This window comes from Gymnoscopelus microlampas (assembly GCF_963454915.1).
Source record: "Gymnoscopelus microlampas genome assembly, chromosome: 17".
Lineage (NCBI taxonomy): Eukaryota > Metazoa > Chordata > Actinopteri > Myctophiformes > Myctophidae > Gymnoscopelus > Gymnoscopelus microlampas.
The window spans coordinates 2,468,100-2,756,457 of record NC_139954.1 but is presented as its reverse complement, the minus strand read 5'-3'; the positions used below and the strand labels follow the sequence as shown (position 1 = coordinate 2,756,457).

General features: G+C 42.0%; 5 protein-coding genes and 4 long non-coding RNA genes across 11 annotated transcripts; 6 read left to right on the top strand and 3 right to left on the bottom strand.

Annotated features, from left to right (window-relative positions):
* Positions 1-134,905: 134,905 nt before the first annotated feature.
* LOC311065116 (uncharacterized protein) lies at positions 134,906-145,640 on the bottom strand (the record flags this gene model as incomplete). The annotated part of the gene is made up of 4 exons (XM_084085333.1): positions 145,570-145,640; positions 139,859-139,975; positions 135,839-136,189; positions 134,906-134,916 (listed from the first exon to the last, which is right to left on the bottom strand). Exons 2-4 carry the CDS (start codon positions 139,941-139,943, stop codon positions 134,906-134,908), a joined length of 447 nt encoding a protein of 148 aa, XP_083941459.1. The 5' UTR covers positions 139,944-139,975; positions 145,570-145,640.
* Positions 145,641-157,295: 11,655 nt separating this feature from the next.
* LOC311065095 lies at positions 157,296-163,048 on the top strand. Its single transcript, XR_014602799.1, has 3 exons — positions 157,296-157,419; positions 160,188-160,301; positions 161,674-163,048. It is a non-coding gene; the product is annotated as an uncharacterized lncRNA (long non-coding RNA).
* An 11,599-nt stretch (positions 163,049-174,647) lies between these two features.
* LOC311065086 (uncharacterized protein) lies at positions 174,648-192,242 on the top strand. 2 transcript variants are annotated; one of them, XM_084085297.1, is made up of 14 exons: positions 174,648-174,752; positions 174,815-175,062; positions 175,817-175,903; positions 177,030-177,088; positions 180,573-180,751; positions 182,554-182,734; positions 184,103-184,202; positions 185,298-185,576; positions 186,449-186,679; positions 187,210-187,374; positions 187,759-187,860; positions 188,765-188,893; positions 190,148-190,220; positions 191,858-192,242. In XM_084085297.1, exons 2-14 carry the CDS (start codon positions 174,888-174,890, stop codon positions 192,075-192,077), a joined length of 1,980 nt encoding a protein of 659 aa, XP_083941423.1. In that variant the 5' UTR covers positions 174,648-174,752; positions 174,815-174,887; the 3' UTR covers positions 192,078-192,242. The 2 variants fall into 2 exon arrangements, with proteins under 2 accessions (XP_083941423.1, XP_083941422.1); XM_084085296.1 differs by having other exon boundaries at positions 174,671-175,062.
* A 4,439-nt stretch (positions 192,243-196,681) lies between these two features.
* rad54l (RAD54 like) lies at positions 196,682-241,642 on the top strand. Its single transcript, XM_084085294.1, has 20 exons — positions 196,682-196,710; positions 198,523-198,582; positions 199,871-199,954; positions 204,600-204,713; positions 205,214-205,274; positions 206,504-206,639; positions 206,836-206,905; positions 208,230-208,391; positions 209,011-209,137; positions 210,572-210,696; positions 212,751-212,901; positions 213,905-214,031; positions 215,594-215,668; positions 218,392-218,522; positions 229,582-229,695; positions 231,158-231,281; positions 232,538-232,616; positions 233,905-234,084; positions 239,493-239,656; positions 241,037-241,642. Exons 2-20 carry the CDS (start codon positions 198,580-198,582, stop codon positions 241,239-241,241), a joined length of 2,232 nt encoding a protein of 743 aa, XP_083941420.1. The 5' UTR covers positions 196,682-196,710; positions 198,523-198,579; the 3' UTR covers positions 241,242-241,642.
* On the top strand, positions 201,875-202,498 carry LOC311065097. Its single transcript, XR_014602801.1, has 2 exons — positions 201,875-201,915; positions 202,034-202,498. It is a non-coding gene; the product is annotated as an uncharacterized lncRNA (long non-coding RNA).
* Positions 221,682-223,985, top strand: LOC311065091. Its single transcript, XR_014602794.1, has 3 exons — positions 221,682-221,791; positions 223,296-223,754; positions 223,852-223,985. It is a non-coding gene; the product is annotated as an uncharacterized lncRNA (long non-coding RNA).
* LOC311065092 lies at positions 224,185-226,841 on the top strand. 2 transcript variants are annotated; one of them, XR_014602795.1, is made up of 4 exons: positions 224,185-224,220; positions 224,466-224,641; positions 224,843-224,960; positions 225,209-226,841. It is a non-coding gene; the product is annotated as an uncharacterized lncRNA (long non-coding RNA). The 2 variants fall into 2 exon arrangements; XR_014602796.1 differs by having other exon boundaries at positions 224,466-224,960.
* A 17,657-nt stretch (positions 241,643-259,299) lies between the features above and the next one.
* Positions 259,300-269,366, bottom strand: LOC311065115 (uncharacterized protein; the record flags this gene model as incomplete). Its single annotated transcript, XM_084085332.1, has 3 exons — positions 269,254-269,366; positions 261,535-261,696; positions 259,300-260,381 (listed from the first exon to the last, which is right to left on the bottom strand). The coding sequence occupies exons 1-3, from the start codon at positions 269,264-269,266 to the stop codon at positions 259,300-259,302; spliced, it is 1,257 nt and encodes a 418-aa protein (XP_083941458.1). The 5' UTR covers positions 269,267-269,366.
* A 2,977-nt stretch (positions 269,367-272,343) lies between these two features.
* Positions 272,344-275,509, bottom strand: LOC311065114 (uncharacterized protein; the record flags this gene model as incomplete). The annotated part of the gene is made up of 2 exons (XM_084085331.1): positions 272,344-272,765; positions 274,796-275,509. 2 exons carry the CDS (start codon positions 275,507-275,509, stop codon positions 272,598-272,600), a joined length of 882 nt encoding a protein of 293 aa, XP_083941457.1. The 3' UTR covers positions 272,344-272,597.
* Positions 275,510-288,358: the final 12,849 nt, after the last annotated feature.

Below are 288,358 nucleotides of genomic sequence, written 5' to 3'. Positions count from 1 at the left end.
CACACACACGCACGCACGCACACACGCACGCACGCACGCACGCTCACACACGCACACACACACGCACACACACACACACACACACACACACACACACACACACACACACGGGGGGGGGGGCTCTCATTTTAACATGAGAGACTGAAATAATTTATTGTGTTATCAGATAAAACATCTATTGAAACATCTTGAAAATAGCAGATCTACAAGCTCACAACGCGTTGTGAGCTTGTAGATCTGCTATTTTCAATAGATTTATTTGAGGGGAGACATTTTAACATGAGACTGAAATCATTTTTTATGTTATCAGATAAAACATCTATTGAAACATCTATTGAAAATTGCAGAGCTACAAGCTCACAACGCGTTGTGAGCTTGTAGATCTGCTATTTTCAATAGATTTTTTTGGGGGGAGACACATTTTAACATGAGACTGAAATCATTTTTTATGTTATCACATGAAAAAAATCTATTGAAAATAGCAGATCTATAAGCTCACAACACGTCACGTTGTGAAAGTAAAACTAACTCAAAATTCTACTTGAGTACAGTAGCCTACTTGAGTAAATGTACTTAGTTACTTTACACCACTGAAAGTACAGGTACTAAAAAAAACGTACAGTAGGCCTACTCAAGTGAATGTCCACTACTGCATCTCACCAGTGCTGATAAAGCCCATAAGCTAATTGGCAATATGGCCAAGTAAGAGATTGTAAACAAAACATGCGTGTCAATATTGGACTGTCAAATATTGATTTGTCATTTTATGATTGTATGGGTGCTATTACTGTATTTTAAACATCCGTGTGTCATTTCATCCATGTTCCACCTCTGTGATAACTCAGACATCTTTACATCGTTAACAGCTAATACACCAGATGTTGTGATTGATAAAGAGTCCAGGGAAGTGTATAGATAGCCTGCACCTTTGACTCTAGCCTAGAGGAAGCCTTTATGACCAAGATCATTAAATACCAACCACTCCTACATACCATCCCAGAGCTGGGCTATTACAGTAGGTGCAGACTATTTGTTTTTATATAGGCAGCCTATAGGACATACCCACATACTGGCTGTTAGAGGGTTTCAACAACTTGGGATGCCCAAAAAGGAGGCAAAGTATTGTGCTGTCTCTGTTGTAATTGGCAGCCGCCATATATGGCGGAGACGGTGTTACTTATACCCATATAGAGTACTGAGTGACATTTATTGTATCGTGAAGACATATGCCAGGATTATGTGAATGTAACCTTACTGCACCTACAGTATAATATGTGTGTCCCTGTATGTTTCTCCTTTATGTGGACATAAATAAATGGTTTAAATAAATGGTTTGGTGTGTGTGTGTGTGTGTGTGTGTGTGTGTGTGTGTGTGTGTGTGTGTGTGTGTGTGTGTGTGTGTGTGTGTGTGTGTGTAAAGGAACCACCCTTCACTGACCGCTACAAGATCTTCTGTGAGAGAGTCATCCGACATGGCTTATAGTTGACCAAGAGGTGCTGAAAATAAACCAGCTACGAAGGATGTTCGTAAACACAGTGGAGAAGCATGAGGACCTTGATGCTTCAAACTACAGGTAACTCAAATACCATGTGTGTCTTTGACAGTTCTGGGAAACAAAACAAAAACCTTTATGCTGAAAAGTATATTATAGATGTATTCCCTCACAAACAAGTCTATGAGAGTATATTTAAACTAAATTGGCTATCATTGTGAATACATCTTTATTTACACACTTGTGCTCATCTTTCCCTAACATTTTATGTTGCAGGCAGGATAAATTGAAGCGGAGGTTGACCCCTGATTTCCCCCAGCTGGTTTTTCACTGCCCTACCAAGTGCAACATCTCTGAACATGCATACATGTCCTTCCTAGGTATTTTAGGAAAAAGGTTTGGTGATGCAAGGCTGCAAGACATACTCATTGAGTCAAGTTGGTGCCCCAAATCCATTAATGGTGTGATCAGTGGTCATCCAGAGGAGATGCAGTCTGCACTTTCATATTTTGTCATATTTGTATACTATTTTGCTGCCGTTGCACTGTCAACCAACATTTCTCTGTTCATACCTGTGAGTGACACAGAAGGCCTGATCTTGTGGGTGGGTGGGAGGGTTGATGTACAAATGACACATGCTGTGACACACTGTGGTATTTTAATAAATATTTTATACCATGTGTTGTAATAATTTGGAGCTTTAGTGTATTTATTTTAGTCTAGTCCATTTTTGGCATTATTCCAATCTAGGGGGCTGATTTTCAGCCATTTTGGGCCAAGGAGTGCTGATTTTTCTCCTACCTTTCAGTACACAGTAGGTTGTGACATTGTCTATGTATGAAATATAAGTTTTAGCTAAATGTACTATGTGTATGTTTCATTGTGCTGGGCGCCAATCACTTCAGTAGAAGCGTTTTCTTTCTACATTTCATGATCAAAATTCAAATATGAGTATACTAAGGCACCAATACTTGTTTCAGGTGTTAGGTACATGTATTTATGACATTTGAGAAAGATTTTGTGTTGCCAAAAACAATATAACACATTTTACAAGCAAAAACAGCAGCATAAGATTTTCGTTTTTTGGTTATTCACTGTTATATACATTTCTGGCTTGTAAAAAAATACTGCAGGATTTTGTGCGGAGAACTTTTAACCCAAAGTCCACAAGGGTATTGTCTATGCAAAAATGCATTGAAAAAGTAGATCCAAGACGTGGGAACGAAATTCATTTTCTAGGCACTTTTTGGTGGGTCACCACACGGCCTATTCATGTATTGTGAGCTCTTGGTTGTTTTCAGTGGAAGGAAGGACTGGAGTGCTACTCCGTTGAATAACAGGCTGACTTGGAAGCTGGATATTTGCTGGTTCCATGTCCCTTATTTGGCTATTCATCTTCAATTCCTCTTCAACATAGGCGTTATATTCAGCTTCTACAACTTCCAAGTCTCTTTGTTTTTCAGGTTTGCTCAACTTCCGTTCAGCTGCTATGACTTCAAATGCTCTCTTCCCATTCCGAAACACCACCATTCCGAAACACCACCATTCCGAAATGTATTTTTCGGAACGGTGGGGTTTCGGAATGGTGGGGTCCCCACCATTCCGAAAAATAAACTCTCAGCCACCTCCACCCACTTTCAACCCTCCCCACCACCCACCTCTACCCACTTTCACCCACCTCCACCCACATTCACCACTTTCCCAACCTCCACCCACCCCCACCCAGCTCTACCCACTTTCACCCACCTCCACCCACTTTTACCCCCCACCCACCTCCTCCACCCACCCCACCCACCTCCACCCACATTCAACACTTTTCCCAACCTCCACCCCCACCCAACTTTGAATGTTCACTGAATGTTTAAATTTTTGGGGTGTAATTGAGGTCATAAAACCCCCAAAAAACATAAAAAATAAAAAAAGTGAAAATGAATGTCATAGAACCTTTAAAATTATGTTTTTATGTGGACGCGCCTCCAGTTCATTAGTGCAAGCTGTAGGCTAACATTACATAGCCTACAATACACAACATACTGTAGCCTACAGTATGTTGTCTACATCTACAATGTAGATTTATATCATTACATCCCTAACCACTTCACCCCTATACATTGGCTAATTGAAAATAGCCGATCTACAAGTACATAATACTCAATGTGATTCATTGTGACCTTGTAGATCTGCTAGTTTCAAAGGATTTTTATACATTATGATAACGGTAACATGGCAGTGGTTCGACCTCCCGTTAGTCCCGTTAGTCTGTAGGCCTATACACATAGCTTCTGACTCACTGAACACCACAGATGAGTGTCTGTGCATTATTTCGGGGAGATATCAGAACCATTCCCACCAGCAGCTTTTTTTTTCAGAGCGCATTTGTCACACGCAGAAAGCAGCCCAATAGACAGTGCTTGGGCGAGCTTTATTTCAACACACCCTAGGCCATAGCACCCCCAATTAATATAGGCTGCAGTAGGCTACAGTATGTTGTGTATTGTAGGCTATGTAATGTTAGCCTACAGCTTGCACTTGAAATCGTATTCTGTGCGTCATTACGCGCGCTGGGAACCTCCCGATGTTAATTGTTCCATTTACTTAAGGTAAGCAGTGTCATGTCTTCAGTCTGTCATATCATTACTTGTGTAAATATACAAATCATTATATATATTGTAAATCATACAAGACTATCAGTTAACTGTCTTTATATGCGCTAAGGTGACAGCAATGTATACCGCTGGCCTAAAATTAAAAATGTACTTGAGTCAAAGTACAAAAGTATTGGCATCAATTTATACTTAAAGTAGGCTACCAAAAGTAAAAGGACTTGATATGCAGAGTGTCCCGTTTCACAAGTTATCATCATCATGTCTAAATGTATAATATTTATTTATTCTGAAAATAGCCGGTCTACAAGCTCACAACGCCTCATATTGTGACTCATTGTGTGCTTGTATGATCTGCTATTTTCAAATAGCCAACGTTTAAATAGGGCTGTTGTTGGGGATGTAATAATAATAACCATCTGACATTCCTCAAAGGTTGTTTTCCTAGCTCTATAACATTGGATTGCCTTTCAATAAAACCATATTTGATGGACATATGAATCACCTGTTACTGATTTGAGAGTATTTTATATTATTGTAATCACTTCCTTACAATAAAACTGAAGTGTGTCATTTGGAGCGAATGGCATTGCGCAGCACAAATTGTCTTCTTTGAATAGACTATCATCTTATATAAACACAATTGACACAAGGAATTGACACTCTCACATCTGCTGATAATAGGAAAATTATAATCAGACATTCCTGGAGACTTAGAAGATAGAATGTTGTGTGCCAGGCTGTGGGTGTGTTTACGCACTGCAGCGCATTGGTTTGTATTGTATTGGACCGGTGCACAACGAATAATGATAATATTATTAAAATAAAAATAATCCTTGAATAGCATCAATTTCTCCACCATAATAAAGAACATGATTAATGCACATAGGCTATTGTGTTACATAATCCAAGTTAAAATGTCTCTAAACATGCCCTGAGTACATTTACTCAAGTGCTGTACTTAAGTACAAGTAAAGTGAAGTCATGAATTAGGTGACTTGTCCCCTCTCTCAGCCCTCATTCTCATTCGCTGTCCATGGTGCTGACGTTTTATTCTTTGGTGCGGATCACGGATTATCGGACAGTGTGTTGTTGGAGATTTTTTTTTATCATTATTATTGATAGCAGTCCTTCTTGTTTTATAGAAAAAATCTGAGCCTTTTTTTGTATAGACAACTACTTATATCGTTTTGAGAAAAAATGCTGCTAATTGTCCCAAGAGTGACAGCAAAAGATTGCTGCTAAACTGTATATACTTCCCCCATAGGCCCAAAATCCACCCCCGTCAAGCACAAATAGATAAGAATCCAAATAGCATACAGCCTGGTCCAATCAGTAATCAAACAGACAAATAGAATCACAACTGAACAGAACATAAAAATAACCGTCTCGTCTCACCGAATGAATTGATGAACCCTGATCCTAAATGCTTTATAACTCACACTGTGCGTGCATTTTGGCACTATAATGCGTAATGTTTTCTCCATATTCTGTTGAGAGGATTTGCCAACTGGTAAGGAACTTCAAAGTACTCAATCAATCAATTAATTTCAAGGCCAATGAAAAAGTAAAAGGACTCAATCAATCAATTAAAAAAGTAGTTCGAAGCATAAGAGAAGGAAGGAGCAAACGTAAAGATGGCATATCTACAAGTGGAAAACAGCAGAGGAGGAAAAGCTTTAATAATTGATCATTTCCGTTACGTTCGTAACCGTTCCACACCAGAGAAAATTTACTGGCGTTGCACATACCGGGGGTGCAACGTTTGTCTCCACACACGGTGGCTGGACGTCGAGGATGACCAACCAAACATTGTGGTGTTGAGGCCTCCGGGGCCAGTGCGACCAGGTTAGAACCAACCCCTCTCCCATAAAACATCCTGTCAGTTAAATTGAAATGTAGCCTAATAATTAATTAATTAATAAGAATTAATTTAAAATGAAATATTATCAATGCTTGATCCAGCAAAAGGTACCAAACGTATGCTGTATTATGTCTAATTTATATGGATAAAATAATATGTGTTTTTTTTTGTTTTAGATATACATGGATGGTACATTTAAATCCTGCCCAAGGCCATTTTATCAGTTTTGCTCAATACATGGGCTCTACTTGGGCAGGGTGGTACCATTCATCATGGTCCTCATGAGTGGGAAGACAGAGGCCATGTACAGCGCTCTCCTCCGCCATGTTAAAAGGAGGGTTGCACGCCTCACAGGACAACCGTAAGTTTGTGTGTGTGTGTGTGTGTGTGTGTGTGTGTGTGTGTGTGTGTGTGTGTACGCTCACTGCACCTTAAATATATTGTGGAAACTACAATAATCTTTTTTTTCCCCTCCTTCTCTCTCATCTATCATCCATCCATCGGCCTGTCCTCGTGCATAAGATGGAGCCCTATCAGAGTCCTCACAGACTTCGAAATGGCGCTCATGAATGCATTCAGGGCGGAGCTGCCAGCAACCCGCACCACTGGCTGCTATTTTCATCTGTGCCAGAGCCTGTATCGCAAAATCCAGGACCTTGGCCTGGCAGGTCAGTGATGGTGTATTAACACAACACAACAAAGAGTCATTCTGTGTGATTTCTTAATAGGATAAAGCACAAATGATTTAATAGATGTGATGTAGGTTATGTGTTATGTCATGTAGCATGGTTATATGTCTGTTAAATGAGTATAATATTATTAAGAGCTGACATTTTATTGTTGCCTGGCTATCCTGAAGCCCAGTTGACATATTTGCAAGCAGTATTGTTATAACAATACTGCTTGCAAATTTGACTTATTGCATTTTAGACAGTATTTATTATTAAAAATAATATAAACATTGATGATGATGATGATGATAACAATTATATAATATCTATTATTATTATTATTAGTAGTAGTAGTAGTAGTAGTAGTAGTAGTTGTAGTAGTAGTAGTAGTAGTAGTAGTAGTAGTAGTAGTAGTAGTATCAACATTTGAGAGGGACATAGTGGTCACTGAGCGTTGAGTGCTTATGATTAGATTTTAGTAATTAAATTTACTTCTTCACTCAACGTTTGCAGGTCCATATGGGCACGACCTGATCCTGAAGAATTGGGTGAGGAAGGCAATGGCCACAGGGTACCTCCCCCTTGCCCTCTTGGGGCACAATTTCAGGGCCTTCGCCAGGAGCAGAGAGACCCGCCAGGTGATCGGTCGGTACCCCCCTGTAGGTGACTTCCTCCAATACATGGAGGACACCTATGTGGGGGCACATGCATTGTTCCCGCCTGCTGTGTGGTGTGTTTATGGACGTAGATCAGATAACAGGAGCAACAACTGGGTGGAAGGTAACGCTTTACATTTATTTTATTATTAATATTTATATTATTGTAATCATATTATTCGTTGTTGTTGTTATTCTTAAGATTATTGTTATTAATTTCTCATTGCAAATTTGTACTATTTGCTTCAGTAACACTGAGCAACGTGGAAATGAAATGTTAATGTGCTATGTGTGCTTATGAATCTATGATTATTTCAGCTTGGCATCACAGGTGGAACATGCGGGTTGGCATGCGGCACCCCTCCATCTGGGTCTTCTTCCGCAAGCTCAAAGACGAGCAGGTGGTTGTGGAGACCGTGTGTTTCCATGCAGACCGTGGGGATCGACCACCCACCCAGCGTAGAAAATGGCGGCAGCTGGAGGAGAGGTTTGAGAGTTTCTTTATACTAAGAATAATGAAATAATAAAAGACTGTAGGTCCAGGGAGCATTAGCTTAATTGGTCATTTGAGGAGCATCCACAGGTAGAAGAAGAGGCACTGACATCGATCTGGAGTTGTTATTGAACTTATTATGTACAACAAATATGTTTTCACCTACAAACATTAATATTGCGTTAATATTAATATTCGTTAATTACTCATATTAATTACATAATGATTTTCTCAAACAGGCTTGGGAGGCTCCGGCGGCAGTACCGCAGAGGACAAAGGACCCTGGACCAGTATTGGGACGCAGTCCAATATTGCGTCCATAATTTTGTGTAGGCCTTACCTAATCATTTTTATTTGATTTTATTTAAATAGTAACTAAGTAAGTACTCTGTACTTAGTATAATTTTGATGTATTTGTACACTTTAAGTTTTTCCATTTCCAAATACTTTTATTTATACTCCACTGCATCTGTAAGGCAGATATTGTACTTTTACTCCACTATCATTATTTTTCTATAAGTCTTTACTTACTAGTGGTGAAAAGTTACTAAGTATTTACTTTAGTAGTGTACTTAAGTAAAACATTTGAGGATTATTTACTTTAGTGGAGTATTTTGTATTTTCAATACTTTTACTTCGACTCCACTACATCTTGAAGGAAAATATTGTACTTAACCACTTCAGCCCCATTTCGGCCATTTGAAAATATTTGTATACATATGAAAACTTGCTATGTGACATTTCTGAATAATGAGTACTTCCAGTTTTGGTACTTTAAGTACATTTTGACACCAACACTTTTGTACTTTTTTGTTTGTTTTTCGAATTCAGATCTAAGCTCACATTGTGAGCTGTAGGTCTGCTATTTTCAAATAATTTGTGAGATTGTAGATCTGCTATTTTCAAAGATTTGTATACATTTTAAAAGTAGGTCTCTCTATACTTTACAATTTTGTTACTTTAATTATGTAGCACCCCAACGGTCTATGTGGGGTGTTTGAGTTCGAATAATCTATAGAATACCTTAATGTTTTAAATAATTGACCCAGACAACGTTGTTGAAATTTCAGGGAATCAACTTTACTGAAGGTTTATGTTTTTTGTCTTTTTAGTTTTTATACAGTAGAAATCCCTCTTTAACTTGCAATAAAATAATAAACAATAAATGAAATTAAACAATGAAAAATGACACACTAAACAAATATTGGACCAAACTAAAAATAACCACAAGGCTTAAAAACCCTGAATAAGCATAAATGAATTGGCTGTGAGCACAAATACTCAAAAATTACAACAAACCAATTGTCTTTTACCCAAATAACAACACTGGAGCAAATCAATGAATTATACTGCTGAAAAGTATTACATTGAAATTGAAACAAAAATAAAGTTCCCTCAGTAGTTTTCACAAAACCCTGGTTACCTATCTAGTTATTAATTCAACCCTTCTGTAAATATAGCGTCAACTTAAAGTGAAACCATGACCTTAATCCTTAATCAACCATGAGTTTAACAATAACGTCAACCATAAACACTGTGGGCCCACACACGCACGCACACCCATGCACACACACACACACACACACACACACTACGTTGCAGGCCTGTGCGTCGCTCCCGCGATGCGGTGATTCCGGTCCTCAGTGACTCCAAAACAGATACAGTTCAACTCACAGTTCTTTGTAGACTCATGTAGAAACAGTTCGTGGATACAGTACTTGGGAATAAGGCGTTTCAAACGGCCACGAAGCTGGACTCCCGGTCCGGAACAGTCCCAGCCGACGTCTCGACTATCACGGTGCTTTCCAGCCGGTTGACCAAGCGCTCCACTCGCAAACACTGACTCTCTTAACCAGTGTTTACGCACGTTACCGTCACGTCTTTCTCACCAACACTTGCGGGTCCAAAGTAAGTGTAAACTGTTGTTTTTAACTTCAGAAACAACTGTACTAAAGCGTCTTCAAAATTCAGTCTTTATCTTTCTTCTTTCTCCTTTTTCTCTCTCACAAAATCTCTCCTCGTTCTTTTTCCTCCTCTTCATCTCTCCTCTCTCCTCTTCCTCACTCTCGCTCCCCGCCTCTTCCTCTCCCCCGCGGCCAATGACCGCAGGTGATACTACCTGCAACCCCTCACATCCAATCCACCCACTCATACCCACATTCACACAACATAAACCACACTCTGTAGTCTTTTATCAGCTAAAGGTATTTGGTTTTTCATATTGAATGTAAAACATGAACTAAGCATTATCTTCTCATAGTTAAAGCTTGAAAGAGTCAAACAGGTTAACCACTTATTTTTTGGAACTAAATTACTTTCAGTTTCCTAGACTAATTTATTTTAACCCTTAAAGAAAGTAGTGACTTATCACCTGGGCTACACTCTCCCCCTTCTAAAGGATTTGATGTCCTCATCAAATTAAAAGTGTTTAACCCCTAAGTTTTCACCCAGGCTACACTCTCCCCCTGCTAAAGGATTTGATGTCCTCATCAATTGAAAAGCTTTAGATCCCTGGCCCGAGGAAATTACGCTAAAACACTCAGGACACAATGCAAGAGGATGGCACCAGACTGTTCGGCATGGGTTGCACCTGGAATCTCTGTAGGTACCGCTTCCCACCAACACTTCATGGCTGAGGACCATCAACGTCTGGTTAGAGGGTTCTCCCAGTTCATCATAACACAGTTTTACCACTGGTTTCTTCACTCTCCTTGAGCGTTCAACTGGAAGCTCCTCTTGTTCTGCTAATTCGTCCTCCTGTACACCTGCTTCCCCTGCTATATCACTCTCGGAATCAGAAGTAGAAAGTAGATCAGCATCATCCGAATCGGGAATGGAAATCTGATCAGCATCTGGAATGTCGACAGGGTCTCGACTTATGTCTACTCCTGCTACAGTTCTGGGTGAGGAAGCAACCTGCACTTCATTTGCGACTTGATCTAATGGTCTAGTGCAACCCTCGGGCTGTAACAACCAATTTCTCCACTCTAAAGCTACTGGTTGTGATGGCTCATTATCATCATCATCAGACTCTGACACGATTGCGGCATCATCATCATGAACAATCTGTGCTGGGCTTTGAGCTATTCTCTGCTGTGCTCTAGTCACGGCCTTCGGTGGAGATTCAGGCTCATTACTGTCTGCTGGCAGCCTCACTAGATAACCAATGGGTAACAAATGATTGCGATGCACTGTCTTCACAACCCCAGTTCCCATTTCCGGTTTCACATGATAAACTGGAAGGTTAGGCATCTTTCCAACCACAATGTAGGGCACAGACCTCCATTTATCTTTCAGCTTGTGCTTCCCAGTGACCCCAAAGTTTCTCAACAACACCCGGTCTCCTTCATCCAGGACTTGTTCTTTAACAAGTTTATCATGGGCGTGCTTGTTCCTGTTGTGATTCTTGTCAGCAGCTTCGATAGCAAGTTGGTATGCTTTCTGAAGATCTGTCTTCAACTTGGTAACATACTGCTGGTGTGTCACAACCTTGTCACTCTCCGGAGACACTCCGAAACAGATGTCGACCGGCAGGCGGGCCTCTCTCCCGAACATCAGCAGATAGGGTGAGTAACCAGTTGCCTCGTTTCGAGTGCAATTGTAGGCATGCACCAAGTGGCTGATACTTTGACTCCATTTCTGCTTTTGCTTCGGGTCCAAAGTTCCCAACATGGATAGAAGTGTGCGGTTAAATCTTTCAGGTTGTGGATCTCCCTGTGGATGGTAAGGTGTGGTTCTTGACTTACGGACCCCCAACATTTTCAGGAGGTCTTGGATTAGCTTACTCTCAAAATCCCGCCCCTGGTCTGAATGAATACGTGCGGGTAGGCCATAGTGTACAAAGTACCGCTCACAAAGAATCTTAGCTACCGTTGCAGCTTTCTGATCTCTTGCAGGAAACGCTTGGGCGTATCTTGTAAAATGATCGGTCACAACAAGGATATTCGCCAATCCCTGAGAATCAGGTTCAAGGGACAAAAAATCAATACAGACCAGGTCAAGGGGACCTTTACTGGTTATCTGGTTCAACAGTGCTGCTCTTTGCGGGAGTGTCTTTCGTGCAACACATCGGCCACAGTTCTTGATGTATTGTGCCACCTCTGCTCCCATCTTTGGCCAATAAAACCGGTCTCTCACAAGTTCAATAGTCTTGTCAATGCCCAGATGTCCAGACTCATCGTGTAGAGATCTGAGCACACTGGGAACATACTTCTTTGGAAGAACAAGTTGATGTACTTTCCTACCAGATGGTCTCTCTGTTACTCGGTACAGCAGCCCATCCTCTAGTAACAGCTTTTTTGCTTCTCGCTGCAATAGTGTGATGCCAGGATCCTCTCCCTTAACTGAGTGGATCGGGTGCCCTTCTTTGACTGCTTTCTTCACCGAAGAGATGACCAAGTCTGTATCTTGAGCTTGGATAATGTCTTGGCAGCTTATCTGGGTCAAGCTACCAACATCCACCCGGGTGGGAAACGCATAACCCTCGGGGATGGCATCAGGGGAGACCCCTAATACTTCTGCACAGTTGAATAACTCTACTGCTGTTTTTCCACCTCTGATCGGTTTACATAGTGCTTTGACACTTTCAGGGGGAACATTCTGCCACTCAACATCTGAATCTGGCAAAGGATTGCGGGACAGTGCATCAGCATCTATATTGCTGATCCCTGGCTTGTACTGGAGGGTGAAATTGTATGTCGAGAGTGCAGCAAGCCAGCGATGACCAGTCGCATTCAACTTGGCGGTGGTGAGGATATAGGTTAGGGGATTGTTGTCAGTCCTCACAGTGAAACTCGCTCCATACAAGTAATCATGAAATTTATCGACCACAGCCCATTTCAGCGCCAGGAATTCGAGCTGATGAACAGCGTAGTTCTTCTCAGATTAACTCAACTTCCTGCTAGCAAATGCGACCGGTCTCAGCCCTTCAGGGTGTTCTTGGTTGAGCACAGCCCCTAAGCCCTTAAAGCTGGCATCAATGTGTAAGACATAAGGCTTTGATGGGTCAGCAAATGCTAGGACAGGAGCATTTGTGAGGCATTGAATGATTTTAGTGAAAGCCCCTGTGCAGGACTGATCCCACCTGTCACCAAAGGGTTCATTCACCTTGTAGTAGGTCTTTTCTGGTATCTTGGCTGCTTTCTTCTTCTTTTGGGTTGGAGGATAACCCTGGCAGAGTTCTGTAAGAGGTTTGACTATGATGGAGTAGTTTTTTATAAAACGGCGAAAATACCCACAAAATCCTAGAAAAGATTGTAACGAGGGAAGATCGGTGGGCTGATTCCAGTGGGCTACCGCGCTGGTCTTGTTAGGGTCGGTGGCAATTCCGTTCTCAGAGACAATATGTCCCACGTATGTGACTTGTGCCCTGCAGAACTGACACTTGTCTATGGACAACTTCAGACCCATCTCCTCCAATCTGTCGAGCACCTTGAAGAGTCTTCGCTCGTGTTCTTCCAGGGATTTGCCGAATACAATTAAATCATCCAAGTACACTATGACCTCCAACATGTGCATGTCCCCCACAGCTTTCTCCATCAGTCTTTGAAAAGTCGCCGGGGCCCCTGTAATCCCCTGTGGCATCCGTTCAAACTGATAGAACCCCAGTGGACAGATGAAGGCGGTCTTCTCCTTGTCCTCTTCTGCCATTGGGATCTGGTAGTACCCACTGCGCAAGTCTAGGACTGAAAACCACTTGCTTCCAGCCAAACTGTCCAGGGCATCATCAATGCGTGGCACTGTGTACTGGTCTGGGACGGTTCTTCGGTTCAATGTTCGATAATCCACGCACATGCGTAACTGTCCTGACTTCTTCCGGGCGAGAACAATGGGCGAAGCATAGGGGCTCCTTGATTCCTTTATTAAGCCTGCTGCCAGAAGTCCTTGAAGATGTCGTCTAAGGTCATCCAGATCAGAGAGTGATATGCGCCGAGACCTTTCTCTGAATGGGGTATCGTCATTTAGGCGGATACGATGTGCCACTCCCTTGGCCTCTCCCACGTCCCATTCCTCAACCGAGAACACGTTGGACCTCTCAGAGAGTTTCTGGCTTAGTCGTTCTTTCCACTCATTTGTGATAGGTGAATCTCTCAAATCAAACAGTGACACATCCATCTTAGGTGGAGTCACTGCCTTTGTACTGGAACCCTCTGTCACCATATCGGCTACCTGCAGATACGCAATCACCGTGCCTCTGGGAATGGAGGTTGTCTTTAAGGACTCATTCCTCAACAACACTAAAAACTGGTCCTTGTCCATGTTTTTGGCAAACAGGACGGTCGGCTGTACAAACACACTTGGAGGGAGAGCAGGTGAGTGAGCCCGTTCTGTGATGAGGATGCTGTCCTCTACAAGGTGTTTCTCTATAACTCTACATGCAGCTATATGCTCACTGCCGGCAGGGATTACAAGGGGCCCAGGGCCGGACCACTTCACTTCAGCTACGGGGCCGTCCACAGGATGGACTTTGTGAAGCGTGGTGGCAGGTAAGGGATGGTGCTGCCCTGGAACACACACTCTTGCTGACCCAATGTTAATGATGTCTCCAGTGGAAGAGAAAGGTCTGACTTTGTGTACATTGGTCCCAATCAAGACAGGAACGTTATCAGAACAGCGAGGATCTGGGCAAACCAAGGCAAGAACTGGGACTGACTTGGCCTTGCAGGGTGTCTTCTCTGGGATCTCCAATTCAACTTGGATGTAGCCTCTGTAAGGATAGCTGCCCTCTGATTCACTAAGACCCCAGATGGATAAACCACTGACTGGATGCAAAGGTACATGTGACAGGTGCTTGACATACCAACTATCAAAGATTATCGTGACCTGTGACCCACTATCAAGCAGGGCAGTGCAGGTTTTGCCCTCAATTTTCACGCAAGCAGTGGAGGGTGGCCCTACTAGCCCATCTGGCAGACTGTTAGCCTGGACGTTCACAGCACTCCTCCGCACGCTTGCGTGAAGTTGGGGGTTTTCTGCACCGCTATCAGCCCTTGGGTCTTCCTGGTTGGCCCTCCGCGGTCGTTGAGAACGTATCAATTTCTGTATCACCTTTTGGGAATTTTCAGGGGCACTACATTTAGTGGCAAAATGTCCATCTTCACCACATCGGTAGCAGAAAAAAACACTGGAGTCCCTTGGTGTCGAAACTCTCTGTTGACGAAGGGTGGGGAAAGAATCTTGGCCCGGTTGTGCTTGTGTGGCTACTGCAGTAGGTCGGACTGATCTAACTGAGACACGTTTCCTCAGTTTTCTCACCTCCTTCTTTAATGCTTTGATGTCTTTATCTCCACCGGAGTCGTCGTCCTCAGTGTCGACGGACGATTCTGGAGCAAGTCGTGTAGGGGATCTTGAAAAAGGCTGGACTGTTGGCGAGGCTGTCAGCTCAGTGACTTTGGCTTTCAGTTCTTGTATCTCTGCTCTGAGATCTTTCATTTCCCCCTCTGCTGATGTTGTGACAGATTTAACATGTACTGATTTGGTGGGGTTCAACTTGTGACGGGAGGCTTCATACTCCTCTTCAACACGGATCTCATTTAACAGCTGCAGAAAAGTAGGCGGTTTCTCTCTGCGCTCTCTAAGGCGGAGATTGAGGAGCATCATGTCAGACCTAGTGGCTCCTTTGATCAGTTGGTCTAGGCGTGCTTTATCTGCGGAGGAAAGTGGCAAGCCTCCCTTGTGGACGACTTTGTTCAGAGCTTTCTCCATTCGTCTCAGAAATGCTGAAAGCTTCTCACTTGGTTGCTGACATAGCATTCTAAATGTAAAATAGAGTTCTTCACCCGTTTCGACTGTGCCAAATGTGTTTTCAATCACATCTATGTACTCTGTAGGAGTTGCATCAGGGTTGTTGAAACGAACCGCTTGCAGGATCTCTAATGCAGGACCCTTTACACTTTCCATTATCTTCATTCTTTTTTCTTTGTCTGGTCGATCGCACTCCTCAATCATGAGTCGTGCTTGCTCAATCCAAGTGTCCAACTGCTCTTCTCCAGACGGTGTGGGAAGGACACCAGAGAAGGTTCTCAGCCTCCGGTATAAACCACTGTCACTGGTGGGCTTACATGTTCTCAGCATTATATCTCCCACTGCTCTAATAATATCTTCCGGTGTGGACCCTTGGAGTGTAATAGCAGGACCAGTTAACTGCGGCTCTTGGACAGCCTCTCCGGTCAGATTCTCCGCGGAGGGTCCAAAAATCCTCCAGGGCGTACTAACGCCTTCTGGTAACACATCTAACGGAATGGCTTTAGTGTTCACTGGCTCTTTGCATTCACATAGGACAGTTAGTCCTTTACTCTGAGGGTCATACATCCTTCCTCTAACCTTAACACGTCCAAGAGCTTTTATGGACTGCAGTGTTTGTTCAATGAAATCATTCTGTGCGTCTTCTGGAACATCTTTGACCAACATGGCATGCACGGGGTTAAGGCCTTCTCCTTTACACCAGTGCTGTAGTTGTGCCATTGTGTCCTTTGTGTATAAACTGCACTGTACTGCTTGACTGGTTCTATTTTATTCAAGGTTTTAAGTTAAGAAAGTTAAACTTTTTTTTTTTTTTTTTTTTTTTGTTGAACTTTTTGTTGTTGTCTGGGTCAGACTCTAATATTAAAATTAAATTGATCTCAGCGGTGCCTCCATTTTATGTAGCACCCCAACGGTCTATGTGGGGTGTTTGAGTTCGAATAATCTATAGAATACCTTAATGTTTTAAATAATTGACCGAGACAACGTTGTTGAAATTTCAGGGAATCAACTTTACTGAAGGTTTATGTTTTTTGTCTTTTTAGTTTTTATACAGTAGAAATCCCTCTTTAACTTGCAATAAAATAATAAACAATAAATGAAATTAAACAATGAAAAATGACACACTAAACAAATATTGGACCAAACTAAAAATAACCACAAGGCTTAAAAACCCTGAATAAGCATAAATGAATTGGCTGTGAGCACAAATACTCAAAAATTACAACAAACCAATTGTCTTTTACCCAAATAACAACACTGGAGCAAATCAATGAATTATACTGCTGAAAAGTATTACATTGAAATTGAAACAAAAATAAAGTTCCCTCAGTAGTTTTCACAAAACCCTGGTTACCTATCTAGTTATTAATTCAACCCTTCTGTAAATATAGCGTCAACTTAAAGTGAAACCATGACCTTAATCCTTAATCAACCATGAGTTTAACAATAACGTCAACCATAAACACTGTGGGCCCACACACGCACGCACACCCATGCACACACACACACACACCCATGCACACACACACACACACACACACACTACGTTGCAGGCCTGTGCGTCGCTCCCGCGATGCGGTGATTCCGGTCCTCAGTGACTCCAAAACAGATACAGTTCAACTCACAGTTCTTTGTAGACTCATGTAGAAACAGTTCGTGGATACAGTACTTGGGAATAAGGCGTTTCAAACGGCCACGAAGCTGGACTCCCGGTCCGGAACAGTCCCAGCCGACGTCTCGACTATCACGGTGCTTTCCAGCCGGTTGACCAAGCGCTCCACTCGCAAACACTGACTCTCTTAACCAGTGTTTACGCACGTTACCGTCACGTCTTTCTCACCAACACTTGCGTGTCCAAAGTAAGTGTAAACTGTTGTTTTTAACTTCAGAAACAACTGTACTAAAGCGTCTTCAAAATTCAGTCTTTATCTTTCTTCTTTCTCCTTTTTCTCTCTCACAAAATCTCTCCTCGTTCTTTTTCCTCCTCTTCCTCTCTCCTCTCTCCTCTTCCTCACTCTCGCTCCCCGCCTCTTCCTCTCCCCCGCGGCCAATGACCGCAGGTGATACTACCTGCAACCCCTCACATCCAATCCACCCACTCATACCCACATTCACACAACATAAACCACACTCTGTAGTCTTTTATCAGCTAAAGGTATTTGGTTTTTCATATTGAATGTAAAACATGAACTAAGCATTATCTTCTCATAGTTAAAGCTTGAAAGAGTCAAACAGGTTAACCACTTATTTTTTGGAACTAAATTACTTTCAGTTTCCTAGACTAATTTATTTTAACCCTTAAAGAAAGTAGTGACTTATCACCTGGGCTACAATTACATTTTGATGTCAATACGTTTGTACTTTTACTCAAGTAAATTCAGAATTCCTTTCTTTTACTTGCCTTTCTGATGGGAAGCGGGTGGGGGATGCGGCTGCTTTTTGTTATGACCTTTCATCATGATTTCTTTTTATTTTTTTAACTGATGTCTGCATTTCTGCATTGCAATAAATATATCTGCGGCTCTGCCAGCTGTGAGAGGTCACTTAACAATTTAAGTCTGGGCTTTGTTTATTATATGCAACAACAAAAAAAAAGTTCTAATAAATATGAGTGAATAGTTGATCAACAATATAGGCAGCATTGTGCAAAAACATGTTTATATAGGTGGGAATATGACCATTCCTCTCTATAACAAAAATAGACTAGTTGGACCCAGAAATGTTGTTTTTCTATTTACTATTAATATTGAAATGTAATCTATAGGCCTATTGTATGAAAATAAACTTTGTTGCTAAGAGTTGAGTGTTGAACAAACGGCACAATGAGTGTCCTACTCTCGCTCTGCAGCCGCACCAGGCACGCCCACAGCCGGGGGCGGATATTACCCGATGTTTGCTTTCTAAGCTTGGTCTAGCCTTTGATTGCCTGTCAATAAAACCATATTTGAGAGACATATAGGTATCACGTACATGTTACTGATTACAGGGAATGTTATATTATTGTAATCCGTTTAGGGCTGACGCTGACCCAAATAACTTGAATATTCGAAGCTTCGTTCGATGGCACAAGATTCGAACTTTTTTTTTATAACCGAGTAATCGTTTTTTAAATTTGATTATTTTTTCTCCAAACATGTACAAATGCAAAATATAAGGTGCTTACCCGCTTGCCTCAAATGTTACATAGGTGTCCGGAGTATTTGTGCAATGTATTAGTCGATATCTTTCAATAAAGAAGTGTTTTAATCCCGTCTGTGGACGAACGCCATTTTCACTCCTCGTTTCATTCCTGTTTACATTGAGTGTAATTCCGGCTTTCACCGGATGCGCCCCGTCACTACCGCAGGAAGCATGCACATCTGAATATGATTTAAACGGATCCAATCATAATTATCCTGACAAACAATGAATCATTGACGGACAGAGAGCCAATCGAAAGTCCGCGCATATAGGCAATAAGATGGTTATTATTATTCATATTATCATTAATATTATTATTATAATGACAAACAGTGAATGACTGACGGACAGAAAGCCTTCTCGAATGATGCCCCGTTGAAATAATATCAAAACGAAATCATACAATGCTTGTATAACGTCCCATGTGTATTGTATTATAATCATTATCATCACAATAATCATAATATTAATCAAACAGACATGTGTCGCACGCATGTGTCATGCGCAATTACGCGTGACTGCAACCATCATATAACAAATAACATAGCAGGCACAGTGACAACTGGATCACCTTGGTCAGCTCGCAGCACAGTGTGTCTTGCGCACCCGTTATTTTTTACCTAATCAGATGAGAGAGAGAGAGAGAGAGATGTGTGCGCTTCTTATGGTATAAGAACTATACAGCGACTGGACTGACATGACCTTTTAAAACTGCCAACTTTCCTACTCATTCCTGTGTGCGTCTTTGACCAACCAACCACACCCCATTTACAGAAGGAATATGCTATGTCTTTTATTGAGCTGGCCAGTAAACTCCACTTGTCTTGAACTTGGTGACGGTGTTGTGATCATTCTGTTTGACAACCCAGGACGAATGCCATTGAAATAGCCTAAACACCTTATTTAATAGCCCATAAGAACTGTATAGTTCTTATAGTATTTACCTTCATCAGACAAATACTAATGTTACTGGCCTATTTGAAGAATGAACTGTCCGGACCATGACATGTATTTGGGCTGCTGTGCGTGAAAATGGATTGTTTAGCTATTTTATGACAATAATAATCATCATAATCATAATAATCATAATTTAATGGCCGATCGTTCCCCTCGCTACAAACCTCCCGACAGTCACCGAAACCTACGATCACTGGCATCCATTCATGGCTTGTGCGTCTGTCTACAAACTAAGTGCCTTTGATCCTAATCACTATACGCTATATTAGGCTATTGCAGCTTCAATATTGATTGTAATGGATTCATAACACTCTGGAGAGGGAAAGGGCGCGCACAGTGCACCATGCGTAATGGAGCGAGGGAGGGAGTGTTATGAGATGTTTTTCCAACAATTTATAATACATCTGGCAGCATTTCATTCATAATCTAATGTCCATTGTTACTCACGACATGGCCCTCTCAGAAGCATTGCAGGTCAAATCCAAGACATATTGTAGTAGGCTACAGTCAATATAGTCTAATAGGCTGCTTTTAAATCTACAATAAAATGACAACGGATTGTCAGCCCTCCTGCTTGTCGTTCCGTGATGATTTCCTTTTTTCATAATATCAACCATAAAGCACAGTCTGCTGGCTGGTGTCAATTATCTTTCTATACTCAATGACAGCTGACGGAGTAGACTCAGGAGAGTAGACCTAAAAACAATAAAATAACCAAATAAATATATACGGGCAATTACTGTATATCAATGAGAGAGCGAGAACGAGAGAGAGAGAGAGAAACGGAGCGAACGGAACCATTCAGCACCATACATGATCGGTTTAGCTCAGGAAGACAATTCATATTTTTTTCCTGCACTTTGATAGGCTATAAGCCTACATGAGAGAACATTAAACGACAACTAGTAGCCGACAGTGAGTGTGTCCAGTCCAACCATAACAGCACTACAACTACAAGGGACATTCCAATATAAACTTAAGTTGCAGGGGGGATATCATTATGCTACATTGGAGGCAGTTGTGCATCATTCCCACTGACCCATAGTCGTCTATTAGACCTCTGTCTAAAACGGGGTTATAATTGGTCTTACAGTGAAAGTTTTTTTAGCGGGTCTAGGCTTAGCCTACGTTGATTAGCTGTTTTTTTAAGCGTCTATTTATAGACGTCTATATTATAGACGTCTAAATTATAGATGTCATTTCAACGTCTATATGGCGACATGTCGAATTGCCGACATGTCGGAATGGCGCCATGTCGAATTGCCGAGAGAGAATTGAACTGGGTGGACGCACACATTTATGGCCCAAACAACATCTCAGTGCACATTATCCAAATAGACATAACATCACTTTCCCACAGTTAAAAATCTGTGATATAAACAATTATAATAAAAAAGGTATAGGTTCTGCTCAAAGAGCAGATCAAATGTTCATGAGCAGTGAGGACAAAAGGCATCACAGAATAAAAATGTGAGACCGAGAGATGCTATTATTAATATATTATATTAATGTGTAGCCTACTTCAAGATAGAACATCATGTCATTATGGCATATTCATTAGATTAGCCTAATTGTATCATCTGAATTTATTCTGCTAGTTGAAATAATGATAATGAATGATAAGAAATGTTGCACCCATGGCTGCAGGGTGCAACATGGCTGCAGGGTGCATAGGCAAGGTGCACCTCGCCTATGTTCGGAAATGCGTTTGGTTATTAAACCTTGATGTTGGTTGGGGTTTATGGAGTTGTCTATTAGTCTCATAGGACTCAGGGACCAAATATGAAAAAATAATATTTTCGGAATAGCAGGGCCTTATAGAACACTGGAAAACACCCCCATTTCGAATAATAGAAGTCAATGATAGGAATGGCGGTGTCTTTCATTTCGGAATAGCAATGTTTTATAACAAAATGGAAAACACTGCCATTCCGAATAATAAAATGGTAAATGGTGCATTTATATAGGAGAGGGTGCCTTAATGCGCACGTGCGTGCAGTCTATTGCACCGATGGTGTTGGGTAGACCAGCAATAGAATGGAATCCGATCTTGATGGGTATCTGTTCCGCTGCTGTGTAGGGGAACTTTATGTAAAGTGGGGCCAGTTTAATTAATCCATCCAGGACTGGTGGAATAATGCGGCTGAGAGATGCCCACCCTGTCTCCACATGCTGTTTGGAATGTACCAGTGGCTAAAAAGCCCAAGGTAGAAAGTACCTGCACATGTGGTGGTACTGGATTAGAGCGTCTGGTACGGCTCTGCAGTGCTGGCTCCAAACTGTTACACAGTTCTATCAACACAGCTCTTGGCAGTCTAAAGCGTGAAAATAAATACTGGTCACTTCAATGGGTCTACATGGTCCTGAAAAATGCGTTCCCTCCCCAGGGCACGATCGGCGGCATCTTGCAGTAGCAACAAAATTGCCATTGTGTGAAGGGTGCAGAAAGAGGCGTTTGGTCCTATAAATAGAATGATCAATCACTAATTAACCCATCAGCTTGGATCCAAATTTACATAATTGATGTAAATATAAGTGTTATTGTATGCGGTGGGATTGGTGTATATATATATATATATATATATATATAATATATATATATGCAGTGTTGGGCAGTAGCTAGCTACAAGTAGCGACGCTACATAGCTTAACTACATTTCCCAGTAGCGTGACGGTAGCGTCGCTCCTTTTGAACCAAGTAGCGTTTTCTGTAGTGTAGCTATTTTTAGACCCAAGTAGTGATGTAACGTCCATCATCGCTACACGCTACTCTCACTGGAGAAAAGTTGACTGCTAAATAGTTTTGTGAAGAAAAAAGAAATCCACGGAGGTGATTGGTTCGTTTAGATATGACGACTCACGATTGGGTAAGGAACATTACGGGTAGGCCAATTAGAGTCAGGATAGGGCGGGTCATGCATGCCAAACCAGGAAGGAAATCAAAACAAAAACCACATGAAGAGCAGTCCGCGATGCGTAGTGGGATCCATAATAACGTGTCCGCAATACTTTTCAGCTGTGTGTGGTACTTTTAGATGGATCATACAGTAACAGAAAGATATATCCACCGTCCCATCCATGGCTGTTGAAAGCAGCCACAGAGCATGGATCACAGACGATATATTATAACTCTATGATCACAGACGGAGCCAGCTAGTTTTGTTAGCCATTAGAGGCAGTGTTGCCAAATTGTGCGAAAGAAACAAGCAACCAGGTCTATAAAAATAAGCCCCAAATAAGCTGATGAAAAGCTTTACATAACTGTCTGTTTCCAAACAGCACACAAGTCAATGCCCTTTTTTTTGTCAACAGATAACTAATAGATAGCTGCTATTTTTCACTTTAGGCAGAAAATGAATAACATTATGGGGTGGGGAAAAGAAAAGACAAACTAAAATAAATACATACAGTAGGCTACATAAGAGGGAAAAGATCATCTAGAGCAGTGGTAATCAAACTTTTTCATTCCAGGGACCCCCAAATTGACACTTATTAGCCCGCGGACCCCCATTTGAAAAGATGAGCCAGGGACCCCCCATAAGAGAAGATTTTTTTACGGCTCTATCATTGATTCTCAACCATTTTAATTTCAAGGACCCCCAGTTTGACATGCATTAGGCTACGGACCCCCATTTAATGGCATTTATATCTCTGGGACCCCAATTCATATTGTAAAATCAATGTTAATTTAACTCTGAGAGTGTACAAATGGAACCAAATGGACCCGTGTCCATTTGGTTCCATTTGTACACTCTCAGAGTTACAGACCCATAAGGGTCCATATGGTTCCTATCCATCATTTAGCTGGGGACCCCCTGGAACCCCCTCAAATACCCCTGGGGGTCCCCGGACCCCACTTTGAGAACCAATGATCTAGAGCAGTGGTTCTCAACCTGTGGGTCGGTATCCCCAGGGGGTTCCCCACATGATTTTTGGGGGGTCCTCAGATGACAGTGAAGTGACCATTTATGGACTTTTAAGGCCTTTTAATTAAAAAAAAAGAGAAAAAAAAGTAGACCATTACAATCAACAAACTATACCATAAAAACTTTGTCAGATATTGGCCAAATAGTCAAATAATAAAAGAAAGAGGCAAACATTTTGAAAATAGCAGATCTACAAGCTCACAACGCTTCGCATTGTGTGGCATTGTGAGCTTGTAGATCTGCTACTTTCACAAGTTGTATCTGTGGAACCAAGTCAGCGGCTCAGCTGCTTGACCCTGTGTTCACCGCTGTCTGTTTGTTATGTGTTTTTACGTCCTTTTTCACCCTTTTAAACCTTCTTTTTTCACGTGGATTACACTGGTGGAATGCGCGCTGCACTTGGTAGCCTAAAGTAGCCTATAATCATGGACTTCACACCGCTATGGATCATCTTTTGCCTCGGGGCGTTCGCACCTGGGAGCAGCTTGTGTTTGGTAGGTGAACAAAGCGCTGTCACCTACTCCCGGGAGAAGCTACTGTCACTGAGCTCAACCGGCGTTCGCTTCTCAGCTGATCTACCTGCGGACTGTGGTGAAATCCAGGGGGCTGAAGGCTGGTGTGGAAGCCGAAGAGGACAGAGGAAAAAGCGGGGATCGAGAGGCGGCGTGAGACGGCGGCTGTGGAGACGCGGCGGCAGGTTCCCAGTCCCTTATATTACGCTGTCAAATGTGCGCTCTGTAAACAACAAGCTAGATGAGCTTGCGGTGAGAGCCAAACATGACTGTGAATTCAGGCAGAGCAATCTGGTCTGTTTTACGGAAACGTGGCTTAAAGAGCAACATGCAACCCCAAGCCTACCGGGCTACACTACAATCAGAGCGGATCGGGAAAAGCACAGCTCCTCTAAATCCATCGGTGGAGGGCTGTGTATGTTCGTGGATAACAGCTGGGCCACACAATTCTGCATACGAGAGCAAGTATGTACCCCAGACTTCGAAATATTAACTGTCTCTTTCAGACCCTTTTACAGTCCACGGGAATATGGACAGATCACGATTATTCTTACTTATGTCCCTGGCCCAAACTTTGAGGCTGCAGGGGAGAGAATAGCCGAGAGTTATAATAATGCTCTCACTCGCTCTACAGACCAAGCGATCTTGGCTCTTGGGGACTTTAACTCGTGCAACCTATCTGTGCACTTGCCAACCCTCGAGAAATATGTGGACTGCCCCACACGCCTAAATAGGACTATTGACCAATGCTATGGAAACGTCCCCAATGCCTACAAAAGTGTATGCAGACCCCCGCTCGGAAAATCGGACCACAACATCATTCATCTACTTCCCAAGTATAGAACTGTGGTGAAGAGAACGAAACCTGTCTCCAAGGAGATATTGGTGAGGTCTGATAGGAGCAGAGAGCAACTCAGGGACTGCCTCGAGAACACTACTTGGGACATCTTCTTCGAGTCCTGCCAGGATGTTCATGAACTGACTGATACTATCACGTCATATTTAACATTCTGTGAAAACACTGCGTCTGAAAAGAAAACTATTCGAATTTTTCAGAACAACAAGTCCTGGGTGTCTAAAGAGCTGAAGGGCTACATTAATGAAAAGAAACTTGCTTTCTGTGCCGGCAACATGGATTTGGTCCATGAGAAAAGGAGAAAGCTAAGAGGAGCTATCCTCAAGGCAAAATTAGATTTTAAAAACAAAATAGAGAGCAAGTTTATAAACGGTAATGTGAAACAAGCTTGGGAGGGGCTAAACACCCTGATGGGCAAACCCCCCAAAAAGGATGAGGGCCCTAGTAGTCAAATTGATGTCAACGACCTAAATAAATTCTACTGTAGATTTGACACTACGAACGACAGCATGGAATGTGATGAAATATGCAATAACCTCCCAACAGCAACCCCCATAGTCATCAAGGAGGATGAGGTTGCTGCCTGTCTCCTCAGACTTAAGTCAGACAAGGCCCCAGGGCCTGACGGTCTGAAGCCTAGGATTCTTAAAGATTGCTATTTTCAACTTAAGGGAGTGTTAACTAGGCTGTTTCAGCTCCTTTTAGACAGCGGCACAGTGCCGCTATCATGGAAACACTCCATTATCAGGCCTGTGCCTAAGAAGCCAGGCGCAAGCTCACCTAATGATTTCCGGCCTATTGCGTTAACCTCTGTACTATGTAAAACTATGGAACGAGTCCTGGTTAACCTTCTAACTGCTTCTGTGTCAACGATGATGGACCCATTCCAATTTGCTTATAAGAGGAAGAGAGGTACAGATGATGCACTACTGACCATGCTTAATGCAGTCACACAACATTATTTGCACCCTAAAGGTTATGCTAGGATCTTATTCATAGATTTTAGCTCAGCTTTTAATTCAATGAAGATCCATATCCTGCTGAAAAGGGCTGCTGATCTTAAGGTACATCCCAGCCTAATCTGGTGGTTCAGGGATTTTCTTTTTTGTCGCCCACAAAGGGTTTGTGCCAGGGAAAACACATCAGAGGTGCTCACTGTGAGCACTGGTTGCCCACAAGGAAGTGTATTGTCCCCTGTGTTATTCTCTCTTTTTACCAATGAATTTATGATCAATGAGACATATTTTAAACTATTTAAGTATGCAGATGATATGGCCTTAGTTGCCCTGTTACTTAAATCAGACCCCCGTGGTGTAGATGGGTGCAGTAGGTTAGTCCGACAGCGCATTCCTCCGACAGCGCAGCGCTCCGACGTTTCCAATACTAAACCCGAACCAAACCCTCACCCTAACCCTAACCGCACGCGGATGCCACATAGTCGGAGAAAAGGTCTGTCGGATTAACGCATGCCTCCCGGTGTAGATGCCTACCTGGCTCACACGGTAGCACTTGAAGGGTGGTGTAATACCAGCCAGCTAGAAATTAATGTAGGCAAGACAAAGGAGTTATTCATGCTTAAACCAGATATTACTATACTGCCAGTCTCGCTGGATGGCCAACTCATAGAATCTGTGGAGGACTTTAAATATCTAGGAACAGTTCTAGACTCCCGGATGAGCTTCTCTGGTAACACAGAGCACATCTATAATGTGAAATGTTCCCAGCGACTTTATCTACTCAGTAAGCTAAATAGCTTCAGAGTTAGTCAGCGGGTCCTAGAACTTGAGTACAAGACCATGATTGAGAGTGTCTTGACATTTCACCTTTCTGCCTGGTTTGGTCACCTAAACTGTAAATTACTGAACAAACTGTCTAGGATTGTGTCAATGGCTAGCAAAATCATTGGCAAGCCCCAAAAGGCCTTGAGCCTATTGTACAGGGAGAGAGTGAGGAGGAAAGCTCTGAGCATCACAGCCGATGGCTCCCATCCTCTTTCTAGAGAGTTTGAGCTTCTGAACTCTGGCAGGCGCTACAGAGTTCCCCTAGCGACCAAAAATATTTATAAGAAGTATTTTGTCCCCAGAGCAGTCAGCATTCTTAACTCGACAGAATGACCTGCTGCATGGTGGTGATGATGATGATGATGATGATGATGATGATAATGATGAAATGAGGGCGATGATGATCATGAAACAGGTTCCTAATGTGGGTCTACTCTCCTTTTCTTTCTTTTATTAGCGATGGTGTTTTGTGTATTTCTATGATGTGATCCTCACTGCTGTGCTGTACCTCTAATGTTGTTTGTCTATGTCTGTATAGTGTCTGGTGAGCCAAAGACAAATTTCCACTTGTGGACAATAAAGATCTATTATTATTATTATAATGCCTCAACTCCTACATTCCAAGTGCTTGTCAGGGTGGGGGGTCCCCAGTTCAAATATGATTATTTTGGGGGGTACCCAGTTCAAATATGATTATTTTGAGGGGTCCCCAGTTCAAATTTGATTATTTTGGGGAGTCACGGCCTGAAAACGTTGAGAACAACTGATCTAGAGCAGTGTTGATCATTCATATCTTTTATATACATGTATTTGGATTTAAATACAGTCTAAATTGATCAATTGATTTTACTTACAAAATGAGGAATATATAGGAATATTATTTGAAAATGTCAGTTTTGTTTGACAACATTATACATAATAATAAACAATCAAACGGAGCATTTTTTGTCTGCCTATTTGTTTGGTGGAAAGTTGTTCTTCATCATGAAGTTGATAAAAAAAAGTAATTAAAAAAAGTAGTGTCGATGTAGCTAGCTACTTTTGCCATGTAGCTTGTAGTGTAGCTTACTACATTTCTCTGACGATAGCTTCCGTTGTAGTTGAGCTACATTTAATTGAGAGTAACTAGTAGTGTAGCTTGCTACATTTTCCAAGTAGCTTGCCCATCACTGTATATATGTTAATATACAGTGTGTGTGTGTGTGTGTGTAGTAGTAGCGGCCGTCAGTCTCGAGAGACCATGGCACAAGCGCACTTTGGATTAGATCAGGTGGTGCTGAGGGAGCAGTGCATAGTGTGGCTGTACAGTCCCACTCGCGATTTACAGTCTCTCTGACAGTGATTGCACTTGAATGTGCTCTCGCCTGCTGATGCTGATTGAGGTGCTTTTCGCCTTGCTCTCCTTTCTGCTGCTGCTTGACTCAGCGCCGTTTCACTCTTCTGGATTCCTTTCCGGACCTCCTGCCTCCAGCTGGCACGATCGTTTGCACTATCCTCCCAGTTGTCCACTCTTATGTCCATGGATTTCATGTCCCGCTTGCACACGTCTTTGAACCGCAGGTGGGGGCGGCCCACTGGCCTGGTGCCAGTGGCAAGCTGACCGTACAGCAGGTCCTTGGGAATCCTCCCGTCTGCCATGCGATGGACATGGCCGAGCCATCTAAGACGCCGCTGGCGCAACATGGTGTAGAGGCTGGACATCTGAGCTTGTTTGAGGTGTGTATATATATATATATATATATATATATATATATATATATATATGGATTACTGTCTATACAGTATATATAGGTCACTATGCAAACTTCTTTAAATGAAAAAGAAGTACACATGATAAGCATTATGAATTTCATATTATACAACTGTAGAATTGAAGAAACTTCGAGAATTAATTATTTTTGCACAAATATGTCACACTTAAGAACTCAAAGGCCAGCCTAAGAGTACTCATCAGTGTGTGTAGATTCTGTTCTTACCTGAGAACAGATCACAGCTAAGAAAACATTGGAGAATACCAAAATCTTCTTAAAAACTTCTTAAGTGGGTTCAAGAAGAAATTTCCTCTTAAGTACCGTTGCTGCATGAGGCCCATTGTCCTTAGCATGACTCCACGTGTATTGCCTATCATTTCTATGAAAACCTCTCCACATATCTTACAACTCAAGGGTTTCCATTAGATGCTTAAGTCTGACAGACGAAGCAGGAAGAGGCTCTAAGAGTCTAAGTTATTTCTGTCAATTGCCAATTCAGTGCAATTAGTCCCCGACCAAAAACAAAAAATCATCAGTGCAATTCTGAATAACAACAACTCAAAATGTCCAAAAATGTTATTCTTTCAATGGCCAAAACTGGAGCATAAACATTAACAAAAATCATGGTCACCTTTTCATATTGAACTTTAACTTTTAGAATATAACCACACACTAGAAAGAAATTTCCTACGAAAATTTAAGTGTGCCTGCGTTGGCTGGGGGTTTTGTCGCCGTGGTACCGCGAAACGGTGTAAAAAGTAATGCGGTAAGTGGGCCGGTCGTCCCGCACGTTTTGATGTATACATTGGCGGGGCCGTGTCAACCGTGTGGGAGGAGTAGCATTTTGATCCCTTCGGGCGGCCAAAAAAGTAAAGAAAAAAACAGCAAAATAATGTTTATAAAATTACTAAAAAATAAACCGAAAGTCAAAAAAGGAAAATTAAAAAACTGAAAAATTTAAGGTAAAAATGAGCATCTAAAACAACATTTGAAAAAAATGTAATAATTTTTAAAAATATATAAACAATTACTTAAATGGGTTTGAGTGCTTGTTTCACCCACTTCTGAAGGTCTGACGCAAAAAGTGCCAATGATACAATTGTTCGCAGTCCCCCATATAGTGGGGGTACGCGATGTTTCGGAGTATTTCGGGTATTTCAAAACCGGAAGTGATATATCCACTTCCTGTTGTGACGGTTGTGTTCGCAGACCCCAATTTATTCAATTCAATTCAATTCAATTTTATTAAAGTGTCAAATCACAACAAGTTGTCTCAAGACACTTTACATGTAGAGAAGAGACCCAACATCCCACCCTGAGCAAGCAATTTTGCGACAGTGGCAACGAAAAACTCCCTCTTAATTCAACAGGAAGAAACGTCAGGCAGACCCTAGGCTCTAGGGCGGGGGCCTTCTGCCTCGACCGTGTTGGGGGAAAGAAGAGAGAGAGAAAGGGAGAGACAGAGGAGAGACAGAAAGAGATACAGTGCAAGCAGTAACAATAACAATAATAGCAAATATAATAGTGTAAGATACTAGCATATGATAGTATAATATAGTACAGCAATAGTGTGTATGCAGTATATAATGGAATAATATAAAAATGTTTAAGATAATATAATATGCGGTATAGTGTAGTGTAGTAGAAGTCCACGGTCGTGTCCAGGTCGTGCTCCATGGAGAGAGGCCCAGTCCGGTCCGCAGTCACAGTCTTGAGCCGCAGCTGGGGGTCCGTAGTAACAGTCCAAAGACTCCATGGAGAGGCCCAGGCCCGGTCCGCAGTCACAGTCTTGAGCCGCAGCTGGGGGTCCATAGTAATAGTCCATGGACCTGCGACGTGGGTGGTAGAAGAAACTCCGGGGAACGAGTCCCCGGTTGTAGAATTAGTGGCAGGCCTTACTAGAGCGTGAATCCGTACAGGGTTAATTACGATTGTACCAATGGGACACAAACCCACACAACCAAAGGGAGGACGGGAAGAGAGAGGACGAGGGGAGAGAGGATGACTATAGGGGGACTGAGTCTATACACTTCGGCTATAGGCTTTATCATAGAGAAAGGTTTTTAGTCTAGTTTTAAATATACAGAGTGTGTCTGCTTTACGGACTGAGACTGGGAGAAGGTTCCACAGCTGAGGTGCTTGAAACTTAAATGCTCTACCTCCTGTTCTAGTTTTTTGGGGGTTTACTGGAACCGTAAGCATTTTTTCATACTGTGGACGCAGTGGTGTTCTGGCTGGTTTACGGGGCTCGATGAGTTCTTTGAGATATACTGGTGCCTGTCCATTGAGAGCCTTGTATGTGAGGAGGAGAACTTTAAACTCTATTCTGTATTTAACCGGGAGCCAGTGCAAAGAGGCCAATGAAGGAGTGATATGATCTCTTCTTCTGGTTCCTGTCAGTATGCGCGCAGCGGCATTCTGGACAAGCTGCAGGCTATTTAGGGACTTACTTGGGCAGCCTGATAGTAAGGCGTTGCAATAGTCCAGCCTAGAAGTAACAAATGCGTGGACAAGTTTTTCTGCATCATTTTGGGACAGAATGTGCCTAACTTTTGCAATATTACGCAGGTGAAAAAAGGCATTTCTTGAAATTTGTTTTATGTGGGACTGAAAGGACATGTCTTGGTCAAACGTGACTCCCAGATTCTTTACAGTGGCCCTGGAGGTCAAGGTAATACCATCTAGGGTAAAATTCTCATCGATTAATTTATCTCTGAGGTGCTTAGGGCCGAGTACAATAACTTCAGTTTTGTCCGAGTTGAGGAGTAGGTAATTACGGGTCATCCAACTCTTGATGTCTATAAGACATGCTTGAAGTTTAGCCAGTTGATCTGTTTCATCTGGCTTCATTGATAGATATAATTGTGTATCATCTGCATAGCAATGGAAATTTATAGAGTGTTTCCTAATTATCTCACCTAAGGGAAGCATATATAGAGTTTAAATTTAGGGGGGGTAGGCGAAGTTTCAGAGCATTTTAGGCACTTTTCAAACCGGAAGTGAAGAGGTCCAAGTCCGGGTTGGACCATCGAGTTGCATACCCTTCAAAAGATGTTTTGGTGTAAAAAAAAAAAAATCGGAAAAAAAAAAGTTCGGAAAAAAAAATTAAGAAAAAAAAAAAAATCTCAAAAAAAAAAAAATTCGGAAAAAAAAAAGTTCGTAAAAAAATAAAGTCCATGACAAAGTTTGGGGGCGGTACCATGCTGCAAACAGAAGTTATGGCCATTTAAAGCTCGGCCAATAGGAAGGCAGAGGGGGCGGAGCTTCAACACACAAAGCTCATTGGTGGTTACAGCTGCCACATGGATTATAGCAGGAGCCCTAGAGTCTCTGGGTGGTTTCCCCCCCTCCCCGTAACCGTTAACATGGGAGTGAATGGGGGAGTGAGGATGATGATGGTTAACATGGGTGTGAATGGGGGATGATGATGAAGAGTAAGTCAAGTCAGAATGAGTCTGAATTTGGGACTGAAAGGGGGCGCGGCTACATGTTTTTGCTAATAACGTGGGCGTGGTAACGCGAAACGGCAAAAAAAGTAATGCGGTAAGTGGGACGGTCGTCCCGCACGTTTTGATATATACATTGCGACTAACGAGTAAACCGTGTGGGAGGAGAAGCGTTTTGCGCGGTACGTGCGACCAAAAGGGGCGGAGTTTAGCTGTTTTTTGCTAATAACGTCGCCATGGTAACGCGTGACGGAAAATCGTTTCCGAGCACACTACTCCGGGCCAAGCCGCACGTTTTGATGTATATATTGCGGCGGTAGTGTAAACCGTGCGGCTGTTACGGACGACCGAATTTTGTGGCTTGAAACTTGTATTAATAAATCCGGCGGATCTCAATAAGTGTGCCTCTGCCATTAACATGGCAGGCACACTTAATTACTTCTTCCCCCTTAAAAGAATGGGGACTAAAGCCTTTGAAAAAAGCACCCCAACACCACCCCTATTAGACAAATTGTGACTCAAAATAACCAGGCTATTCTTTTTTCCAATCATTTTCATTTTCACTGTCACTGTGTGTTTCTTGAATAAATACAACATCAACGTTTTTTAACTCTATCAGTTTAAAGAGAGAAGCTCTTTTCACGTCACTTCTTGCTCCATTAATGTTTAAAGAACCTATTTTAAAGTCCCCCATCAAAAAGAGAAAAATGTACAGTACAAGAACCACACACATACCCAATGTGTGCAAAAACACACCTGTCTTATTCATAATCATCTATAAAAGTAGCTCTAACTTTTGTCACCATTTTCCTAAGCCTATGGATTTCGGGGCCAGTAAAAGACCCTTCCTCATTCATAAGGAGTGTTACAGACCTGACAAAACCTTTCAGATCAGGGTAGAAATCTTCAATTTTAACTCCCCTAAGCCCTTTAGTGTCTGACAGAAATGTCCTAATTCTCTCAAGAGGATAGAACGCCATTTCAGCCTCTTGTGAAGGTATCCACAATCCTCTTCAAGCTCTGACAAATCACTCTTGATCACGACTTTTCCCCTGTATGAGTACTTATGTGTGTGTTTTTTTTAGAGTAGACATTTTACCAAAGCCTTTGCCACAAACAGTTCAAGGGCTTTTCCCCTGTATGAGTCCTCATATGTTCTTTTAGATTACTTTTCCGACTACAGTCTTTACCACAAACTGTACAAGTAATAGGCCGACTACAGTCTTTACCACAAACTGTACAAGTAATAGGCTTTCCCCTGTATGAGTCCTCATGTGCTCCTTAAAATAACTAATGTGACTCCAGTACTTTCCACAAACTGTACATTTAAAGGGTTTTTCCCCTGTATAAATCATTGTGTCTTTTCAAATATCCCTTAAGAGTAAACACTTTGTCACAAATTGTACAAATAAAGGGCTTTTCCCCAGTATGAGTCCTTATGGTCTTCTAAATGACTCTTTTGACCAAAGGCTTTGTCTCAAACAGTACACATGTTGGGCTTTTCCCCTGTATGAGTCCTCATGTGCTCTTTTAGCTCACCACTTATAACCAAGCCTTTGTCACAAACTGTGCAAGTACACAGTTTTCCCCCTGTATGTAATCGCATGTGTTTTTTTAGATTAGCCCTTACACCAAAACCTTTGCCACAGACTAAACAAATGAAGGGCTTTCCCCCTGTATGAGTCCTCATATGTTCTTTTAGATTACTTTTTCGACTACAGTCTTTACCACAAACTGTTCAAGTAATAGGCTTTCCCCTGTATGAGTCCTCATGTGCTCCTTAAAATAACTAATGTGACACCAGCCCTTTCCACAAACTGTACATTTAAAGGGGTTTTCCCCTGTATGAATCATTGTGTCTTTTCAAATATCCCTTAAGAGTAAACACTTTGTCACACATTGCACAAAGAAAGGGCTTTTCCCCAGTATGAGCTTCATGTGGTCTTCTAAATTACTCTTTTGACCAAAGGCTTTGCCACAAACTGTACACAAAGTGGGCTTTTCCCCTGTATGAGTCCTCATGTGCTTTTTTTTAGCTCACTACTATTAACAAAGCCTTTGCCACAAACTGTGCAAGTACACAGTTTTGTCCCTGTATGTAAACTCATGTGTTTTTTTAGATTAGCCCCTACACCAAAACCTTTGCCACAGACTAAACAAATAAAGGGCTTTTCCCCTGTATGAGTCCTCATATGTTCTTTTAGCTGGCTTTTTTGGCTACAGCCTTTACCACAAACTGTAAAAGTAATGGTCCTTTCCCCTGTATAAGTATTCATGTGCCATTTTAGCTCACCACTGTGAACACAGCCTTTGCCACAAACCGTGCAAATGTAAGGCTTTACCCCTGTATGAGTACTCATATGTCTTAAGAACAGTGCTTGCACCAAAACCTTTGCCACAAACTGTACAAAGAAAGGGCTTTTCCCCTGTATGGGTCCTCATATGTTATTCTAGATGACTCTTTCGACTAAAGTCTTTACCACAAACTGTACATGTGATGGGCATTTCCCCTGTATGAGTCCTCATGTGCTCTTTTAGATAACTAATGTTACTACAGCCTTTTCCACAAACTTTACATTTAAAGGGGTTTTCCCGGTATGAATCATTGTGTGTCTTTTCAAATGTCCCTGTAAGAGCCAAATGGGTGAAACATGTTTAATTAATTGGTGTGGCCATGGGTGGCGCTGTTGGCTATATAAGTGTCAAGTTCACTGCCATGGGCAGGAGTTTGTGACCCGGAAGGACAATGGTTTTTGACCGCAGGTTACCACTATTCAAACACGCTGTGGCGCGAATTGTTTGTATGAAATATTGACTTTCTTTTGATCAGTGTATGGAACCCCAAAAGATGCTGTTGTGCACGGTGAAGTAAACTAAATATACCTTTTTGCATGAAGAAATGCCTGCATCGTATCATTGGAACACTGAGTCAAAGCAAGCGGTTTGTTATCAGATCAAATGTAGTATTGGCGCGTCAGCTAGGTCTAACTACGGGCTCATCTCCTCAGTAGCTCCGTATAAGACGGGAGCTCCTTTAATATTAGTCAAAAACCTGGCTCCAGTTGGACCTTCGTCTGGAAGCTGCGGGAGCTTCGCTACGTTTGGGACGTGCAGAGGCGACGTGAGAGGACGGACGAGGGGAGCTGCTGTTGCCGTGGAGTTGAAGAGGATTCACCTGTCCACTGCGTTCTGCTGCTGCGTTGGAGGATCGCCTGCAGCCGTCCGTGGTGGTGACGAGGAGCTACGGACCGTAGCCTACGGTGCTAATCCCGAGCGTGGCCGTGGAGCAGTGGAGCAGTATTGGACCGCCATTACTGCATGGTGCCCACCGCACGGAGATATGTTGTAGCGCTACATGTAATAGAATGGCCATTTAGATTGTGCGCGCACATAACTTGGCTGAAGAGGAATGACAATTGACTTTTATTGATTTCGTGTTGACTTTCTTTGCACTGACTTTGTTGCGCGAGCTGCGAACTGTCGTTTGATTCACTGACTATTTATTATGGAGGCCCGCAGAGCGGCGTCAGAGGTTGTCATGGAGACGGGTGTGCGCTCCGCTGCCAGCGGTGACGTCACGGTAGGGGTTGAAAAGCGAGTGGTTAAACTGACTCCAAAAGCGTTGGCTGAAAAATGTGAAAAGTTGCAAATGGGCAGAAAGGCTAAGCTTAATATAGCAGCCAACATAAGAAATGCAATTCAAGGTTTCATGGTAAATAATGAAAATTCAAAGGTACAAAATGCTCTTACAGAACTGGTGCAGGTGTGTAATGAAGCAAAATACATGCATGACAATCTGTTGGGTTTTATGCCACTGGAGGAAAAGGAAAAACAAGAAATCTGGTATAAAGCAAAAATGTTGTCAAACAATGAGTGTATTTCAAATGCAAAACTGTGGGTTTCAAACAATGAAGGTAATGATGAAATTGATGGTACAATTGCAAATGAAACTGATGGTACAACAACTGAAGGTGGTGTTCATTTTATTGATGATGGTATTAGTCCAAATGACAGTATCTCCAACGTTGCAAGTAAACACTCAAAAGGGAGTGGTAAAAGTGGTCGATCAAGTACAGCCTCTGCAATGATAATGGCTGAAGCGGAGAGAGCTGCACTCGTTGCCCGTGCAACAGCTTTAAAGGAAAAACATGTTTTGGAGGAGCAGGAGCAACAGCTGAGGAGAAAAAGAGAACAGCTTGAGTTGGATGCTGAATTGGCGGCAACTACTGCAAAGCTGGATGTATTACAATCCTCTGGAATAAAAGGTTCCTCTCATGCACCTTCAAATGCAATGAATTCCTATTTGGAAAGGGAAACAAGGAAAAGGGAAAATGTCAATGTATTAAATCCTATGGCAAAAGAATACCATCCTGGAAAATCAATGCAACAAATTAAACTAACCCAACTGTCAATACCACCAAACAAACAAGTGGATGTGAGATCAAAGGAACGTGGCCAATGGTATAGCACTGCTACTAACCACAAGGAACAGGAAAGCAAAATGGGAACAAAATGGCATTTGCAAGGTCAATCAGCAACTGTTCAATTGAATAAGGAAAAGCAATCAACAAATCATAAAATCAATCATGTTCAAATCAATCAAAATCAATCTGCAAACCTACTTACCATCATGGAGAGACAAAATGAAATACCTGCTGCTCTGGTGCAGCAACAGCATTCCAGCTCTCTGCCACCAAGAGTTATTCCAACATTTGAAGGTGACCCTCTCCAATACAGGGCATTTATTAAAGCGTTTGAGCAGGGAGTGGAGGAAAAGGCAACAGAAGCTGATGCTTTGTATTATTTGGAGCAATTCACAAAAGGACAGCCACAAGAATTGGTGCGTAGCTGCCAGCATATGGATCCTGAGCGTGGCTATGCAGTGGCAAAGGGTCTCCTACAGGAACATTTTGGAAATCAGTACAAAATAGCAACTGCTTACATGCAAAAGGCCTTGGCATGGCAAACAATAAAATCTGAGGATGTCAAGGCACTCCAAGCCTACTCTTTATTCTTGCGTGGCTGCTGCAATGTAATGGAGGAGCTACAGTACATGCAGGAATTGGACATGCCTGTCAACATGAGAGCCATAATGACAAAAATGCCATACAAGATGAGGGAGCAATGGAGGACCAAAGCTCATGGCATTATGGAAAACACCCATGAAAGAGCTCACTTTTGGGATCTGGTTACATTTGTGGAGCGAAGTGTCCGTATCCTTTCTGACCCTCTGTTCGGTGACATACAGGATACAACATCTGGTGTGGTTGGCACAAAGACTCTCACAAGGTTTAGTGCATACCCAGGGAACAGAGTGAAGGAAAACATTGTCGCCACCACAGTAACATCTATGGCCCTACCTGAGAGAGCCAAGGAGCTGACATCACCAACATCAGGTTCAGTGAATGTCGAGGAAGCTGAATGCCTTTGCTGTGCTAGCAGTCACTCATTAGAAGACTGTAAACAGTTTAAGGAGAAGACGCATAAAGAGAAAATACACTTTCTGAGGGAAAGGGGTGTTTGCTTTGCATGCTTATGTGTTGGTCACATGAGCCGTGATTGCGAAAGGCGCGCCACATGCAAGGTTTGTGGTCTGACACACCACACCGTGCTTCACATCAAAAGGGAAACCCCAGCCCCAGAACAGTTCGAGGAACAATCCAATGACCAACCGACTGCACAGCAAACATGTGGACATACAGGGGCTGGTAAGGACCGGTGTGTGTTATCCATTCTACCTGTGAGTGTGAAAACTGCAAAAGGAAACATCATACAAACGTATGCCTTCTTAGACCCTGGTAGCTCAGCCACGTTCTGCTCAGAACATCTAATGCAGAATCTGAATATCACGGGCAGAAGAACCAACTTCTTGTTGAGCACCATGGGGCAAGAGACCGTTGTTCCAGCCTACTCCTTAACTGGTTTGGAGGTAGCTGGTTTGGACAGCAATGTCTTTCATGTGCTTCCAGAGGTTCTCACCCAGAAGAAAATGCCAGTCACTGCTGAGAACGTGGTGACACCTGAAGAACTGGTTGAATGGCCTTACTTGTCCAACGTACACATCCCACGCCTAAAAGCAAATGTAGACCTGTTGATTGGAACCAACGCTCCCAAGATATTGGAACCTTGGGAGGTCATCAACAGTCACGGGAATGGCCCGTATGCTATTAGGACGGTGTTGGGATGGGTCGTTAATGGTCCACTGAATGGAAACAGTGGTGTGGTGGACGCAGCGTTTCCCTCTGCTATGGTGAACAGGATCTCTGTGTGCAGACTGGAAGAAAGGCTGACCAATCAGTACAATCACGTCAGGCAGTACTTCAGGAGGGGAGGTACTGTTTGGAATTGCCCTTTAAGAAGAAGGAGGTCTGTCTGCCCAAAAATGCGTCTAGGCAAAGGATCCAGGGTTGGAGGAGAAGGTTCCTCAATAACAAAAGCTTGCACCAGGAGTGTGAAGCATACGTGAACAAGCTCGTAAGGAAGAACATGCAGCAGGAACTCTGTAGAAGAGGATGTGGGTGGGATAATGAATTGCCACAGGACATCCTACACCAATGGAAAAGGTGGTTGGAGCCATTGGACTTCCTGAATTGCAGCAGGTGGCTTGAAGGTTCTGCCTTCATGTGGAAGCCAAAGGAGGATTGGCTCAAAACTGTGGCAAACGTCTCAGTGGACTCGAATGACCAGGAGGTCAGAAAGGAGGCAACAGTAAATGCCATCAATGTGTGTGACATGTCTAGTCCTACTTACCAGCTCATTGCCTACTTCTCAAACAGGAAGAGGCTGAAGACAGCAGTTGCCTGGTTCCTCAGGTTGAAGGTCACGTTGTTGAAGCAGAGCCGGCTGAGAAGAACCAAAGGGAAAGGAGTTTGGCAGCTGGAGATATGGACTCTTCAGCTCCTCGTAGATCCTGGCCACTTGGCAGGGTTCTGTAGGTCTTTCCAGACAAACAGAGCCTGGTATGTTCCATGAAATGTCAGACTAAAAGTAGCACCAGTGAGGCCAATGACAAAGCTATGTATGGTACATGAATTGAATGCAATTGAATCCTCAACATGTTTTGGCTCTTTTTTGTTTTGTTTATTTGTTTTTGAATTGTTATGTCTGCCTGCCTTAACAATTAGGGGCCGGTGTGTAAGAGCCAAATGGGTGAAACATGTTTAATTAATTGGTGTGGCCATGGGTGGCGCTGTTGGCTATATAAGTGTCAAGTTCACTGCCATGGGCAGGAGTTTGTGACCCGGAAGGGCAATGGTTTTTGACCGCAGGTTACCACTATTCAAACACGCTGTGGCGCGAATTGTTTGTATGAAATATTGACTTTCTTTTGATCAGTGTATGGAACCCCAAAAGATGCTCTTGTGCACGGTGAAGTAAAATAAATATACCTTTTTGCATGAAGAAATGCCTGCATCGTATCATTGGAACACTGAGTCAAAGCAAGCGGTTTGTTATCAGATCAAATGTAGTATCGGCGCGTCAGCCAGGTCTAACTATGGGCTCATCTCCTCAGTAGCTCCGTATAAGACGGGAGCTCCTTTAATAGTCCCTTTAGAGTGAACACTTTGCCACAAATTGTACAAAGAAAGGGCTTTTTCCCAGTATGAGTCCTCATGTGTGCTTTAAATACATTCAGTTTTTTTTTTCTTTTTAAATATGACTGATATTCCCTGGTCTCCACCCAATCATCACTGTCTTCAGTATCAGATTCAGAACAGTGTGAAGAGAGGAGCTGGTCATCAGTAGCTGGTTGTGATGGTACCCAGTACTCTACATAAGCTTGTGTTTTCATGTGTTCAGTTGAGGTGCTGGCTACAGGCTCCGTCCCTCGGCTTTCATAATTTTCGTGTTTCACTGCTGGTAATGTTCCTCTTTAATATGTGGAGACTCTGGTTCCTCCTGGACCAGACTGGAGCTCTTCTCTGCTTCAGAGGAACCCTCTTTAGACACAGGGAGGTGCAGAAAGTCTAGGCCAAAAAACATTTAATGCTTGAACTGTTTTCTGGTTTAAAGCTAATTAAATTGAACTGTTCCCTGATTTAAATAAATTGAATACATTTCTAAATAAAAACTGGGATGAAAGTGGATTTTAGATACTCATTAACTACCAGTTGTGTCATCTTTGAAATGTCCCCCCCCCCCCCCCCTTTGTTAGCACATGCATCAGATACACAGTAAAGTTTTAATTTAAACATTAATTAAAATGTATTTTCGATTAAAAAAAAATATATTGCTACGCACCTAATTTCATTTAAAGTTACTAGACACAACTGGGAAGAAAGCTTAACTTTACATTGAAAAGAAAAACAATTATTAGCATTCCTTGTGGTACAATGGACCACAACGGAAACAAGCCTTTTTTGTTGTCCTTTGTATTCTGTTTTAGTATAGTGGTAGGGCCCTATGGGGCAGCAGGCTGCGTTTTAACCCTCTCTTGAGGGCCCTACAGTAATTGGGGGATGGAATGTATCAGTGTATTCATTGATTCCTTAAATCATAACGTAATTACCAATAAAGGCCCCACCCATTTCCGCTTTTCAAAGTTTGTGGGAGGGAACCGTTTTGCACGGAATGCCAAAGTCATGTGATCATGATATCAGTCAGATTTCTCATACCATTCCAACTGTCTATAACTACTTTCCAAACTTTGCGGGCCCTGGGTAGGCAACTCGGCCTAGCGAAGAACTGTTCTCTGAAGAGCATTTTTCTAGTTTACAGTCAAACAGAGGACGAGGGGTTGAAGAGGGGTCGTCGCTTTTAGTCGAACTCCTCCGGTGGGAGGGTGTAGTGCGAGGGGGTACTATCCAGATGGTCTTCAGGTTTGAGTTTAAGGTGGTCTTCAGGTTCCTGTTCAATAGAAACCGTCCTGGCGGGAGAACTCATCTTCACCTGCAGGCTGGACTCCACAGAATGGTCTAGAATGAAGGAGTAGAATAAGGACTTTAATAATAAGGACTTTGAGTTGACATGAAAAAGGACTTTAATAAACAATAAAATACAAATAAAAGACAACTGCATCACTATGGCAAGAGGCAATTCTACATATATTGAATCATTGTGTCAAAAAGGCTGATTTTGCCTAAAAATCACATTTTTCAAGCTAAAACCGAAAACCGGAAACGGAACCCGCTAATTCTGCATCCGAGTGAGTGGGAAGTGAGTGGAAGGGAACCCAATGACGGAATTTACAGAGAACAGCGCGATTGTTTATTAAACCACAAAAAGACCACTTCACGTAGATCTACATTTTTTTCCAATGCCACTTTTTGCAAAACCGTAGATTTACGGTTTTGGCACCCAATGTGTTAAGTTATAAATTAATTGCAATGTAAGCAACTTATTTTTGCGTAATGTTTGCCTCATATTTTGCGAGTCGGCGTTTCGGGCTATTTATCGAGGTGACGATTTTTCTTTTCTTTTTTTGCTGCGCAGCAGTTGAGGTGTACTTGAACTTGTACTACGGCAACTTTTGGTGCGCAACACAGTCACAAATTCCCTAAACAGTTCAGACAATCCAGACATGAGAGAACAGATACATGCAGCTTTAGTCAGACAGTTTGAGATACATTAGCAGTTTTAAAGATATGCATGTTAATGTTTTTACCACAACAGATGTATTGTAGGCTACTCCAGTTCTAGCTTTACTACACTGGCTCCCGGTTGTTTTTAGGATTGATTTTAAAATTATTGTATTTGTTTATAAAGCTCTAAATGGTCTGTCACCTTCCTACATCTATGACTGCCTGCCTAGATATGTTCCAAACCGGCCCCTCAGGTCATCAAGTGTTGACCTGCTCGAGGTGCCTACAATGACTTATAAAAAACACGGTGAAGCAGCATTCTGCTTCTACGGACCGACAGCGTGGAATAAACTCCCATTACAACTAAGACAGGCAGCCTCTGTCGATAGCTTTAAAGCACAGCTCAAGGCTCACTCTTGCTTTTAGCTGTTTTTTTTGGTTGATTTTTAAATCTCTGTGTTGTTATCCATGTCCTCACTGTATTGCCTGATTCACTGCCTTTTTGCTATTATTTCAATGTTGTTTTATGCTTTTGCTTTTCTTTTTTGCTTTATTGTTAAATTAGTTGTAACTGTAATTGTATTCTTGCTCTGTAAAGCACTTTGAGCTGCATTCCATGTCATGAAAGGTGCTATAGAAATAAAGTTTATTATTATTATTATTATTATTATTATTATTATTATTATTATTATTATTATTATTATTATTATTATTACATGAATGCACCGTTAGCATTAAAGTCACTAGCAGTGTTGCCATGTCCGCTTATTATAAGCGACTTAGTTTGGGCTTGTTTTTCTGTCAAGTCGAATGTAAATATTGGCAGTAGTGGGTTGCCGTTTTCTTGGGCTTGTTTTTTAAGTGTAGTTGCTTATTTATATTATGTATGTTTGTCCACAGACCCCCCCCCCCATCTGAAAATATTTTGTGCCAGGGACCCCCATACAAGATGTATATTGTTAAAATGTTTCAAAGAAATTCCCAAATTACCTATTTTTTGATTTTTTTGAATGATTGTCAGTCAGCCAGCCAGCCAGCCAGCCAGCCAGCCAGACAGACAGACAGACAGACAGACAGACAGACAGACAGACAGATAGATAGATAGATAGATACGTAAAGGGACACATAATACAGCATTACAAACATATTTCCAAAGTTATGGAATATGTAAATGTAACCTGTAAACTTAATTTACCTCTCTCTAACCATACCATGTGCAGATAGTGGCCCATGTAATGAAATAGTAACAGGCTAGGTTGGCACCAAGGAAGAGAGGGCACCTTGTGTTAAATTGGCATTTTTTTCCAAAATGTTAACAATTATAATATTTGGCTATTTTTCCAAAATGTAAAAAAAAAAACATATAATGTCTGGATTAAAAAACAAAATTAAAGTAAAGTATATATTCTACACACAGACAGGTATTTCGGGGCGTGGCCGAATCCGCCTTTCTTTCATCGGGTGGAACAACACAGCTTTCACCATTGGAATTGCATTACGGAACGCACACTTTGTTACATTTAGTGGGTTTATTTCGTCATAGAGCAACATATGGTGAAGAATTGTGGTGCAGGTCATTGCAACAATCACCGGTCTTGTGAAAAATTTAAACGGGACCGCAAAATATTCTAAACTTTACGTGATTCTGCCAATAATCATATTCTTTAAGACACACATACAGGTTTTTGTCGCCCCATACAAGCGAATCACGTGATGTTGATCATAGTAGGACATGACATATATGTAGGCAGAAAAAATATTAACATGCTTAAACATTCGACATTTAAGGTCTAATATTTCTACAATTGATTCACATTGCTACAAAACCTGTATATCCAGTCATTTTGGCATAAACAAGAAGTTGAAGGATAAAAGTCTGATAATGATGTACTGTACCGTTCACATCATGTATACGTTACATTACTTATTACATTTATCTAATATTACATTTTGGACAAAATAGCCAATTCCTATCCTGTATCCAATGAAATTGCAGATTTGCTATTGCACTCCAATCTATAATCATACAGTATGAAACCTTAAATTGTTGATATATAAGGATAATTCCTTTTAACAGGTCGTTCATGAAAGTCCTTGCGGTCTTGTTTCCAATGAGAACCTGTGAGCAATTAGGGGTTAAGAGTCTTGCTCAGGGACAAATTTCATTTCATCGACACATATGCTGGCCTGGCCTGGAATCGAACCTGGGGCAACCAGGGCCTCTGGCTCCCTAGGCGGGCTCACTAACCACTCAGCTATGGCCGCCCCTATATATAGCTTAAGGAACCGAAAAGAACATGGCTCAGAATCGAACAAACATCTGGGATTCGCAGCTGGAACTATCCACACGCTACTGACCGCAAATTCGGCTAGAAAGAAGAACGTGCCCCCGACAGGACGTATGGACCGAATAAATATAATCTGCCTTTTTCTTCTCCTATCGGGTGATATCCACTTTAACCTAGGCCCAGTTACCACCAGGCAAACTACTGCCCGTCTGGCGAGGGACGAAAACTCTGCTAATGTTGCTAACGTTGCCAACAGCAATGGTGAACAACAACAACAACGGCAGGCTGAGTCAATGAACATCCGGACCACCAGAGCTAGCTTAGCTTCAGGGCGCTACATCAACAACAGCAGCCCAGCTAGCCTAGCCACAAGAAACTACGCTAACACCGGTAGCCTTCCGTCCCAGCAAACCAACGCACCCTCGGACTGCATCGACACCGCAGCCGTCCTCGACGACGCCCACATCGACGCACCACTATGTCCGACAGAGGGTTACATGGCGGCTTTCCGACATGTCGCCTTTCCGACGTTAACGAACCCTATACCTAACCCTCACCCTAACCCTAACCGCACGCGGAAGCCACTAGTCGGAGTGGCGAGATGTCGGCATGGAAGACGGTTACCCCGACAGAGAGGCGCTGCGCTACCGAAGAAGCCGAACCACGGACACATCCTGCGGTTTCAGATGGCGTAAAGGCCAGGATGGACCTCCAAGAACCAGACGAAGGCCCCCCCCAACCCCCACAGCTGATTGCTTACGACGACACAGAGGCCTTGATGGACGCCAACACCGCAACACCCCCCTCCTCAACCAGGACTCTCAGTGGATAAACACCTCTCCATTGAACAAATGAACAAATCGTTTGGTGTAGGCTAGCACATGATTCACCGCAATGTGAATTCCCTTGTAGGAAACAAGCTAACACAAATCAAGCAGATGTTTTGTGATGGTAAGGTTGACATTTTAACTTTCTCTGAAACTCAACTTGATCATACGATAATGGACTCTGAGATTGAGATTGAAAACTACAAACTCTTCAGAAAAGATAGGAACAGAGGTGGGGGTGGTGTTTGTATGTATGTACATAAAGACAATGACTTTATCTTGAAGCTGTATGGGTCAAGATCATTTTTAAACACGCTAAACCTGTGCTAGTCGGTACCATATACAGACCTCCTAACCCAGGCTCGTCAGGCTCATTTTGGGTTGAGGGCCAAATTGGTCCAACGGTGGCTTGAGGTGGGCAGCCACCACGGGCACGCACATACCACCTGTTATTTTATTGTGTGTGTGTGTGTGTGTGTGTGTGTGTACACACACACACACACACACACACACACCCACACACACACACACACACACACACACACACACACACACACACACATATATATAAATAGCTACTTTAATATGGACTTTAAACGCAAACATTGGATATTTTAAGTAGCCCCATTTACACACATTACCTTGTCAAAGCCTTCATTTACATTTGCAGTTTCTGTTGGCTAATTAATGTCCATTTTTAGTTTCTGTTGAATTCATTAATTAATGAATGTGTGGTTATATATATAAAATATAATATAATATTGACATAAAAAAGTTAGAGAACCACATATTATAGCAACATAAGTGTTTCAGAAAACTTAGGATTTAGAAGACATTTGTAAAGACTTGCACAAATTGCCATGATTTAAAAAAAATAGCAGATCTACAAGCTCATAGTGCGGCACTCAGTGCCGCACTATGAGCTTGTATATCTGCTATTTTTGAATAGCCAAATACATCTTAAAATGACACAGATGCTTTCCCGGATTCAATGGGTTGAATACGCTCTGAGTTCAATTAACATTGAGGATTTCACTGGGCAAGCTCCTGAGAAATAAAATAAGCAGCTTTTTAACACATATATGATTAATGCTTCTAACTACCTATTACCATTATTATATTTTCAAAAATATCTAAAATGGCAAATTGACATGGTGTAGCCAGCATGAAATTTCCTAACCAGAATGATTTATATGATAGACTTGAGGAGTGTTTAGCTAAGGTGGACCATACAGAGACAATTCTTATTGGTGACTTTAACACAGACATGCTCCGGAAGGAAGCGTGTCATTCAAGAGGTTTAGTGATCTGCACTCATTCCACCAGCTGATCACTCAGCCCACAAGGCTGTGCATTTCCACTCAAACTACCATAGATCTCATTCTAACAACGGACAAGGACAAAATCCTCAATAGTGGTGTTTCTACCGGTGGTATAAGTGATCATAACATGATCTTTTGTACCAGAAAGAAACGTAAACCTAAGATCGGTTACCACAAATCTGTCACGATCAGATACCTCAAAAACTACAAGAGTGAGGACTTAGATCACAGGCTAGAGGAACATCACGTAGGGACAGGAGGAGGAAGTGTTTGAAGAGCGTGGTGGCTCGGTTGTTACGAGTTGCGGTTTGGGAGTCAGTAATATTCTGTACACAGTACACCCGGAGGCCACATCTCAACTAAGGATTTAGAAGATAAGCGACGGATGGATAGCGCTGTCCTACCGTGCCTTGTAGTTTCTGAATGAAGTGAGAAGAGTGGAGCTTCGCGTACGAGAAGAAGTTACTGAAGGTCCCACCGCAGTGATGTCCAGTGTCGGTGGTGTACAGAGACTAATACATACATAAATAGCACAAAAACCCCACGGGAGGAAAAAAAAGAAGAAAAGCGAAAAATACCATAAAAAGAACGCAGGTTATTATCCCCTTACCTGAAAGATGAAAAGATCCAGCATCTCGCTCCGGCTGTGTGGGCCAAAGCCAGAGCTGGCCGTAGCCAGTAGGTGAGTGGATCTGAGGGGTTGTTGACGTGGGGGGAACAGTGCCATATTGTTTTAGTTTGCCATATACACACACGCTCACACACACACACACACATTTCAGGTCAGGGTAGCTCCTATCTATGGTGTTTAGCGAGCCGGTAGGAATAGCCCGTGACAAGTACGTCGGGGAGGCATGCGTTAATCCGACAGACCTTTTCTCCGACTATGTGGCATCCGCGTGCGGTTAGGGTTAGGGTGCGGGTTTGGTTCGGGTTTACTGTTTAATGTCGGAGCACTGCGCTGTCGGAGGAATGCGCTGTCGGACTAACGTATTGCACCCCAGCTTCGGGTGCAATACGTTAGTCCGACAGCGCATTCCTCCGACATTAAACAGTAAACCCGAACCAAACCCGCACCCTAACCCTAACCGCACGTGGATGCCACATAGTCGGAGAAAAGGTCTGTCGGATTAACGCATGCCTCCCATATAGCCGTACCTGCAGTGGCCGGCCGCCGTTGTGACGTACAGAAACAGTGCCAAAACAATAAATGAAAATAAACAAACCATGTGTGCAGGATGTGAAAAGACATGTACAGATGTGCCATTTCAAAACTTCAAATGTCCTGCCATCGCCAAGACAGTAAATTTTCAGGGGATTCCCAGGGCAATAAGAGGGACAAAGAAGGGCATTTAAAATGCTGAATTATTTTGATGATCACTGCTTTTATGATGCTAATTAATTTGAGCAACTGGTCAAGGACCTCTTCAAATCACCTTTCGCCTCATAATGAGTCTGACACCTTCTTCAACACACATTCTTTTGTTCTCATGTATATGGATGTCTGTTGAAGGGAAAAACGGGGGTGTGTAGTGACAACTTCTTTTCAGGGGCAAAACAGTGCAATTTTAAGGGCAGAACAGGGAGGAAACAATGCATTTTCAGGGCACTTTCAGGGAAAGAACAGTAACGTGTGAAGTTTTGAAGTGGCACATCTGTATGTATGTGTGCCTACATTGCCTACTGCCCAATATCCTAACATACTAAACAGCACACAGGTAGACACATCTTGGCTTGGTTTCAAAACCAAATTCATTCAAATTTTGGACAGCGTTTTTTTTGGACTCGCCAAATGCTTTAACAAAGGTCTCGAATCCCACTTAGCTAAACTCAAAAAAGAGAGAAACAAGCTAAGAAACAAGGTAAATGGCATGCTCGAGGTAGCAGAAAAAAACTACCTTGATGAAAAAATGTAGGAAAACCAAAACAAACCACGAGAGCTTTGATAGCTACTCAACAACCAACTAGGCTGCAGCAAAAAAAATGAAAACCAGATTCGCAAACATAAACCTTAACGTGAAGGAGACTCTCATTACAGCAAAGCGGGAAGTGGGTAAAATCTTTAACATCTTTTTTACAACCATAGCCACAAAACTGGTGGAAAATTGCCCCCCCCACTCTGGGCGCTATAATGAGTACGTCGACTTATTCTACAAAAAACTAGGTGTACGCAAAAATGATTTTAAACTCTCCTCTGTGACAACACATGAGCTGTTTAAAAAATTGAGCGCACTACAACAACACAGAGCCACAGGTCTCGACAATATCCCCCCCAAATGTCTAAAAGACTCAGCCGCCACCATTGCTCCAAACATTACTCACATAATAAAGCTCTCCATCAAACAGGGACGGGTCCCTAATGACTTCAAACAAGCAAGGGTGACCCGTTGCTTTAAAAAAAACCTGGCAACTACCGCCCTATTTCTATTCTTAGCTCCATCTCGAAAGTCATGGAAAAAAATAGTCTATGAACAGGTCGATAAGTAGCTAAGTATCTTCGAAAAATCTAATTTACAAATTCCAATCTGGTTTCAGAAAAAAACGCTCCACTGACACATGACTTCTCTATTTGAACGACTCTATCAAACAAGATGTCGACAATGGCAAATTTTGCGGCATGGTCATGCAGGACCTCCAGAAGGCCTTTGACACCGTTAATTATCCAATTATGATCGATAAGCTTAAAGCAATAGGTTTTGATGATACGTCGGTGAGCTGGATGAGATCCTATCTGGAAGGGAGGGAACAAGTGGTGGAAGTAAACGGCACCCAGTCACCTCCCCTCCCAGTGACTTGTGGTGTTCCGCAAGGAAGTATACTAGGACCTTTACTGTTCCTGATATATGTGAACGATATGTCCTCAGCTTGCGACTGCAAACTGTTCCTGTTCACAGATGACTCGGCTCTGCTGGTCTCGGACAGGGACAGGCTGCAGGTTGAGAAAACTCTCAACTCTGAACTCGACACGATCCGTATCTGGCTCTCCGACAACAAACTATCATTACACCTGGGTAAAACTGAATCCATCCTCTTTGGGTCCAGTTCTAACCTTAGCAAGCTGAGAGTTTCACGATCAAAGCGGGTGATGATGTTATCACAAGAAAGGAGGAAATTACCTACCTGGGTTCCATCTTGGAGGCAAACCTCTCCGGTGACAAAATGGCCCGAAAGAGTGATCAAAAAGGTCAACCAAAGAACACGCTTTTTGTATAGGATTGGCCGTTTAGTCAGTAAGAATACTTTTAAGATTCTTGCAGGGGCCCTCATACAAGGTCATTACGATTATGCATGCTCCTCATGGTATCACACCACCACCAAGGCCTTAAAAACAAGGCTCCAAACATCCCAAAACAAACTAGTAAGGCTACTTCTTGGCCTCAATCACAAAACCCATCTAACCCCTGCTCATTTTGCTAGGATTGGATGGCTTAAGGTTGAGGACAGAGTACAGCAACTTACAATGGGCCTGGTCCTCAAGATACACCACAACTTTGGGATCCCCCTGTATTTGTCAAAACACTTCCAAAACGAGAGTCCAGAGGCACACCAGAGGCAGCTCCACGAATCATGTTCAACACAGATTTGGCTCAACAAAGGGAATGACCTTGTTCTCATGCTATTCAACAAAAATGTGGAATGCCCTACCAAAAGGTGTAAAGGAGTGTAAAACCCTACTCACTTTCAAAACCGCCCTAAAGATACACCTTCAGGAGGCTGCAATTCGAAAATGGCCCCTGTCAAAGTTTTAACCTTCCCCCACCCCCCCCCCTCCCCAAATTGTTCTTCTCTTGTACATATTGTTCACTTTTCATACCAGTAACATAAGCTGAATAGTATGACGTTCTGTATAGTAGCGTGTATATCTGTCTCTTAAATGTCATCATGATTTGTGTGCATGGGGATCTCATTTTAAACTAGAAAAAGTGCTCCTCGGAGCACAGGTCTCCGCCAAGTCAGGTAGGTTAGTGTGGTGCAACAATGTTCGGAATTCGCCAATCAGGCTGGAATGTGAAAAATCTGGCGGATCGGACGGATCTGTCTTGATCACTTAACTAAAGAGATCATTTAAAATTTGTAGAATAATAATAATCGGCCTCCTTGTGGCGCTATAATAGGGAAATGTTGAAAGGGTGGCATTTGTTCCTCAACGTAGTGTGAATGTGCGTGCAAAGTTTCAGCGCAATCGGACGCTGCGTTCATGATTTGCAACTTCTTGTTCAAAACGGGCCAGTCCTGCAAACTTTAGATGTCAATCTTAGCCAACCAGGATGGAATGTGAAAAATCTGAAAGACCTGTTTTGTTTAATGACTATAGAGATACTGTGTACCAATTCATGTGACGTTTGGACAAAATCAATAGGAGTACTGTCAAAAATGTGTTTTGCCTGGTGGCGCAATAACAGGCCCATGTGAAACATTTGGGGCAGAGGTTCTGAATTGGCATCCAGGGAGTGTGTGCACAGTTTCACTGTGATCAAGCCAACATAGCCAGAGATTAGCTGTCCACAGACGGACGGACGGACGGACAGACGGACAGGGTGCAAAACATACTCTCTCTCCATGCCTTACGGCCTGGCGGAGACAATAAGCTTAGTGCTTTATGAGTCTTCTAGTTTAGTAGACCTTGTATTGTGAATTTGTACTTCCATGTACTGTTGTTCTCATGTCTTACTAAATAAAGTACATCAATCAATTAATCAATGACAACCAACCTAATGTGTCATGCGTCGTGATTGCATTTTAATTTGGACTTGCTATGCACTGAAGACATCCCTAGGTGGTAGTACAAGACAGAATACTGGATGGATAACAGATAATACAAAATAAATGTCACTAAATGTACAGTAATTCTCATGATCTTAATGATTCAACCATCAATGACATTCTTTCCTTGCCTGTCAAAATTATATATATATATATATATATATATATATATATATATATATATATATATATATATATATATATATATATATATATATATATATATATAGTACATAGCAAGTCCAAATTAATAGTCAGTCATGACTCATGACACATTAAGTTGGTTGTGTTACGGCCAGTCGTATTAGTATTTGGTAATTATATTAATTTGTACTTCTGTTTGTATTTTGTATTATTATGTATTGTTTCCTGTGTTCTGAGGTGGAGAGTTGGTGAGAGGTGGAGACTGAGGCCTGTTGATTGCCAAATTGACAGACACCTGCCTGTGGCAAATTCATGGAGACTGCCAGCTGCTGTGGGGAATTGGCCCTCTCCACAGATTGGTTGGCTCTGATTACACCTAAGCAGTGGATTGGCTGGGGGTCACACCCATCCCCTATAAAGCTCAAGCATGAACCAAGTTGGTCAGAGGTGTTTCTGTCAAGCTCTCAGTGTGCAGGTTTTCCTGGAAGGCAGCTTCCAATTCCTTCCAACAGAAAATACAATAGAGGAAATTGTATTTTTTTTATATAATTGTGTTGATAAGGAACATGTTGCCTTGAACAGCAACACAAGCAGTACATCTTAAGAGAAAAGTACATCTTTAAAGAAAAAAGCAAAATCTTAACATAGAACAAGTCTACTAAGTACACCAATTTCTACATCACTTACATAATAAAGTCCTTTTGCACACCTAATGCAATGGACAGTTGCGTAGGAATAGGCAGTCATGGCAGTTAACACGAGAAGAGCAAACAATTTAACCTGCACACTGAATTCAGTTACATTCAGTAGGGTTTTGTAAAGACTTGTTTCTGTAGCGTGGACCTTCATCAGGTACCTGATGAATGACCCCATCCCCCAAAAAATCCACAAATTATTATTATTAATGTTCTTTAACAAGCTACAGTACTTACTGCACAAAGTTAACTCCCAAAATAAAACTGTGATTCAAGTAAATTCTACAGTCCATGTCAGCGCAACTACTCTTAATGTGAATAGGAAAACCCATATCAGATCAACATGATTAGATTGAACACGGTTCCCAACCTTTTTTGTTCTAAGGCACACCTGGCATAGCCAAAAGATCCCAGGGCACACCTAGATATCGTGTGTGTGTGTGTGTGTGTGTGTGTGTGTGTGTGTGTGTGTGTGTGTGTGTGTGTGTGTGTGTGTGTGTGTGTGTGTGTGTGTGTGTGTGTGTGTGTGTATATATTTTTTTTTCTTCTTTTGTTTAGTTTAGTTTATTTTGATCCACATCAACAGTTACACAAGACGTACCACACTATAATCCAATAATTCATGTTGAAGCTCAAAGCATCTATCTATCCATCCACCCACCCACCCACCCACACACACACACACGCACACAAAATATTTACTCATGTACACAAGATGTAATAAAGAAACCTTGAACATTGTGTAATGTCATTGGCCTACAAATATATAAACTTGGGTCAGTGCAATGATTTCACCTTCCCAGAGTAAAACCTATTTGGTACTAAACCCAATATACTTCTAAAAACACAATATCCAAACATTTATGACAGCACTCACCAAATAACCTTAAAAAGAAGAAAAAAAACGACAGACAGTCCCTCAGTTTCACCTATTTATTTTTTGAAACTTGTTTTGCTTTGATGTCATAAAGAAACCTGAACCTAACATCAACAGTTACTTTTCTTTGAAAACAGGCACACCGGTTGGGAAACACTGATGTAGACAATTCACTTCTAATTAAGGTGTGTAATGTTTCTATCTATCAATGATGAAACATAGATTCATTCAAGTTCATTTATTTAAGACTGGTCGGTGGCAGCACACAGCATACCTCAGGTCTCTTGGATATACTAGTATCTGTAAATGTTTGTAGACGTGGCCTATATATATAGCATGGTATGCTGGCAGGGTAAAAGGCATAGATGGTAGTAATGATGCCATCTAGTGGTTATTATAAATCATATCAACACAAGGTGGAGGCTGCTGGATAATATAATAACACTTCTTAGGCCTATATTAAAATTGTATTTCCAACGTGTGACAGTGACTGGCAAGTAGGCTAGTTTAACAATTACCAAGAGGAAAAGAATGAAGCATGACAAATATACCAACTACATTATCATTTATTACAAATAAACAGATGAATGCAGTTGGCCTAAATGTCAATCTCTGCAGCCTGAACAACAGGCTGGGCAGCGCTGCAGCCCTTGAGCGCCTCTCTGGGCTGGGGCGTCCGGCTCCGATGGCCTGATCTACCTCGGGAACAGCCGCGCCACCAGCTGCACCACCATCACCATCAGCAGCAGCAGCACAAACTTGCTCTCCTCCCAACACCAGAGCGGGCCACCAGCTACCAACTCCTCCTCCTCGTCTCTCCCGTGGACAGTTGACCCGTCGTGGCCTGCGAGTGAGGGGAGGAAGAAAAATAGCCTTGACCTTGACCTCATGCACGACCATTTTTAGTTATTTCATTTTGCTGAAACACTTGAAGGCCTGTTTTTGTTCATGGTTATTGAAGGCCTATTTTTGTTAATATTTTCTTGTATTATTATCATTATTAGTGTGATTGTCTGAAAATGTTTGGTAATAAAAACCATGGCAGGTTAATTAAGCAAAAAATATGAGTACTTTTTCCACTCCCTCTCCCATCTGAAATGAAGCGTAGAAACAAAACATTTTAGAATATGTCCACGGCCAAAGAAATGCCTACATTGACTGCAACCATTTACATTTTTTGTTTAGTAAGCGACTTGGAGTACAATAAAAGCGCTATATAAGTTACATGTATTATTATTAGTATTAGTAAGTGATTGCACTTAATTACTGACAAAGCAGGCTGCAGATGACATGACTAGCAGTGTCACAGCTCAGCTGCCAGCTGGTCCCTCAATGCCCCTGCTGATGCTGGCACTATACTGTATTTACATTTGGAGTCGGCATCTGCACTTCAGCTTGCCGCCTTCTAAAATTCGATATCTGTCCTTCTTGAAGTCCAGCACCATTCCATGACGTTAGGCAATGTTGTGCAACACACAGCATACCACAACGAAAGATGCTACCTTCTGAGGACCGTACTGCAAGACCCCACCTGACCTGTCCATACAGCGGAACCGCATTTTCAGCTGGCCAAATACTCGCTCAATGACAACTCGTGCACGTGAGTGTTTTCTATTGAAAGAAAACTCGCGCACACTTGTAGGCATAATGAATGGCACCGTGGACCACGTCCTTAATGGATAGCCATTGTCTCTAACAGTCACCCATCCAGAGGGGAACTGCACGAATTACAGACTGTTCCATAATAAAGGCATTGTGGCTTCCTCCAGGATGATATGCGTAAACATTTAAGATGTAATCATTTGCATCGCATATCACCTGGACGTTGATGGAATGGGTTCCCTTACGGTTCACATAAGCGCCACTGTTCAGAGTCGGAGCCCGAATCAGAACATGTGTGCAATCGACTGCGCCCAGAAGTTATAACCCTAGGGAACCCATTTGTTGCCAAAAAAATCCTGCTTTAAGTTCTTCAATTGTGCAATGGTCCCTCTTGCACACTCTCTGTCAGTAGATTTATACTGTCCTATTTTACGTAAGAAAAAAATAATAGTTAGGAATATGCCCTTAGTTTACTATCACTGAATTAAACATTCACCTGCTGTTTAATCTCAGTCCAATCTATCCGGATGTACTCGTCCTGGGCCCAGGGCAATCCTAGTTCCAGCTCATTTGGGGTGTAGCAAGGATTCGAAGATCAGCACGTCTATATGTTGTGACAAACCTGAAATCCTTGCCAATATTAGGGTCGACGGGAATATATTGGGCAGAGCTGACACCACTATCCAGGAACTGCATCCATCCGACTTCAATGTTAGGGAAATCAGCAGGTGCTTTGAGTATTATTTCGGCAGTTGCCTGGAATCCAGGCGATGATAGTCGAAACTGTGTCAATTGTGTTTCTGACCATTGTGATTCTAGATCAAGTTTATGCCCGATGTTTACGTCACTTATTTAGTGCTGGATGCTGTTTGTAATTGCTTGTGCAAACGTCAGCTCCGACATGTTGAGCTCCGACTCCGACTCCGGCTCCGACTTCCAATCCAGTCCTCTGTTTGAACTTCTCTTTGCTTCTCACTGACCTTTTTTTCTGAAAACCAGAAATATATCTATTCAAATTAAAGTCATTCTGCATTATATTAACAGTCAAATATATTAGAAAAAATAATTTGCATTTGTCCATGTTCATTTTTGAAATAAAATATTTTGTTTTGCATTACTAGAAAAAAAAGATTCACAAACCATATACATTTCCTATGTAAAGTGGAGGACATTATGAAAATGTCCTCACCACGGCTTGGGTCGGCCTCAACAATACAGACGGGCCCGGGGGATGCCACTAACCCGAATGCTTTTTCCGCTCCCATGATGTCATCTTGGTCATCACTGTTGGGGTGATGTTGGTCGTCTGCCTCCCTCATCAGGTCCACTTCCTGGTCGGTACATCTAGACTCATCTAGGGGAATTCTCTTCACTGCCACCGAACGTCTGTTAAATGTACAGAGATACAAGGTGTAATGGGAAACAGAAAAGGCACGCAGAATTTGCTATAATGCTATATGGATGAACATGCAAGATCATTATTAAGATTGATCTTCCAAATGTTTCCTTGCACATTCCAATGAAATGATTACGTTTGTTGTAATGTTCAGCTTAATATATACTCCATCGTGCAACAGTGCTGCTTTTTTGACAAAACAAACACATCTACAAGGTATCCACACCTTTCATTGCGACGCAATGACAACTTCGGCAAATGATAATCCTGATAAGCGTTGGTTTGCTTCAATGTTGACTTCTACTCGATGCCTGTTGATGACTTATGATTTGATATGCTGAGATGATCAGATCAGGTAATAAAGTTAACTGACCTGAATATGTGAATATGAGAATATATGAAAAGTTTAAAATTGTCTACTCTTCATACTTTGCAATGATTTTTAGAAGGATATACATATTGTTATACTTACAGCAACTCTTGCGTTATTTATTTGCCGGGACACATTTTTATTAAGTGTGCCTGCCATGTAATGGCAAAACACTTATTGAGATCCTCCATATTTATTAATATTTATCGCAACAAAGTTCGGTCGTCCGTAACAGCTGCACGGTTTACACTACCGCCGCAATATATACATCAAAACGTGCGGCTTGGTCGGGAATGATGTGCTCGGAAACAATTTTCCGTCACGCGTTACCATGGTGACGTTATTAGCAAAAAACAGCTAAACTCCGCCCCTTTTGGCCGCACGTACCGCGCAAAACGCTTCTCCTCCCACACGGTGTACTCGTTAGTCGCAATGTATATATCAAAACGTGCGGGACGACCGTCCCACTTACCGCATTACTTTTTTCGCCGTTTCGCGTTACCACGCCCACGTTATTAGCAAAAACATGTAGCCGCGCCCCCTTTCAGTCCCAAATTCAGACTCATTCTCACTTGACTTACTCTTCATCATCATCCCCCATTCACACCCATGTTAACCATCATCATCCTCACTCCCCCATTCACTCCCATGTTAACGGTTACGGGGAGGGGGGGAAACCACCCAGAGACTCTAGGGCTCCTGCTATAATCCATGTGGCAGCTGTAACCACCAATGAGCTTCGTGTGTTCAAGCTCCGCCCCCTCTGTCTTCCCATTGGCTGGGCTTTAAATGGCCATAACTTCTGTTTGCAGCATGGTACCGCCCCCAAACTTTGTCATGGACTTTCTTTTTTAACGAAAAAAAAAATTTTCCGACATTTTTGTTTTTTCTTCATTTTTTTTTCCGATTTTTTTTTTTTTACACCAAAACACTTTTTGAAGGGTATGCAACTCGATGGTCCAACCCGGACTTGGACCTCTTCACTTCCGGTTTCAAAAGTGCCCAAAATGATCTGAAATTTCACCTACCCCCCCTAAATTGGGGTATGCGAACACAACCGTCACAACAGGAAGTGGATATATCACTTCCGGTTTGGAAAAGTGCCCGAAATGCTCCGAAACTTCGCCTACCCCCACTAAATGGGGGACTGCAAACAATAGTACAATGGGCACTTTCTGCGTCAGACCTTCAGAAGTGGGCGAAACAAGCACTTAAACCCATTTAAGTAATTGTTTATATATTTTTTTAAATTATTACATTTTTTTCAAACGTTGTTTTAGATGCTCATTTTTACCTTACCTGCAGACTACGCCCATACCCACTTCACACCATTCCCCCAGTCCCCAACAGGCTCAGCGGTTAGTAGAATACTTTCTCTCCCAAAAGCACAAGGCGGGATCTCGTCCCTATACGACATCATATCATCTCTGAAAGTGTTATCGCTCGCGGGGGTCAGAGGTAAATGGGAAACGGAGCTTGAGTCTGATCTGACAGATGCACAGTGGGAAGAGGCAGAGCCTAATCCAGTTCAAAACCTTGCACAGGGTTCATTTCACAAAAGCCAAACTTAGTAACCTTTTCCCGGGAACGAGCGACGCCTGTGACAGGTGCGGCCTGTCTCCTGCCAATCACACCCACATGTTCTTCTCCTGCCCCAAGCTGGCCGATTTCTGGTCTAATTTCTTCGACACGCTAGGCAAAGTGCTAAATATCAACCTAGATCCATGCCCCCTGGTAGCCATCTTTGGGGTGCCCAACACACTTGCTGGTCGCTCCAGGAAGGAACTTGACGTTTTAGCCTTTGCCTCACTCATCGCCCGAAGGCGTATTCTCCTGCATTGGAAAGGCCCAAACCCACCATCCACCACTTCTTGGCTCAAGGACTTAATGTCATTTCTATCATCAGAAAAGGTAAAATACTCTCTAAGAGGCTCAACTGCCACTTTTTATGATAGATGGCAACCACTTATTTCATTCATTAACACCCTCACATCCCTTGACCCAGACTGATCCTAAATAATAGAAATACTCCTTCTCTGAGGTGAGCACCTCTGACACTTTGTTAACCCCGCCTTATTGTACCCTGCTTATAGATATATGTGAGTGTGTATGAATATGTATATATATGTGCTTATGTGTCTGTATATATATAGGCATATCCACTTCTGTTTTGTTTGTGTAAAACTCTGTCCTGTTTTGTCTTGATTTGTTTACTTTTGTTTTTTTGTTTTTGGTTAGCCCTTTGTTGCCCCTTGTCATCTCTCAGTCTTGTCTGTGTCCTGTCATGTCCCATAAAAACAAAAAAGAAACACGGTGATATGTTGATACCGTTAACTATCTTTTCTTTTCTTTCTCTGTACCACCTGTTTCACCAATAAAAGATAGAAAAAAAGAGACGCGTCCACACAAGAAGAGGGGAGTTTGCAGGTGCATCCTGTTTCCTGCCAAGGACGATGACGGTGACGTGGTTATGCATGAGGAAGACTGCAGCTTCCTCATGCATAACCACCTACACAACACACTGGATGAGGAGCCTTCAACCTCCAACATAAACCGGCTGATGAAGAGTATGAAAAAAAAGAATGCCTGTTTTCTTGAAAGGTTCCTGGAGGTGGAGGAGGACAGGAGGAGGGCAGCAGTATCACTTCATGATTGTGACAGCCTTGGTCGCCAGGAGGTGAAGAGGAGGAGGAGGACAAAGAAGAGACACGACCGGAGAGTGGTGGTGAAGAGCACGTCAGGGTTGACCGTCACCTTCAACAACAACAACAAAGCCAAGGCCCAGAGTGTTTATCCGGGAGCCCAAAGTCCCGTCCCGTCCACTTTCAGACGTGTTTCTTTCAGCCAGGTCCAGTGAAAATATTTTTTGGTTGTACGTGTGACAGTGACTAAGACCATTAACTCTCCTGAAAATACATTTTACATTTTACAATTTGAAAAAAAAAAAAAAAAAAAAAAAAAAAGTTGGCTGTGTGGACCGTTTATCCTCCCAGCAACGGCCCCGAAATTACGCCGGGTTCAAAGGAAAAGATAGCGTATGCCTATGTTTAGCTCCGGCATCCGAGCGAGGTGATGTTAAGGACTGTAAATGCGGCCTTGATCAAAAATAATACATGTTTAGCTCCGGAATCCGAGCAAGGTGATGTTAAGGAATGTAAATGCGGCCTTGATCAAAAATAATACATGTTTAGCTCCGGCATCCGAGCGAGGTGATGTTAAGGACTGTAAATGCGGCCTTGATCAAAAATAATACATTTGTTTAGGTTTAAATTAGGCTTTGAACTCCCTATACCCCATGATGTCCCGTTAGGTTGGCAGAGGAGGACTGTCTGTCTCGGACCCCCAGCCAGGAGGACCACCACCACAGTGACCAGCAGAATCATCTGTCACCACCTTGGTCGCCAGGAGGTGAAGAGGAGGAGGAGGGCAGAAGAGAGACACGACAGGAGAGTGGTGGTGAACAGTGCATCGGGCTTGATCGTCACCTTCTTGAAGAGAGACACGACAGGAGAGTGGTGGTGAACATCAGGCTTGACCGTCACCTTCTTCAACAATCGACAAGACAGTAACGGTAAGAGAACTGAAATCTCCTCTAAGAGAGTTATGGCCTGAAAGGCTCAGGATGGATATGTAGCTATGGAGCTAGCGCTGACATTATTTATCTATTTTTGTTTTAAACTTTTTTGGGGGTTTTTGACCTTTTTGGCATGGCATGAACAGGGATCTCCTTTTCTTATCAGAAGGATAGATGGAGCTTCTCTGTGTTACGCCCCCCTTTTACTTATTTTTCTATATGCATTTTCCATGAACATCCAGGATTTTTGCATGGATTTTGTTTTGTTTGCATGTGTTTTGCTGTTTGCATGTTCTTTATTTTTTGTTTTCCTTTTTGCATGGAACTTTGCTTTTGGATATATTTGGGAAGGATAATGCCCCTGCTAATATTTAATGGTTATGGACTGGAGTTATTGGACATGGAAATGGCAAATGCAATCTTTTTTTTTTTTGTGCAGAGTGACCGGCTGATGAAGTCAATGAAAAAAAAAAAACGCCGGTTTTGTTTGTTCTGAGGAAGGTTCTGAGCCTCCTCCCGGCCCAGGAGCTGTACCGCCATGCCGTTCTGGTCTGCCACCGCTGGAAAGACGTCATCCAGGACCTCAAGTTTGTTCCCCTGAAGAAGCGGTACTACCGGTATCTCATGGGAGAAAAAAGTGCCATGTCCACAGTCAGGACGATACTTGGAGAGAGTTGCATTCTTCTGGAAACTAATGACAAAAAACAACAGTGTCAGAGCGTCTGTCAACTGGTCAGCTTGATGGCTCAACACCAGCCTGGTGAGAGGGTGAGGCCTGATGACGTTCAGCAGTGTGTAAAGAGACAAGTAAAACACTAACAAAAAGATAAATATTGTGAAATTGCACATTTGTAAATATTGTAAATAGTTATGTAAAGGTTTTTCTGTTGCCTTTCCTGTCTGTGTGCGTCATTAAAAAGTTACAATGTTAACACTTTAGTCATTATTTTATCCTGTCATATAATGACATACATGGTAAAGGATGTAGGGTTGGTTGAATTGATGGTAGCTTGGGGAGTTTATCAAATGTAATATATACATTGAAGTGTTATTCTTTGTGTCTTGGCATCCATATTCTGGGGATGCAGATCTACAAGATCACAATTCAATCGATTGCTGTTGTTCTAACTATAATGAGGTCTACATTATTCTATCATTTGAACTTTAGTTCTGTTACACTAAATAATGTTGTTTGAAGTATCCTGAGTATTTCCATCTTTGTTTCTCTATAGTTTGACTCCACTATACTTCCGACCAAATACCAAATATTGTACATTTTACTTCACTATTTGACACCTAGCAACTAAGTAATGACATCATTGGTTATTTGATTCTTAATTTTAATGATAGAAAACCTACAATAACCATGACGTTGTGAGCTTGTAGATCGGCTATTTTTGGCTAAAGTTCTCCTCAGAAAAGGGACGCTAGGGTAAAAAAGAAAATCATTTCAGACAAAGATTTGACGGACCCCCTGTAGTAACTCTGGTCCTCAGAGACTTAAAGAAATAAAAACGTTTATGTTTTATTTTACCGTACTTATATATGTTATGCTCCAATTGTAGCCTAAAATATCTAAGTAATGTAAAATAAAACGTAAACATTAACTGCTGTTCAGCAGCACTTTGTAACTCATGTTTTGAAAAGTGCTATAGAAATAGAGTTATTATTGTTATCATTGCCTACTTAAACCCTCTATATGTATACATATCTGTTTGATTTATTCAACTGAGACATTGAGTAAATTCCTAATATACACCTTTATACTAAGTTTGTGTCTTCAATGCTACTGAATACAAGGTAAGTGGTGATGTGGATTTTGAAATATTCATCATCACACATGAGCATTAAGCAATACAAATGAGATACAGAAATGTTTAGTTTGGTACATACCAACATATCCATCAGACAAATGTAGTGAGCTTTTTATTCTGTCACAGCCAGGTGTATCCATCCCAGAAGACATTTCTGAAAAATGCAAATGTAGTGAAAAAAAGGATTCCATCACTTATCTTAATGAGTGTGACACCATCTGTGCCCCGGTAAATACGCATGAAAAAAATATCCACGTCAATATTAGATGATAATTGAAACCAAACAATACATTAATTTAGAAACTATAGCATACATTGTATTAAATGTCCACCATGTTTTTTCATATCAAGCCTATAAATCACAACTCCTGTCCACTGATTGACTGCAGCAGCAACCTGCCTGGCAAACAACATGGCGACATCAACGCCTCAAGAGCCGCGTCCAGGGACCCACAAGAAGAGGGGAGTGTGCCGGTGCATACTTTTTCCTGCCAAGGATGATGACGGTGATGTGGTTATGCATGAGGAAGACTGCAGCTTCCTCATGCATAACCACCTAAACAACACACTGGATGAGGAGGGCGCAGATGACCGGCTGATGAAGGTCATGAAAAAGAAGAACGCCCGTTTTCTACAAAGATTCCTGGAGGTGGAGGAGGACAGGAGGAGGGCAGCAGTATCACTTCATGATTGTGACAGCCTTGGTCGCCAGGAGGTGAAGAGGATCAGGAGGACAAAGAAAAGACACGACAGAGTGGTGGTGAAGAGTTTGTCAGGGTTGACCGTCACCTTCTCTAACAGCAACAAAGCCCATTGATTGACTCAGACTGCAGCTGCAAACCTGGCAAACAACATGGCGACATCAACACCCCACGAGTGCAGGTGTGTCCTGTATGCCGCTAAAGAGGATGATGGTGACGTGATAATGCACAACGAAGACTGCAGCTTCCTCGTGCACCACGCTCTGGATGAGGAGCCCCGAGCAGACTTCAAAATTGACCAGCTGATGAAGTCCATGAAAAAAAAAGAGTCAGGCTTGCAGGCCTATCGCCAGGAGGTGAAGAGGAGGAGGAGGGCAGAAGAGAGACACGACAGGAGAGTGGTGGTGCTATATGTAATTGTTATATACTGGAGTTATTGGACATGGAAATGGCAAATTCTTTATTTTTTTCTTTTGTGCATGGATATAATGTGTGTGTCTGTTGTCTATTTTGACAGGCCCGAGCAGATGACCAGCTGATGAAGTCGGTGAAAAAAATGGAACGCTGGTTTTGTGCAAAGTTTCCTGGTGAGGATATACTACAAATCTTATTGGATTTAGTTAATAATTTGATGAGTTAATTGTAGATAAGCTGTTTTTGAGTTAATTATCGGTGATCTTGTATTTTTGCTACAAGGAACCTGCAAAGGTTCCTGGAGGTGGAGGAGAACGGGAGGGCAGAGGTGAGGCCATCCAGGCCAGATTTCTTGGATGCCACCGGCATGCAGGCCTATCGCCAGGAGGTGAAGAGGAGGAGGAGGAAGGCAGACGTGAGTGGTGCTATTATGTAATGGTTATGGACTGGAGTTATTGGACATGGACATGGCAAATTCTATATTTTTTTCTTTTGTGCATGGATATAATGCAATCACAGAGGAGGACTGTCTGTCTCGGACCCCCACTCACGAGCAGTCAGGTGGAGTGTGCAGGTGATGACCTTGTTTTGAGATATTAGCATTTTCTTAGTAGTAGTTAGCAAAACATTACCAACCATTTCTAAATAATGTTCTAAATGTTTGATAAACATCATTGGTCATTTGAATTTCATTCATAAAACAATCTTTTCCTCATTGGAGTATTGTTGTGTAGACCTTTCAAATCAAGGACAGTTTATTTTCATACTGTACTTAAATAAATGTAATACAATGGCATCCTCTTAAATCATTAGGACACATCTGCACTGGATGAGGAGCCTTCAACATTGACCGGCTGATGAAAAAAAAGACCGCCTGTTTCCTGCAACGGTTCCTGGAGGTGGAGGAGGGCGGAGGTGAGACAGTCACAGAGGAGGGCCGTCTGTCTCGGACCCCCAGCCAGGAGGACCACCACCACAGTGACCAGCAGAATCATCTGTCACCACCTTGGTCGCCAGGAGGTGAGTGCGGCCACTCCAATCTACACCAATGACAGCGGGCCCCAGCTTCCCGTGACCCATGAGCAACATCAGATCCTAAGCCATGACATCAGGAACGACCACATGGTCAAGATCATGGCCTTTGCAGGTACTGGGAAGACCACCACCCTGGTGAGGTATGCCGAACACACCTGAAGTTCCTCTACGTGGCCTTCAACAAGTCAGTGGCCGAAGAGGCACAGGACTATCCACTCCATTTTCAAACTGTCTGGCCTCAAACCCCTATAGTCCGGGAGCCAGGCCCAGCCCTCAGGATGTCATCTGCTAAATTTTTTTCACTATGATTTCCTGTTAGCATATACCTTGGGCCATCACAAGTTCATACTGACCACCCCCAACTCGGGGCCGTTTGGTCTCAGGGGCCCCAAAACCCCTTTTTTGGGCCGAAATTATGTTAATGGCAATATTAATTTACTAAAATTACATAAATTGTCTTACACATATGAAATTCCGCATGGACTATCCTGACACATAGGGGTAAGTAGCAAAATAGGATTCTAGTGCTTGCTACCATTGTATTTTTAAATATGACCTACAACATCCCCAGAAACACGAAAAAAATACTGCCCGCTTGACAAATAACAACAAAGATGATTATTTTCCAGCACTTCATGGTGCATATCACTGCCTCAATTGTATATAGAAAACTTTCCATGTCCCTAAGCTTCAATTTGAGCCCAAGATGACCTTTGTATCTTGAAAATTACTCTTTCTGTAGTCAATAGTCTGCACTATACCTCGAATCTCAGAAAATGGAATATTCATAGTCATAGTAGAGGCCCTAGAAGGGGTCCACACGCGATTGCTTATTTCTTTTCTAGTTTGGATTTTTGGCATCCATAGGACCTCTTATATAGGGAATTCGATGATTCCAAGAAAAAAAGCGGTCCAAAGTGTGTTTTTTTCAATGTTTTATTACCCCTATGAGACCTGCAGGATTGCTGAGTGGAACGGCGGCAAGACTGTCTTTCGGAGACTGTGGCACAATCAAATTTAGACGTAGCCCAAAGATAGAGATACCATTTAATTCTAGACAACCTCAGGTTTCCAATGCGACCAACGGTGCCATGCTACCTTGTCGGGAAGGGGGCTAAATACTTAATGATTCAAAAATGATTCGGCCATCACCATTTTCCAAATGGTCCCTTGACCTGTCACCTCAATATATGTGAATGTAAATGGATTACATGGATACCTACAAGGCTCCCCTGTACAGACATGTCAAATTTATGCCAATCTCATGCAGTTTCGGGCAAGAACCAATGCAGTTTTTTGCATGTAGTACAAATATGTAATTTCAACCTATTGTAAAACGAGACCACTTTACTGTATCTATAGCTGTATGAGACCACTGTACTTAATCTAGACCACTGTACTGCATCTATAGACCACTGTACTACATCAAAAGACCACTGTACTGTATCTATATACCATTGGTTCAGTGGTCTACAGAGCCTGGGAGGGCCCCAGTGGGGGGTGGTCACCGCGAAGACTCAGTAGATGCAGTACATTGGTCCACAGATGCACTACAGTGGTCTACAGATGCACTCCAGTGGTCTACAGATGCACTACAGTGGTCTACAGATGCACTACAGTGGTCTACAGATGCACTCCAGTGGTCTACAGATGCACTACAGTGGTCTACAGATGCACTCCAGTGGTCTACAGTTGCACTACAGTGGTCTATAGATACACTAGTGTGGTCTACAGATGCACTACAGTGGTCTATAGATACACTAGTGTGGTCTACAGATGCACTACAGTGGTCCATAGATACACTAGTGTGGTCTACAGATGCACTACAGTGGTCTATAGATGCAATACAGTGGTCTATAGATACACTAGTGTGGTCTACAGATGCACTACAGTGGTCTATAGATGCAATACAGTGGTCTACAGATGCACTACAGTGGTCTATAGATGCAATACAGTGGTCTATAGATGCACTACAGTGGTCTACGGATTCACTACAGTGGTCGATCGACACGGTCACGACTTTTTTCTGTTCTGGCCCCACAGTGGTGGAATGAACTTCCCACTGATGTCAGGACAGCAGAGTCACTGCCCATCTTTCGCCGCAGGCTGAAAACCCACCTCTTCAGGAAACACTACCCTTCCTCTTTACCTGGCCTACTTGTTAACTAGTTGTAGGAACTATTGTTGTATTGCTGTATTGGATCTTGCTTAGTCGATACATTTTTGTATTAGCTCGTGCTCATTTGATTTGGCTATTTTATCTCATGTGTTTAAGAAAGTAGGTAGCTGATATATTGCACTTTTACCTTGGCGCTAGGTATACTCTTGGTTGCTTGTTTTTACAGGAAATGCACTTAAGACTTCTGGTGATTAGTAGTTTCGTTCCCTACCTATGTTGAATGCACTTATTGTAAGTCGCTTTGGATAAAAGCGTCTGCTAAATGACTGTAATGTAATGTAATGTAATGTCTGCAGATGCACTACAGTGGTCTACAGATGCACTATAGTGGTCTATAGATACAGTAGTCAGTCTATAGATGCAGCACAATGGTCTATATATGCAGTACAGTGGTTTATAGATTCAGTACAGTGGGGTATAGATGCAGCACAGTGGTCTAGATGCAATACAGTGGACTAATACAGCTATAGATAAAATACAGTGGTCGCATATAGCAATAGATGCAGTACAGTGGAATCTAGAGGTAGTACAGTGGTCTAGATACAGTACAGTGGTCTTTAGATGCAGTGCAGTGGTCTTTAGATGCAGTACAGTGGTCTCATACAGCTATAGATACAGTAAAGTGGTCTCTTTTTACAATAGGTTGGAATTACATATTTGTACTGCATGCAAAAAAGAAACGGCATGGTTCTTGCCCGAAACTGCATGAGATTGGCATAAATTTGACATGTCTGTACAGGGGAGCCCTGTAGGTATCCATGTAATCCATTTACATTCACATATATTGAGGTGACAGGTCAAGGGACCATTTGGAAAATGGTGATGGCCGAATCATTTTTGAATCATTAGGTATTTAGCCCCCTTCCCGACAAGGTAGCATGGCACCGTTGGTCGCATTGGAAACCTGAGGTTGTCTAGAATCAAATGGTATCTCTATCTTTGGGCTACGTCTAAATTTGAGTGTGCCACAGTCTCCGAAAGACAGTCTTGACGCCGTTCCACTCAGCAATCCTGCAGGTCTCATAGGGGTAATAAAACATTGGAAAAAAACACACTTTGGACCGCTTTTTTTCTTGGAATCATCGAATTCCATATATTAGAGGTCCTATGGATGCCAAAAAGCCAAACTAGAAAAGAAATAAGCAATCGCGCATGGACCCCTCCTACGGCCTCTACTATGACTATGAATATTCAATTTTCTGAGATTCGAGGTATAGTGCAGACTATTGGCTACAGAAAGAGTAATTTTCAAGATACAAAGGTCATCTTGGGCTCAAATTGAAGCTTAGGGACATGGAACGTTTTCTATATACAATTGAGGCAGTGATATGCACCATGAAGTGCTGGAAAATAATCATCTTTGTTGTTATTTGTCAAGCAGGCAGTATTTTTTTTGTGTTTCTGGGGATGTTGTAGGTCATATTTAAAAATGCAATGGTAGCAAGCACTAGAATCCTATTTTGCTACTTACCCCTATGTGTCAGGATAGTCCATGCCGAATTTCATATGTGTAAGACAATTTATGTAATTTTAGTAAATTAATATTGCCATTAACATAATTTCGGCCCAAAAAAGGGGTTTTGGGGCCCCTGAGACCAAACGGCCCCGAGTTGGGGGTGGTCAGTATGAACTTGTGATGGCCCAAGGTATATGCTAACAGGAAATCATAGTGACAAAAATTTAGCAGACGACATCCTGAGGGCTGGGCCTGGCTCCCGACTACTAGTCATTGCAGTCATCTATAGACCTCCCAAGCTAAACCCCTCTTTTTTTCTCCGACCTGTCAGGGTTCCTCACCCAACTCTCTCTCTCTCTCTCTCTCTCTCTCTCTCTCTCTCTCTCTCTCTCTCTCTCTCTCTCTCTCTCTCTCTCTCTCTCCTCTCTCTCTCTCTCTCTCTCTCTCTCTCTCTCTCTCTCTCTCTCTCTCTCTCTCTCTCTCTCTCTCTCTCTCTCTCTCTCTCTCTCTCTCTCTCTCTCTCTCTCTCTCTCTCTCTCTCTCTCTCTCTCTCTCTCTCTCTCTCTCTCTCTCTCTCTCTCTCTCTCGGCTGCTAAAGGTTAGAAGTGGCATTTTCCAGCAGTGACAGGCGGTCAGTCACTTGGGCACGCCATTGAAGCAGGCACAGGAAATATTTTGATATATAATATTTTTACAATGGTGATCAGTTTGATGATGTTATCATATTTAAACTGGGGACCCCCCAAAATAATCATTTTTGAACTGGGGACCCTGTTTGACTTGTTTGACCCTTGTTGCCCAGATAAATATTGTGAAATTGCACATTTGTAAATATTGTAGATAGTTATGTAAAGTTTTTTCTGTTGCCTTTCCTGTCTGTGTGCGTCATTAAAAAGTTACAATGTTAACACTTTAGTCATTATTTTATCCTGTCATATAATGACATACATGGTAAAGGATGTAGGGTTGGTTGAATTGATGGTAGCTTGGGGAGTTTATCAAATGTAATATATACATTGAAGTGTTATTCTTTGTGTCTTGGCATCCATATTCTGGGGGTGCAGATCTACAAGATCCCAATTCAATCGATTGCTGTTGTTCTAACTATAATGAGGTCTACATTATTCTATCATTTGAACTTTAGTTCTGTTACACTAAATATTGTTGCTTGAAGTATCCTGAGTATTTCCATCTTTGTTTCTCTATAGTTTGACTCCACTATACTTCCGACCAAATACCAAATATTGTACATTTTACTTCACTATTTGACACCTAGCAACTAAGTAATGACATCATTGGTTATTTGATTCTTAATTTTAATGATAGAAAACCTACAATAACCATTTGAGTCCCAGGTTACACTTCGGCGATTTGAAAAAAGCCAAGCTACAATGCAATGTGTTGTGTGCTTGTAGATGTGCTATTTTCAAAAGCTAATTTCCTCTCAAATGCATTCTGAGCACATTGTATTTTCTAAGCTAAATGTTAGCTTGCATTTAGATGGATAAACCATGTTTCTGTTAATCAAGTGTGAAAACTGCAATGTGTTGAGGACGTGAAATGATAAGGATGTCCAGTTAGTAAACCAGTTTCACAATAGGATGGTACATTGATTATTACAAAATAATCATATTTGAACTGGGGCCCCCCCCCAAATAATCATTTGACCTGGTGACCCCTCAAAATAATCATATTTGAACTGCAGGGACCCCCCAAACCGACAAGCACTTTGGAAGTGTAGGAGTTGAGGCATTACATTTAGTTTGACTAGGTTCCACAGATGAATGTTGTGAAAAAAGGCTGCGAGGCGTAAACAAATGAAACAAATGAAATGCAGTGGGCATGCATGCAGCATTCATGCAGGTTGCGAAGAGAATGGAGTCACTCACACACAGGGGGTATAAATACACAAGGACTAACTACACACAGGTGAACTGAACTGGACAATCAACACTGGGATAGGCTGAGGGACTAAGAGGACACAGGTGGAAACACTGGCCAATCACAGGACAGGTTAGACAAGACAGTTACAGAACAGCAACACAGGAAACCAGGAGACACTAGATACTACAAAATAAAGGTGCACAACAGAAAACCAGGCCCGACCCTGCTTAGCTTCCGAGATCGGGCGTGTTCAGGGTGGTATGGCCGTAAGCAACAGCAGCCGATAGGCCTTATAGAGATGACAGGCACGCACACAGGCACACACACACACACACACACACACACACACACACGCACGCACGCACGCACGCACGCACGCACACACACACACACACACAGGGTCGGTCCATTTGGTTCCACTCTCAGAGTTACAGACCTGTAAGGGTCCATTTGGTTCCATTTGTACACTATCAGAGTTACAGACTAACAGACGGACGGACGGACGGACGGACGGACGGAAAGACAGACAGACAGACAGACAGACAGACAGACAGACAGACAGACAGTGAATGAATTTTGGACTAAATGACAGAACAAAATGCAAATGTCTGTAATTCTGAGAGTGTACAAATGAAATCAAACGGTCCCTTACAGATGTGCATTATGCAATGCTCAGTGTAGCCTAAGTGTTATTTAAAGGAGCACTTCACCCCTGGAAGAACTTGCAGTCACTAAATGTTAATAATATTTGTAGTAGATAACAGTAGAAAAATTTGAAATTTGCACCCTATGGCCAGAAAAATATAGAAGTCTGTGTGTTTTACTGGGGTTTGACTGGACTGCTGCATTACTACAATGACCATAATGCTTTGGGGCACTGCCCTTCATTGTGGGAGGGGAGGCTGCGTGGGGGTGTGGTCTACATTGTAACTTCCCCTCCCAGTTCTCACTACAACAACATCAACACATGTTGATGTTGTCATCAACACATACACATTGACCACTGACCAGTGTTGCCATGTCTGCTTATTATAAGCGACTCTGGGACTTTGTAAATATTGGTAGTTGTGGGTGACGTTTTTTTGGGCTTGTTTTTAAATACATAAATAAAATAATTGTGTACTTGTCCACGGACCCTCATCTGAAATTCTAATTTCTGCCAGGGACCCCAGATTTGTGTTGTTAAAATGTTTCAAAAATATTCCATACATTTAGCGCTTTTTTTCCTCAAGATGTCTTAGAAAATAGTCACATCTCACAAGATGGCAACACTGAATAGACTTCATGAATGTTCCATTCCGACTTCGTTTACATTTTTATTTACCCAATTTGGATCACAGAACACGACATGAAGCCATGTTCTTTCTTGGACCATGTGAAATCTGCCTCTTGTTGAACCAGCACACAGTTGGACCAGTACACATTGCAAGTTAGCTATATATACAGAAGGATATAACAGTCCCCAATCCCCATCATCATCGTCTCACCAGTGGCACTACTGCGCCAGCCAGGTGAAAATATTCAATCTTTGCTGCTGTTGTATTGTGTTCTGTATTGATTGCATCTTTTAGCAAACTAAATATATCATGTGTAAATTAGCAGAGTAGCACTAAACGTGTGTTCAACATTCCTTCCCAGTTCCCACCATGAAGACAGTCCGGTGCTGGTGACGTCCATCTGGGACTCAGGACATCCATGGCGATGAGACATAGTCAACAATATAATAATAAAACAAAACGTTTCATACTCATGGCATGTGTGATTCCTTATTTCTGAGAGCATAATGTTTCACTATCATGATGACATGCTAATGTTCAAATACCTTGTCATACACAGCCTAATCGTTTTTTTTTTTGTTCAACTGAGACCGTGATGATGATGATCATATGTAGAAGTAAATACTAATATATCATGTAATGGTTCAAAATAACCATTATAGAATTGTGGGTCATACATTTTGTCATTATGAATGCAATGTAAAATGTACCATGAACAATGAGTACAGCAAGCAGGGTATAAATGTAACCGTTTTATTTAGAAAAAGAATATATATGAATATGACTATCTCATAAGGTGAGTCCGAGGTCTTTCTTCATCAGCAGTTCCTCCATTCTGTCCTGTTGAAAATAACACATTAGATAATTAGACTTGTAGATTAGATATCATCCGAGGTGAAGCCTAATTTATAGTAATATTGCATGTGAGCCGAAAATAGCAGACCCACAAGCTCACAAAGTGTCGAGTCTGACGCGTTGTGAGCTTGTAGATCTGCTATTTTCGGGACCCGTCCGGCGAGTCTATGGACGAAATAGCCGTGACACATGACTGTCATGGCGGCGCTTCAACCTGGTGTTTGCACTTTCTACATGTACAATCCGTACATCTACATAAACGTTCAGATTTCAAATATAAAGTGCTTATCCCATGACCACGGATGTTACAATTTGAATCGGGTGGGTCTAAGTACCAGAATCTTCCGTATTATTGAATAAAAAAACATTTTAATCCGATCGGCGGCCATTTATTATGCCGACCCTATCGGTGGGGAGGTGTATTGCACTTCACATACATTATGTATCAATGAGAAAATGGCCACCGATCGGATAAAAATGCTTTTTTATTTAACAATACGACAGATACGGGTACTTACACCCACCCGATTCAAATTGTAACATCTGTGGCTATGGCATAAGCACTTTATATTTGAAATCTGACGAGAGACAAAGCATAAATTAGGCTTGTCACACAAGTGGTTTAGCTTAGCATTTGGCTAGCTATTGGAACGGTACGGTACAATGTAAAGAAGAATGGGCTGCGTGCATGCGTCTATCAGAAGTTACCTACACATCGTACACTACCCTAACTTTATTAATCTCTAACATTAAAGCAATCAAGTACAATTACACGTTGGATTATTATGTCAAGATGGCATAATGTTTACAGCAATCATACTTACTCTAAAGTAATCCATACAAACTGTGTCCACTGTCCAGCATTATTTCAGCACGCAGCCTGTTGAATTCCTCTGCGGCGGAGCTGCTCTTCTGTGTTTTATGGTTCAAATAAATATCTGTTGTGTTAGCGTTTCTCCAGTGGAGAATCTCCACTGAGTGTTTACCGACGCCATTGTACAATTGAGGAAGGGAAAAAAAGAAGGCTGGTCCCACTCTTTGGGAAACACCCCCTGGGGTGTGTGGGTTTGGTCTCACTGAAACACCATGTAGTGCGGACATAAGGTGAGCAGTTACTTCAGCGTCATTTGAGGCCAGCTTTGGGCTCATTTGAGGCGTGTCGTATATGAGGACACATACATACAGCATAGTCACACAGATACAGACACATACACATACACACAGGCACACACAAGGCCTCACACACACACACACACGCACACGCACACGCACACGCACACGCACACACACACACACACACACACACACACACACACACACACACACACACATACTCATTCCAGGCCCCTCACACACACACACACACACACACACACACACACACACACACACACACACACACACACACTCATTCCAGGCCCCTCACATACACACACACACACACGCACGCACGCACGCACGCACACACACACATACCCACTCCCAAGCCTAGACAGATTGATGACCCCCCAAACATTAACATACACACACACGCACGTATCACGCACCCACATACACACACACACAGTATCTTATATAAGTTAGGACACACGCACACATTTACCCATAAAGCAGACAACACTACATGATTTACATTAAGAGTACATACATGCACGACGCATGTATGCACACACAGGCTCACTCCAATGCCTTATAGGGACAAATACTGCTATCTCCATCCCTGCACGTTTGTCTAATCCACACACACATGTATGCGCATCGCCATCACGCACGGACATCTTACCCCCCACACATGTGGACAGTGAGAGCACATACATACACATACATGAACAACCAACATATAAGTACCTCAGACAGGACAATAGCCCCAGAGCCTTACCACGAGAACCTTGCTACGATGTACTAGAGAGAGACAGCCCGTTAGACTGACCATGTAACCATTTTCTTCAATAAACCCTATTTTTATTGTAACTTCATTTTTGCCTGACTGACTCGCTCATTTTCATAGCCACCATCCTCTCCAAGGCCAGACTCAAGATACCACAGGCGTGAGTATCATCTCACAGATAGAAAATCTAAAAACACAGATACAACACAAAAAACACACCAGGATCATGTTTATGGGTCCTAGACCTCATAAAAATAGGATTTTTTAACAAAATCTGTGAAGTTTCCCTTTAACCAAATGAACCCCATTGACTCAAAACATTCATTTCCTTTGATCTCAAACACGATAAAAATGTACTTCTTACCACTGGTCTTATATAGGCCTTATATACCTGTAGATGACAGTGGCCCTGTCTGTCTGTCTGTCTCAGACTCACTCACTACCTACAAATAAGACACCAATAAGGTCAGCCGGTCAGCCACTTTTGACTGCATGGGACACTATGGTGACAATGCGGTCGAGGCAAGCAATGTACCCATTTTTATATGCACCACATCCATTGGTGATGTGTGCAATTGATTGTAGGTGTTGTTCAGAATCATAATGATTTATACAGAGTGGACTATGGATTGTCAGGATACCAGATTGACAGATTGTACTTGGTTGGTAATACTTGCATTCTTGCTTTGATGGTACATAATTTTTGTACATCGAATGTGAAACAGAATGATCAGCGGAATCAACACAGGCCAACTTTCCCTGTAGTCAAAGTCCACGCCAGTGTTGTTTGGCCTCAGTCTGTTTCATATTAAGCAGAACCCTTCTAGCTGTGTCTTCCTATAGTGTAATGGAGAGTAGCCTCCACTACCACAGTGGGTACATCCACACATGAGCGCACGCTAGCGCAAATTCGGCGCCTGGAAGTGGGAAGTCCCATCCACTCCCATGTTAAGTGAAAAACCGGAAATCAGCATTATTAAGAATAGCATAATAATACATGAAATTACTATCCAAAATAAATGAGAAGTGTCTTTTTATTAATTCTACAGTTTGACACACAAACGTGGGCTACAAAAAACGAAACATCTCTGTGCTGTATTGTCATAAATTCCACTCTTCTACCATAATATGAATCTGTCAATCATAGTTATTGATTTAATTCACACGTATGTCTGTATTTGTTTGTTTGTTGATGTGGGCAACGAGTCTCCTTTTAGTTTGTTTAATGTTTTCTTTACTGCTTGTCAGAATTAACTTACTTGCAGTTAACTATGGTATTCCCTTATGCCAGGGGTCTTCAACGTTTTGAGGCCAAGGACCCCCTAGCTGAGAGAGAGATGAAGCAGGGACCCCCTCTATGTTGTATAAAATGGTGTTTCAGATAAACTTTTGCTGCTCTTTTTTCTCTCTACACACCTATAACTCTTTGCCCAAAATAGCCGATCTACAAGCTCACAACGCCTCGCTGCGCGAGACGTTGTGAGCTTGTAGATCGGCTCTTTTTGGCTAAAGTTCTCCTCAGAAAAGGGACGCCCTAGCGTTCAAGTGGATAAAGTAAAAAAGAAAATAATTTCAGACAAAGATTTGACGGACCCCCTGTAGCAACTCTGGTCCTCAGAGACTTAAAAAAATAAAAACGTTTATGTTTTATTTTACCGTACTTATATAATTTATATATATATATATATATATATATATATATATATATATATATATATATATATATATATATATATATATATATATCAATTTTCAGAAAGCGGAAGTGATACATCCAGTTTGCAGTGAAAGAAATAATTGAAAAATCAATAAAAAATAAACCAGAACCTAAAAAAGGAATATAAAAAATATAAGAAATTGAATCAAAAAGGAGCATCTAAAACAATGTTTGAAAAAAATCTAATATTTTTTTGTAATATCTAAAAAATTACTCAAATGGTTTTAAGTGCTTGTTTCACCCACTTGCGAAGGTGTGATGCAAGAACTGACCATTCTATTATTGTTCGCAGACCCCCATTTAGGGGGGGTAGGCGAAGTTTGGGAGCAATTTGGGCCATTTTCAGAAAGCGGAAGTGATACATCCAGTTTGCTGTGGAAAAAAGAATTGAAAAATCAATAAAAAATAAACCAAAACATAAAAAAGGAATATAAAAAATATGAGAATTTGAACGGAAAAAGGGGCATCTAAAACAATGTTTGAAAAAAATCTAATATTCTTTTATAATATCGAAAGAATTACTCAAATGGTTTAGAGTGCTTGTTTCACTCACTTCTGAAGGTCTGACACCAAAAGTGCCCATTTTGTTTGCAGTCCCACATTTAGGGGGGGTAGGCAAAGTTTCGGAGCATTTCGGGAAATTTTCAGAAACCGGAAGTGAATAAATGGTTTTGAGTGGTTGTTTCGCCCACTTCTGAAGGTCTGACGCCAAAAGTACAAATTATACAATTGTTTGCAGTCCCCTATTTAGGGGGGGTAGGCGAAGTTTGGGAGCATTTTGGGCAATTTTCAGAAACCGGAAGTGAATAAATCCACTTCCGGATGTGACGCTTTAGTTCGCAGATCCCTATTTAGGGGGGGTAGGTGAAGTTTCGGAGCATTTCGGGCACTTTTCAAAACCGGAAGTGATATATCCACTTCCTGTTGTGACGGATGTGTTCGCAGACCCTAATGTAGGGGGGGTAGGCGAAGTTTCAGATCATTTTGGGCACTTTTGAAAGCGGAAGTGAAGAGGTCCAAGTCCGGGTTGGACCATCGAGTTGCATACCCTTCAAAAAGTGTTTTGGTGTAAAAAAAAAAATATCGAAAAAAAAAAAGTTAAAAAAATAATAATTAAGAAAAACAAAAAAATGTCGGATTTTTTTTTTTTTTCGGAAAAAAAAAAGTTTGTAAAAAAATAAAGTCCATAACAAAGTTTGGGGGCGGTAGCATGCTGCAAACAGAAGTTACGGCCATTTAAAGCCCGGCCAATAGGAAGGCAGAGGGGGCGGAGCTTAAAAAAATCGGACCAAAAGAAAGTTCGTAAAGAAAGAAAGTCGATAACAAAGTTTGGGGGCGGTACCATGCTGCAAACAGAAGTTACGGCCATTTAAAGCCCGGCCAATAGGAAGGCAAAGGGGGCGGAGCTTTAAAAAAATCGGAAAAAAAGACAGTTCGTGAAGAAAGAAAGTCGGTAACCAAGTTTGGGGTTACCATGCTGCAAACAGAAGTTACAGCTATTTAAAGCCCAGCCAATAGGAAGACAGAGGGGGCGGAGCTTCAACACACGAAGCTCATCACCATTTGTTGCTATAGGAAGACAGAGGGGGCGGAGTTTCAACACCTGAAGCTCGTCCCCATTGGTTGTTACAGCTGCCATATAGATTATAGCAGGAGCCCTGGGGTTCCTGCCCCATAAAAGCCAATAGACTTGATGTGTCCGAGTCCAAGACAAATAGTCTAGTAAGGAACAATATACTGAGACAGCCAGAGTAAGAGAGACAGGTATATCGAGGAGAGAGAGAGACAAGTAAGCAAAGAGAAGATGAGGACAAAACTCCAAGCCGAAAGAGAGTCGAAGGATAGCAGCTTTGATGAAGAACCAGCTGCCATTCAAATTGCCAGCTCTGTAACCAGCCAGAGAAAAGGAGGTGGAACTGAAGAAACAAGATCTTACCAAGACGTTAACTCAGCAAGGAGAAGCAAAGATAGATCTGATGACTTACACAGGGAAGCGAACCACAAATGTAAGCAGTGTGGTAAGAGTTTCAGTACGTCAGGTACTTTGAAGGCACACCTGCATGTCCACACTGGAGAAACGCCTTTCCACTGCAAACAGTGTGACAAGAGTTTCAGTGTCTTAAGTAATCTGAAGAGACACCAGTATGTTCACACTGGAGAGAAGCCTTTCTCCTGTAAACAGTGTGACAAGAGTTTCAGTATCTAATCTGAAGAGACACCAGCATATCCACACTGGAGAAAAGCCTTACCTCTGTAAATAGTGTGACAAGAGTTTCAGTACGTCAGGTGAACTGAAAATGCACCAGCGTGTCCACACTGGAGAAAAACCTTTCCTGTGTAAACGGTGTGACAAGAGTTTCAGTGTATTACTTGCTCTCAAAACACACCAGCGTATCCACACTGGAGAAAAGCCTTACCTCTGTAAACAGTGCGACATGAGTTTCAGTCAGTCAGGTGAACTGAAAATGCACGAGCGTGTCCACACTGGAGAAAAACCTTTCCTGTGTAAACATTGTGACAAGAGTTTCAGTAATTTATGTAATCTCAGAAGACACCAGCCTATCCATACTGGAGAAAGGCCTTTCCTTTGTAAACATTGTGACAAGAGTTACAGTGATATAAGTGCTCTCAAAAGGCACCAGCTTATCCACACTGGAGAAAAAACCTTTCCACTGTAAACACTGTGACAAGAGTTTCAGTCAGTCAGGTGAACTGAGGAAGCACCATCTTCATTAGGGTCCGAGCACTGCACAGTAGTGCGAAGCCCTATTGAAACTGCAATGATTATTATTATTAGGGCCCGAGCACTGCACAGTAGTGTGAAGCCCTATTGAAACTGCAATGATTATTATTAGGGCCCGAGCACTGCACAGTAGTGCGAAGCCCTATTGAAACTGCAATGATTATTATTATTCTTCCGATTCTTCCCGATAATGAAACGGGAAAATGAAGGCTTACACGTGCTCCAAAAGTTACGCAACTGTGCACACACATCATCAGGTGTGAAAAATTACGTATAAAAAAAAAAAGTGGGCGTGGCCTAATGGCTCAATAGCGCCCCCTACAAAACTTCGTGCTTCAAGCCCGACAATACGGTTTCACCTACATGTATAAAAATCGGTACACACCTGTATCATGTCCCAATTTACGAAAAAGTCTCTTGGAGCCATGACCAAAACCAAACAGGAAGTCGGCCATTTTGAATTGATAGTGGCGTTTTGGTGTATTTCACGCCATTTTCACGGGTTGTACTTTAACAAACTCCTCCCAGGCGGATTATTGGATCCGCCTCAAATTCGCTCAGAGTACACAAAAGACGTTAACGATGAAAAGTCATCAAAAGCTTGAGTTTTCGTAAAACGGCGGGACCGTGGCAAAGCGTCAAACTTCAACGCCAAACAGGAAGTGAGAATAGCCGATCTACAATTCATATTGGCTGGCCTTTAAACAGCCATAACTTCGGTTGGCAGCCTGCTACTCTCCATGCTAAATCTTATTACCTCCACTCCCTTTCTAACACAATAGCTCACTAGGCTTACACAATACAAAGAACTCAACACTCAATCTCACTCGCTACAATCTCACTCTACAGCTATAACTATAATAATCTACTCTCTAATCTAATCTATCTATATCACTCTCTCACTCAATCACATCTATCTATCACAACTATAACACTATTACTATAACTAAACTAACTCAAACTCACACACTCGCTCAGTCTCTCAGTCTCTCTCTATCGATCGATCACAGCTCTCTTTCTCAGTCAAATGGCTCGGTAAACACAGGTTTGGATGCACAGGAAGAAGGCGATCTGCCGGTCCTCTTTCATGTAGCTGTTACAGGCCTCAGGAATGAGTTACCTGTTAGCAGATGTGTCCTGTTTTGTACAGGGAATATATATAGACAAGAGACGTTAGGTTGTTCTTCAAAGCAGGCTGTAGTCTGTCTCATTTATTCACAGAATCTTAGTTTCATTTATTTTCTCTTTCTCTTAATTTCAATCATATATCTCATATTCTCAATTATCACATATATGGGTCATTCCAGAATTGGAGGACATTTGGGCTTCCGAATTTTTGAAAAAATAACCTTCTATTTGACCATTTTCTGTTATATATTCATCAATAATAGGTAATATACTATCAAAAGCTTGATTAGCTCAGCTCAGGCATCAAAGGTATTTTTTATTACATGTTTTATATGTGTTATAGTAACAGGGCTGCAAGTAACAGGATTGCAAATCTATGCTAATGTTAGCTTTTTCTCAGGAATAGAAGCTAGCTGTTTAGCTAGATGTTAGCATTTACCAAGAGGACAAACTCACATAAATAAATAAGTAAATCTTTTTTTGTCAAGTATTTATCTTATTCTGGAAATATGCATAACAGGGTTGCGTGAGGCAGGTTGAGACATTCAAGTAAGGCTGACAATGTTATAAAAATATGAATAATAGAAGTGAGGAGATGCCTTTGCTCTACCTATGATGTTAGGAAAGTGTTTGATGATGTCACTTCTAGTGTGTCATGTGACTCACACTTTTCTTCTTCTTTTACCATGCTAAAAGGTTTAAGGTAACAGGGTTGCATGCAAGTTGTGGGACAGGTTCCTTGCATAATAATACTTATTTAAAATATTAGGTTAATTAAAACATATGTTTCCACATCTATAAGAGACATCTATGAACAAAATAATGCAAAAGAAAGTAGATTTAAATGTCATTTTAACAGTTTTATCTGAGATTCAATTTGGCAACCAAGGGGTTGGGACAAGAGAAAACTTGCATTTTAGGGGTACTACAGACTTATTTGGTATTTTTTTTAAATATGTTTTTAAAAAAAATCTCCAAGTTGATTTAGATTTGGTCTAAGGGCAAGTACAAGTTACACGACAAATGCATTATTTAGTATTTTGTAAATGGATTATTTGACATTTCTTGGGTGGGACGTAAAATGTCCTCCAAATCTGGAATGACCCATATTCATCAATCCACATTTCACAATTCACCATAAACTGTTACTGGTAGAATACCATTGCTACACGTTGGTCTATTTTATGTTGTCCCATATCACCAATAATACTGTTTACAAAATACATTTGTACTGTATGTGCTCTGGAACTCACATTCTTGATTGATTGATTGAAATTTGTATTAGGCAAAAGAATATACAACAACACAGTTACATTTATAATGCTTTTGTCTAAAAGTTCCGGCCAAAAAAGTCCTTGCGGGCTTGTTTCCGTTGGGGTCCTTGAATTCATTTCATAGACATATAGTAGCAACCAAACAGTTCAAAAATCAACATAAGAATACAGAGGAAAAAATATGTATACCATTATGTACAAGAAAGGCATGAGAAAATAAAAAAAATATATACAAAAAAAGCATTAGAAAATAAAATAAAAAGTATGTACAAAAAAAGGGGGGGGAGGGGTCGTCTGTCTACAGGGAAACTGGTACTAGCTCCTCTTTAGGCCTCCAGAAAGATGAGTTTTTAGGGCTGTTTTGAATGGGTGCAGTACGTTAGTCCGACAGCGCATTCCTCCGACAGCGCATCGCTCCGACATTAAACAGTAAACCCGAACCAAACCCGCACCCTAACCCTAACCGCACGCGGATGCCACATAGTCGGAGAAAAGGTCTGTCGGATTAACGCATGCCTCCCGTTTTGAATGAGCCCAGCGAACTGCATTTTTTGAGGGATGGGGTTAGACTATTCCATTCCTTGGTGGCTGTGCTATAGAAGGAGAATTTGCCCATGTTTGTTTTATGGGTGGGTGTTACCAGATTGTTGTTTACGCTCCCTCTAGTTTTGTGACTGTGGGTGTCACTAACTTTTTCGAGGTACTTATACAGATATGCGGGTATAGGAGGCATTTCGGGCAAATCTGCATTTACAATTTTGAAGACCAGTCCCATTTTTAGTTGTATAACCCTGTCTTCCACCCTGAGCCAGCCTAGGCTGGCAAAGTGAGTGGGAGAGAGGTGGGTCATGGGCCCTAGTCCGAGAAGTAGTCGAATCAGTTTGTTTTGGGAGGTTTGAAGCTTAGTCTTCAGTGACACTGAGGTGTTGGAGTACCAAGAGGAGCTAGCATAGTCAAAAAGGGGCTGAATCAGGGCCCCTGAGAGGGTCCTCGGTGCCTGAGGGTTGACAAAAGAGGAAACTCTGCCCATAAATCTGTTTCTCTGGTTTACTCCTTTGAACATGTTGCCATGCTTTCACCTGTCAGGTGTTTGTCAAGAATACATCCCAAATAGGTAATCTCTTCTTTGCTAGTGATGATTGTGTCATCGACTTTGACCTTGAAGTCATTTACCTTCATTTTACTGAGGGAATGTTTGGTCCCAAATAGGATGGATTCAGTTTTCCCAAGGTGTACTGACAGTTTGTTATCGGTAAGCCAGGTACGGATTTTTGAGAGTTCAGGGCTGAGAGCTTCCTCGACCTCGATGGCTTACCCTAGGGCGATACTCCCCCTGTGGTGGCGTGACTAAGTAACTACTACTACTATCATCTGAACATAAAACACATAATGGATTTGGCCTCTTACAAAACAGATACCCAAAATGAAATAAATAACATCACAATTGTGCACATACACTTGTGGGTGTCACATAGCCGCACCATATTGAGTGAGAGGCTGCGGAGGGGATTAATGTACAGTAAATCAATGAAAAAACATATCACAGAGATTCACGGTATTGGCACCCAATGTGTTAAATGGAGTGTTTTTTGCAGAAATTGGAAAGGCAAGAAATCACTCCATGGGCCTGTTACACCTCCAACAGTGCCCACAGTGGACTATGCATGGCAGGGGCGTCCTTTTTCCTGAGCCAGGCTTAAAACTGACCGCATACCAGAGGGCTGAAACATAAGTCGACAAATCTGCGTTTTAAGGAAAACCGTGTGTTATAACACCTACTCGAGTCCCATGTTCTGCTTGCATGAATCGTTGCAGTTTTTCCAACATGAAAGAAACTCCAGGAATATACTTATCTCTGCTTATTTGCAACATTAAATTGAAATATCTTTTACCAATTCTAGCAACACTGATGAGTGTAACATTGTGGATGCATCCAGATTAGTTGACTGGTTCATGTACATTTAGTTGTTTGGCTGCAGTTGCCATTTTATCGACAATTGACATCACTGAAGTAGAATTTTCCCCAAAAACAACCTGCCAAGCATTGCTAAAGTACTCTGTGAAGGAGTCGCTTGTCAGATGTTAAGGATAGTAAGAGTAGATCTTTGCAAAACAAAAACAATGCCCAAGATGTCAAAAGAAACAAGAATCCTTCAATGCAGATGCAAAAAAACAGATGCCAGAGTTGTAACCTCCTACAAAAACCAACATCAATTATTCCCATGGTAACTGGCATTGTAGTTTAAAATAGTAAAGATGACGAAACTACCTCACTGATATTACTAATGTTTCCATTATCACATTATCTGAGAGACAACTCTCTCACATATATGCTGAACAACGGGTGCATTTCGCCTTTCCGACATGTCGCCTTTCCGACGTTGACGAACCCTATACCTAACCCTAACCGCACGCGGAAGCCACTAGTCGGAGTGGCGAAATGTCGGAATGGAAGGAGCACCCCTTGAACAACATGATGACTCTAGAAGAACATTTCCTGGACTGCAAATTCTCAATTGAGTATAAATAATCAAATAACATCACCAAAATCACCATGACACCAAGAAGCCTGAGGACTCTGCCCACAACAGATTCATATGAGATACTGGCAATGTCTCTGGAAGACAATCTCTGTTTTGCTTGAATACATTGATGTTTTTCTAGTATGAAAGAGGATCACATTTATTTTGAAATTGAAATGTCTTGTTATGTTTTGAAATATTGATGGCCGTTACGTTGTGGATATAGCCTGTTACAAAAGTTTGTTCATTTTCTTTCATCTTTTTTGCCCACTCATCCACTAGTTTAGCAGTGATTTGGCCAATGTGAGAAAAGGGAAAATACACAAAAGACATGGTAATAACATAGACATGGTTTTCACAAAAATGCTAATTTGTTTTGACACTTGAATTAACGTACTGTTTGTGTCCTTTCTAACCTGTTAAATGGAGTGTTTTTTGCAGAAATCTGAACGGCAAGAAACCAGTGGACTATGCATGGCAGGGGCGTCCTTTTCCCTGAGCCATGGCTAAAACTGACCGCATACCAGAGGACTGAAACATATGCAGACAAATTTGCGTTTTATGGAAAACCTTGTGTAATGATGTCTTTTGTGTATTTTTACTTTTCTCACATCTCAGATTGGCCAAATCACTGATAAAGTGGTGTTTAATGGATTTACTAAAACAAACCCAAAATAAAAGCAGGGTATTTAGCAATAATAACAAATATAAACAATCTCATGAATATTATAACAAACTACTATTATATACAGAAGGTAAAGTGCAGGGGAAAAAAAATCTAAAATAAATAGTGAAAAAACAAACTGTCGACTCAAAAAAATAAAAACACAAATCAGAAAAATAACAGTTAACAAAGAATAACAATTGTGAAATGCATGGATGCATTTTTTGCATCAATTTGTTTTAATGATTACGGCATGTTAGCTGTATACTAGTGATGAGCGGAACCCAACCCGCCCCGCGAACCCATACATAAATCTATGGCTCAACCCGCCCCGCGATTTCTGTAAAATCATGAAGGTTAAATAATCTTCAAGTATACACCCCAAGTGTATTCAAACTGTTTTATTGTTATTATTCTTATTAGGAATAAAGACAAAACAAGAGCATGTGATTTTTTTTTTTTTTTTGCGTGTGAGAGTGGCTGACCCGCTAGGGTGACTAGGGAGGAGATCTCCTCTCGTAACGTCACCGCCGCTTGACCACTCGCTTGTGACAACAGTACTTTGTTGGACATGGGTGGTTTGGTGGAAAATTGCAGTCTGTACCCCTTTGCTATCGTACGAAGCACCCAGGGGTTGGGGTTGCATTTCTTCCATTGCTCGATGTGCATTGACAACGGATTTGGGGGGGTTGTTATTGTAGTCGAGCGTACATGAGCCGCCATCTTGGCTGCACTCGTTGGCCTGGCAACCGTGCTTGGTGTTACTTCCGGGCCCATGTACGCGGCCATTTTGGAAGTACTGGCCGCGCACGTGGGCACCGCCATTGTTGCCGTCGACACGTGTCTGCAATCAGTGGCAGCCATTTTGATTGGCAACACGTGTTGTGCAGGGGGGGCGGCCATTTTGGCTACCCCCACCGTCCTCACAACATTTTGGCTTATTTTTTTTACCTTGTGGCTCTTTTTCATGGACCAAGGAAAATTTTGGCATGACCCCTTTAGAAAATGCCGGTTTTGGCCCACCACAAAGCCTTTCATTTTGGGTACTTTTGGTTGCAATTCTTTTTTGTTTTTTATTACACAAGCATTTATTGTTTTTTATTACACAAGCATTTATTGTCATATAAGAAACATTTGCAACAGAAGCAGGGGACACAAGTGCATGCACATTCACGTAATCCTGTACTATGAAATGTGTATGTGAGTCTTGTAAGAGTGTGTCTCTGTGAGCGGTCGTCCTCCCTCCGGTCACGCTGTTCGCCTCTGGAGTCGGGCGGGGCGGAGAATGAATGGGTCTGGCAAGACGGAGCGTCCTGTCGGGTCGGTGGTCTGCCTCTCTCCGACCGCGGAGGACAGTTCTGGGGTTTGGGGGGAAGGGACCTGGCTGGAACTTGGATGCAGGACAAGGCAACCTCATCCTGAGCTTTACGCACTGCGTGGCTGTCCTGCAGGTAGCCCATGCACCCATGGAAAATATTACGGGAGTCACCTTAAGGTTCTGGAGGTTCTTCTTGTCATCAGGACCCTTGAAGGTGACGTGGTCGAGCCACCACGCTCTCTCATGAGTGACACACTGTCCGAGCCCCCTGTCAGTCCACTCTGTGGAGTATTTGTTAAGCAGGATAATCTCCTGTGTGATGCGCCTCATCTCTGCTAGCTGCTGAGGCGTCTCCTGCCTCGCCCAGGAGCACTTTCAGGGACCCCTGCAGCAGAGCTGCGGCATTGAGAGCCCTAGCGCCCGAAGTAAAGGCCTTGTAGATAGCTCTGGTGGCTGCTGAGCCAGACACGTCCTTCTCGTTGGTCAGACACGGAGGATCCTTTACCGTGGAGAAGGGGGGCTTCTGGCCGCGTGGCTGGCTATGGTTAAGTGAGAGGGCCAGGGTGCGATCCATGGGGGGGAGGGCCACGAGGCCGAGATCGCTCACACCCGCACAATCGATGTTAAAACGTAACTTTTTAGGATCAGCGTCGGGGCCTAAGGGGGAATCCCACGACGATGAGAGGGCTGTGCTGAAACCCTTAGCCAAGGGAAGCTTAGTTTTCTTGGCAACCTTTTCGTCCACCGAGTCGAGACCCTGAAACTCTGAGGGGTTGGCGGGGGGCTCCTCGGTGTCGTCAGCCGGCCACTTGAGACCGCATCTGATGGTAGCTGTTTTTTTTCACCAAATAGTTGCTGGCTTTGATGATCTTTTTAAGGCAAAGGTGTTGTTTTCGCCGTTGAAGAATAGAGCTGAATGGTTGAATGCAGGAGAGAACAAAAATGTGACTGTCACAAATCGACAGAGGACTGTAAATGGTTGCATTAAGTAGTGTGCAAGAACACTGTAAATGGTTGCATTAAGTAGTGTGCAAGAACAATGTAGTGCAAAATAATACAACATGGGATACCAGGTAACCATCAAACATAGCATCTGTCTATACATGCCAATTATTGAAAAGGTGAGAAGAAGGGATACAAGGATAGAGGATTGCTAAGGGATGAGGTGGAGTATGAAGATTTGTTTTCAGACAGAGGTGGAAAACAGGGGTGAATATGCAGTTCTGACTTGTTTGTTGACAGGTTGGACACAGGAGGGAGAGTCTATGACTTATTTAGAAATAGAAATAAGATTAATGATTACATGTCAGTCTGATTCCCTCATTTCACTAAACAATTGGCAAAGTAATGGGCTTCAATTAATAGTGCAATTAAACATATTTTAATGTAAGATAATGGATGATACCCCAAACCTTTCTGGAAGGGTGTTAATGTGTGCGCCCGAGTGTCACAATAATTCTGGATGCAGATTATTATTTTTAATTCAAACCTTTAATTTTCACATTCAAACTGTCGGTTATTTTTCATATTAGACTATAGGTTAGAATTTGGAATATTCATTGACAGCCCTAATCCCCAACATCGCTTTTACCCCCACAAAAGTCATTCAACTCCCTCACCTTTTTTGGCATGTGCTCAAAGACAGATTAATAGAAGATAGAAATGTAGCTCCACGTTAATGAAGTTCATGGTGACAAAAGTATTCTAGTTTCCCGATTCACTAAGTAATTTACTACCATATTTTGATCTTACCGGCATTTAAGACAATTTTCTTCATGCAAAATATTGTCTTAAATGCCGGTAAGATCAAAATATGGTCGTACATTTCTTAATGAATCGGGGCCAAGGCTAAACCAAATAACATCCTGGCATTCCGTCCTACCTGACGCTTCGGGGGCTCCAGGAAACCAGGTACTTCACGCTCCAGCAGCTGGGGCACATTGTTCTTGGTGCTGACAGTGTGGGCCGCGTGCTGTGGAAAAGATGGGGAGAGCATGATTAAACACAAGAATAAAGATACCAACCAGTGATGTCATAAATATCATCGAGTGCATCGGACTCATGGGGTCCTTAAAGGAGACATCGGGGCATTTTAAGTGTTTTCTTTGATGTGTCGCTTATGGTAACCGTCTTCCATCCCGACATCTCGCCACTCCGGAAAGGCGCCATGTAACCATCGCTTATCACTCACCAACATTGAAAGGGCCGACGAGCTAATGCTAATGCAGAACGAGCTAATGCTGGCAACACCGCGTTGCCAGGTTGGGAGAGAAACAAGCAACCAGCATTAGCTCGTTCTGCATTAGCATTAGCTCGTCGGGAACTTTCAGCGCCTCTTAGGGTCTCATGAGACTCCACAATGAGTACTAGGAGAAAAAAAACAGACTTTGCATTTGTTAAAATAGGCGAATTTCTGCTTTCCACAGGCTCCCATTATGCCAACGGAGGGGGTCGTTAGACGGGACGAAGGGGACTCTATGGGAATAACTCAACGACCCTTTCAATGTTGGTGAGTGATAAGCGACACATCAAAGAAAACACTTAAAATTCCCGGATGTCTCCTTTAAATTGCAAACCTGTTGTCTCTTTAAGGCGATGAACCAAGTTAACCGGGTGCATTTCTCCTTTCCGACATGTCGCCTTTCCGACGTTGACGAACCCTATACCTAACCCTAACCCTAACCCTAACCGCACGCGGAAGCCACTAGTCGGAGTGGTGAGATGTCGGAATGGAGAGTGAACACCAAGTTAACCCTATGACGGATTAGATTACCAACATACCAACCTCGATTAATACTGAAGCCAGTGTTCAGTTTATGCTTGGCCATTGACAAAACATGTCGATTGATGCCTTCACCGATTGCTGTATCTCCTTGAGATTACCTCAGATAAAAAATTCAAGCAACCAGAATATATGAAATACACAGTTCAGTCTGTGAATTAAGTTTCATGCATTCAACTTCCATTATACAATTACAAAATAAAATATATTTGAATAACTTAACAAACAATGGGGGGAGAGGGGGTGTAATACCTGTCAGCCTGCACTTCAATGGAGCTGTCCATTTAACATTATTCCTTTTATAGAATGCAATCAAGGAACTGTCCTTTTCTTCTTCCGGATCAAACATATTGATTGACAGCACGAGGCTTGGGCATTTTGAGTTACGCTCCGATAGGTGTTGTCGGAACAACTGACACGCTTTTTTGGGGTCTTCTTTCTCCCATGCTGAAAATGTAATAAAAACGTTTTGTGTAAATGGTGAAGTTTAGCAAGCACTGCATTTTAAGGCCATATATTAAGGGCGGGTACTTTTCAAGAGAACGTGTGCCTCAAGGTTGAGTTGTGGCGTGGGTCCATTTTCACACCGAGGTTGGTGACTGTGGATGAGAGGAGAATGAACGGTGCAGTCTTCATCAGGAGATGCCTCGCATTCACTCTCCTTAAAAAAATAAAAGAGAAATATAGCTGCAAGCAGCGATAATACGGGGCCAGTGAATAGAGAGAGAGAGAGAGAGACATGGAAACGGAATAGATTGAAGAGAGAGAGAGTGACATGGAAACAATAGATTGATGAGAGAGAGAGATGGAAACATAATGGTTTGATTGGACATCTCAACCTACTGCCATTAACAGGATTCGAACTCTCAACCTTCAGACTAATAGGCTGCAACACTACCTACAGTGCTATAGCTTTGTCCAGGCTGATATTGTCTGTTGAAGATCATAAACTCTTGCCTTCTTTCATGAACCAAGCCCCTGTTTCACTAACACTAAGATCACTCGTTCACAAACCATTTACCAATGAAGAAATTGTACATCTCCTCAGAACCAAAACTAGTGAAAGTAGCCGATCTACAAGCTCACAAACCATGAAAAGTTGTGAGATTGTAGATCAGCTATTTTCAGAATGAAGTATGTCATACGTTGAAAAAACGTACTCTCAAATAAGCATTTCAGGTTATCTTTACCATTTGCACATGTATTCATTGATACAATCATGTTGTTTGCAATTCAACTTAAATTAAGTCTGCATCAAGTGAGGCTTGAACTGGCGGACCTTGAGATTGTGAGGCATTCATTTAAGGGAGACGCCATTGGCCCAACAGACAAGTAACTGTGAAAAAGGAGATCACGCAGATGATACAGTTTCACGCAAATAGCTGAAAAATCCTGGGTTTAAGTGTTTTTCAAACTGCTCAAAATTGCGGACAATCTAAGGGCGGAGCTTAATGGTCAAATCGATACGTGTGTTCCTCATGAGTCAAGGCACATGTGTAAGCAAGTTTCACGACTTTCGGCCAAACGAGGCATGACTTATGCCTGTTTAAAGTCTGCCTTTTCAAAAAATTGCTATAGCGCCCCCTTTTGGCCAATTGGAGTAAGATTGGTTTCAGTGATATTTGGAATGACCCTGTAAATTTCTGCAAAGTTTCAAAGAAATGCGAGTCTGCATGTATGTTTTAGGCACAGATGAATAATTTTCATAAAACTGTAATAGTTAAAATCTATCTCCTCCTGGGATTTTTGAGCAATCTGCACGAAACGTTTAACACTTGAACTTTGGACCACTGCCTACAAAAATTTCCAACGGATTTTCCATAAGTGAAAAAATGCAGAAGTTAGGAGCCAATGACTGTTTTTCATATAATTCAAAATGGTGGGAGATCTAAAGGTCAGAGGTCAAAAGTCAGAGGGTGAAAGTTGTTCAGCATGAGGAGACGCATATGTGTATCCAAGTTTCATGGCTGTAGGTCAAACAGGGCATGAGTTGTACCTGTTCAAAGTTGCCATTTTCAATTGAGTGCTATGCCACCTTTGGACGAAAGATTGTGAGAATTATTTCTTGATCGTTTTTCATGACCATCTACCATATGTCCGAGTTTCGTAAAAAGCGACAGCGCGGTTCAGCCAGAACTGCGAAAAGTGGCAGAAGTGACAGAATAAAGCGAATAATAAAACAGGTCCAGAGCTGAGCTCTGGCCCCGTAACTAGAGCTGTAGACATTCTAACAGTCATTTGCACACAAGAAAAATAAAAAAAATGTGCATCTCCACAGATGTAACGGTAACAGCTGCAAAGGCAACTACATTTCATGCAGTTTGCCTTGGGCATCTTGCGAACTCTGGAGAGTCATAGGGAAGTGGCTCAGTAGACAGCTTCTCCTGTAGCGGAGCTACAAATAAAGCATTCTTGCTGGATACCACTCTTGAGTGCGTTAGTGGTGTACCGCCCAGGGGCCTGTACAATTACTGACAGCTTGCGACGTCCACTTACCACCTAATTTAAAACGGAAATAGTGTCCATTAAAACCTAAATCATACATTAATTAATATCAGGCAAATAAGTCTTTGTGATAATAAAATAAATAATAATACATTTTATTTGTAATGCACTTTTCATTCACAAGGAATCTCAGAGTGCCATATGGTAAAACATCATCAATCGTATAAAGTTAAAAAGCAGGGTTTAAAAACAGACTAAACAACAATTCAACACGAAAATGGCCTCTGAAACAAAAACGTTTTCAGGCCTATTTTAAAAGTGTCCAGGGTCTGTGGTGCTCTCAGTTCAATATAGTCCGGGCCACTAAGTCCATTTTTATGTTACAATAGTTCACTTTGTGATACAAGCGCCAAATTTGGCATGAACAATACCTAGGACCTACTTTTGTAGAAAAGCCCGTTAGCCACGCAAAAAAAAACAATATGGCTGCCATTTTCCAAAATCTAGTGAATGTCTGTTTTTCTTTTTTTTGTACAGAAACCACGAGCGACGACCTCTGCAAATGGGGAGCCCCCCAAGAAGTCTGTATTCATCTGTGTGTGTGTGCGTGCGTGTGTCCATCTGTTTGTCTGGTTGTCTGACTGCCTTTGTTTAATCTCGCCAGGTGGAGAGTCGCGAGGGGAGTGATGGTGTGGGGAAGGCCACCGCAGAGGCCACCGATGGTGCGGGGAAGGCCACCGCAGAGCAGCTTTTTGGAGAGGTCTGTATTCATCTGTGTGAGTGCGTGCGTGCGTGTGTCCATCTGACTGTCTTGTTGTCTGACTGCCTTTGTTTAATCCTCCACAGCCATGGTCAACCATCGAGCTCAGCGGCGAAGTATGCGACATAATCCAGTAGGTGCTGACTCCACTGATGCTGACTGAGTCAGCACCAGCAGGTGCTGACTCCACCCCCTTTCCGGATCCGGATGAAATACCCAAAGTTGACAACCTCGAGGAGGCTGTTCATTTTTTTGTCCGTGACATCCGCGACGAGTTGGACCAAAGCCAGGCAGCAGCAACGGAAAAGGCCTTGGAGGAGGAGGTGAAAGAGGGAGAGGACGAAGAGGAAGAGAGCAAAGAGGAAGAGGACAAAGAGGGCAAGGCAGATGGGGAAAAAAGAGGAAGGGCTTCAGTCCAAAAGAAGGCTACAAAGAGAGGCTGAGGAAGATGTGACACCGAGTCTATCCTCTAACTCATCAGGTCTAAGACTTGTGAAAAAGAACAGACCCGTTGAGACCAGGGGTCGCGCTAGGATTTTAATCTGCCGGTCCCAATGTCCGGAAGGATTCAAATTTACCGGACATCTGACAAAAATAACGGTCATAATTATTTTTATGCATTAATGACAAGCAGGTGCGTAAATACAGCCTAACACTTAGGCCTACAGCATTATATTTTGCATTGAGCTATTTGAACATGAACCATCATAATATACACATTTTATGTAGCAGGGTCATCTCACACAAATACATTAATTACCTACATTACCATTTGCGCATGCTGCGTGCGTAATGGGTTCTCAATCAATTGTGTTTGTATGCATTTTCTAATCAAAGGGCACTACACAAAATTGGGCATTTCAGATTAATCCTTCATAATGTGGCTCAGCTGACCTGTTAGGGCAATACATTATAGACCACTACTCACTCACAGGAGGAGGTTATGCTGTATAGTTAGACAGTGGATGCCGTCAGTGCGTCTAGTTGGGACAGCCGTGGGAAAGTTGATGAGTTGTGAGAATCTTGTCGTCTCCTCATAGAGCTATTCAGTTCAAAGTGGTAACGTTTTAACGTGTCCACCTCATAGTTAAAAATAGGTCCACGATTATGATTAACGTCATGTTTCAGCTCAATGCCATAGTTGCAGTAGCCTATAGCTGTTGTGAAGAGTATTTACGCATCTGTGTTAGATTTCATCTTCAACCTGCACTGTTGTTTAAACTGTAGGGCAACTTGCCAACTTTACTCACAAGTGCCCTTGTATTAGCCTAGTATCTGTGACCTATTCTAACTCTTAATGATACAACTTGTGTGTAACTGTGTGTTAAATACACAACTTTATATAATGTAACTTGTAACCGGACCGCGGTGTCTCTGTCTGTCTGCCGAGACCGCAGTCTGTACGCAGCAGCAACAACTACTGTAGCTCTCTTTCTCCTGTTGTAGGCTACCTTCACAATAAAGTGTCTCCCATTTACCGCCCAATGCAGCACATTTTACACTGGTTATTAGTAACAGGAAATAGGTGTACCCTAACAGCGTGTGACAAACTATTTTCGTTCTACGTCTCTCTCTCTCCCAGAAACACACGCACACTGTTAAGAGAGAGAGAGAGAAAGCGCGAGCGAGCGATAGAGCGAGCGAGCGATAGAGCGAGAGCGCGCGAGAGAGAGAGAGAGAGAGAGCGAGCTTGCAAAGCAGAGGATTTGAAATGTGCCTAATTTTGCGGTGATAATTAATGAACAGCCGTGTCATTATCAACCGGTCAGGATGTCCGGAGAGATTTATTTTTTCCGGTCTTTGTCATAAAAAAAACGGTCAAAACCGGCAATTATCGGACTAACGCGACCTCTGGTTGAGACATCTACAGAGGAGGACCAGGAGTCTGGATGCTTCATCAGAGCTAACCAGAGGACCTGTGAAAAAGAGAAAAGCCATCCAGAGGACACCTGCAGAGGAGGACCATGAGTCCGATACCTCGTCACAGCGAAGCAGAGGATCTGTGAAAAAGACAAAAGCCATCAAGAAGACACCTACAGAGGAGGACCATGAGTCCGGTACCTCGTCACAGCCAAGCAGAGATTCATCAAGAAGGAAGAGGAAGATGTGGAGTTTACAATTGTAAAAAAGGCATTGTTTCTTTCAAAAAATAATGTCAAGAAATAAAAAATGTGGCTCGGGGCCTTACAAAAAGATGTCCTTTGAAACTGCTATGGTATAATATGGTGTCAAATTAGCATTTGTTTATTCTATATAGAGTTAATTGTTCCATCCCAAAAGGACGCTCCATTTGGCAGAGACTCCAGCAAGGGAATATGGTACATTGCAGGAGTCGATGCTAAAAAGACAAATAGACAGGACTGCCCACATGAATTATATATTCTAAGTGTCTGAAATGTACGGGTCTTGCCCAAGTGGGCAAGGACAACCCAAAGAGACAGTCGATTTGGCATAGACTTGGGGAAAAAAGGAAAGTCCATTTGTTAGACATGGGCCGGCCTCTAGCTATAGGTCAAGAGAGTAACCCTGGTAGGTTACATGGCGGCTTTCCGACATGTCGCCTTTCCGACGTTAACGAACCCTATACCTAACCCTCACCCTAACCCTAACCGCACGCGGAAGCCACTAGTCGGAGTGGCGAGATGTCGGCATGGAAGACGGTTACCCCCTGGTACATGTGGGGGTCAAAAATGCTACCTGTTGAACATCCAGCCTCCCTTAAGGTCTTCAGATTACGAAATTCCTCAAAAAGTTGAACTTCAATGTTAAAAAAAACAAAAAATTAAAATAAGAAAACAACCCACTATACAGCAACTTATCAATATGTATTAATCAGTTAGCATAGACAGATTACCGCATCGTGTTCCCAATGATCTGGCATCCTCTTTCCAAGCCCGGCACTGGCTGTCACGGTGTGAACTGGGGAACACGGAGGGAACCCAATAGCAGGAGGTCGTTTCTCTTAGCCAGTGGAGCTTTAGTTACCGTGAGCTGTTTACTTTTTCTGTTGTTTTTCGATCTTCAAATCCTACAATCTCTTAAAAACAGCGTGAGATTCCTTTTTGTTATTAGCGCGGTAGTTCCTGGTATTTCCTTTTCCGTTTTCCGGCTGGATGACATCATTTTCGCGGGAAATTCTCACAAGCCACCTTTTCAATAGAAATTATAATAGAAAAGGATTTTCTATTGAACATGGTCGGGGTTGACTGTCCCGCGAAAATGACGTCATCTGGCGAGAAGCTAACGGCTGCAGCCTGGGGGAAGGGGCGGTCTGCAGACAGCAAGCTCTGCAGACAGGCCTGCAGAGCCAGCAGGACCGACATTACTGCCCCCTAGTGTTTCGGTGACTCATGTATACTCGTATTGGGGCAAACGCAGTCCCCACCAAAAATATTTACGATTCTGTCCCTATCGGTACATAACTCGGACGGCGCTGAGTCGACTAGCAGACCTTCGGCCGGTCGTTGCGGGCACTCGCGCCTGGAGGCGCTCGGGCGCAACTCCTCGGCCTCAAGGTCTGCTGAGTCGGCGGGCCTCCGTCATGGTCCAAGGTGGAAGACGGTTGTTGCCACTAGGAGGAGTAGGGAGGTGGCTTGTGTCTGCAGACCTGTCTGCAGACACAGGATCTGCAGACCTGTCATCCAAGGTTGCAGCCGTTTCTACTTGCATCTGGCCGGAAAATGGAAGCGGAAATGCACCGGTTTCCTGTTTGGCCAGGAACTACTGCACCGGTTTCCTGTTTGGCCAGGAACTACCGCGCTAATAACAAAAAGGAAACTCACGCTGATTTTAACAGATTTTATGATTTGAAGAACGAAAAAAATCAGAAAAAGAAAACACAGCTCATGGTAACTAAAGCTCCACTGGCTATGAGAAACGATCCACAGATCGTATAAAACAATTAAAAGAACGCTTTTTGAAACACTTCCGTCTTCCGGTGAAAACGAATGGAATTCTGGGTAATGCAGTGATAAACAAACGGCCTGCAGTGACGGTAATGACCAGCAGAGGCTGCTAAAAATCTTTTTTGAAAATTTGCACTGTACAGCTTTAAAGCAGCACATGACTACTTACAGTGACTTTTAATGCATTTTAACATTGAGAAAGCGTGAGTGACTCTATGGGGTAGCACTTGCTATGCATCCCATGTGTATAATGCATTATACACATACTTATAAGGTATTGTAATGCTGATCGTAATCCTATATAATCATATTTGTAAGACCTTATAAATAATCATGCTTTTATAACCATAATTGGTATCCAAAAAATAAATTGTCCAGTGGCACAGGGCTTATGATACAACGGACGTCTTAGACGTCGAGTGGCACTGAATGAGTGTATGTTTCATAATAATTAAAATCTTCAAAGTAATTGTAGTGGAGTAAAGGTAAGTCATCTGTCTGGCATTGCCAGGTGATGTGTGAATCCACGTCGTCAATGCCATAGGTCAGGATCTGTACTCCACCTGTATGGAGGTATAGATCTGCTATTTTGTCATGGCAGTTTGACTGTGCTGTCTGTTCTGACTCTTCTTTTTCTTTGTTCTATTGGGTTGGAGCTGCATTCCACAAGTGGGGAGGTGTGTCCTGGCAGTTACCTGGCTGTTCTCTATCCGGCAATCACCTGGCTGGCTACAAATACCTGGCTGTGGATGCACGCAGTGCTCTGTCATAATATTTCCTTCAGCTAGTGCACACGTCTGTGTTCTCAGTTCTGGGTCAGTTGTAATACTCCGGGATCTGCAGATCTTTGGTTTGAGAACCTGTTCCTTTTTGTGGCCTTCGCTAATTCTTGGTCTCTTCCCTCCGCCAGCCTGACTGCCTCCCCACACAGCTCCAACCATTTGAAGACAAGGCCTGACTACCAGGAGTACATTTTTGGACTTGATTTACCTTTGATGCCTCCTGCGGCTTGAAAGTTTTTGAAGCCTGTTCTGATTGACCTTATTAAATTCCACTTTTAAGTTTGCATTCAACGTTTCCTTGGTCTTTGTCTGCATCTGGATTCACTGTCTGCCTTGACATATATTTGGAGATAATTGTGAAAATGTGTCCTAATCATTGAATATATATATATTTTTAAGTAAACATTTTAAACTCAAGTCTTTGCTTCTGGGGATTCAGAAGACATTTCTAAACCAGATCAGCTGTTATTTTTCTACAAATACCATTGAAGAATATCCAAGGTACAATGTCTCTTTATTGCAACATCTTGTGAACATACAAATGAATAAAAATGTATATAAAAAAGTGTTCTATAAAAAAGTTCTCACAGCAGTATAACAACATAACTTCCAGAAGCAGTTTACAGACAACAAACTTTAGGTGCATGAAGGTGCAGTGTGCATGTTCTATCATTAGGTTTTAAATGTCTATTCTACACAAAGCATAGAACATTCTTAAATTCTATTACAGAAGCAGTTTACAGACAACAAACTTTAGGTGCGTGAAGGTGCAGTGTTCATGTTCTGTCACTAGGTTTTAAATGTCCATTCTACACAAAGCATGGAACATTCTTAAATTCTATAACAGAAGTGCATCAGGGCCTCTCGTGCATCAATATCCTCCTCAACAACCTGTTCCACATGTAGTTCCACCCCATTGATGGCTGCTGCTGCACTTATTCTGTCTGTAGCCTCATCAGTTACATAAACCTCTCCATGACTCTCACAAAGGTTATGCAAAGCACAGCAAGTTAGCACCATTGCCTTAATCAGTTTCGACAGGCAACTTCACCTTCCCTTCAATCTACCGAAAGCTTTTTCAACCTGAACCCAGTGGCGGCCTTTCCTATGTTTCACCCGTTTCAATTGAAACGGGCCCCCAACCTCAGGGGGCCCCCACAAAAATAATAATAATAATAATAATATATTTTTTGACTCGCATCCCAGTCCGGGGCCATGGTGGCCATGGTGGAAGTGCAGATAGCCTAATTAATTTAGTTCGATTTTTTTTTATTTATTTTTTTGCGGGGGGTGCATATGGGGCCCCCAGATCATTAAGGCCGCCCCTGCCTGAACCCGTACCTGGCTGACTTTCTTGTTGAGCACTTCATGTGCTGCTGTAAGGTGTCCCATGTCACTGAATGGTTTTAGCAGCCAATTCTGTAAGGGATAGGCTGCATCTCCTAGGATGTAGTAGCCAATGTTCACCCCACTAACGTTCTTTGATGAAGGTGGAAAGAGGTTGCCACCGCTACCCAGCTCCCACAGTGAGGATGTTTTTAAAACCCTAGCATCATGACAGCTCCCTGGTATTCCAGCAAATACGTTCCAGAACAGACCCTTTCTATCGACAACACCTTACGGTTGAAGTAGTCACAGTGGAATTCCGGTGGTGGCACTGTGGCAGCCCCCATCTATTCTCAGTGAAGGCAGCCATTTCTGCAAACTTGACCTGGTCTGGGAAACAAATTTGATCTGGTTTGTTGCACAGATAGTTGAAAGTCTCCTCAGACATTCTGAAGTTCGCCACTCAACCTTTGGTAGTGTAGTTAGGAACACCATCGTTCCACCATGCCCCAACTAGTAGTTCTGCCCAATATAGCGGGCTACGTCGTGGCAAAAGAGGTAACAGGTCCGCGTCGTCAAGCATCTGAAATACACAGGACAAACATTTTAAATATGAACGTTAATACATACTAGCGGTAGCTAAAGCTCCTTAGTACTGGTGTAATGATCGTCACATGCTAACGTTAACTACTGGTTTGCTCACCGTTTCTCTTTCTTTTGCGTCTGCGGTTAGCATCTTCTGCCTATTCCTCAACCCGGTAATGGTCATCTATTGCTCTCTAAATAGTCTGCTCGTTTTCGCCTAAGGTTTTGTTGTTGTCTGAAATAGAACCAAAAAAGGCGAATCGCAAACAGCATTCCTTCGAGCTCATCCATGCTTGTTGTTGAATGTTGTTGTTGTCGCCGTTCCTCTGACGCTTGGATATGACCGCACGACTCAGGACAATTTTGTGGGTGTGGCTAAAGCACAAGAAACCGAGGGGCGGTTATTGCGAGGGGGACTTTTGTGAAATGGAAACGCAAGATATTTTGAAGCACTGCGGTGCTGGGCTGGACTGTGTGGGGCAGTGTGATGGAATTCCGGCTTTTGAGCAGTGTGTGTGAGCAAGTGTACATTAAAGGTCATGTTGTCTTTCCCATACACTCTTTGGAACTCAATGACTCAACTTTTTTAAGAGCTAGCTCTGATACCAAGATGCTTCCAGTCTTTATGTTATCCTGCATATATATTTGCCAAACACCAGTAGGAACAAATGGTTCCAAAATGTGGCAGGGAGTATGCCTTTCAATACAGGCAGAGCATAGAAAAGGAGACATGTTTGCCACTCTGAGGCTTTCCAGAACCTCCTATCACTCGACAGTGATGGTGTCCTAGTGATCTCAACAGGTGGTTTGATCTTTACAAGTCGCCTATCAACTTCATCAATCTCTTTGGCAATGCATCAGGGAGATCCACTGTTTGTTGAATCAAACCACAATTTAGTTGCCTGGTGACTCGGCACACATTGTGTTGATATTCTGGAATGAAGCTGTTTATAATTTGGAACTATTTAAGCTTCATTAAAGGAGATCGTCCTTTGACTCCATACACTGGCTCATCAGTGTCACGATGAGCTCACGGGTTTTGGCACGGGTGGACCCAAAAGCAGGCACGGCACAAGGTTGAGGATAAACAAGGCTTTTACTTGGTAAAACAGGGAGAATAAACAAACGAATACAGAACCCTCAGAAACAGAGGGAAAACTTCACAAGAACAGAATACAGGCAGACACACCGAAAACAGGAATAATGTCAGAGCAAGGAGCACCGGCTGAGACGGGCTTAAATTAGGGAAAAGAGTCATTAGGTACAATTAGGTACAGCCGGGCGAACCGCAGTAACAAGGCTCAAAACAGGGAAAAGTCAGAGGCGAGCAGGGGGGGGGGGGGGGCGGGGCCGGAGGCGCGGCGGAGGACATCAGCGCAGAGGGCACAGGCAGGGCAGGAAGGCGAGGCGTGGGTCGAGGCCGGGAAGGCCAACCGGGTCCGGCCGGACTGCGGCAGGTGAGTCCGGAAGAGCAGGCGAAGACCAGGCCAAGAAAACTGGAACGAGGCCAGATGGGCTGCCGGGCACTAGCCGGAGCGCGGCTGGGGAGGCCCGGACGGCGGGCGAAGGTCCAGGGACGGAGACAGGGGGGTCGAGGCCAGATGGGCCGCCGGGAACCAGCCGGGATACGGCTGGGGAGGCCCGGGCGGCAGGCGAAGAACCAGGGGGGGGGGGGGGGGGGTCGAGAGCCAAGGCAGAAGACAAAAGGCCCCGGACAGCGGCGACCGGTGAACGGGACTCGAGCGGCCCTGCCGGGACCGCGGACCAATCAGGAGGACCGGACGCCACACCGAATACTGGCGGCGCCCGTCCAGGTTCGGACGTCCCGGCAGACCGCCCGTCGTTCGTCGCCGCCCGCCCGGGGCCAAACAGGAGCTGTAGACAGGACAGGAAGAAAGAGAGACAGGAGGAAAAAACAGGGAAAAAAGGAGGTGAGCCAAAAATGCCAAAAAACAACACAAAACTACTCTAAAAGAGCGACAAAACAGAACAAAAACTAGGACTTAACTCTGTCACTTCTTCGGGCGTGGGGGCCTCACCGGGCAGTTGTTAATGTGGTGGTCCCCCACGCCACAATAAAAACAGAGGCCCAGACGGATCCGCCGTTCCTTCTCGGTTTCACCCTCGAAACCGGCGACGAGTGGCTCCGGCGGGACAGACAGCTCCCCGGGGGCAGCGCCAGGGCGAGGAGACACGGCAGGCGAACGGGAAGACACGGCAGGCACAGGACACGGACGGGATGGCACGGCAGGAACGGAACAGGGGTGAGGTGCCGGACGGTGGCGCGCCGAGACGACCCGCCGATGAGGAGCCCTCGCCCGCTCGCGGGAGAGGGACCGCGGACGGCGAGCCTTCTCGCGGGTCCGAGGAGGTGACCACTCCTGTGGTACAGGAGAGGAGGAAGAGGAGGACGCCCCAGATGAGGAAGAGGGCTCGGGGTGAACGCCCGAGCTTGGCTCGCTGGACGAACCCCCGCACGTGGCGCGCGCACTGGAGCGGACCGACACCGTCGTACGGGAGCGCAGAGACGGGGCGGTGCCCTGGACCACCCGCTCCCAGATATCCTGGGTCCGATGAAGCATGGACCGCTGGCCGCCGGCCACCGTGATCTCCAAATGGAGCAGGCGGGAATCCATCCGAGCGAGCATGTCCATTATCAAATCCAACTTATCCACCTGGACATCGGTCTGGCTGGCGACGGACACGTGACCGCTGGGTCCAACTGGCTCTGACATTCTGTCACGATGAGCTCACGGGTTTTGGCACGGGTGGACCCAAAAGCAGGCACGGCACAAGGTTGAGGATAAACAAGGCTTTTACTTGGTAAAACAGGGAGAATAAACAAACGAATACAGAACCCTCAGAAACAGAGGGAAAACTTCACAAGAACAGAATACAGGCAGACACACCGAAAACAGGAATAATGTCAGAGCGAGGAGCACCGGCTGAGACGGGCTTAAATTAGGGAAAAGAGTCATTAGGTACAATTAGGTACAGCCGGGGCGAACCGCAGTAACAAGGCTCAAAACAGGGAAAAGCCAGAGGCGAGAAAGGGGGGGCGGGGCCGGAGGCGCGGCGGCGCCCGAACTGTGACAATCAGTTGTACCTGACATTGCATGACTGCAATGATCTCTCTCATTTCGAACTGGGGGTTCAGGTTGTTCATAATTATGGATATGATCTACCACCTTTGTGTAAACATAAGTCACAGCTATAAAAAAAACATTAAACTGTTTAGTGTTACGAAGCAATGGACGAGCCACAGAGTCAGAGCCACAAATCAGCACAAACACTCTAGAAGCATGACCGTTTCCCTGTCTGTCTTGCCACTTAATACCTTCAGTTTCTAATAATGAGGTTTCTTTAACAAATGGTGTTAGCAATGCAAACATGGATGGTTTAGTTGGCCCAAACCATAATGCTTGCATCAAAACATGCATTTTCCTCATTGCTTTTGAACACTGGTGCGCCATCACAATTCCAACTTAGTGTCAAGTCATCTTTTCCAAGGACTCCACTGTCACACAACTTTTGATATTCTGCACCAGATTGTATGTCAGCAATAACACCAAAGGATCTACTTTTTTCAGTGAGACTGACATCATGTCTTGTTTAATCTGTGCATACAGGGGAATGACAAGAAAATAGATGCCCTTTTTCAAACTTGTATTGGCAACGGGTTACACGTGCATGCATGCACGCACGTGCGTCCCCCTTCAGTTCTAAAATGCTCTCTGCGTCCTTGCTGAGATGATACTTCTATTACCCATGTCCCTGACCAGTTGTACCACACAAAGCAAACATTTGCATTTGATCACCATATCTGGGGCGAGTGGGGTCTCAGACTTTAAACACAAATTTAAAGCTGTGTGTAATTCAGTCAGATTAATTAAATGGCTCACCTTTCACAATCATATACTCCTGTTTTCACCCAGGCTGGTGACAGATTTTTATATAAAAAAAAGTCTCTCTTTGGTGAAATACGTTTTTTTTTATTAACAATTTAAGGTCCATTATTTATTTGGCATTCTAGCCTCTCGGACCCAAAACTTAGAATATGTTGTTATCGTTGGATAACATTTTGGCAACAATTCCATCCATGCTGTATTGATGTTACATAGGAGATAACCGGCAAACGTTGATCAAAATAACAATTATACATTCTCTTGTGTAGACGTCTTCTTGTAAATGAAGTAATGCAGATGTTTAGCAAAATGAAACCAAATGGAGAATTTAGGAAAATTCTGCACTTAAATTTTATCTGCAAGCTCACTGTGGAGGGGTGCAGTACGTTAGTCCGACAGCGCATTCCTCCGACAGCGCAGCGCTCCGACGTTTCCAATACTAAACCCTAACCGCACGCGGATGCCACATAGTCGGAGAAAAGGTCTGTCGGATTAACGCATGCCTCCCACTGTGGACCTGTAGATCGTCTATTTTATTTTATTATTTTTTATTTTTTTATAGCAACGGTTATTTATTGGATTCCATTTCCATCCTTATTCCTTGGGCTGGACGCCTTAAATAATAACCATACTATTCAGCAGGCCCGCACCATGGCGCGGCATGGGTGGCATGCCGGCGGGGTGGTCGGCCTAGTGGGGCCACTGCCCCGGGCTGGGGCCAAAGGACGGGGTTCAGTGGAAGCACGGGTGGGGCGGGTGGTGCTGGTGGTGGTAGGACTGGTGGGGCTGGTGGGAGTGGGGCGGGTCCGGCGGGTGGTGCTGGTGGTGGTCCCCACATGGTCTGGAGGGTTGGGGGCAAACCCAAGTCATTTTGAGCAATTCCAATCCCCAGACGAGCACGGTTGTTCATGTTGGCAGCATGGGTCATAACAGACAAAAGATTTTGTACTAGCAAGTCCACATTTTTTAGTAACAATACAAAATGTCCCAACATAGCATTTTCCCCCACTCTCCCTCAAATCTATACATTTTCATTTACATAATTAAACACAATCAAAATATGTAGGAAGTTAGTCTGTTCCTATTTTTTAAGAAGCTGGTTGAATCTACTGAAGGACATCGATCTGCTCAAGAAACTACTGTACATGTCTTAACTAAACGGAACTCCTTGGCGATGGTGAAACGTGAAGAGATCTGTAAAAGATCTTACAACTTACAATCACAACATTCTATTATCAGTGCTGTAAAATGTTGTCAATATATGAAACGGACATATGATAGCGGGGGGTTGGTCAGAGGGGGTGAGGGAGGGAGAAAGAGGGGGGTTGGAGAAAAGGGGTAACGGAAGGAGACAGATCAGTGCATCGGGGCAAAAGGAAGCAGCTCTTCGTCGTCCTTCATTTTGGAGATCTTCTCTCTGATCTCAACAGACATTCCTGCACGACATCTGTCAGCGTACGCCGTTAGCATCTCCACTCTGTCGTCCCAGGGTGGAAGTGTGGACGATCGTGCTTCGGTCGACTCCCACACGGTCGAAAGCGCCTTTCATGGAATGTAGTTGCTGGAAGGCCTTGAGTGCCTTCACGTAGCGGGAAATGATGCCTTCGGTGTTACTCACTGAAGGAAAAAGGCATTGATAAATGAAAAGGGCTTGTTAAGTGTTGTTATTTGATGGCGCCCTTACTCTGTCTATTACGGTAGCCCATTGTATTGTATTGCACAACTTGTACAGGGTTTACGGTACGCTCAGGACGTGACGTCATCACGTTCTCGGTGAGCGCGCCAGATTATTCCAGGAGGGAAGAGTGTAAACACACTGAGCGTTTATGCGCGACTACTAATAAATATGCCAGCAGGCTAAAGATACTAAAAGGTTTACTTTGCTTATTCTCCATTACGCATGGACACTGTGCACCACAGCTCGAATGCTTGACAGGTTATGGGCCCAGGCAGAGTTGTTTTGGACACGGAAGAAGTTAAACGTGACGGATTTACACGGAGCTTCTGTGGACAACTGGGAGATAAGTGAATAAAACTTGGAAGAAGTTTCGCGACGAATTACGTGAGACAGATGGCTAACAGAATGGCAGCCCCAGCTCAACAACTTCTTTTTGATGGCTCTGAAGAAAGGTATGACCTATGGGAAACGAGGTTCTTAGGTCACCTACACATTCTTAAATTAAAAGACTAACTTGAATGAAAGTGGCGGGAGTGCAGAACAACGAGCTGAAGACAGAAGAAAGAACGTTGACTGTTACGCCGAGCTAATCAGACTTATTGATGACAAAAGTTTATCCATAATAAGACACGAGGCGGCTGATGATGGCAGAAAAGCCCTGAAGATACTGAGGGAACAGTACTCGGGGAAAAGTAAGCCAAGGATCATTAATCTCTACACATCATTAACCAAGCTACGCATGGAAGATGGTGAGAGTGTTACTGAATATATCATCAGAGCAGAGAACATAATAATGGCCCTGAAAGATGCAGGTGAAGCCATAAGTGATGGATTAATTGTAGCCATGGTACTAAACGGGCTACCAGACTCCTTCAAACCCCTAGCAGTCCATGTAACACAAAATGAAGATAATGTTACATTTGCAGACTTTAAAAGAAGACTACGGATTTATGAAGAGAGTGAAAAAATGAACAAAGCAGAGTCTACAGATAATGTGATGAAGACACATGTGAAACAAGGAAGAGGCCCCACCAAGGCACACGCTGGCCATGGAAAAGATGAAGATGCCAACGTGACATGCTACAGGTGTGGAATAAAAGGGCACAGAGCAAGAAAGTGTACCAGAAAAGTGTGGTGCGACTACTGTAAGAGTAATACACACCAAGAATCCCTCTGCAAGAAAAAGGGGGGAAGAGACGGCGCCAGGAAGGTCGTAGAGGGACGAGACGGCGCGGAGCGAGACGGCGAGGGACAAGATGGCGACCAAGAGGACCATTTCTTCATGGCCACAGACGCAAGAAATGAGAGACCACCAGCCAACACGAAGATGAAAGGCATCATGGTGGACGGAGGGGCGACCTCCCACATCATAAATGACTTAGAGAAGTTTAACAGTTTTGATGACACGTTCCAACCTGACTCTCATTCTGTGGAGTTAGCCGACGGGACGAAGTGCAGTGGAATAGCACAGCGAAGAGGAACGGCGACAATCAGCCTACTCGACACAGACGGACGACAGCACAGAGCACAGTTACGAGATGCTCTGTACATGCGTTCATACCCACATGACATCTTTTCGGTGGCAAGAGCCACGAATGGAGGAGCGACGATCACCTTCAGAAAAGGGGACAATCGCATGGTCACCAGGGATGGTAGCAGGTTTGACATCCACGAGAGTGGTAACTTGTATTACTTGCCTACTGTTCAAGATAATGTGGATCAATGTAAAGTATGTCATGCTGTACAAACCTGGCACGAAATATTGGGTCACTGTAATTATGAAGACGTGCAAAAATTACAAGGTGTAGTGAAAGGTATGGAGATCAAGGGAAGTGCGGTCAGACCAGCACATTTATGTGAAGTGTGCACAAAGGGCAAATTCACCCAGACGAGAAACAGGGAACCAGACAGAAGGGCTAAGAAACCCTTAGAATTAGTCCACACTGACCTAGCCGGTCCCATGCAAACAACTAGCATAGAGGGGCACAGATATGCCCAATCTTTTACTGATGACTACTCGGGTACCATGATGGTGTATTTTCTAAGGTCAAAAAGTGATGCAGTGCAGGCAACAGAACGGTTTCTGGCAGATGTAGCACCGTACGGAGAAGTCAGGTGTCTCAGGTCAGATAACGGCACTGAGTACACAAGTAAAGACTTCCAGGCACTGTTAATAAAGAATAGAATTAGACATGAGACGTCTGCACCCTATTCGCCCCACCAAAATGGCACTGCAGAGAGAGGGTGGTGAACTCTCTACGATATGGGCAGGTGCTTACTGTTAGAAAGTAACTTACCAAATAAGCTTTGGAACTATTAGGCCGTGTGGTGACCCACCAAAAAGTGCCTAGAAAATGAATTTCGTTCCCACGTCTTGGATCTACTTTTTCAATGCATTTTTGCATAGACAATACCCTTGTGGACTTTGGGTTAAAAGTTCTCCGCACAAAATCCTGCAGTATTTTTTTACAAGCCAGAAATGTATATAACAGTGAATAACCAAAAAACGAAAATCTTATGCTGCTGTTTTTGCTTGTAAAATGTGTTATATTGTTTTTGGCAACACAAAATCTTTCTCAAATGTCATAAATACATGTACCTAACACCTGAAACAAGTATTGGTGCCTTAGTATACTCATATTTGAATTTTGATCATGAAATGTAGAAAGAAAACGCTTCTACTGAAGTGATTGGCGCCCAGCACAATGAAACATACACATAGTACATTTAGCTAAAACTTATATTTCATACATAGACAATGTCACAACCTACTGTGTACTGAAAGGTAGGAGAAAAATCAGCACTCCTTGGCCCAAAATGGCTGAAAATCAGCCCCCTAGATTGGAATAATGCCAAAAATGGACTAGACTAAAATAAATACACTAAAGCTCCAAATTATTACAACACATGGTATAAAATATTTATTAAAATACCACAGTGTGTCACAGCATGTGTCATTTGTACATCAACCCTCCCACCCACCCACAAGATCAGGCCTTCTGTGTCACTCACAGGTATGAACAGAGAAATGTTGGTTGACAGTGCAACGGCAGCAAAATAGTATACAAATATGACAAAATATGAAAGTGCAGACTGCATCTCCTCTGGATGACCACTGATCACACCATTAATGGATTTGGGGCACCAACTTGACTCAATGAGTATGTCTTGCAGCCTTGCATCACCAAACCTTTTTCCTAAAATACCTAGGAAGGACATGTATGCATGTTCAGAGATGTTGCACTTGGTAGGGCAGTGAAAAACCAGCTGGGGGAAATCAGGGGTCAACCTCCGCTTCAATTTATCCTGCCTGCAACATAAAATGTTAGGGAAAGATGAGCACAAGTGTGTAAATAAAGATGTATTCACAATGATAGCCAATTTAGTTTAAATATACTCTCATAGACTTGTTTGTGAGGGAATACATCTATAATATACTTTTCAGCATAAAGGTTTTTGTTTTGTTTCCCAGAACTGTCAAAGACACACATGGTATTTGAGTTACCTGTAGTTTGAAGCATCAAGGTCCTCATGCTTCTCCACTGTGTTTACGAACATCCTTCGTAGCTGGTTTATTTTCAGCACCTCTTGGTCAACTATAAGCCATGTCGGATGACTCTCTCACAGAAGATCTTGTAGCGGTCAGTGAAGGGTGGTTCCTTTACACACACACACACACACACACACACACACACACACACACACACACACACACACACACACACACACACACACACACACACACCAAACCATTTATTTAAACCATTTATTTATGTCCACATAAAGGAGAAACATACAGGGACACACATATTATACTGTAGGTGCAGTAAGGTTACATTCACATAATCCTGGCATATGTCTTCACGATACAATAAATGTCACTCAGTACTCTATATGGGTATAAGTAACACCGTCTCCGCCATATATGGCGGCTGCCAATTACAACAGAGACAGCACAATACTTTGCCTCCTTTTTGGGCATCCCAAGTTGTTGAAACCCTCTAACAGCCAGTATGTGGGTATGTCCTATAGGCTGCCTATATAAAAACAAATAGTCTGCACCTACTGTAATAGCCCAGCTCTGGGATGGTATGTAGGAGTGGTTGGTATTTAATGATCTTGGTCATAAAGGCTTCCTCTAGGCTAGAGTCAAAGGTGCAGGCTATCTATACACTTCCCTGGACTCTTTATCAATCACAACATCTGGTGTATTAGCTGTTAACGATGTAAAGATGTCTGAGTTATCACAGAGGTGGAACATGGATGAAATGACACACGGATGTTTAAAATACAGTAATAGCACCCATACAATCATAAAATGACAAATCAATATTTGACAGTCCAATATTGACACGCATGTTTTGTTTACAATCTCTTACTTGGCCATATTGCCAATTAGCTTATGGGCTTTATCAGCACTGGTGAGATGCAGTAGTGGACATTCACTTGAGTAGGCCTACTGTACGTTTTTTTTAGTACCTGTACTTTCAGTGGTGTAAAGTAACTAAGTACATTTACTCAAGTAGGCTACTGTACTCAAGTAGAATTTTGAGTTAGTTTTACTTTCACAACGTGACGTGTTGTGAGCTTATAGATCTGCTATTTTCAATAGATTTTTTTCATGTGATAACATAAAAAATGATTTCAGTCTCATGTTAAAATGTGTCTCCCCCCAAAAAAATCTATTGAAAATAGCAGATCTACAAGCTCACAACGCGTTGTGAGCTTGTAGCTCTGCAATTTTCAATAGATGTTTCAATAGATGTTTTATCTGATAACATAAAAAATGATTTCAGTCTCATGTTAAAATGTCTCCCCTCAAATAAATCTATTGAAAATAGCAGATCTACAAGCTCACAACGCGTTGTGAGCTTGTAGATCTGCTATTTTCAAGATGTTTCAATAGATGTTTTATCTGATAACACAATAAATTATTTCAGTCTCTCATGTTAAAATGAGAGCCCCCCCCCCCCCCCCCCCCCCCCGTGTGTGTGTGTGTGTGTGTGTGTGTGTGTGTGTGTGTGTGTGCGCGTGTGTGTGTGCGTGTGTGAGCGTGCGTGCGTGCGTGCGTGTGTGCGTGCGTGCGTGTGTGTGTGTGCGTTGCGTGCGTGTGTGTGTGTGTGTGTGTGTGTGTGTGTGTGTGTGTGTGTGTGTGTGTTGGGGGGGGGGGGGGGGGGGGCTCACCTGCTGACGTTTCTGTTTGAGAGAGTTGATCCTTCTGCCGTTTTCCTTTCACATTAATCACATTAATGATTTTTTTGTCAATAACACGCTGGTAACGTTGCGTGAAACCCAGCGTCCTCAGGAGGCTCGTAAAAACCCATATCCACACAATGTTGACGTTTATAAGTAACGTTGGCGCACGTTCTGTAGTAGCCCTGAAACATTCAACCAGGTGTTTGCACTCTCTCCATTAACGGCCCGTACATCTACATAAACGTTCATATTTCAGATTTAAAATGCTTACCCATGGCCATAGATGTTACAATTATGTACGGGCCCAGAGAAGTACCTGTATCTTCCGTATTGTTCAATAAAAAGCATGTTAATCCGATCGGTGGCCGTTTTCACCATATCCTTTCAACTACGCGACCCTATCGGATGGGAGGTGTATTGCACTCTGATACATTATAAATCTATGAGAAAATGGCCACCGATCGGTTAAGAATACTCTTTATTGAACAATACAGAATATACGGGCACTTCTGCGGGACCATACACAATTGTAACATCAGTGGCCATGCGGTAAGCCCTTTATATTTGAAATTTGAACGTTTATGTAGATATACGGGCCGTAAATGAAAAAGTGCAAACACCTGGTTGAAGTTCGGTCGGGACAGACGACCGTCGTGTATCCATGGCTAGTTGTACATGTATCCCATCTTGTCCGTGTACATTCCTGAACCTCTTCTTTCTGGACAGACATAAGATTCATATAGCATCGTTTCGAGTCCTTTTGGCGTGCTTTTGAAGGATATTTTTCTTTGTTTTGATTTCTTTTTGTCGGACGTTACCGTTGCCATGGCTCAGGCTGTTGTTGCAGGAAATGGTGAGAGTAACGAGGCAACCCCATTGGCTGTAACGGGAATCACGTGCCAAAAACCGCACCACCCCTTTGAAAGTATTACTACGCTGATAAGTAAATAGTACCGACTTTTAAACACTGATTAAAAAAATACTGCGCCAAATCAGATGGCGAAACTTTTGTTTCTTACTTACTACCAATAGATCTTTTTTAAGAAGCAGAGATTATTTAAATCCACTTGATGGGAACGAAACTGAACGAAAATGGCATAGACAATAGGGCCTATATGCTGTACAGACAGCGGCTCATGTGAGGAACAGATGCTACAGTAGGCGTACTAAGAAAACGCCATACGAACTGTTCGCAGGAAAAGAACCAAACATATCCAAACTGCAAAAATTTGGATCAGTGTGCTACGCTTACAAGCAACTAGACAAAGGGAAGCTAGACTCTAGGTGTGAGCAAGGTGTTTTTGTGGGTTATGATAAAAACAGCCCCGCTTACCTGGTGTACTACCCAGAGAAAGAAAAGGTGCAAAAGCGCAGATTGGTAAAGTTCACAACCAAAACGGTAACAGAAAAAGAAACGCAAACATGTGAGTCAGACATGGGGTATGGTGAGGGGGAGCTACACCCCAAGGTTAATGACAACAGGGAAATTTGTGTTGATGACAAGGAAAATGAACCAGGTCAAGGTATACAGGGTGGTGTATCTGGGACTTTACCTGAACAGACTGAAAGTACACAGCCAGGTAGAGTCACTGAGACTGTAAACAGAAGGTACCCACAGAGAAATAGAATGAGACCAGCTCATCTACAAGACTATGAGTCTGAGGATGCAGTGGACAAACTGCAGACATGCGTGGACTCTTGCTACAGAGCAGTATGTGACATTCCTCAAACTTACAGAGAAGCTGTAATGTCAAACAGGTCGAGGCAGTGGAAAAATGCCATGGATGATGAGGTGAAAACACTGGAGGAGAACGAGACCTTCAGCCTCACCCAGTTGCCACCAGGCAAACGTGCAGTGGGGGGCAGATGGGTCTATGCACTCAAAAGTGACATTGATGGATCAGATAAATTCAAGGCGAGGTTCGTAGCAAAAGGCTACAGTCAAAGACCAGGGACTGACTACGAGGAGACATTCTCACCCACAGCCGACATGACAAGTGTGAGAGTGATCATGCAAAAGGCAGCACAGGAGGACTTAGTCCTGCACCAAATGGATGTAAAGACAGCCTATTTGCATGCACCAATTGACTGCGAAATCTATATAGAGCAACCAGAAGGTTATGTGAAAAAATCATCAACAGGTGAAAATCTAGTTTGCAAACTGCATAAGTCTCTCTATGGCCTGAAGCAGTCCGGTCGAAATTGGAATGCAATGTTACACACATGTTTAACTGAGAATGGTTTTGTACAGAATCCCGCTGATTACTGTGTGTATACAAGAGAGAAACATGACGAGAAGGTGATGTTAATTGTATGGGTTGACGATCTCATCATAGCAGCTAGCAATAAGGGTGTACTTAACAGTGTGAAACTGATGCTCACTGAAAGATTTCAAATGAAAGATCTAGGGAAATTGAAGTATTTTCTGGGAATCGATTTTGACCAAACAGAAGGCAAAGTCAAAATGTCACAAAAGAGATACGTGAAGAAAATTCTAGAGAGATTTGAAATGCAGGATTGCAGGGCCAGAGAGACCCCTTGTGAGCCCAAATTAGAGTGCACAGAAGATGCAGAAAAAATGACAGATCCAAGAAGGTTCAGGGAAGCAGTGGGAAGCCTGATATACTTATCCACATGCACTAGACCAGACATCAGTTTTGTGGTTAGTAAGCTATCTCAGAACTTTGCTGAACCAACACTAGAACACTGGAACACAGTAAAACGTGTTTAGGTACCTCAAAGGTACAGCAGAACAGGAGTTATGTTTCAAAAGAAATGAGACAGAGAAACTAGGTCTGAGAGTGTACAGTGATGCTGACTGGGCTTCAGATGTGACAGACAGGCGAAGCATATCAGGATATTGTGCCAGTCTAAGTGAAGGAAGTTCTCTGATCTCATGGAAGGCAAGAAAGCAAGCAACTGTTGCACTATCTACATGTGAGGCAGAATACATGTCCTTAGCTTCAGCCATGCAGGAATGTATCTACCTAGAGCAGCTACTCAGGAATATTGACAAATACCAATATGCACAAACAAAAGTGTTTGAAGACAATCAAGGTACTATAGCACTAGCCAAAAACCCAGTGCACAGGCAAAGGTGCAAGCACATAGATATCAAGTACCATTTCATAAGAGAAACTATAAATAGTGGAAGAGTGATTTTGGAGTACTGTCCTACTGAGCAAATGATCGCAGATATACTGACAAAGCCAACCACCAAGATGAAGCTAAAGAGTTTTGCTCAGGACATGTTTGGCACTTGAAAGTGCAGTGTGTTTTTGTTTACATGGGAAAGGGAAACCATGTGGTTGATATTTTATTTTCCTGATTTTTGAAATTGTAATTTTATTTTGTTAACCCAGAGAGCTAAGTGCGAGTGGGGGTGTTAAGTGTTGTTATTTGATGGCGCCCTTACTCTGTCTATTACGGTAGCCCATTGTATTGTATTGCACAACTTGTACAGGGTTTACGGTACGCTCAGGACGTGACGTCATCACGTTCTCGGTGAGCGCGCCAGATTATTCCAGGAGGGAAGAGTGTAAACACACTGAGCGTTTATGCGCGACTACTAATAAATATGCCAGCAGGCTAAAGATACTAAAAGGTTTACTTTGCTTATTCTCCATTACGCATGGACACTGTGCACCACAGCTCGAATGCTTGACAGGGCTATTATGCTACATTTACATTACTTTCATATACATGTAGTGTACTTATGCTAGTAAATTAGCTAGTAAAACACTCACACACAAGATTATTTTCAGTACTGGGAAATGAGTGTGCACAAAGTACTGTTAGGGTAAATAAAACATAATTCATAACTTTTGGTTATGAATCCACACCACTTGGACTTTGGGCCTAGAGTAGACCATTTGGTCACGCATTGATTAGACTTAGTTTTATTTCTTAATTGTATGCTTTAACTAACCTGATCCAGCTGCTGGCATTTTTTTTCATGAGCTCCAGGACAAAGTCCTCCTTTTTGATCAGCTGCTCCTGGAGGAAATCCCGGTCTGATATAAGGATACCGATGGTATCCTCTTGCAGACTAGACTTTTGTTTCTCGGCATCTAGCAGCTTTGTTAGCAGATTGAGGTCTGATTCAGTAGATGTAACAAGCTCTGTTAAAAATAGGAACAAACAAGCCAAAAGCATTAACATTTAAAGTGGGTGTGTACATGATGGCAGCAAAATGTTCAGAACCCAAGATATCATGATTTGAAAATGTTCTGCTCCATTCACTTCTTGTTTAACATCTTACTGAAAAAGGCCGTATCTCGGCTCCTATGCAAATACATATAATTTTGGGGGTCCTTGACATGAAAAATATTGAGCCCCACTGATATAGAAACATATGTTTTTTCAGAATACTGTTGGGATTTAGGAGACATGTAGAATCGGCTTCAGGTCTCAATGGGTTAATCTTGGGAAATAGCATCATAACCACGGCGGCTACTTACACGGCCGGCACAAGCTGACTAAGCGTGGTCAGGAAACCACTTAAACCATTGTTTTATACTTTGGCTCTTCACAAAATAGCAGATCTACAAGCTCGAGCTTCTACGAGCTTGTAGATCTGCTATTTTAAAAAACAATCTTGAAAATTTGGTGCAAATCTTTGAATACATACATATTTTTTAAAGCGAACATTTAAAAAAAAATGTTGGGGGGGGGGGGAACTTATGTTGCTATAATATCAAATGGTTCTCAAACCTTTTCATGTCAAGGACCCCCAAAATGATATGTATTTGTCCACGGAACCCCCCCCCCCCCCCCCCCCCCCCCCATCATAAAATGTTTTGAGATGATTTTGAGAAGATTTGGGTTCCTCTTTCTGCAAGCATATCATTTTAGAGAAGGTGGACCTGAAGGAGGCTTTTTATTTATTTATTTGTTGTAATGAATATTAGAATAAAGATTGTTCAAAATTAAATTGGATTCATCATTCTAAGGTATATCAGGGAATGGGAATGGGTTACAAATTGGGATCCCCCGAAAGTATGTGGCCAAAATAACTAAAACTGAAGACATTCAGTAATGGTCAGGGGTTCCTCCTGAGGTCATTTCAGGGCCTAGGGCCTCCATTTAAAGACTAAAATACTCTTCTTGGTTGTGCTCCAACTTCAGGTCATTTTAGCTTTAACTTTCAGTTTTGGGCACTTCTGACCCAGTTGAAAGTTGATGATCAAATTACCTGAAGTTGAAACAGTTACCCTGCAGGCATACAAAGGCCTAGGGTTCCCATATTGCAATATGTTGTTCCTCCATCTTGGGAGAGTATTTAGGCCTTTCGCTGGACCTCCTAACCCTTTGGATGACCCCAAGCCGAACACTTAAAGATCACATGTTAGGGTGCCCAAATCTGAAAGTAGGTGGTCAAATGAACTGAAACTGAAGAAATTCATTAAAGGTCAGCACTTCCTCCTAGGGTCATTTTAGGGCCTAGGACCTCCATTTAAAGGCTAAAATACTCTTCTTGGTTGTGGGAACAATATACCAAAAGCTCAGAACCCCAGGCCTAAAGATGTCCCCCTGGCAACTGTTTGCACTTTGGGTCAGTCTACATGTTAAAGTTTCCAGAGTTGAAGGTTGATGAACAAATGACCTGAAGTTGAAGCTTTGCCCATGGGGGCCCCTCAGGGCCTGGAAGGCTCAAAGAAGGACACAGTGCTTTATTGGGATGTGGGAACAATATATTGAAACATTGGAGCTCATATCTATCTAAAGCTCATCTCAGTAGAGCATTGTGTCCTTTTTAGGCCTGAGTGACCCAAGCAATCTTTGTGTAAAGAACAGATAACTAAAGAACAGATAACTCACAGCAACATTTTCAGGCAAAAGCTGTGCCAAAAGCACATTTATTAAACAATATTTATTAATATATCTTCATGTTTCCAGAACTTGTGTTCAGAACTTGTGTTCAGAAAAGGGCCGGACGGACATCCTAGCGGGACCTCCATCCGTCCCACCATATTTTTGGGACCTGGCCGTCACTTGAGTCCTCATCTGAGCCCTCGTAGTCACTGAGGATCTCAGTGGAGGCCTCGCTGTCGCTGATGAACTCAGTGGAGGCCTCGCTGTCGCTGGGGACCGGCTCGGGCTCCCCAATCTGGGAAGGAGAGGGGGGAGGAGATGTGGGCTGGGGCTCCCCAGTCTGGGAAGTGAGAGAGGTGGGCTCGGGATCCACTGTCTGGGAAGTGGGATAGGTGGGCTCGGCCTCCATTTTCTGGGAAGTGGGAGAGTTGGGCTCAGGCTTCACTGTCTGGGAAGTGGTAGAGGTGGGCTCACGCTCCATGGAGTGGAACTTGTGTTCAGAAAAGGGCCAGACGGACATCCTAATCAATGGTGGGACCTCGCCGTCACTTGGGTCCTCAGTGGGGCCCTCGCTGTCACTGATGATCTTAGTGGAGGCCTCGCTGTCGCTGGGGACCTGCTCGGGCTCCCCAATCAGGGAAGGAGAGGGGGGGGGGGGAGATGTGGGCTGGGGCTCCCCAGTCTGGGAAGTGAGAGAGGTGGGCTCGGGCTCCACTGTCTGGGAACTGGGATAGGTGGGCTCGGGCTCCATTGTCTGGGAAGTGGGAGAGTTGGGCTCAGGCTCCACTGTCTGGGAAGTGGTAGAGGTGGGCTCAGGCTCCATGGAGTTCAGCTTCCTTTTTTTGGCCCTCCTTTTGTCGTCCATTTCCTCACTTTCCTAGTGAGCAAAAAGAAACCAAATGTTAACAAATGTGTAAAATGCATATATCAGGGCGTCATTCTTATTCCTCATACCTACTTCCTTTTGTTTCTAATAAAGCAATGTTCATGAATTAAGTGAATAATCATGGTTTGAAGTAAGCTTGACCGCCTTCTTTCAACGTTGGGCACTCTTACACCATCACCATTGCTTCAAATTCACTTCATTGACCTCCTACTTTCAGATTTGGGCACCATTGCTTCGGTTTCAGGTCACTTGACCACCAACTTTCAGATTTGGGCACCATTGATTCAACTTCAGTTAAAAAGTGATGCATTGAACTTGCAGAAGTGCTTTTTAACTCAAACAAAAATAATCAGCAATCATCACAACATGTCTTCTAAAATATAACTCACTTGAACAGTAGTGAAACATACTAAAACATATTACAACAGAGGAACATCAAATAAACTCAATAAAGTCACAACTTACTCGCGGTCATACACACACACTTTGCTGGCTGACTGACTGAACTGAACTGAAAAACACCTGAGATCTGAGTTATCAATTAAATCGCTGCCAGCTGGTGTCTGCTGGTGTCTGGACCTCCTAGTCCTTAGGATGACCCCAAGCCGAACACTTAAAGATCACATGTTAGGGTGCCCAAATCTGAAAGTAGGTGGTCAAATGAACTGAAACTGAAGAAATTCATTAAAGGTCAGCACTTCCTCCTAGGGTCATTTTAGGGCCTAGGACCTCCATTTAAAGGCTAAAATACTCTTCTTGGTTGTGGGAACAATACACCAAAAGCTCAGAACCCAAGGCCTAAAGATGTCCCCCTGGCAACTGTTTGCACTTTGGGTCAGTCTACATACAAAAGTGCCCAAAACTGAAAGTTAAAGCTAAAAGTACCTGAAGTTGAAGCTGAAGCTGAAGCTGAAAAACAATTGATCCTAATAGCCCAAGAATGGGGGATGGTGTTTGACTTGGAGCCTGAAAGAGCATCTGTGAATCTTGGTCTGATTGGAGACATTTTTTTTTTCCTGACAGATCTGCGCTCCAATCTTTCAATATATTGTTCCCACATCTCAACAGAGCATTGTGTTCTTTTTTCAGGCTTCGGGGCCCTTAGGGCCCCCCAGGGGGACAGCTTCAACTTCAGGTCATTTGAGCTTCAACTTTGAACAATTTTGACCTAAGGTCGAAATTCAGTTTCAACTTCGACTTGGGGCAATTTTGAACTTAGGTTGAAATTCGGCTTCAACTTTGGGTAATTTTGACCTAAAGTTGACATTCAGCCTCAACTTCAACTTTGGGCACTGGGCGGGGGAACGTAACATTTCAATTGAGCGGACCACTTCAGTTTCGGGCGCCCAGTGAACCCGAAAATGAAGAAAAATGACCCGAAACTGAATTGTTCACCCCCGGGGGGGGGGTCGAGAGCCAAGACGGAAGATAAGAGGCCCCGGACAGCGACGACCGGTGAACGGGACTCGAGCGGCCTTGCCGGGACCGCGGACCAATCAGGAGGACCGGACGGCGCACCGGATACTGGCGGTGCCCGTCCAGGTTCGGACGTCCCGGCAGACCGCCCGTCGTTCGTCGCCGCCCGCCCGGGGCGAAACAGGAGCTGTAGACAGGACAGGAAGAAAGAGAGACAGGAGAAAAAACAGGAAAAAGGAGGTGAGCCAAAAGCGCTAAAACAAAACTAGAACAAGAACTTGACTTAGTCAGAGTCACTGCTTGGGACGAGGAGGCCTCACAGGGCAGTTGTTGATATGATGGTCCTTCTCGCCACAATAGAAGCAAAGCCCCAACCGGATCCGCCGTTGCTGCACAGTCTCCAGCTCGCTCGGGGACTCCTCTCCAGAAGCCCCGGCGGCGAGCGGATCCGGCGGAACCTCCCTCACAGGAGACGGGACCGAAGACACGGCCCGACCCGCAGCAGGACGACGAGGCACGGCAGGAAGAGGTGACACGGCAGGATGAGGAGAACCAACGGAACCAAGGCGCGGAGACGAACGGTGACGCGCCGGGATGACCCGTCGCTGCGGAGTTCTCACCCGCTCACGGGGAAGATGGAAGCTCTCCGAAGAAGACGACCTCCGCAGACGAAGCCCAGCCCGCTCGCAGGAGAGAGCTCGTGGACCACTGGTTCTCACACGGGGCCGGGAACGTGAAGGCGAACACTGCTGTGGCGCCGAGGACGAGGAAGTGGGAGCCTCGGGCCGCTCGCTGGAACTCGGCTCGCCGGCTGAGCTTTCACTCGAGGCGCGTGCACTCGAGCGGACCGAATCCGCCGCTAGAGCACGCTGAGGCGGACCCGACCCCTGAACGACCCGGTCCCAGATATTCTGGGTCCGAACCAGCAGGGACCGCTGGCCGCCCGTCACTGCCGCCAGCGTAGATTCCAGGCGAAACATACGCGCCTCGAGGCGAATGAAAGCGTCCATTATGATGCCCAATCCGCCCTCCAGGGCAAGTGGATCGAGCGCAGAATCGTCGGTCTGGCTGCCGACGGAGTGCCCCGCTGGGTTCAGGTTTGGTCCGGACATTCTGTCACGGTGAGGACCGGATAAGACAGAATATGAACCCAAACGCAGGACACGATGGAAACTTGGAAAATAAGGCTTTATATTTCTTCAGCATATAAACAAGGAACAGAAACAAGAACAGAACCCTCAGGTATAGAGGGAAAACAATCACGACACGGAAGGCACACACACGTAAACAGAGTGTAATATCCGGACACAGAGCACCGGCTGGAAGGTGCTATATAAAGGGAACGCAGTCATTAGGCACAATAGGCCGCAGCCGGGCGAACCGCCGGCAACAAGGCTCACACAGGGGAAAAAGTCAGTGAAGAGAAAAGGGGGGGGGGGGGGGGGGGGGCCCGGAGGCGCAGCAGCGCCCGAACTGTGACACCCATAAGCTGATGAATGGGACTATACCTGCTGAAGAAGTCTGTCTGTCTGATGCTCTAGTCAGAATCAAAGACCGCCTCCAGAAGCACATAGAGTCGACCAAGAAGTCCTCTAGAACTTCAGCTCTCTGGATTCAGTACATGGACATGTTAGACATCCTACGGAAATACATAACTGCAGAACGCACAGGGAACTGGGCCTTACATCTTCAGGCTATCCAGGACATGTTACCCTATCTAGCAGCATTAGGACACAATCTTTACACCAAATCTGCCAGGGTGTATCTGCAGCAGATGCACAACCTCAAGGCCTCTGGGCAAAAACGAAGTCTAGGGGACAAAACAGAGGTCAGAAACGGCAACACTGGGCTTAGAAACTTGGCTTTAGTACGATGCTTGAGAGCTTGCAAACAAGACAATCTGGCAATGGGCTGGTGCGAGGCTGGGCTTTAAATACTGTGGGCATGATTGGAGGTGAGTGTATGCAGGTGGTCACAATGGCATCCAGACACACCCACTCCTAGAATGGGCCACTTAATTGCAGCTTTTTTAAGAACCGCTCATCCAAACAAGTTCAAACTTGATACTGCATTTCCCTAGGTCCTCAGCAACACACCTGCCAAATGTCGACTTCATACAGTGTTCGGCTTTCAAGATATATAATTGTATGCGTAACAGTGTGGATGGTGGCCATTTTGAAATTTCCCTACGTGCAATTCCTTGTGACTTTTTTCCTCTCATTCAGGACATATTTAGGACACAAAATCAGTTGAGTTTGTTTTTGTTGCAATTTGTGACAATATTACTGGACTAAATGCATTCCTCTCCCTCTCAAATGCCTGCTTCTCCCTGTGGATCTCCCTGTACACGGTCACGACATTGTTCACCAGTGGTCGTCTCTTTCTGCCTGGACAATAACACAAAACAAAAATGATGGTCAACCACTGTAAAGCCTCTACTCTGTGAGCTTGTAGATTGGTTACTTTGGCCAAAATGTCCACCAGGGACATCTGGGTATGTGTGTTTCATTGCCAAGACCCCATAAGTAGACCCCCCATCTACACTCACTGTAATTCCCCTCTAGTATATATTCTGTAAGGTTTACGGTTCTTATGCATGCTGTGAGCATTGTGAGCTTGTAGATGGGCTATTTTCAAATGGCAGAATGTATATAGGACTGAAGTGGTGACTGTACTGTATGTTTTGTAATAATAATCTGCAAAGTAACTAGTAGCCTAAATAAAGTTTTCAAATCATTGTAGTGGAGTAAAAGTCTAATATTTGCCTCTGAGATGTAGTAGAGCAGAAGTAAAAGTATTGGAAATTGTAAATACTCAAGTAAAGAACAAATACCTCAAAATTGTACTTAAGTACAGTACTTGAGTAAATGTACTGTATATACATACAGAAGCCAAGAGGCATAAAGCAAGAGTATATGACAGATTTCATTTGTTAAAGATATATTATTTTGATATCTGAATTTTCAATTCTAACAGAGGAGAAATTATATATATATATATATATATATATATATATATATATATATATATATATATATATATATATATATATAGGTCTACATTAGCAGCAGGTATGATATTAGACATTAAGGTGCAAAAACAGTATGAACGATTGAACTATATACATACAATATCTACTAGATCTATCGTTCAGGAATATTCTTTTACAGCTCGTCATTACTGTCTGGGGTGTCATTTTCAGCATTACAGACAGTCTGTGTCGTTTTCGCAGTCACTTCCACACAAACAAAGTTCTGTGCAAGCAAAGTTGTGTCCCCTGCATGACCTTCACTGGGTTGTCCAATGGGTTTTGCACTGACATCTGACCACTAACAGAAACTAACAGAGGAAGGCGACCTAACACAGGAGGTGAATGATGCATTGGCCAACTTTGTATGATGTACTGCCCAAGGGGCATCCATATAACAAACATTCCTGACCTAAGGTGGCCGGTTTGAGATCAGCTCCAACCGCGGCAGCCAAGCGGGGGCATCAGCAACACCAGCAGAGGAGAACCCTCTAATCATCTCGGAGAGAGAATGAGAGTCAACATCCACAAGGCAGCCGGACCTGATGGAATCCCAGGCCGGGTCCTTAAGGCATGTGCAGACCAGCTGGCGGGTGTCTTCGCTGACATCTTTAACCTCTCCCTCTCCCAGGCTGTGGTCCCTGCAGGGTTCAAAATGTCAACCATTGTGCCCATTCCCAAAAAGGCCAGAGTGACATGCCTGAATGACTGTCGCTCTCACCCCGATCGTCAGCAAGTGCTTCGAGAAACTGGTGAGGGAATACATCAGCTCCACGCTACCTGCCTCGCTGGATCCGTGGCAGTATGCATACCGCAAAAACAGATCCACCGACGACGCTATTGCCATGGCTCTCCACACCGTCCTCTCGCACATGGACAACAAGCTGCTGAAGGACAAATATGTACGTATGCTGTTCGTGGACTACAGCTCAGCATTCAACACCATTGTCCCAGCAATACTTGACAAAAAACTCAGAGACCTAGGGCTACACCCAAGCATGTGCGACTGGATACAGGACTTCCTGTCCAACCAACATCAGGTGGTGAGAATGGGCAGCATCACATCTGACCCCCTGACCCTCAACACCGGAGCACCCCAGGGATGCGTGCTGAGCCCTCTCCTCTACTCCCTGTACACGCATGACTGCATAGCCACACATGTCTCCAACACCATCATAAAGTACGCGGACGACACGACAGTGATAGGCCGAATCGTAAACAACGACGAGTCTGACTACAGAGATGAGATCAACTCACTGGCGCTCTGGTGCCGGGAGAACAACCTCGCTCTCAACGTCGACAAGACCAAATAACTGATCGTGGACTTCAGGAGGCCGCGGAGAGACCATGCGCCCATCCTCATCGACGGTGCTGCAGTGGAAAGGGTCAGCGAGTTCAAGTTCCTCGGAGTACACATCGAGGAGGACCTTAAATGGGAGACGCACACCACACACGTGAAGAAAAAGGCTCAGCAGAGACTGTACTGGCTCCGCCGCCTGAATAAGCTTGGAGTAGGACAGCGCATCCTCAAGCTGTACTACAACAGTTAGGTTGAAGGCGTCCTAACAGGCTGCATCACGGCCTGGTACGGGAACTGCACTGCCCGAGAGAAGATCAACCTACAGCGAGTAGTGCGATCGGCAGAGCGAATAATGGGAAGCGACCTCCCAGCGCTTCAGGATCTGTACAAGAAGCGGTGCGTGGTCAAAGCCAAGCGCATCATCAAGGACAAGTACCACCCAAGTCACAGACTGTTCAGAACCCTACAACGACCGCGACCGGGCAAGGGGACCTACCGCAGTATCAAGAGTTCCACCACCAGGTTCTGGAATAGTTTTAACCCGGCTGCTGTCAGAATGCTGAATGAAGCATGAGCCCTTTTCAGCAGCCTGACAACAGGCGGTACTGCCCAGCTGGTTGCAGACTTTTCTGGCTCTTCCTGAACACACCTGTGGATTATTATACCAGGAAATGACTTGGATTTATGAGGAATCATACCAGCGGAAAAAAAAACCTTTAAGTGTACAGTTTGTGACAAAAGCTTTAGTCAAAATGCTAATCTTAAGAAACACATGTTGATACACACAGGAGAAAGGGCTTAAATGTACTCTTTGTGGCAAAAGCTTTAGTCAAAATGCTAAAGATTACTTTTTGTTGCTCTCCTTCATGGAGCTACTTGCGGATTATACCAGGGTCAGTCCACCCTTAGGTGAACACGCACTGACCCTCTGCACCTTAATCCCGATGTATAACGCACAAACTTTTTTTGATTTTTTATTATTGCGCTCTTTTTCTCTCTAAGCACCTTAGCGTCTATAAGTATATCATGCACAGTATACATACATTGCTGCTATGCTCAGGCACCTTAGCTTGTCTCTTATCTCAGGTACTTTGTAAATATGTAGATAACTTGTTTTTGGCCTTCTATTGTTCTCTGTTGATCTCCTTCCCACTTAACCCCCTACCCCTCTTCTTTTTTCTCTCTCCCCACTCTTCTTTCTACGGAATTTAACGTTGCGATGGGAGTGTTGTACAAAAACGAATTTCACCCACTTTTTTACCTTGTAAACCTGTGATGTGACAATAAACCTGATTCTGATTCTGATTCTGTTTTGCAAACATCTGGCATAAAGCAGCAAGTTGCCTCCTACCGTTGGTGCCCTTGAGGAGAACATTGAACGTGTGCATGATCAAAGTAGGGTGTGGTGCCAAGCCACTGTGACGTGGCAGAGTCTTTTTGACCCACTCAAACATGGAGCCATGGTGAGATACTACCTACTACCACAAAGGTTCCTCCTGCACCACAGGCCATTGTAGAGTTGGTCAGATGTCAGTGCAAAACCCATTGTACAACCCAGAGATGTTCATGCAGGAGACACAACTTGCACAGAACTTTGTTTGGAAGTGACTGCGAAAACGACGCAGACTGTAATGCTGAAAATGACCCTCCTAACAGTGATGAAGGGCCGTAAAAGAATGATAGATGATATTATTGTATATAGTTCAATCTTATAACTTGTCAATACTGTTTTTGCAAGTTAATGTGTAATCTCATGTACATACCTGCTGCTAGTGTAGACCTACCAAAGTGTCACCACCTTGCACCTTATGTCTAATCTCATGTACATACTGTATCTGTTGGTTTATGCCATTTGTATATCCTTGACATGTTTTCTATTACTGATAGATTGTTCTCCTTGCTCTCCCCGCCCTCTTCTTTTCTTTTCTTCTCTTTGAAAACAACAGAAACAATGGAATTTTCACCCATTTCTTTACATCTGTAAACCTGTGGTGTAATAAAGTCAATGATGTGTTGATATTACACAAATATAAAGACTATATTTTCCATTTACATTTGTTTTCTTGCTTTTATATAATAACTACATTGAGGTCTTTATTGGACTCCTTGACCTGGAAACATATTAACTAAGGTTGGTTGTCTAGAATCCAAGATAGCGCAAATTAGGCTATATATTTTAGGTTGTCCATAATGAACAATATGGTGGGCCATGCAGGTATCTGTGCAAATGCAAACAAGGATTTTTGGATTCCTCATGCTCTGAAGATTCCAAAAGTGTATATTTTTCTAATCCAAACTTTTTAACGAAAATATATTTTTTAACATAGTAAACCTGAATTTCACTGGCCATCCCCTAGGTGGCGCTACTGCAAGTCCCTGTGCACAATCCTTTAGGTCTCTATTGGATTCCTTGACCCAGAAAACATTGGATTAGCATATTTAATTAACATTCTATGTTGTTTAGAAGCCAAGATATCACAAATTATGTATTTTATGGTGGCCATTTTGAAGGTCCAATATGGCGGACATGCAGGTGTCTGTGCAAATGCAAACATAGATTTTTGGATTCCCCATGTTCTGAAGATAAAAATAAAGTATTGTTTTGCTAATCTCCACAAATTTTGAACAAGAACACATAGTGAACCTGACTAAACTGAGAAAACCAACGGTTTTACAAGACATGCATCCAGCAAGGAACATATGAAATGCACTTCCCTGTGGAAGGACTACGGTGCTCTTAGAGCAACAGGTGTAGAGGTCTCCACGCTTGTAAACAAGGGGCAGCTTGCACCAAACCGCCTGTATATGAGTGCGATCGTGGATGTCATTGAGTTCCTTGCGACACACCAGCAACCGCTGAGGGGGACCTTAGACGCTTTGGAGTCAAGAGCGGAGGGGGAAAGTGGACAAATTTTGTCTATGATGGATTACACGATAAGGAAAGACACAGAACTAGCGAAGGTATTTACCACCATCCCCAAAAATGCCACATACACCTCACACGAAATTCAGAACAAAATATTAGCTCTCATGAGTAACATTGTGACCAGTGAAATAGTGAAAGAAATAGGGAATAGCTGGTACACGTTGAAGGTGGATGGGACCAAGGACCCTACTGGGTGCGAGAATGTGTCTATTGTTCTCCGTTTTCTAAACGTGAATAATGAGGTGCGTGAAAGGCTGTTGGTAATGTCCACTACAAAGCATTGTGATGCGTTAAGTATGACAAACCTGGTCCTTTCGGAACTGAATAAAGCAGGCCTGGGCACAGATAAGATCCTCAGTAAATGCTATGATGGTGCAAGTGTAATGTCTGGGAAAAGAGGGGGCGTGCATAAACTATTGCAGGAGAAAATTGAACATGTCCCATATGTGCATTGTTTCAACCATCAACTCAATTAAAGACTAAAGACTCAGAGAGCGGAGCTTTTTGCTATTCCAGGTCCCGCTTACCGGGGTCGGCCACATACCCTGTAAGACTGACCAACCCTGTGTCTCGTTTTATGCAAGTGCGCTCTCTGCAGTACCTATGTCGCTTTGTCATCAGACAGTACACAAGGATAGACCTGATTCAGAAACTGCCTTTACCCTGGTAATCCACTCCGGTTACATGTCGCTATTCCGACATGTCGCCTTTCCGACGTTAACTAACCCTATACCTAACCCTAACCCTAACCCTAACCGCACGCGGAAGCCACTAGTCGGAGTAGTGAGATGTCGGAATGCAGACATTACCCCATCCACTCCACGTCAGCTGAAAAAAACAACTGTGGCCGTAGTGTACAAGGGAGAACGTCTGAAAAGGCTACTTGACCAAAGATGGACCGGTCACCTGGCTGCAGTGTCAGTCATCGTTAAAAGCTATGATGCTATTGTACAGTTCTTTGCCCAGAATGACAGCAGCAGTGGCCTTGTGCCCACGGAACTGAAAATATAGGCAGCCGGGCTCCTAAAAGCTATCAGAGAAAGCCACTTCATGTTCACTGCCGTGATGGTACACAGAATTCTCGCACTCCTTGATCCTCCTAACAAAGTGCTACAGGATAAAACAACAGACCTCTATACGGGAGTAAAGGTTGTGAAAAGTGCGTTGGCTTGCGTGGAGAAGCTCCGGAGTGACTTGGAGTTCCAAGCCATTTGGGCACAGGCCACAGAGCGTGCCAAGGGCGCACAGGACGCACAGCAAGCAACAGATACAGCAGCACCTCCACTACCAAAGAGAGTGTGTCAAGTCCCTGCACACCTATAGCAGTATGTGGTGGAGACCACTGTAGTTCAAGAGCAACAGGACAGAAGAAGTGAGGCGGAGTGCAAGCGGCTCTTCTACAGCACACTAGACAGTGTTACTGGAGAGATGAAAACACGATTTAGTGAACGGAACAGCCAGCTTGTTGAGGCGATGTGTGCCCTTGACCCAGGCAGCTCAGACCTACCCAGTAGTGGTTACTTTTTAGGCACCAGTTTCGTACCACTTACACGCGACGTTACCCACTTCATTGTAGTGTAAACCGTTGCACAGGTGGGTGGTGTGGGGCGGGGCTATAGGTAAGGGCATGCATAATGGAAAGCTGCCTAAAGTGTCAAACAATGGGGGCATTATGGGCTACGTCAACCTTTCATTTTAACCCAATATGGGCACTCTCATGAGGTATTTTCATGGAACACAGTATGTCCCCTCACAAATAGTTAGGACATTTCTGTTGTGGAGTGAATTGCCAGAAAAGGCCAAGCACACTATCAACCCAAAACATGAAAAGGTTCAATCTTGTGTTGAAGAACTTTACTTAAATAAAAGGAAAACACAAAATTGTGAAATACTAAATGAAAGAGTCAGAGGTTTTGGCCATCCGCCAGTGAAAACAAATATTACAACTTAATATAGGCTTGCCATTTCAAAGTTAGGTGGAAATCTAAGCAACTTCTTCTGGTTTTACAACCATTTTTTGATTGATGGAGTTCTGTGTCACAGTAAAAACTATCACAGATTAAAGAAGAGATACAACAGTGCTACTGTCACGGTGCGGGGTTTCGGCCCCGCCCCCCCTCCTTCTCTCTGACTCTGATGTTGGCCTTGTGTGTTGAGCCCGGATCCGCAGCGCGCCCGGCTGCAAGCCCTCGGGCTAATTACCTGTCTACTTAAGACTTTTCAGCCGGTAGCCTTTTGCTGGATGATAAACATTGTTCACGGCGGACCTGCCTGTCCTCCTTTGTTCCTGACTGTGTTCCCTCCTGTGCAAGGTTGTTTCTGTTTGTGCATATTCTAAAGTAAAGTACCATTTATCATCCTTACTCCTGTGTTGCGTCCTGCTCTTGGATCCTCCCCTTCTCTCCGTTGCCGATCGTGACAGAATCATCCAGCCAACAATGGATCCGTGTCTGCGCCTGGAGACGTGGTGGATGGCGTGATCGTCATGGGCTGTTTGGACGCCATATTCGACACCCTGCGCGGCATGGAGGATTGCCTGCTGCGTCTCGAGACAAACCTGTCGGGCGGCCAGACCGCAATCCTGTTCCGTGTCTCAAACATGTGGGAGCGAATGCTCGAGGCGGAGGAGGCGCCCGCCCGCGCGCGCACGGAGGCGGCGACGGTCCGCTCTCACGCCGTGGAGGTGGGAGCTCCCGCAGCGTGGAGCGGCTCCTCCGGAGCTTCTGACTCAAGTTCCACCCCGCAGCCCGCGGAATCGACATCCTCTTCTTCGGACCTGCGGGTGAGGGCCCGTACCCGGCCTCCGACCCGCGGGAGAACCCGTCGCCGGGGGTTGCCTCGGGTCCGTCACCACTCTCCCTCCCCCGAGGGAGCGCGAGCCCGGCGATGGAGGTCATCGTCGGGGAGTCGTCCTGGTCTCTCCCGCGGGAGGGAGAGGGACTGTCCCCGCCGGGCAGTGTCATCCGATCCTCTCCTCTATCGCCGACCTGTTCCTGTTCCTGTTGGGGGTTTCGGCCCCGCCCCCCTCCTTCTCTCTGACTCTGATGTTGGCCTTGTGTGTTGAGCCCGCACCCGCAGCGCGCCCGGCTGCAAGCCCTCGGGCTAATTACCTGTGTTCCCTACTTTTCAGCCGGTAGCCTTTTGCTGGATGATAAACATTGTTCACGACGGACCTGCCTGTCCTCCTTTGTTCCTGACCGTGTCCCCTCCTGTGCGAGGTTGTTTCTGTTTGTGCATATTCTAAAGTAAAGTACCATTTATCATCCTTACTCCTGTGTTGCGTCCTGCTCTTGGATCCTCCCCTTCTCTACGTGGCCGATCGTGACAGCTGTATACTTGAAAGATGGTACATTTTGTTTAATTAATGACTTGGTTATTTTTAAACAAGAGTGTTCACATCAAATTGCTGCATTGTGTTTGTGTGCCAAACTCTGTTGTGTTTTAGTTGAGGCACTTGCTAAATCTAGCAGGCCTGTATGTAAAGATTCACAGATAAATATTTACAGAGTACCTTCGTACATGAGGTTAGAAAGACTGGAACTGTTAATGCTATCTGGCCTATCTGACAGGAACTACCCAGTAGCAGTACATTTTAATGACTTCAAACATGACATCTCATCGTTCAAATTCCAAGGGATTGAAAAAATGATTCTACCTGAGAGATGGGGAAACATAGATGAAATACTAAACAAAAGAGAAGTTTATTGGATTTATACCCTACAAACATTATTCCCAAAAGGGTTGAACGATGAAATTCCATGGCATATGATGTTGTAATTCATTGTGGGACTATGCATTTGAAAACTCTGTAATATTATATATATATATATATATATATTAATTGTCTGGGCAACCAAGCTCTAATGCAAAGTTAAGAGTGACTTATGAAAGCCGCAAGGCCGATGTTTTCATTTCTTAAGTTTGTTTCTGTATAAACATTTGTGAATATTTGTAAATAATGGATGTATGTTGAGTCTGGGCAAATCGACAAGCTCACACACTAGAGACAATCATTGAGTGACACTCCCATTGGGAGTGTGATTGTCTCACACCTGTGAACCAGATGGAGTGTTTGTATATAAGAGCACATAGTGATCAGTATTGTAAGACACTATTGAGGAAGGTCCAGACGGACCGAAACGTTTGTCATTAAAAAAAGTGAGTTGCCACAGCAAGATACAGTGTGCGGGACTTCTTGTTTGATTCAGATTATCTATTATCCAACGCACCTGAAATAAGTAACAGTGGATGTGCGATTATTCTCTCTACATTGAATGCTATCTGGCCTGACATGATACAAATGAAATGTGTTGTTGTTGAAACAGTCCACATGTTGTTAGAAGTCAGACTTGACAGCAAAGTTACATAAAGAGTACATAAAACTGTGGCCCCACTAAGAAGCACAACGGAAGGTGGAGTTGCCATTTTGTTTAAAGATTCCTTCCAATGCAACCAGATATTGCATATATAAGGGAATAAAGAAATGGGTAAACAGAGCTAGAGCTATGTAACATTGCAACTTCAACAAAAACATGCATGAAGCATACGGCTACCTTAAAAGATAAGTGTATATTTCAGGAGAAGGAAGGAGAGATGACAACAGGGGATGTAGACTGCATATAATTAACAAACTGTTTGGCGAGGTTAGGCTACAATACAAATGAAGCTCTCATCCCAAACAGTCAACCAGCCTGGTTTTAATGTAGCTATATACTTATGCATGCTCCACAATTTCCTCTGCAGGAATTAATGGAATTAATACAATGACTCGTCAAGAGCATGAATCAAACACAATAATACATGTTACTGAACAAATGTAACATAACCAAATTATGTATTGGTTTATTTTCTCTCTCTCTCTGTCTCTCTCTCTCTGCTATTAGGCTATATGGAATTATGTCAGTGATTCAACCATGGAACATTTGCTTCAATTTGTACCCTCTTGGCTCTCAGAGTTACAAAAGCACTCAAAACTTTTAAGAGCCAAACGCTATTCAAAGTATAATTGCTGCTATAGGGGAGAACGGGGTAAGATGAACCACTTTTTACTTATGTTGACCTCTAGGCAAGGAAGGAAAAATTAGATGGAAGTAAAATCTAAACATCTACTAAAACTTCAAGATGTCTTCTATCAATTGAAATAATGAGTCTACATCTATGACAAATGGTTGATATAAATATGGGTTCTAAAAAAAAAAGTGGTCATGTGGTTCAACTTGTCCCAGGTAAGGGGTAAGTTGATCCTAGTCAAGGGGTAAAACCCATATGATATTTTGCATTTTCAAGTTTAATCTTGAACAAATAATGTATTCATGTATCAAGAATAATTTAATAACACATTTCCCTTTTGCAAATAGTCTTATTTATTTTCTTAATGGTATTTAAACAATATAGAACCAATTAAATAAAGTTTGTTATTCAGAACCTTTTAATATTTGCAATTGTTAATACAATATTGAAAACGTATCTTAAATGAGTGTATTCATCCAAATGAAAGGTCATACAGCATAATTTTAGAAGAAAAGACATAATAGAAAATATGAATAGTGATTCATAGTAGGATAATTGGCTCAATTTACCCCATGGCATTTGGTTAATCTTGCCCCATGGCCACCATTTTGACCTAACCTGGCTAGCTTAATGCTTCAGGCTAATCTTTAGCTAAATGTTTCTCATGGTTTTATACATTGGAATATAACCAACATGCATGATATATACGTTTCGACCTGGGTACATTTGCTTTAAAAATCATTATACCAGAAAAGTAAAAAATGAACTTAATTGACCAGCAAAAAACACTTTTTTTTGTGTAGAAATATGCTTATCACTTTGCCCATGTGTCTCTCAACTTCACAGCCAGGTGGAAATGATGGGTGTGTCCTGATTTTAAGGTCACATGACAACTCATGTGTATAGTTTTAAAGATACAGGGGGTGGTTCAATTTACCCACCCGTTCTCCCCTAGTAGGCTCCTACATTATTTATGAAAGACTCAGTGCCGAAAGAGTCATAATTATATAGAAACACAGCAAAAGACCCAACAAGTCTGTAAACGAGCCAGCCAGCTGTCAATATAGTTGCTTGGCCTCGCTACCCTGTCATGACCTGATGAAGATCTATCTACCGATCTATCTACCGTTTCGATCTAATAATTAGATCGAAACGTTGTCCAAATAAAGAAAGTCTTCTTGTACCAAATCCAGTGTGCGGGCTACATCCATTTTTATATTTGGCCTCGCTACCCTGCCATAACAAACTGTAAAAAAAAATTGAGGAAAGCCAGCACACAATAAATGTCTGTTTCACACAATATTATTTACCTCTCCACGCACAGAGCAACGGACGCGTTTCAACGGTAACCAGACATTTCGCCCTAAAACCATTTCGCCCCCGTTTTTGAGCGGACATTTCGCCCACCCCCAGACATTTCGCCCGGACATTTCGCCCTCCCCAGACGTTTTTCCCAGACATTTCGCCCACCCCCCGACATTTCGCCCGCCCACCCCGAGACACTTCGCCCAGATGGTTGGCCACGGATGTAGTTTTCATTGGGCTCAGGCTGTCTGGCGTAATATCCAGCACCTGGGCTTGGCAGTGCCCTACAAAACCAACCCAGATGTCAGGAAATACATAAAGCAACTGCTTGCCCTTCCGTATCTCCCTGCCCATGAGATTGAAGGAGCATTCAATCTCCTCACATTGTCTGCCACAGAACTGCTAAAACCCCTGACTGAGTACATCAAATACACCTGGATAGATGGCCAGTGGCCACCAGAGAATTGGAGCGTGTACAAACGTGCCATTAGGACGAACAATGACGTGGAAGGATGGCATCACAGGCTAAACCGGCACGCAGTGCGAGCAAACTTGCCGATGTATATGCTTGTAACGTTGCTGTATAAGGAAGCTGACCATATCCCCTACCAGATGCGAATGGTCTCAGAGAACCAGCTACGCCGCTACCAACGGAGGGCAACTAAGCAGACCGAGGGCAATTTGGCCCAGTTATGGAAGGCCTTTGAAAGGAACCAGATATCCGTCATGCAGCTACTGAAGAAGGCATCTCGCCAGAGTGTCCCGCCCTATCTCCCTCCCAGAGCAACCCAGTGACACCTGTGGGACAGTAGCACAGAACAGAACTTTTTTTTGTATTTTTAGACATTATCTTTGAAAAAAAAACATGTTTCTTATTTTTTATTTTTTACATTTGTAACTTTTTTTTACATCTGTACTTTTTGGAAACTAACTTTTTCTTCTATTATTATTATTACAGTTCAGATACATTTGGCACTACAGTTATGTCATAATAACTGTGTTGACCTGTTCTCTTTTATTTTGTCAATAAACTGATATATATTCCTACATTTGACCTATTTTGTTGTGTTGCTTTCATATGGATCTCTTGTTATGTGAGTCAGTTTGATTGATTGATTGAGGTTTTTATTATCAGTTTGCATAGGAAAAGGTACAATTTCATGACAGTACAATTCACTGGTACAAGGTCAACTAAAAGGATAAACACCACAAGAAAGCTTCTAGGCTTGTTTCAATTGGGGTCCTTAAAAGGGACACACACACAGAGAGAGAGAGAGAGAGAGAGAGAGAGAGAGAGAGAGAGAGAGAGAGAGAGAGAGAGAGAGAGAGAGAGAGAGAGAGATTTTATCTAACCATAACCCTCTCTCATTCTCGCACACAAACGGCCAGCTAGCTTCACTATATATGGGTGAAATGTCCGGGCGAAATGTCCGCATTTTTGGGGCGAAGTGTCCGGGCGAAATGTCCGACTTTTTGGGCGAAGTGCGGAAAGGGCGAAATGACTGGTATTCGTTTCAACCTAACAGGTCTTCCTCAGCGATGTGTCAGGACAAGAGGAAGTGACATATACTGTACATAGTGTATGATGCATTCTAGTCCAAATCAATACAGGTACCACCTGTCATCACCTTGAAAGCAAACAATGAAGACTGCAATGCAATAAGACAATTAAACATACAAATACAGTTTGTAAGACGACTACACAGAGCCAACTCCATGTACATAAATACAGGCAACTTCAAGGCCTACTAAGTGCCGGAAAGGTTAGTCAACCTAACAAACAGTACGACAAATACAAGAATTACAAAAATACAGTGTCAAAGCTGGCTCTTGCTATGACAAATAAAGGGAGACCAAGGTAAAAGTATAACAAATAAGGTTTATTAAATGATCCCTAACAAAAAGCAACTAAAGCATAACTGAATAAATGAAGTAACAGAAGGATAAGGATCCAATGTGGTGTGTCAGTCAATCAGCGGTGTGTAAATGTGTGTATGAGTGGAACATGTGGAACAAAGTAAAGTCAAAACCTAAAGGAACAAAGGCACATGGTGATTAAAGGGGGGCTGGTTGAAGACAGCAGGTCTCTCACGAGTGCCGCGCTATGAGCTTGTAGATCAGCTATTTTTGAAAAATCTTGAAAGAAATGTTTTTTTTCCAAAAACTGTTTTTTTAACCCATTAAGACCTGGAACTGTGTCATTTTTAAATTTGAGCTAAAAAGCATTATTTTACACTTTGGGCTATTAAAAAATAGCAGATATACAAGCTCATAGCGCGGCACCGAGTGCCGCGCTAAGAGCTTGTAGATCTGTTATTTTTGAAAAATCTTGAAAATGTGTGCAAATCTTTGAATATATATATTTTTAAAGCGAACATTTTAACTCAAATCTTTGCTTCTGGGGGGTCCCTGGAACAAGATATTTTGATGGGGGTCCGCGGCCAAATACATATCATTTTGGGGGTCCTTAAAGGACAACTTTGGTTTTTTACAACCAAGGTTTATATTTTAGCTTGTAATTAAAGTAATTAAAAGATGAGTGTTACATTTTTTTAATTTACTGCTTTCTATAGTTTTTGCAATTTTCGCGATATTTTTTACAGTGTGTGTCTAGTGGGCGGGGGCTTTCTGTCCGGTGGTTAAATATGTCTTTTTTTACACAATAACCCAGCGTTTTCTTTATTAGTATTTACAGAAGCTTGTTTCTAGCCCCCAATAACTCACATCTGGCCATCAAAGACCACAGGACCTTTTTTATTGTGTAAAAAAGGCATATTTAGCCACCGGACAGAATGCCCCCGCCCACTGTAAAAAATATCGTGAAAATTGCTAAAACTATAGAAAGCAGTAAATGAAAAAAAAATAACACTCATCTTTTATTTACTTTAATTACAAGCTAAAATATAAACCTTGGTTGTAAAAAAACAAAGTTGTCCTTTAACATGAAAACGATTGAGCACCACTGATATAGAAACATATTTTTTTCAGAATACTGTTGAGATTTAGGAGACATGTAGAATCGCCTCAGTTCTCAATGGGTTAATATTGTAATGTGTCAAAAGGCCTCCTTCCCAGGTTTTATTGTGAATTTGTTGTGATGCGCAGGTTGGGGCAGTCCTACATTCCTGCTTAACACATTCACTGCAAGGTATTATTCATCCGCTGGTGCCAGCGTTTCTAACCTTGTTTTGACGATCTTTGGAGAGCCGCAGAAGCCACGACTTGCACGGGTAGTTAAACAAAAAGTGTCTGGGGGGTGGGGGAGGGTCTCGTCTATCCATCGGAACAAAAACATGTTTACCGTGATCGGTCATTTCGTTGAAAATGTCTCTTTCACCAAAAAAAGTTCATTGGAGCTGGATGTGTTGTTCTACAAATCCTAATATTGCAATGGACGTAAGTGGCGTTTTTTGGGATGACGTTCTATCAGAGTCGAGGGATCGAGGGATCTTTCCTAAGTTGCGTCCTATTGTGGAATGTTCAATTATAATTATTATTTTTTTAATTGACATAGATCTACGTCAATGGCAGTCAACGGTTGGATCTGAAAGGACGTAGATCTACGTCCTTGACAGGCAATGTGTTAACACATTCACTGCCAGGGGTTTTCTAAAACAGGCTGTAGCTTCTGCCAGCATTCTTAAGCATTCTGACCAGCCGCGGCCCGTCAATAGAGGGCGCAAGAGCGCCGCACCACCTCTCCTAAACATAGATCTTCCTTGAATAAACATTACTTTAAAATATATTCTATATATATTTTAAATGATCAAACCAACAAGGTACATATTATATTGTTAATAACTAGTGAGTGAAATGTATAAACTACCATAAAATGTACCATAAAACCGTTCTACTGTACCTAAACTTAATGCTTTGAACGCAACAATCTCTAAACATTGACTCGCAATGTTAGTGCGTGCATTCGGGTTCACGTGCATTCTTCATTGCAAGAGAATGGTGCTTCCTTGGTCGCAGGTCTGCTGCGTTCAGCGCATATATATCTATACACATAGAACCGTTTTGACTGCTGCTGCTCATTCCAGCTGCTGCTGAGCTTCACTTTCTATGCCTATAATGTCTATGCTGACTGAGCTATGCTTCGACGCCCGACGGGATCATCGATGTACAAGCCCACAAGGCAAGCGTCGCGAAGGAAAGTTCTTGTGCGTTTCTAGATGGGCGATTTTCAACACGCGATACCGTCGCGCGTCAATAGTATTTACACCAAGCTCATTGAGCCATGAAAAGCATCACAACTTGCTTAGTTCTCAATTGATTTACACACGGTTTGGTTTGTATGATACAGGTTTATTCTGGCCGCTTACATAGATTGTAAACATAATATAGTATAGCCTAACTTATAAAACAAAACAACTTTGTGTCTGTTGTTATTGCAGTGAAAGGAAATTAATCATATAATACATCAGTATTTTATTATTAGTCAAAAAGGTACAAAAAGGTGTAGTACTTAATCAAACTTTTAGAAGGTGGCTAAGTCATATATGACTGACAATGATAGAAAAATAAAAGCCTTCCACTGAATGTGATACCTTTGTACATGTCTGCTTGATTTGTGAGAAAGAGAAAGAGATGCATCATAAGTAATTAATAAAGAAAAATTAACATAACACAGTGTCAAATTAGCTAAATTAGAGGGGGAAAAAAAGAAAACCTAAAGATTTTGCGGCGCCCGCAATTTTTTTGGCGCCCGCACGTGAACCACCTTGACAATAAATGACCAGCCGCCACTGATTCTGACTAATCTTTCAAGAACCACAGAATATTTATCTCCGATATGATCGATTCCCTGATGGTTGCTAATCACGGAGGGTTTCACCTTGCTCCCGTTCGCGAGCCGAGATACAGAATATTTCCCAAATATTTTAACCAGGAAGTGAATGGAGCAGTAAATCTTTGGATCACATTATCTCCTGATTGTATGTGAGAAAATAATAATAATATATATATAAATATATAGATTTTTTATTATTATTTTTTATATGACGGAGATCTCCGTCTATGGCGGTGAACAGGTGGATTTTAAATGACGGAGATCTCCGTCAATGGCAGGGAATGTGTTAAAAGTATGTTTGCCTCACTGAGAGATCAATGTGACAAAAAGCAGCTCAATAGAAGCTCCTCATTAAGACCCTTCAGAACTCACTCTTGATCACAACTTTCCCCTGCCTGAATACTTATTTTCTTTTAGTCGTGCCTTTACTAAATCCTTTGCCACGAACTGTACAAAGAAAGGGCTTTTCCCCATTATGAGTCCTCATTTCCCCTCCATGAGTCCTCATGTGCTCATTTCGCTCACCACTATTAACAAAGCCTTTATCACAAACTGTGCAAATTGATGGCTTTTCCCCTGAATGTCAACTCATGTGTTTTTTTTACACTAAACTAAATAAATGTTTATCCCATGTATGGGTTATCGTGTGTTTTTAATGTGTCCTTTCGTCTACAGATAAAGGGCTTTTCCCCTGTATGTGTCCTCACATGTTTATTTAGACCAGTTCTTGCACCAAAGCCTTTGCCACAAACTGTACACAGAAAGGGCTTTTCCCCTGTATGAGTCCTCATGTGTTCTTCTAGATGACTCTTTTGACTGCAGCCTTTCCCACACACTGTACACTTAATGGGCTTTTCCCCTGTATGAGTACTCATGTGCTGTTTTAGCTCCCCACTGTGAACACAGCCTTTGCCACACACTGTGCAAGTATACGGCTTTTCTCCTGTATGGGTAGTGATATGTCTTTTTAGCACAGCCCTTGCACTAAAGCGTTTGCCACACACTGTACAAGTAAAGGGCTTTTCCCCTGTATGAGTCCTCATGTGCTCTTTTAGATAACTCATGTGACTCCAGCCTTTGCCACAAATTGTACACGTAATGGGCTTTTCCCCTGTATGAGTACTCATGTGCTGTTTAAGCTTAGCACTGTGAACACAGCCTTTCCCACAAACTGTGCAAGTAAGCGGCTCTCCTGTATGGGTACTCATGTGTTTGTTTAGAACAGCCCTTGCACTAAAGCCTTTGCCACAAACTGTACACAGAAAGGGCTTTTCCCCTGTATGAGTCCTCATGTGTTCTTCTAGATGACTCTTTTGACTACAGCCTTTGCCACAAACTGTACACGTAATGGGCTTTTCCCCTGTATGAATACTCATGTGCCGTTTTAGCTCACCACTGTGAACACAGCCTTTCCCACAAACTGTGCAAGTATACGGCCTTTCCCCTGTATGGTTACTCATGTGTCTTTTTAGAACAGACCTTGCACCAAAACCTTTTTCACAAACTGTACAAGTAAAGGGCTTTTCCCCTGTATGAGTCCTTGTGTGCTCTTTTAGATAACTCATGCGACTCCAGCCTTTGCCACAGACAGTACATGTAAAGGGTTTTTCCCCCGTGTGGATCATTGTGTGTCTTTTCAGATGTCCCTTTAGATTAAACTTTTTGCCACACACTGTACAACAAAAGCTTTTCTTCTCTGTGTGACCCCTCATGGAGTGAGTTTGTTTTGACAAGTTCAGGTCCTGGGACAGCTTGTTGCTCAAAGACACGTTTTTTCCTTTCACAAATACATTCAGTTTGTTTAAATCGGACTGACCTTCGCTGGTCTCCTCCCAATCATCACTGTCTTCAGTATCAGATTCAGAACAGCGTGAAGAGAGGACCTGATCATCACTAGTTGGTTGTGATGGTACCCAGTACTCTACATAAGCTTGTGTTTTCATGAGTTCAGTTAAGGTGCTGGCTACAGGCCCTATCTCTCGGCTTTCATAATCGCCATTCTCTACTGTGAGTAATGTCAACGTTGACCCATCAGCCTCCTCTGGACTTTGAAGTAGCTCCTCCTGTTCCTCTTTAATCTGTGGAGGTTCTGGTTCCTCCTGGACCAGACTGGAGCTCTTCTCCGCTTCAGGGGAAACCTCTTTCGACACAGGGACGTGCAGAAAGTCTAGGCAAAATATAAAAAGGGGGGAAAAAATAAATTTAAACCGTTTCCTGATATAGAGCTAAATAAATGTAATACATTTCTAAATCATAACTGGGATGAAAGTGGATTTTAGATAGTCATTGAATACCAGCTGTGTCATCTTTCAAATGTTTCCCCCGCTTTTTTCTCCTCTGGATGAGCGCATGCATCGGATACACAGAAAGTTTGAAGGTTAATTAACCCATTGAGACCTGAAGCCGATTCTACATGTCTCCTAAATCTCAACAGTATTCTGAAAAACGTATGTTTCTATATCAGTGATGCTCAAAATTTTCATGTCAAGGACCCCCAAACGTATTTGTATTTGGCCGTGGACCCCCATCAAAATATTTTGTTCCAGGGACCCCCCAGAAGCAAAGATTTGAGTTAAAAATGTTCGCTTAAAAAAATATATATATTCAAAGATTTGCACACATTTTCACTATTTTTGAATAAGTGTAAAATAATGCTTTTTAGCTCAAATCTAAAAATGACAGTTCCAGGTCTTAATGGGTTAAAATGTATTTTCGATCTACAATTTTAATCGCTACACCCCTAGTTTAATTTAAAGTGAATTGACACAACTAGGAAGAAAGCTTAACTTTTTATAATATATATATTTTTTTAAATAGCATTCGTTGTGGTACAATGGACCACAAAGGAAACAAGCCTCTCTTTGAACGGATTACCTCCACCGTGCAACTCAACCAAGTTATGTAGCTTCAGACCTCATTTGACCTCAATGCAAACTCTCTCAGAGCTGATAGCAGATCTGTAGCTTTTTGGAAGCTGTTGAGGTACTTATGACCAGTAAGATGGTCTATAGCTTTTTGGAAGCTGTTGAGGTACTTATGACTAGTAAGATGGTTATACATTATAATCTAGAAGTTCTAGGACGGCACACGTCCAAGACAGACCAGTGGGCCGGCATATACAGATGATCATGATTTTTCAGTTCTGGTTCGTCCGAATTGCTATTCGGCTCCGAATTATACTAGGGGCACATGTAGTGAGACAGACAGACAGACACACAGAGAGATAATTATAGTATAGATTATGTTTAAGTCTTATTCAATGAAGGTTTGGGATGTGGGGAACCCTCTATTGGCCAGTTACCACTGTTTACCAGGCAGCTTTACGTTGAAAGGGCTTTTGCTTGAATATTGGCTTAGTTTGTGTTTTACCAGGATGTCTGAAATTAAACAAATCAGAGCCATATTTCGACATAGCTTTTCAGAATCGCAACAGGAAATACCTTCCTGAATGGTCTACATCTGTGGTAAAGTATTGTCAGAGTGCACCATGGTGTGCCAGAGCCACCAACCAGGTCATGGCATTGCTGACTGTCCGGATCGTCAGATTTAAAGTAAACTTCCAAAGCCAAGTACGCCCTTCATTTTGAACAAGTCATCAGTTGGTCACAACGTTGTTCAAATGTGTGTCATCCCCTTGTTCTGTGTAGAACATAGTGTGGTGTGACTGTGGGTCCATAACCTGGGTGTTTGAGCTGTGGAACCTTCTCCCAGTTTCAGTCCGTGAAGCAGACACGATCTGTATATTCAAGACTAGATTGAAAACCTTTTATGATAGAGCCTATAGCTGATGAAACACTTCACTGCATGGCAGTGGAAGTGTATAGATGTAGACAGATGACAGGTCATTGTTGACCTGGCATCCCGTAGTGTGTAAAGTTTCAATGTACAGGCGGATGTTAGGTTCTTGGTTTACGTATGTATTAGTTATTGTTGGACTATTGGTTTGCTTGTGTAGTACTGCTTTGTTATTGGATTACTACTATGCATTTGATGTATTATTGATGTGCTGGGATGTATTATGATCTATGATCTTGTGTCCTTGCTTACTGAAAGTCGCTCTGGATTAAGAGCGTCTGCTAAATGCCTAAATTGTGAATTGTAGTGTTTCTCAGTACTCAGTCACCCCTATAGTCATCCTCTCCTCTCTCCCTCCCCACCTCCCTCCTCCCCCTCCCCTCTTCCTTACATCCCTTCCTCCCTCTTCTCGTCCTCTCTCTTCTTCCCCTCCCTTTGGTTGTGTGGGTTCGTGTCCCATCGGTGTGATTGTAATTAACACTGTACGGACTCACGCTGTACGGACTCCAGTAAAGCCTGCCACTAATTCCACATCCGAGGACCCACTCCCTGGAGTTTCTTTTATCTCCCACTTTGCAGTTCCATGAACTGTTATTACAGACCCCCAGCTGCAGATCAAGAGTGTGACTGCGGACCGGGCCTCTCCATGGAGCACGACCGTGGATTTCTACTACATTACGCTGTACTGTAAATTCTTATTTTAACATTCTTATATATTACCATTATATACTGTATAAACATTATTGTTGTATTATTTTATCATATACTATCTTACAGTATTATATTTGATACTATTGTTATTGCTACTACTTCTTTTCTCTCTCTCTCTCTCTCTGCCTGACGTTTCTTCCAGTTAAGGGGGAGTTTTTCGTTGCCACTGTCGCAAAATTGCTTGCTCAGGGTGGGACTGTCGGGTCTCTGCTCTACATGTAAAGTGTCTTGAGACAACTTGTTGTGATTTGACACTTTAACTTTAATTGAATTGAATTTGAGTGGGGTGGACACAGATTAATTAATTTTTAACCGGGTTTCCGTAAAGCAGGACCTGCACCGCACGGCACCGCCTGCATTTGTAATCGTTTCCATATAAATGGACTCAAATCTGAGTACAAATCTGGCCCATGGCTGTGTCAGCAAAGACAGATCACACGTGTGGGGCACATTTTAGTTTGTGTCGTGGTGAATCGATTGTCGCGAGTCGACATAAATTACGGCTAGTGGCCAAAATGTATTTTGGATCTTCTCACTGAGATGTCTCCCGTGTGTCACTGCTGGTGTAGAATGGGTGAAACAAGACTCCACCGTGTTTGTGTGTATTTGCTCTGGCAGTGTACAGAACCAAATAGAACCAGCAGTCTTTCCTTTTACCTAAGATAAGGGTGCACCTTATGCAACAAGTTGTCTCCCTGGAGGCGAAGAGATCGGGCATGGCGGTACTGGACCAATCCCAGATCTCGTGCACAAGTTGTGGATGGAGCCTTCAGCCAGGCACAACCTCAAGGTCATCCTGGCCCTCCACTGGAATAAGCGAGCCCTGAGGAGGGTGGCCTGTCTCACTGGAGTAAGAGATAGAGTCCCTGCTTTGGCATCTAAGACATGCCCAGGAACTCTGTGGACTATGGGAGTTGAAGCCTGCTATCCCTCTTGTCGAGGCACAGGCCTAAGTGCTCCAAGTGCTGCAGGAGCCGGGCCACATTGTTGTGGCACTGCTCCTCTGAGCGAGCACCCACCAGCTAGTCATCTAATTTAGGATACGAAAGCCCTCCCGTCGCCAAGGTCCCAGGACTGCGTCCAAGCACCTCGTAAACGTGTGGGGGGCAAGAGATATGCCGAATGGGAGGAAATCAGCACGGCCTGACACGGCCCAGCAGTATTTACATAATCGAAACCCAGCTAAATAGTGGCCCACTTTCACCCCTTGTGATCGACCTACAACACAACACAATAAAATGAATAGAGAGAGAGAGAGAGAGAGAGAGAGAGAGAGAGAGAGAGAGAGAGAGAGAGAGAGAGAGAGAGAGAGAGAGAGCTTGACACTTACTGAGATCCAGGTGGTCTTCTGGTACGAGTTTAAGGTGGTCTTCAGGTTCCTGTTCAATAGAAACCGTCCTGGCTGGAGAACTCATCTTCACCTGTAGGCTGTACGCCACAGGATGGTCTAAAAAGAAGGAGAAGAATAAGGACTTTAATAATAAGGACTTTGATTTGACATGAATAAGGACTTTAATAACAACAATAAAATACAAATAAAAGACAACTGTATCACTACTAGTGGCCCCTCGCCCCTATCCGCTGTGCGGGACTGTGTGTTTGCTTGTCCCTTCATGTCCCTCTCATAATAATCCATATTTTGAAAATATGTAATATTATGAAATGTGAAAAGGAAGTGCAATAACGTTGTGAATATGTGAGATAACATAAGATAGACAAAAGTGCAGGAGAGGAAGTTAGCAGTTTATTTGCATGAAAGGGAAAGAAGATTTTGTATTTGTAAGAAAGTAAGTTAGGAGTGAAATGGTATGGAAGACAGTTGCAACGTCGTGTGGTTGGACACATTGTCATGGCAGGGCCTGCAGAAGAGGAGAAACAGAGAAGGCAGGAATCAACCACACAATGTGACATATCCACCAGGGATGCACTAATTATGCCTTATCAGGGCTCAACATTTTTATATACGTTTTAATTCTTAATGTTTATTAAGTTATAAATTAATTGCAATGTAAGCAACTTATTTTTGCCATAATGTTTGCATAGAGGGAGAATTCAGCCAGGTTTATACTTGGTCATATAACGTGATTCGATCTGGTTTAGCAGAAAGTTTGAGGATCCAATGGAGTTAGCTGGTTTTGTCAGAAGCGCTTTTTAATACTTTTCATTGGTGCAATATTTTTTTAATCAACACAGATGTAAAGGGTGTTCAATAGCACTGATTTATGGAAAACAATGCAAAAGCGGAACAATGGAGTTAGCTGGTTTCAATATATATTGGAAAATGTAGTGAATATATTGGATGTCAGTTGTTTTTAATTGGGCGATTTATTGGCCGATATTTTTAATTTTATTTTACAAAATGTAATGGTCTGTTCCTCGAGAATTCACCTCTTCAAATGTAGCCAAATTAAATGTAAAGCACAATAATCAATTTGGATTACTCTAATAATGATTATAAGGCACATTCTTGTTAAACCTATTTCCGACGAGTCTAGGCTACAAAACATTGATTGATTGATTGATGTACTTTATTTAGTAAGACATGAGAACAGTACATGACAGTACATAATAGTACATGGAAGTACAAATTCAATACAAGGTCTACTAAACTGGAAAACTCATTAAGCACTAAGCTTGTTTAAGATGAGAACCCCATGCACACAAATCATGATGAACATAGCCCCCGATAGCCTACTGGAATGGAGCGGAGGACAGAGGGAATAGCTTTTATAGTTTTATCAGCTGCTGTACGTGAGAGCAAAGCCTTGTTTATATTTTCAAAGACGAGCCGTAAAAAATTAAAGTGAAACGCATCTACAGCTGCAGTTTCTGCAAATTGTAGTTCCGCATTGCAAGCGTGACAGCGCATGAACGGATGCTCCCCGGTCTAATAAGATCCTGCAAGCCATGGACACGACTCTTTGTGATCTGTTATGTTTGACATGCAACCCAAAGTATCAATCGAGCTTGAGGACTGGAAAGCGGTTCTCGCATTGATTGCTTTTCTAGCACAAATATATCGGCAAATTAAATGCTGATATATTGTTCAAACAGTAGAGTACAGGTTGACATTAACGTTTTCAGCAAAGACTTCATGTAATCCATAAATTAAGCTCATTATCTGTTGCCCCACAAACACTAGAAGTTTTCAGTATTACCCATATTGCTTAATTTGCTTTCAAGATTATCAGACTTCCCACACCTTCTGATATGAACAATAAGGCCATCACACGCTTAGCACTTACAATAATAGATAACAGATCTACTGTGACCTTGTAGATCGGCTATTTTCAAATAGCCGATATATACGGTATATAGGTTTAAAGTGCTTATGCGGCCTTGGCGCTTCTTTTTGGACTTGTTTTCCTAGACATGGTTGCTTCTTTCTAGACTTGTTTTCCTAGACATGGTTGCTTCTTTCCCTCACAAAATCTGGCAACACTGGCGGCTGTGGCATAGCTTGGTTGGATAAAGGTGTTACATAAATGCACCATTTAATATCTACAGTAATGGTAATGCCGCTTTTAAGACAAATAGACAATCCAAAAGTGAGCGACTGAGTGACTGTGAGCTTGTATTGTAGATCTTGTAGATCTGACTGTTAAGCCAGATTAAGACTGCAGTTTTAGCACCACACCACATCTCCTTTGTAATGTAAACTAGTGGTGGGAAAAAAACGTTCATTTCAATGAACGAACGATTTAGTTGACTGCAATGATCCGTTCAAATGATTTGTTCACGTTCTCGTTCAGTAGCGCTTCCAGTCCCGGCAGAGTACCAAAATCTGGCGATCTCTCAAAGCCTGACAATTACCGTGGTATCAGCCTGACCTGTATCATTGTGAAAATGTTCAACCGCATGATACTGAACAGGATACGGAGTGCTATCGACCCACACCTCAGGGAAAACCAAAACGGATTCCGAGAGGGGAGAACCACTTTAGCCCAGATCCTTGGGTTACGGAGGATCATTGAGGAGGAAAAGAGGAACAACCTGGCGGCGGTGCTGTGCTTCATCGACTTCAGGAAGGCCTTCGACACTATCCACAGAGGAATGATGTTGAGAATATTTAAGGCCTACGATGTTCCTCCCAACCTACTCCGAGCCATTGGGACCATGTACACGGGAACGAGAGCCCATGTGACAACGCCCGACGGTAACAGCGAGGAGTTCAACATCCAAACCGGAGTGCTGCAGGCCCTAGTCCCACTTCCTTTTTATAACGGTACTGGACTATGCTCTGAGACAAGCTATGAAAGGAAGGGAGCATAAGCTCGGCTTCACTATCACGCCCAGAAGGTCAACGAGACACCCTGCAGAAACCCTGACAGACCTGGACTACGCTGACGATATCTGCCTGCTATCTGACCACGTAAAGCGGTCACAGGAGCTCTTGTCCTAAGGTGAGGAAAGCACTTGCCTGGAGAGCTCTTAATGGCATGACCAGTGTGTGGAAATCCAACCTCCCCTGACGCATCAAGATCAGTTTTTTCTCTGCAACTGTGGAGTCCGTTCTCCTCTACGGCTGTGAATGCTGGACACTAAAGCACGCCCTACAGAAGTCCCTGAACGGGTGCTATACCAGAATGTTACGTGTGGTACTGAACATCAACCAGGACGAGCACATTACCAACAAGCGTCTGTACGGGGCACTACCAAGTGTATCAGAAAAGATAGCAGTCAGGTGGATGAGACTAGCCGGTCACTGCCACCGGCACCGAGAATTCCCGGTCAAAAAGCTCCTACTGTGGGAACCAACACATGGGCATCGATCAAGAGGACGTCCCACACCTACCTACGTGGATGTACTAAGGAAAGATGCTGGTGCAGAAAGCACAAAGGAGCTGGCCAGATGTATGGAGAACCGAGATGACTGGAGACTCCGATGGAGGGCTCGTCTGAGGACGACGTAGAGAGAGAGTGCACAGGCTACTACTGTATATGCATGCAACTGTGTGCATCTGATCCCACTGACATGTCTGCACAGAAACACAGCACAGTCAATCACGATGTAATTGCACCAGCTTATTTGTAATATAATGATGTGTAGAAGTAATAAATAACTATAATATATAATGTAAAGTTAGTTTTAATAGTCGATAATTATTTCCACAAATGCAATATTTTATGCAAAGCAGCCCAAGTCAGTACACTCACATGACTATCGATTTCCAACCATGTCTTTGGGGGGGGGGGGGGACAACGACGACATGAACGAAATTGTGAACGTAGGAGTTTCAAGAAGTGAACAGGTTTGTTCACGTTCACGGCAAATAACTAGTTCTTATGAACGAATCGATCGTGACTGACCCACCACTAATGTAAACATAGGTGGAGGTCATTACTTCTTGCCTAACAATGTAATGTAGATGAGTGGCCAACTGTCGTGTATACAAATGTGATCACCTGTGCTTTTATGAGCGATCCAGTTTAGAGGACCTTGTGTTGTGAATTGTACTTCCATGTACTGTTTCCATGTCTTTTCTAAATAAAGTATTCAATCAATCAATCATTCCAGCTATCGGTAGAAAGGAAATGGACCCTTATAACTGTTACAATGATATTAATTATGATACACTACAATGAATTATAACTGTGATTATAATACAATATCATTTATTATAATTATAATGTATTACAACTATGATCCTGGTCTAAATAAAAAGTCAGTGAGTGATCAGTCATTATGAAGTGTTTGGCCTCGTTTGGCCTAGCTCTAATCTGAGTTCCCAGTAGTTTTCGCCAGCTCTCGCATACAAACGGGAGGGGCGAGGAACTTCTGGGCCAGAGCCCTGGTATTTGTGGGCGGGATGTAGCTTACGCTCAGAATCTGAGCGGACACTCCTCTTTCAGTGCATGAGAGCCAACTGACCTTCTTGTCACCTGACAGGGGGGAGTTTCCCTGGTTGGACGTAGCGCGTGGAAGGAACACGTTATTCCAACCAGTTCCCTTCCCCTCCATCAGGCGCCCCAGCTGTCATGGGGGAGGCGGTATAGCGACCAGGATTACTACATGTATTTGTGAGGGTATTAACTACCCTAGGAGACACGGGGAGAACATGCAAACTCCACACAGAGTAGGCCCTTTCGCCAACCCCACCCTGGGTATGGACGCGGAGGAGAAGACACGCCCCCAGCGCCCACAGCGTCCCTGGCGGTTGATTTGAATCAGAACGCAGTGGCCGCGCCCCTGCTGTACAGGCTCTGAGCCGATGTCTCCCAGACTAGCCTAGCTCAGACCTACTCTGGACTAGTAATGCCAGAATAAGCACCCATTTCAGATCCCTTTGACACAACTTTAAGCCCAGGCCAGTTGCACCACCTCACACTAAGTTCAAACTTAGCCTAGTTATAGCTTAAACACATTCAATCAAAAGGGCAAGTATCTGTGTCATTTTAGATTTCTTTGGCTATTCAAAAATAGCAGATATACAAGCTCATAGCGTGGCTCCGAGTGCCGCGCTATGAGCTTGTAGATCTGCTATTTTTTGAAAAATATTGAAAGTGAGTGCAAATCTTTGAATATATATTTTTAAAAAATATATAGGCCTATATATATTTAAAGATTTGCATACATTTTCACATAAAAAAAAATAGCAGATCTACAAGCTCATAGCGCGGCACTTATGAGCTTGTATATCTGCTATTTTTGAATAGCCTAAGAAATCTAAAAATGACACAGATACTTTCCCGGCTAAATGGGTTAAAATGTGGCTTTTTAAAAAGCCATTTAAGCTATAACTAGGCTAAGTTTGAACTTACTGTGAGGTGGTGCAACAGAAGTAGTCGGTGAGTTGTGGTCAGTGGTGTGGTGTGCTGCCATGCCTGTGGAAATCTGGCTCTCAGGTTTAGAGACCGTTAGTATTAAAGCTAGCTATTGCTGCTAGCTTCCGCTAGCCGTCTGGAAAACGCCATACATTGTAAAGAGATGCACGGATAAAAAGACACTAATGGGAGGAGCAGCATTAACATTTCTGTTCAACATTCATGTCAAACAAGTGATGGTTTAAATGAAAATAAACAAGTTGAGTTGTGACTCACCGCTGAGTGTAAATTGTACCTCGTTTATGAGACGTTTTTCACCATGTTGTTTATAGCTCTGTTCCGAGCTGTGTTCCGTGAGCAACAACAGCAGCTGTGTTCCGTGAGCAACAATAGCTTAACAACTATAAGACCTCCGGTGGACGATCTCTTCAGAATAAGAGTACCCTCTAGAGCAAAAAGGAGCCATTGAAAAACGGTTCTTTTGCACATTAAAACTATAAATTAAGCATTTAAACGAAGCTATACAACACATATTATGTGTCTGTGTAATAAAAACGGGTTTGAAAACATTAATAATTTATCTAAATGGATAAATGCTGTTCAAAGGAGTGCAAGGAGTGCATAGCCTATACAAATTGGACACTGGACAGCAGACGGCTGATGATGCCAACACTTCTGACATACGCACGTGTGCGGGGACAACTCCCCTACAACGCCACTCTCTCAGATAAGCCGGAGAGGTGTAGAAAAAAGTGTGGCGGACCATCCAGTGAGGTCAGAGGTCAGAAAAGTGCCGTTTTCAGACAATAGTGGACACTGGACAGGAGACGGCTGATGATGCCAACACTTCTCACATACCTCCCCTTCTGACATACCTCCCCCCACACTCTCAGATTACTTCTTGCCTAACAAGAAACAAGAGGTCAGAGGTCAGAAAAGTGCCGTTTTCAGCATACGCCCGCACGCGTGCGTATGTCAAAAGTGTTGGCATCATCAGCCGTCTCCTGTCCAGTGTCCACTATTGTCTGAAAACGGCACTTTTCTGACCTCTGACGGTCAGAAAAGTGCCGGCACACTTTTTTCTACACCTCTCCGGCTTATCTGAGAGTGTGGCGTTGTAGGGGAGGTGTCCCCGCACGCGTGCGTATGTCAGAAGTGTTGGCATCGGGGGCCCGGTGGCGCAGTCGGTAGCGCTGTCGCCTCACAGCTAGAAGGTCCTGGGTTCGATTCCCGCCGGGGACGCTATGGGCATGTTCTCTCCGCGTCTTCAGTGCCCATACCCTAGGTGGGGTTGGCGAAAGGGCCGCTCTGTGTGGAGTTTGCATGTTCTCCCCGTGTCTCCTAGACAGGTACCCTCACAAAAACATGCAGTAATCCTGGTCACTATACTGCCTCCCCCTGGTCAGCCGGGGCGCCTGCTGGAAGGGAAGGGAACTGGTTGGAATAACGTGTTCCTTCCACGCGCTACGTCCAACCAGGGAAACTCTCCCCTGTCAGGTGACAAGAAGGTCAGTTGGCTCTCATGCATTGAAGGAGGCATGAGCTCGGCCCTAGCCTACCTAGGTTGGCAGAGGGAAGGTAGTGCCCAGGATTACATAGACAATTGGCACTGGGTGTAAAAAATAGGGTTACAAAATCGTGGGATAAAAAAGAAAAAAAAAGAAGTGTTGGCATCATCAGCCGTCTCCTGTCCAGTGTCCAATTTGTATAGGCTATGCACTCCTTGCACTCCTTTGAACAGCATTTATCCATTTATATAAATTATGAATGTTTTAAAAACCGTTTTTGTCACACAGAAACATAATATGTGTTGTATAGCTTCGTTTACAATGCTTAATTTATAGTTTTAATGTGCAAATGAACCGCTTTTCAATGGCTCTAGAGGGTACTCTTATTCTGAAGAGATCGTCCACCGGAAGTCTTATAGTTGTTAACCTATTGTTGCTCACGGAACACAGCTCGGAACAGAGCTATAAACAGCTACATGGTGAAAAACGTCTCATAAACGAGGAACAATTTACACTCAGCGGTGAGTCACAACTCAACTTGTTTATTGTCATTTTAAACCATCAATGTTGGACATGAATGTTGAGCTGAAAGGTTAATGCTGCTGCTCTTTAGTGTTGTTTGCACCGTTAGCGCCCCTTAGCTCACGGATGCTAACGTTACAATGGCGTTTTCCATAGACTGCTAGCTTCTGTTAGCTAAGCTAGTCCTTTAGTATTGTCTATGTACAGTGGTGGAAAAAGTACTCAATTTTTGTTACTTAAGTAAAAGTATCAATACTGCAATGCAGAAATACTCTGTTATAAGTAAAAGCTTGGTTTTCAAAATTTGCTTGAGTAAAAGTACAAAAGTATCAGACCATACATACCAATACCAAAAGTAGAAAGTACTCATTATGCACAATGTACCCATTACCAGGGTTGAGCTCTAGGGGGTACGGGCGGGTACGGCGTACCCTTAGTTCTGAGACTGTGGGGGCTGGGGGCTCGCGCGTGCTCCACATGCACTCACCGTCAGCGGCGGTCGTTAACACCTTAAAGTTTAAACAATAGCCTCTGAAGGTTCGCGCCGTCAGTGGCGAGACATTCTCAATAGCGTCTACCTGGCTGCTTTGCATAACATTAGGCTACTGGAGAAAAGCCATGGACTTGAATTGAATGTGTTACATTCCTCTCACAATGAGAGACAACAGTCTCTGCACTGCAGAGTGTGAAGGGGATTGCTTAGCAGAGCACCCAGTTCTCTGAGACAAGACAAAGACAAGTTGTCTGATTATTTTAACTGTGTGGGTGAGTCTATGTAAAGGGCTTTTATATAAAACTAAAAGGAAAATAAAATAATTGATTAATTGAAACAAAAATAAAAACAACAAATTAACAATGCAACAAAATAATAAGAAATATAAATACATTAATAATCACATGTTGAATACAGTATTAGTAAGTGGCTATGTGCACATGCCTGCGCACGTGCGCGCGCACGTGACGTCATAAAATACAGTACCCTTAGTTCAAAAATCCACAGCTCACCACTGCCCATTACCCAGCTTTCAAAGGTACACACATCTTTTGAAAATAGCAGATCTACAAGCTCACAATGCGGAGTGATGAGCTTGTAGATCGGCTATTTTCAAATGACCACATTTTATATAGGCTGGTTAATGTATCTACAAAGTAACTAACTAAAGTTTTCAAATAATTGTAGTGGAGTAAAAGTACAATATATGCCTCTGAGAAGTAGTGGAGTAGAAGTTGAAGTACAGAAAATTGGAAATACTCCAGTAAAGTAAAAAATACCTAAAAATTGTACTTAAGTACAGTACTTGAGTAAATGTACTTAGTGACTTTACACCACTATCTATGTATCTGTCATCACCAGACCTTCTTAATGCACAGGCTTTGAGGACCAAATAGAAAAAAAAGATTAGAGTTGGGGGCCCCCAGGGGTCCTTGACCGGGTTCCAGGGGGTCCCCAGATAAATGATTGATAATTAGGATTAGGAACCAATTGGACCCTTGTGTGGCTGTAACTCTGAGAGTGTACAAATGGAACCAAATGGACCCTTAAGGAACCAAAGCGTCCATTTGGTTCCATTTGTACACTCAGAGTTATGGTCGTCCGTGGTCTAACACAGGGGTTCTCAAAGTGGGGTCCGGGGACCCCCGTTGCCCCTATATACATCATTTTCAAAATCTTGACATTCTTTGAAAATGTTTGAATATTTTTTTGACATTTTTAACACCATACATCTTGTATGGGTTCCTCAGTTGGCGCATGATCTATTCAGGTGGGGGTCCACGGCCAAACACATTAATTTAGGGGTGCTTGACATGAAAAAGTTTGAGACTTTGAGACTAGAGTAAGGACCCTGAAATGCTGTCCATGTGCTGCCGAAATAGCGCTACATCGGTAGCACATCAGCCAAATGATTCACAGTTTGAGGGACCAAATGGACCCTGATTTGGCTTACTTCTATGTAACTCAGAGAGTGTACAAATGGTCCATTTGGTTACATTTCTAAGTCTCCCGAGTTCAATTAACATCGACAATTTAGCAGTGTAGATAGTCCCAGAGATTAAAATGGTGTCAAATGGGGGTCCATGGCCTCATGCATATCAAACTGGGGCTCCTTTTGGTGCACAAACGTGTGCCTCGCTCGCATTATCCCTTATTTACGTGTAAAGAAAGACGGGTCTATCGTTTCACGGACGCCAGCTTATAATTATATAAGTGGCCTTGTTGTTAGAGTGTCCGCCCTGAGACTGGGAGGTCGGGATTCGATCCCCGGCCGGGTCATACCGAAGACTAAAAGAAAATGGGACCCATTGCCTCCCTGCTTGGCAGCATCAAGAGTTGGATTGGGGGTAGGCCCCTGCAACATACTACTAGCATCATGTCCAGGGGGTGTACTTGTAAATCAAGCTGCCTCATGCTACAGAAACAGGAGATAGGCTCCTGCCCTATGGGCCTCATGGCTCGGCAAGGCTTAACTTACATTGTCTAAAACAGGGGTCTTCAACGTTTTCAGGCCAAGGATCCCCTAGCTGAGAGAGAGATGAAGCAGGGACCCCCTCTATATTGTATAAAATTGTGTTTCACTTTCAGATAAACTTTTGCTGCTCTTTTTTCCCTCTACATATATAACTCTTTGCCCAAAAATAGCCGATCTACAAGCTCTGCTATTTTTTGGCTAAAGTTCTCCTCAGAAAAGGGATGCTAGTGTTCAAGTGGTTATGGTAAAAAATAAATAAATCACATCACACAAAGATTAGGCGGACCCCCTGTAGTAACTCTGAGGACCCCCTAGGGGTCCCGGACCCCATGTTGAAGACCCCTGGTCTAAAATATAAAGACAAAAGAATAAACTAGTATCAAATGAAAAGCGGAAGTTGTGCTTTTTGGTCCACATACAGTACCACACCGTGCATCTCCACCTGACCTGTGATGTAATTGACTCCGACTCGCTCTCTTCGTACATTAGTTCCTATTTTTATTTATTTGTATTTTGTGTAATTTATAAGTTATGACGGGTGTGCACAATTAGTTCTCCATTGGCCTGCAGCTTTTGGGAAAAAAATGAAAACTACCAGTGGAGTGTTGTAACTCTTCAGTGATCTTCTCTGTGGGATGTAAGGTTACTGAATGTATTTGTTCTCCCTTTTATTTCCTACTGGTGATTTCCATAGAGCACCACAGAGAGAGAGGTATGCAGTATCAAGAGAAATGGCCTCCAAAAGATATTCAACAACGTCAGAGGAACCACGCGAGATGGACGAGCGCCGTGGACTGTTTGATGCAATGTTTTAACCTGTAGTACAGTTGTACAGGATAGGTATGTACCGATTTTAATAACTGGTGGTTTAAGGTTGTAGCAAAGTTGTACAGGATAGTTGTAATGTGATAATAGGCTCTATGCACAGCAGCCATATTGGACAGAAATTGGGCCCCTTCCTTGCTTCCTTCACAGGTGTTACCAATGACACTAATGAAGGCTCTGTTCCATTTAGTGTAGCACAGTGGTTCTCACACTTTTTAATTTCAAGGACCCCCATAACTCTGAGAGTGTACAAACCAAATGGACCCATGGAACCAAATGGACCCATTTGGTTCCATTTGTACACTCTCAGAGTTACACCCTCTCAAGGAACCATGAGGGTCCCTGGACCACACTTTGAGACCCACTAGTATTTCTAGTGAGCCAACATGCACAATATCAGCACCCTGACTATGTTTGACCAGAATGGAACAGAGCCTTCATTAGTATCATTGGTAACACCTGTGAAGGAAGTAAGAAGAGGCCCAATTCTTCTCCAAAATGGCTGCTGTGCATAGAGCCTATTACGTTGATTAATCAACCCGACCCAGAAAAAAAAAAGACGCCAGAAACGACTGCATGTCGGCAGAGGCTCAAATCACATGGCAACAACATGAGGATGAGAGAGCGAGGGAGACAGAGAGAGAGGCCATGGTGATAGATGGTTGCATCCAACCAACTTCTAGTTGTGAGTTTGTGTGAAGAACGTGCCTCAGTTTAGTGGACACACAAATGCATGCACGCCACATGTGTTTAAAACATCCATGATATAAAAATGACTCACTAGTGCAAACGGGAGGTGATCAGTGGGTACATTTTCACATGCTTATGTAAATGAAATGCAACACACTGGTGCACGTCGCAATGCAAACATTTTGTGAGCTTGTAGATTTGCTATTTTAAAGATTAAGATGTTGAAAATATTAAGAAATGTTCAAAAAGTTTACTTTATTGTTTGTTGTTATGTATTCAATAGTTTTTTTTATTGTTCCAATTCCAAATATGGAATTTGCAGCAGCAAAATACTTTAAAAGATAAAGACTGTTGACTAGTTTTCTATTGTTCCATTAAATTGGATTCATTTCTAAAAGGCTAAAAACTGTACACATAGTCTTTTGCGGGCGGCGCGGGGAAAGTAATATAAAGTAATACGTAATATATTACTTTTGATTCCAAGTAATAAGTAATATAATATTATTACTTTTCAAAGGAGTAATAAGTAATAAGTAGCATATTACTCTCCTAAGTAATATTGCCCAACACTGGTTGTATAATGTGTGAAACAGCTTACAAGTCCACGTTGCTCTTATTTTGAATTCCACCAATCGGAATAAAATACGTTTTACTTTCATCTGACTTGACGACTGTGCTGCTCTGCTCTCGGGAAATTACTTGTATCGTCACGAATTGTCAGTGCTTTGCTGTTTTGAATCTGGCTTAAGGAACCGACGTAAATGGTAAAGCTTGTCATACGGAAGGCTTTAAAAGTTGTTGTCGGCTGCATTAAAACATTTTCACAGGTCGTCTAGTAATTGTCAATGAAAGATGAATGAGCACTGATCTGATCCTGTGAAACTCCCGCGGTGACACGTCGTGTCTCACGCACACGTCTGTGCCAAAGTGAATGGTTGCGCTGCATGTGTAAGTCCCTTGAATAAAGGGAAAAGATAGAAAATAAAGGGACAGTCAGGACAACCACTTGCTTTGGCTCCATTTACTGTAACAATGACATATATTGTACATTCTTGCTTTTCATTCAGAGTAGATGACAGAATATCACATTTCCCTCTCACAGTGCTGCCCAGAATACAAATGTCAATTCTATCAGTATACAGTACACAACAGGTAAATGGTCCATTAATATATAACATGACAACAATGTACCACTGACTCTTCATGAATGCACTTTCTTTCACTCACGCACGCACGCACGCACGCACCACGCACGTTAAACATAATCTGCAATTGCTGCGAACTATTCAGAGATATAGTGTTGTAACCTTAAGACCACTGTTTACTCTCATGAAGGTCCAGAACACATTTGAAACACAGAACCACACATTTCTTCTTCATCTAGCATCACCAGCTGTGCTAGCGAGCTGTTGCTAAATAGTTAGCTTTGTGTGCTATCGGCCACATTGCATTCTAATCACAACATAAACCTCCAAAACATTCCCATTATGCCTTATTCCAAATGGCAAAATAATACACATACACTCCTACCTAACTACCATCAATTTGGTGAAAACACACTTTACCTTGAATAAAGGGAAAAGATAGAAAATAAAGGGACAGTCAGGACAACCACTTGCTTTAGCTCCATTTACTGCTAGGCTAATGACGGAGCCTAGCATTAGTGTCTCCTGTATGCTAATGTAGGCAGGAGCAATCGATCCCTCATTCAGACCATATGAGGCACAAGGGTAGGAACAGATGGGAACGTGACGTAGTATAGCATTAGCTCTCCCTGTATTCAGACATGAGCAATTAATCCCTCATTCAGACCATATAAAGAAAAAGGCACAAGGGTGATAAAACAAGGGAACAATAAAGATATAAAGACTGTGTTTCTGGAATATCCAATCTGTTACACATGCGCAGGTAAAGTAGTAGAATAAAGTTTTTTGTGATACATTGGCTTAAGCTGTACAGAGTGAGAGGGGAGACGGTCGTCCATATCCTTACCTTTTGCAACCTTTTGCAACGTTAATAGCCTTTCACCTTAGCCTTTACATTACAATACAGTCATTTAGCAGACGCTTTTATCGAAAGCGACTTACAATAAGTGCATTCAACATAGGTATGGAACGAAACTACTAATCACCAGAAGTCTTAAGTGCATTTTCTGCTAAAACAGGCAACCAAGATTATACGCTATTGCAGGTAAAAGTGCAATATATCAGCTACCTACTTTCATAAACAGATTATACAAATAGCAAAATCAAATGAGCAAGAGCTAAAACAAACATGTGTATTGACTAAAGAAGATCCAATAAAACAATACAATAATAAAGCAAGAGTTTGTACATCTAGTTAACAACAAGTAGGCAAGGCGAAGAGGAAGGGTAGTGTTTCCTGAAGAGGTGGGTTTTCAGCCTGCGGCGAAAGATGGGCAGTGACTCTGCTGTCCTGACACCAGTGGAGAGTTCATTCCACCACTGTGAGGCCAGAACAGAAAAAAGTCATGACCGTGTAGATCGGCCAGAAGGACCTTGCATGTTGTTATGTAAATTATGATTTGATAATGAGGACAATTTAAATCGGTTCATTATGAGACTATGGTCGAACAAATTAGCTATGGTGGACCGCCATAGAATAGTTAATTCATGGGAAACACTGAGCTCTTCCACAGTGCATATTTTTCATGTTGTAAAAAAGTGAATTTGAGCAAGGCCACAACTTATAATCCATTCATTCGTCAGTATTTCTTCCACAACAGTCACAAGTAGCTTCACTAAGTAGACTTACATTTGAAGTTACCCACAGTTGCTTTACAATACAAAAATAAGCAACTTTATAGAGACAAGTCAAAAATGGAAAGCAACAAAACCAACAACGAAAAATATAAGGTTAAAAAAGGGTAATTGAGTGGGGATCTAATATGCTTTACTTCCTCATACGCACATCTTCTCCATTTCAGGATTCAATATAAAATACTGCCTGATAAATTATTGTATTTGTACATCGCACCTGCAGTCTTTATTTCCTTGTGAAGATTACATTAGCTAAAACATTATGGTTTATAATATAGATTAGTATGGTCTGGTTCAGTTTTATACAGGAATATTAGCCTGTTTATAAAAAAAAGGGACTTTAGAAAAAAAGTAAATGTTTGGCCATATTGCCCAGTACTAATTAAGTGAAATACTGGTGAAAAGGCATTGGGTATCACTGTCCAGTGAATAAAAATAAACCCCTTCTTTACAACCTCTGTTCCCTACTCTACAAACCATGTCGCACTTTATTATTAAAGTCCATGTTCGTGTCAAATCAAAGTCCTTGTTATTAAAGTTATTCTACTCCTTAATTCCAGACCAGTCCAGCCAGCAGGTGAAGATGAGTTCTCCAGCCAGGACATTTTCTATTAAACGGGAACCTGAAGACCACCTTAAACAAGAACCTGAAGACTGCCTTAAACAAGAACCTGAACACTACCTTAAACAAGAACCTGAAGACCACCTTAAACAGGAACCTGAAGACCACCTTAAACAAGAACCTGAAGACCACCTTAAACAGGAACCTGAAGACCACCTTGCACAAGAACCTGAAGACCACCTTAAACAGGAACCTGAACATGACCTTAAACAAGAACCTGAACACTACCTTAAACAAGAACCTGAAGACCACCTTAAACAGGAACCTGAAGACCATCTTAAACATGAAACTGAAGACCACCTTAAACAGGAACCTGAAGACCACCTAAAACATGAAACTGAAGACCACCTTAACCTTAAAACTGAAGACGACCTAGACACCAGTAAGTTGATTGCAAATCAAAGCTGAGTGCATCTCAATCCATGCCCATTGATCTACATGTGACATATAACACATAGATAGATATGCATTTTCTTGTCATTATAGGCAAACCTTTTCGAACATTTATCTTTTCCCCCTTCCAAAATAGCAAAAATAGTGGATCTACCAGTTCACCACATGACTCATTGTGAGCTTGTAGGTCCTCCACTATTTTCACTATTTTAGAAATGGTGCTTAAAGGTAGGGTAAGTGATATTTTTTGGTGTTTTCTTTTTTTTAAAGGTAAAGTTTTTCCTTTTTTATTTGACGATGGGTTCCCAGATTGCACCTAGCATTACGTCGCGGCATGGTCCGCCTGCCGTGGTTGGGAAACACTGCTATAGAGCGTTTGTTTGGTCACAGGGGTCTCTCCAGCTCTTTAGTAAACACAATATAGTACATTTTCAGGTACTGTAGGTGACACAATTTATGCCAATCAGGAGAGGGCACTGAAAATGCATTTTCTGTTTAATAAAGAGCTGGGAGATTCCTTTTACTGAACAAACACTCTATAGCAATGAGTACTATCAGAATATAGAGCTATTTAACACTTATTTTAAACAGTAAATCACTTGCCCTACCTTCAAGTGGTAACTTAAAGGTATGGTAGGGTTTGTTTAGGGTAGGGTTTGTTTTCTGAAATGACGGCTCCGGTTGCACGCACACCTGTGCATCTCCACACAAAATGTCTGGAAGTGGAATTGGATGGAGGCAGCAACATGTGTTGAGGAACAAGCTATGGATGTTAATAAGTAATCGATTATTGATACATTTTCGTTAAAAAATTAAATCAAACAATTAACAATTCATTTTAAATTCTGTGTTTTTCTGTATTGTATCAATGTGAAATGTAATCATGATTAATACGTCTCCATTACAGTAGATTAAAATGTTTTACACTACATCATGGCCCTCTGCAATAGTTTAATGTTATTAAAGGAGAGATCCGGACATGTTAAGTGTTATCTTTGATGTATCGCTAATCACTCACCAACGTAGAAAGGGCCGTTGAGTTATTCCAGAGATTCCCCTATAGTCCAGTCTGGCGACCCCCTCTGTTGGCATAATGGGAGGCGCGTGGAAGGCTGAAATTCGCCTAATGTAACCGATGCAAAGTTAGTTTTTTCTCTACTCCTGCTCATAGTGGAGTCTCATGATACTCAAACATGCACTGAATGTCGCGATCGAGCCACCGTTCGTTCAGAACGAGATGACGCTGGTTGCTTGTTTCTTCCATAGAACCTGGCGTCTATAAGAAACAAGCAACCAGCGTCATCTCGTTCTGAACGAACGGTGGCTCGTTTGCGACATTCAGTGCAAACGAGCCACAGTGATGTTTTTGAGAGAAAAAACTAACTTTGCATCCGTTATATTAGGCGAATTTCAGCCTTCCACGCGCCTCCCATTATGCCAACGGAGGGGGTCGCCAGACTGGACTATAGGGGAATATCTGGAATAACTCAACGGCCCTTTCTACGTTGGTGAGTGATTAGCGACACATCAAAGATAACACTTAACATGTCCGGATCTCTCCTTTAAAGGTAGGGTAAGTGATATTTTTTGGTTAAAACAAAAAGTGTTTTGTTAAAAGGTTAAAGCACTATATTCTGATAGTAATCATTGCTATAGAGTGTTTGTTCAGTAACAGGAGTCTCCCCGTCTCTCCAGCTCTTTAATAAACAGAAAATACATTTTCCGGTAGGTGTCAAAATCTCAGCCAATCAGGAGAAAGTACCAATTTTTAAGCTTCATTTTTATAGTGTTCCAGTTCCAATTTTGCATGCTCATTTCTTAGTGTCATCACTTCCAATTTCACTTGTTTAATCTATATCCTGATTGAGTTCTCTATCCTAATTGGATAAAATAGGAAATGAAACGAAAATGCATTTTCTGTTTTATAAAGAGCTGGAGAGACAAGGAGACTCCTTTTACTGAACAAACACTCTATAGCAATGAGTATTATCAGAATATAGAGCTATTTAACACTTATTTTAACCAAAGAAAATCACTTACCCTACCTTTTAAATATGAGTTGGACTGAGCAGAAAAAAACAACTATATATATATATATATATATATATATATATATATATATATATATATATATATATATATATATATATATATTCAAATTCTACTGGTGATTTCCACAGACCACCACAGAAAGACAGTATCAAGAGAGATGGCCTCCAAAAGATATTCAACGATGTCAGAGGAACCGCGAGAGATGGACGAGCGACGTGGACTGTTTGATGCAATGTTTCAACCTGTAGTACAGTTGTACAGGATGGGTATGTATGTTTGATTTACTAGGGCTGCCCCGATCAAACTTTTTCATTTTCACTTTCGATACTGATACTGCAGCCTTGAGTATCAGTCGATATCAGTGTTGGGCTTGTTACAAAAAAGGGATTTATTATTCATTACTCGTTACTTGTTTCAAATGTAATATTATTACCTTACTCATTATTCCCTGCCTTGTTAAACTACTCGTTACTTTACTTTTCCGTCACACCCCACACAATTAGTAATTGCATCCTTTCTCCTCCAAATTCTAACTTTGCATGTGCAACACCAGTTTTTTCTGCAGACCACAGAGTAAAATTCTCATTCTAAAATGGCTAGTTCCATCCTTTGATTCTGATTGGCTGGTTCCTGTTTAGTAGACGTGATAAAACAGACTATAATCTACTCCTTACATCAGCTTATATCAATCACAGATGTGTTATTTGTTAATTTATACAGTGATCCAGCATATCTGTAGCTGAACGATGGAAGGGAGCGCTTGTTTTCATTCCAACCCCAGGCTGTTTGGGGCTTCTAAGCACCGCCCGTGTGGGACGGCAAGTGACTGGGGGGCTTCGGGTGGGGCTTGTTAGTAAACAAGCGCGAAAACCATCTGTGCTGGAAGGCTATGGCTAGCAGTTTTCACGGGAAGTTCCCAGACGTAGTAGCTAAATCTGGCTTTAACAAAAATGGGGAATTTATATAAAATATATTGGTTACAATGAGATTGAGCTAACAGTTCAGTTTTGTTTCTCTGTGTTTGTTTGGTAACATTTTACGTCTAACATACAGCCTGGTTGGACTATAATAATAATAATAATAATAGTAATAATATGTACAATTTATATAGCGCTTTTCTGAGTATTCAAAGTCGCTTAACAAAACGGCAACAAAAAAAAAAAACTGGAAAAGGGGGGATTAGGATTAGGTAGGGAATGCAAGTCTGAAAAGGTAGGTTTTGAGTGTGGTTTTTGAACGTGGCGAGGTTGGGGGCATCTTTAATGTGAACTGGCAGTGAGTTCCAGAGGGAGGGGGTGGCCGCCAAGAAGGCCCTGTCACCCCAGGTTTGTTTTTTTGTTCTGGGGATGTCCCGGAGGTTGGCATCACAATACCTGAGGGGGAGTGGTGTTGGGGAGTTCAGAGAGGTAGCTGGGAGCCTGGTTGTTGAGGGCCTTGTGGGTGGTGATTAGTATTTTGAAATCTATTCTGTGCTTGACTGGGAGCCAGTGAAGGTTTGGCTGAGTAAACAGGCACTCGTCTCTGTCGGGAGGAAGTTGCTCTTCCTGGTAGCCTTGAACTACTTTCTTGTAGAAGTTGTTCTTGTGGTGAATTATTAAGAACTGTTTTAATTGGGACGTGTATGTTACCGTTTTAAAAAAGCAATAAGCCACGCAAGGTCTCAGTTTACCTCTATTTTATAATACGCCCCTCAGCCATTATAAAATACTCTGTAAACTGCGACCTCTAGTGGCATATTGCTTTATTGTTGATTTGAGTGTACATATGAAATGGTTCCTTTTGTTCCATTTATAGACTCATTTGAATTAAATACACACTAAGGATTTGACTATGTATGAATTTATAGCTAGATGCAAATTTGACCTGTGACCGGTATTCTCCTTTTTTTTGGTCATAATTGTTTTCACTGTAACCTGCTGTGGTCTACGATTAAGATCCAGCTTCTTAGGCTGTTAAGCCGCAGATCGTTTTGGCATGCGTTCAATAATGCTGTAAATTCATTGTAGGTGTTTGAGGTGGTGTTTATCGCAGAAGAAAGGTCCTCCTACCGCCACACAAATTATGTTTGACAATGTTCTTGTCATCTTTACTCCTGACAAAATCAAATAATGAGAATATTTCCAGCCAGTGAATGTCCATCAAGAAAACTCAGCGGTGGTGAACCAGTTTGATCCGGTTTAGGGCCCGCCCTTCCATATCCGATAATACACACACACACACACACACACACACACACACACACACACACACACACACACACACACACACACACACACACACACACATAGATGCATGCACTTTCTGTATCTGCTCAGTCCCTGTCTACCTACCTACCGACGGACCAACAACAACTCGGTCACGGAATGAAAAGTAACCAAAGACTTGACTCTCAAGCCTGCAATACCACCAAGGCTCGTGAAAATAGTAAAACCATGATATGGCCAGACTTCCGCAGCAAACTTGGCACAAACACTGCTCAGGAGTCTGCCATGATGACAATAGTCACACCAGGGGGCATGTGTGCCCTGGCCTAGGGAACAACGTTGCTCCAATCCGCACCAAACTTGGCACAAACACTGTTCAAGGGTCTGCCTTGGCAATAGTCACACTAAGGTCCATATGTGGCCGCCAGGGGCCAGGAGTATCTATACTTTAACTCAAGCACTGGGGTTGAGTTATTTGTCCACCACTGGTTATACATTTTTAGAGCAATGTTGTTATATAAGTGTTGGGATTATGAATTAAAGGGGATAAAAACAAATGGGAATAGTTTTGAATCGAGAATTGTTTTGAAATGCAAATAGATTTTGAATCGGATCATGACCCCATGAATCTGAATCGAATCGTGGGATACCAAAAGATTCACACCCTTAGTGAAAAGGTATCTGATGTCAGTCTTTGATAAAACGTTTCTTTACAACCTCTGTTTACTCCGTTTCATATTGAACCTTCATCTACAACCTTACAGGTGATGATTATTAAAGTCCTCATTCCTGTCAAATCAAAAAGTACTTACTCTACTCCTTCATTCCAGACCAGTCTATGGAGTCCCGCCTGCAGGTGAAGATGAGTTCTCCAGCCAAGGCTGTTTCTATTGAACAGGAACATGAAGAGCACCTTAAACATGGCCGTGATGACCTGGATCTCAGTACGTTTTACTTATTTAACATTTTACAATTACAATTTAGGCATTTAGCAGATGCCCTTATCCAGAGCTAATTACAATAAGCAAGGCAATCTCATAGGCAGAATGAGAGACTGAGAGTGTAGTGCAGGGGTGTCAAGCTAAAGGCGGTCCAGTGTGGCCCCCGACATGGTTTTCAAAAAAGGAAAATCTAACTGCCTCTGAAGAGAATGCTGCTCACCCCAACTCCCCCAACTGTCCTGCTGATGGTCCGTTAATTAACCCATTAAGACCTAAGGTGATTCTTAAAAATGTTTTCTAAATCCTAAAATTTCTTTGAAAAAAATCTAAAACATTTTTTTTCCCCAAGATTTTTCAAAAATAGCAGATCTACAAGTTCATAGCGCGGCACTCGGTGCCGCGCTATGAGCTTGTATATCTGCTATTTTTGAATAGCCAAAGACATTCCTGGACGTTCCAGGTCTTAAAGGGTTAATGGCTGTAGAGAGGCTAACCGTTAACTGTCTATTCAACTAGTCGTGGGCCACTCTTTGCAAGCACTTGTTGCATTCGCAGGAATAGGCCTAACACGGACACGGAGAGGCCAAAGAACCACATGTTTAGCTACAGCTAAAAAGTAAAAAGTTGTATAAGCCACTACATTCACTTTTTATACAAATCCTAATATAGGAACGGACGAAGGTGACATTGATTCCTTCTAGCAGAGTGGAGGGATCATTCTTAAGTTGCGTTAGAGCGCCCTCTTGTGGAATTATTGTTTAACCCATTAAGACCTGAGGTGATTCTTAAAAAATGTTTTCTAAATCCTTCCAAACATTTTTTTTCAAGATTTTTCAAAAATAGCAGATCTACAAGCTCATAGCGCGGCACTCGGTGCCGCGCAGTGAGCTTGTATATCTGCTATTTTTGAATAGCCCAAAGAAATCTATTCTAAAGTGACACAGATGCGTTCCAGGTCTTAATGGGTTAAAAGAGGTAGATCTACATTTATGGCACTCAACGGTTGGATTTGAAACGAAGTGGATATACGTCCTTGGCACTCAATGCGTTAAAAGTCATCAGTAAAATCTTAAAATCAACTCTGAAACTAGTTATTATCAGTCTAAAGTTTAATCAATAGAAAATACATTTTGTTAACCACTTGCACCCCAGCATGTATATTCTGGGGGGAACATTAGCCAGAAATAGCATATATACAAGTTCACAACGTGTTGCAAAAAGAGATTTGGTTCTCCACAATGTGACTGTGAGCATTTATTTGGCACAATAAACGGTGATGATGATTATTGTCCCATACCTAGTGGGGACCAGGGGAATCTGAACAGAGCCAAAAGCCAATGTTAAATGTTTTCTTCTCATTTTATATTTTGCCTAGACTCCCTGCACCTCCCTTTGTCTAAAGAGCTTTACCCTGAAGAGGAGAGGAGCTCCAGTCGGGTCCAGGAGGAACCAGAGCCTCCACAATTAAAAGAAAATCAGGAGGAGCTACCTCGTAGACCAGAGGACGCTGATGGGTCAACGTTGACATTACTAGCAGAAAGTGAAGATAATGACGAAAACACAGAGACAGAGCCCGTAGCTAGCACCTCAACCCAACGCATGACAACGCAAGCTGATGTAGAGGACTGTGGAAAATTACAATCAACTAGTGATGACCATTTCCTCTCTTCACACTGTTCTGAAACTGAAGACAGCGATGAGTGGGAGGAGACTAGGGAAGGTCAGTTGTCTTTAAACACACTGAAATCACGCACTAGTCAAGATGTGGAAGGACAGCTCTCTCTGGACCAGAAATCATCAAAACAAACTAAATCCATGAGTAGTCACATAGGGAAGAAAAGGTTTAGTTGTACAGAGTGTGGCAAAGTGTTTAATCAAAAGGGAGGTCTGAACGCACACACAATGCTTCATACTGGGAAATATCCCTTTACTTGTAAAGTTTGTGGCAAAGGATTTAGTGGAAGGGGTCATCTAAAAAATCACATGAGGACTCACACAGGGGAAAAGCCCTTTACGTGTACCGTTTGTGGTAAAGTCTTCAGTCAAAAAAGTGCTGTTTCAATGCACATGAGGATTCATACAGGGGAAAAGTCCTTTACTTGTACAACCTGCGGCAAAGGCTTCGGTCAAAAGTTCATATTGAAAGAACACATGAGAACTCATTCAGGGGAAAGGCCCTTCACCTGTTCAGTTTGTGGCAAAGGCTTTAAATCATCCTCAAGTCAGCGGAGTCACATGAGGACTCATACAGGGGAAAAACCTGCTAGTTGCACAGTTTGTGGTAAAGGCTGTAGTGATCTAAAAAGACACATGATGATTCATACAGGGGAAAAGCCCTTTACTTGTACAGTTTGTGATAAACGCTTCAGTGGGAAAGGTGATCTAAAGAAACACATGAGGACGCATACAGGGGAAAGGCCCTGTGCTTGTGCTGTTTGTGGCAAAGGCTGTTATAACACAACTACTCTAAAAATACACATGAGGACTCATACAGGGGAAAAGCCTTTTACTTGCAGGGAGTGTGGCAAAACCTTTGGTCGAAAGACTCACCTAGAATCACACATGAAGATACATACAGGGGAAAAGCCATTTACTTGTACAGTTTGTGGTAAAGACTTTAGTCGAATGGAGCTTCTAAAAGTTCACATGAGGACCCATACAGGGGAAAAGCCTTTTACTTGTACAGTTTGTGGCAACGGCTTTAGTTGTATGAATAATCTTAAGGTGCACATGAAGACTCATACAGGGGAAAAGCCGTTTACTTGTACAATTTGTGGTAAAGGCTGTAGTCGAATGGATGTGCTAAAAAATCACATGAGAACTCATACAGGTGAAAAGCCTTTTACTTGTACAGTTTGCGTCAAAGGCTTTAGTTGTATGAGCAATCTTCAGGTGCACATGAAGATCCATACAGGGGAATAGCCCTTTACTTTTTAAGGTTGTGGCAAAGGTCTCAGAATAATGCCTAATCTAAACACATGAGTACTCATAAATAGGTAAACACTGTATAGTTATTTTGTGGCAAATGCTTTGCTCAAAATGCACATCTGATAGGGAGAAGCTGTGTATAGGGAGACGAATTGCATAATTGATTAAACAAATTGATTAAATTAAACAATTCCTCTGCTAATTGTCATGTTTATGGAAACATCCTACAGTTTTCAATGGGTTAGAATGTACACATCAGTCTGTCCATATTTGTCAGTGTTTACAAATGCACTATGTTCATGAATATATGTATGCAATAATTCGTCAATAAAGTGCTGACAAGCTGTTAAGATTTGTGTAGTTGTTCACTGTGTGTTGACATGTATGTTGTTTGGACTGTCAAATTATCATAGCACATATTTAGTAGATGCTAGCGGGACAATGGGCCTGATTCACTAAGCTGGTCGTGAGTAACGTTTAAATAAAATGACTAAAGTAGGGTGTATTTTATGCAAAAACTACCGTGTGATTCACCAACACATGTGTAAATGCCTGACATGTGCGGATCACATTTGTTCCTCATTTTTGTCTGACAGTCACAGTCACTGGAGAATAATTTGCATTGCTCTACGCCCCAGTTAAAGACCATGTAAGGCAACCGGGAACGCTCTATGTCAGAAGTAAAACGTGACAACGTCACCACTCCTCAAAATGGACAGATCTACAAGCTAACAACGCGGCTTGACGCACCGCATGAAAACTTGTAGATCATCAGCGCAAGCGAACGTTATTAAAGTAATAGCCAGCTCTCACACGTAATGGGAATAAGAAGTTAGTTTGTAAGTTAAACCTCACAACAAAAAACTTTCAATGGATATTATATAAGCCCTTTCTACTGAACAATTGCTCACTCACCTTTGCCGAGGTAAAAAGAATATGATTCTGGAATCTGCCAATATCTGATAATTTTTAACAGAGCTTTATTGATTACTGAGGGGAATCTGTCCTTTGGGTGAATCCTCCACTGTCCGACTTCTACATCAGAATTGAAAATGGAGTAATGGACACAGGCAGCTAGATCTATATACCATCTATACTGTATCCTCTTATTCTGTATGAAGAATAAGGCATTATTTTTTTTTTCTTAAATTTTTTATCCCACAATTTTGTAACCCATTTTTTTCACTCAGTGCCAATTGCCTTTGTAATCCTGGGTGCTACACTCCCTCTGCCAGCCTAGGGAGAGCCTAGAGCCGAGCTCATGCCTCCTTCAATTCATGAGAGCTAGCAAGCCGCTGCTCATCACCCGACAGGGGTGAGGTTCCCGGGTTAGACGTAGCGCGTGGAAGGAACACGTAATTCCAACCAGTTCCTTTCCCCTCCATCAGGCGCCCCGGCTGACCAGGGGGAGGCAGTATAGAGACCAGGATTACTGCATGTTTTTGTGAGGGTACCTACCCGCAGGAGACACGGGGAGACCATGCAAACTCCACACAGAGAGGCCCTTTTGCCAACCCCACCTAGGATATGGGCACTGATGACGGCCCCAGCGTCCCTGGCGGAAATCGAACCCAGGACCTTCTAGCTGTGAGGCGACAGCACTACCGACTGTACCGCCGTGCCCCCAGAATAAGGCATTCTAATGACATATACGCAAGCTTTGGTCCCATAAGTCATGCCTCCGAGCAGACGTGAGAAAGAGTGGCCCTCCCACTAAATTCACAGACAAAAATACATTGATGAATCAGACACCTAACTTAGGAATTTCTGCAAATGCTGGTACGTTCAAAATATCCAAAAAGTTTGGGAACGCATCCGAATCCCAATTTTGCGTATATTCGCATTATCGCCGGTGTGGAATGACCTTTAGAGTCCTTGGATCATGACACAACTCCACATAGGCCACACCATTTCTGCCTAACTAGATCCGCCTGCAGCTTCCTTGTGTCCTGACAGCTACACCCCACGACTGACACAGCAGGGCATGCACTCAGAGGAGCGTTTTCATGGTGCACTATAACTCCACTCGTAAAACTGAAGTTGGGAGGCAGTGCTTCAATAAGGACAGCTGCACTGTTACCTTGGTAATCAAGTTTTTGTTAAAACATACAATCCTTGACTGAATGTGAGTATTATCTGCCCGTTTTTTTGGGACAAGCTGTGGCTGGATGCTAAATTTGTGGCTGGATGCTATAGGCTACTTTTTCATAGTAGCCTATAGTTTGTTGGTTACTTTTGACTTAGTACAACAAGCATCCATGCTCAGACACACAGTGCATCTAAACAAATGTTGGTTGAATCAGTGGTTCTCAACCTGTGGGTCGGGACCCCCTGGGCTGGTCCCCACAAGATTTTGGAGGGGTCCCCAGATGACAGTAAAGTTACAATTTAAGCACTTTTTAAGACCTTTTTTATTCCTAAAAAAGAAAAGAAAAGACAAAAAAGAGCATTACTGCATCAATAGTTATGAACAAACTATACAATAAAAACTGTCTTAGAGTCATTCCACGAATTCGGTACACTTTGCACTTTTTTTTGTGAAAAATTGATGGAAACAAATTACTTTTTTGAATACTCCCACACCATTAAGGACATATTTAACATGCAGAAAAACATATTTTCCCATCTCAGGCATTAAATTAATATTTTTATATGGAATAATATATGTAACAGGGTTGAAATTCATAACGGGGTTGAGTGGAACGGGGTTGAGATTTTTTACTCAAGATGGCCATAACTCTACCTGTGATGATTAAGAGGAGACCACATGGCATGCATGACATTAGTCAATCACATACATTGCTGAAATGACAAAAGACAATTTAAAATAATAATAGTTTTCTATCTTTATTTCATGTAACGGGGTTGAGTTGTTATGCTTTACGACCACGCTTTGAAAGTATAAATGACCCTAAATAGCTGTATAAGAAGTTCGAAATGTTCCTCTTTCTGCAGCATCTTGCTCAGAAGACTTGTAGAATGCCATCACATGTTGTTGATGCCACTAAAGGGTCAGTTTTTACAGAGAGGAGAATGACTTGTGTAACGGGTTGAGTGTGACTGTGGGACAGAGCTATATAACGTGATTTTAATGATAAATCAACTATTTATTAAAAAACGAAACATGACTAGCAATAGAGTACATTGCTGGTTTTATGTGAATAATATAAGTTATGGATTATTCTACACTTTTAGTAGTCATATCTGAAGGCCAATCTCTCTATCGGCCATTGGGGACATGAAAAATGGGCAAATTTAGGCGGTGTCTACTGTAGAAAAGGCAGATAATTTCAGATATAAAGATAAAATATATAATATTTTTACACAATAGTAAAGGGAACATGTCAATTGATTCTAAAAAGCTTTTAAAATTTGATTTTGGTGACCCGATGGATACAATACACTTAAAAAGGTCAGAGGGGACTGCAAAGTGTACCGATTTCATGGAATAACTCCTTAATAAAAAAGAACTGGCTTAATTAATTAAACATTGGCTTAATTGTCAAATAATATAAGAAAGAGGCACACATTGTGAAAATAGACTACTAGACTACTGTAGATCCGCTATTTTCAAAATATGTATCTGTGGAACTGAGTCAAACTAAAGGTAATGCCTCAACTCCTACAATTCCAAGTGCTTGTCAGGGTGGGGGTCCCCCAGTTCACATATGATCATTTTATGATTAACCACTGGGTTAAATTACGGTTACATACATCTAAACAAATAGGCACACACATTATCTCCTTTATTTAATTCCTCGAAGAATGACCTAAATGCACATACATGGGCGGCCATAGCCTAGTGCAGTGTTTCTCAAAGTGGGGTCCGGGGACCCCCAAGGGTCCTTGAGGGGTTTCCTGGAATGGACCCTTACAGGAATCAGGTTTCCTTATGCAGGAAATGGCACTTTTCTGATAACTACATCATTGCATAACTCATAAATGTTCAGACAATTAAAATATGTAAAGAAACAATAACATATTAGAGTTATGTCTGTGGCTCACTAAGTTTGTTTTAATTTGGGGGGGGGTGTAGTTATAGTAGGTATAGTAGTACCCCCGTACGAACACATCAGAATTAGTGCACGTACCTTGCTGACTGGACATTGAAGTTTGGGTCCTCTAACATCTCAATCATGATTGTCTGTCTGTCTGTCTGTCTGTCTGTCTGTCTGTCTGTCTGTCATTTATTTTGATACTCATTATAAAAAGCCACTTTAATTTCCTCTTATCTGGAATGGATCATTTCAATATCTTTAAACATTTCCCATCAGTTTTTTTTTTACTTTGGCACAATAGTTGGCATGGGTACAGGGTACAGATAATGACTGTTTTGATGTCAACACATCTTCATCAAATAAAAGTGAAGGGAGGGGCCTATCAGGAAAAGGCTCTGCCCCATGGTGCTACTGTATATAAGTCTTCTTGCCATTTGTGTCAAACAACAAGAACTTCTTGAAGAACTGAATCCAGGGGCTACATTTTGATTCCAGGTGAGAACATTGTTTCTATCATGAGAACAGGGAATGTTGGTAACAGTCAGACTTGGTATCAATATAGTATAGTAAAAGTATCAAAATCAGTATCTTATAGAACAGTGGTTTATAACCTTTTTCATGCCAAGGACCCCTAAATTGAAATACATTTGGCTGCGGACCCCCTTCTGAAATGTTTGTGCCAGGGACAACCAGAAATAGATAATTGAGTAAAAAAAAACTTTAAAAAAAATATATATATTCAAAGATGTGCTTACCGTGTTGTGAGCTTGTAGTTGTAGATCTGCTATTTATTTTTTTTATCTCGAAATAAAATGTGGAATATTTGGACAATTTTTTAAACATTCTAACAACACAAATCTGGTGCGGGGCTCCAGCTGGCACAAAACATTTTCAGTTGGGGGTTATAGGGATAAATTAGCCTACATATTAACTTGGGGGTCCATGACATGGTTGACATGACACTGGTTAAAATAATTGAACAATTGTGAAACAAGCCCAAAAAACTGCACCCCACAGCTACCAAAATTACCAGCAACTTTACAGAAAAATAAGCCCAAATTTGCTTATAATAAGCGGATATGGCAACATTGTTCAGTATGGTGACGTTGAAGTTGGATGTTGTTGGATGCAGCCGTTCAGATTAATCATGATCTACACCTGGTGATCCGCACGTTTCAGGGATATACGAACCCCTTTGGGAATTGCGCGTCAGTTTGAGCTTACAGAAAATATGCCCTCCTTTACGTACTTCATTTACCCCATATTTATGTCAGCATAATGCCTCTAGATCCTAGGAATCATTTTCAATATGTTCAATGTACAAAAAATAAGAATTATTCATGATCAAGATGCATGAAGTAATACAAATCAGATTATGACTCTGGGGAAAATGACATGATCCTTGAATAACATCTTCTTTGCACTCTCTCTTCCCAGGCTCTTCCCTTCCAGTCATCATGTCTATAATAGATATGTATCGAGTAGCTATTGTAGTAGCTACAGTGATTGGAGCAGCCAATATGACAATGGCCGCGTTTCCCAAACGAATTTGAGCTCCTGCGTAGCCTAGAAGCTGCGTAGGTGCCTCCACGCAGCTGCACAGTAGCAACCCCGCTGCGCACTATCTTCGTTAGTAGCAGCTGTGTGTGCCCAACGTCTCATGTAAATTGGCTTCAGGAGACACCATCGTCGTAGGTTCCGTTACGTCTGTGCTAAAACTACATTCGTGAGACAGCATGCACGTAAAGAGCTCCTGGACGTAGCCTACGTCAACTACGTAGTGCTGTCCTACTATAGTTTAAACACCCTTTGCATACATATATATATATATATACAGAATTTTGCAAATATACTAAGATAAAGTCGCACCTTTATCTAACTTACCTTTATATGTATTGGACACTTATATTTGTTTAGGTACATTCTGTAATGTATTAAAATGAATTTTAAGGTGACATTTCAATGATCTTAAATGAACACGGCGGCCATTGTTCGCCGTTCAAAACATTTCAGAGGATAGAAGGGGCGTCCCCCTGCATGATTGACAGCTTTTAGCACCAATGGGGGGAATTTACTTTAGGAAAGTTTAGGAATATATATATATATCTATATATATAGATACAGATATATATAGATATATATATATCGGCGCGTAACGGGCGACGCCTCCCCAAAAAAACAGACATATATACAACAAACACACTGCGACATGCCGTGTTGATAGCTTGCAGATCTGTTATTTTGGGGCGAGCGGCTGTTAGGAGGAACAGCTGCGCTGTGTAGCCCCCACACTCAAATTAGCGAGAAGTGGCGTGCAAAAGACCTAATTATCGGGCTCAGTCTTACTGGCATGACTGGTAACGCGTTCAGCTGGCGAGTGGGAACTTCGGGTTCGATCCCAACTCACTGCTTCCACTACATATGCATGAACCCGGCGTTGATAAATTATAACATGATCCGATAAAAATGCTGTCGGTGACAGAGCCAATTGTCAGATGTCCTGAAGCAGTCCACTGTAAATACAACGTTTGAATAATATATTTATGCATTAAATTACATCTACAAGCTTATGAGGCGTTGTGAGCTTGTAGATCTGCTATTTTCAAAAGTTTTTTTAACCATTCACAGCTGTCACTTTGTGAGAGGAGCTGGGGTCTTTCGTCCTTTAGTTAACTTGGCTTGCTTAATATTTTTATCAGATGATCAGATCAGAGATCATCCGTGACAATTTGTAAACTTCGGGTTCATGCATAGAGGACGAAGTAGCGCAGCCGCTGGCCCTACCCAAAAAACAGATCTGCAAGCTGTCGACGCGGCATGTCGCAGTGCGTTGACGTCTGTCTTTTTTTTTTTGAGCAGGCATCGCACGTTATGCAGCGGCCCGGCCGTAATTTATATATCTAAAAATTACGGCCGTATGTGTGTGTGTGTGTGTGTGTGTGTGTGTGTGTGTGTGTGTGTGTGTGTGTGTGTGTGTGTGTGTGGGGGGGTCTTTTCATAGATCTATTTCGCTACGATGGGTGTTACAAGCGGCCCAGGGCGCTCGTTACAAAATGCTTCGTAGGACAGTACTCCCCGCCTACTGTAGGCGGGGAGTATGCTGCGCGCATTCTGTCTCACGAATGTACTTTTACCACACATGTAGCCAGTTTAGATGGCACGCAGGGGCACAACCACCTGCTACTAATGAGGGTAGAGCGTAGGTTTGGCCGAGTCCCAGCTGTGTAGGAGACGCTTGCGCAAGCTGCGTACGGCCACGCATGACCTGAAATCTACGTGCCTGCTATGGTACTGCGAAGCATGTGACGACACACGTTAGACCCGTCGTAGGACCTGCGACGATGCTCTACGCACGAGCTCTTTGGGAAACGCGGCCAATGACAGGTGAAGAAATGGGTCCAACTTTTCGCCAGGTAACCATAAGGATTAATAATCGTTGTACTTCCCATCAACTCATCAACCCCAGGTAGTTGTTTATTTTGTATAATAGCCAATTTGTTTCATGATCTAGTTCTTATAATGATTTTAAAGAAGGTTTTTTCCCCATTTCTTTTTGTTCTTCCTACTGTGAAGGGTGTACCTGTTCAGTGGCCAGAACACCATAGGTCTCCCAAGTTTTATTACTCCTAACTCTGGCGCCACTGTGGAGTTCTCTAAGACCGGGCATACCGCAAAGGGTTGTGTTGGTGTCTTCACCTACGATCTCTACAATCCCAGATACCCCTCTGCAAGCAAGACAGTTGCTTTCATGTTTTCTGTTCCCTACAGTAACTCTTACTATCAGTGGGTTGCGGCAGGATTGTTTTCAATGTCTACAGCATGTGACTATGACCTTTATTATAAGATGTATTACGACAGACAGGTTGGATTCATCAGACGTAAAGTAAAGTTCCAGATCAGTTATATAGACGGTACATTTACAGTCAAGCTAGTCAGGACCCACGCAGAAGACTATAGAAAGCCTTCCTTTGAACTGCAAGTTTATGACAATTGAGATGAGTCACTCAGTTGTAGAAAGAAAGAAATGCTGAAATGAGTATCTTTTTTGGCTTATACATCACTGCTACTTTTTTTTGAGAAATTTGTCATGAAGAGTTTGTGTCAGATTCCATTCAGGCTTGTTACCTTAAACAAAACAAATATCTGCATGATTATCTAATCACCTAAAAACATAAATATCGTAAATATGTGTACTAAAAAGTTTTAATTTGTTGATTATAGCTACACATGAATACATGCATGTATCACATTTATATAATTAATTAAGAGGTATGCACTATGGCTTCTATTTCAACCACTTGAATATTTGGTGTAGAGGGGGGAAAAGAGCGGAACAAGTAGCCGACCCCTCTATGTATTTGTTAGAGGGTTTAAGTGGTTAATATTAACTAAACAGCATTACAATTTTAACTTTTAAGATATTTTAAGGTATTATCAATGTAATGATTCTGATCTCCAGTATATTGTAATTTCTTTGATCATCAATGGTAAAAGTCATGAACACAAAAGAAAAGAAGAAATTTACTTTTTGTTTTATTACAGCTCTATGTTTGTTCTTTATGTGTATTGCACTGCTACTTTATGCTCCTGTTCAATTCTTTACAAAATACAAAAAAAACGGTATCCTTATCCAACATCCTTATTTAATAAGGTAGGTTGTATAAGGTTGTATAAGATATGTACAGATATATATACAGAGACATAAGCATCAAGAATGAATCAATAAGGGTACATTTTTACTCATTCATAGGTACAAGCACTAAAATGCTGGTGTGACATGGTCTGCAAGACCAACAAACAACCGTAATACAATATACAAGATCATTATAATAATACTGTATTATAATGTGAAAACATAAGTAAAATAAGGTTAAAAAATAGGTTAGAAATGTGTGTTGCGTATGACTACGACGATACAGGATGTTAAACAAGTGAAATTGTTAGTGATGGAACAAATAAATGGAAATGAAAAATTAGAACTGGAACACAATTGCTGATTAATAATATGTGTGGGCTTCTCTCTGCTCATTGGATGAATTTGGTGTCCCACTTGAAAAGGTATTATTTTAACATTTTTGTACTTTTACCTTTGGTACTCTAAGTACATTTTGATACCAATATTGTACTTTTACTCGAGAACATTTTTAATTCCGGACTTAATTATTTGTATCAGAGTGCTTCTACATTACAGCATCGATACTTTTACTTGAGTAAAACATTTGAGTAGCCTACTTTTTCCATCACTGCTTTATGAGTATGTTTAGTTTTTTTCACAAGCAATGCACTGTACTATCAATGTGTGGCCAGCAGGGAGTAGCATGTATAACAATTCAATTCCAAGGAGTTTTCCAAGGACTTGTATTGGTATTTACATTGTCAAAGCAAGTGTGAAGTAAAACTATCAACATGAAGAAAAGTATGTTATCTATACAATAGGGGAATAAGTAACCGTGTTACCGAGTAAAGACATGTGGAAATAGAGCTTTGTCACATGAACATTTGCTGTTAGAAATAGACAGTTAGACACAAAGCAGGATAACTTGGTATAAGCTAGGTTTTATGAAACAAATCTCAGCAATATTTAAAGATTGTGTAGACCAGTGGTGGAAAAAGTACTCAAATTCTTTACTTAAGTAATACTGCAATATAAAAATACTCTGATACAAGTAAAAGTCCAGAATTCAAAATTGACTTCAGTAAAAGTACAAAAGTATTGGCATCAAAATGTACTTAAAGTACCAAAAGTAAAAGTACTGAAATATTTGAAAATAGACGATCTACAAGCTCACAACGCGTCGCGATGCGACACGTTGTGAGCTTGTAGATCTGCTATTTTCAAATAGCCTAGGTTTAAAATAGGTTTAAAGTGGTTAAGGTATGTTTCATTATATCATAGTTTATATCTGAAAAGTAACTAGTAACCAAAGTTTTCAAATAATTGTAGTGGAGTAATTGGAGTACTTTTAAAAGTACAATATTTGCCTCTGAGATGTAGTGGAGTAGAAGTAAAAGTATTGGAAATTGGAAATACTCAAGTAAAGTACAAATACCTCAAAATTGTACTTAAGTACAGTACTTGAGTAAATGTAGGCTACATACTTAGTTACTTTCCACCACTGACACTTTGTATGAAACGAAGTGACTACGTGAAATACCACATCAACCCAATGAAGTTTCTCATCACAGTCTTAAAATGATTTAACATCTGAAATGCACGTGTCCTCGTTAGTATAGTGGTCAGTATCCCCGCCTGTCACGCGGGAGACCGGGGTTCAATTCCCCGACGGGGAGATACAATTTTTTTGTTTTTAAAATGGGGATCTGATAAAAAAAAACGAATAAAGGTAAAGATTGAACCAAACAACATCTATTTTCTTTTTTTAAACTGTCTGGGTGCATGCAAAAGTAAGAGTAGAGTCAGAGTAGTGGTTTAAAAGCGCCGTTTCCCGGGACCCATGTTTGGGTCGCAAACCAATTTTTATGGGTCACGACTCAATAAATATCCCTTTATTTTGCTTTTTGCTTTTTTTATCTATGTTTTTTAAAAAGAATTTCATACAGTACATAATAAATAAAAATCAAAGAAATTCCATACATTGTAAAACAAATGTTTAAAGAAGTGGTGAAAATAGCCGATCTACGAGCTCCTAAGGAGTCGCATTGCGACAGGTTAGGAGCTTGTAGATCTGCTATTTTCACTAGTTTGGGTCCTGGGAAGACGTAAAATGTGCCTTTTGTGTCTCAAGCTAAAAAGTTTGGAAACCAAAGGTTTAAAGCGAAATACCACTTTAAGTAGGACTAGAATTATAAAAAAAAAAGAAAAAAAATTGAGATTATTTAATTAAAAAAAGTTAATCTGTAGAACAATCGCAAAAGGAAATAATTGATACTCGCATATAATAATTTCATTCATTGATTCGTATATATATTAGACTCTTATTCTGAAGTGCACAATCGGACGTACAATTTTGGCACATTTGACAGTGTTGGTGTCAGGGTTGCCATGTCCGCCTATTATAAGCGACTTTGGCCTTGTTGTTCTGTAAAGTTGCTTGTAAATATTGGTGGTTGTGTTTTTTTTGGCTTGTTTTTAAGAGTAATTTCTCTTTTTTTTTGCAAACTGCTAATAAAGTATCCAACCAATCAAAGACCCCCATCTGAAAATAAATAAATAAAATACTTTCAAATATATTCCAAACATTTCCCTTTTCTTTTCAAGATCTAGTTGAAAATAGCAGATCTACAAGCTCACGACGCGTCGCTAATGCGACCCGTTGCAAGCTTGTAGATCTGCTATTTTCAAATAGCCAATAAAGTGCTCATGCGCTAGTGCATGCCATCTTTTTGGCTTATTGTTTTCATAGACCTGGTTGTGGTTGCTTATTTCTCTCGCACAATCTGGCAACACTGAGTGCTGTTGTTGTTGCAGTCTAGCAAGTAGCCTATTCTGTTAGCTTCATTCAGAAGTGTAGAAGTGTAAACAAGGTTGTTTTGTGTAGTTCAGCAGAACTGTTAGCTTCATTCAGAAGTGTAGAAGTGTAAACAAGGTTGTTTTGTGTAGTTCAGCAGAACTGTTAGCTTCATTCAGAGGTGTAGACAAGGTGTTTTGTTGGTACTAGATCAGCATAACTGTATAGTGTTGTAATGAACGTTGTGAGATCAGATGATGAGGATGCATGAGGTCTATGCTGCAGAAGTCCAAGAACACCAGAGCAGATCTCAGGCGCGACAGGCAGCAGCAGTCATCCACACATCATGTGTGCTCAGCCTCAAACACTTGTGTATGACTGCTGCCTGCAGCCAACCTGGCAACCATGTGGATATGAAAGCTCTGCTGGGTGAGTGATGGTGTGGATTATTATTGATTAACGACAGTGGTGGGAAAAGTACTCACATTTCTTACTTGAGTAAAAGTATCAATACTCCAATGACGAAATACTCTGTTACAAGTATAAGTCTGGGATTCCGAATTTAAAACCAAAGGTATTGGTTTCAAAATGTACCAAAAGTAGAAAGTGCTCATTGTGCAGAATGGGAAGTTTTTTATGTGTACATATTTTGAAAATAGCCTAAGTATAAAATATGGCTAAATTGGTTAATGTATGTTTGAATGATGATTGCAAAGTAACTAGTAACTGAAGTTTCAAATAATTGTAGTGGAGTAAAAGTATAAGTAATATTTGCCTCTGAGATGTAGTGGAGTAGCAGTAAAAGTACTGAAAATTGGAAATACTCGCAACGCATTGTGAGCTTACGAGCTTGTAGATCTGATATTTTTGTATTTTAGTATTTCAATTTAATTTAGTATTTCATTAACATATGTATATGTTTTAACAATGGAATGGATTGAATGGGATGGGATGTACTCATACTGTACATAAAGGAACATGTTGGGTCAATCATGCACTTAGCTTGTTGGTGTAAAACCCAGTTTCTTGTTGTCATTAAAAAAACTGATCTCTTTGTCCTCACCTCTCAGAGATTACTGTGTAAACGAGTTGCAGCAATACAAGTATATTTGCTAGTTCTCACCTCAGCTTCCTGTGGAACTAAAGTATTTGGACTAAATAAAAGTATTTGTCCTCACCTCAGAGCTTCCAAAGCCCCTCATTAAGGACCTGTTGCCTCATCTGAACATCATTGACCTGGACAGACTCCAGCCAGCTCTAAATGATAGAGGTAAGATCTGCTCCATCATTATAACAGCTCTAAATGGTAGAGGTAAGCTCTGCTCCATATATCTTTATACTAGCCATGGTTCACATGACGCTCGTCTGTCACAAGCGTCATGGAACCACTTGTTCCTGGTTTGAGAATGTTTTACATTTACAACCGGTACGTCTAACGTTCAGATTTCAAATATAAAGTGCTGACCCTCAAGCCACGGATGTAACAAGTTAAAGCGCCCGGGTCTAAGTACCTGTTTCTTTCGTATTGTTCGATAAAAAGCATTTTAATCCGATCGGTGGCTATTTTCTATTTTGTTTTTGTATAATGTATCGGAGTGCAATACACCTCCCAACCGATAGGGGCGCGCAGTTAAAAGCATTATGGAGAAAATTCAGAGAAAATGGCCACGATCGGATTAAAATGCTTTTTATTGAACGATACGGAAGATACGGGTACTTAGACCGGTTGCGCCTCAACTTCTTACATCCGTGGCTGGGGGGTCATTACTTTATATTTCAAATCTGAACGTTTATGTAGATGTACCGATTGTAAATGTCAAACATTCTCAAACCAGGAACAAGTGATTCAGGGCTAAACTTTATACCAGCTCTAAATAGCAGATCTACAAGCTCACAGCGAGCTTGTAGATCTGCTATTGGAAATACTCCAGTAAAGTAAAAATACCTCACAATTGTACAGTACTTGAGTAAAGGTACTTATTGCTCTACAGCACTGGGACTCGGCTCCACATCATATGGGGTTTAAGTCCTTACTTGTGACATGTTCTCCACTAGTAGTTATGTTGACTTGAAGTGTGTATACCAGATATGAATGTAGGTATGATTTAATGAAAATCTAGACTGAAAGAACGAGCCCAATCGATGGACTTGAAGGGCGGAGCCAAACCCAGGCGCTGGATTCCAGCGCCTGGGTTTGGAGCACTCTGATTGGTTAGGAGATAACAAGGTCCTAAGACCAGCGTTCCTGCAAGGTTCTCCCAGGCTTTTTTTCTTTTGAAACAAAAAAAAGGCATGGGTTTCCGAGGCTAATGAAAATCAAGTTCTGTGACTTTGTAGATTCATCATTCAGGTGAAATTTATACATTTTCTTTCACGGTTTGTCTCCTTGCATATAGGTATATCTACCTACCCGGCATGGGTAGCACTACTGCAAGATATCTCGGGACGTCGTCATGTAAGTATTCTGCTGGATAGCCAACACATTCGCACGCATTGTAGTCCTATAGTGGGCAGTGGTGGAAAAAGTACTCAAATGTTTTACTTACAGTAAGTAAAAGTATCAATACTGCAATGTAGGAGTACTCTGTTACAAGTAAAAGTGCGGAATTCAAAATTTACTTGAGTAAAAGTACAAAAGTATTGGTATCAAAATGTACTTAAAGTACCAAAAGTTAAAGTACTAGAATGTTTGAAAATAGCAGATCTACAAGCTCACAACGCATCGCTTTGCGACGCGTTGTGAGCTTGTAGATCGGCTATTTTCAAATAGCCTAGGTATAAAATAGGGCTAAAGTGGTTAATGTATATTTTATAATGTAATAATTTATATCTGCAAAGTAACTAGTAACTAAAGTTTTCAAATAATTGTAGTGGAGTAAAAGTACAATATTTGGACCCGAGTTGTAGTGGAGTAGAAGAAAAAGTATTGAAAATTGGAAATACTCAAGTAAAGTACAAATACCTCAAAATTGTACTTAAGTAAATGTACGTAGTTACTTTCCACCACTGATAGCGGGGAGCTTTGGGGAGGGAAAAAGTCTGAGCTTCAAAAGCTAACACTTTGGGGCGCAAAGTTCACACATTGATAGCTTCAAATAACAACATTTTTGCCATTTTTCCTAGACCACCCATTATCCTGGTTTTGACCTATAGCCTATTTTGTCAAAAACTGCACATAAAAAAATGAATAAAAAAAAAACAAGATTTGATCAAAGTTTTGTATATGGAAGCATATATCTGTTGCCAAATGCTTGCTAAAGGCAGGGTAAGTGATTCTTTGTTAGAATAAGTGTTAAATAGCTCTATATTCTGGTAGTACTCATTGCTATAGAGTGTTTGTTCAGTAACAGGAGTGTCCCTGTCTCTCAGGATAGAGAACTCAGTCAAGATACAGATTAAACAAGTGAATGTGGAAGTGATGACAAAGAAATGATCAGACACAATTGGAACTGTAACTATAAGAATGAAGCTGACAAAGGGTGCAGTACGTTAGTCCGACAGCGCATTCCTCCGACAGCGCAGCGCTCCGACGTTTCCAATACTAAACCCGAACCAAACCCGCACCCTAACCCTAACCGCACGCGGATGCCACATAGTCGGAGAAAAGGTCTGTCGGATTAACGCATGCCTCCCGCTGACAAATGGGTACTCTCTCCTGATTGGCTGACATTTTGTCACCTACCTGAAAATGTATTTTCTGTTTATTAAAGAGCTGTAGAGACGGGGAGGCCCCTGTTACTGAACAAACACTCTATAGCAATGATTACTATCAGCAGGGGTGCACATAACTGGTGCGCAGGTGCGCATGCGCACCCAAAATAAATAATGCGCGGCACATCAGACGATGCGAGGCGCTTTTGCGTACCAACAGCTGGGACAGGAATTTCCAAGCTTTTATTTTTGAGCAAAAATAAAAGCCTGGAGATCGAGGCTTGGAATTTACTTCCTGAAGCCACACTCACACAATCGCGCTAAAGCACGCATCGGCCCCATGTACAGCCATTAGGCGCAGGGAGAGGGGACGCAGGCTGCACGTGATTGTGTGATTGTTGCCTCGCATCGCATCGCCTCGCATTGGCTCGCTGCGTGCACGCAGCCAGCAGCGGCTGTTAGAGGCACTCGTCACCGATGATGATGCCGTGAACGTCCCAATCTGGCGGATAAAAGCAGCGCAGCACAGGGCACCAACCTTGGGGGGTTCACCAAACGGCGTGAGAAAAAAATAAACAGCGAAAAACGGCAACATTTGGAAGCAGAGCGTAATTTTTTCTCGCGCAGCATCCCCGCCCCGTTGACAAAACGGGGGGGACCATTTATTTGGTGCGCACCAACTCACATCTCCAGGTGCTCTTCTGAGTACTAGACCTAAAAAGTGATGTGCACCCCTGACTATCTGAATACAGTGCTTTAACCTTTTAACAAAAAACGTATTTGTTTTAACCAAAGTATATCACTTACCCTACCTTTTTAAGAAAATGCATACACAATACATATACAGTACATGTATGTGTACTTTTCAGAAACAGGCTTAATAGGTTTTCATTTTCTCACTTGTCAATGTGAGACCCTACCTGGAATGAACTCGTTCTCATGCTATTCATCAAAAATGTGGAATGCCTTACCTAAAGGAGTAAAGGAGTGTAAAACCCTACTCACTTTCAAAACTGCCCTAAAGATACACCTTCAGGAGGCTGCAATTCGAAAATGGCTTAACCTTAAGTCTTAACGTACCCCCCCTCACCGTTTTTTTTCTTCTCTTGTACATATTTTTCACTCTTCATACCAGTAACCTGTAAGCTGATTGTGTGACGTTCTGTATAGTAGTGTGTATATCTGTCTGTCTCTTATGTCATCATGATTTGTGTGCATGGGGATCTCATCTTAAACAAGCTCAGTGCTTAATGAGTCTTCCAGTTTAGTAGACCTTGTATTGTGAATTTGTACTTCCATGTACTGTTGTTCTCATGGCTTACTAAATAAAGTACATCAATCAATCAATCAATCAATCAAAAACCTTCACTGTCCCGCAGTGGTGTAAAGTAACTAAGTATATTTACTCAAGTACTGCACTTAAGTACAATTTTGAGGTACTTTACTTTACTAAAGTATTTCTAATTTTCAATACTTTTACTTCTACTCTACTCTACTCCACTACAACTAAGAGGCAAATATTATACTTTTACTAAACACAAAAATTATTTGAAAACTTTAGTTACTTTGCAGGTACAAATTATCATGTTATAAAACATACATCAACCACTTCAGCCCTATTTTATACCTAGGCTATTTGAAAAATCTGCTATTTTCAAACATTTCAGTACTTTTACTTTTGGTACTTTAAAGGACGACTTCACCACTTTTCAACATATCTTCATATAATAGGTCCTCACTAATGCTCATGATAAAATGATTTAAAAAAATTCTACTTGGTCTGTGTCTCATAGGAGGGCTGTGGACAGTCCAGAAACCTGTCTACCAGTGACATCATCCAAAAAGATTACAATTTTTTTATTCAGATTTTTATTAAGGCGAGAACAATGGGATCTATTATTGCATTGCAACTTTCCAGGAATACAAAGCCTGCAGTTTCTATTAGCTTGGATTCCCCATCGATGATGTCACTGGTTTCTGAACTGTCTACAGCCCTCCTCTGAGACACAGACTGATTAGAAAAAAATTATACCATTTTATCATGAGCATTAGTGAGGACCTATTATATGAAGATATGTTGAAAAGTGGTGAAGTCGTCCTTTAAGTATATTTTGATGCCAATACTTTTGTACTACAAGTAACATTTTTAACACAGGCCTTTTTTATATTGTGGTATTGCTACTTTTGCCACTGCTGTCCCGTGACCCCACTTGGGACCCGACCCCCAGTGTGAGAACCGGTGCTGTAAAAAGGAAGCTCCTCTTTAACGTGTGATTGGTGTGTTCCAGGCCATGGACTTCCGCACAGAGGAGGAATGTAAAAAGGAAGCCATGGACAAACTGTTTTGCTTGGTTTTCTACGGTTTCATGAACCGTGGCGTCTTCAAACACCTCCCAAGAGTCAACGTCAATTCCCTTCTCCTGGTGATCGCCAAATACCTCACACGATTCCACGTCAAGCCCTCCAGGTCAGTGCTGGGAAGTGCATTTACTCAAGTACTGTACTTAAAGGGATAGTTCACCCCCAAAATTAGTTTTTTTCTATCGACTAGTCACCCCATGGAGACTTGAATTCATGCATATTCGTTTTGTTTTTGTTGCATTCCTAAGCCAATAATTTGATGACCGGCAGCGGTTCCGGTAGGAGACACAAATAGTATCCTTTGTGTCTCCTACCGGAACCAATGCCTACCGGTCCGCTGGTCATCAAATTATTGGCTTAGGAATGCGACAAAAAAATAAAAATATCTATGAATTCAAGTCTCCATGGGGTGACTAATCGATAGAAAAAAGTAATTATTTTGGTGAACTACCCCCTTAAAGTAATTTTTTTGTTCCTTTTTACAATTTTCTTCTCCCCAATTTAGTTGTTAGGCCAATTGATTCCTCCCCAGTCCCCACACACATTTATGTGTGTTGTCACTCGCACTGCTGTTGTATCCTACTGGCTCACCTGCCAGTGAGGAGCCAGCCCCCACCGGGACGACATAGAGCCTTCGTTCAACACTCCCTGCTTACAGGTGCCACGCAGCTCAGGGGTAGAGTGGCCGGGTAGAGTGAACTAGGAACCACAAGGTTCTCAGTTCGATCCCGGGCTGGGGGGGGCTACCCCAGAGTTAGTGTCGAAGTGTCCTTGAGCAAGACGCTGAACCCTTAATTGCTCCCGATGAGCAGGTTGGTGCCTTGCATGGTTTCCTCCTCCATCGGTGTGTGAATGGGTGAATGTAATGCACAGTCTATGTAAAGCGCTTTGGATAAAAGACTTAATTGCACCATTTACCATTTTACGTACAGTGATAAATATCACCCCGAACACGGGCCAAGTGTTTGTATAGACGCTCGACAAAGCCGGATACACCGAGGTGGATTCAAATCCCCACACTCCGCGGTGGTGGGCAGCAGTGTTGCCATGTCTGCTTTATTATAAGCGGCTTTGGGCTTGTTTATCTGTAAAGCTGCTTGTAAATATCGTTTTTTTTGGGCTCGTTTCTAAAGTGTAGTTACTTATTGTCTCCGCCAGGCCAAAAGGCATGGCGAGAGAGTATGTTTTGCACCCTGTCCGTCCGTCCGTCCGTCCGTCCGTCCGTGTGTCTGTCTGTGAACAGATAATCTCCGGCACCGTTAGCCCGGCCGCTGCGAAACTTTGCACACACACTCCCTGGATGCCAAAGCCGAACCTCTGCCTCGATTTTTCACATTGGACAGTTATAACGCCACCAGGAGGCAGATTTGTGCAAAACACATTTTTTATCACTCCTACAGATTTTGTCCTGATTGGCTAAGATTGGCTTCCAAAGTTTGCAGGACTGGTTCGTTTTGAACAAAATGCCTCAAATCGTCAACACAGCATGCGATTTCAGTGAAATTTCACACGCACATTCCCACTAGGCCGAGGAAGAAATGCCACCCTTTTCCCATTGGCCTGCTATAGCGCCACCAGCAGGTCTGATTTAGCAAAACACATTTTTGGAACAAAATGCCTCAAATCATGAACGCAGTGTCCGATTGAAAGGCCTAAGAAGAAATGGCAGTCTTTTCACATTGGCCTATTATAGCGCCACCAGGAGGCCACAATAACCTACCTGACCTGGCGGAGACCTGTGCTCCGAGGAGCACTTTTTCTAGTTTGCTCTGGTTTCTTAATGTTGTTTAAACCAGTGGTTCTCAAACCTTTTCATGGCAAGGACCCCCAAATTAATGATGTATTTATTTTTACACTGTGGCATTGTCACTTTTACTGAAGCATACGTCTTCCTCCCACCCGCCCCAGGTACCTGCGTAGCCTTGCTGCTGAGCAGGAAGTGCTGCTGAACAGCTTGGAGAGGACGGTGCGGTGTGTGGAGGTCAAGCAGCACCTGGTGGCCTCCAGGGGGCAGTGCGACTGCATTCTGTACGTCTTGCATCGGCTGCTGGACCACGGCCAAGCCACACAGCTCGTCATACACAATCAGGTCAGGGCCGTCGAAGTCACCATTGGTTCTCAAAGTGGGGTCCGGGGACCCCCAGGGGTACTTGAGGGGGTTCCAGGGGGTCCCCAGCTAAATGATGGATAGGAACCAAATGGACCCTTACGGGTCTGTAATTCTGAGAGTGTACAAATGGAACCAAATGGACCATTTGTACACTCTCAGAGTTGAATTAACATTGATTTTATTATATAAATTGGGGTCCCAGAGATAGAAATGCCATTAAATGGGGATCCGTAGCCTAATGCATGTCAAACTGGGGGTCCTTGAAATTAAAATGGTTGAGAATCACTGCTAGAGACGTAAAAATCTTCTCTTATGGGGGTCCCTAGCTTATCTTTTTAAATGGGGGTCCGTGGGCTAATAAGTGTCAATTTGGGGGTCCTTGACATGAAAAAGTTTGAGAACCACTGATTTACACAATCACCTAATCGCACTTATTTGAGTTGATCGCAATTGTTTTTGCATAATCGCCGTAATTGCTAGGGCTGTCGCGATTATGACATTTTACTTGCCGATTAATTGCCACACACAATTGCGATTAATGATTTGAATTGTGTTTTTTGGCATTTGATTTTGGAACATATGAATAATAAATTAGGTTTGGCGTTTAGGCTTCATAAAACATTGCACAGGGCACATACTGTATGACTAGGCCGGTCGCAATTATTACATAATTGTCTAATCGCAATTATTTGAGATAATCGCTTTTGCATAGTCGGCATGTTAATTTACATGTTGAATTTTTTTCACACCTTTTTTAATATTTTGTGACGTGTTGTAAGCTTGTAGATCTGCTATTTCTGCTAATTGTACATGTTTAAAACTATGTAATATGTAAATCATTTCTTGCTATATTTCAGCTATTTGTCCACCCTGTGCAATATTTGATTACGAAGCCTAAAAGGCTTCATATGTTCCAATGTTCAATGCCAAACACACAATTAAATCATTAATCGCAATTATTTGAGTGCAAATTAATCATCAACTTAAATGTGTAATCGTGACAGCTCTACAAATGACAAATAACTGAAATGACATATTTAATAATGTTATACTTACCAATAAATAAATACATTCATGAGCTTGTAGATTGAGGACCACTGATGTACTATAATGAATAATTAGTCAGTATAATCATTGCATCATCATTATAATATAATAATCAGTGGAACCGTAATATAATCATAATCTAGTGAATAATCAATGTAATTATTGTATAATCATTATAATCTACTGAATAATCAATGTAATCATCATGGTATAATCATTATAATCTAGTGAATAATCAATGTATTCATGGTATAATCATTATAATCTAGTGAATAATCAATGTAATCATGGTATAATCAGGATGCGGAGGTGGTGTCCTGGATGCTTCAGGACAGAGCGTCCAGCTGCCACATCAGGACGTGTGTGCCCGGGCGGACAGGCATCATTGCACCTGCTGCAGGTGAGCTTGTAGATCTGCTGCTTTTTAATATGTATCTGTCCTATATTAAAATTGCGTAGAGGGTGGACCGTGGGGCGTGGGCACCACACACGTAACATCCGGACTTGCACAGACATTCAGAGACTGCCATTCAGCAGCCACATTATGAAGACATTCACAGGTGTTACCAATGATACTAATGAAGGCTCTGTTCCATTCTGGTCAAACAGAGTCAGGGTGCTCAGAGTTATGGGGGTCGTGGAAACCACTGTGCTTGCTACACTAAATGGAACAGAGCCTTCATTAGTATCATTGGTAACACCCGTGAATGTCTTCATAATATGGCTGCTGTGAATAGAGCCTATTGTCACACCAGGGGCCCCAGGCGCACTGGGTTGCTCTGATCCTCACCACTCTTGGCACAAACCCTGTTCAGGGGGCACGGCGGCGCAGTCGGTAGCGCGGTCACCTCACAGCTAGAAAGTCATGGGTTCCCGCCGGGGATGCTGTGGGCGCTGGGGGGGCGTGTTCTCTCCTCCGCGTCATCAGTGCCCATACCCTAGGTGGGGTTGGCGAAAGGGCCTACTCTGTGTGGAGTTTGCATGTTCACCCCGTGTCTCCTAGGGTAGGTACCCTCACTAAAACATGCAGTAATCCTGGTCTCTATACTGCCTCCCCCTGGTCAGCTGGGGCGCCTGATGGAGAGGAAAGGAACTGGTTGGAATAACGTGTTCCTTCCACGCGCTACGTCCTACCGGGGAAACTCCCCCCTGTCAGGTGATAAGAAGCGGCCTGCTAACTCCTCATGCGTTGAAGGCGGCATGAGCTCAGTTCGGGGCTCTCCCCAGGCTGGCAAAGGGAGAGTAGCGCCCAGGATTACAAGCTTAGGCATTGGCACTGGGTGAAAAAATGGGTTACACAATTGTGGGATAAAAAAACAGAAAAAAACAAACAAACACTGTTCAGGGGTCTGCCATGATACTAGTCACAACAGTGTTTAACCCTTCAAATGGCCATAACGTGGTGGCCATTGCTCTGATCAGCACAATATAGGGCTGGATGTTCATACTTGCATTACATTGATTAGTTTGATTATTACATGTCGCACCCTTTCAGGTGAGTGTGCCCCCCGGCGCCCCCAGGAGCCTGACGACGACGACGACGACGCGGCCCATGTCGTGCCACGCAAACGTCCCAAATTTGAACCCGAGGAGGAGGATGGGGCTATTATGCTCCGAAATTACACCATGGATTTCCTGCAGATGCCGCTGTGTCCTCGGCGGGGACACATCGTGTCGCTGCAGCTCAGGGAGTGTGGCCAGGAGGTCGTCAGCGTCCTGACGCCACTGCTGCCGACGTGGCTGAGCCTTCAGTCTCTGTCCCTGCACACCCACTGTGAGTCGAGTTGTTGTGTTTGCTTAATTTTGCTTTAAAATTGCTTTAAAAGCTTTTGGAAATGGCAGATCTACAAGCTCACAATGCGTCGCATCGCAACGCATTGTGAGCTTGTAGATCGGCTATTTTCGAATGGCCGAAATATAGGGCTGAAGTGGTTAATGTGTGTTTTGTACTAACAATCAAAATCTACAAAGTAACTGTAGTGTTTGTTTTTACTTTTAACCAGTTCAAACCGGGATCCGTGCAACCACTTTATCCATATTTTATACGTTGGGCTATTCAAAAATAGCAGATCTGCAAGCTCATAGCAGGGCACCGAGTGCCGCGCTACAAGAAATACAGAAATCTACAGAAATCTTGACTATTTTGTGCAAATATTTGAATATATTTTTAAAGGGGACATTTGTAACTCAAATCTTTGTTTCTGGGGGGGGGGGGGTGTCCCTGGAACAAAATAATGTTTAGATGGGGGTCGGCGGCCACATACATATCAGTTTGGGGGGGGGCCCTTGAGTTAAAATGTTTGCTTTAAAACTATACAGTATGTATATTCAAAGATTTGCATGGATTTCTCAGTCCTCCCCCACACCTTCAGCTTCTGGCCAGGGGAAACACTGGTATTTGTCTGCAGACCCCCCCCCCCCCCCCTTCTGAAAATATTTTGTGCCAGAGACCAAAAGATTAAGGGTATAGTTTATTTTTGTATTTCAATACAAAACTACAATGTTATAATATTTATTATTTTATTGTTGTAGATATTAGTTTAGTTACTTGAGGTTAACTATACGTGTGTGTGTGTGTGTGTGTGTGTGTGTGTGTGTGTGTGTGTGTGTGTGTGTGTGTGTGTGCGTGTGCACGTCCGTGCGAAGCGGTGTGCAGAGGTGCTGTGCTGGGCGACCTGCTGAGCAATCTTGAACAGCTGTGTGCGACGAGCGGCAGCCGCCTGACTGAGCTGAGCATGCTGGGAGTACTGCCACACCCCTCCTACATGACCGCCCTGCTGGACACATGCCCCGCCCTCACTGCCCTGTGGGTGGAGCTTCACCCCATGCTGGAGAACCCCACGCTGCAGCCAACCACCAGCGCCGTGTCGGACACAGGTGTGCAAAAAACAAGGATTAGCTTTTTATGTTTTTTTTTCTCTACAAATGCCTTCTAAGTCAGTAGTTCTCAAACCTTTTTGTGTCATGGACCCCCGAAAGCATATATATTTGGCCGCGGATCCCCCCCACCTGAAAAGGTTTTGTGCCAGGGACCCCCAGAAGAGAAGATTTGTGTTACAAATTTCACAATTATCCACTATAACACTTTCTAGATTTTTGAAAAATGTAAAAAAAATGTACAAGCTCGCAGCGCGGCACAAAGTGACGCACTGTGAGCTTGTGGATCTGCTATTTTTGAATAGCCAAGATATGCATATATTAAAAAATAATTACTCAAGTAAATGCACTTTGTTACTGTCCACGACTGGTACGAGCTAATTGCTACTCTTTAATAATGTGTCTCTCAACAAAACCTGTGTGTGTGTGTGTGTGTGTGTGTGTGTGTGTGTGTGTGTGTGTGTGTGTGTGTGTGTGTGTGTGTGTGTGTGTGTGTGTGTGTGTGTGTGTGTGTGTGTGTGTGTTTACAGAACTCTCTCTGACTCATCTGTCGGTGAAGGTAGCCCAGGTGGCGATTGACGTGGGTCATGTGACATGCGTGTTGAAGAGATGTCCACAGCTCACGTCTCTGCACCTCTCAGGACTCAGGATGCCCAGCGGCTCTTCAAACGCACTGCTCTTACTCTGTGTCACAGGTAACCCAACAGTACACACACTGGACCAGTGGTTTGCAAACCTTTTCATGCCAAGGACCCCCAAAATGCATGCCAAGGACCCCCAAAATGATATGTATTTGGCTGCGGACCCCCATCGCAAAATATGTCGTTCCAGGGACCCCCCCAGAAGCAAAGATTGGAGGTGCAAATATTCGCTATAAGAATATATATATTCAAAGGTTTGCACAAATTTTCCTTGGGGGGATACCAGGGGGTCCCCAGCAAATTTAGTTAATAAAGTGTCACTTGTCTCATTATTATTATTATTATTATTATTATTATTATTTTAACTATTATTATTATTATTATTTTTATTATGATGTGTGTGCTGTCAGTAATACAGTGCTATCATTATTTGTTCAGAGTCAAGCGGACGCTTGAAGAAGCTCCACTTGGAGGATGTGAACATGGCTGACTGTCTGCCTGATCTACTGCATGCACTGACTACATGCACTATGTTACAAGGTAATTTGCAATACACACTGACTACATGCACTATGTTACAAGGTAATGTGTAGTGCCCACTGGTGGACACTAGCTAAGTACATGTATCTATTTTTGAATGGCCAAAGTATAAAATAGGTCTCACATGGGTAACGATCAATAATTATAGTCCAATAACATGATATACATGATTCTGAAATGGACATTCTGAATAATGAGTGTTTTTGTTTTAACTTTAAGTATATTTTGATGATAATACTTCTGCATTTTGACTTAAGTCATTTTGAATGCAGAACCTTTACTTGTAACAGAGTATTTTTTATATTGTGGTATTACAATAATAGTTTGTGAAGCAAAGTGACCAGTGTTCCAGTGTTAATAGTAAATAATATTTGAAAACAGTTTTTTAAAAATTATTATTTATGTCGCTGAGAAGTAGACTAATAATCACATTCTAACAGTCCAGTTGAATGTAAAATCTGTTATATTGTATGCCATGAGATGTTTTCAAAATGATATGAGAAAAAAAGCATAACAACCAAACTAAAATACATTTTTGTGACTTAGCCTACATTTTAAATGGGTGTGTGGGGGGTAAAGGACCTGAATATACTGTAGGATAGGGGACACCGGCAAAACAAAAAGGCAATATATATTGCATTAATCCATTGAGACCGGGAACGCATGTGTCATTTTAAGATTTCTTTGGCTACTCAAAAATATCAGATATACAAGCTCATAGCGCGGCACCGAGTGCCGCGCTATGAAAAACGTGAAAATGTGTGCAAATCTTTGAATATATATATTTTTAAATCGAACATTTGTCAAATATTTTGTTCCAGGGACCTCCAGAATCAAAGATTTGTGTTACAAATAATTCATTAATTGGCACGTGTGTTGTTGTTGTGTGTGTGCGTCTCTTCAGAGTTGTCCCTGAGGGACTGTCGTCTGCTGGAGAGGTGCAGTGACAAGGAGCACGCGTTAAGACAGCTGGTGGACTGTGTGAAGAGAGCCTCGTCACTGCGTTCGCTCAGCCTGGCACAGAACCGCCTCGGTAAGCCCCGCTGGCTTCTGTTCAACCCTTTTCATGTCAAGGTCCAGTATTTATTCGGGCATTTGAGCCCCGGAACCACCGCTTGATGAGATTTAGCCTCTCAGACCCCAAGACTTGGAATATGTTGTTATCGTCGGACACCATTTTGTCCACAATTCCACATGCTGTATCGATGTTGGCACCAATAGGGGAGCTAACAGGCAAACGCTGATCAAATGAACAGTTCTTTAACACATTGAGTGCCATAAACGGTCCGGACCGCTTTTGAGAATCCATGCGTCATGTGCCATAAACGGTCCGGACCGTTTTTGGCCCTTTTTTTTAATTTAAACGTGGGGCGCTCTAACGGAACTTTGGGATCATCCAAGGAGTCTCTGAGAAGGAGAGGCCGGGTGTGGATCCATGTAAAAAAATCCTTCCGGTCGGCCGCTCCAATGTTAACTCCTTGACTAAAAGCTTAATATCTCCATTTCTTTTTAACGTGGTGGAAGTGAGCCGTTTTCGATCGGCGATCACTCTGCAATGGAGGATCGCGTTAGAGATATTATTGTTCCAGGCGTTAGTCGGGACCCTCCGCCGTCTCGCACGCACGCTTTGTTTACATGCACGTCCGCGTCGGGGCTTCTACAGCACGAAACGTATCAACGTAAGTGGATGGAAGATATACAGGCACTGAACGTACCCTATTTTAATAAACCTCTGGCACACAATGTGTTAATTAAGTAATGCAGATGTTTAACAATAATTTAACTCTTGAGAGCGTAAAATGAAACCAAATGGACCCGCTCTCAATAGTTAAAGCTCTATAAGGGTCCATTTGGTTACCAACTCTCCATCATTTAGCTGGTGACCACCTGGAACCCCCTCAAGGACCACTGGTGGTCCCCGAACCACTGTGTTAGGACACTGCTTCCCAAACGTTGTCATTTCAAGGACTCCCATAACTCTGGGAGTGTAACAAATGGAACCAAATGGACCCGTAACCCCCTCAAGGAACCCGGACCGCACTTTGAGAACCACTGTCTTAGGACACTGCTTCTCAAAGTGGGGTACACAGTAATAACTACCGTGTATCTTGATTTTGTCTGTACAGTGATTATATCATATTACAATCATTATAACAGTAACAGTTGTAAGTACGCTCTAGAGTACTCTGTAAGTGTAATACATTGCTACTTTGATATAAAAAAGAAAAGAAAAAAGGTCCATTCAACGGAAATCAATGAAACTGAAATGTAATGCTTGTATCTACAGCCAAGAATGTCTCCACACTGACAGAGCTGTTTACTGAACCTTCACAATGCACTGTCACAACGCTGGATATCAGGTAAGTGCTGACATGTTCTATATGTGTGTGTGTGTGTGTGTGTGTGTGTGTGTGTGTGTGTGTGTGTGTGTGTGTGTGTGTGTGTGTGTGTGTGTGTGTGTGTGTGTGTGTGTGTGTGTGTGTGTGTGTGTGTGTGTGTGTGTGTGTGTGTATCATTACATTACATTTACATTACAGTCATTTAGCAGACGCTTTTATCCAAAGCGACTTACAATAAGTGCATTCAACATAGGTAGGGAACGAAACTACTAATCACCAGAGGTCTTAAGAGCATTTCCTGTAAAAGCAAGCAACCAAGAGTATACCTAGCGCTAAGGTAAAAGTGCAATATATCAGCTATCTACTTTCATAAACACATGAGATAAAATAGCCAAATCAAATGAGCACGAGCTAATAGATCCAATACAACAATACAACAATAGTTCCTACAACTAGTTAACAACAAGTAGGCCAGTATCAAAGAGCAAAGAGCTCAGAGTGCCTCCTTTCGTTCAGCAAAGCAAATTAAAAAAGATAATGATGTCTAATAGTTCTCTTGGAGCTGTTTACAATCGAAATCCAAGCTTTTTAGTACATTATTGACGGGCACAGTCTCACAAGTTGCGATGTGACGCGCTGTGAGCTTGTAGATCGGCTATGTTTGTATGCCACCCTTGATCAAATCTGACTAATTGATTTAGATTACATGTTTGATAGCTATGAGCTTGTAGATCTGCTATTTTTGAAAAATCTTGACAATTTGTGCAAATCTTTGAATGTACATAAGCGATTTTTTACTCCAATCTTTGCTTCTGGGGGTCCCTGGAACACCATATTTTGAGATGAGGTCCACGGCCAAATACATATACTTTTGGGGGTCCTTGACATGGGAAAAGTTGGAGCACCACTGATGGCAACCAAACAACAAAAATTATGTGTATTTGGCCGTGGACCCCCATCTCAAAATATGTTGTTCCAGGGACCCCCCAGAAGCAAAGATTTGAGTTACAAGCGCTCGCTTTAAAAGAATATATACAATCAAAGATTTGCACAAATGTTCACGATTATTCAAAAGAATAGCAGATATACAAGATCTGCTATTTTTTGAATAGCTCAAAGAAATCTCAAATGACACAGATGCGTTCCCGGTCTTAACCCATTAACTCATTCACTGCCAGAACTTTTTTTTTTGCGTTTGCCCACTGCCAGAGATTTTTCATTGAAAAAAAAAAGTCCTCAGGAGCCGAGATACAGAATTTTTAAGTTTTAAGTTAACAAGGAAGTGAATGGGAATCTAGATCTTCCAAAAATCTTCCAATTTCGGTCAAATTTGAACGTGGCAGTATTGGTTAATTACGTCAATTACGTCAGAGGCAGTGAATGAGTTAAGACCTGGAACGCATCTGTGTCACTTTAGATTTCTTTTGCTATTCAAAAATAGCAGATATACTTGATGTGGATGTGCTATTTTTGAAAAATCATTCAACATTTATTTTTTAGATTTTTTTCCAAAAACTGTTAGGATTTAGAAAACATTTTGAAGAATGGCCTCAGCTCTTAATGGGTTAAAAGGTTGATCCATGCCCTAGCATGGCATTTTCTCGTTCTTATTTTGTATTCTTTGTATTTTCTTGTGTTTTGCCCCATGGGGGAAACAGCTCTAACTTCATCCAGGCAGCCGATCTGTTGGAGTTTGCACAGCGCCTACAGCAGAACGCCCCGGCGCAGAGAGTGACCCTGGACCTGCGGAGGAACCCCTGGGACCGCGACCAGCACACCTGGAGCTCTGCTCTGAGCTGTCTGCACGCGGTCTGTGACTTTATACTGGACGACTGGAGATCTACGGACACCATGGTAGACCACATCAGCAACATGTGACACTGCGTCGACCAAACTTGGCGTCGTGGTCCATTTTTTGGGGGGTCATGGAACATTTTTTGTATGGGCCACTAGGACTTTTTTATTTTTCTATTGATCTTTTCAAAAGATTTCCAGGAAAGCTTTTTTTCCTTTTGGGCCGCTTCCTTACTTCCTGTCTTCCTTCACAGGTTTTTACCAATGATGCTAAATAAGGTTGTGTTCCATTCTGGTCAAACAGAGTCAGCAGGGCCCGGCCCTTGGATTTTCGTGTCCCTAAGCAAGATTTGTTTTTGGTGCCCCCCCCAAACACCCTCCAAACACCCCCATTATAAAATAAAATCATTATGACATGAGATTAAACATTTTTTTAATTGAATATTAAAATAACACTAGTTGTTGGATAGGAGAGACATGACATACTTACTTACTATATAATATTATATATATATTACAATATTATAATATATATATATATATATATATATATATATATATATATATATATAGATAGATAGATAGATAGATAGATAGATAGATAGATAGATAGATAGATAGATAGATAGATAGATAGATATAGATATAGATGGATGTGGCCCCCCTAGTGGTTGTGGCCCTAAGTGACCGCTTATATTGCTTATAGCAGTGGCTGGCCCTGAGAGTCAGGGTGCTGATATTGTGCATGTTGGCTCACTGGAAACACTCTGCTACACCAGTGGGTCGCAAAGCGTGGTCCAGGGCAACCTCGTTGGTTCCTTGAGGGGGTTCCAAAATGGCCCTTAGGGTGTGTAACTCTGAGAGTAATGGGGTCCTTGAAATTGAAGGAAGTGTGAAGGAAGTAAGGAAGGCCCAATGTCTTTCCAATATGGAAATATATATAATCAAATCTCAGACCTTGACACAGAGGATGGAAGTATACTTAGTCACCCCATGGAGACTTGAATTCATGGATATCTTTTTGTTTTTGTCGCATTCATAAGCCAATAATTTGATGACCAGCGGACCGGTAGGCAGCGGTTCCGGTAGGAGACACAAGGGAGACTCTTTGTGTCTCCTACCGGAACCGCTGCCGGTCATCAAATTATTGCCTTAGGAATGCGACAAAAACTAAAAAATATTCATGAATTCAAGTCTCCATGGGGTGACTTGTCGATAGAAAGAAAGTCATTTTGGGGGTGAACTATACCTTTTTAAGAAGAGTCAAGGGCTGAATTCATTGCTCATGCAGTTGGGATAGGCGTAATCTCACTTTGTGCACACAATGTACGACATTGGGGCGTTTCTTACATTTTGTTTTGATATTTACAAATATTTATATATATATTTGCTAATGCTAGCTATGCAAAACGGTTCCATTTTTAGACCAGTAACCTGTTTTGTGCCAAAGCTTTAGCCCTTTATTTATCATATTTATTTTCATAGTTAAAATAGCCGATCTACAAGATCAAAATGTGTCATAGTGTACCTTGTATATCGTCTATTTCGACTATTTTTTTAATCTGCCTCGGAACATTTCCACACCACTTCTGTCCTGCCTTCTTCGCCCAAAACAACGGTAGTATAACCTGTGAGTCTGTTCACGCGGAGCATGTGTGAGAGATTGAAGTTCCACCACGGAGTCCTCATGGTTTATGCAGTGGGTTGGTTTCACACTTTCAGTTTGTGTGTTTTCAACATGCACGTGCGACGTGCGTCCATGTTTATCACACAGAACTTTTTCCATGATCCTAGTGTTCTATCAACTGTTGCAGACAGTCAGTGTTGGTTCTTTTTCAGCGCCACGTTGCTTACATAGACTATTATAGTCTACGATGTTCAATAATTTTTCAATAAATTTAAACAATCTGTGGTTGTGAGCTTGTAGATTGGCTATTTTTGCTATGTATCATACTAGAAGCATATAGGGCTGCGTGTGTGCGTGTGAGTGTGTCCATTTGGAGATACAACAACACAAGGTAATGTTAACATCACTGGTACTCAACCTGGGGTCCGGGGACCACCAGGGGTCCAAATGGACACTTACAGTACAGGTCTGTAACTCTGAGAGTGTACAAATGGAACCAAATGGACCCGTACATTTGGTTCCATTTGTACACTCTCAGAGTAAAATGAACACTGAGGATTGTACAGTGTAAATTGCGGTCCCAGGATACAAGGTGCCTGATGGGGGTCTGCGGTCTTATGCTTATCACACTGGGGGTCCTTGAAATTAAAATAAAGGTTGAGAATGAGAACAGGATCATAGCAATGAGAGATGGCATGGGACCATTTTGTGCACGGCATCAATAAACATGCTGAATGTTACGAAGACACTAATAATGTGTTCTGTCTATCTACAGAGAGCTGGGATTGTCACACTGGTTGTGTGCAAGTCACCCCAAAGGCCAAGTCCAAATCTCAAGGAAATGCTTTGAGGTTCATATCCAATTCCATAAGGACAAATAGAAAGTGTACAATATGTTTATAGTTAAGAGGAGAAAATAAAACCTTTTTGCATAAAAAAAAAGACAACCTGCACTTATCTGAGATCTCTTCAAGATTCAAGATCAAAATTGCTATATTTGTCATTTATTTTCCATCTGCAAGCAGCTTCTGGAAAAAAAATAAAATGATGTTTCTCCTAGTTAAAGACAGAAAATAAATCATAAAATAATAAATGAATAGTGCAGAAAACTATCTGAATAAATACATTCTAAAAACTAGAATTCATGTCATAAAAACAAGCATAATCAGATAAAAACTGAATGTATCTATAAAGTGAATCCATTTCATCCAACCACTGGTCCCACAGAGCTTGTGTTCCACTTCCAATTGTCTGTCTGTCTGACTGACTGGCTGCTCATTTCTTTGTCTCATCATTTCCAACGTCACTTATTGTGTATCCTGTGTGAGTTATCTCTCCTGATTGGATGAAATGGCTCATCACAACCTGAAAATCTGTTTTCTGTTTACTAAACATCTGGAGAGACCCTGTTACTGAACAACCAAATGACTCAACCACTGGTGGAGCTACCATTTCCACCACCAGGTGGCATCAGAGTCTTTATCACTTTGCTTAATTTTGGAGCTGATAGCTGGGAATCAGTGGTGGAAAAAGTACTCTTTTAATCAAACATTTTGTTTTACTTAAGTAAAAGTATCAATACTGTAATGTAGAAATACTAAAGTAAAAAGTCTAGAATTCTAAATTTAAGAGTAAGGGCGCGCTCCCACCGCACTTTTATTTTACCTCTGGGGCAGAATCTGCCAATGCTTTGTCAATGCAAATGCGTGGATTCTTGGAAAAAATCTGCAAGAGCATGAATCCACGCATTTGCATTGACAAAGCATTGGCAGATTCTGCCCCAGAGGTAAAATAAAAGTGCGGTGGGAGCGCGCCCTTAGGCAGAATGTCCCATTTGTTAAGTGTTCAAAATGTATAAAACATACTTTTGAAAATAGCAGATCTACAAGCTTGTTGATCGGCTATTTTCAAATAGACGAAGTATTTAGGGATAAAGTGGTTAATGTATGTTTTCTAATAATAATAAAAAAGTAACTAGGAACAAAATAAATAAATAATAATTGTAGTGGAGTAAAAGTACAATATTTACCTCTGATGTAGTGGAATAGAAGTAAAAGTGCAGAACATTGGAAATACTCCACTAAAGTAAAATACCTCAACAACATTGTATGCTTTACTTTAGTAGTAAGTAGTAGCAGTAAGTACTGTACATGTCGTTTACAGATAAGGAATGCACACATAACGGCCTTATTTTTTTTTATTATTAAACACATGGGATCACTGCTCATGAGGGGAACAGCTTTGCTCGTAACACCCTCAATGGTGCCTCGCTGAAGAAAAACGTTACGCAGAATAACGTTTCCCTGCCTTCTGTGTGCTTTTAACACGGAAACAGTGCAATACTTCAGTTGCGTCAATGTAGCAGTTTTACGACAAAAAAACATTCCTGAATTGAAACCTAATTAAAATATTATTTAATTACTGTAATAAATAAAACAATATGACTTATGCACATAGTGGTTCTCAAACTTTTTCATGTCAAGGACCCCCAAATTGACACTTATTAGCCCGCGGACCCCCATTTCAAAAGATATGCCAGGGACCCCCATAAGAGAAGATTTTTTACGGCTCTCTAGCAGTGATTCACAACCATTTCAATTTCAAGGACCCCCAGTTTGTATGCATTAGGGCTACAGACCCCCATTTAATGGCATTTATACCTCTGGGACTTTTATATTGTAAAATCTATGTCAATTTAACTCTGAGATGGAACCAAATGTACCCGTTAGTCCGGTCCATCATTTAGCTGGGGACCCCCTGGAACCCCCTCAAGTACCCCTGGGGGTCCCCGGACCCCACTTTGAGAACCAATGGTGTTATGGTGACGTTTACGTGACAATGACGACTTCCGCTTTTCAAACAAGTTTAAGAATCATTTTTGCTCTACAAGTGCAGATCCGGTCTGTAGCAGAAACGGAAACGGTTTGTTCAAGAACACTACTTAGTGAATACAGTAGGCGGGCCTTAGACCGGATGTGAGCACCGAACAGCAAACAGGAACCAGGCGAAGTAAAGTTACGTCCGTCCTCCTGGGCTTCCGTAACGTCCCGGAACGCGCGCGCTTGCAAACGTCAACATGAAGAGAAGACGGTAATACAAAGATGTTTGTTTATTTCATACGTTTATTGATACAAATACTTGATTGATCACATCTAGTATTGTTCAGTCTGTACAAACACTTAACCAGTAACATGCATCATTAGGATTCATCATTTTCCTGAATGGACAGAAGGAGGAGAGCGACATTCGAAATGATAAACTAGTGATCTTTGGTTAAAACCAGTGGTGGAAGAAGTACTCCGATATAACAACACTAATATATAACACTAATATAAAAATGCTCTGTTACAAGTAAAAAGCCTGTGTTATAAAACATGAAAAAATAACAATTTAGAAAAAGAATAGAAACAACATGGTCTCCTCACATATTAGAAGGACAATATCATGCAGTCAGAGAAGGTGTTTCCGATGAATCTAACATGGTTAAAAAGAGTTATAATGGGTTTGTATAGGAAGGGGGGCGTCTGATAAAATGAATATCAAATATCTAAATACTGAATCAAGCAACTTAAAAACGGTCTGGGGGGCTAAAAAAAAAGCCAGGTGTGAAGCAGGGTCTTCAGGTGTCCCGCCACTGTGTCTACACCAGGTGTTCTCGGGTCGGCCTCTTTTATGTTAAAGGGCATTGGTTCTCAAAGTGGGGTCTGGGGACCCCCAGGGGTCCTTGGTGGCGTTCCAGGGGGTCCCCAGCAAAATGTGTTAATATAGCATCACAGTAATTTTAACGACTTTAACCTTTTATACTTTGGCTATTCAAAAATAGCAGATATACAAGCTCATAGTGCCGCACTATGAGCTTGTAGATCTGCTATTTTTTGAGAAATCGTGAAAATGTGTGCAAATCTTTGAATATATATTTTCAAAGGAAACATTTGTAACTCAAATCTTGGTTCTGGGGGATTCTACAAATGTCTTCTAAATCCTAACAGTTTTTTTGAAAAAACTCATGTTGCTGTATCAGTGGTGCTCCAACCTTTCCATATCAAGGACCCCCAAAATGATATGTATTTGGCCGTGGACCCCCATCTCACAGATCGGAGTAAAAAATGATCACTTTAAAACATATATATTCAAAGATTTGAACACATTTTCAAGATTTTTCTAAAATAGTTGATCTACAAGCTCGTAGCGCGGCACTATGAGCGTGCTATGAGCTTGTAGATCTGCTTTTGAATAGCCAAAGAAATCTGAAAATGACACAGGTGCGTTCCCGGTCTTAAAGGGTTAAACTATGTTCACTTGAATTTTAAATCGCATTCTTTTAGGATAGTTTTGCGTTTGGGTAGGGAGTCCATAACCTTTATCTACTTTAATAGGCCAGTCCACATTATGATTTATTGATCCTTTTATGTGATTGTTTTATAGCAGTGGTTTTCAACCAGTGGTCCTTGGTGGGGTACCAGGGGGTCCCCAGCTAAACTAGTTAACATAGCGTCAGAATCATTTTAACCACTTAGCTTTGGCTATTCAAAAATAGCAGATCTACAAGCTCATAGCGCGGCACCGAGTGCCGCGCTATGAGCTTGTAGATCTGCTATTTTTGAAAAACCTTGAAAAAAGTGTGCATACCTTTTGAATATTGATATTTTTTAAAGCGAAAATTAACTGATATCTTTGCTTCTGGGGGTCCCTGGCACAAACGATTTTCAAATGGGGGTCCGCGGCCAAATGTTTTATCAATTTAGGGCTCCTTGGCATGAAAAAGGCTGAACACCACTGTTTTATAGGACTGTTCATTTTATGCAAACAGTTTAACAACACCTATTATCATTGTTCATGTTATACGGACACCTTATCAACAACATTGATTATGATTGACACTCATTGATCTCCAATTTCCAGTGTGTTGGTGTGGAGGGAGGCTTAACGTTGAGGAGGAGCTCACCAGAGACATTCAACATGGTAAGAAGAAGATGAACACATTATTACGTTATTGCGACCCCCAAAATATGTATTTGGCCGTGGACCCCCATCTCAAAATATGTTGTTCCAGGGACCCGGAGCACAGATCGGAGTAAAAGATTATCACTTTAAAACATATATATATATTCAAAGATTTGAACAAATCTTCAAGATTTTTCTAAAATAGCAGATCTACAAGCTGGCAGATCAACGTTTGCCTCAATTACGATTTATTTAAAAACAAATAGTGAATATAGCAGATCTATAAACTCACAGCGCGTCAGAAATGCGGCGTGAGCTTGTAGATCGGCTATTTTCGACTAGACAAAGTATAAACTAGAGTTTAAAGCAGAGGTCTTCAACAGGGGGTCCGCGGAGGTACCGCAGGGGGTCCGCGAAATTGTTTGATAAAAAATAAAAAAAATAAAAAATGTCAATATGTCTTTAAACATAACATGACATATTTGAATAGCTTAGTATTGAATGCACAATAACATGGTATGTTTATACATATTGTGTAGAGAAAGAAAAGGTCTTTTGCACATCTACTGGGACAACCTGTGGGTAGGAGCAGGCTCCAGGCAACCATTTGTTCATGTTTATACATATAAAACACAATTTTATACATAAATATACGATACATGTGGTGGCCTACCCCCTACCCTACGAGGTAGAGGGTCCCTGCTCCATCACCCCATCAGTTTGGGGGTCCCTGGCCTGAAAAGGTTGAAGACCCCTGGTTTAAAGGGATAGTTCACCCCCAAAATGACTTTTTTTCCTAGCTTGTAGATCTGCTATTTTTGGCAAAGACATTTTAGAGAGTGAAACAAAGACTGTATCAAGTACGTTCTTTACAGGTGTGTTTTACCAATCCTATAGGGTTTAAGTTGTACCGGATATGCAGCTCGGCAATTATTGGCTCTATGCACAGCAGCCATATTATCACTTCTTTCCAATGAATGATACTAATGAAGGCTCTGTTCCATTTAGCGTAGCACAGTGGTTTCCACGACCCCCATAACTCTGAGAGTGTACAAATGGAACCAAATGGACCCGTAAGACCGGTAATAACGTAATAATGTGTCTCAGAGCTACACACCTGTAATTTGGAAGCCCATGAGTGTCCCTGGACCCCAACTGTAGACCCACTGGTGTAGCAGTGTTTCCAGTGAGCCAACATGCACAATATCAGCAACCCTGACTCTGTTTGACCAGAATGGAACCCCACCCCTAGTTCCAGCCTTCAACACCTGAAGTTATCTAACGTTGTGTCTCTCTGCCCCTCCAGAGGAGAAGCCTGGCTCCCAGTCAAGTTGCCAAACGCAAGCAAGCCGGAGATTCTTCTGAAGATGAAGACTGGAGCCCGGAGGACGTGAGTAGGGGATCTTATCTAGCACAGTGGTTCTCAACCTGTGGGTAGGGACCCCCAGGGGGGGGGGCTGAAATGTCTAAAAAGGGCACTTTTTGGCAGGCAACCTTGGATGAATTTCTTTTGACATTGTTTGCCAGATTTAAAGGAATATCTAGTTTAATTTATCTAAATTAACATTAGATAAAAAAGTCATAAAATAACAGAAACCAACAACAACTACAAATGGGTTGTTATAACACTGTTGTGATATCATTATTGTGTGCCGCGCTATGAGCTTGTAGATCTGCTATTCTTTTTTTGTATGTGTGCAAATCATTAAATATATATATTTTAAGTGAACATTTGTAAAATGTGTTATTCCAAGGACCCCCAAGAAGCAAAGATTTGAGTCACAAATACAGATTTGCACAAATGTTCACGATTCAAAAATAGCAGATATACAAGCTCATAGCGCTAGCCTGGCTCCACCCCCTGAGTCGTTTGCCTCGCCTTCAGGGTCTGGCGACGCTGTCAAAGGCGGGGGTTTCTCGGTTGAAAATCTGTACGACGAATCGGGATCGGGATAATCCAGTATGAACCACTATGCACAGCAGCCATATTATCACTTCCTTCACAGGTGTTACCAATGATACTAATGAAGGCCGGGTCCATTTGGTTCCATTTGTACACTCTCAGAGTTACACACCTGTATGTAAGGGGCCATTTGGAAGCCCATGAGGGTCCCTGGACCCCAACTGTAGACACACTGGTGTAACAGAGTGTTTCCAGTGAGCCAACATGCACAATATCAGCACCCTGACTCTGTTTGACCAGAATGGAACAGAGCCTTCATTAGTATCATTGGTAACACCTGTGAATGTCTTCATAATATGGCTGCTGTGAATAGAGCCAATAGAGCGTCGCAGTTCCGCCACTTCCTGGTGCCGGAAGTAAATACTCGATGCATTTTTCCCATTGACTTTTCCAAAAATATTTATATCAATCAATTTAAGCCTAGAATCAAGCCATCCAGGATACTGGTGAATTATGACCATAAAACCTTTTTTTCTGTGATTTTCTTTTTTTTTTATATTTAATGATATGATATACTATATTTTAATAAATACCCTTTGTTTTGCCGTTTTCAAAAAAGTTTTTTCACAGAATCAAACGTTTTATGGTCATGATTCACCAGTATCCTGGATAGCTTGATTCTAGGCTTAAATTAATTTATATAAATATCTTTGTAAAAGATATATTTACTTCCGGCAGCAGGAAGTGGGCGTGAACTGCGACGCTCTATTGCCAAAGAGTCCCACTTTGACCACATCCCCATCTCAGAAATCGGCTGCAATAGACCATAGTCACACGGTGGCCATTTTGGAATTTAACATTGCGTTGCTGTGGCAACTGGGGTGGCATTTCATTGACTTAATGGCAATATGGCCGCCGTGTGAATATGGTCTATGAGCGGGCTTTCAGACTGAATAATGGAGTGAAACGAAATGAAAATTCAGGCTGAGTGTCAGGCTATCATAGCGCGGCACAGAGTGCCAAAATAAAAGAAATCTAAAAATGACACAGATGGGTTCCCGGATTGAATGGGTTGAGACAGACCACTCGCCTGGACATGTCCGTGGCCGAGTTTGGTTTTGATTTAAGGGCTTGCCTTTATATGCGTCGTTCATTATTAGGTGCCGGACCTCATGTACCCGACTAAAAGTCACGCTCACAACCAAAGTGGTGTGAGCTTGTAGATCTGCTATGTTTGGCTAATGCTCCCCCTAGAATATGGATCCTGGGGTTCAAGTTGTTAAACACTTATACTTTATTGCAGGGGTTCTCAACCTTTTCAGGCCGCGACCCCCAAAATAATCATATTATTTCCCGCGACCCCCCGCGTGCACGCGCGCCTGTTCGCGAGCGCGAAGACAATTTCTTTTCGGTTTTAGGGTTAGGGTTAGGTTATTTAATTATAATAGGTTATTTGCTAATTATTTATTATAATAATTATTGGGCGGATTGGGTTTGTTTTTTCCCGGTTTTTGGTTACTTTATTTCGGGTTTAGGGTTAGGGTTAAGGTTATTTAATTATAATAGGTTATTTGCTAATTATTTATTATCAAAACATTTTTTTGGCAAAAAGTGGGGGGTATGAAATCACAGCCACAGCACGCCTACACGGTGTGGTCCAAATTAGCGATAATAATGCAGCACAATATTAATTCCTCAATACCCGGCCAGCTTGTATAGCCAAAATTCAACCAGTTACTGTAGGCCTAAAATAAACATTAAAGTGAATTCAAACATTTTAGGGGCTGGCATTCATGAATCATTAGGCTGAATGTTTTTCTGACCAAAATTATAATAAACAACACAGACACATGATATGATTAACGACGCATTTACTTTCTTATTGCTGCATTAATTAGGCTCATAACATTTTCACATGAGAAACTGTCCAGCAAAAACAAAGGTGAAACAAATACAATATGTGAAACTATACACTGTTGGTTTGCATTTCCACACAATATATTTTAAACGGCACTAAAACATCTAACTGCACTTTTAAAGTCTGTAACAATTTATCAATTGTATTGGCCGTACCTTGTTGAGAAATTAATGGGATGGTTGCGCCTGTTTGTTTGAACAAAGAAGCGCTATTCTGGGCTCTATGTTGCTCACTGCAACACGAAGATCATCTTCAACTCTGCTGAGTCGTGATCTGTATTTAGTTTTTATGCAAGTGAGCGCAGAAAATGTCTTTTCACCGAGATATGTGGAAGGAAAATGAATCAGAACATCCATTGCTGCTTTTGACAGTCCTGTGTATTGCGCAGCCACAGAGAGCCAGAATTCCTCCAGTGTGGATGATGTGAATTTGATCTGTAATGTCCGATCAGATGAAACGTCCAGCAGTGAGTCCTGAAGTTCTGATGACAAGTGAGCTCCCGCGGAGTCGGATTCGGTGAAAGGATAACGTATCCAATCATATCTTTATGGAGCCTCATCTTTTGGGAAGTACTTGCAGAAACAGTCAATCAAACCTCTCAGATGAGAGACGATAACTCGGTTAATTATGTCTCTACTTATGTCGTAATTATCCATAAAATCCACAAGCTCAGGAAACATTTCAATATTTCCCTCATTGACTCGTGTTGCCCACCGTTCCAGCTTCCTCTGAAACGCAGCGATTTTATCAGAGATATTGAGAATGTTAGTGTTAGGGCCTTGGAGCGACAGGTTTAGTGAGTTCAGTTTATCAAATATACCTGCCAAGTATGCCAGGCCACAAACCCAGTGAGGGTCAATCAGGTGGGCAGCAAGGGGGTAATTACAATCTGATAAAAACATGCGGACCTCTTCACGCAGCTCAAAAAGTCTGCTCAACACCTCAACAGCCCCGTGAGAGCCACCTGACCTCTGTGTGGAATAGGAGGGATTCATGCTCAGAACCCATTTCTTGGCAAAGTGTAGCAAATAATCTGTTTTTTAGCGGGCAGGATTTTATAAAATTAACCACTTTAACTGCCGTTTGTAGAACCTCCTGCAGCTTTGGTGGTAGGGGTTTGCTGGCCAGGGCTTCACGGTGAATCATGCAATGTGTGAATTTAACATGCGGTGCTACCTCCATAACTTTGGCTTTTAATCCCTTTCTTGATCCCTGCATAGCACCAGCCCCATCTGTACAAACAGATTTGCAATGTTCCCAACTTAGTCCCTCCTCCCGCATTTTACTGTCCACTGCATTAAAAATGTCCTGACCAGTGCATGTTCCCTCAAGGGGCATGCAAAACAGCATGTCTTCATTTATTTTCCCATCATAACTGTACCTTGCAAATACAAGCAAATTGGCAGAGCTGATAACCCACCTGTCCATGTTTTTTGTATCATGGACCAACAATGTTTTACTTATTTATTTTCAACTTTACATGTATTAAAAAAAGAAAGACAGGTTGCACGTTTCACTTGTTTTAGTGGCAGGCTGGCAGCTGTCCAGTTAAGTTGAGAATGATATGTGAGTTTCCGGGGTGAAAGGGAGGAGGAGGAGGAGCCTCACAGGCCAAGCCAGGACACACACACACACACACACACACACACACACATCCACACACACACACTTTCTCGAGTTTTCTCTCGTATAAAAATGTTTTCCTAATGTTAATAATGAAATATTTTTTTATCTAGAATTTAGTAAATTAGCTGATAAACCCCTCCAAATTATTTGGCGACCCCCAGGTTGAGAACCACTGCTTTATTGTACAATGGTGGCATGCAAAAGTAGCAAAAATCTACAAGCTCACAATGCATAACAATATGGCGTGTTGTGACCTTGTAGATCTGATATTTTCACAATTATTATTATTTTTTAAATAATTGTTTATTTATCGTTACCGAGGCAAAGGTTTCAAATACTAGTGAATTATTGTGGTTCATATTCAGTGTTGGAAAAGTTACTAAAACATACTGTAGTAATAAATTACTTATTACATATTACTTGTTTAAAAAGTACTATAGTTACTTTACTTATTACTCCCTGCCAAAAGTAATTAGTTACTTTACTAGTTACTGGAAAAAAAGTAATACTATTACTTTAAGTTACATATTACTTTAGTTACTTTCCAACACTGTTCATATTGAAACATTTCCTCAAATTGTTTTACAGAGCAAAAGGAAGAAGAAAAGCGGCGGTGAAAGCACAGAGAAGTACATCTCGCCATTTAGGAAACCACTGACACAACTGCTGAACCTGTCCCTGTGCGTGGATGCAAGCCAACATGTAAGTTGTATCGTGCGCTAAATGTCATGCAATTTTATCATATACTTATGTGTCATACCCTATTGACTGTAATATTTTGTTTTTTTTACATTATGCTTGTTTGGTGTCCTGTACGCCAGTGGTTCCCAAACGTTTTCATGTCAAGGACCCCCAAAACTATGTTTCTTTGCCTGCGGACCCCCTGTCTCAAAAAATATTTTGTGCTAGGGATTTTTCCAAAAATAGCAGATCTACAAGCTCATAGCGCGGCACTCGGTGCCGCGCTATGAGCTTGTAGATCTGCTATTTTTGAATAGCCAAAGTATAAAATATGGATTAAGGGGTTAAAATGGTTGTGACGCTATATTAACTCATTTTGCTGGGGACCCCCTGGGGTCCAGGGACCCCTTTGAGAACCAATGCTGAAGGCTAAGTATTATGTTCTTGTTATCATGTTCTTGGGTGTCCTATCTTATTATTGTCATCGTTAATATTTTTGTTCTTTTCTCTGTTTTCAACAGGAAGCGTTTATTCGAAGTATTCTCTCCAAGCCGTTTAAAATCCCCATTCCAAATTACACAGGTACTGTTAGCATTGTAGCTTGTTTTCTGTGTTTACTATGAGTACACACATTCATTAATGTGTGTACTTTTATTCACATTAAAGCGTGTACAGTGTTGAGAGAGAGAGAGAGGAGAGGATGGTGGTTTTACACTGTTTAAAACACAACCAAAATAATATTAAAAAATATATACGATTTATAGATAGATTGTTGCTGTCGGGCAGACACCTTGTATCTCCATAATTAAAGGGATAGTTCACCCAAATAGTTTTTTGTTGTTTTTGTTGCATTCCTAAGCCAATGACCAGTGGTTCCGGTAGGAGACACAAAGGAGACTCTTCGTGTCTCCTACCGGAACCGCTGCCGGTTCCATGAATTACAGGAAAAAAGTAATTTTGGGGTGAACTATCCCTTTTAAATTCATATGTTTAAGATTTGTGCGCAAAATTAGCCCATCTACAAGCTCACTACGTGTCACATGTGAGCTTTTTTCACTATTTCCTGAACATTTTGAAAGTGAAAGCCATTAAATCTGTGCGAGTTACATAAATAATGAACCAATGAAAGGTATTAACGAGTGTTTGGGACTAAATAATAACTACATTGGATCCATTGGAACACTTTCTTTTCTTCTTTCTTTTTTTCCCCCCTGAAAAGTAACAGTTTTGGACATACAAGCAGTGGTGGAAAAAGTACTCAAATGATTTACTTAAGTAAAAATATCAATACTGCAATGTAGAAGTACTCTGTTGCAAGTAAAAGTACGCAATTCAAAATTTACTTGAGTAAAAGTACAAAAGTAGTGGTATCAAAATGTAATTAAAGTACTAAAATGTTTGAAAATAGCAAATCTACAAGCTCACAACGTGTCGCGTTGCGACACGTCGTGAGCTTGTAGATTTGCTATTTTCAAGTAGCCTAGGTATGAAATAGAGCTAAAGTGGTTAATGCATGTTTTATAATGTAATAATTGATATCTGCAAAGTAACTAGTAACTGAAGTTTTCAAATAATTGTAGTGGAGTAAAAGTACAATATTTTCCTCAGAGATGTAGTGGAGTAGAAGTAAAAGTATAGACAATTGGACATTTTTCAGTAAAGTAAAAGTACCTCAACATTTTACTTAAGTACAGTACTTGAGTAAATGTATTGTACTAATGTAATGTTATTTTGCACCACTGCATACAAGGTTCCCACCTCCCAGCGAGCAGATGTGATGACATAAAGAGTCGTGTGTAATGTGTTGCCAGGTTCTCTGGGAGTCAGAGCGTTGGGCTTAAAGCGTGCGGGGGTGAGGAGATCCCTCCACGACCCGTACTCCGAAGGTGCTCTGGTTCTGTACGAGCCTCCGGTGGTGAGCGCTCATGACCTCCTCAAAACCGACAAGTGAGTCTCAAACAGTGTTTTGCGAGATTTCGTGTGAGAAACAAGCAAAACAATAGTGGTGTCAAAAATAATCGATTCATAGATGAATCGCGATGCGGACATGGACGATTATGAATCGATTCACAAATGTCAATAATAGATTTTAATAAAGAAAAGAAAATTGAATTATATCTTTTTTGTGTGTGTGTGTGTTCAGGGAAAAGCTCCCGGTTCACGTTGTCGTCGACCCAGTGCTGGGAAACGTCCTGCGACCTCACCAGAGAGAGGTAAAAGTACTTATTTATTTATTACTTTAGTAAAAGTAGCAATACCACAATGTTGAAACACTCTGTTATAAGGAAAAGTCCTGTGTTCAGAATATTCACTTGAGTAAAAGTGCAAAAGTATTGGCAGCAAAATGTATTTAAAGCACAAAACCTAAAAGTTCTCATTATGCAGTCCCTTTTCCAAAAGTCTTTCGAGAATATAGCCGATCTACAAGCTTGTAGATCGGCTATTTTCAAATAGACACAGTTTAACCCATTAAGACCTGAGGCGATTCTTAAAAATGTTTTCTAAATCCATCTAAACAGTTTTTAAAAAAAAATCCAAACATTTTTTTTTCAAGATTTTTCAAAAATAGCAGATCTACAAGCTCTGAGCTTGTAGATCTGCTATTTTTTGAATAACCAAAGAAATCTAAAGTGACACAGATGCGTTCCAGGTCTTAATGGGATAATATAAGGCTGTGGCTATTTGGGGTTCATCCATTGGCATGGGACAGTTTGGGAGGTGGTTCAACCATATCCTCATATAATTGAAGGCTTGAATTCTATTTTTTTGTTTTTGTCGCATTCCCTAAACACCAATGATTTGATGACCAGCAGTGTATCCGGTAGGAGACTCAAAGGAGACTCTTTGAGTCTCCTACCGGATACACTCGGGAATGCGACAAAAAACAAAACAAACAAAAATCTCCATGAATTCAAGGCTTCATGGGGTGGGGAAGCGATAGGAAAAAAGTCATTTTTAGGGTGAACTATCCCCTTAACTCATTCAGTGCCTGACTTATTTGCCAGAGTGCCAGAGCCAAAAATACATTGTAAAAAAAAAGTGCTTAGGAAGCGAGATACAGCCTTTTTCAGTAAGATGTTAAACAAGAAGTGAATGGAGCAGCAAATCTTCAAATCATCATATCTTGGGTTCTGAACATTAAAACAAAAAAAAAAAAAAAAAAAATGTCATTGGCACTAATGGGCTTATAAAAACATGACGTCGGTGACGTCAATGGCACTGAATGAGTTAAGACCTGAGGCCGATAAAAAAAATGTTTTTCTAAATCCTAACGCTTTAAAATATATATATATATACTCAAAGATTTGCACACATTTTCACGATTTTACAAAAAATAGTAGATCTACAAGCTCGTAGCGCGGCACTCGGTGCCGCGCTACGAGCTTGTAGATCTGCTATTTTTGAATAGCCTAAAGAAATCACTAAAAGTGACACAGATGCTTTCCAGGTCTTAATGGGTTTTAAGATAGGTTGAAAATGAGTGAAACGGTCCTTTTTGAATCCTGCTGCTGCTGCTGTTCTCCTCCCGTCCTCCAGGGGGTGAAGTTCCTGTGGGAGTGCGTGACGGGGAGGCGCATCGCGGACTCGTACGGCTGCATCATGGCCGACGAGATGGGCCTGGGGAAGACGCTGCAGTGCATCGCCCTGATGTGGACCCTGCTCCGCCAGAGCCCCGACGCCAAGCCCCACCTCAGCAAGGTCAGATGGGGTGCCAGTGGGACCCCCCAAAATAATCATATTTGAACTGGGAAACCCCCCCTCCCCACCCTGACAATCACTTGGAATTGTAGGAGTCGAGGCGTTACATTTAGGTTGACTCTGTTCCCACTGATGAATATTGTGAAAATAGCCGATCTACAAACTCACAACGCCTCGCGCTGCGAGGCGTTGTGAGTCATTGTCATACCGTTAATTATGATTAAGGATTTAAAGGGATAGTTCACCCCCAAAATGACTTTTTTCCTATCGATTAGTCACCCTATGGAGACTTGAATTCATGGATATGTTTTTAGTTTTTGTCGCATTCCTAAGCCAATAATTTGATGACCAGCGGCCCGGTAGGCAGCGGTTCTGGTAGGAGACACAAATGAGACTCTTTGTGTCTCCTACCGGAACCGCTGCCGGTCATCAAATTATTGGCTTAGGAATGTGACAAAAACTAAAAACATATCCATGAATTCAATGGGTTCCATGGGTTGACTAATCAATTGAAAAAAAGTCATTTTGGGGGTGAACTATCCCTTTAAATCCTTAGTCATAATTAACGGTATGACAATGAATCATCAGCTAAAAATGTCATGACGGTGACAACCCTCAGGTCATCGTGGTGTCTCCCTCCAGCCTGGTCAGAAACTGGTACAACGAGGTGGCCAAGTGGCTGGGAGGACGCGTCACGCCGGTCGCCATCGACGGAGGGTCCAAGGAAGACATCGACAGAAAGCTAGGTACTGTAGCTGTCGCTTTAGTACACCCATGTGTCTTTCTGCTAACCCTTTGTCATTATAAGCGAATATTTTCAAACGTCTTCAAGATTTTTTTAAGTGTATGTTCCATGCTCTATACCAGCTCACAACGCCTCGCGCTGTGAGCTTGTAGATCGGCTATTTTCGGGTAAAGTTCTCCTCAGAATAGGAATGCTATACGGTTCAAGTTGATAATGTTAAAAATATAATCCTATCACACAAAGACTGTAGTAACTCTGAGGACCCCCTAGGAGTCCCGGACCCCCTGTTGAAGACCCCTGCACTGTGAGCTTGTAGATATTTTGGAACGTTTCTTCATAGGGCTAAACAACAAAATGGTCCTCATTAATGCTAATTAAAAGATGGCACCATTTCTGTCTCATTGGAGGACTGGACAGTTCAGAAACCCGCCTACCAGTGACATCATCGATGGGGATTCCAAGCTAATAGAAACGGCAGCCTTTCGCTTCCTGGAAAGTTAGCGTGCTATGATAGAAGCCATTGCTGCATTAATAGAGAATAAATAAAGTTGTACACCTTGTTTGAAATGACTGCCCGATGATGATGATGTCACTGGTAGGCAGATTTCTGTACTGTCCACGGCCGTGAGGGAGTGAGTGAGTGAGTAGACATAAATGGTACCACCTTCTAATGAGCATATAGTCGGGGGATATTAAAAACATCTTGGAATAAATTCCTTACCAAAAAAAATCTTCACCAATGTGTTTGTAATTTAAGTCTCTGGTAACACATCTCACAAAAACTGAAATGCAGTTTACCTAGGGGATTTTTTGACAGCTCCTGAAAGTTGGGGTACCATCCATAACCTTATGTGGGGGGAAAAAAAAAATCTAAATTTAATTCTGTTTTAAGTAGCATGTGAGGGGTCAAACTAGGGTGTTTTTATGATTCTGAATCCATTGCAAGCATTTGTTTTGCACCAAAACCACTCCTTGGGCTAAAAACGGCCATAGCCATCCTTTTCCAGCTATACTTTTTGTGTAAAAAGCCCATTGAGATTGGGCCGTTTTTAGCCCAAGGAGTGGTTTTGGTGCAAAACAAATGCTTGCAATGGATTCAGAATAATAAAAACACCCTAGTTTGACCCCTCACATGCTACTTAAAACTTTGATTTAGATTTTTTTTTTCCCCACATAAGGTTATGGATGGTACCCCGACTTTCAGGAGCTGTCAAAAATTCTCCTAGGGAAACTGCATTTCAGTTTTTGTGAGATGTGTTACTAGACACTTTTACAAACACATTGGTGAAGATTTTTTTTGGTAAGGAATTTATTCCAAGATCGGAAATCTTTCTGCTAATATCCCCGGACTGATATTAGTGAGGACCAAATATATCAAGATGAGGTTGAAAATGGGTGAAGTCGTCCTTTTAAAACAAGTATTCATGCTCCGCAGAGAACTTCATGTCTCAGCAGAGCGTGAGAGCTCACACTCCCATCCTGATCATCTCCTACGAGACGTTTCGACTCCATGCCGGAGTTCTGCATAAGGGAGAGGTTGGACTGATCATTTGCGATGAGGTACGGCGTCCGTCTGTGTCCTTATTCTGCATAAGGTTGGGGTTTTTTTGCGCGTTAATACTCATGTCTCAAAATCTCGCTATCTGATAAGCTGTAAGCTTGTAAATTGGCTATTTAACCCATTAAGACCTGGAACGCGCCTGTGTCACTTATTTGATTTGAGCTAAAAAGCATTATTTTACACTTTGGGCTATTCAAAAATAGCAGATATACAAGCTCATAGCGCGGCACCGAGTGCCGCGCTACGAGCTTGTAGATCTGCTATTTTTTGCAAAATCGTGAAAATGTGTGCAAAATTCTGCAAATCTTTGAATATATATGTTTTTGAAAGCAACATTTTTTTACTCAAATCTTTGCTTCTGGGGGGTCCCTGGAACATCATATTTTGAGATGGGGGTCGGCGGCCAAATACATATACATTTTGGGGGTCCTTGACATGAAAAAGATTGAGAACCACTAGGGGTGTGCCGATACACTAATTTCACGAAACGATACGATACGATATTTGGCTCACAACTTCGATACGATTTCGATACGATACGATACGCACTTTTTTTATTATGAAAATATATGGAGGAGAAAAAAAGAAAATGCAAACAAATAATTCTGTTTTTGCATTATTCAGACATGCAAACTTGTAGCTTTTCAGCTACAATAGCCGTTTTGAATCCAAATAGTATGACACCTGACCCGAAAAAAAAACATGTTGTCACTCTTTTCACTTCGGGGCCGTTTGCATGCCTGATTATTATGATTGTAAAAAAAAAAAAAAAAAAAAAAAAAAAAATTCAAAAACGATATTTTTTTTTTCCAAAACGATACATATCGTCGCGAAAACGTATCGCGATATATCGCGGGACGATATATCGGCACACCCCTAAGAACCACTGATATAGAAACATACGTTTTTTCAGAAAACCTATGGCCATTTGAAGTGTAACACCGCTGTAACTCTGCTGCAGTGCCCTATATGTGTGCAATTTAGTTTTTTTTTGGTGTGACTATTGTCATGCCAGTCCCACACTTACTTGGCACAGTCTTTGTGCCAACTGTGGTGGGCATCACTGCACCTGTGTGGCCCCATGGAGACCCTGACAGGGCCCCCTGGTGTGACTATTCTCATGCCAGACCTCCAAACAGTGTTTATGTGTACATTTTAGGCGTGTAACGATTTATCGTAAATCGATAAAAAAAAAAAACTTATGGTACTATGTCAGTGGTGCTCAAACTTTTTCATGTCAAGGACCCCCAAAATGATATGTGTTTGGCCGCCGACCCCCATCTCAAAATGTTTTGTTCCAGGGACCCCCCAGAAGCAAAGATTTGAGTAAAAAACGTTCGCTTTAAAAGAATATATATTTTCAAAGATTTGCACACATTTTCAGGATTTTTCAAAAATAGCAGATCTACCAGCTCAGAGCTTGTAGATCTGCTATTTTTGAATAGCCAAAGTGTAAAATAATGCTTTTTAGCTCAAATGAAAAAGTGACACAGATGCGTTCCAGGTCTCAATGGGTTAATAAAAAATGAACCGCGATGCACAAAATAGCCAGACATTTTTTTTTTGGACAGGTGGAAAACTTGAGTTAAACTTGCAGAGTGACGCATTCCTTTACCTGGGTTACATTTTCTGATAGTTGTACTTGAATGTTGACATGAAATAATAATCCCGTTTAGTGTTTCATTAGCGCGAGCGTGAAAAAATCTAAATACAGCGTGTAGTGACGCCGCTGGTCAACACACATTGACAGGCTAGGATCAACAGACATGACAAAAAGAAAATACAGGATATTTTGTAAGAGAATTGATAGAGAGGTTTCGGTCATTTGCTACTGCATTGAAAAGAGGATAAGAGAAAACACAGTATTGTAAAAAAGAGAAAAAATACTGGATATGTGTCATTTGTCTGGAAAATAATTTTGTATTTTCAAAAAGAGTTGTGTGAATCGTTGCATGCCTAGTACATTGCTGACAGTCAGTTAATGCATTTGTATTGTATTGTATTGTATTGTATTGTATTGTATTGTATTATATTGTATGTCATGATGCGATAGGGTCACCGGCTCAAGAACTCCGAGAACCAGACGTATCAGGCCCTGAACTCCATGAGTGTGAAGAGGAGAGTGCTCATATCCGGAACGCCTATCCAGAACGACCTGCTGGAGTACTTCAGCCTGGTGCATTTTGTTAACGCAGGAATCCTCGGTAAGCAAACGACATACAATACCGTACACCAGGGGGGTGATGCAACTTTTGACGATGGAGAGGGCCACTATATTTCCACACTCACTCCAGAGGGCCACATTGCATAATGCTGTCGGGCAGACGCCTCTTATCTCTGTAGTTTCACTTTTCTTGTACTTTACCATTCTATGTCACATAAAAGTAGCAAAAAATAGCAGATCTACAAGCTCAAAAACGCGTCGCGGTGCGACACGTTTTGAGCTCGTAGATCTGCTATTTTTGCTACTTTTGAATTGGAATCCTGAATTCTTTTTTGCTATTTTTGAATTGTAGCGCATTTAGTTATACAGTACTTACGTTAACTTTATGAACTTAAATACAAATACATTGGACATAAAAAAGACTAGAATTGTAATACTAGGCACAGAGTACCGCGCTATGAGCTTGTAGATCTGGTATTTTTGAAAAATCTTGAACATTTGTGCAAATATTTGAATACATATGTATATATACAGTATATAATATATATATATTTTTTTTTAAAGGGAAAATTTGTAACTCAAATCTTTACTTTTGGGGGTCCCTGGAACAACATATTTTGAGATGGGGGTCCGCGGCCAAATACATATCATTTTGGGGGTCCTTGACGTGAAAAAGTTTGCAAACCACTGATATTATAGCAACATACGTTTTTCAGAAAACTGTTAGGATTTAGAAGACATTTGTAGAATAGACGCAAAGATTTGAGTAAAAAAAAATGCTTTAAAAATATGTATATATATATATTTTTCAAAAATAGCAGATCTACAAACTCGCCACGCTATGAGCTTGTAGATCTGCTATTTTTGAATAGCCAAAGAAATCTAAAAAAGACACACAGATGCGTTCCCGGTCTACATGGGTTAAATTTTAACGCTCTGCACTCATAATTTTGCAGCTAACTTACAAACATGCCATAGAGTTATTTAGGTCCATTTAGAGTTAATTCCGTGCCCTTGGTTTTGTGTCAATCTGTCAATACCAGGGACCGCCCAGGAGTTCAAGAAGCGCTTTGAGCTGCCCATTCTGAAGGGCCGAGACGCCAACGCAAGTGACAAGGACAGACAATGTGGAGAGGACAAACTGAAGGAGCTGATCAGTGTCGTCAACAGGTGATGATGACACCAAGACACTGTTCCTGTACGCGCCGCACGTGTGACAGTTATTAAGATTTTCAATCCGGGACCGCATCTGTCATTTTAGATTTCTTTGGCTATTCAAAAATAGCAGATCTACAAGCTCATAGCGCGGCACCGAGTGCCGCGCTATGAGCTTGTAGATCTGCTATTTTTTTTTTGCTAATCTTTGAAAATATATTTTTAACTCATAGAGTGCCAACGTGTTTCACGTGTTTTACCGCTATGGTGCAACGTGCCATTAACGTATTTCACGTGTTTTTGAAAAAAAAAATGAAAAAAAAACCTCAAGATATCATTATCCGAAGATTTGCAGCTCCATCCACTCCTTGTTTAACTTATAACTGAAAAGGCCTGTATCTCGCTTCCTAAGCACTTTTTTTTTACTTTGAAAAAAAAAATCGCACTGGCCAGAAGTAGCCAGAAATAATTCGGGCACTCAATGATTTGTAACTGTCAAATGTCTCAACAGATGCCTTCATTTTTCAGAAAAAGTATTGTTGCTATATCAGTGGTGCTCAAACGTTTTCTTGTCAAAAGTATATGTATTTGGTTAAAAATGCTGTTTCCAAAAAAATATATGTATTCAAAGTTGGCACAAATGTTCAAGATTTTTCAAAAAATAGCAGATCTACAAGCTCGTAGCGCGGCACTCGGTACCGCGCTGCGAGCTTGTAGATCTGCTATTTTTTGAATAGCCAAAGTATAAAGATAATGGTAATAGCTAAAATGGCATCAGAAGTAGCACATCCTTTGAGCTTGTAGATCTACTACTTTTTCTATTTTTGAATTTAAATCCTGAAAAGTAACAGTTTTGGACATGATGAGAGATGAGGTTTCCACCGGACAGAGATGTTTATTAAAGTATTAAAGTAATTTTTTTCAGAAAACGTAGGTTAGGATTTAGAAGGTGTTTTTTAGAATCGGCCTCAGGTCTAAATGGGTTAAGATATTCAAAACAGCAGTTATGGTTTTGAATCAGGTGTTTGACCCTTGCATTTTACTCTTCAAATTGTGTACCTATTAACTCATTCACTGCCTGAATTATTCCTGGCCCACTGCCAGAGATTTTTCATTGAAAAAAAAAGTACTCAGGAGCCGAGATACAGAATTTTTAAGTTTTAAGTTAACAAGGAAGTGGATAGGAGTCTAAATCTTCAAAAAATCATATCTCCTTGGTCTTTGGGTCAAATTATTATTATTATTTTTTTAAGTTGTTGTAGTCGTTCTAGGCAGGCATGGCTTATGGGACAAAAGTCGTTTTAGTCGTTCTAGGCAGTGAATGAGTTAAAACGTTTTAAAACATATACATTGTCGCAGCGCATTGCAAGCTTGGATATCGGCTATTTCTGAAAGTGTGTTAATAGGATATACAGTAAGTGGTTAAACAAAATAAAGTTGATTTTATGTAAATAATTTATATGTGTGTGTGTGTGTGCGTGCGTGCGTGCGTGCGTGCGTGTTACAATATATGAATGAAAATCAGCATATCGACCAAACATTCATTGACTGATAAAGCTCATGTGTTCTGTTGGCAGGTGTTTGATCAGGAGAACGTCGGACATCCTCTCTAAGTATCTGCCTGTCAAAATCGAGCAGGTGGTCTGTTGCAGGTACAGTATGCTCTCTATGCCTTTACTGTGAACAAAGACAATTCACTGTTTCAAACCGTTCACACCGTTCTGTTTGTAAAATGATTCAGTGGTCATACAATGCAACCTTCAGCTGTTGCCGTTATGAAATATGCAAACTGATGTTATCCTATAATACATTGGAAAGATGAAAAGCCATAATTTCCCCGTGTCATTGTTTGGCACTAAACCTACATAAGTATGTCACTAACAACACAAGCCACAACGCGCGCAATTAATTTACGCGGGTCGTAGGCTACTTTTCATTGCGCACCACACATTTGCCTTCTCGGAGCATAGTTAATTGCGGCCAGCACAAACTCACCCGCCCCCCGTGCGCAGGCAACATACAAAAGGTCTAGGGAAGAAGTGGCTAAATGTAGGGCTACACAGTATTAGTAAAGCGTGATGTGCGATAACGTTGTTGAATACTGTGATGATGATATGAGTCACGCTAAGTTGGTGGTTCTCAAAGTAGGGTTCCCAAAGTGGGTACCCAGGGGTCCTTGAGGGGCTTCCAGGGGGTCCCCAGATAAACGATGGATAAATGATAGATAGTTTGGAACCAAATCGACCCTTAGGTGGCTGTAACTCTTGAGAGTGTACAAATGGAACCAAATGGACCCTTAAATGGAACCAAATGGACCCTTACGGGTCCATTTGGTTCCATTTGTACACTCTCAGAGATGGTCCGTGGTCTAATGCAGGGGTTCTCAAAGTGGGGTCCGGGGACCCTCATGGCCCCTATATGCAAAATTGTCTTCGCCAAAATCTTGAAAATATGTTTGAAAATATTTTCATATCTTGACATTTTTAACACCACAAATCTTTGTATGGGGTCCTTGGCACAAACTCTTTTCACACGGGGTCCACGGTCAAATATACTCATTTAGGGGTCCTTGACATGACAAAGTTTGAGAACCACTACGCTAAGTAAACAAATAGTGAAGTATACAGTTGTCTTTCTTCCTGAAGTCTGCTGTTAACATAGCATAACATAGAGCCCAGACTGAAAAAGAAGAAGAAAATTTAGTTCCATTCAAACAACATGGTTTTAGTGAAAACGTTGCACGGGGCTACAGCTGCTATTGGCAATGTACACACACACACACACACACACACACACACACACACACACACACACACACACACACACACACACATATATATATATGTAAACACGACAAAGAAGCAGTAGGAAAGGAAGGTTTTTCTTTCTTATATGCATTATAACCAGCACCTATATATATATATATGTATATATATATATATATATATGTATATATATATATATATGTGTATATGCAGGGGTGCACATAACTTTTTAGGTCTGGTACGCAGAAGAGCACCTGAACATGTGGACGCTCTGCTTCTAAATTCCGCCGATTTTCGCCGGGTTTTTTTTTCTCACGCTGTTAGATAAAGCCCCCAAGGTTGGTGCCCTTTGCTGCTGCGCTGATTTTATCCGCCAGATTGGGACGTTGACGGCATATTTTGCACCATTACGGTGCGTTCATCATCGGTGACGAGTGCCTCTAACAGCCGCTGCTGGCTGCGTGCACGCAGCGAGGCAATGCGAGGCGATGCGAGGCGACGCGAGTCATATCTCTACCCCTGTGCCTAATGGCTGTACATGGGGCCGACGGGTGCTTTAGAGTGATTGTGTGAGTGTGGCTTCAGGAAGTAAATTCCTAGCCTCGATCTCCAGGCTTTTATTTTTTAGTTTTGCTAAAAAATAAAAGCTTGGAAATTCCTGTCCCAGCTGTTGGTGCGCAAAAGCGCCTCGCGTCGCCTGATGTGGTGCGCATTTTTTATTTTGGGTGCGCATGCGCACCTGCACACCAGTTATGTGCACCCCTGTGTATATGCATGCACGCGCGCACGCACGCACGCACGCACGCACGCACGCACGCACGCACGCACGCACGCACGCACGCACACACACACACACACACACACACACACACACACACACACACACACACACACACATACACCACCTTACAGTTTCTCACTACTCTGCTGAAAGGTAGTGTAAGTGATCATTTTTGGTTAAAAAAAAAACAGAAAAAAGTTGTCAAAATTCATTTTCACGTGGGTTGACAATTTCAGCCAACCAGGAGAGAGTCGGCTTCAATTTGAATCCAGTTCCAATTGTGTCTGCACACTTCATGTGTCATCGCTTCCAGTTACACTTGTTTATCCTGTATGAGTGCTCTCTCCTGATAGGGTGCATCTCCACACATGAGATGCAAGTTGGCACTATAGTTGTCGCAAAGCCCTTGTTCCGGTTCCGGCCATTTCTGGCCGTTACTCAAGGAAGAGCGGAACCCGGATACGCGCTTCAGACACGCGTCGGGTGGTCTTTTCGTTTTTTTCCTATAACATGGGAGTGAATGAGACTTCCGATGACTTGCATCTTATGTGTGGATGCACTCTATGGATAGAATTGGTATCCCGACCTGAAAATGCTTTTTTCTTTTTCACTAAAGCGCTGGACAGACCCTTGTTACTGAACAAGCACAAGCAATGATTACTATCAAAATATAGAGCTATTTAACACTTATTTTAACAAGCAAAAATACACCCTACCTTTAACATTTAAACAAAAACGCGATATGTGCGTATACTGTGCACGACGACAGATGGCTGATATATTGTGTAGCCCCAGTCTAACGTGTGTGTCTGTGCTGAATGTCTCGCAGGCTGACGCCTCTCCAGACAGAGCTGTACAAGAGGTTTGTGAGGCAGACCAAACCCCTGGAGACGCTGCAAGAGGACAAGATCACCATGTCCTCCCTGTCCTCCATCACCTCTCTCAAGAAGCTGTGCAATCGTAAGTGGGATTATGATTAATGAATGATTAAACACAATAACATGTAAGAAATAGCTAAAATAGTTGATCTACAAGCTCAACACTTCGCATCGCGACTAGTTGTGAGCTTGTAGATTAGCTGTTTTTGCCAATTTGCAAAAAAAGTAGCAGATCTACAAACTTGTAGATCTGCTATTTTTGGGGAAGATATTTGGTGCAGATTGAAAAGGAACTCACCAAGTACTAGTGATGCGCGGGTCGGGTTTTTTCATGACCCGCCCCGCCACGGAACCCAACCCGCCTCATCCCGCCCCGCAAACCCATATATAAATCTATGGCTCAACCCGCCCCGCGGGTCGTACCTATAATTCTGTAAAATCATGGTTAGAAAATAATCCCCAAGTGTATTCAAACTGTTTTATTGTCTCCGCCAGGAGACATTGTTTTCACTTTCCACATGTCAAGCTAACATTGGTGAAGCCTCACGTGACACGTGACAATACGGTGAAATAGTGTGATCTGATTGGCTAGTGACGTATAGCGGTCTATAAATACATGTGTCACTTTGAAAGAGTCTTAGCCTCTTTCAAAGTGAGGTAAGACAGGAATAATCACAAAATGGCTGAGAAATGGCGGATACTGTAACAATTGGATAGGACGCTTACACAGACAGGACAGATAGGACACTTACATAGGACACTTACATAGACAGGATGGATAGGACACTTATACAGACAGGACAGATAGGACACTTATACAGACAGGACGGATAGGACACTTATACAGACAGGACGGATAGGACACTTATACAGACAGGACGGATAGGACAGTTATACAGACGGATAGGACACTTGTGTCATGTTACTATGACACAGTAACATGTTCTATTTTTTGTAAGAATTAGAACATAAGAAGTAGAACATTCCCAACATTCCCAAGTCTGCTGGCGGAGACTTGTGCTCCGAGGAGCACTTTTTCTAGTTATTATTATTATTATTATTATTATTATTAGGAATAAAGACAAAACAAGAGCATGTGATTTTTCTTCTTTTTTTTTGCGTGTGAGAGCGGCTGACCCGCTCACCCGCAGCCCGCATAATTGCCTCGCGGGTCCCGCGGGTTACAGGTCAACCCGCGCATCACTACCAAGTACAGTGCAATTCAGGTCTGTTTTACTAAGTATAGACGGTCTAAGTGTTAAACTGAACTGATATTGGTAAATTCCAAATATCGTCAATGTATTCTATTCTGTGACTTGAGTCCTGTCATCTTTTGCACACCTGGGCACCTTCACTATCTACTTATAATGTGGGACTTTTAACGGAACGCACATTCAAACTCATTCATGACACGTAGGTGAGTAATTATAAGATGATCTTAACATCTTATCCGAAAGTGTACTTTTGAATAGAACACATGTCCATGAACATATTAAGTGGCATTCGTACATTTTGTCGGCTGAATTTATAGGCCTACGATTAAAATGCACGCATGATGTGTGTTCGGAAACATTGGTTTGAGAACAAGGGTTTAGGTATTAAAACCAACGTGGCTTCTACTTATAACATACTTATAATAGGCTAACTGTAATACAATAAATCAGGGGTCTTCAACGTTTTCAGGCCAAGGACCCCCTAGCTGAGAGAGAGATGAAGCAGGGACCCCCTCTATATTGTGTAAAATTGTGTTTCTGATAGACTTTTGCTGCTCTTTTTTCCCTCTACACCTATAACTCTTTGCCAAAATTAGCCGATCTACAAAAAAATAATATATATATATATATATATATATATATATATATATATATATATATATATATATATATACAAAAAATAAATATCATATCACACAAAGATTTGGCGGCCCCCCTGTAGTAACTATGAGGACCTGTTGAAGACCCCTGCAATAAGTGTATAAATGTGCAACAGTGTCATAAGAGTTAAATGCTCTGAACTGGAATGCAGCCTTTAATGTTAAGTTTGTAAAGTAAGAATGCCCCCTAGTCTCCTCTGTCTGTAAACTGTAGAAATCCCTGCGCATCCGTTGGCCCGCACCTGCAGACAGTAAAGTTTACTTAATTGAGCCCCATACCGTGCAGTGCGTGCGCAAAAAAAATAGCATATTTACAAGCTCACAACGCCTCGCGTTGCTTGTAAATCGGCTATTTTTGGTGCGCGATACCGCCCGCCAAACGAAGTATATACACAATCGAAACCTAGCTGAACGCACGGCACAACAACGCACATCTTCAATGAACACAGACCAATTTGAGACAGATTATTACTTGTCAAGCAGGAGCCTGCTGCCAAGTCTCACCCTTTGAGAGTGAGAGTCACGCAATGTAACCTCTTCACACGCCTCACGACACACTTGGCATTTCACACGCTTTTCCCCCCTCTCACAGCAAAAAAAAAAAAAAAAACGGAATGCTCGTCCTAAAACACACTGCCCCATTTTTTTCGCGGACCGTGGCCGCCGGATTAGACCTGGCCGCGAGCGTGTTTTAGGACGATCATATGGAGTCAGAACAGTCTCATAATGAGTGAATGCACAAGTCTTGGTTTGTATTCACACATTTGATTTTTGAATGAACAAGTTCTGGTTTGCATGTGTTTCGTGTTTGTGTTTGTGTTTCAAGTCCACGTTCGTGTTTCAAGTCCACAGCTTTCGTGTTTCGTGCGTTCGTGTTTCAAGTTTGTGTTTGTGTTTCAAGTCCACAGCTTTAAATCCACAGTCTGTGTATTAAAGTCACGTTTGTGTTTTGTGTTTGAAATCCACAGTTTAAAATTCACAGTTTGTATTTTGTGTTTCAAATCCACAGTTTAAAATTCACAGTTTGTATTCTAAAGTCACATTCCAGATGCTCTGCTTCACAAATATAATTCTCTATTTATCTCCAAAACACTCAATTTACAAACACAAATCGGTTGGTGTGCATTTGCACACTGCTTCTCTGTGGTGGATCTCCTCTGTGCACGCACGAATCTTTTTGAGACTGACCTGACGGTGGGCGTAGACAAACGTCGTCATTGGCTGATAAATCTGTCAATCAAAATCATGATTCTGATTGACAGGTTCATCAGCCAATGAGACGGGTTCCCTTTCAGCCAATCATAAGTGCTGTTACATTTTCTCCGGCAATCAAACAGTCATATATCTATTCTCTGCACCTGGCTGCGCAGAGTAGAAAGCAAAGGGGGCATAATGGCGGACACGACAGAAGTTTGGGGCAGGGATTGAGAAACAATATGAAGAATGCTGCTGGAAGTAGTGGTTAACAACGTGAATCTGTAAGTAACACATTTATGTTATTATCCCCTCATTGTAAATCATCTAATGTTATTGAATTATAATAAGTTGAAGCATTCTGCTTAGCCACGTAACAGATGATGATGATGATGATGATGATGGCATGCCGACGTTGGGTTTAAGCCTCAAATTCATGGTATTTGTCTTCACATGAGGGAAATACTTGTTTTACAAGCGAAGTGTAAGTTGATTAAGATAAGAGTTGGATTATATTATCGAAATATCAAAAACCCTCTGGTGGGGTGGGTGTTATATTGAAACACGTGACCCGTAGAAAGATGTAACTAGGGGGTGTTTCCTGGCTGTGAGTGACGCATATGGTAGCATATTTCTACAGGTTACAGGTGTCAGCGTGACACCGCACCTCATTATTGTCATTGAAATCACAGAAGACAAACCTAAACAGTATGAGGGCTCGTCTTTGTTTATAAACCGCGGATTTTAATATATATATATATTTTTTTTGTGACAGGTTCAAAACTGAACTGTACTGTAGGGTCTGCAAGGTAACAGGATAGGTGGGCACTAGGGACATCTGGGCACCTCGATGTAAAATGGACTATTTTGTCCAAAATCTAAAAAAGTGTAAAATTTGGAAAATGTTTTTAAAGTATACATGATTAGAACAGGGGTCTTCAACGTTTTCAATGCCAAGGACCCCCTAGTTAAGAGAGAGAGATGAAGAAGGGAGTAAGAGACCCCCACTACATATTGCATAAAATTGTGTTGCAGGTTAAACTTTTTCATAGATTTCATAGATGTTGCACTATCATGTTGGATTCATGTTAATGTGCATTTTAAAACTGTCAATACTTAGTACACCTGACCTTTCACTCTGTACTTGGTCTGATCCTTTTTCACACCAAACCTCTTTGCCGAAAATAGCCGATCTACAAGCTCACTGTAGATTGGCTATATTTGGTTAAAGTTCTCCTCAGAATAGGGATGCTAGGGTTCAAGTGCTTAATGAAAACTGATAATAAATCCAATCACGAACATTTGACGGCCCCCCTGTAGTTACTTTGAGGACCCCCTGTTGAAGACCCCTGGATTAGAACATGCTTAAACATTTGACATTAAGGTTTAATATTTCTACAATTACTACAAATTGCTGCAAAACCTGTATAACTAATCGTTTTGGGGCAGAAACAAGAAGTTGAAGGATAAAATTAAGTCTGTTAATGATGTACCGTGCATGTTCACATCAAGTATACTTTACATTACTTAAGACTGTTAATGATGTACCGTGCATGTTCACATCAAGTATACTTTACATTACTTAAGACTGTTTTTTATTTATGTATTTTATGGGTAGTAGCCTAATCAGCAGCTGAGCAAAATAGTGTAACATCATGTACTTTTTAATTATAATGCTGCATTTGATAGAACAACATTTGAGGATCTATATTGCTATATTGTGATTTATATCATGTGCCTCATACTCTACTGTCAGTGCCTTATATAAATCTTATTTTCTCCCCCTAGTTACAGGGACCATCTCATCTAGCCATGGGTTCAGAGCAGGCCAGTCATGGCCAGAGGCAGCTCACAAGTGCTGGACATTCCTCCAGTCCAGGCAGGCCAGAGCATGGCAAGAGGCAGCTTCCAGACAGCTCTTACAGTGGGGCAGGCCATTCCTCCAGTCCAGGCAGGTGTAACGGCCGAGAAGTGCAACGCCCTGAGCCGGAGTCGAACCCATGACCCACGGCTCACCAGTCCGGCCAACAACCCACCTGCGCCAAAGAAGCTAGCTCCCTCGGTGGAGGAAGTTGTGGCGAGTTGGGGACGCTACACAGGCCAGAGCATGCCAGTCATGGCGAGAGGCGGATTTTACAGGCCCCTGGGGGGTACACCACTAAGATGCCGAAGGCAAACTGCCTGACGTGTGGGAATCTTATGCCTTTGCAGATGTTGCCGTTGCATCTGCGGGCTTGCTCTTTGAACGTAAGCTGTACAGCTTTCCTCTAATTTCTGAAGTTATTTTTTCTCTTTTGTGTGCAAATGAGTGTTTGATTGTCTCTAGCTCTGTCTTTTTTTTTAGGAGAGTAAATCCGAGGCATCTCCTGACGAAGACTGCACGATTATTGAGGAGCCAGTGCGCCGTTCTACAGCTGACGCTGACCTTCCTACTGCTGAGATTGAAGACTCCATAGAGATGGGAGAGTCTTGTGAGGTAATCGAGGCTTATTCATTATATTCCATAGGAAGTAATCATAAGTTTCACTTCATAATGATATGATGCTTAAAGTTATAAATGGGCATGCTGTTTTGTTATGGAACACACAATATACTCATTTTGGATCATAGAATTATATTACTATTGCTAGACAATATCGTATGTCTGAGGTTCATTAACTCGGACTCTGTTTTTGTATGTCCTTCCATTTCATGCCAGTATGTGTGGTGAATGGTAAGACGTTTTGACTATAGATTCAGATAAAAAGATGTGTTTGTACATGTTGGCACATGTACTTTATGTACACTGCACAAACACACTTTAAATTAATAATGTCATTACTGTATTTGACAATGTTATCTACAGATAAATATTTCTTGCGACCAGCTTGCTTGGGACCAGCTGGACAAGCAAGGACTTATTTTGAAATAGTCACGAAAATGAGTTATGATTTTACATTTTTTATTTGGGCTGCCTAGGGAAGCAGCCAGGACCAGAAGTGGAGAGGAATTGCCAGCACCTTCAGTTCCAAGAGGAGCTGAATTCTCAGGACCTTCATGTCAGTTGTTCCGACAACATGAATGGTGAAGACGTCAATCGACATGTTTGTCAATTGCCATGCAGAAGCTGAAGACTGGCTTCAGTATTAATTAAGGTTGGTATATTGGCGCACACACTTCCTATGTTTGATGTTTACCTGGTATCCTATTTTGTATGACGGTATTTGCACCCTACTTAATGAAACTATATCCAGTATCCTGTCGTTTTGTGCCTAGTGTTCATGCCATATACTGCCATTAAATGGGGCACTGCCATCTCCCCTTTGTTTTTACATTTTCTTTTGACATTCTGCTAGTCTCACACTCAGTTTCGCTGTCGTGACACTGTTGACCAGGGGTGGAACCGAAACTGCAGCAGCAGCTCTGACCCTAGAGGATGTTGCTGACCTTGACCATCGTGAAACTATTGGTTTGGTGGGTAACGGTTACAATTTAGCATGTCTTACACAGAGTTTTACACCATGTTTGTCATCACATGCATCAAACGGATAAGTGAATTGGTCAGTGTTGGCAAATTTTAACAAGCTTTGTGTGTCCCTCTGATGTACTCCAAATGTTGACTATTTGAAATTCAACTTTTGCCCTTTTTGTGGAATGCCTCCTGGAGGCAACTTTCTACCTAAATAAATTTGGTCCCCTTTTGTGATGTGTCCCTGTTGTAGCTCAAGAAAGCAGATCTTACTGAAGAAGAAATGAGCCGTGTCACTGATCTTTGCCACTCCTGGTGTCAAGCTACTCTGAACTCCACCAACCAGGACTGGCTGTTTCAGTGTCTTCTTTCACATGCTGTAATAATTTGATCAATGAGGAGAGTAAAGGGTTAACATAAATTAGTTTCAGACTTATTAATATAGTAATTAAGAGAGAGAAAAACCAAACTAATGCCAGTAAACTTGAAAGTGATGTATTTTATTTTTAAAGTGGTTAGCAGAGTTATCTATTCATATTAGGTTTTGATAAGGAGTCAAACAGGTCTAAGGTATTTGGTTTTCATATTTAATATAAAACGTTAACTAAGCAAAGACTACGGAGTGGTTTTATGTTGTATGAGTGGGTGCAGTGGATTGGATGCGAGGGGTTCCAGAGTAACAATTGCCCGTGGGAGAGAGCGGAAGAAGGTAGAGAGAGGAAGGACTGAGAAGAATGTATTTGGAGAAATAAGAAATGTAAAAAGGCCTCAGTACATTGTTGGGTACAAGTGTGTCAGTGTTTGCCAGCGGAGCGTGTGGTCAACTGGCCGGAGAACTACGCCATTATCGAGACATCTGCTTGGAAAAGACTGTTCTGGACAGAGAGTCCAGCTCTGTTGCCGTTTGAAATGTTTTCCATTGCAAGTACTGTATCAGAGAAATGTTTTCCATTGCAAGTACTGTATCAGAGAAATGTTTTCCATTGCAAGTACTGTATCAGAGAAATGTTTTCCATTGCAAGTACTGTTTGAAGACTCTGCAAGTACTGTGTCAACAAAGAACTATCTGTTGGAGTTACTGAGGACCAGAATCACCGCATCGCCGGAACGTCTCGCAGGCCTGCAACGTGGGGTGGATGTGCGTGGGTGTGTGGGCCCACAGTGTGTTAATGGTTTAAAGTTACTGTCAAGTTCACGGTTATTATGGGTTAAGTTCATGGTTAAAGTGTTATTTTTGCAGCTTTAATTAAATGAGGGTTAAAGAAAGGTGAAGTAAAAGTCAGGGAGAGTGATGGGGAACAGATCTTTTTTTTTTTTTAATTACTTGATTTGTTGCAATTTTGATACATGACTCCTGTGTGTGTGTGTGTGTGTGTGTGTGTGTGTATATATATTTTTTTCTAGGTATATCATTTAGTTTTGGTCAAGTGTTTTATTTGGGGAAAAAACAGTTTGTTTTTGCACATGCATGAGTATTTGGGTTATTTGGGTAGGCCTATTGTGGTTTAAGTTCATTCTAAAAGGTTTTTAAGCCTTGTCATATATTTGTTTGTCATTTATTTTCATTTCATTTTTTTAATATTTCATTTGAATTTAAAAGGGAATTCATTTGTGTAAAAAAAAAAGAGAGAGAAAAAAAAAAAACCTTCTATAAAGTTCTATTCCCTTGAATTTAAAATGTTGTCCGGGTCAGTATCTCCGAATGGTACATTCACTGACAGTTAAAGGTAATGTGTTGTTTATTAGCAGGGTACAGGAAGTGTTACCCAATACAGTCAAACCTTTGAGGTAGCTACCTAGATTATTCAAATGCAAACACCCCAAATAGACTGTTGGGGTACTACAGCAACAATATTCAGCATGATTTTGTGGTGTATAAAAACACTTGCTGCATTTTGTGTTTAAAATATTTTTTATTTTTATTTTTTTTAAAAGGCCGTAGCAATAGTGTATACTGAACAGTCAAAACCCCTATTTAAATTGAGACACTCTTGTGTACACAAGTCACTCTTGTTATCTATGCTGCTGCATTGTCTGAAGGAAGCCAAACAAAAATACGTTTTACTCTTATGTACCTACACACAAACTCTTAAGTACCTCTACACAAAGTACAACCTTGAAACTTGGTCTGGATCAGTGAACTTGAAAAATGCAGCTTTATAACTGCAATTGTTAAGGTGTATACCATATAATTTCAATAAAGGTTGGTGTTAAACTTTGTCCTATAATGTTCCACCTGCCAGTCCCAAAGCAATGGACAGATTAAAGGAGGTGTAAGCGAAGCTGGTTAATATGTACGTTATATTCCCAAATTATTATATTGATGGTATTTATTCAGTAACAGTTCTGTCGCTGCAGCTCTTAAGTAAAAAATAGCATTCTCAGGTTGGGATACCAATTTCATCCAAGATTAACAGTGAAGTTGGAAGTAATGAAACTAGGGGAGTGAGGTCATTCCCTTTACATTGCCCCCCGTCTATACATCCATGTGATTAGATGTTTACAATCCTGGCCGTGCACCTATGAAACTACTGCTCACGTCAATTGGAAAACGTTTACTTATCGTACTTGTTTCATACCTGTCCTACACGTTTAAGTCATCAGTGTTGATTTTGTTCATGTGTTAAAAAGCTTTATATCCACATGGTAATCATTAGTGTTCAGTTACAGGGTTCTCAGATCTTCAGTACCAATTTCTTGAAATGAATGAGCAGACAAAATTGTATAAGCAGATCTGGGTTCTCTCTGGGTGTGAATTGGGGAGCATTAAACTTTATAGAACTTTTCTATGAACTAAATGCACACCAGGAATTTAAATCTAGTCACCACTGGCCTGGTCATAGCTGTGTCAGTTCAAGTAACGGGGCACACTGAGCACTATATTTTGTCATTCTAAGTCAAGTGGATGGAAGAGTTCACACAGACTATAAAAGGAAAAACAATGTTGAACGATATACAATGAAATACAATGGTGAACGATAATGCTCAGAGTGAATAGCAAGTGAAGTTCCATTTCATGACATTTAAATTCCCCATCACTACTGTATGACTTATAAATGTTTAATTATCAGCACTAGCAATCCCTTACCAGGACAGGCTTGTTTGAAAACGTCCATGGTCTAAAGTCAAGGGTAAAGTCCCTTGAACAACAACACTGCAGTACAATGTTCTAGACAATTTTATTTTTATTTGGAAGCTTTCCTAAAACTAAAAGCTCATATTTGACACACCCGGCATCTCATTATGATGTTGCCTCAAGTAAGTTCACAACATATTGGACAGTGTTGAGATATATGTCCACTCCAGAAACGTAAGAGCACTTATGATTGGCTGAAAGCGAACCCGTCTCATTGGCTGATGAACCTGTCAATCAGAATCATGATTTTGATTGACAGATTTATCAGCCAATGACGACGTTCGTCTACGCCCACCGTCAGGTCAGTCTCAAAAAGATTCGTGCGTGCACAGAGGAGATCCACCACAGAAAAGCAGTGTGCAAATGCACACCAACCGATTTGTGTTTGTAAATTGAGTGTTTTGGAGATAAATAGAGAATTATATTTGTGAAGCAGAGCATCTGGAATGTGACTTTAAAATACAAACTGTGAATTTTAAACTGTGGAATTCAAACACAAAATATAAATGTGACTTTAATATACAAACTGTGGATTTAGAGCTGTGGATTAGAAACACAAAATACAAACTGTGAATTTAATACACAGACTGTGGATTTAAAGCTGTGGACTTGAAACACGAACCTGTGGACTTGAAACACGAACGCAAAGCATCGCATTTGTAGTGCTGAACCAAAAAAACACATGCAAACCAGAACTTGTTCATTCAAAAATCTAGTGTGTGAATACAAACCAAGAGTGTGTGAATACAAACCAAGACTTGTGCATTCACTCATTAGGACTTGTGCATTCACTCATTATGAGACTGTTCTGACTCCATACGATCATTCCATTCCATTTGGAGAGGTCATTAGGACGTTCCATTTGGAGAGGTGCGCTGCGCGATGGGATGGACAGGAGAGAAGGACCCGCCGATTTTGACAAAACAATCATGACTGATACACATGAAAGAAGACCCTTCACAGCTAATAGAGAATTTTAAATTTTAAGAATCTGTTCAGAATTGAATGAGTACGGCTATAGTTAAATGTGAAATCTTTCTGCTATAAATATGCATCCATGCGTTCTGTGCGCCCGTCGGCTGCTACGTTTCCTTTTTGCCACACATCTACACTTCATGGAGTACATTTTTTTGTACCGAATTAACCAAATTAACCGAATTAAAGTAATAAAAAACGGAAATAAAAAGGGGTAAAACCTTCGGGCGACGGCTAGAGGTTCCCTTTGGGAATTAAAGCCCCTGCCCCTATAATTCCTTCTGCACGTCCCTGTTTGGTACTGTAGATACCTGCACCAAACGATTGCCTCTTGATTGCTATTTGTGATCAATAAGGAAACCCAAGGAAATAATGATGCAATGACATCCCTGGTCTACTTATGATAGTCCCAGGCTTTTATCTCTCTCTCTCTCTCTCTCTCTCTCTCTCTCTCTCTCTCTCTCTCTCTCTCTCTCTCTCTCTCTCTCTCTCTCTCTCTCTCTTTCCTGTTTCAGATCCAGGTCTCATCTATGAGAAGTGTGTGCAGGGTGAGGAGGGCTTTGAAGGAGCGGTGGATCTCTTTCCGGCCGGATACAACAACGCTAAAGCTGTGGAGCCTCAGCTCTCAGGTATTCACCTTCAACACTGAAGCCCTCACTCACGCTCCGTCAAAACGGCCGAGGATAGCAGAGCTACAAGCTCACGACGTGTGGCAGATGTGCCGCTTTGGGGGACACGGCCTTAACCCATTAAGACCGGGAAGGCGGGAACGCATGTGTGTCATTTTCAGATTTATTTAGGCTATTAAAAAATAGCAGATATACAAGCTCACAGCACTATGAGCTTGTAGATCTGCTGTTTTTGAAAAATCATGAACATTTGTGCAGATCTTTGTATATATATATATATATTTTTTTTTACTCAAATCTTTGCTTCTGCGGGGTCCCTGGAAGAACATATTTTGAGATGGGGGTCCGCGGCCAAATACATATAATTCTGGGGGTCCTTGACATGAAACAATTTGAGCACCACTGATTATAGCAACATACGTTTTAAAAAAAAAACTGTTAGGATTTAGAAGACATTTGTAGAATCCCCCAGAAGCAAAGATTTGAGTTTGACATATTTGCTTTAAATGTATATATATTCAAAGATTTGAACAAAATGTTCACGATATTTAAAAAAAATAGCCAAAGTATAAAATAATGGTTTAAGTGGTTACACAGACGCGTTCCTGGTTTTAACCCCATATTACAATAATAAAAAGAAAAAAAATAATCTAAACTAAACTATTAACCCTTTAACTGCCAGAGATTATTTCTGAAAATTTCTAGCCAGTGCCAGAGATTTTTCATTGAAAAACAAAAAAGTACCTAGGAGCAGAGATGAATATTTTTTAAGTTTTAAGTTAAAAAGGAAGTGGATAGACCCCTATATCTTCGATAAATCATATATCCTTGGTCTTTGGGTCAAATTGGACAAAAAAAAAAAAAAAAACCTTTTATTTTGATTTTTCTTTCACTTCACGTAGATCTACGCGATTGGCACGTGGCGGCTTTAAAAAAATGCGAAGCTGTAAATAGAGAAGACAGACTATGAGAAGACAGACTATGCACCCACTGCACACAAAATGAAGTGGAAACCGAGCTACACTTCCTAACCGTCTGTCCATTGTACCAAGACATCAGAGACACATACTTCCCACAGATTACAACCACACACGGAGATTTTGAAAACGTGACCAATGACAAAAAACTCCCATATCTGCTGGGCGAAGTACAACAATGTGCAAACACAGCAGCAAGATTCGTGAGTTGCTGTGATAGGAGAAGGATATCAAACGGAACACGACCACCCTAAAGACTAATCATTGTGTATATTCCTGCACTATACCTGCACCCAGTGATCTTGGTACATAGAAATTGATCTATTGAAGATTCTGACTTTCAAATGTACATATTTTTTGTTTTGATTGTATTGCTGTATTGTTGTATTGTGCTTTCTGCTTTGGCAATGTAAACGTATGTTTTCTCATGCCAATAAAGCCCTTTGAATTTAATCGAAAATAACTGTGTCTTATTGTTGTTGTAGGGAAAATGCTGGTTCTGGACTACATCCTTGCACACACACGGAGCACAACAAGTGACAAGGTGGTACTGGTGTCCAACTACACCCAGACGCTGGACCTCTTTGAGAAGTTGTGCAGATCCCGCAGGTAATGGACAGTGGCGGGAAGTAATAAGTACATTTACTTAAGTACTGTACTCAAGTACAATTTTGAGGTGTTTGTACTTTACTTGAGTATTTCCAATTTCGAATACTTTTTCCTTCTACTCCACTACATCTCAGAGGCAAATATTGTACTTTTACTCCACTACAATTATTTGAAAACTTTAGTTACTAGTTACTTTTCAGATATAAATTATTACATTATAAAACATACATTAACCACTTCAGCCCTATTTTATACCTAGGCTATTTGAAAATAGCCGATCTACAAGCTCACAACGCGTCGCAGCGCGTTGTGAGCTTGTAGATCTGCTATTTTCAAATATTTTAGTACTTTTACTTTTGGTACTTTAATTACATTTTGATGCCAATACTTTTGTACTTTTACTCAAGTCAATTTTGAAATCTGGACTTTTACTTGTAACAGAGTCTTTTTATATTGCAGTATTGGTACTTTTACTTGAAGAATTTGTGTACTTTTTCCACCACTGGTAATGGAGACCAAAGACAGAAGATGTGTATGTCTGTCTGTCTGTCTGTCTGTATTTCCAATTTTCAGTACTTTTACTTCTACTCCACTACATCTCAGAAGCAAATATTGTACTTTTTACTCCGCTACAATTATTTGAAAAATGTAGTTACTAGTTACTTTGCAGATTTTGATTATTATTACAAAACATACATTAACCACTTCAGCCCCTATATTTACTGTGGCTATTTGAAAATAGCCAATCTACAAGCTCACAACACGTCGCTTTGCAACACGTTATAGGTTGTTACACACCGGCGAATATAGCGAATATACGCAAAATTCGGACTCGTTCCGAATAATTAAAAGACGCTTTTTCGCTTCGCTTTTTCGCTCCATGTACGGAGCCATTGACTTTATAAGGTTTAAAAAAAAAACGCATTATTCGCACGTAAAAATCGCCCCGGTGTGTAAGGACCTTTAGGCTTGTAGATCTGCTATTTTCAAAGGATTTTTATACATTTGAAAACTTGGGACTTTCTGCGTAATAGTACTTTTACTAGTAAGAGTACTTTTACTTTTGGTATTTTAAGTATAATATACTTATGATGCCAATACTTTTGTACTTTTTACTCAAGTGGATTTTGAATACCAAACGTTTTAATGGTATTAGAGTATTTCTACACTGTGGTATTGATACTTTTCCTGAAGTAAACCATTTGAGTACTTCTTCCACCACTGTGATCAGCAGATCTCCGTCTTGCATTTCACAGGTATCTTTATGTTCGACTTGACGGCACAATGTCCATCAAGAAACGGGCCAAGATCGTGGAGAGATTCAACAATCTGTCGGTGAGTTTGACAACGGTCGCAGTCGCTGTGATTATTTGCGTTCACAATATTTTTTGCATGATCATCACAATTGTTTCCATTATTGTTTTCCAATAGACAATTCCTTTAACACATTGAGTGCCAGGGGTGTTTTAAAACAGGGTACAGTCTGTGCCTGGATTTTGAACCATTTTTGAACCTTTTTCAAGTAGTCACAAAATATTTTCAGTGATCACCGTCCTCACGGTGATCCCCTCATTACACACATAGAGGTCTCGTACAATCGGGGGAAAAAAATTAAAAACATTCGGTAATCCGTTCCATAGTTGCAGCCAGTTGAAAATAGTCGAAAATACATAGTAAAAAAAAAAGTACACAGGAGCCAAGATACAGGCTTTTGAAGTCATAGGTTAACCAGGAAGTGGATTGGAGTCTAAATCTTCGAAAAATGATATCTCCTGGTGCTGTGAAGGATTTTTTTTTAAATATTTTTTTCCAAAAACGGTCATAACCGTTTTTTTTTGTGTTTGGATTATGAAAAACGGTCCGGACCGTTTTTGGCACTCAATGTGTTAAATGTTTGAAAGTATGAAATTATTTAAATGTGGCCTGTGTTGGCCAAAGTACATTATTTTGATTATCACTTGTCAGCCATATCTGTGTATATTGTGGTTACTTGACATAATATCTGCCATGAGCAATGCTTGTTTACAAATCCTAAAAGATAAACAATAATGTAATTATAATTTTCAAAGCCAAAAAAATACAATTATTACAATTATTAAAGCAATTATTAGTTATTTCCATTATGGTCCTTGTACACATAACATGTAACATAACACATAACTCAAGTAACAATCATGTTCAAAACATAAAACATTTCAAGACAAGAAACGTTGCATTTAAAATAAAGCAGGGGTCTTCAACAGGAGTCCGGGACCCCTAAAGGTCCTCAGAGTTACTACAGGGAGGGCCTCCAAATCTTTCTGATAGTATTTTTTTTTTTACATTAACCACTTGAACCCTAGCATCCCTTTTCTGAGGAGAACTTTAGCCAAAATTAGCCGATCCACAAGCGCTGCAAGGCGAGGTGAGCTTGTAGATCGGCTAATTTTGGCAAAGAGTTATAGGTGTAGAGGGAAAAAGGAGCAGCAAAGTCTATCAGAAACACAATTTTATGCAATATAGAGGGGGTCCCTGCTTCATCTCTCTCTCAGCTAGGGGGTCTCCTTGGCCTAAAAACGTTGAAGACCCCCTGAAATGAACCTATAAATAATAGTATCCTACGTGCGTGTTTTCCTGTGGTCAGAATCCAGAGTTCATCTTCATGCTGAGCAGCAAGGCAGGGGGGTGTGGCCTCAACCTGATCGGGGCCAATCGCCTGGTGATGTTTGACCCGGACTGGAACCCGGCCAATGACGAGCAGGCCATGGCGCGCGTCTGGAGAGACGGACAGAAGAAGACCTGCTTCATCTACAGACTGCTCTCTGTGAGTCCCACCATCTTTACTGATAGGGCTGCAATAGCTTTTTTTCCCTTTCTTTTTTGCCGACGATCAGTGGTGTAAAGTAACTACCGTAATTTTCGCACTATAAGCCGCACCTGAATATAAGCCGCAGCAGCTAAATTGAATGATTTGTACATATATAAGCCGCGGGTGTAAAATCCCTAGATTTAGGAGGTCCCCTAGTGACCGTTAGCTATAAAAATCCATAGATAAGCCGCACCGTTATATAAGCCGCAGGGTCGAAAAATGGGAAAAACGTCGCGGCTTATAGTCCGAAATTTACCGTATTTACTCAAGTACTGTACTTTTTTTTCAAAACTTTTGAGGTACTTTTACTTTACCGGAGTATTTCCAATTGTCTATAACAAGCTCTCTAACAAGCTCATAGCGCGGCACCGAGTGCATCGCTATGAGCTTGTAGATCTGCTATTTTTGAAAAATCTTGAAATTGTGTGCAAATCTTTGAATTTTTTAAAGCGAACATTTGTAACTCAAATCTTCGCTTCTGGGGGGGTGGGGGGAAGAACACCAGCATAAAAAAGATGTGATGTGAGGCTTAATTTTTAGGTGTTAAAAGTCATCTGAAATGTTTTAGTTTTAGTCGACTAAATATCATTTAGTCTTCTAAAACCGGGGTAGAGTGGCCGGGTAGAGTGAACTGGAAACCGCAAGGTTCACAGTTCGATCCTGGGCTGGGGGGCTCCCCCAAAGTTAGTGTTGAAGTGTCCTTGAGCAAGACGCTGAACCCCTAATTACTCCCGATGAGGAGCTTGGAGCCTTGCATGGTTTCCTCCTCCATCGGCGTATGAATGTGTGTGTGAATGGGTGAATGTAATGCACTATCTATGTAAAGCACTTTGGATAAAAGCGCTATATAAATGCACCATTTATCATAAGAGTTTAGTCGACTAAATCTACAGTTGATTTTGTCGACCAAATGTACTTTGGCGGTGCCTTGATGGCGTCATAATGCCTGATTTTACACTTTGTTGCATGCTGAAAAATAGCCGATCTACAAGCTCGCAGTGCGACCGCGACGCGTTGTGAGCTTGTAAATCTGCTATTTTCAGAGCGCAACACCCGAGCGCAACCAAACATAAAATGACTTGTCTTTTAGTTCTACTGGATCTCTTCTCCACTAGATCCCTCACTAACATTTTAGTCGAGTTTTTATTTGTTGACGAAATTGTCAACATAATATTAGTCTTAGTTTTAGTCATCATACTGTAGGTTAGTTTTTATTTAGTTTTTATTCAGTTTGTCAGTGAAAAAGCCTCTGATGCGTCAACGGCCACACTCCAAGAGGGGAGTGTGCCCTTTGTTCAGTTATCCTTTTGTCCAGAGGGTACATACACGACATTAAACAGCGATCAGCTTAGCTCAAAATCAGCATATTTATTAACTTCAATACAGCAATACACAGGAACAACACTGTGATATATGTGAACCAATAATGCAAGATAGGTCAAATCAAATACTCAACGTATCAGAGAGATTTTGCTTCGGAAAGGCTCAAGAGCAATTAGTCCACACAGGGAAAGGATCGGGAGGCGCCTCGTATGCACGAACAACAGAGTCAGTAAAACCGTCTGTAGGGTCGTGGAGAATTCTAATGTAACAGGATGTGTAATGCTACTATTATACTACAGGAAACCAGTGAGGGGGCCATGCCCAAAAGGGAGTTTGGATTGGATAGTTTAGAAATGCACGTCAGTGTCATAAGGTGTGCTACTAAGTGGTTGCCGTGGTCTTCTCAAGTCTGTTAGGGCCTTGGTTCTCAAAGTGGGGTCCGGGGACCCCCAGGGGTACTTGAGGGGGTTCCAGGGGGTACCCAGCAAAGTGTGTAAATATAGCATCAGAATAATTTTAACCTTTTATACTTTGGCTAATCAAAAATAGCAGATCTACAAGCTCATAGCGCCTTGTAGATCTGCTATTTTTGAAAAATCGTGAAAATGTCTGCAAATCTTTTAATATATATTGTTTTAAAGCGAACATTTTTAACTCAAATCTTTGCTTCTGGGGGTCCCTGGAACAAAATATTTTGAGATGGGGGTCCGCGGCCAAATACATATCATTTTGGGGGTCCTTGAGATGAAAAAGTTTGAGGACCACTGTGTTAGGGCACACGTGGAGCCAAGGCCGCAAGGGTTAAGAGGTGCATGTCAACTTTCTAGCAAAAAACAAACAAAAAAACAAAAAAAAGTTCAGACAGTTTGACATTTACTTTTCAGCCTATGCCTCGTATCCTGTTTTTAACCAATTTTAGGTAGTTTTAGTCAATGTTATGTTCATAAGGTGAGATGGACTTGTCGTGGCACTTGAATATGCAGAGGTCCAGAGAATGTAAAGTGATGTTTAACCTTTAACCCATTAAGACCTGGAACTGTGTCATTTTTAGATTTGAGCTAAAAAGCATTATTTTACACTTTGGGCTATTCAAAAATAGCAGATATACAAGCTACGAGCTTGTAGATCTGCTCTTTTTGAAAAATCGTGAAAATGTGTGCAAATCTTTGAATATATATGTATTTTTAAAGCGAACATTTTTAACTCAAATCTTTGCTTCTGGGGGGTCCCTGGAACAAAATATTTTGATAGGGGTCCGCGGCCAAATACATATCATTTTGGGTGGTCCTTCACATGAAAAAGATTGAGAACCACTGATACAGAAACATACGTTTTTTCAGAATACTGTTGAGATTTAGGAGACATGTAGAATCGGCTTCAGGTCTAAATGGGTTCAAATGGATGTGTGATGAATATGTGCCATATTTTCCCACCGAGTGCATCGCTATGAGCTTGTAGATCTGCTATTTTTGAAAAATCTTGAAATTGTGTGCAAATCTTTGAATTTTTTAAAGCGAACATTTGTAACTCAAATCTTTGCTTCTGGGGGGGTGGGGGGAAGAACACCAGCATAAAAAAGATGTGATGTGAGGCTTAATTTTTAGGTGTTAAAAGTCATCTGAAATGTTTTAGTTTTAGTCGACTAAATATCATTTAGTCTTCTAAAACCGGGGTAGAGTGGCCGGGTAGAGTGAACTGGAAACCGCAAGGTTCACAGTTCGATCCTGGGCTGGGGGGCTCCCCCAAAGTTAGTGTTGAAGTGTCCTTGAGCAAGACGCTGAACCCCTAATTACTCCCGATGAGGAGCTTGGAGCCTTGCATGGTTTCCTCCTCCATCGGCGTATGAATGTGTGTGTGAATGGGTGAATGTAATGCACTATCTATGTAAAGCACTTTGGATAAAAGCGCTATATAAATGCACCATTTATCATAAGAGTTTAGTCGACTAAATCTACAGTTGATTTTGTCGACCAAATGTACTTTGGCGGTGCCTTGATGGCGTCATAATGCCTGATTTTACACTTTGTTGCATGCTGAAAAATAGCCGATCTACAAGCTCGCAGTGCGACCGCGACGCGTTGTGAGCTTGTAAATCTGCTATTTTCAGAGCGCAACACCCGAGCGCAACCAAACATAAAATGACTTGTCTTTTAGTTCTACTGGATCTCTTCTCCACTAGATCCCTCACTAACATTTTAGTCGAGTTTTTATTTGTTGACGAAATTGTCAACATAATATTAGTCTTAGTTTTAGTCATCATACTGTAGGTTAGTTTTTATTTAGTTTTTATTCAGTTTGTCAGTGAAAAAGCCTCTGATGCGTCAACGGCCACACTCCAAGAGGGGAGTGTGCCCTTTGTTCAGTTATCCTTTTGTCCAGAGGGTACATACACGACATTAAACAGCGATCAGCTTAGCTCAAAATCAGCATATTTATTAACTTCAATACAGCAATACACAGGAACAACACTGTGATATATGTGAACCAATAATGCAAGATAGGTCAAATCAAATACTCAACGTATCAGAGAGATTTTGCTTCGGAAAGGCTCAAGAGCAATTAGTCCACACAGGGAAAGGATCGGGAGGCGCCTCGTATGCACGAACAACAGAGTCAGTAAAACCGTCTGTAGGGTCGTGGAGAATTCTAATGTAACAGGATGTGTAATGCTACTATTATACTACAGGAAACCAGTGAGGGGGCCATGCCCAAAAGGGAGTTTGGATTGGATAGTTTAGAAATGCACGTCAGTGTCATAAGGTGTGCTAAGTGGTTGCCGTGGTCTTCTCAAGTCTGTTAGGGCCTTGGTTCTCAAAGTGGGGTCCGGGGACCCCCAGGGGTACTTGAGGGGGTTCCAGGGGGTACCCAGCAAAGTGTGTAAATATAGCATCAGAATAATTTTAACCTTTTATACTTTGGCTAATCAAAAATAGCAGATCTACAAGCTCATAGCGTGGCACCGAGTGCCGCGCTACGAGCTTGTAGATCTGCTATTTTTTTTTAAAAACCACTGTGTTAGGGCACACGTGGAGCCAAGGCTGCAAGGGTTAAGAGGTGCATGTCAACTTTCTAGACATTTACTTTTCAGCCTACGCCTCGTATCCTGTTTTTAACCAATTTTAGGTAGTTTTAGTCAATGTTATGTTCGTAAGGTGAGATGGACTTGTCGTGGCACTTGAATATGCAGAGGTCCAGAAAATGTAAAGTGATGTTTAACCTTTAACCCATTAAGACCTGGAACTGTGTCATTTTTAGATTTGAGCTAAAAAGCATCATTTTACACTTTGGGCTATTCAAAAATAGCAGATATACAAGCTACGAGCTTGTAGATCTGCTATTTTTGAAAAATCGTGAAAATGTGTGCAAATCTTTGAATATATATATATTTTTAAAGCGAACATTTTTAACTCAAATCTTTGCTTCTGGGGGGTCCCTGGAACAAAATATTTTGATGGGGGTCCGCGGCCAAATACATATCATTTTGGGTGGTCCTTCACATGAAAAAGATTGAAAACCACTGATACAGAAACATACGTTTTTCAGAAAACTGTTGAGATTTAGGAGACATGTAGAATCGGCTTCAGGTCTCAATGGGTTGAAATTAGGGGTGTGCCGATACACTAATTTCACCAAACGATACGATACGATATTTGGCTATATTATAGATATATTGACTTCGATACGATTTCGATACGATACGATACGATACGCACTTTTTTTTATTATGAAAATATATGGGGGAGAAAAAAAGCAAATGCAAACAAATAATTCTGTTTTTGCATTATTCAGACATGCAAACTTGTAGCTTTTCAGCTACAATAGCCGTTTTGAATCCAAATAGGGCAATAGTGTGACACCTGACCAAACGATACATATCGTCACGAAAACGTATCGCGATATATCACGGGACGATATATCGGCACACCCCTAGTTGAAATGGATGCTGACAAAATATGTGGCATATTTTCCCATCGTTTTTTTAGTCGACGAATTGAATAGTTGAATAATACGTGAGGTGTGTTTGTTGTGTTCGTTGCCAGACGGGGACCATCGAGGAGAAGATCTTCCAGAGACAGACGCACAAGAAGGCTCTGAGCAGCTGTGTGGTGGACGAAGAGCAAGACGTCCAGAGACACTTCAGCCACGAAGAGCTCCGGGAGCTGTTCACCCTCAACCAGGAGACCCCCAGTGACACCCATGACAAGTAAACATTAATACCCCCCCCCCCAGTGGTGGAAAAAGTACTCAAATGTTTTACTTGACCTGAGGCCTTAACAAATGTTTTCTAAATTCTAACAGTTTTTTGAAAAAAATCAAAAAAAATGTTTTTTCAAGATTTAAAAAAAATAGCAGATCTACAAGCTCATAGCGCGGCACCGAGTGCCACGCTATGAGCTTGTATATCTGCTATTTTTGAATAGCCAAAGAAATATAAAGTGACACCGATACGTTCCAGGTCTTAATGGGTTAAGTAAAAGTATCAATACTGCAATGTAAGCACTCTTGTTACAAGTAAAAGTCCGGAATTCTAAATTTACTTGAGTAAAAGTACAACGGTATTGGCATTAAAATATACTTACTGAAAAATAAAAGTACAAGTTTAGCAGAATGTCCTATTTTACAAGTTTCCAAATGTTTAAAAATGCTCTGAAAATAGCAGATCTAACAAGCTCACAACGCGTCGCTTTACTAGTTACTAGTTACTAGTTACTTTGTAGATTTTGATTATTATTACAAAACACGCAATATCCACTTCAGCCCTTAGGCTTTTTGAAAGTAGCCGATCTACCAAGTGCCGCGCTATGAGCTTGTTGATCTGCTACTTTTTGGAAAAATCGTGGAAATTTTACCTTTTTATACATATTTTTAAAGTGAACATTTGTAACTCAAATCTTTGCTTCTGGGAATTCTACAAATATAATCTAAATCCTAACAGTTTAAAAGATATGTATTTGGCCGTGGACCCCCATCAAAAATATGTTTTCAAAGATTTGCACACATTTTCACGATTTTTTCAAAAAATAGCAGATCTACAAGCTCATAGCGCGGGACTCTCCGCTGTGGACTATGAGCTTATAGGTATATCTGCTATATTTGAATAGCCAAATAAATCTAAAAATGAACACACAGATGCGTTCCCTATTCCCTTGAGCTTGTAGATCGGCTGTTTTCACTCATTTTGAAAATCGGCTCTATGCACAGCAGCCATATTATCACTTCTTTCACAGGTGTTACCAATGATGCTAATGAAGGCTCTGTTCCATTTAGTGTAGCACAGTGATTTCCACGACCCCCACAACTCTGAGAGTGTACAAATGGACATGCACAATATCAGCAACCCTGACTCTGTTTGACCAGAATGGAACAGAGCCTTCATTAGTATCATTGATAACACCTGTGAATGTCTTCATAATATGGCTGCTGTGAATAGAGCCTATTGTATTGATTTATTGATGTTTTTGTCTTTCTTTCTTTCTTGTCTTCTGTGTGTGTGTGTGTGTGTGTGTGTGTGTGTGTGTGTGTGTGTGTGTGTGTGTGTGTGTGTGTGTGTGTGTGTGTGTGTGTTGTCGCTGTGTTGCACCAGGCTGCGGTGTGCGCGCTGCGTGAACGGGAGGCAGGTTCGCCCGCCGCCCGACGGCTCTGACTGCACCAGTGACCTCTCCCGGTGGAACCACTGCAGCGACAAGCGGGGCCTGAAGGACCCCGTGCTCCAGGCCTCCTGGGAGCCCACCACCGTCTCCTTCGTCTTCCACCAGCGCTCCCACGAAGACCAGCGGGGGGTGGTCTAAGTGTGGCTTTTTTTTACCCCTCAGCATCTCTCGTGGAGACTAAAACAGAGACAACAGGCTCTAATGCACCAGCAGCCACGTTTGGAACGAAAGTGGGGCCTCTTCCTTCACAGGTGTTACCAATGATACTAATTAACCCGTTAAGACCAGGAACACACCTGTGTGTCATTTTTTAGCGGCGCTAGCCGCTCTATACCTGACTTTGTCAGGTATAGAGCGGATCCTGCTCTATACCTGACTTTGTCCGTGTGCGTCAACGTTCTGATTGGTCAGGTGTGTCAACAAAGTGATTGGTCAAGCTTCACGTGACACATGGCTATAAACACATTATAAACACATATCGATGACAAAATGTATCAAAGGCGCCGCTACCTTCACACAGGGTGTGATTTTTTTTATTTCTTTGGGCTATTCAAAAATAGCAGATCTACAAGCTCATAGCATGGCTATACGAGCTTGTAGATCTGCTATCTTTTGGAAAAAATCATGCAAATTTGTGCAAATCTTTGAATATGAATATAGATTTTTAACAAACATTTTTGCTTGTGGGGGTCCCTGGAACCAAATATTTTAATATGGGGGGACGGGAGGGGCGTCCGTGGACAGATACATATAATTTTGGGGGTCCTTGACATTTTTTGAGAACCACTGATATATATAGCGACATAAGTTTAAACAAAACTAAAAACTAAAAAGTTTTAGAAGACATTTGTTGAATCCCCAGAAGCCAAGATTTGAGTTAAAAAATGTTTATGTTTATGTTATGTATATATTCAAAGATTTGCAAAAAAAAACACGATTTAAAAAAAGAAAATAGCAGATCTACAAGCTTCTAGCGTGGCACTCGGTGCCGCGCTATGAGCTTGTAGATCTGTAGATTGGAACACGTTCAAGGAACCATCCCTGGACCCCAATTTTCCAGTGCGTCAACATGCACAATATCAGCACTCTGTCTTAAGTTTAACCAGAATGGAGCAGAGCCTTCATTAGCGTCATTGGTAAGACCTGTGAAGGAAGTAAGGGAGAGGCTCTATGCACAGCAGCCATATTGGAAAGAAATTGGACCTTTTCCTTACTTCCTTCACAGGTTTTACCAATGATACTAATGAAGGCTCTGTTCCATTTAGTGTAGCACAGTGGTTCTCAAACCTTTTAATTACAAGGACCTCCGTAACTCTGAGAGTGTACAAATGGAACCAAATGGACCCTTGCGGGTCCATTAGGTTCCATTGAGTTACACACCCTTCAAGGGGCCATTTGGAACCCCCTCAAGGAACCATGAGGGTCCCTGGACCACACTTTTAGACCCACTGGTGTAGCAGAGTGTTTCCAGTGAGCCAAAATGCACAATATCAGCACCCTGACTCTGTTTGACTAGAATGGAACAGAGCCTTCATTAGTATCATTGGTAACACCTGTGAAGGAAGTAAGAAGAGGCCCAATTTCTATCCAAAATGGCTGCTGTGCATAGATAGAGCCTATTTCTTTCCAATATGGCCACCAGAAATGTCAACGGACGCGTCGCACTACGCGTCTCAACGCTCAGAATTTAGAGCATTCATACTGTCTGCGACTCGCCGCAAGCCTCGCCATGAACATGTAAACAAGGAAGTGAAAGTGGTCTCGCGCATCTCCGTTGCGTCGGAGCTTACCTCGTCTTCCCAACCAATCAGAGTCCGCAACATGTTGTGAGCTAAACTGCTTAGCAGACCAGTAAAACCTCCATTTGAACGGCTTGGATTTCTGCTGGTCTGGACTCAAAAACCAGTAAAGACTCCTGGAATCCTAACCTGGGTTCATTGAATCTATTGAATCATTTCTCTGGGAATAGATCGTCAGGTTATTGTGTCCAAAACTGTTACTTTTAAGGATTCAAATTCTGAAATAGCAGATCTTACAAGCTCACAACGCATCGCGACGCGTTGTGAGCTTGTAGATCTGCTATTGTTGCTACTTTAGTTTGATGAAGTTGTAATTTACTAAAACAACAAACATGACAATGGACATTCAAGGTTTCTGCCTGAAAAAATGCTGGCATTATGTGCCGTCTATGTAAATAATTGTTTACTTGTGTATCTAGTTCATGTTGTGATTTATTTTCTTTACTGTTTCTTTGAATATGAGAATATTTTCATTTTAATACAAAAGTAAAAAAGTGTTACCTGAGCCAAGTCGATATTACTTTAATGTGCTTTCAATCTGTGTTGGTTCAAAAAGGTGGGAGAAAATATCCGAAAAAATGACCAAAAGGTGTCAATGCAGTTGTGACAAGTTTTAAGAGCAAATAAAGGTTGTTGTGTGGCTCTGAACCCCCCATTGCACAACGTCAGCTATGAACTGAAGACTGCCAGTTGATCAGGTGGACGGTAACAAAGTACATTTACTTGAGTACTGTACTTAAAGGGCAAGACCACTTTGGTAGAGGTTTGGGTTGTGTAGTTACCTTGCCATGATGTAACTCCAAAGGTGGACAAGAAATCAAAAATAATTGCTCCAGTGATTAGAAATTGAGAATTCAAAATATGCTCCTCATTGACTTACACGGTGAAACAGATCTCAAAGTCACTCTTTTAGCAGGTAAACGAACACAAACAAAGTTGATTCAGACAATATAGGTTCGAGAACATCACCAAACCCAGTACTGTTTGTTTTTTTAATAAAAAACGTTAACTTTCTGCAGATTTTTGATACATTTCTAATCACTGGAGCAATTATTTTTGATTCCTCGTCCACCTTTGGAGTTACATCGTGGCAAGGCAACTACACAACCCAAACCTCTACTAAAGTGGTCTTGCCCTTTAAGTAATTGTTTTGAGTATCTGTACTTAACTTGAGTAGGGGGGTTCCTATCTAAATCAGTTAATATAGCATGGCAATAATAAGTACACATTTTAAATGATGGAGCATGTTTTCAGATGGAGGTCTACGGGCAAATGCATTATGCATACATATAAATGTGCGGGTCCTTGAACATGGAACTGTTTGAGAACCACTTGTTGGAGAGTGTTGGTTCTCAAAGTGCCCCCAGGGGTCCTTGGCGGGGTTCCAGGAGGTCCCCAGCTAAATGTGTTCATATAGCATCACAATACTTCCACTTTAACCTTTTATACTTTGGCCATTCAAAAATAGCAGATATACAAGCGTGCCGCACTATGAGCTTGTAGATCTGCTATTTTTGAATTTGTGCAAAATCTTTGAATATATATTTTATATATTTTTTTTATATTCGCTTTATTTTTAAAGCGAGCATTTGTAACTCAAATCTTTGCTTCTGGGGGGTCCCTGGAACAAAATATTTTGAGATGGGGGTCCGCGGGCAGATGCATATAATTTTGGGGGTCCTAGACATGAAAACGTTTTGAGAACCACTGTTGTAATGTAGGGGACTTATTACAGTTGGGAGAGGAGAGCCCCCTGCTGGTGGTGGGTTAGAGTTATCAAGGATCTAGTCTGGTCTGGATTCTGTTACAAGTAAAAGACCGGAATTCAAAATTGACTTCAGTAAAAGTACAAAAGTATTGTAATCAAAATGTACTTAAAGTACCAAAAGGGAAAAGTAGTCATTATGCAGAATGTCCCATTTCACACATTTTCAAATGTATAAAATGTATACCAATATTTTAAAAATAGCCGATCTACAAGCTCACAATGCGGCGCACCGCGACGCATTGTGAGCTTGTAGATCGGCTATTTTCAAATGGCCGAAATGTATATAGGGCTGAAGTGGTTAATGTATGTTTTGTAATAATCAAAATCTAAAAAGTAACTTAGGTTTTCGAATAATTGTAGTGGAGTACAATATTTGCCTCTGAGATGTAGAGGAGTAGAAGTAAAAGTACTGAAAATTGGAAATACTCCAGTAAAGTAAAAGTACCTCAATATTGTACTTAAGTAGTACTTGAGTAAATGTAGTTAATTTACACCACTGCACTGATGTAGCTTCCCTCTTTGAACTCATCTTCAATCCTGTAAAGTACTGTACCCCCAATACCTTTTTCTTCCTTTTATAACATGCATTAGACATAGTCTCACACACACACACACACACACACACACACACACACACACACACACACACACACACACACACACACACACACACATTCACAGTCCTGTATGTTTTTAACTTATTTGATGTATTTAATCAGGATAGCCTCTTGTTCCAAAATAGCAGTGAAAGCAGCAGGGCCACTACAGTGCAGAAAGACGTTTAATTGTTCCACTACATTTTCATAATGACAATTGCTATAATGGTCTTTTCTCTCACTGTGCCACAGAGCAACACTAAAAGTGTGTGTGTGTGTGTGTGTGTGTGTGTGTGTGTGTGTGTGTGTGTGTGTGTGTGTGTGTGTGTGTGTGTGTGTGTGTGTGTGTGTGTGTGTGTGTGTGAGAGTCAGTGTTTTGATGACATTTGGTGCTGATCCTTATGCTACAAACACAAAGTAAGAACGTTAAAAAAGTTAATTGCTTCCATGCTTCCAACATCTTCCTTTTTTTTCTCGCTCGCTCCCTGTAGAGAGAAATTTTTTTTTTGATTGGCTGAATTCAGGAAGGGGACCGCCCCTTCCTACTCGATCTCGCTGGTCATACCAAGGCAGAACCAAGGGTCTGAGTTTGTTCCCCCGATTTAAAAAAAAGTCACACCCAGTGTGAAGTGAGTGGTGCCTTTGATGAGTTGATTTCATTAAGCTATTATGAAGTAGAGGAACACTGTATCACTGTCCATTCATTTCAAGGCTGCTCAACAGGAACACAGAGGGGGCGGGGCTTAAGCAAGTACAGCCTGTCCCTATTGGCCGCCCAAGAGCACCTACTAAGTTTGGGAAGTTTAGCATGCTGGGAAGTGGTGTTATGGCTGTTTAAAGCCAATAGGAACACAAACACGTGGCATAAGCAATTACAGCCCAGTCTAAAGCCAGGTTTCCATTGTACCGATTTTGGCCCGACTCGGCGTCGGGAAGCATTGGATATCGTTGTTCAGTCGGTTAGGGGGTCCGCGACCGACACCAAGGGGTCCGCCGTGACCTAATCGGCCGACTCCGGGGTGACCAAACTTGTTCAGTCTTTGCCTGACTTAGTCCATGAGCCAGAGCCCCAAAATTGAGCAATGATTATCGAAACAGGAGTAGCGTTTCATGGTTATCACACATTTTGTAATTTTCCCCATACGTACATGACAGGTGGAAAATTGACAACATTTTAAAAAGAGTTATCATAATGAAACTTCCTGAGTTGATTACTTACATGAAGACAATGATTTATCGTATTACAAGTTTTCTGAAATTGTATATTTAAATATGCAAATTAGGCATTATATAGGAATATATGCCCGAATTTGCATAACTTGCCAGACCCAACATTGGAACATTGGACAAAGCCAGAGTCAACATTCTTATTTCATTTTGTTAAGATGTTGGAGTCAAAGGTTTTTAACAAGGGAATTCAATATCTATATGTATCACTCCATAAATAAGAAAATACTGTAAGCAGGCACGTTTTCGTGGCCAAATTCTATTTTTTTGTCTGTTTCTTTTACCTTTGTATACACCAAGTCAATATTAACTAATGAGTTTGTTTCATATGCCACAGAGAGTTTGATGGACCAAATGATCAGTTTATCAAGTAAGATGAGTTATGTAGAAATGTATACGGAAAGTGGGGACCCAGAAGGCAGACAGAGGCTGTTGCATTGGTGAACATTTCAGTTTTACTTACATTTTTTTATAGAGACAGATACAAAGGAGGAGTGTATGACAAGGCCAAGGGAGGGGTCTGACAGGGAGAAGGTTCAGGGGTTCTGGGACACATCAGGGGCCAGGCACAACTAATTCAGTCCTCTATTTCTGAGTCAGTCAAGTCTGCCTCTGTATTAATCAGGGGCCTGTTCCTCGAAAGGTGAATTAAATAAGCCTGGCCTTAAGCCAAATCCAGGCTTGACAAAATCAGGTCCTTATAGCGTTGTTTATTCCGTTCCACGAACGCCAAGCCAGGCTGAAAGGGAGCGACTTTGTCGAGCTAGGCCATGTCGAAAGACCATGAAAGTCGATAGCATGTGTGTGTGTGTGTGTGTGTGTGTGTGTGTGTGTGTGTGTGTGTGTGTGTGTGTGTGTGTGTGTGTGTGTGTTTGCGACGCGACGGGGGCCGCGACGGGACGGGGGGGTTGACCGCGACTGGGGGCCGTGACGGGATGAGCGGGGGACGGGGACGGGGGGCGGAACAGGCAATAACCCCACATTTGCAAGACCACTTTGGTAGAGGTTTTGGTTGTGTAGTTACCTTGCCATCATGATGTAACTCCAAAGGTGGACAAGAAATAAAAAATAATTTCTCCATTGACTAGAAATTGATAATTTAAAATATGCTCCTCATTGACTACATTCAGTTTAGAGGCTCTTTTAAACCCGTAACGAATAATTTATATGTATATATATATATATATATATATATATATATATATATATATATATATATATATGTGTGCGTGTGCGTGTGCGTGTGTCAGACATTTTTTATCATATTAAAAAAAAAATCTCTAATATATTATCAAACATCTAACAACAATATGAACTATAGTGTTAACAGAGTGACAATGACATATCACATGAGTCATTGTGAAACAATTATGATTCATGGTCACACACTATTTCAGTAATATAATTAATTTGATTATATCTTATTGTATTTATTTCATTTTATTTGAATGCAAGGTCATTAAAATGAGTCCATATTCAAACACATGTGTTGAATTAACTGTGGAAAAACTTGAATAACAAGGCACTGGATTAAGTAAGCTTGGCTGTTAGCCTGCTCCTGACCAGGCTAACTTCACAGCTAAATTGCCATGGTAACTAAGGTAGGCTTGCTTCAATTCTCTTTCGTGGAATCGGATAAGGCTAAACTTAGCCAGGGTGAACTGGCTAAACTAATCTTCAAGATAATTCAGCTTTCGTGGAACCGATTCAGCCCTAATCCTGGCTAAATTAAGCCAGGATAGGTGGTAAAGCCAGGCTTTATCTCTAATTCACCTTTCGAGGAACAGGCCCCTGGTCCTCTTCTTGGGGTTGGTTATCGCACGTTTGCAATTTGCACATTGATGTGCATTTTAAGCCAATGGTCAAGCACGGGCATTCTGGGAGCTTGCATTTGCGGCTGCAGTTGCAGGACAGCAGCTGCAACACTACCTCAGGAGCTGGAGATCCCTGCATCCATTCAACAGTGAGCCGACCATCATCATCTCTGGCCCAGCCATGCTGAACTGGGAGTGGGACTTGCAGGTGTTGTTGAAGACTCCCTCTCCAAATGCCAGCCTGGTAGTTGGCACGCATGGCATGCATGAAAAGACAGTCCTCACATGGTGGCAGCTGGCTCGACTCAAGTGCCCCACGCTGTGCACAGAAAAGCTGGTAGCGTAATGCGTTGATGCTGACAAGCTCACTTTCATTTGGGTCAAAAGGGTTTGTCCAGTAAGGAGCTTCACAATATATTGTACATCCGCTTCATTCTTTGTAATTCTCGGCATCTGCAGGTCTGGGTGGTTGAGGTGAGACCTTACGCATCCCACCATTATTCTGAGCTCCTTGAGGTATGTGCTGCGGTACTGCGAAGTCAGGTAGTGCCTCTCCACAGCAGCCGGTTTCAGGCTGAAACCCTTTGTGCCTCCTGCTGTCTGGGTATCTCGATTTACCGTTTCCTCAATGGTTTGATCCGCAGGGATTCGTCCAAAAGGATTCTGGCTACCAAGCTGAACGCTGAAGCCACCCTGCATAAAATACTGGTGGACTTCTGGATGGTCAATGGGCAGACGTGACATTGTGGCATGGTAGAACGGCAGGAAGCGTGCACAATTTAGCTTGTCATAAGCAAAGCACCATGGGATCATAGCATGGATAGATTTGAGGTGGAGCAGCCAATCCCCCTCTCTTGATGCCCAAATCAAATTCAGCATGATCTCAACCATGTCAACATAAGACATCCAGAACGCTGCCAGTGGGTGGCCATTTCTGAGGGAATCAAGGAACTCTTGGAACAGCTGGAGGATGTGAGCACAAGATGTATCATCTATGAGCACTGTGGAGGATGTTTGGGACACCAGATCATGGAAACTTGAGATGCTCTTAAGGGCGTCTTCCAGATGGTGAACCTCTGCTTTGTGGTTGATCTGGATCCACGACAGAAACCCCTTCCAGGCTAGCCTCATCATCGCCTCATATACAATTTTGTGAAGCCTGACAGCACGGTTGTACTTGCGCCCTTCCATCACAGCAGTGATGGATCCTTCTGCAATCACACCAGACTCCACACACAAGTCACGCAGGCCAGCATCCTGAAACCTCTTCCCAATGGTTGATAGGAGGTTACAGATGGTATGGAACACCCCCATTCTCAATATTATGTTCTTGAACTTCTCATGCTTCCAAGTGATTTCTGCAGCCTTGGCGTAGAGAGCTTGGTCGAATACACAGACAATCAGGGGCATTGATTGTTGGCAGGTAGCTCACAGTGTCCTGCACTACTTGCATGTCGTTGCGGATGAGGATATTGAATCTAGTCCAACTGCCAACAATTTGGTCTTCTGGGTTTGACATCCGAGTGAGCAGCCAGATCAAGTTTTTGACCCTGGCATCCTGGATCTGTTTGTCTGCGTCCACATCTAGGCTGACAATGGCTGAAGGCCCCACTCTCTGACCAGTGTTTTACATGGGGAATGATGATGTTGTTGGAGAGATGCTCCTCTTCTTTGACTTTTCAAGTGTATTTGTTTTACCTTGTGGCATTGGTCCGATGATTCTGGGCTGAGCAATGCCATTTACTCGATGTGATGTGCCCTCTCCACTGGTTGTCTCCTCCAAGCGGTCTATATTATCCCAGGCAAGGGTGGTGAAGACTCCCTTGTAGATGTTGCTTGGCAATGCCACATTAATCTGGGATTGCTCCAGCTTTTGAAGGCACAGTGCCGTGTCTCATCATAGCCCAGTCGATTCACGATACGAATCAGTTCTGTATTCCCTGTAAGAGACTTGACCGCAAAGGGCAGCATGATGTGCTTTGGTGGTTTGGTTTTGCCACCAGTGACAGCATACACAAGATCACTGCCCAGGGAGTTGGTGAGTCGTTTAACTCTTTCAGATGGCAGAGCATGGCTGCCTTCCCTGTCAGTAGGGTTTGCAGAAACTTGCAGACAGATTGTGGGATTATGTCTTTATCCTGTTCCACATCAGGCGGCCATGTTTGTTTGGTTTCATTCTGTTTTATTTCATCCCTCAGGAGTAAAGCAGCTCTGTCAACCAATTTGTCTGACTTGGCTCTCAACATCCTCTCATCATCCAAATCGGGTGCAGTACGTTAGTCCGACAGCGCATTCCTCCGACAGCGCAGCGCTCCGACGTTTCCAATACTAAACCCGAACCAAACCCGCACCCTAACACTAACCGCACGCGGATGCCACATAGTCGGAGAAAAGGTCTGTCGGATTAACGCATGCCTCCCATCCAAATCAACCTGGAGAGCATATGTTCTCTTCACGAGGTCACTCTTGGAGATGCTATTGGCGTACACTAGAAGCATCCCATTATCATCAGAGCATATTTGGATAGATTCTGCCAGCTCGCTTTCAATGTTGCGACGGAAATTTGTCTTGGATGACTCTTCAGTTTGCTGACACCGTGACAGGACATTGATTCTTCAAATTGCTGCCTGAGGGTTGCCATGGGCACTATGTTTTGGCCAGAGAGAAGGTGGCCCCTGATGTATGAGAAAAGTTCTGAATAAGCCTGTGTTTCTGCGATTTGGTAAAGATCATCATGATCATCATGATGAACATTGAATCTTGAATCATCATTTTCCTCAGCATCATCAAGTACACTGCTTGTAGCGGGCTCCCCACGGGTGTATGAGCGATAGCATGTTCTGTGGTAGAGCTCTGCTGCTGCAACAAGCTCCACGCTGGTGATTAACAACATTCTGCCATCTAGCTTCTTGACTGCTGCATCTCGTATCCTACTGTCTGCCCGCAGCTCACTGCACTTGACCAGGGTCTCTCGAGTTCTCTCACATTTGATGTACTTACTGGTTTTGTCACAGAAGATACACTTCTCCTCAAGTACCCTTGACGTGCTCGGAGTGGCACGGGCTGGTCTGGCTGAACTCTTTATCATGTGCTTGCCTGGCTGGACTCTTTCTGGACCTGGGCATCTAGCAACTTCTTCATAGTGAAGGTGCTTCTACATTTCCTGTGGTACCAAACCTACGGGTTCTCCCCTTCAGGTATTGTTCTGGCAAGGTCCATGAGACCTGCATAGTTCCTTATCACCGCTGCTCTGACCAATGTCTTCCAGGAGTCCAAGTCTCTGGATGACACCAGCTCAGAGGTGTCATCAGTGCAATGGATGGCACATGCTTTATGTTCGATGCATTGCCTTTTGGCTGGATTATTTTTGTTTTCATCTGCCATCTTCTGCTGTGACCCAGGTTGTTGGGTATCTGCAACATAGATGGTACTACTTTAACACACACACAAAAAACAAGCCAAAAACACCAATCACAGTAACACAGTTTAACTGGCTTCAATTGGCTGGCAAGCTCACTAGCAAACTTAATTAGTTATTGTAGCAAACTGATATAAGATAGATTTATCTGGTACTTACTTGTTAGCTTTCTGGTGGTCACAACTTAAATCTGCAGACGACAACTTCAGCTCAGCTTCTGTTGCACTGACCTGCAGGTGCATTGATGTGTGCACTGATTTATCAGGCAAGCCTGTTGGGGTGATGTTAACTAATCAGTGGTTATCAACCTGGGGGTGGGGACCAACCCAACAATATACCAGGAGGCCGATTTGTGCAAAATCCATTTTTTTATATTACTCCTACAGATTGTATCCAAACATCACGCAAATCAGTACACAGTATCTCTATAGTCATGTGATCAACAGGGATCTGTCCGATTTTCCATATTCCATCCTGATTGGCTAAGGTTGGCTTCCAAAGTTTGCAGGTTTGCTCCGTTTTGAACAAAATGCCTCAAATCATGAACGCAGCTTGTGATTTCCGTGAAATTTCACACTCACATTCCCACTAGGCCGAGGAAGACATGCCACTTGAACATTTTCAAATCAGCCTCATGGTGGCGCTATAACAGGCTGATTTGCGTTTTTAACTGCACCGATATGCATCAAACTTTGCACGCAAACTCCCTAGAGGCCAAGGAAAAACATCTGCCTGCATTTTTCACATTTGCCTTTTATAGCGCCACCAGCAGGCCGACTTATGTAAAACAGGTTTTGATATTAAGCCTTCAGATTTGATCCAAATTTCACGCACATCGGTGATCTCTATAGTCATTTCATCAAGATGGATCTGTTTCATTTTTCATATTCCATGCTCATTGCCTAACACTGACGTCTAAAGTTTGCAGGAGTGGCCCGTTTTCAACAAAATGCCACAAATCATGAACGCTGCCTCCGATTGTGGTGGAACTTTGCACGCACATTCGCACTACGTTGAAGAACAAATGCCACCCTTTTAACATTGCCCTATTATAGCGCCACCAGGAGGCCGATTTTTGCAACACTTTTCTTTTTTATATTACTCCTACAAATTTTGTCCAAACATCATGCAAATCGGTACACATTATCTCTAGAGTCACGTGAGCAAGATGGTTCCGTCCGATTTTTCATATTCCATCCTGATTGGCAAATTCCAAACATTCTTGCCCCACAATAACCTACCTGACCTGGCGGAGACCTGTGTTCCGAGGAGCACTTTTTCTAGTTGGTTGTCAAATTGGTGTTAAAGGTAGGGTTACGTGATATTTTCGAGTGAAAACTGTATAGCCTTTCGTTAAAAGGTTACTGTATTCTGATAGTGATCATTGCTACAGAGTGTTTGTTCAGTAACAGGGGTCTCCCAGTCTCTCCAGCTCTTTAATAAACAGTCAATATATTTTCAGATTGGTGGAACATTTACAGCCAATCAGGAGAGAGTACCCAATTATCATTTTAAATGTTATAGTGTTACAATTACAGTACACCAATTGTGTCTGCTCGTTTCTTTGTGTCAGACAGGGAGACACCTGTTACTGAACAAACACTCTAGCAATGAGTACTATCACAATAAAGAGCTATTTAACACTTAATAAAAAAAAATACCTTTAACCTGGGGCACTCACTTTCATTTAATTTCCGGAGACATAGGTAGAGCATGTTGGCTTCAACTGATGTGCAACTTTTAAGTGATATGTGTATGCAAGCCATTACATTCATGTTTCTTGTTTTTACTGGCAGTTGGGAAGAAATTCAACAGAAGTCAAAGCTTTATTAGAAAGACATAGTGGCAGCGGTGGCCTAGTGGTTAGAGGGGCGGCCTTGATACCGGAAGGTCCCTAGTTCGATTCCCCAATTCATCACATCAATCATGAATCACCGCTGAACAGCCCTTGAGCAAGGCTTCCATGCAGGGTCCGGCTGGAAACAAGCTTCGTGCTTAGTCCGACACCCTGGGTAAACAACAAACTTTGCTTTGCTTTGCTTTGCCAGTGATTTGATTTCAGTGACATATCTCTCTCGAGACATGAGGTCCCGCTAGAATCGATAAGAGAATTGATGAGTCAAAACCATATTGATTTCCGATTCTCAATAACTTTGGAATAATTGATTCTAAAACCCCATCCCTATGACCTACTGTATGACATTACCTAGCTGTCTTCTTTGTGTCTACTGTGATATAGATATGGTATCCCAGAAACCAGACTTGGATTACATCAAGTTCAGCTCGAATTTCAATTCAATTCAATTTAGTCATTATGGCAAATATTCCCTCCCCACACATTTCTGTTTGTTGTCACTGCTGTTTGTATCCTACTGACTCACCTGCCAGTGAGGAGCCCCCACCCCTTTAACTTTAACCCTTTAAGACCTGAGGCGATTCTTAAAAGAAAATGTTTTTTTAATGAAATCTTTAAAAAAGAATGTTCAAGATTTTTCAAAAATAGCAGATCTACATGTCGCGCTATGAGCTTGTATATCTGCTATTTTGGAATAGCCAAAGACATCTAAATTGACACAGATGCGTTCCAGGTCTTAATGGGTTAAATACCACTTTTTTGGCAAATGGAAAAAAAAAGTACTTAAGTAAATTAGTTACTGTCCACCATTTATCTGTGGTGGAATCAACAGATGCTGTATTACGTCAAGGATCCTGGAGCTACCGTCAGCTTCTTCAGAGGTCTGCTCAGCAACAGCGGAAAACTTCTAATCGTCCATGTTTCTGGTAAGTGGGTTGAACCTGGAGCCTCGAATGCGAGGCTTCTGAAACAATAGGGGGGGGGGGGGGGGGGCGTGATATTTAAGTGATGTTCGTTTACGGCTGCCACATTTATCAACACCCGACTTGGACTGCAAAGTATCAATTATTAATTTAGTGATTATTTTAGCGGTTAGTTTATTGATTAACCGAATAATCGACTTTTTAAAAAACGCATTTACATTTTGTCAACCACTTATTTTATACTTAATCGCGTGAGCACGTTGTGCAGAAATTGTCGCGATGCAACGTGCTGTGAACTTGTAGCTATTTTCATTCATGTTGACATTTTTAAAAGAATGTTTAAACCTTTTGCCCATAATGATATGACCAAAATAGGAATACATTATTGTCTCCGCCAGGCCGAAAGGCATGGCGAGAGAGTATGTTTTGCCCCCTGTCCGTCCGTATGTACGTCTGTGTGTCCGTCATTCTGTCTGTGTACAGCTAATCTCCGGCACCGTTGGCTTGCTCGCAGTGAAACTGTGCACACACACTTCCTGGATGCCACAGCAGAACCTCTGCCCCAAATGTTTCACATGGGCCTTTTATAGCGCCACCAGGAGGCCGATTTTTGACAGTACTCCTAAAGATTTTGTCCAAAAATTTCACAAATCGGTACACAGTATCTCTATAGTCATTAAACAAAACGGTCTTTCAGATTTTTCATATTCCATCCTGATTGTCTAAAATGGCTTCCAAAGTTTGCAGGAGTGCTCCGTTTTGAACAAAATGCCTCAAATCATGAACACAGCATGCAATCTCCTTGAAATCTTGCACGCATATTTCCACTATGCCGAGGAAGAAATGCCACCCCCCCTCTACATCGAACCTCTCAGCCGAAAATAGCCAATCTACAAGCTCACAACGCGATGGGTTTAAATTGATAAATGAGGCCCGCAGTGTTTTCAGGAGAGAGTGGGCGGGGAAAGCGGTGGAAGACCTACGGACCCCAACTGAACATCTCAGAGATGAGTCAGAGTGTGACCATGGTTGACATCAAAGGCTTCCTGGATTCCCAGGCAGTGAGCTACCAGAGCTACAGGCTGCCATGTCACATGGACGTCACCGAGTGTTTCACCGAGGGTGACGAACAGGGAGAGCTGCTGCTGGACTTTCTGACTGAGGTATATTCACATGCTAGGAGTAGGTTCACTGTTTACCTGGTATCCTATAGTTTCAATGTCCAGGTTGTTATTTTGATAGTATACTGTTTAGACCAGGGGTCTTCAACGTTTTCAGGCCAAGGACCCCCTTAGCTGAGAGAGAGATGAAGCAGGGACCTCCTCTGTATTGTATACAAATTGTGTTTCAGATTTAACTTTTTTTTGTTTACTTGGTCTGCTCTTTTTTCCCTCTACACCAAACACCTCTTTGCAAATAAAATAGCCGATCTACAAGCTCACAACGCTGCTATTTTTGACTAAAGTTCTCCTCAGAAAACGGATGCTAGGGTTCAAGTGGTTAAGGTAAAATAAAAAATCCTATCACACAAAGATTTGGCGGACCCCCTGTAGTAACTCTGAGGACCCCCTGTTGAAGACCCCTGGTTTAGACTGATGCTAGGCTCATTGTTTACCCGGTATCCTATACTTTCAATGTACAAATTATTATTTTGTAAATTTGTTTAGACATAATGCTAAGTTCTTTGTTTACCTGGGATCCTAGGTTCATAGTTTGCCTGGCATCCTAGTTTTGAATGTACATATTGTAATTTAGATTTAGTATTAGTATATAATTTCTCGAGGCTCTCTGCATTCTATGTAGGCGATTAGTTAACCTACGTAGAGGTAAGTCGCTCTGGATGAAAGCGACTGCTAAATGCTTAATTTGTAAGTTGTAAATTGCAGGTGCTGCACTTCAGCCAGACGGCCTCGACGGAGTTGAAAGCAGGTGTGTTGGAGCTGCTGCGACACCCAGACTGCAGCTCAGAGACCAGTGACAGGGTCATGTTTAAATACAACGTAGGCGCACTGGTTGTTGACCCCTTGCCTTAAAGTCATACTGTACTGTGTAGCATTCATTTTAGTGGTATTTTTGGCAACACCTCTGGTAGCTCTGTGTCATTACATTACAGCTTACGTCTATACAAAAGTACCGCTCAAAAAGTAATTCTGCAGGGTCCTGGTGCCCAAGGATATTTTGGACCACAAAAACAAGTTGTCAGAAACTGTATTTATTACCCTTAAAAAAACATACGTTCATTTCCAGTACCTTTCTGGTGCCTACATCATTTTGGGATGAGTGTCAGGGGCAGACACTCTCAAATGTGTTTAAAAGTTGTTGTTTTTTAGACAACTAGTAAAAAGCACATTTATGTGTAATGGTTATTTGAAAAATATGCCAGTGAGGGGAGAAAACGAAATGAAAAGGAAAAACACTTGTGTTTAGTTGAGAAAGTTACACAGTATGACTTTAAGACAAGTTTTTGTTGAATTTTAAGAGCAGCTACACCATACCCTTCAACCATAATGTAGTTAATATTTACAATAACATTTTTATGCAACTAGATTCTGACAAGTCTCTGAAAAGACGTGCTGTGATTGGCCAGTAGTCAGGAAGCCCCATGGTCCACTCACTGACCAGTGCTACAGTGGCCACAGTGGAGCCCAACAAGAAGTCCATGAGCACCTTTGCTGAGGTTGATTTGAAGTTAAAGGGTGCCGCTCTACCACTTCAAAGCCCCATGGTCCACTCACTGACCAGTGCTACAGTCACCACAGTGGAGCCCCAGAGCACCTTTGCTGAGGTTGAGGTAAAAGCCTCTTTGCCAGAGGATGCTCTGCCTCATCATCCCTGCCAGTCGTCCACCCACCACCAGACCACAGACGACTGCAGGGAAGATGATGGATATGGCTCTCTGGGGAGAGCCCATGGCCGCACCACCAGACCCATCCTAAAGAAGGATCATGTTGACTCCAAGTCTAGAGTGCAGCGACGCCGGCGAGTCACATTTGCCACTAAAGTTCAGGTACAAGAGTTTGAACGAGAGACCCACGAGAGAATCAGACTCAGAATCATACCCACCGAGCCACTCGTTCCTCCTAAGACCCACTCTGTACTCACCTTCCAGTGGAAGGACGTTTGGCTGAGCTTTATGGCTCGGCTCTCACCACGCCTCCCAGTGGTGGAAGTGATGTACTCTAAGGAGTTTGAACATAATGTTGACACTTTGTGAATACTTTAAGTATATTTTGTTGTAAATCAATTATTTTGTGAAATCAACATATTTTTTCATTATTTAACTGATTGTTATACTGTGTATAAACATGTGGACTTAATATCATTGTTTCCTGTTTCCTTGTTTGCAATTCGAAAATGTCACCTGTCAAAGTCTTAACCTAACCGATGCCCCCCGATGCCTTCCTCAATCGATGTCTCAGGAAAATCTGCTGCATTTTCTGGCCTGAGAGGATATCTAACGAAGACCTACTCAGGGTGACCAAGTGCAACTGTGTAGTGTTGGAGATCAAACGTCACGGATTTCGATGGCTAGGGCATGTGTTCAGAATGGCCCAGGATTGTATCCCAAAGGTCGCTTTAGAATGGACTCCTGCAGGGAAAAGGAAGAAAGGTCGGCCTAAAACTACCTGGCGACGAACTGTGACTGCCGAGCTAAAGGAGATGAACCGGGCATGGGGCGAGGCACAACATTAACGATCTGCCTCCATCGGGACCTGTCTTGTGCTGCAACAAGACAGGTCCCGATGGAGGCAGATCGTTAATGTCCCACTAGGGACGAAGAGGATTAAGCCTAAACATGTTTGAAAGTGAAATATCGCTTTAACAGAGGATATTATTCTAATAATGTACCTAGAGGACAACCTCACAGCATGTGGTCCACCGTCCATTGAGTTTAGTGGACAGGTGACGCCATCTTGTGAGGTTCGCTATTAAAACAGTGTGACGTCACATTCTATTGTTCACATGGGTATTTACACGTTTTCCTGAATTATATGAGGTGAACCCCCCCACACACACACAAACACCAAATGTGAGAGAGTACCCAATGTCTAACAAGGTGGGCCACATGCCTATTCATAGCCTGACAAATATGAACAGACACTGATGCTCATATTGTTCTATATTGTTCCAGTAACCTATGAGCTGCAGTTAACAATGACAGGTAAAACAATAAACATTTGATATGCCATGAAATGTATGACTGGGCATTTAATTCCATTGACTGTAATAAAACCACACAGTTAACTTCCAGGAAATAAGGAGTGGTAACAAAGGAAGTTAAAAGTTCATTTTATTTGGATGCGTTAATATTGTCAGGCTCCTCTGCTTGCCTATATATGCCATGTCATTGTCATCCTGGATTCGAACGTTCATATACTGAATTGTTTCCCCTTTCATTTCATATGAAAGTTCAGAATCATAGCTATACAATTCGATATCATTTGATTAGAGTTATGATTTACCAGTTTGTTTAGCTGTAGTTTTGGAACTGTACCTTGTAGAATGTATGTTAAATTAAAATATGGTAGTGGAGAGAAAAAGACAATCATTCACTAATGTCTGGCCACAAGCCATCCCAAACTCCATTGCATTCATATGCAAGGGGAGCATTCTTCCTCTGTTTCAGCTGAGCTTCAGAAAGCTGAGTTAACACCCGCTTTTTAGGTACATTATTTAGCAACAGTATTTCTGCTTTGCTCTAAACTGAGCACGCACGTGATAGTCCTGTGTTTATTATAACAGGCTACATTTGTTCTCTAGTTGATATAATACAGTTTCTGTTCAACTCAGTTTTTCTACCCTATATGAATCTTCATGTGTGTCTTCAGTATACTTGTTTGACTAAAGCCTTTGCCACAAACTGTACAAATAAAGGGTTTTTCTCCTGTATGAGTCCTCATGTGTTTCGTCAGACACGAAGATGTTTTGAACCCTTTACCACAAACTGTGCAGGTAAAGGGCTTTTCCCCTGTATGAATTCTCATGTGTAATTTCAAATCACCACTTTGACCACAGCTTTTGCCACAAATGGCACAAGAAAATGTTTTTTCCCCAGTATGAGTCCTCATGTGAAGCTTCACATGATAATTGCGACTGAATCTTTGTTCACAAAGTGTACAACTAAAAGGTTTTTCCCCTGTATGGGTCCTCATATGTGTCTTCAGTTGACTCTTTTGACTACAGCCTTTGCCACAAACTTGACAGGTAAAGGGTTTTTCCCCTGTGTGAGTCCTCATGTGTTGTTTAAGATCATCCATTTGACCACAGCCTTTGCCACAAACTGTACAACTATAGGGCATTTCTCCTGTATGAATCCTTAGGTGCCTATTCAGATTTCCCTTAAGATTAAATAATTTGCCACAAACTGTACAAGTAAAGCTTGTCTTCCCTGTGTGACTCTTAATCGAGTGAGTTTTTTCTGATGATTTCAGGTCATGGGACAACTTGTTGTTCAAAGACAATCTTTGTCCTTCCACATGTTGAGTCTTGTGTGATTTCAATGTGTTTAAAGCCGACTGATCTTCCCTGTTCTCCTCCCACTCATCACTGTCTTCAGTGTCAGATTCAGAACAGTGTGAAGAGAGGAGCTGGTCATCAGTAGCTGGTTGTGATGGCACCCAGTACTCAACATAAGCTTGTGTTTTCAGGTGTTCAGTTGAGCTGCTGGCTAGAGGCTCTGTCTCTCTGTTTTCATCTCCATCGTAGTTTTTCACTGCTAGTAATGTCAACGTTGACCCATCAGCCTCCTCTTGTCTTTGAAGTAGCTCCTCCTGTTCCTCTTTAATCTGTGGAGACTCTGGTTCCTCCTGGAGCAGACTGGAGCTCCTCTCCTCTTCAGGGGAAACCTCCACATTACACACTGGGAGGTGCAGGGAGTCTAGGCATAAACATAAAATGAGACAATCATTTAAGTGCAAATGTTATGCTGTTATTGGGCCTCATTCACCAACTATTTTTACAAAGACATTTCTTCTTAACCCATTGAGGCCTGAGGTTCCGATTCTGCAAAATGTCTTCTAAATCTGTTAAATACGGTTTTCTGAAAAACGTATGTTTCTATATCAGTGGTTCTCAAACTTTTTCATGTCAAGGACCCCCAAAATGATATGAATTTGGCCGCGGACCCCCATCTCAAAATATTTTGTTCCAGGGACCCCCCAGAAGCAAAGATTTGAGTTTAAAATGTTTGCTTTAAAACAATATATATTCAAAGATTTGCACACATTTTCACGATTTTTCAAAAATAGCAGATCTACAAGCTCGTAGCGCGGCACTTGGTGCCGCGCTATGAGCTTGTAGATCTGCTATTTTTGAATAGCCAAGGTGTAAGCTCAAATCAAAAGCTCAAATCAAAAAGTGACACAGATGTGTTCCTGGTCTCAATGGGTTAAGACCCACTTACACAGTTTTCACAAAGACTCTATACTTGGTCCTTCTGTTTTCTCCAATTCTATTGTTGTATAATATAGGTTTTAAATTAAAATCATAATTTTAAAATGTATAATTATTAATTTTTTGCTTTAAGGGAAGACCGTGTGTGGGATCTCCATTTTGTCTCATGCACTGGCTGCCTGCTCCTATGTGCCAGTCCAAGTAAGTGTATAACCTTTTTTTCCACATAATTTATTATTGGTCATAATTTTTCTTTAGAGCAGTGGTTCTCAAAGAGGGGTCCTTGAGGGGTTCAGGCCCCAGCAACATGAGGAACAGTTTAACCAATTTGACCCTGCTTTATACTTTCTGCAATTTTAAAATAGCAGATCTAAAAGCTTACGACACATTGCTCCAGGTATGATTCGTGTGTTGCTACAAATGAGGTCGCATAGACCTATGAATTGGAATCGTGTTTTAATTTCAATTCATTGTGCATTCCTAGCTGAAAGGTTTGCTGGCTTAGTTTCCTATCTGAAACGGAGGCATGTTGTGTTCGAACATGGTGATTAATCATGATTAATCAGAGCTAAAAGATGAGATTATAGCCCCACAGCAGAACAGAAAAAGGAAGAAAAGACAAAGAGCATGAAACTTACTGAGATCGAGGCGGTCTTCAGGTTCCTGTTTAATGGAAACTGTCCTGGTGTCCAGGTGGTCTTCAGGTTCTTGTTTGAAGTGGTCTTCAGGTTCCTGTTTAATAGAAAATGTCCTGGCTGGAGAACTAATCTTCACCTGCAGGCTGGACTCCACAGACTGGTCTGGAATGAAATGGTAGAATAAGGACTTCAATAATAAGGTATTTTATTTGACATGAATAAGGACTTTGATTTGACATGAATAAGGACTTAAATAATGACTGTAGGGCTGGGACAATAGCCACATTATCATAATATCACAGTTATGGGATGCATACAGTGAGGTTTGAGCACATTATTATTATTTTTTTTATAATTTTGCTGTTCAAAGTTTCAGGGGAGTGCATGTAGCCTGGTAAAGCCCCTCGCTCCGGAAATCTCATTTTCATTTGATTTCAGGAAGGAGTCTGGCATGAGAACCTGTGTGTGTTTTTGTCTGTGGGCTGGAGTTGGGTGGGAGTAATACCGTTGACTGACAACCCCTTCAGCCAATCAGCAGTTGTTCCCCTTCAGCCAATCAGCACTTTGTTTTTACCACCACCAGACCAATGTGACGCAACGGGACTTTTGAAAGGGCCATGCCCAAAACAGGCTGCCTTATTCGGACACATGCGTGTTACTGCCCGCCCTGCCGGTTCTCAGAGTTTTTATTATTAACTCATTCAGTGCCAGACTCATTTCTGGCTGTGTGGTCCCAGTGCCAGGATTTTGCGATTCTCTTACATTACATTACATTACATTACATTACAGTCATTTAGCAGACGCTTTTATCTAAAGCGACTTACAATAAGTGCAATCAACATAGGTAGGGAACGAAAACTACTAATCACCAGAGGTTATAAGTGCATTTTCTGCAAAAACAAGCAACCAAGAGCATACCTAGCGCTAAGGTAAAAGTGGAATATATCAGCTACCTATTTCCTTAAACAGATGAGACAAAATAGCTAAATCAAATGAGCAGGAGCTAAAACAAATAATTGTATTGACTAAACAAGATCCAATAAACAATCCAACAATAAAACAAGCATGCGTACAACTAGTTAACAACAAGTAGGCCAGGCAAAGAGGAAGGGTAGTGTTTCCTGAAGAGGTGGGTTTTCAGCCTGCGGCGAAAGATGGGCAGTGACTCTGCTGTCCTGACACCTTATTTATCTGCAGTATGATTGATCCCCTGATGGTTGCTAATCACTGAAGGTTTTCAGGTGTGGTTTCACAAATGTCAACGAGGTCATCACGACCTCGTTGACATTTGTTGTTTGATGTTTGACAATAGCATGTTTCACTCAAAAAAACACAGGAAAAAAGGGCATTCTTTCTCTGTTTATTTTTTAACATTGAAGTGAATGGAGCAGCAAATCTTTGGATCGCTTTATCTCCTGGTTCCTTTGTGATAAACGGTTAAACAACTAAATTCTATCCGAACGATATCTTAAAAGTAAATTCCGTGCCTCAAAATAAGTTTAAGAGTGTTTTCAAGTTTTAAAACCGAAACCAAAAACAGAAAACAATGGCTGCCGTTCCATTTTGGTCGGCTGCACTCGGATTCATTCTGATTCGCCAACTTGTCAATCACAGAACGATGAGCGAGGAGGGGCTTTACCAGGCTAAGGACGCTGATAGGCTCGTCCACTTGGTGGACGACGAAAAAAAGCCAAATAAGCCCTCATGCCAGATGGAAACTAGAAAATGTGCCCCTTGGAGCACAGGTCTCCGCCAGTACTGTTCCTGATTAATCCTGTCTTACCTCACTTCAAAATATATAAATGATCTTTTGAAGTGACACACCTATTTATAGGACTCTATTTCATCATGCGTCTCGCTAGCCAATCAAAGCACACCCTTTCAACATATTGTCACGTGTCACGTGAAGCTTGACCAATGTTAGCTTGGTGGACACGGAAGGACGAGAACGAAAACATAGTCTCCTGGCGGAGACGATGAGATTTCCGGAGGGAGGGGCTTTACCAGGCTAGAGTGCATGTGGTGTTGCACTATGTAGTTTTGGGTATCAGCGGCCGCTTTGGACACAAATAACATGGCTGCCAACGTCTTTGACTTCATTACCCAAGACTCTCTGCGCCCCTGCTCAGTCGCGCTAGTGAAGTGACACTCTATGTTTGAATATTTTGTCTGAATAAGCCAATGGGCGTGGCTTTGCAGGAACATGCCTGTGCCTGTCTGCTCATGCACTGCGCTGTGCACGTTCATGAGTTTTATACATGTGGGTCATGTTTATACATGATTGTGAGTTACATTGTTTGTTTCAAGGGAAATATATTTTTTAAAGTGGAGGGGAACAAACTCAAATTGTGGATGGATTACCGCAGTAGACATAAATACAGTTGCACTTGAAATTATTCAGCCACCATTGCAAATTAGGTTTACTCAATTCACAAACTGTCAACTGTTTGCAATAAACCAGTGGTGTTCAACCTTTTTCATATCAAGGTCCATTATCTATCCAGCATTTGAGCCAAGGACCACCGTTTGATGAGATTTAGCCTCTCAGACCCAAAACTTAGAATATTTCTTCTTCTTCTAATTGTGTAGACTTCTTGTAAATTAAGTAATGCAGATAATTAACAATAATTTAACTCTTGAAACTTTAAAGAGTTAAAGATCTATAAGGGGCCCCGGACCACTGGTTGAGAACCACTGCAATAAAAAATTAAAACAAGGACAATTTAAATAGCACAACTAATTTTACAAGTGGTTTCTCCAAATTAAAAACAAAATGCTACTTTCAATGAAAGAATCAGAATCAGAATCAGGTTTATTGTCACATCACAGGTTTACAAGGTAAAAAAGTGGGTGAAATTCGTTTTTGTACAACACTCCCATCGCAACGTTAAATTCCGTAGAAAGAAGAGTGGGGAGAGAGAAAAAGAAGAGGGGTAGGGGGTTAAGTGGGAAGGAGATCAACAGAGAACAATAGAAGGCCAAAAACAAGTTATCTACATATTTACAAATGACTACTGCAGGCTAAAATATACTATACACACTTCAAAGGCTAGGCACGCTCAACTGGGTGCAGAGAGTTTTGACAACAAAACAACAAAAGATCCATCGACACTCACGCGTGGGCCTTTGTCAGCGTTTCTACAGCACAACGAGAAAGTGAGCTTTGGTAGCTGGCTGATAATAACCACTAAGTCATACAACTTGTCAAATCATACAGCTGTGTTACACAGCGCTTGCAAACGGTAAAGTGGTGTTGCTTGATCTCCCTCCCCACAAACCGGAAACAGACGTGCCGACATGATGAAATAGCACATAGACAATGGTGGAGCGTTTCCTTGAGCAACAGCCAGCAATAACAGCTGCACTGCTTAGCCCCGATGTGAGAAAGAGACCATGTCAGATGAGCAGAACCCAACAGTCTCTGTCATAGCCCCACTGCACGCACATGTCCTGCAAGACACCCAGGAAAACAGCTCGCTTAACTGCCACACCTCAGCTGCACAGTGCACTTATCACAACTGGTGGTGAATGATGGCCTGTCAAGTCAAGTTGCAGTCACGGACATCCTTGCCATGCTGAAGAAGTGTGCTACCCATTTACATCACTCTTAGGTCTATTCAGAGGGACCTTGGCCTGCCACAACACAACCTCAAACAGCCAGTCCAAACAAGTTGTAGCTAAGAATGTTGGAGCAGAAGCGTTCTCTTAGTATCTGCTCAAGGGACCACGGAGGGTTCACATTTCCTACTGCTCATCAGTGGGAGATTGTATAAAATTTAAATGAAACTCTGATCCCAATTGATGAGGTGACACTGGAAGTGAGCCATTACAATTCATCAGGGTACTGAAGATGCTGCTTGAAGATAAAGGGCCGTGGACACAAGACATCAGAACGCTCAGGCAAGACATGAGGGAGAGCCTGATTAGACGTTTCTCTCCTCTGACACTACCAACCGACATCGACCAAGACCAAATAATGACTGAAAGAGGCTGTACAACAGAGGAAAGTGAAGCTTCTATACAAGTGACCATCGAAAAATGGTGATCCTTTGCCCTGCCCCAGCGCGTCTGATATCTGGCATAGAGGGGCGGATTCAAAATCTCCACCGATCTGAGCGCCGGCCCCACTCCGCGCCCCTCCTCCTCCCCAACAGGGACGGATTATGGCTTGTGCACATTGTGCACAGGGCCCTGGAGCCAAGGGGGCCCTGGGACTGCCACCTAAAAATCTACATTTTGATTAGTGAGTCGGAGATCCCTTGTCCATTTCATCTACCTCCGCTAGGCAGATTTTAAAATAAAACCTGTGTTGTCTAATGACATTACATGTTTCCAATTGTTTGAAATAAAATACTCTTATTTTGAAAGCATCCCAGTTGTAGGAGGAAATCCGATTTCTATTAAAGCTATTTGACAAGCAAAACAACGGACCTCGATTAAGCGCAAGAATTTGGCAAAACTTCATATTTACGATAAGAAAGCCATGTGCTTGTGATTTGCACAATGTACAAACTTTGTAAGTGCGTTCTCTCTTTCGACCTCGGCTCTGTGGCGGCAGGTGAGTCTATTTATCTCATCTGGTTAACGTACACTAGCCTATAGACTTGCGCTCAGAACTACTGAACACAATATGCCCAAAGTCTGTTGCATTGTCGTCAATTAAAACAATATGTCTGCCGTCATGTAGTTGTCTTTAATGGATGATATTGATTTTAAATGCTCAATATTCTTATGGCTCTGTTGCACTTGACAATGTAATGTGAGATGCTTAAGAATGTATGCTATTCTCCATTCTCAACATAAGTTAGTCGGCGTTACAATCACTATTGTGCTGTAGGCTACACATGTAAAGAACAAAACAGACCTACATTGGCAATAATTTAACATAGCAAAAGGACTATAATTTGTATGCTGTGTGTGCGTTAGCGCTATCGGGGTGACGGTGCGGCTTGGTGGGGCCCGTGGTGATTTTGTGCACAGGGCCCATTTTCACTTTAATCCGTCCATGCTCCCCAATGTGCAGCATTGAGAGCTCTGACGTCACAGCATTTGGAGCGACGCCCACTGCACTCCCACTTCCTATGCCAGGAATGTCAACAGCTTGGTCCAGGCTTTCTTTTTGAGCAAAACGCGAAGGAAAATAAAAGCCTGGAGACCGAGGCTACAATGGGGGAGACAAAATGAAGAGTGCTTCAAGTTACTTGAAAAGGTATCTCTGTTCACCACCCTCCTCTGTGCGAATGGACGCGTTTTTAAGCAATCTATGGGGAAAACAGGAGCCGTTTCTCTGGAAGTTTTGAAGGTCATTGGTAGGCCTGGGCGATCATTTGATCTCTAGTGAATTGCAATAAAATTGACTTTGATAACGATGGTAAACGTAAGACATTAATACTCACTATGGATTGACAGTCAGATCTCAGCAGAAATAAATGCATCAGTATCGGTATCGGGGAGGGAAAAAAGGTATTGGTACATCTCTATTTGGGTCGTTCTATCTCGTTCAGCTGTATCATATAGAAGCCTGTGGTTATCATTTTCATCTGAAAATGTTTTGCTCCCGTAAGAGAATATTTGTGTTATTATTAATTAGTAAAGTTATTATTCCACATTTTCAATGTGGAATTAATACAAAATGTGCATTTTACATTTTCTAAAAATAGCAGATCTACAAGCTCCCAACTCGCTGTGATGTGACGTGTTGTGAGGTTGTAGATCGGCGTTTTTTGAAAAGCTAAAGTGTAAAGTGGTTTGAACTGATTTTGATGCTATTTTAACTAATTTAGCTGGAGACCCCCTGGAACCCCCTTAAGGACCCGTGGGGGTCCCCGGACCTCACTTTGAGAACCACTGGCTTATATAATCAGCTTTTTATTTGTGTCCTTTTTCTATGATGCCAAGTAGTACATTGACCAAGTAAGTCAATGTACGCTAATTAAAAGCTTTATATATGGTTTTAATGGTTGTAAATCTACATATTGTAGTGTTAAAAAAACATAAAATTATAATAATAATTATTATTATAATTACATAATTTAATAGCATTTATTTTTCAAACCAGCCACAGTGACATTTATATTTAGTAGTCAATAAAGATTCTAAACATCCAATGGCCAGCAACTGATCCTATATATAATACTGCAACACAACTGACAATAAAAGAGTTTTAAATTCAAAATGTTTCCCTTTTTCCCCCAAGATTTCTTTTGAAAATAGCTCATCTACAAGCTCACAACACGTCGCATCGCGACACATTGTAAGCTTGTAGATCGGCTATTTTGAAATATCTGATGCTTATGTGTTTAGTCGCTTCTTTTGGGCTTGTTTTCATAGACCTAGTTGCTTATTTCTCTCTCAAAACATGGCAACACTGCTTCCAACTCCATTAGGCCAGTGGTTCTCAATCTGTGGGTCATGTCCCCCGGGGTCGTTCCCACATGATTTTGGGGGGTCCCCAGATGACAGTAATAAAGTAACAATTTAAGGAATTTTAAGACCTTTTTAATAAAATTAAAGAAAATAAATGAAAATAAAAAAGACCATATCAAAAGGCCAAATTGTCAAATAATATAAGCTCACAACGTCTCACGTTGTGAGCTTGTAGATCAGCTATTTTTACAATATTTATCTATGGAACTGAGTCAAACTATACGTAAAGGCTCAACTCAAATATTATGTTGGGACTCCCCAGTTCAATAAATATGATTATCTTCGGGGGTCCCCAGTTCAAATATGATTATTTATTTTGAGGGGGGTCCCCGGTTCAAATATGATTATTTTGGGGGGTCGCGGCATGAAAATGTTGAGAACCACTGCATAGTAGCCTAGGTCTATATTCATGTATTCTTTATTCACACTTGCCTGAACTGAAATAGAATTGCATTGAAATGTCATCAAAATACAGACGTACACGGAGGGAGGGAGAGGGAGAGAGAGAGAGAGAGAGAGAGAGAGAGAGAGAGAGAGAGAGAGAGAGAGAGAGAGAGAGAGAGAGAGAGAGAGACCACAGCTAGCTGCTAAAGTAGCTCCGACGGAACCTCTCCCTCCGCTGTATAGCTCCGAGATGAGGTTCCTCGTTAGTTACTGCCGTCTGTTTTCGAAATGGTCGCACGTCTTCCACTTTACATGTTTCTTACCCCTTTCTGCACATCGTATCCAAAAAGTAAAGCATTTCCGCCACTCTCTCAGATGTTTTAAGTTTTAACGCGCCATAAAAGCTACCCAACGGGTTGAAGAAAGTATTTAATTTGCCTCGGTTTTCATCCGGTTACATGGTTTTTAAGACATTGCGCAAGAGTTGCGCCCGTAGAGATGACATTACTGGTTACCCTACTGGTCAAATGTTGAATTGCATCTTCTAATGCAAAATATTATGGAACTGGATGAAAACCGAGGCAAATTAAATACTTTCTTCAACCCGTTGGATAGCTTTTATGGCGCGTTAAAACTTAAAACATCTGAGAGAGTGGCGGAAATGCTTTACTTTTTGGATACGATGTGCAGAAAGGGGTAAGAAACATGTAAAGTGGAAGACGTGCGACCATTTCGAAAACAGACGGCAGTAACTAACGAGGGACCTCATCTCGGAGCTATACAGCGTACAGCGGAGGGAGAGGTTCCGTAGGGGCTAGCTGCTAAAGCTAAAGTAAACATGTCCTGTATTGAGGTGAACAGAATGAAAAAAGAGCATCAATCAGATCAAAGAATCAAATCTCCACATACCACCATGTTCCATTGCTGCGGCATTAACCCTGTGGTGGTCTCGTTATAAAAGCCTGCACATGAACTATTATGTCACATGACGCTTTCTGCTCATTGTTGTCTTTAGGGTCGTGGTCAAGCTCTCCACCATAACACATAGCACTTCCTGTCTTCCCTTTCAAAATAAAATGTACTAAGGAAAGCGGTCTAATATTGGTTCTCAAAGTGGCGTCCCCAGCAAAATGAGTTCACAAAGTAGTCTCGCGTGGCCAGACTGTTGCCTCCCACAATTTACAAATGTTTCCGGCATACAGAGATTGTGGAATAGTAGTCTGGTGACGCGAGACTATTCACAAAGCGTCACAATCATCTTAACCACTTTATATATATATTGGCTATTCAAAAATAGCATACAAGCTCATAGCGCAGCACTGAGTGTTGCGCTATGAGCTTGTAGATCTGCTATTTTTGAAAAATCTCGATTTTTATTTTTATTTTTTAAAGGCGAACATTTTGAACTCAAATCTTTGCTTCTGAAGTTCCCTGGCACAACATATTTTCAGGTGAGAGTCCGTGGCCAAATACATATCAATTTGGGGGTCCTTGGCACAAAAACACTTAAGAACCACTGGTCTAGGGGGTAGCCAAACCTTGCATTTTTTGACATGTGATTTTGAAGTGGTTCATTCATAATGTATCACACATTTTACAGGTTTGGGTCCTGTGGGTCCCTTAATGATGTGTTTAAGACCATTCATGGTTTGTAACATGAATTCACAATACACACAACCCGTGTTACTCATCAGTAGGATTGAAATAATTAGGAATCCAAAATGCACTAAGAGTTAATGATGCAACTCATTTTGATGTAAACGTACATACAGACACATTAAAACAGATTGTTTTAATGTGGTGGACAGTAACAAAGTGCATTTACTTGAAAACTGTACTATAGGCCTACTTGACTATTCGTATTGTGGATACTTTCACTCAAATATAATTGTACTATTTTTGACTCCACCACATTTTCTAGGAAGGGGGGAAGTACCTAATTAATTAACCACATAAGCCCAATTTCAAATGTAGGGAAAATATTATTGCTGGTCAAGCCAGTTATATATTTGTTTGCCTTGATTCCACAGATAATATTGTGAAAATGGCCAATCTACAAGCTCACTTGTAGATCGGCTATTTTCAAATTTTCTGAGGTATATTCTATTTGACAATTTGGCCAATGTTTGACCAATTTTTTTAATAATTTGCTGATTACTTTTGATGCAGTAATGCTCTTATTGTTTTTATTTTATTTTAGAGGTATGAAAATGTCTTAATGTCTTTAAATTGTCACTTTAGAAATGTGCAGATTCCCTGTATGTTAGTTTGTCTACTGTTGAGTGAGAAAACAATGTTGCACATTAAGCTAATCAACACTCCCACCTACTGGTTAACAAGTAGTACTGTCTCAAGATCAGAGTGCAATAGCTCCCCTGGGCCAAGCATACATTGCCTATTGGATGAGCAGTACAATTTGGTCTCTCAGACGTGGGTTTGAATCCCTGGAAGTACGTACAAGCTACGCTGTGAGCTTGTAGATCTGCTATTTTCAAAAACCAAAACAAATGGTGAATTTGGAATAATTTTTGAAACATTACACATATCGTTATGGGGTTCCCTTGCACAAAATAGTGTGCCAGGGAACCACTGCATTAACCACTTAAACCCCAGCATCGGTATCCTGGGGAAAACCTTTGCAGAAAATAGCTGATCTACAAGCTCACAACGTGTCAGCGAAGATATTCAATGTAGAGCAAAAACAGAAAAGACACCAGTATAAAGCCCTGAGGGTCTCCGGTTAACCATATAGGGTTTAAGTGGTTAAAGTACAAAACTCCATGACTTTAACGGGAACGAAACATTCAAGTATAAACCTTGTAGAAAATTATAATAGCTAAAATAGCTGATCTACAAACTCAAACAGTCACGATGTGACAGGTGAGCTTGTAGATCATTCTGAAACTGGAAAATACAAAATAAAAATAATTGATATCATCACAAAACAATATTAAGATCAGAATATCAATATTGGTGGATTTGTTCAAACACATCGTGGCATTTTTGTCAGATAGCCCAGACCTACATTAAAGTATATAATCCCTGACTTCAACAGGAACAGATTAGACGAGAAAGTGCAAATCAAAATGATCGCATTCAAACACAAACTCATGTCACTTTGAGCCACATTGTGACACTTTGGCTGCATCTCAGGTCTTTATTCTACTGTCCTAGCTCCTCTATCTTCATTCCTACATGGGTGGAAGAAAGGAAGAAGGAAGGATCTATGAAGGTATATATGTTGCAAAATTCGAGAAATGGTAGACTTGATTTGAGCACTCCTAAAATGCGATCTACACATGTTACGTTGAATTTTGCACATGCATATGCAAATTGACATTTTAAGTCGATTCGTTTTGCGCGACTGTCAACCTACACACATGTTAATGCTGTGGCAGTGACTTCACTTTTCTTTTTTTCTCCTTTGTGTGACTATGAATTAAGATTCAGATTACGTGCGTGTGGATTACAGGTTACGTGTTCACATTTGAGTGAGTTTGAGTGCTCAAATCAAATCGAGTCTCCGAGTTTCGCAACATATCTCCCATCATATACTGTAGATGGCCTTTCCTTCTTTACACAACCTTGTTTGAGTGAGGATAGAGCAGTGGTTCCCAAACTTTTTAGCCCATGACCCAAAAGAGGAATTTGATGTTTCCCGGGATTCAAACTAGAGAAAATAGCTTCCGCTTAAGAGTTACACTTATGGAATTTATTTTAATAGTTTTAATTCTATTCATGAAATGATTTTGAAAAAACATTTTAATTTCTTTTTAATTTATGAGAGAAAAAAATATTTTTTTGAAATTCTTTTGAAATAATAAAAGAACACACAAAAAGAGGGAATATTTACTCGCAACCCACAAAAATCAGTCCGTGACCCTCAAACGGGTCCCGATCCACTGTTTGGGAAACGGATAGTGCTTGGACAGAGCAGAAATAAGGATTTGAGACGCAGCCTTTGTGACACGAGAAAGGAGACAGACACACCCATTCGTTAATAAAGTACACAATAGTTCAACTTTTGTAGAGGAGAGCCGGTCATTTGATACTCCTTATTGTGTCTGACGACCCGGTAATCTATGTCCCAAAGTTGAATCGTTTCCACAACCGTGAGAAGTCCATGTTGACACCGTTTCAGCTCAGCGGTTTGTGCTAACAACACAGATGACACAACGTTTCGAGCACAGCAATGGCCGATAGGTTTGAACATTGCCGGTATTGACGCCCAGAGCCATTCAAGGAGAGTAACGTCACCTCCGTCCACTTCTTCGGGCCAGGTTTTCTACATACATCCTCCTCACACTCTTTGGCGTTTGTCCCAGTTTTTTTCTTCTCTTCGAGCTTTCTCCTTCATACCTGGCGCCACGCTCCTTTTTTCCACGCTCCTTTTCCCTCCCTGCGTTCTCCGCTGCGTAGGCCTGTCACGGTGAAGACATTTTACTTGACGGTTAATTGTCATTCAAATAATTGCAATGAACCCATTAATACCTGGAACGCGTCTGTGTCACTTTAGATTTCTTTGGCTATTCAAAAATAGCAGATATACAAGCTCATAGCGCGGCACCGAGTGCCGCGCTACGAGCTTGTAGATCTGCCATTTTTGAAAAATCTTGAAAAACATTTTTTTAGATTTTTTTTCGGATTTTAGGATTTAGAAAACATTTTTAGAATCGCCTCAGGTCTTAAAGGGTTAACGATTTAATTTGTGTTTTTCTATTGAACATTGGAACAGAAAAATTAACATTTCAGTTTGCCTTTTAGGCTGTGTAAACACAAATAGCTCAAGGCAGATATGACGGGTAACAAGTAAATAATCAAAACAAATAATGTACTCGGGCCAAAACAGGACATATACAGTATCATCATCATCATTTTATACTTTCAAATGTTTTTCAAAATAGCTGAAATAGCCGAACTACAACCTCACAACGCATTGTGTCCTGCGATGCATTGTGAGCTTGTAGATCTGCCATTTCCGCTATTTAATTTTTTTTAAAGTCTACCAATACCACAGTATAAAAATACTCTGTTACAAGTAAAAGGAGTGTTCAACATGCTACTTGAGTAAAAGTACAACAGTATTGACATCAAAATATACTTAAAGTACCAAAAGTCAAAGTACTAAAATGTTTGAAAATAGCAGATCCACAAGCTAACGACGCGTCGCATCCATAGACTGTAAAAAAGAATGGACAAAGCCACTCCCCTGCTTTCTACAGAACGAAAATGAAGCCGATAGTTCAAGAACATGCATTCCTCCATCGTTAATATATACAGTTGGCCACGCCGGAACTCAAACGCTATTGGTTGAGACCAGACACGTGACCAGCGAACCGGAAAACACCCCCAAAAATGCTATTGGTTGGGTAGCTTGTCAATCAAGAGCGGGGGCGGGGAATGAATGCTATTGGTTGTGTAGGTTGTCAATCAAATCATCCCGCCCCTCCTGGAGCATAGCCTACTTTATCGTCAATTTTAGAATAAATGGGACCATAATTTAGCAAAACGCATATCATGATGATTGAAAGGAGACTTTAAACTAGCGACTGGAAGCATATAGAATTTATGACAATTTTTATTACGGTAAGAAAATCTAGTCTAAAGTTTGTCAAAAACCCATTCACTTGCGCTAAAATAAATTCTTTCTGACACTTCAGGTCGGCGCAGGGTAAAACAGCGCCACTCTGGCCATTCATAAGCTTCCGTGTTGGCCTCATCGTAAATATCCAAGCCTTGCCCCTTGGTCGCATCGCGTTGAGCTTGTAGATCTGCTATCCTCAAATAGCCAAGGTATAAAATAGGGCTAAAGTGGTTAATGTATGTTTTATAATGTAATAATTTACATCTGCAAAGTAACTAATTTAGTAACTAAAGTTTTCAAATAATTGTAGTGGAGTAAGAGTACAATATTTGCCTCTGAGATGTAGTGGGGTAGAAGTAAAAGTATTGGAAATTGGAAATACTCAAGTAAAGTACAAATGCCTCAAAATGTTACTTAAGTACAGTACATGGGTGCATACTTTCCACCACTGATCAAATAATTGTGATCAGGTGATTGTGTAGTACTTGTGACAGGCAGGGACGTCACGGGCTCTCAGAAGGTGGGAGGGATGGACCGAGTGCCGCGCTATGAGCTTGTAGATCTGCTATTTTTGAAAAATCGTGAAAAACATTTGTAACAAATTTTGTATTTTCAAAATGTTGCGTTTTTTGGGCGGATTTTGTTATTTTTTTTCATGTTTTGGTTACTTTATTTCGGTTTTAGGGTTAGGTTATTTAATTCTTATTTTTGCCTGATTTTACCGATGTATTATTACAAAAAAAAAAAGAATTATTCTTATTTTATTTTTTCAAAAAGTGGGGGGTATGAAATCACGGATCTATGTGAGTGAGGGTGTCGCGTCGTACACACAGTGAATGGCCGTGATGCCCCTGGTGACAGGCCTACCGGTCCGTCAGCACAGCGCCGGGCGATGTAACCGTAGAGTTTGGGGCGACTCGGGTGGGCTTCGGTCGCGTGGGCCAGCAGACGGGCGTGGCTCTCGTAGAATTGGCTGCAGAGTGGACACTGGAAGTAGACGGAGGTCGAGGTCCAGAGCTCGCCCTCCCCGTCCTCGTGTCGCTCAGAAACCCTGCAGTTGCTAAAAACCGACGGGACCGCGTCTTTCTTCAGCCGATTTGTCCTCCTAAGCACCGGTCGGCCATCAGCGTCCATGTCCTTTGTCTCGGTGTAGTCCGACGACACAAAGTGGTCGCTGCACACGTGGGAGTGTGCGGGAATGTGTTTGGACGGGTTGGCACTCTTTACCGCTTCTAGCCACTGTTTGCGCAGACCATTTTGTTTGGGTAGGGCGTGGTAGTGCTGGCCAGCACCTGTATACTTGGTCTTGTAGAACGTGTTCGTGCAACCCGGAACGATGCAATAACATCCTCCTGTTTCCCAAGGCTCCACAGGCTTTTGCGATGGCTCGACGGGCATTTGTGAAGAAGGCTCGACTGGCATTTGCCAAGTCTCAACGGGCATTTGCAGACTCTCGATGGCCATTTGCAGAGTCTCAACAGGCATTTGCCGAGTGTCAACAGGCATTTGCAGAGTCTCGATGGCCATTTGCAGAGTCTCAACGGGCATTTCCAGAGTCTCAACGGGTGCTTCCGCGTCCATGGTTCAGGCAGAGGCAGGAAGAAGCATCAACTCACAGGCGACTTCGCTCTGGGAAAGAAATATACAATAAAGACGATGAAAATACCAGACAAACAACAAACTCCATAAACAAAGAAACATCACCTTGTGCGTTGTGTCGCTATATATGGGATGCCAACAAACTTTCAAATGTCTGAATCTTCGTGGGAGTCTCCAAATTAAATGTTCATATTAGACATACGGTGTATTGTATACAATTTAATATGAACATTTAATTTGGAGACTCCCACGAAGATTCAGACAATTGTATACAATACACCGTATGTCTAACCTGATGTAAATGCTGTACCTGCTGGTTTATGCTACGTTTATATACGTAGGCTATGTACACTTTTGATTTTTGTCTAAATGTTCATTTAGGCCATATTTTTCGATGAGAGCAAAATGAATCATTTCATTCATTTAGGCCATGTTTTACTATGAGAGCAGATAGAATGATATTGCATGCATTTAGGTCCAGTGATGGAAGAAGTACTCACATGTTTTTACTTAAGTAAAAGTATCAGTACTGCAATGTAGATATACTTATATAGTAGAGGTCCCATATTCAAAATGTACTTGAGTAAAAGTGCAAAAGTATTGGCATCAAAATATACTTAAAGTACCAAAAGTAAAAGTACTCATCGTGCAGAAGGTCCCATTTCACAAGTTCAACATGTATAAAAAAGCTTTTGAAAATAGCAGATCTACAAGCTCACAATGCATTGTATCGCGATGCATTGTGGGCCTGTGAGATCTGCTATTTCCAAATGGCCTATACACATAAAAGTAAAAGTATTACAAAGTGTAAATTACTGAAGAAAGTAAAAAAAAATATATGCTTTACTATGAGAGCAGATAGAATCATAATTCATTTAAGCCATAATGTTTTACTATGAGAGCAGATAGAATCATAATACATTCATTTAAGCCATAATGTTTTACTATGAAAGCAGATAGAATCATATTACATTCATTTAAGCCATCATATTTTACTATGAGCAGATAGAATCATATTGCATTCATTTAAGCCATAATGTTTTGCTATGAGAGCAGATAGAATCATAATGTTCTACTATGGAACAGAAAGCAGGCTGAAAATGCTTCAATGAAAACACATGAAAAGTAGCTAACAGGCTAATTCAGAATAAAATTAATTTGCACCCACCTCTATGGTGTCTATAGCTGTAGCTGACAATAAACACACAAACGTCCCTTCTGTTTGCCTGTAGAACCAGTGTTATTAATATCAGTTCTGCTTTTTATTATCAGTTATAAACGTTTTGAACGTACCTAGACAAACTGTACTACAGCTTGAGTCAGCTGTGTCCCGTTATCGCTCATATGAGCTGTGTTCCGAGCTGTGTTCCGTGAGCAGCAATAACTTATCAGCAATACGACTTCCGGTCGACGATCTCTTCAGAATAAGAGTACCCTCTAGAGTAAACAGAAGCCATTGAAAACCATTGAAAAACGGCTCATTTGCACATTAAAACTATAAATTAAGCATTTAAACGAAGCTGTACAACACATATTATGTTTCTGTGTAACAAAAACGTGTTTTAAAACATTAATAATTGATCTAAATGGATAAATGCTGTTCAAAGGAGTGCATAGCCTATACAAATTGGACACTGGACCGGAGACGGCTGTGGATGCCAACACTTGTGACATGCACGCATTCAGGGAGACCCCCTCTGCTCCGCTGGTCCCGCATTGGCTGAGCTGGAGGAAGCGGGTGCTCAGGTTCCGACCCGTGGACATATGAACCAGAGAAGCTGGACTCAGAAACCATTCGAGACAACGGCGAGGAGAACAGTTCCTCGTCGTTGGATGCGCGTGCATGTAAAGCTTGCGCTCGTCCATGACGGACGGCGGAAAAAACGAACGCTATGAACAATAATACCCGATATGAAACTCACTATCACTGTTGTAGTAACTTTAGCTTTACGGATTTAACAACAGTGCTGCTGCTGGGATGATATGAAACAAACGAAAAGGAACAAAATACGGCGCTTTGGAACGTCGAAAGGCGATATTAGCTGTGTTTGTTGTTTGAAACATCGAAGCAGAATCAAACAGGTAGTAACAAGTAATACAATCGCAGGTGTATTTATACTGTGGTGATTGCGTGATATACGTGGATTGGCTGAGAGATAAGCAGCGCAGGTGAACTTGATAGTGAACGTGAGTGGCGAGCAGAGGGCGGTCTCTACTCCTGAACATACGTTGAACACAACTACATTAATTCACACACAGAATTGATGATTTACTAATGATATTTTATGCTAAATGTGCCTGCAAGTATACATTTTTCTTACAATTTGCAAATGATATATTTACAAATAGTCATATATTTCTACAAATCATAGCACATGTATTTAAACACCAAATTACAAGTTACAAGTAAGTTTACAGATAGGAAAATATATTTGTAAAAATGTTCTTAAAAAGCGTGAAGTTAGTCTCAAAATTATGTAACAGGAAAAAGGAATGTATGCGTGTGTTGGTCTACTCACAAATGCAGACTCAACAACTGACACACAGAATTGATGATTTACAACTGATATGTTATGATAAATGCACACTCAAGTATAATACTTGTATTATTTATTACATATTTACAAAAGTCACAAATAAATGATTTGTGTTTGCAGATTGTGAATCCTGGAAACACATTTGTAAATTACATTACATTACATTACAGTCATTTAGCAGACGCTTTTATCCAAAGCGACTTACAATAAGTGCAATCAACAAAGGTAGGGAACGAAAGCTACTAATCACCAGAGGTTATAAGTGCATTTTCTGCAATAACAAGCAACCAAGAGCATACCTAGCGCTAAGGTAAAAGTGCAATATATCAGCTACCTATTTCCTTAAACAGATGAGACAAAATAGCTAAGTCAAATGAGCAGGAGCTAAAAACAAATAATTGTATTGACTAAACAAGATCCAATAAGCAATTCAACAATAAAACAAGCATTCGTACAACTAGTTAACAACAAGTAGGCCAGGCAAAGAGGAAGGGTAGTGTTTCCTGAAGAGGTGGGTTTTCAGCCTGCGGCGAAAGATGGGCAGTGACTCTGCTGTCCTGACATCAGTGGGAAGTTCATTCCACCACTGTGGGGCCAGAACAGAAAAAAGTCGTGACCGTGTCGATCGACCAGAAGGACCGTTGAGTGGCGGGGGAGTCAGTCGCCCCTTGGTGGCCGACCGGAGTGGTCGGGAAGGGTTGTGGGCATTGACCAATACCCGGAGGTAAGAGGGAGCTGTTCCTTTCGCTGCCCTATAGGCTAGCACCAGGGTTTTAAACTGAATGCGAGCCGCTACGGGGAGCCAGTGCAGGGAACGGAGAAGGATAGTTGTGTGAGAGAACTTGGGGCGGTTGAACACCAGACGAGCCGCAGCTTTCTGAACAAGCTCCAGGGGTCTGATGGCAGATGCCGGAGCGCCAGCCAGGAGGGAGTTGCAGTAGTCCAGGCGGGAGATGACAAGAGCCTGGATGAGCACCTGGGCTGCCTTCTCCGTGAGGAAGGGCCGAATTCTCCTGATGTTGTAGAGGAGGAATCTGCAGGACCGTGTCACTGATGCGATGTTAGCCGAGAACGTCAGTTGATCGTCCAGGGTCACACCCAGATTCTTCGCAGTCCGAGTTGACGTCACCACAGCGTTCTCAATGGTGATGGCCATGTCTCGGTGAGGACAGCCCTTCCCCGGGATGAACATCAGCTCGGTCTTGTCCAGGTTGAGCTTCAGGTGGTTCGTCGACATCCACTCCGAGATGTCAGCCAGACAAGCAGCAATGCGTGCCTCCACGTGTGTGTCAGAGGGGGGGAATGAGAGGATCAGCTGGGTGTCATCGGCATAGCAGTGGTAGGAAAAGCCATGGGAGCGGATGACAGCACCAAGAGATGTAGTGTAGAGAGAGAAGAGAAGAGGACCCAGAACCGAGCCTTGGGGAACCCCAGTAGTGAGCCTGTGTGGTTCTGACACAGACCCTCCCAGCTTCACCTGGTAGGAGCGACCCGTCAGGTAGGATGCAAACAGGGAGAGTGCAGAGCCTGAGACACCCATCCCCTCGAGGGTGGAGAGGAGGATCTGATGGTTCACTGTGTCGAACGCTGCAGACAGGTCCAGGAGTATCAGGACAGAGGAGAGAGAGTTCGCTCTAGCGGCATGGAGTGACTCCGCCACTGCCAGGAGGGCAGTCTCTGTCGAGTGACCCACTTTGAACCCAGACTGGTTGGAGTCCAGGAGGTTGTTCTGGTGGAGATACGAGGACAGTTGTTTGAACACAGCACGTTCGAGAGTTTTAGATAGGAAGGATAGAAGGGAAACCGGCCTGTAGTTCTTGACTTCAGAGGGGTCAAGTGTCGGTTTCTTGAGGAGGGGGGTGACTCTGGCAGTCTTGAAAGTAGAGGGAAAGTAACCAGATGTCAGAGAGGTGTTAATAAGGTGGGTTAAGAAGGGAAGAAGTTCAGGTGCAGTGGACTGCAGCAGAGGGGATGGGACAGGGTCCAGAGAGCATGAGGTGGGGCGGCTAGAGGTAACAAGGAGAAGGACCTCGTTAGGAGAAAGGGGAGAAAAGTGGGATAGAGAGGTGGAGGGGGGGGAGAGAGGAGTAGATGAAGCTAGAGAGGGGAGGGTGGAAGAGGGACGGGTGTGGGTAGTGCGCAGGGCACCAGCCGGGGGAGGAGGGAATGAGGATCGGATATCGTTCACCTTCTTGTCAAAGAAGTTGGCGAAATCGTCAGGGACGAGGGACGAGGGACGAGGAGGGGGAGGTGGTTGCAGGAGAGAGGAGAAAGTTTCAAAGAGTTTTTTAGGGTTAGAAGCAGAAGCCTGAATTTTAGTGCAGAAGAAAGCAGCTTTAGCAGCTGATAGAGAGGAGGAAAAGGTAGAAAGGAGAGATTGGAAGGTAAGAAGGTCCTCCGGGAGGTTGCCATTTCTCCATTTACGCTCAGCTGCTCTTAGGCTCCGTCTCTCAGTACGCACTGAGTCCGACAACCAGGGTGCAGGTGGAGTTTGGCGTGCAGGCCTGGTGGTGAGGGGACAGAGATGGTCCAGGGAAGAGGATAGAGTAGAGAAAAGAAGATCAGTGGCAGTATCGGGGGATAGTAGAGCAAAGGATTCGGGGGCAGGGAGAGCAGAGAGGACAGAGGAGGAAAGATCAGAGGAGGATAGTGAGCGAAGGTTGCGACGTGAGGAAATCATGTGGGTAGGGAGGGGCTGTGGGGGGGGGGAGGAGAGAGAGAGAGAGTAAGACATGAGGTAGTGATCAGAGAGTTTCTTACCCTTTTCACTGGGAGGAGGAGTGACGGACAGGTTAGCAGTAGAGCAGCCTCTGGTGAAGATCAGGTCCAGTTGGTTGCCCTTCTCGTGGGTAGGGGGAGATGGGGAAAGGACTAGGTCGAAGGCGGCGAGAAACGACAGTAGTGGGTCTAGCTGCTTCTCGGTCGGGAGGTTGAAGTCACCCAGAAGGATGATTCCAGAGCCGTCGACCGGGAAGTGAGAGACTAGATGGTCGAGTTCCTCCAGGAAGCCACCAGCAGAGCCCGGTGGGCGATAAACAACTGCAATGGTGAGCTTGACTGGATGAGAAACCGTGACCATGTGATATTCAAAAGAGTTAGGAGAGAATTGTGACAGTGAGACAGGAGAGTATTTCCATTTTCTGGAAATTAGCAGACCAGCACCACCACCTATCCGCACGCCTCTGGGAGTGTGAGAGAAAGAGAACACATCTGACAGAGCCGCGGGTGTAGCAGTGTTTTCTGGTGGGATCCAGGTCTCAGTCAGGGCAAGGAAGTTAAGGGAGAGCCCGGATGCGTAGCCTGTGATGAAAGCAGCTTTGCCTTCCACCACAGCCGATCGGCAATTCCAGAGCCCCCCTGTTACCACTTGCTCGACGTGAGTTGAAATAGTAGGATATATTAGATTAGCGGTCTCGCGACATCTGGGTGTAACCCAGTGTTTTTGCGACCGCCAGAAAGAGGAGAGGACAGGAATAGGAAGAAAGCCCATTGTAGATCACTAAACATATACACACTACTATATCTAGAAGAAGCACTCAATGGTCCAGGTCTTACATTGACTAAGTCGCGCTTTGACAAAGTCGCCTGCAGCTGCCTTTGTTCGTCTAGACTGCTGCCTTTGTTCGTCTAGACTGCTGCCTTTGTTCGTCTAGACTTCGTTCGGCTGGCCGCTTTGCAAGCTGCCGCTTTCAGCGCTGGTTTAAAACCACTTAGCTTGATTGCTAATTGTCTGCCGGGGAGTGCTGCCCCACCCAGCCACTTAGCACAGGGCTATTAAGTGGCCTGTTCTACCTGAAATTGCCTCAAGTGCTCTGTGAGGCACACACAGAGTATCAATGGCCTACAGCTTATAGCACAAATACAAAAATAGAAACTACAGACTAACACAAGCTGAGAATACAGCACCAGTAACAAAGCACTTAAACTACACTGCTAGTAACTTGCTAGATAAGAAATATGCTATACTCACTACCCAGCAGCCAGGAGCTATGTTCACTCCAGATGTTGAAACGCACACTGAGGTGAAACTATAGCAGCCTGACTTTTAAATCCTTGGAGCTGTGCTGCCCCACCCAGCCACTTAGCACAGGGCTATTAAGTGGCCTGTTCTACCTGAAATTGCCTCAAGTGCTCTGTGAGGCACACACAGAGTATCAATGGCCTACAGCTTATAGCACAAATACAAAAATAGAAACTACAGACTAACACAAGCTGAGAATACAGCACCAGTAACAAAGCACTTAAACTACACTGCTAGTAACTTGCTAGATAAGAAATATGCTATACTCACTACCCAGCAGCCAGGAGCTATGTTCACTCCAGATGTTGAAACATAGCTCCTGTAAATCATGGAATATTTGTGCATCATGGTACTGGATTCACAAATAATGTTGAGACAAATCTCTCCCCCTCTGTACCACTAAATACTCTGTGCTCATTGCCAGCGGCCAAGAAAACAGAAAGTTAATTGCCTCACAGACAAGCTGCAGCAAGCAGATAAGCCAGAAACATTGACACTTATTTTGCACACAAACACAGACACTCCTTATTCGGTCACGTACCATTGTAATAACCTTTTTTGTGTATTTCACTCTGTATCCTAAACTATGTATTTCCTATACAGGAGATGAGACTTATTTCTTTCTTCCTTTTTGCCTAACTCAAATGTCCCTTTATAAAGTGTTTCTTTTGCTTGATGTTTTGTGTAAAGCACATTGTTGAAAATGTGCTGTATAAATAAACTTGCCGTGCCTTGTGTTCCCTGTAACCAAATAAGTACATAAATAATACATTGAAATCAATAATTGTTTTTGACTATGCAATTGTGTTACCATTAAATGTTTTCACCACTACGTTGTAAGCAACCTTTCCATTTCCTCATTGGAGAGAGGAGTTGATGTGTGTCTGTTGTTTATTGTATTCTAGGTCAGCTCAGAGAGAGACCTTCAGGGGTCACAAGTCTCTGCCAGTTACACACCCATGATGATGATGAAGCTGTGACACACTCACACATCTCATATAAAAACTCCATATCTCATATAAAACCTGTTTATGGTTGATTGGAGACATTACTGAACTGAACATTAACAAAACCAGAACAGTTAAAAAAAAATACTGACAATTGGAAATACTCCAGTAAAGTACAACTTTTACAGTATACTTTCACTTTCAGTTGTACTGTAAGTATGAAGACGGCATGAACTGTACCCATACACATGTATGTATTATCCATATTAAAAACCCAATAAGCAGTATGTGTTAAAGTGTTTATTAAGGACTACCACTGTAAATGTACAGTAGCTAATCTAGGATATATGGATGATTTTCAACAGTGTTATAATGAGAACATTACAAAAAAGTAAACTGATATATTGGTCCGTGTACCTTCTGGCAGTTGGATTTTCTTTTGAAAACCACAAACAGAAAACCGCCCGTTGCGCTCGTTTTTCATTTTTCATTTTTCATTTAGGGTCGTGTCGGTTCTTTCGCTCCCGTTCGCTCCCGTGTTTCATTTTTCATTCTTCATTTTAACACAAGTTACGTTCGTTTCGCTCCCGTCTTTCATTTTTCATTCTTCAATAAAAAATAAAAAATGAAACGTAAGAAAACAGGGTTTTGCTTTTTCATTCTTTCATTTCTCGATCTTAATATCAAAGATACTGTAAAGACTAGACCAGAAGCGGAAGTAGATTTAGGACTTAAAAATAAAAGTGTGTGTTTGTGTGTGTGTGTATATATATATATATATATATATATATAATTAAATATAATTTTATTATACCGTAGGCTACATGATTATAACATTACTATGGCTACATCAATGTTAGACAGATGGACATATAGATAGATAGATAGATAGATAGATAGATAGATAGATAGACAGATAGATAGATAGATAGATAGATAGATAGATAGATAGATAGATAGATAGATAGATAGATAGATAGATAGATAGATAGATAGATAGATAATATAAATATATTATACTGTCGGCTATATTATTATATTAGGCTATTAACATTATGCAAGCTGTATATTTACCATGGTTACGTCAAAAAGAAGACAGACAGATCTATATCTGTCTGTCTGTCTGTCTGTCTGTCTGTCGGACGGACGGGCAGATATAGGCCTACGTGATTCTCTTCTTTTCATTTAGACATGCGTTTTTTCATCCAAAATGTGTGTTATTTTTATATTATTTAGTTGCAGCATGATAAATTAATAGCAATATTACGGAATAGGAAAACAGAAAAAAATCTACCTATAGAATTCGAACTTGGAAAGTTGGGTTGAGACTAGTCAGGTTCACATGACATGGTGCCATGTACCCCAGGTTTATCGGCGTGTTCAACTCTGACATGTACATAAACGTTCAGATTTCAAATATAAAGTGCTTACCCCCGAGCCACGGATGTTACAAGGCGATCCGGACTACGATAAGTACCCGTATCTCCCGTATTGTTCTATAAAAAGCATTTTAATCCCATCGCCGGCCATTTTCTTTTTTCTTTTTCTTTTTTTTGTAATGTATCAGAGTGCAATACACCTCCCAACCATTAGTGTCGCATGGTTGAAAGTATCGGAGACAATTTGGAGAAAATGGCCGGCAATCGGATTAAAATGCTTTTTATTTAACATTGCGGGAGATAAGGGTACTTACCGTGGTCCGGATCATGAGGTAACATCCGTGGCTCGGGGGTAAGCACTTTATATTTGAAATCTGAACGTTTATGTACATGTGAGAGTTGGCAATGTAAAAAAAATGAACACGCCGATAAACCGGGGGGACATGGCACCATGACTGTCTGACAGTCCGGCTTTCCGGCATGGTGCCTTTCCGACATGTCGCCATTTCGACATGTCATCATTTAGACATATTCTAACTGTCAGAGTGGAGGTAGGTTACTTTCCATAGTTTTCAAACGACCCACCATTCCGACTTGACTTTGGCCAAGGGTGAGACCGCCGTTGGGGCCGTCAGCAGCGAAGTTGGGACCTCCATCCACCCTGCGGGTTAGGGCTGACCCGTTGCCCGCGGGTTGGACCGCGGGGCGAGCGGGAGAGTCAAGTGATCAGAGGCAATTATCGTGGGGCGGGATGGTGCGGGCTGCGCAAAGACGCAAACAAATAAAGAAAAGAAAAAGCATTTGATACCTTCTCTCTCTCCCATTGTTATCTCACTCTCCTATCTCCTACTCTCCAGTTATTTCCTCCTGGCTGGAATCATCTGGGCTTATGTTAAATGTGTTGCTTATTTGAACAATGATGCACAGCTGCCTTTAATGTAGCCTAATGATATCCCCACTGCAACTTTAGTTTATATTGGAGTGTCCCTTGTAGTGCTGTTGTAGTAGGACTGGACACACTCACTGCACATGGCGCTCCCCTAGAGTTATAGTGTCGAAGTGTCCTTGAGCAAGACGCTGAAGTTGAACCCCTAATTGCTCCCGGTGAGCAGGTTGGTGCCTTGCATGGTTTCCTCCGCCATCGGTGTATGAATGTGTGTGTGAATGGGTTAATGGCACAATCAATGTAAAGCGCTTCGGATAGAAGCGCTATATAAATGCACCATTTACCATTTTATTTTACCACAGTGTTGCCAACTTAGATTTAACTTCTTTCCAGACCCCCCCAGCGACTTATTTAGTGAAAAGCTTCTAGCGACAAATCTAGTTACTTTTTCTGGCCCAAGGGTCACTCATAATAATTGTATATCATATTTTGCGCATTCGGACAGAACAGTTGAGATTTCATTAGACCAGATCTCTGGCAATTGCGCTTGAATTCTTATAATTTTAATGTTTATATGGTCTGTCAAGTTTATATTTTCATTTGGTATCAGTCATGAATGTATTAGAATTTATTAGAATTTATATCAAGCCGGATTTTTCCACGTGCGTAATTACGCACGCAAGTGCATGCTGTAACATATTAATACACAACGTGTACTGTACATATATATAGTAAACATTTTTGGGGGTCTTATTATGGACCCCCAAACTCCAAGCTCCACCTTAGCGCCTTAGGTTTCAGAAAAGAAAAATTAAAAAAATTAAACCGAAAAAAAGGCGTGTCTGTGTGTCTGTCTGTCTATCTATACATCTATCTAAATATCTAAATATCTATCTAACTAACTATCTCCAGCAATATGTACCGCTCAGCAACATGTTGTTCAACAAATAGCAGATCTACAAGCTCACAACAACTGTTATTGTGAGCTTAATCATTTATATCTGCGAAGTGTAGGATTATTATAATTATTATTATTATATTATAATTAAAGTAAGCGCATCGGTTAGTGTGAGTGAGTGCATTCCCACGGCCCAGGTCTGTCTGTCTGTCTGTCTGTCTGTCTGTCTGTCTGTCTGTCTATCTATCTACTAGTAGTAAGTATAAGTAACGTTTTCAAACACTGCGCATAGCGTGTGTGTGTGTGTGTGTGTGTGTGTGTGTGTGTGTGTGTGTGTGTGTGTGTGTGTGTGTGTGTGTGTGTGTGTGTGTGCCTGACTGTGCAGCGTGTGTGCAAGACAGACAGACAGACAGACCCACCCAGGCCGACACCAAAAATAGCCAAGCTCACAATGCCTGGCAGCGCGATAGATAGATAGATAGATAGATAGATAATCACTTATGTTGCATGCAAGTAAATCCAACGTGCGTAAAGATGGTGCGTATATAAAGTCCAGCCCCTGTGTGCAAAACTGTTCTTATATTTAAAATATACAGCTCAAGCAATTCATTATTAGTTATAAATTATGAATGTATTATTAATGATTTAAAAGGGGGGGCGGTGATCCTCAATGCGCACTCAACCAGGGATTTCACATGCTGCTCATCCCTGCCTGGGTGCACAGTAGGCAAAATTCAGAGCTCTCCTTCTCTCGTAATTCCCCACAAATCTGATATTCTAATTTTACTATAGTGTCAATTCCATTGCCCATCATGGGCAGAGGGCATGCGATTGCACTGGTGATCAAGCCTTACCTTGACCATTAATTGAGGTGATTGAGATGACATCATGACATCATGATTTCTCCATGAGTCTTTTAACAACTTTGCTTTCGAGGAAAAACAAACAAACAATTAAATAGGTGTGGATGGCTTCAGTCAATGAATCAACAACGGTCGTTAGCTCCCCACTGGGAGATCAGACAAACTTGATGGCCCATTCGCGCACACATCAAAGGTGGTTAGGATCAAAGGCACTTAGTTTGTAGACAGACGCACAGAGAGAGAGAGAGAGAGAGAGAGAGAGAGAGAGAGAGAGAGAGAGAGAGAGAGAGAGAGAGAGAGAGAGAGGACACCAAAACATTCTGGGCACTAGGGATAACTGGGCACCTTGGACGAGTGGGCATTAGGGACATGTGGGCACTTGGAAGAGTGGGCACTTATGGGTGGATATGAGTGGGCGCTAGGGAAATGTGGGCACCAGGAAGACTGGGCACCGGTAAACTGGTGTTAATAATCATTGTTAATAAAGAATACAGACAGAGAGACAGACAGACAGACAGACAGACAGGCAGGCAGGCAGGCAGGCAGGCAGGCAGGCAGGCAGGCAGGCAGACAGACAGACAGACAGACAGACCCACCCAGGCCGTGACACCAAAAATAGCCAATCTACAAGCTCACAACGCCTGGCAGCGCGATATAGGCTATAGATAGACAGACAGACAGACAGACAGACAGACAGACAGACAGACAGACAGACAGACAGACAGACAGACAGACAGACAGACAGACAGACAGACAGACAGACAGACAGACAGACCCGGGCCGTGGGAATGCACTCACTCACACTAACCGATGCGCTTACTTTAATTATAATATAATAATAATAATCCTACACTTCGCAGATATAAATTATTATATTATGAACCACTAACATACATACGCTATTTGAAAATAGCAGATCTACAAGCTCACAACAACTTGTGAGCTTGTGTTGTTGTGAGCTTGTAGATCTGCTATTTGTTGATTTTTTTTTTTTTTTCATTTTTCTTTTCTGAAACCGCTCCGTTAGCGGCGCTAAGGTGGAGCTTGGAGTTTGGGGGTCCCTAATAAGACCCCCAAAAATGTTTACTGCAGTGGGCTATAGCCTACTAGGCCTACATATGTACATGTGACGGTGGCCAGGCTGTCACATGTAACTTTGCCACTTCTTTTCAGAATGCTGACCTTTTCCAATAAGTAATTTATCATCCACATTTAAGCTCACAACAATAAAATATAGAGTGCACAATAAAGTGCGGGGTGCGTAATTATTGTGAGGATAATAATGGTGATTCTACTGCAA

Excerpts from the sequence above, each read along its gene's own strand:
- rad54l (XM_084085294.1), top strand. Across the intron at positions 206,906-208,229 it reads TGCGACCTCACCAGAGAGAG|GGGGTGAAGTTCCTGTGGGA; the intron begins GTAAAAGTACTT and ends CCCGTCCTCCAG. Across the intron at positions 210,697-212,750 it reads GACTGATCATTTGCGATGAG|GGTCACCGGCTCAAGAACTC; the intron begins GTACGGCGTCCG and ends ATGATGCGATAG.
- LOC311065086 (XM_084085297.1), top strand. The coding sequence starts at position 174,888 with ATGATGAGGATGCATGAGGTCTATGCTGCAGAAGTCCAAGAACACCAG. Across the intron at positions 177,089-180,572 it reads ATATCTCGGGACGTCGTCAT|GCCATGGACTTCCGCACAGA; the intron begins GTAAGTATTCTG and ends GGTGTGTTCCAG. Across the intron at positions 188,894-190,147 it reads CCTGGCACAGAACCGCCTCG|CCAAGAATGTCTCCACACTG; the intron begins GTAAGCCCCGCT and ends TTGTATCTACAG.